Raw genomic sequence first — 288358 nt, forward strand, 5'->3', positions numbered from 1 at the left:
TTACATTTTACTTCTATTAGTGACATCTTTTTTGCGATTTTGGTGGATATCAGAATTAGTAACACCGCCCCCCCGAGGCACAACCAGGTTTCCTGTAAACATACAGTCTCATGATGGTTCAATACCTCTTTGAAACTTTCTAAGTGTGACAAATTCACTGATATTGCATAGGATCCCCAAGCTGTGCGACCTCATGTTATCCTTGACAATATCACTAAGCCACCCGTCCTCCTTATAGGCTGGTGGGGAGAGTACCACATATATGTTCTCACAGCTACTGCACCCCAGGTTCCTGCTGTACTGCAATGTGGGACAGTTATTTTTAGGTGTTCCTGCATCCTTGATCAATCACAATAACCTGCCTTGGACCTAATCCTGCGTTGTACCTCAGAAAGGGTTTATTCAAATTGCTCACTTCAGGTATTTCAGTTTCTGGAACTAATCGAATCCCTTCTTTTGTCACCTCGCTTTCCACTTTTTTAAGCGAAGTTTTCACCAGACCTGGGTACAGTAATACCTTAGTTACTTTGGGGCAGATGTAGGTAGGAAAAATGTTGTGAGTCGGAAATTGCGAGTCAATGCGAATCGCAATTTCCGACTCGCAAAATGGGATCCAAGAAAAAAAAGCGACATCAAATTGCTACTCGCAAATGATGTCGCACTGCAGATTGCGAGTCTGCTTTTAGCGAGGTCGCTTTTTGGGACCTCGCTAAAAGCGAACTCGCAATTTGCGAGTCGGGTGTCGCAATTTGCGACTGGCCCGCAAATTGCATGCAGGTGCAGCAAAACAGTTGGAAAAACACTTCCTGGTTCTTGCTGATGACATCAGAGCCAGGAAGCCATCAAATACACCTGGGAGGAGGGAGGACCACACCCTTTTCAAACTGCTGTGCAATTACCAGGAGAGAGGAGCTGCTGCTACCATGGAAGACACAGGCAGTGCAGGAAGGAAAAGGAAACTCAAGTTTTCAGAAAAAGAACTTGAGGTGCTCACAGAAGAATGCTGCCAGCACCGTGACCAACTTTTTGGCAAGGCAGCCCTGAGTGTCACAGACACTGAGAAGAGGAAGATCTGGCTGCAAATCCAGGAGAGGATCAATGCCATTGGGGTGAGCCACCGAACCCTGGATGAAATCAAAAAAAGGTGGTACGACCTGCGCTCCGGAACAAAGGAGAGGGTGGCAGAGCGCCTCAGGGAAATGAGGGGAACAGGAGGAGGCCCATCCACCATCCCACCACCCACAGCCATGGAGGAATTGGTGAAGCAGACACTGGAGCCTGAGGCTGTGTCAGGAATGGGAGCATTGGACACTTCTGCGCAAGGGACATCCAAAAGTGAGTACCATGAAATATGCATGTACACCTACAAATGCAGTATCCACACTCTCCCAGTACACAGCAGCAGGCACAACCAGACTAGCTCCATTCCAGAGTAGCAACCACCAGAATGGTGCATTATGGGCAATGTTGTACAGTAGTCAGCATATAGGCAAATGTTTATTATGAGGCATACAACAGATGTTAAGAGACTGACAGTGTGTTCCCTATGTCCCACAGGTCTCCCACACGACACCCCCACTAGCCACACCATCCAGGAAGAATACAGCAGCCCACAGGCAGTGCAGGAGGCTGCACCAGCTATTCCAGGGCCCAGCACGACACCACCACAGTCCCCTCCAGAAGAAGTACAGGACATGGAGGAAGAAAACACGACCCCTGGCCCCAGCCACACAGTGAGACATCCAGAGCCAGCAGCACAACCGCGTCGCAGACGCATATGCCAAGTCCAGGCGGTGCCCCAGGAGGAGATAGGGGAGGCAGCAATGTCTGCAGTCGAGGCATCCCTCCTTACCGGTCAGCGCCTGCAAACAAGGCAATTACGGATAATATCAGGTGCTTTGCACAGACTGGAAAATAATATGACACATGGCCTGGCTGATGTGACCTCACAGTTCACAAGACTAAGGGCCAGATGTACCATCAAGGCCCATTGCGATTCGGTAATAGCGATTTTTAAGAAATCGCTATTACCGACTCGCAAAGGGCCATTTATCACATTTGCGAATCGGTAATAGCGATTTCTTAAAAATCGCAAATGCTATTACCGAATCGCAAATTGCGATACCGGCCTCATAGCTGCGAATTTTTTGCATTTCCAAAATTGCGATTTCTGAACCAGAAGTCGCAATTATGGAAATGCAAAAGGCCAGGGTTCTGGGAGCCTAAGGCCCCCTCTCCTGCACCCCAGTTTTTTTTTTTAACATGTAAGGTACACACATGCCAAAAGGGCATGTGTGCTTTACATGTTCAATTTAAAAATGCAGTTTTACTGCATTTTTTTATTTTGCACCAGGTTACCACCTGGTTGCAGATCATGGTATTTTGCATGTGCAAAATACCATTCTGCGAAAAATCGCTATTTGCGATTTTTTGCAGCATTGCCTTGCGACCTGGATTTTGCGAATCGCAAATTGCGATTCGCAAAATCCAGGTCGCAACGCTAAAAATCGCAATGTTTGTGATTTCTATTTTGTGGTCTGCAAATGCCTTTCATGCATTGCAGACCACTATTTTGCACTCGCAAACGACCGATTTTACCGTTTGCGAGTGCAAAATATTTTCAAACATCTGGCCCTAAATGACAATGTGAGCGAACTTACACAGTCAATCCGCCAACTAGTGTTGGAACTGGTGGCTGAGAGACACAGCGCAAGGCGCCGGGAGCGCCACCTAGTTACTAGATTTGACCGCATGGCAGTGTCCATTGGCCATCTTGCCATGAACACTACAGGCCTGTCAAGACGGACCGTGAGTCTGCAGGTCGAACTTGGCCACTTTGCAGGGGATGTGGCACGGGGACTGGGCCGCATTAGCCACGCAGTGGACATGTTGGAGGCCAGGCAGGTGGCAAGGGGCACAAGTGAGACCCCTCAGGACAGTGAGGAGGGGTCCACTATTAGCAGTGTGTCAGCCACTGACTCACATGTGCTAAGGAGTGGAAGTGCACGGCAGGGGTCAGCAGACCCACCTGGGAACAGCCATGCTGGGCGAACCAGGAGGAGGGTGTAGGCCAGAACACAGCAGGACTCATGAGGCACATGCAGTTAATGTGTCCTCATAAAGGGTGGACATGTGCAGCCCCTTACGGACAGTTATGTTCTTTTGACATTAGGTTCACAAATTAAAAAGTTTTGTTTGTTCCACTACACAACTGGGCTCTTTTTGTGTGACATTAGTGAGTGTTGTCTCAGTTGCCACATACCTTCCAAAGTATTGGGTTGCAATGTGGTCCCGTCTCTGTCTGCCTTGATTTGCAATGCTTCTATCTCCAGGCTGGGGATGTGGTAGCTCTTGCTCCTCATCCTCAGAATCTGGGTCTTCAGGGGTGAGATGTAGCCCACGTCTGGTGGCAATGTTGTTTAGTATTGCGCATGCGCCAACTATCTTGAATGCTGTTATTGGGGCATACTGGAGCGCACCTCCACTTCTGTGGAGGAATCTGAATCTTGCCTTTAACAGTCCAAAGGTCCTCACAATGACATTTCTGGTCCACCGATGTGCACTGTTATATCGCCTCTCATTCTCATTGCCAGGTGCTAGGTACGGGGTAAGTATCCATGGTCTTAGCACATATGCACTGTCACCTGTTTGGCAAAAATAAGCAATGTTAGCAGGGCATGGATGGTTTCTACAGTGACCTGTGTGTATGGCTTCAGGGTGTATTCTGCAATACCTAATAGATATCCGTCTCCAAACTCCCCACGTTCTAGGCGTTGGTGTATCCCACTGTGCCTGAATATGAGTTATGTGTACTCCCTGGAAATTTGGCTACAACGTCTGTGATGACATTATGGGCGTCACATACCACCTGGATGTTCAGTGAGTGGGTACATTTCCTATTGCGGAACAGATATTCCAGATTTGCAGGAGGGGAAATTTGTATATGTGTCCCATCCACACACCCTATTACATGGGGGAAGTTGGCAATTCTGTAGAAGTCCAACTTGGTGCTGTTAATTTCTGCCTCATTCCTGGGTAGGTATATGTATCTGGACATGTGTGTGAGTGTGGCATCTAGGAAACATCTGAGGAATAGTGAGAGTGCAATTTGGGATACCCTACCTGCCACTGCAATCACCCCCTGATAGCTACCCGAGGCCATGAGGTGCAGTGAGCATAGCACTTGCACATGTGTGGGGATGGCGCTGCCGCACATTGTCTGGCGTTGAAGCTGCAGATTGAGTAGTTCTATTAATTCTAATTTTGCTGCACTGCTGAGTCTGTATTTGTCATAAATCTCCTCCTCAGTTTGTTGGAAAAGTGTCTGCTTGGTTCTGTATATCCTCTCCTGTCTCTGGCTCCTCCTCCTCCTCTGCTGGGCGGCGTGTACTCTCCTCCTCGCTATCACATATATTTCAGCCATGTTGAGTAACCCAGATGCCTTCTGGGTCTCCTTTTATACTTTGGTTCTGGTTACCACCTGCTCTGACTTAGTAGTAATTTGGGTGTGCAAAATGGGCTTTTTGCAACTAGTCGCAATTTGCGACTGGCTTTTTCATATGATTTGCGACTCGCAAATTGCGACTTCCTATTTGCGGGTCGCTAAATCAGGTCGCTATTTTTGCGAATCGGTAATGGCTCGCATCACAATTTGCACTACGGAAATGGGATTTTTGCATCCCATTTCTGATTTTGCGGTGTCGCGAATTGGGCCATTTGCGACTCGCAAAATTTTGCTACATCTGGCCCTTTGTTCCCTTCGTTGTTCTTTGTGAATCCTACTTGTCTAAAGTCCTTTGACCCTATTGCTTTCAAAACAGTACATTTTGAGAAAGAAAACAGTAACTGGGCTCGATTCAGGGGGATTAACTTTCTAGCTGTCTTTCCTTTTCTCCCATTTTGAATTGGTTTAAGCTACAGCCACAGCTTATTTCCATCTCCACTCTTTGGTCTTTCGCTTCCATATACCCATCTCATATTGCTTTCCCTTTCATTATGTTACTTCCCCACCTTTGCTCCCCAGAAACTCCTTTTCCGCCATTTAATGCCCTTTGTTCACCATTTCTGGGTTCCTTCTTGCCTAGGGGTTGCCTCTTGTAACTCTCCCTGGGTTTTCCCTTTCACCCCCTTCTTCTCTGTGCGCTTCATTAACTCCTTTGGATGGGATCTCCAGAAGTTTCTGTTCTTTAACTTTTTGGTTAGACCCTCTGGATGAATTGGGGCCACATTCCCCTTTTGCCTTTCACTCGCACCCCTCACTGGGCCTTTTCTTACTCTCTTTGTACAAGGGATGTACTGCCTATACATTGTTGGTTCTCCCTGCTTCTTTACCCACATTGGGTATTTGGACACATAAACATTCTAAGTGCCCAACACCTGGGAGGAATCCCCTTTTGCCTCCCTATGGTTCACATTACTCATGGGTTGCTTATTTTCATCAATGGGTCTTACTATGGTTGGCATGCGGTCCTTTATTTGTGCTAGTTCCCTGTCAATGATTTGTGTTAGACTTTTCATCCTTGGCGTGGTCTCCCTTAACTTTTTGCCTCTGTTCCCCAGGTTGTTGATGTGTGCTGGACTCTGATTTTGCTGTTTTTGTTACTCTGGGCATTTTACCACTGCTAACCAGTGCTGAAGTGCAAGTGCTCCTTTACAAAATGTGTATGTGATTGGTTAATCCATGATTGGCATATTTGATTTACTAGTAAGTCCCTAGTAAAGTGCACTAGAGGTGCCAGGGCCTGTAAATCAAATGCTACTAGTGGGCCTGCAGCAGTGGTTGTGCCACCCACATAAGTAGCTCTGTAATCATGATTCAGACCTGCCATTGCAGTGTCTGTGTGTGCAGTTTTACCAGTAAATTCGACTTGGCAAGTGTACCCAATTGCCAGGCCTAAACCTTCCCTTTTCTTACATGTCAGACACCCCTACGGTAGGCCCTAGGTAGCCGCAAGGGCAGGGTGCAGTGTATAGTTAAGGTAGGACATATAGTAATGTGTTTTATATGTCCTGACAGTGAAATATTGCTAAATTCGTTTTTCACTGTTGCAAGTCCTGTCCCTCTCATAGGTTAACATGGGGGCAACCTTTAAATCTGGTTAAAGTGTAGATTCCCTGTGGGAGCGGATGGATATGTGGAGTTTGGGTTCTCTGAGCTCACAATTTAAAAATACATCTTTTAGTAAAGTTGATTTTAAGATTGTGTGTTTGAAAATGCCACTTTTAGAAAGTGAGCATTTTCTTGCTTTTACCATTTCTGTGACTCTGCCTGTTTGTGGATTCCCTGTCTGGGTCAGTTTGACAGTTGGGCTGGTTGCACCTCACACTAGACAGTGACACAAAGGGAGCTGTGGTGTAGCCTGCATATCCTGATGAGCCATCTGTGCTAGGAGGGAGGGGAGGAGTGGTCACTCGCACCTGAAAGGGCTGTGTCTGTCCTCACACAATGCAGTCTCTGACCCCCTGGTGAGTGTCTGGGGCCTTGCCTGGGCAAGGCAGGATTTCACATTCACTAGAGCCTTTGCTTTCAAGTAGGCCTACTTCAAAGGAGAAATTGGGTATAAGAAGGCCACCCAAAACCACAGACTTTAGAACACTTCTGGAAACAAGAGGAACTTCTGTCTGGAGAAGAGCTGAAGAGCTGAGAAGTGCTGCCCTGCCTGTGACTGTGCTTTGTGGAGCTATCCTGCAGTTGCTGCTTCTGCCAGAGTAAGAGGGCAAAGACTGGACTTTGTGTGCCTTCCATCTTGTGAAGAAATCTCCAAGGACTTGATTTAGAGCTTGCCTCCTGTTGTTTGAAGTCTCAGAGACAGCAAAGACTTCTCTCTGCCAGCACCTGGAGTCTCTGGAGAGACTTCTGCTCTGACAAGTGGTGCCCTATCCAGTCCCTGGACCCTTGAAAGGAAAGCTGGTGGAAATCCAAGGAAATCGACTTCGGACTGACGCCGTTGCTGAATCCGGTGACGCCGCCTGCACCCGATGCCGTGACCTTCGTTGGAACGCAACGCTCTTTGCAGGCCCGACGCCGCTGCAGCTCCGCTGAAGTCCGCGCCTCCGTGGAAGTCGCGCACCACGTCGTGACCGATTCCGCTTGAAGTGCGTGGATTCAACGTTTCGCACCGACGCCGCGATCCCCGACTTCGTGCATCGACTTGTTTTCACTCTTCACCAAAGGTACTGTACTTGGGGGTCTACGCGACTCCGTTTCCGGCCCCGCTGGTGTCGGCTTGTTGGGAATGACTCCGTCACGATGCCGTGTTAACACCTCATCGAAGCATTTTTGTTTCTAATCGCTATTTTTGAGTTAAATCTTTAAAAAATCATAACTTGACTTGTGTATGTCAGATTTTTGTCATTTTGGTCTTGTTTTGTTTAGATAAATATTTCCTATGTTTCTAAACTGGTGTTGTGTAATTTTGTATTGTTTTCATTAAGTTACTGTGTGTGTTGGTACAAATACTTTACACCTAGCACTCTGAAGTTAAGCCTACTGCTCTGGCAAGCTACCAAGGGGGTAAGCAGGGGTTAGCTGAGGGTGAGTCTCTTTTACCCTGACTAGAGTGAGGGTCCTTGCTTGAACAGGGGGTAACCTGACTGTCAACCAAAGACCCCATTTCTAACAATTTGCAATTGGGCTTTCTGTGAATTTGAAATTTCATTATTTATCACAGTCACCTCCAGTAATCCTTGTACTGTTTCTGTAGGTTCAGAATTATGTCCAACATGGATGCCGTAGGTGACGTTGATATCTCCAGTTTTAGGATAGAATTTTGAATGGATACTCCTGTAACTTCATTTACTGCTGATGTGGACTGTTCTCGTATATTACCATGCGCCTCACTACTTTCTTTTGCAGTCCCATTATCTTGCCCTACGTCCAGACCGCCATCTGCCCCCCTTCCTGCATTACCCCATTATCCAGTAGGGAGAAGAGGCGGGGTGACGAGGACAGCCTTGGTTCTAATGAGAATTCATTACAGTTATGGGTTACTTGGCCAGGGAAGACTTGAGTCTGAGAACCGATAGCTATTTCTCTAGAGGCTTGAACTTCGGGGTGAGATTGCTTTCTCTTGAAATGTTTCCCAACCAAATCCTTAACTGATGTTATAACTCACGACTCCCCCATCTTGCTCAGTGTGGTATTTTATGATGATCTTGTTTTTTTGCATTTGTGTGCGCAGGCCTTCTTGCGCCTTCCTTTTGCACTACCTGATCCTCTTCTAGGGACCTATTTCCTGCCTTTTCTGGGTGGCTCCCCAAATCTTGGTGAGTTTTTCCTCTCGTAGGTGCCATTCTTCCTGGTGCTGTGCTCAAAAAACCTTTCAGGGGTTGCTACTGTTCCCACTTTTGGGGCTATTAACTGAGCCACCTGCTCTCTATTAGAGGAGGCCTACAAGTACTCTCTTTAGAAATAGTTCTAGATGCCCCTCTGTGGCGGAGTACTTAAACCCTTTTTAAAAACGTCACTTGCCAACTTAGTCACTTACCGCTGCACTTGTGAAATGCCCAGATGCTTGGACGCTGAGACGATGCAGCCGCCTCCCTCCTTTAACTCCTCTGTGTGCTTTGCTCACAAATTCATCAGTAAAGTTGGGCCTTACTTGTGCTCCACTTCTGTAAAGTACTTAGCCGGAGGCATTATCCTGAGCCAGCTATGACCTCCACCGGCCAAGCGTGTGCACTGCAGCGCACCGTGCTCCTGACTGCTCCCTGTGGGGAGCAGACACAGTTGCAACATGCCTGGCCTCAGGGGCTCACTGGGGCCTCAGATCAACACAGGCAGCCACCCTCACCTCTAGGAATAGGTAAAACTTGTCTTACAATGTGAGAGGTTTGGGAGGCTACTGTATTTCCCCTTCATGCACTCTCAGCACTCCCAGCTCCACTCATGGACTACTCACAGGATATCAGCAGAACCTCCACTGCATGATCACAGGCAGGCACGAGCCAGGCAGAGTCTGCGTCTTGCGTCAGACGTCAAGAGGCGGTGGTCTGTTCAGATGTGATTTGCAAAAGCACGGCCACCAAAGTTTGCAATGATGCTCACCTAATTTGCAGTGAATTAGCGTGATGAGGCATGAGCAGAACAAATTAGATAGATTTTGTAGGTATTGAGCTTTTCTTGAGAATTTTTTAATCATTGAGTAAGACTTCAGGTAGGATTGGTTCAGACTCGTCAGTTTGTCAAGTTTCTGTAATGAAAAGCAGCTCATTGTTAGAATCTGAAAAAAGGTTGTAGTCATTAGACCAGTTTTTGTTCAAAGATCTTTTATCAATGAAGATTCTCATGACTTGGTGAATAATCTTCCAAGTGGTAAATCTATGTTTAGAAGATGAGGTGATGGACTTAGCTGAGATTGGGGCATATGATTGAGGTATAGTCATTCTCTAAGTCCCGAAGGCCTTACCCTCAACCGCCTACTCTCATCACCTCACCTCCTTCCCCTACTCCTCCTAACCTCATAATGTCACATTATGAGATTAGGAGGAGTAGGGGAAGGAGGTGAGGGTGATGAGAGAGACTGTGGCTTTGCACTCGCCAGGACATCGCACAGGGCATGTAGCCTCCTCTGGGACCAGTGGTGTTGTACCATCTTCCGGCTGAGGTGCCCCCCATTCCCCGTCTCCTTGAGGTGCCTGTGTATTTTCCACCTGATGCCCCTGCAGTGTTCGCTCCGTGTTGATGCAGGAGTCAAGTGGGGCCTTGGCCTCTGTGATGTGGCCCTGTGGCCCACAGACATTGAGGACTGGGTAGTGTCCCTCCATTTGAATATATGTATACACTGTTTTGATTTTGAATCACAATTTGCTCGTCTTTTCTCTTATTAAACTCACTTTAATCACTTCATTTTGTCATTGCGTTATTCCTGAGGGGTACGGGGTGTATATGTAATGTTACTGCATCTATTTGTGTGGTATGGTGTTGGGGTGGGGATGGGGGTGTTGCGTTTGTGTGTCACTCTCTTTTTCCTCCCCCTTCCCTTGTGTGCTAGGCAGCAGTACTCACTGTGGTCGTCTTCACCAGCGTTGCTGTTTGTAGTGTATGAGGAGGTGTACAATCATGGGGAAGATGTGCAACTCAGGCTCCAAGGCGTTGTGGTTCTTCCTTGATTCTCCAGAGGTGAGTCCTTTGACTTCTGTGCAGTGTTTCTGCCGTGCTTTTGATGTTGTTTGTCCCGCCCCTGAAAAGGTGGCAGATAGGCCTGTTGTAATACGGTGGGCGGTACATTGTCTTCTGCCTGGCTGTTGGTTACCGCCGCGGTGCTTGTTGCTACTACCATGGAGGTCGGTGTGTTAAAGTGGCTGTCTGTGTGAGCGGTTTCTGAGGTGGTCATAATTCCATTTTTTTACCGCCGTCCTGTTGACGGTATTACCGCTGATTTATCACCGACCCCCAGGGTTCTAATGAGGGCCTTAGTCTCTGGTGATGTCATCCTGCATTGTGTATGTTCCATGGATGGATATAGCCATGAGACTATCAAACAGACATAAAAGTCACTGATTCATGACCTCAGCACAGGAATACTATAGGATCAGCCTTGTGAAAGTCTGTAGACACCTCAATAGAAGGTCTAAGAAGTCACGGATGGGGCAGTTTGGCTACATCCCTGAGAAAAAATAATTAGACCTACACTGGGGTGTCTTTGAGCTGAACCCATAAGCAGTAGGTTTGTAGCCCACAGAAATTAGAAACCACAGTAAAAAGTCCATGCTTCAGCCCTGGGGCAGCATGAGTACAGACAAGAGACATTTCAGTTGATTCTGAAGTCCTGGCTTTTCCCTGCCTATAGCCATATAAAATGGATAGACCAGACCTACTAAAGCCCACTCCAAATGTACAGGAAAGATAATGCTTATCAGCAATGGTGAGAACCATGCAACATACATGTCCAGTTCCTCCAAGAAAATATACCTATAGGATGGATGAGGCCACAAAGAAAAATAAAGCACATGTTTTTCTTAAAAAGCCACTCAGGAAGCAACATCAGACATTGCTGAGTTAAGTAATCAGAACCAGTCAGACTGGCAACAGCAGAAACAAGAAGATGACATCAAATGATAGCACCTCATTACAAAAATAAGTGTATTACCAAAAAGCAGTGTATTATTCCATACCTTCATGGGCAAATGCCAATTATTGCTACAAATGTTATACCCTATGCATGTCTCTTGCATGACCTGGAGACTTGGATTGCCAAATTTAATCTGAAAAGGGAATAGGGGTCCAAACAGATTTTATTTATTTATTAGCATTGCTTTTATAGTGTGTACTGCAGCCAAAATGTGACAAAGTGTAGCCATAGTAGAAGAAAGTAGCAGCACACCAGATGGGTTGGAGAATATGACCAGAGTTGGCACTAGAGATGGGTTAGCTAGGTCTGGTCTGAACCAAGTGCTAGTAAGAAAATTAGTTACTTACCTGTAACTGCAGTTCTCCAGTATTGGTATCTTTCATAGATTCACATGCTTGAATCATCCCCGTCGTCGAGGTGGGAGCCTCACTGTAAGTTTAAATACATAAAGCAGTAAGTCAATAAGTTTAAAACCAGTAGGCCTCAGTAGGCCTTATAGGCTATTTTATAGTCTATCCACTTTGTTTTGTGAAAAGACCCAAACTTCAGTGTCAACCAATCAGGATTCAGCCCCTCCCAAGCACTCCCAACAGAGGCTGAATTCCCTCAGATTTTCTAGTACAAGTGTGAAGTTCAATATCTGTATAATAGGGGAGCCTATGAGGGGAGCAGGGTGGGTCGCATGTGAATCTATGAAAGATACCAATACTGGAGAACTGCAGTTACAGGTAAGTAATTAATTTTCTTCTCCAGTATTGGATCTTTCATAGATTCACATGCTTGAATCAGAATAACGAGCAGTAATGTTTGAGAATTAGCGAATTAATTTGACTGTCATTTTATCGTAATTCTTTAAGTGATCTCAATCACGTTAGTGTATATATATATATATATATATATATATATATATATATATATATAACGATAATAGAAAAAACTGTATGGCAGAAAAATATGATACAATATGTGTTGTTGTTGTTTTGAGGTCTACAACATGTTAACACAATATGAAAAAGCGTTGATATTACGACTAGTTTGAAGCAAAATATTAGAGTAAACCACACTGTAATATAAAATTAGATATTAACAAAACTGAGAAACAATATCGAACATACCTTGAGTGTGGTGGTGGGATGTGTAAGAGGCTCACCTTAACGAAATAGATGCCTCAGTACTGCCTGTCCCACTGCTGTATCAACGTTACTCGTTTCTTCAAGACAATAGTGTTTTGTAAACGTATGCTGGCTGGACCATGTGGCCGCTCTGCAGATGCTATGTAGTGGCACCCCAGCAAAGAGTGAAGCTGAAGTGGCTACCGATCTTGTAGAATGGGCTCTCACCTTACTGTGGAGCGGTTTACCTGCTTTAGCATGACAGAATTGGATTGCAAGGCCAATCCATCTGGCTATAGTCGGTTTGGACACCGCATGTCCCTTTCTTGTTCCGCCAAATGCAACAAATAATTGGTCAGACTGACGGATGACTTGTGTTTTCTGTAAGTAAAACTTTAGACACCTTTTTATATCCAGGGAATGTAATGTCTTCTCGGCTAATGTTTGTGGGTTTGGAAAAAAGGTTTTTAAGATGACTGGTTCATTCAAATGAAAAGTTGACGGAACTTTTGGGATGAATTTAGGATTTGTTCTTAGGATCACACCGGAATTTGTAAATTGGAGGAAAGGCTCTTTAATAGTGAAGGCCTGAATGTCGCTGACTCTTTTGGCTGAAGTAAGAGCTAGTAGTAACACTGTCTTCCATGAGATGAATTTTAGATCAGTTCTGTAGATCGGCTCAAAGGGAGCTTTCATGAGCTGCATTAATACAACATTCAGGGACCATAACGGCGGAGGTTTTCGAACTGGTGGGAAAACACGAAAAAGGCCCTTCATGAATTGTTTGACAATTCTGGTGGAGCATAATGAGACCATGTGTGGTGATCTACGGTATCTCGAGATTGTTGCCAGATGCACTCGAATGGAGGAGCATGAAAGTCCTGACTTTGCCAAGAGCAAGAGATATGGAAGTATCTGCTCTGGAGGAGCGGAAAAGAGATGTATACCCTCTGCTGCACACCATATACAAAAACGTTTCCATTTAAGTCTGTAGGTTTTGTTGGTAGTGTCAGCTCTAGCGTTTGCTAAGATGTCTCTACACTCCGAGGAAATGTTCAGATTTACATACTCATTGTATTCAGGAGCCAAGCCGACAAGTGAAGAGATGACGGATCTGGATGCCTGACTTGTCCCTGGTGCATCTTCAAGAGAGTCGGACTCTGTCTGAGTTGCACATGTGGCTGTTCGGAGAGCATTAGGAGCTCCGTGTACCAGACCTGTCTGGGCCACCTGGGAGCTATGAATAGGAGGCGACACCCCTCGTCTTTATCTTGTTGATGACTAGCTTCCTGAGCTAGTTGCAAGAGTTGTAGGGATCTCGTGCCCCCTTGCTTGTTTAGATAAAATATGCTGGTTGTGTTGTCCATTCTGATTAAGACGCTTGAATTTTGTAGTTTTGGCAAGAAAGCTTTTAGAGCTAAGTGTATCGCCTTGAGTTCTAGGTAATTGATGTGGAGTTGAACCTCTTTTGCATTCCAGGATCCGCTGATTTGCAGGTCTTGGCAGTGTGCACCCCATCCTTCGAGAGAGGCATCCATTGTTACTATGTAACTGGGTGTTTGTTGAAGGAATGTAAGTCTGTTTGACAAATTGGTTAGCGTCGCCCACCATCTCATGGTGTTCTGCATTAGAGGTGTTATGCGAATTCTGTCTTCAAACGAACCGCTCACCTGGGTCCACTGTATGTCCAATTGCTCTTGCAGGGGTCGCATACGGAGCCTGCAATCTGGGACTAGCGGAATGCATGATGAGATAATTCCTAGGAATGATTTGTAGATGCGGACTGAAACAAACTTTTTTGTAGAAAGTCTGCGTGCTAAGGAGGTTAGTTTTTGTTTCCTCTCGTGAGACGGGTACGCCTTGCTGTGGACCGTGTCTAGTATTGCTCCTAAGAAGTTTAATACTTGTCTGGGGTGAAGCTGAGACTTTTGGTAGTTGACGACAACCCCCAGGCTGTTTAACAATTGAAGGCAATCCGAAATATGACGTATCACTTGCGGCTTTGAGGGTGCCTTTATGAGCCAGTCGTCCAGGTAAGCAAAAACATGCATACCCGACTGGCGGAGATGTGCTGCTACCGGAGCCAACATTTTTGTGAAGATTCTGGGGGCCGATTTGAGACCGAATGGGAGAACTCGAAATTGGAGGTGCATACCACCCACTCTGAACCTTAGGAATTTGTGATGGTTGCGGTGTATGGGAATATGAAAGTAGGCATCCTGGGGGTCTAGGGATGCCATCCGATCTCCAGTATTTAAAAGACACAGGACATCTTGAAGTGTTACCATCCTGAACGATTGTTTCTTTAGAAACTTGTTTAGTGCTCTTAAGTCCAGGATGGAGCGCCAGTCCCCGGAGGGTTGCTTTACAAGAAAGAAGCAGGAATAGAATCCTCTGTTCTTCTGAGAAAAAGGGACTGGTTCTATCGCTCCTTTGCCCAGCATCACTTTTACTTCCTTGAGGAGTTGGTTCATCCTCGGGGTCGGAGGGCCCGATGGAGGAACAGTTGGTGGTGTTTGTGTGAATTCCAGAGTATGACCTCTGGCCACTATATCGAGCACCCATCTGTCTGATGTTATAGCCGCCCATTGAAGGAAATAGGAAGTGATGCGATCTCCAACCCTCGATATTGCTGGAGGGGAGAACGCTGGAATGACTGGTGGGTCATTGTTTCCTACCCGTATCTCTTCCTCGGGCAGCTCCTCTTCCTCTCGCTGGATGTTTATAGGCCGTGGCCGGTGGTAACCTGTAATGCTGCTGTTGCTGGTGGTACTGTTGTAGTGGTCCTGTGGAGGAAGACTGATACTGGGGTCTGTACTGTTGGTAGCCCCCTCGAAAGGAGTAACCTCCTCTTCCCCTTGCTCCACAAAAAGGTGGCTTTTTATATTGCAGGGAACATAGAGATTTTGCTGTATTCGTATCTGTTTTGATGGCTTGTAACATGTCGTCGACATGCTTCCCAAACAAACTCTCACCATCAAAAGGCATGTCGAGAACGCAACTCTGAACCTCCGGTCGAAATGATGTAGCCTTTAGCCATCCTTGCCTACGCAAGACTGCTGTGCCAGCCAATTGCCTGAAACCAGTTAAAGAAATGTCTATTGTGCTGTCTATAATCTCTGCGGCAATCTGTTCTCCTTCCTGCAACACCTTTTTTGCCTCCACCTTGACATCCTCCAGCAAGAGATCCAAGAAAGCAGACATGTCTGCCCACATTTGGCGATCATATCTTCCCAGGATGGTGAGGGAGTTAGCTGCCTTAACTGTGACCGCTGCTACAGAGGAGAATTTTTTAACAATGTTGTCTAATCTCCTTCCCTCTTTGTCTGGGGGAAATGCTATAGGCATGGAGGGGTTTCTGGAACGTCGCTGCGCTGCCTGTGATATTACTGAATCAGGTTTTGGCTGTGACACTAAACAGGCCGGAGAATCATCCGGGGCCTTATACTTCTTCTCTAGCCTTGGCATTTGTGAAGGCACTGTGGCAGGATTCTTCATTGCCTTCAAACCTTCCTGCCATAAGAAATCTACTATCGGTATCGCTCTTACCGATCTCTTTGATGGTTCTTTGAAGTCGTAAAGGAAGCACTCTGTTTCATGAGAGATAATAGAAAGGCCAAAACGCTTTGCCGCTCTCTCTATCAGATTATGAAAACCTTCTATGTCTTCTGGAGGCGAATCCACTGGACCTGCTGGAGGTGGAGATGGTGTGGGGACGAGATAATCATCCCATTCACTGGTCACAGAATCTTTTAGCTCACCCTCTTCTCTTTCGTCGTCTGACGAGGGATGAGCTTCTTGCGTTTGGCTAGTTAATGGTATGCTTGCCTGCGGTGTTTCCGGAAGACTGGTCGTCTGGGTTTTACGAGGTGTCTGGTAGTTTTCAGGTCTGGGTGGTGTGGTAGGCGTTGACTGTGGAAACCTTCTATAGTAGTCATTGAGCATAAATTGAAGGTCTGCCACTAGTGTGCTAGGCATGGAGAGGGGTGATTGTTGTTCTGCCTGTGGGTAGGATGTTGAAGCATAACTGGGCTGGTAATGCTGTTCTTCTTCGTCATCAAAATCCTGGCACTTGACATGGAGTTGAGACGGGCTACTCGCTGCCCCAAACATTCCCTCGTCTTGGGAGTATGCGTCATCATCATCATCATCCAAGAGATGTTGTGGGGGGTATGGCAATACCTTGCTTGGGGAGGTATGCATTGGCAGAATTTCAGAAGCTTTGTCCCCCATGGTGATAAGTGAAAGAGGTAAGAATCTGGTTGAATTGTCCTGAGGATAAGGCACAATAGCTGAAGATTGGTGCGGTGGAGTACCCAGGAGGGTCGATGGTCTATACATTGCTAGTGCTGTGGACGATATGCTCGTCGACGGTTCCCTCGTCAACAGTGTCTTTGTCGACGGGTCATTCGTCGACAGGTCCTTCGTCGACGGGCCCTTCGTGGAAGGGCCCTTCATGGACGGATCCTTTGTCAGCGGTTCCTTCGTCGACGGTCTCTTCGTCGACCGTTCTTTCGTCGACGTATCCTCTGTCGACATGTTAGTTGCCGACGGTGCCATCGGCGGCGGTGTGGTCTTCTTAAACCTCATTGAGAGGTGCTTCATAGGCGGGAGTGCCCTGGTCAATTGGTGGACCCAGGAAGCCTCCGCCCTCGACGATGTGTTCGTCAACGAAGCTTTTTTAAATATTTTTGCCGTAATTATCGTCGTCGACGATAATGGTGACGACGTCATGTTCATCGGTGAGACCGCCGTTGTGAACGTCGACGACACTGGCTCTTTCTGGGGTGACAGAGACAGGGATGCCTTTTTTGAGGTACTTTTCCTATGTAAAGGCGTAGTAGGCTCTGAATGAACTTTTTTTGGCAAACTTATGTGTGTCTCTGAATGGGAATCATCCTTTTTTGTCTCAGTAGAGACTTGTTTTATCTTTTTGGCCATCTTCCTTGGTGGCTCATCAGACACTCTCCCTCTCTCACCTGTTCTTTTTTGAGGGTGAGAAGTATGGGATGACGCTTCACTTTCGTCTGAGGAAGGATGCTCCATGGCTTTCTGTTTCTGCAGCCACAAGAGAAGTCTACCCTCACGGTCCTTGAGGGTTTTTTGACTAAAGGTGCAACAGATCTTGCAGTCTCTCACCTTGTGGTCTGGATGGAGGCAGTAGATGCATTTCTTGTGGGGGTCATCAACATGTAGTCTCTTCTTCCCACAACTGGCACAGTCTCTGAACAGACCCTTTTTTGTCTTTTCAGACATGATAAAGCTGGAAAGCTAAGTTCCTGAGAGAAACAATTTTCAGTCAGAAATAAGGTAAACTGAGCAGAGCTCAGGGAGACTCCCTTCACACGACGTGCGGTAGAAAATCTGAGGGAATTCAGCCTCTGTTGGGAGTGTTTGGGAGGGGCTGAATCCTGATTGGTTGACACTGAAGTTTGGGTCTTTTCACAAAACAAAGTGGATAGACTATAAAATAGCCTATAAGGCCTACTGAGGCCTACTGGTTTTAAACTTACTGACTTACTGCTTTATGTATTTAAACTTACCGTGAGGCTCCCACCTCGACGACGGGGATGATTCAAGCATGTGAATCTATGAAAGATCCAATACTGGAGAACAGCACTACATGAAATGCTTAGCGGATATTTCTATTTGGATGCCCCGTACTGAACTCAAAGAAAACAAAGGAACTGATCATTGGAGACATCCACCCTTTGGACGACAGACTTATGACCCTTCACATTGGACACTTTCACTCAGCTGGTTCTCCTTGTTCCAAAATTTGGGGTTTGCCGTTGATTATTTTCTTTCCCTGAAAATCCAAATCAACAAGGTCACCTTCACCTGCTTTTATTTTCTGAAAGTTCTTCAGAAAATCTTGCCTATACTTCTCACTTCATATCAGAAGACCATCATTCATATATTCAGCTCTTCCTACCTTTATTATTGTAGCTTTCTTTATGTTGGCTTCCGAGAGTACCAAACTCCAGGTGGTTCAAAAAGCCAAGGCCCGAAGTATTCTAGCACTTAGCAGATGAACCTGAATTAACCTCAGCCAAACACCTGACTACTCTTTTTGGGTCCAGATATCACAACGCGCTGCTTTCTTTTTTAATAGCAATTTTATTGGCATTGTGTGCAGTCAAACATAAATAATCACATAGTACATGTAAGGCTAGTCGGTTTTCTTCAGATATGACCAAGGATAAAGTAATGCAAAACATTCTGCAATGGCTTTTTCCTCACAAGCAAGTCATTATCTGCATATTCCTGTTTCTTTGTTGCCTCGCCATGGCCCCAAGATTTTAAGTTGCTGCCTCAGGCAGCTCCAGAGTACTGTAAATAGGTTCGTCAAAAGGCATGAACTTTTACATTCCCAGGATCCATTTGCTGAAGGTCTGAGCCTCCTTCGCTCTCCAATTTTAAGATGTATCCCTTTCCACCGGGAGTAATCCCATCATCCCATATAAGAAAAGCTCTGCAGTATCTATCAATTTCCAGTTCTTCAAAGACACCTAGCAGGCTAAACTTTGTACAACCGTCCAACTTAGTACCTTTGAGAGAACCTCAGCTATTCTGAACTAAAAGTTGTGTATAATAGCACAAATAGATAGACATCATTTGTTGTAGTGTGTTGTCTCTCCAGGATCTTACTGAATAAAGTTCACAATAAAACTGCCACACGTAATTATTAATATCCTGATGAAATATTTGTAGATTTGTGTAATTTGAATTTGCTTTCTGAGGGAATTGTCACTGACTAAAAAGGCGTCTTGTACTCTAGGGAGGTGCCTGTTGCCTCCTTATGTCTATTATATATATTTACTACAAGGGCAGGAGTGATATATAGTAGTCACCACAAAGAAAAGGAAAAAAGGAAGAGAGCAAATAACAGTATGAACAATGTTTCATGGAGGCATTCAAACTTACCAAACGGTTAGTGCAAGCATCAATTACCTTGTGAGCGGGCCGGTCAGTGAAGCCAACGAGTTGGAGGCCCACGTGTAATGCCTCCCTACTGCAGAGAAGGAAGCTAGGGAAGCGGTATACCCGTGAAAAAGGTCATGTGTGATTGTTGGCGACTTTCAAAGCCACTAGCCCTAAGACATGAGCGGGCGTATAAGGGGGGACCTTGAAGGGTCCCCATAGAAAACAGTTACCTGCAGCCATTAATGTGGGACTGCCCCTGCAAAGATCCTGCAACTCGTGCTGACGCTGGATAAGGGGAAAAGCTGTGGAATCGCCTCCGCCTAGCAGCATCCACCTGAGTCCCTGTCAACCTCATTCCGGCCCGGATTTGTGCTCCGGTGTAGGGTGCGGCCGGCAGCGGAGAGCATGGAGCAGTGTGGAGACACCAACACGCCACACATTAAGCACCAGCCTCATCGCAACAAGCAGAGGACTCACCCACCGACCTGGGACTTGCCTGTAAAGAGTAAGAGGAGCCGCCGCACGCTCTCATCAGGACTCACTGCTGCCTCTTTACCGGAGCCCCCAGCGCACTCCAACACACATCGGAGAAGTGAGCGCCAGCATACTTTCGCAAGGTGAGTACGTCTATTTCCCCCAGCACACTCTAGACCTCGAGACCCGCGCCAATAGTGAGGGTTCCGAGGGAAGAAACTGACCCAAAGACGCTTCGGGGGCGCAGGTTTCACTCCAATTACATAAGGAAGCAACCTGTCATAACGGGAAAGAAAAATGCAAGGCCCAAGCAGACCTCAGCCAGCATTGTGTGGCGAGGAGGGGAGCAGAGCAAGTTACAGGAGCACAATCATTGCTTAACTCATACAATCTTCCTGAAACCCAATTTGGGACATATTTTGATGCTAGACAAGGGAACAACTGAAGACTGCAGGAAGCACGCTGAGGTGGTGCCAATAGTTTAAACACTGCACAAGTACAAAGCAAGGCAGGGGGGCAGAATGAAGCAGGACTGTGGTCATGTGGGCCGTGTCAGGGAGAGGAAGCGCCCCGTCTGCTTTAGAGATTACGAGCCAAGCGCATTGGTGCAAAAGAATAAAGCACCGTCCAAGGCATACTCGGGACCACAACTGGATTTGGAGGAGGTGCTCCTGAAGGCAAGAGAGTTACTAGCCCAAAAACGAGGAAGGACAACCCTTGGCACAGTAGGGTGAGATGCCAGCACAGCATTTGGGGTGTGGGTTGCGCAGCATAGGGGTGGCTGACAGGAGTATCGCCAACTTTGGGACACAAGTAGGCGTGGTCAATGCTACTCAACATGATACCCCCAGGTTACAAAGCACACTCCAGCAGGTTCAGCCCTCTCAAGGGGAACCATGGTTCGGGGGTGTGGGGCCCTGGTGACAGCCTCCACAATAATTTCCACCTATCCCCAACCCTTGGTGGGCAAGGCCGGGTTCGGTGACCCACTTCCCCCTGGCTTACCCACCAGTGCAGTGACCACCTCCATAATGGCAAAAGAAACAGGCCTGACATCCTTATTCACTGGCAGTTAAAGAAAGGATACGGATGAACGAATTTATTGATATATTCTCATTACTTGAGGTATGCCAAACGAGGTTGGACCTAACAACGCACGATATGAAAGAGCAAGACAGGGGGAACAAGCACAGACCAACGGTAGAGAGGTCTATAGAGAACTATTTAAGGACATTCCATACCTTTGTCTGTGTGTTGGTAGAAATGTTCCTGGAGAGCGCAGCTGCAGTCTTCCTCCATGAGCAGAGAGGGCACGCCACACAGCTGAACTATTAGGGCGACACATGGCTGCATTGCGACAAAGTATTCCTGGAAAAAATGCAGACCTAGCCGCTCATCGAGTGGGATTAGCAAGATGTAGAGGGCTTCACCAATCATATGGTGGCTGCCAGGGAGGGCATTAGTGCGCAAGACCATAGCTTTTGCGCATCTGGGCATAGAGAGAAGTCAGAGGAATTTGCATAGGCCAACAGGGTGAAGGCACACCCGGGGAGCTGGCAGAGCAAGTCCAGAGCAACAGCTTGCTGGAAGTATATAAAAAATGAGTGAAAATAGGGACCTGCTTCCAAGTTCCACCATAGCTGCAGCAGCTGTGGGGGGCACACCCAGCAATTGATTGTAAGAAAACGACAGAGGCAGCAGAAAGAAAGGACACAATCTGCAAAAAATAGCACAGACTCAGAGCAATCCCAGGTGCAAGGGCCCAGCATGCCGCTCCCAACCCCCATACACATAGGGACACCAGTGCGAATACTCAGTGACTATCCCAAACAGAAATAAGGGCAATTATTGACAGAAGGATTTGTTCAGAAGGCTTGGTCCATATAAAGGCCCCTGGGAATTCCACCTGTGCAAGAATCTAAGATCAGTGAAGGATAACCAAACAGTGGGTAAACATAAGTGGCGAAGCAGCTAGCGCTGGAAGGGTGGCCAGTCTTTTAACAGAACCTCCAATGGGCAATTTCATAGTATCCCTCTTAGGGGTAGTCCCAAAAAAAGAAGACGACAACTTTAGAAGTTTAGACTAATTCACCACCTGGCATGTCCACCAGGAAAGTCAGTAAATGATGGTATAGAGCAAGACAGCTGCTCTGTATCCTAAGCGACTGTTGATGGTGCAGGGAAGGGAGCGCTGCTAGCAAGGACAGACATAGAGGCTGCGTACCGCCTCTTTCAGGTACACCCAGACAGTTACCACTTATTGGGATTTTACCTAGACTGAGCCTTCTATTATGATAAATGTCCGCCGAAGGGTTGTTCCATTTCTTGCTAGTACTTCGAAACCTTCAGTTCATTCTTAGAGTGGGCACTTCATGAGAGAGAGAGTGGCGCTGGTCCACACACTATTTGCATTACTTCCTGTTCATTGGTAGGGGGGCACCACAGAGTGCACTGAGCTGCTACAAGCCTTATTGGCACTGGCAGAGAACCTTGGGGTACCGCTGGCAAAGGGAAAAAGTTAAGGTCCAGAAACCTGCCTGTCTTTTTTAGGGACAGAGCTAGATACAGTGGAGGGGGTGTGCCGGCTCCCACAGACCAGAGCGGGCGAACTATGGCTAGCTATCTGTTCATTACTGGCAAAAAAGAAAGCAACACTGGGTGAGCTGCAACACCTAATAAGCAAACTCAACTTTGCAAAAAGGGTCTTCCTGGCTGGCAGACCATTCGTCAGGAGGCTGGCAAGGCTATGCAGGGGGTTGGCAGAGAAGCACCACAGGGTGAGAATTACACAAGAGGTCAAGAATGACTTGTACCAATGGCTGAACTTTATGGCCAGCTTTAATGGTACGCTAATTTGGCAGGAGCCATGGGTGCCTGCAGAACAATTCAAGCTATTCACCGATGCCGCCGGGGGGAAGGATTCGGAGCAATAATGTGTTCTGCCTGGACCCGGGAAGATGACCCGATGTCTGGCACAGGAATGGGGCAACCAAGAATATGACCCTTCTGGAGATTTTCCCCATCGTGGTGGCATTAACTATAAGGGGCAGCAGCTTGGCAAACAGGCAAATTACACTATGGTCAGACAACCATGCAGTGGTCCTAGGACTGAACCTAGGGATGACACGGTGCCCGTCGGTGGTACATCTGTTACACCATTTGGTGGGATGTCAGCTTAAGGATAATATTGTGGTCAGGGCTAGGCACATTCCAGGTTACAAGAACTCAGTTACTGATGAGTTATCTTGTTTTAAGTGGCAGTGATTCAAGGAGCCGGCGCTGAATGTGGACCCCACCATGACTTCAGTGTCCGAGATGCTATGGGGAATAATCAACCCAATCTGACAATGCTGATGGAAAATGCATTGGCCAGCAAAACGGCATCACGTTATTTTTAGTGCTAGGAAATCTTGCGAGGGGTCACCGGGACACAAGGTTGGGGTACAGTTTCTGAGGACGAGGTTCAGAGATTTATACACAGTGGGGCATATTTATGAGTCCCTAGCCCACTGGCGCGTCACTTTACGTGACGCTCCAGTGGTGCTAACCTCCGCTCCATATTTACAAGGAGGTGTAACACCTCCTCGTAAATATGGGCCCCGAGGACGCATTTATCTGCGTCAGAGGGGCATGCAATGGGTGTTGCTGTGCCACAGCAACACCCATTGCATTTTGACGCTGCCTCAGATTTACAAGATTTTGTAAACCTGAGGCAGCGCCAAATTCTAACGCCAACCCTGGCACAACGAGGAGGAATGCGTTATTTCTCCTTGTTTTTTGCATTTCTATGCATGCTGCATTCTGCAGCATGCATAGAAAGAGCAAAGCGCCATTAGTGATTGTTTATGTGAGCGAAGGGACGCCTTCCCACACATAAACATCCACACCACTCAACACAGACATCCTTGCATGATGGTGCAAGGATGCCTGCGTTGGCGCTGGCAGCTAAATTTAGTGCCAGAGCAGGCGGCAACACAGGGGGGTGCCGTATTCAGTTGAATACGGTGCATCACTGTGTTGTGAAAATGACGGAGTGGCAATTTTGGCGCAGCATCGCGCTCCATCCTTTTCCCATAAGTATGGGCATGGATGTTCAATGTGGGCAAAACCAGCACCTGGGCACAAACACACCTCACTGCAGTTTCTTATTGTGCAAAGTTGGTGGCGGACCAGACCCGACAAAATCACACTCTGCCCCATGTGTTGCATGAGAGCCTACGTGTCTACACAGGTTCAGAAAGGAAGGCCGCTTTTTCGGAACAGTGTACCGTTGTGACTTTCATGATTACTATTAGGGAGAGCGTACACTGGACCATTAAATCTCCCTGTCCCTTTTATGATTGGGAGATTGAGATAGGCTGCGAAGGTGAGTTTGGCATGCTTTCCTAAATAAAGGTGTTTGGTGATATTATTTGACCACTTCCAAATGACTAAGGGCCCTATTTGGCGTTTGGTGGACGAGCCTCTGTTTCTCTGCCATGGAGGAATGTGAAGACCATCGGTGTTGCGGAGGAGCATTCCCTGTATTTAGGGTTGTATCAAGCATGTCTGTCAAAGTCAGGTCCAGTCTAAGGTCAGTCAGCAGTCCTTCCCTCCCCCATTGGTGATTCCACATCCCCCTGTTGGCAGTCATATGCCAGGTAGTGTTGGTGTGGTGGAACACTGCCTGACATATTTACAATTGCCCGCCACCAAGCTGTGACGAACATGACATTGTCACAGAAGATGGCAATTGTGGATAGATGGAGCATCCACCAGAAAGAGCATTAGCAAAGGTAAGTGACTTGTACTTCTGATGGATAATTCTTACTGCAGATTCCTCACCTTTAGAATAGATACTCAAACAGTACCTCCCAAAAGGTGAAGGGTCTGAGGAGTGAACTTATTCCAGAAAGTTATGCAGAACCGAGCGGACAAAATAGCCCTCTCTGCAGACTTGACAGTCAGTAGTACTTGGTGAAGGCATGCATTAACGCCCTCATATCAGCCTGGAAGATGTATAGGTAAGGAATATCCCTTGATAACACCATCACGGACACTTTAGCTTGTACAGAATTAGCTTGTATGCCCTCAGGGGGGTACAATATTGGCCAAGGCATAACACACCTTTCTGCACATGATAATCCACCTGGGCAGCCTCATTTTGAGCGCCGCCTTCCCTTTCATGGCACCAGCAAAGCCTATGAAGAGCTGGTTATCTACATGGAATTTGTGTGCTTGATATAAAAAATGAGGGCTCTCCTTGCAGCAAGCTTGTGAAGTCTCATCTCATGTTTCGAGGGATGTGGCAGAGAGAAAACGGCAGGAAGGGTGATGGACTGACCTATGTGGAAGGGCAGTACAAACTTTGGCAGAAAGGAAGGCTGGGTCCTTAGTACCAATTAGTCAGGAAAAAAGGTCGTTTGCGGAGGTAGTACTGAAAATACCTGCAGCTCACTGACACTGCGCTTAGACGTGACTGCATTAAGAAAAACAGTCTTGATGGTAAGGAGCCATAGGGAACAAATGTGCATAGGCTCAAATGATGTGCACATCAGACATGTGAGGCCCGGGAGTGGAACCAGCCATTGATCAAGATGGATGCTCTGAAAATTATTCTGGCTTCTTAGAGAGGACTCTGGGCTTTCTTACATGGTCGATTTGGTCAGCAGGATAAAAGACCAACATCGCTGGCTTGGGGAAAGATTGCAGGCCTTACTGACACACACCGAATGCATAATCGAGTTAGCAGAAATAGCTGACTGTGAGTGGTTCCAAACACTCAAACTAATAGCAATGGCCTTCTAAATGATCTCAATATTTTCCATTTCTTGTATTTTACTTTTAGATTCAATAAATTATTTCTGTTGTTCGGGTAGGAAATTGAGGCAACTACCATTCAGGTGTACATATGGTTAATGTAAGTTAATTAAAAAGGTGGGGGTGCACTGCAGGAATATTGTTTAGTTAACCATTAGGAACAGGAAGAAGGCACTAGCAGGAACTATGGAATTTTGTTTGATAAAAAGGTACACTACTGTGTCTCGATGCGTATAGCTGATGATAAAGGCTCTCCAATTCATTATGTAGTGCAAAGTGTGAACATTGCAGCATTATAGAAATATACTCAGTTGAGCTAGATCTCTTTGTTTAATCGTACAATTAAACTATATTTGGGTTACTGTATAGGTCATTAATCTAAAACTCAACAAAGAAATATTGCAAACAAAAAAAGAAGAAACACGAGGACCAAGCTAATGTGGGATTCAGTCATAATAACGGGCTTTGATAGAAGCTTGTGTCAATCGTGCTAAGAACCTCATGACAACAGGAGACTTCTATAAGGAGGGTTTGTCATGCAAGAGGGTTGGTCTTCCAGAGCTACGTTTGCGATTATTAGAGAAAGTCTTCATCCCATATCCTGCATCAATGCATTTGTCCTTCCCGGAAGATTTGCATTGCTCTCTCTGTACATACTTCTAAACCAACTGCCTTCATCCATCTCAGTTTTGATTCTCGGCCTCTTCTAAATTCCCCCAATTTTGTAATGACTGCATCAAATGGGGCCCGCAAGCGACTCACCTCAATCTGTATCCCCCTCTCACCTCCGTCCCCACTCAATTCTGCTCACAGGCAGAGACCATAGCAGGCCTGATTTAACAGCTCCTTGTAATAAACCTTTACTCTGAGGCTCTGTCCAACTTGCTGAAAGAAAGCACTGGTATTTCCATTCCTGAAAAAAAACGTCTGAGGACCTACTGGAGCCTCCCAATTATAGCTCTATTTCACTTTCCTCTACCTACTAAACTACAGGATAAAGTAGTGAATAAATACCTCACTAGCTTTTTAAAATATAATTATTTACTTGATCCATCTCAGTCTGCCTTCCAAACTTCTTACATACAGAGTGAGCACTTCTGGCCACTATAAATGAACTTCACATTATTCAAGATCTGGGGTCATTTTTGTTCAAGTATTTTTATTATGTTTTATATAATAGGAAACCAATAAACACAGAGGGGGTCATTTTGACCTCGGCGGTCTTTTTTCAAGATCGCCGAGGGACCGCCGTGCGGAAGACCGCCAGTGCAGGCGGTTTGCCGCTCAGCCTATTATGACCGTTGGCAGATCTCCGTCCCTTTACGGACGGAGAGCCGCCAACAGCCATACTGGCGGGAGGTGGGGAAGTGGAGGTTGCTTCACCTCCACCGCCACGCCAACAGAACACCGCCCAGCGAATCACGTCCTGTGATTCTCCGTGGCGGTGTTCTGTTGGCGGTGTGGTGTCTGCGGAGCTGCCCTCATGGCTCCCGTCCCCTCCCGGAGGATCGACGGACCAGGTAAGTCTATCGTCCGTTAGGGGAGGGGGTCGGGGGGGGTGTTGTGTGTTGTGTGCGTGCATGGGGGTGTGCGTCTGAGTATGTAGAGGGGGTGTGTGAGTGTGTATGCTTGTGGGGGTGATGCGTGTTTGGGAATGAGTGCGTGTATGTCTGTGGGTATGTCTGTATGGATGTGTGCGTGTATGTTTGAATGTGGGTGTGCATGTCTGACTGTGTGTGTGGATGTTGGCATGTATGTCAGGTGTGTGCGTGTGTGTGTGTTGGTGGTGCCTGCATGCGTGTCAGGTGTGTGTGAGTTATGTGATGTTGGGGGTCGGGATGGGGAGGGGGTCCCTGCCACCTTTGGGGGGTGGCAGGGGTGGTGGGGGGTGTAGGGGAGGGAGTCGGGGTGGGGGAGACCCCTATCAGTGCCAGGGAAGGAATTCCCTGGCTCTGATAGTGCTTACCGCCATGGATTTCATGGCGGTTTGAACCACTGGAAATCCACGGCGGTAAGCCGGGTCCAAATGCCGCCGGCGGAATGATGACGGCCGCCGGGCTGGAGACCCAGGTCTCCAGCCCGGCGGTCGTCTCCGCCCTGTCGGGCGGAACGGAGAACCGTCGGATGACCATGGCGGTAACTGCCATGGTCATAATTCCACAAGGTAAGACCGCCAGCCTGTTGGCGGTCTTACCGCCGGTTCTCCGCCTTCCGCCAGGGTCGTAATGAACCCCAGAGTCTCGAATGAACAGTACACGGTTCACGCAATGGTAACATTATCAACATGAATCTCAAGGAGCATTTATAGAAAACGATAAAAAAATTAAGAAAGAACTAAACAATACTTTGGACTCCGAGGTGCATGGGTACACCAAGCAGCAGTGCACTTTACGTGATACACAATAGTTGCTTACTGACTGATCAGTCTGATGGTGGTGTGGGGGGGGCAGGTGATTCAAAGAGACATTCTCATCCTAATATGTTCCCAGGGATTGTCCACCTACCACATTTAGGGGCGAGCAAAACATCAGTTTGGACAGCAGTTATACACGAAATACAAAGCCTCCACAGCAATAACAGTCTGACAGAATCTCACATATGTTGGAATATAAAACCACCATCAAACATAAGTCCAATAATTAGCATTTCAGTTGCATATTCAGGGTGGGGCGATTGTAGTCTTTTGGTATCTTGGGAAGGACCAAGTCCCTGCTTGTAACACAAAACGGTTTTCCTCCCTTTCTTACCAGGTCACTAAACACTTCTGCAGCTGTCTTTTTCACCAATTCTTTCTGCCACTCAGCCACATTGGGGCTTCCCCCCCTCTCCACTGCACTACAATTTGCCGATTGGCCAGTATAAAGGCCAAGTATGCAGACCTAGTTGCTTTCATAGTCTTTTGGATTGTCACATTATACCAAGCAGACAGGTCTTAGGCATGCTTGGAACGCATAACTCAGCTGTACAATTTATTTATTGTATCATACAGAACCAATTGCACCAGGTTCGGGCAAGTTCAGAATGTGCAGGAGGTCTGTGCTGGTGGCATGGTCGCTGGGACTGATGTCTGACGCTCTGGGAAATATTCTATTAAGTCTACTGAGTGTAACATAAGAGTGAGGCAGTATGTGGTATAGGGTGTGTCACAATCGTCATATATTTTCACCAGTAGGTATCCCCCTTCTTTAATTATGTATGCTTTTTATTTAGATGTACTCTTCAGATATAGATGCAAATTCATTGTATTGATAGCAACGTGATAATTAAGTCAGCTTGAATAAGTTCATGTTTTTTTCTTTGTAGATTGAATTTTCATTTCCAGTGATTGTTTTTAAATAATGAACAAGGCTTCATGGGAACTGATCAGTGCTTAATTTGTGCTTGTTGCTTCCGGTGCTGAGCACCGGCACTTATTTTTGAGGGCCAGGGCTTATTCTTCTGCCTCCAGCATTTGCTGCAAGCAAAAGACACATATGGGACAGAGAGAGGAAGGGAAAAACGACAAAGCGTCACAAAGGGAGAAAGTAGAACGCTGCTTGAGTGAGTTGAAGGGGCAGGGAGTGGCTTTATATGGATTAAAGAGGGCCGAGATGGCTTCAAGATTAGGCTGCCACAGTATTCCGTGCTCGCACATTTAATTGCAGCAGCCATGTGTTTAGGAGGAGGGCTCTGGGCACCGGCACCTTTTTATTTACAAATTAAGCACTGGAACTGATAGCTTCTCTTCTCCTGGCAAGGTTTCACAAAATAAGTAAGTTCACAGCTGCAAAGGCTCTACTAGTAATTATTTATTCTGAAAATGTTGAACAATGTTCAGATACAATATATAAATGAAAAAAACGAAAAAATATAAATGAGTGTAATAAGATAGAATGGAACTTCCCATCAGGAGGGTCATATAGAGCTGTAATCACCTTCTGTTGCTGAAAGCTATGTGGAAGGCACATCCAGCCTTCACTCAGCTGGCTTATCTGCCAGTTTACAGACAAGAGTAGCAGATTCTGTTTCTTTGCTGAATATTTGATCTGTTGTTCAGGAGTAGCATGCAGGTGTAAACCATCCCTCAAAATCAAAGCAGACCTCTTTTGGTGCTAAGTTTGGTGCTAAGTTTAACTTAGGTAGCAGTGAGGAGGGTGTGGGGTTTGGTATATTGATAAGCTTTATAAGCTTTACAATACCATCATAGTGTTACAATATTTTTTTTATTATTCACCCTTCTGATAAGTATTGGATTCTTCGACCTCGCCTTGTCGTAAGGAACCGACACCTCACCGCCAATGCTGCATCACCTCCTCTGCCACCGTAAGGAACCAACGCCTCTCATCCCTGGTGGCAATAAGGACCCGGCGCCGCAGTGGCTCCAACAACGCCTCACCTCCAACTCCTTACAGCGTCTTTCTTTCCTCATCATTTCTCAAGCTATTGTAACAGGGGTCTATGCTACTCTGTGGCCAGCTGCGCTCACTCACGGGTGGCACTGGACTGTTAAAAGCGACTCCGTCAAGCCATTTTGATAACCCCAGGTGGAGCTATTATGTTTCTAAGTGCTATATTACATTGAATCTTTGAAAATGTATATCTTTACTTGTGTATGTTAGATTTCTGTTGTTTTGGTCTTGTTTCACTCAGATAACTATTGGATATTTTTCTAAACTGATGTGGAGTACTTTTGTGCTGTTTTCACTGTGTTTATGTGTGTGTGTGTGTGTGTGTACAAAGACTTTACACATTACCTCTGAAATAAGCCTAACTGCTTGAGTCAATTTACCAAGGGGGAGAGCAGGTGTTATCTTAACTGCCTTACCCTGATTAGATGGAGGTTCCCTACTTGTACTGGTGCAAACCACTGCCAACTAGATACCCCATTTCTAACAGTGCCAAAGAGTCTGCCTTGTTGTCCAACAAAATATAAACAGCCCAACTCAAAAACAACAAAACCAACATTCCCCAACTTCTCCGAACCCACCATCCCACATTCCCCCCCAGAAGCATCTGTCACCCACCTCCCAAACAGGAACATAGCTTCAGCAAAAGTTCAAAACGGTGCTACCCAGACCTGTGCCAATCCATCATATTAAAATGATAACAAGTTGCTGACAGAATTTCCTAAACAAACAAGAGCTATCTGGGTGATTCTTAGACCCGGTTCAGTGAGTCCACTGATAGATCTCTGCCAGATGCTTGGGAGAGCTGTCACTGTGGGGACACCAGTCCCTGGGACCTAGTTTGTCCTGACTTGAGCTCCCGGCCTTACAGTCTCCCTCTGATCCTTCCAACCTCTCCATTTAGGCTTCCTCCTGTGGGCCGGGAGGCCACCCTGCCCTCTGATGATCCAGACTGATGAGGGCCCCCATTTCAGCACTGGATATGGTTGCAGGGCCTGCTACTCTGTGGTACCCTCCCATGTGGCCCCTGGCATTTAACAAAAGACAGTTTTAGAGTTGCATATCACCTGCAGGCGCACTGGGAACATCAGCATGTGTTTCAAGTCTAAGGTGCAGAGTTTTGCTTTTACCTTGTAGGATATCCGGGCCAGCTGTACTTGGTAAGTGTAGGCTGGAAAAATTGTTACTCATCAAGTTACATAAATAGGGCTCCCAACCTGACAAGCCTCCCTCAGGATATGTTCCCAATCCCTATAGTTGAATATCTCGGCAATTATTGGATGAGATGCCCCCCCGGGTGGGCTGACGACTAGGGATCTGTGCGCCCATGAAATATTTTGGCAGCTGAGCGTGGGGCGCTCATGATTATATCCATTCCGCAAGGATGCGCTCCAGCGCTTCCCCCTCCGCTTCCTCAGCAAATCCTACAAAGTGCAGGTTAGAGCACAGGGTATGATTGTTTGCTTCCTCTGCCCTTTTCGCCAATCATCGCACTGTGTCCATCTGTGCCTTGACCTGGGCTTACAGGTCTCTCCACGTGTCCTCGACCATGGACACTCGCCCCTCCTCTTCAGTCATGCTGTCTGCCACCCCACAGAGGTCCTTTTGCAGTAGGGATACTTCCACCCCGACCTCCCCGATCTTGGTCTCCAATGCCAACCTAGAGGACTGCATCGCCAACAAAATAGCCCCGGAGTCATCCACAGAGGAGTGGAGCCAAATCCTGGGTCCCTTTTGTACCCGAGGAGGGGGGTGTGAATCAGTTGATTTTGGATTGGCTCTGCACACCTGCGGGTTTTTCACGCCTCCAGGGGCCACCTGCACTCCCAGCAGTCCGGTCCGCATTGCTGAACCGCAGGGTGTACGACCTATGGCCCACCTCTGGTATCTTTCATATTTGTGGCTTCCCGTCCTGGGGGGGAGGAAGGAATAGTTTCTTACCTGTAACTCCTGTTCTCTAGTAGGGGAATTTCCATGATAAGTCATAAGCAAACCTCCCTCCTCCCCGGTGGAGGGGTCAGAAATATCCTTATATTTTGCATAGGTCACACGTGGCCTTCAAAAAGAACTGAAGCAACTGCTACCTGCTGACCATGTTGGGATACTGGTGGTCTCTGAGTTCTTAAAGAAACAGTCTCTATTTTAGCGATATAATGACAGCCTATGGGGTTACTCTACCCTGCACTTCCTCATGTCTACCACAAAAAAAGGGTTTGTGAAGGAGATTTGTGATGTTTTCAAAACATCCTAAATTACACTTAAATATTATTTATTGGCCCTTTTTTGGTTTCATGATGAAGATGTGGGTCTTGTAGCCTTGGTATGTAGGCTGCATTATCTGTTACTATCTTAAGTGTTCCCACAGGCCCTCAGGAAGAAAGACGGGATTCTACACTTAAGAAGATATATTGAAGAAATACTCCGGGGCCCCCGCACATGGGCAGGACTATTCAGTGCTTATAACTAAACATGGAAATCCCGTATGAGAGAACTAGGGTGCCAGAGAGCCATCCATCTATGGGAGGCCACAGCTTCTCAGTTGTCACTGGGGGAGAGGGGGTCCGGCCACTACACCAACAGGGAACCAGGACAACTAGCAGCACATGTGGCCCGGTTCCACTACTTCCTATACTGCACTTTCTATCGCCTTGATCCAGGGGCCCACTAGCAACGCACTATGCTGTGCCTCCTCCTCGGGCCCGCTCCACACAATGTAGTGTCAACCACAGCGGAGTCCAGGCTCCTGTGGTCCACATAATCATCTCAGGTAATGTAGGAGCCCCACACAGAGCCAAGTACAGCACCCTCCCCATCCCAGTGACCCCGCCACAAAGCCAGTAGGAACCTGGACTGCTAGCAACACACGCAGCCCGGCTCTCTACCTCACCAGTCTCTCCTCCACCTGTTCCGGTCTTGGGCCTACTGGGGAAGCACACAGCTCCATGAGGATCCTCCCTGGCCCGCTGTGCCCCACCTGGACTGTTTGCACGAGTCCCATGTGCCCCCATGCACCAGCCCTGGCGACAAATGTGAGGGGGCCCACAGCACAAAGACCTTCAGGAAGAGGAGGGTCCTTGTGTCCAGGGGCCCCACTGCCAAAGTTTTAGGCCACTGTTAGAGGGTGGGGTACATGCATCGCCATTTTGGGCTGCTCGGCGTCGATAGGGCTGCAACAGTCTCCAGGTCCAGCTTGTAGCACCCAAGCCGCCATGACCCCAACACCGGCAGCGCCCCACAGATGAGTCCTGTGGGCAGGTTTGGGCTGCCACTAAAGCCTGCCAACACCAGAATTACAGCAGCAGCGGTGCAGTGGCGGGAGCTCTAGAAGAAAGCGACCGCAGTCTTGTCCCGTCAAGCCACTCCCCCCAGTTTGGATCCTATTTTATACAAATTTTCAAGACGAGGGTTGTGGATCCATTCTCTGAGGCTTTAGATCCTGTTTTGGTTGTTTCTCGTTTTGGACTTTTTTATGCTGCTCTCCAGACATGCCGTTTGTGCAAAGTGACGTTTCTCACAGCAGGTAGCCATGGGGCAGGACCAAGCAGCAGGGTCATCTAACATGGACACAATGAAATGTGAGTTTTCTGTACCTGGCTCTTAGCATCCTCCCAGAAGCACTGACAGCCGAAAGGACAGGCCCTGCATAGAAAATTCCTCACCTTAAACAACAGAAATTACAGTCCCCACCCCTCCATCTACCAAATAGCAGTGCTCTGGAAGAACAAACTAGCAGTCCTCTGCTAACAAGGTCATTGTGGAATTTCTAAATGGAGACCTGTCTCCATCCTCCTCAAGTCAGTAAATAGGTCTCCACCACTGATTCAAAATAAAGCATGTTGCTACTACCACTTCTTGAAGCATCAATAGCATGACCTACTTTGATGGCATGCCTGGGGCACCCCCTTGAAGTCACAGGACTGGTTATGGGCCTTGTATTGAGAGAGGCAGGTATAGGCCTCTATGCATATGCTACACCAGAAGGATACCAGGAATTAGGATAGGAGTTTCACTTGCAGTTGGGCATTCATGACAGAAGTTCATAAACGTCTACCATGCAGAAGACATTCCGGTTCCAACACTTATTACATACCCAGTTACTCTGCAGTGACAATAGCTATAGGAATTTTAGGGAGTTTAATTTACTCAGTACACAATGCTTGATTTACTGTCAAAATATTTATTAACATGTCATAGCGAACGGTGCCTAGGGATATGTATTTATTCAATCAAACACTGCTGGATTAGTATTAGCATTAACATATTAAAATCTGATAGTGCGAAAAAACGCATCTGGGCCTTTTACAAAAACTGTAATTATTTGAGCGTTGGTAAATGTTTTGTCTGTATCGGTGGTCAATTCAAGAGGCATAAAAAATGATAGATCAAATATATAGATCTTTTCCTATTTTGGGAATACTAGTCACTGGCTATTACCTCATCCTGTATACGTCTACCTCTATTATCTCATTTGTCTAATGGTTTACCCCCACTGGTCAGGATTCGTCAGTGTCTCTTAATCATATGTTTCAAGGTCGGAAAATGTTTCTAAGAAATTGGCATTCTAGGAGGATTTCTCTTAGGGAACGTAAGTGTAGGATTTCAGACCTTATAAGCAGTGCTTGAAATGGAAAAATAAAAGTGCAGGTACTCTGCGCCAGAGTACCTGCTTATTTCTGAGAAGTGCCGGTACTCTCCAATTAAAAGTATCAGGTTTTTCTTTGGAAGTGGAGGTACTCTCCCTCTTAAAATAAAAAAGTGCCGGTACTCTGTACCGGACAGTACCGGCCCATTTAAAGCACTGCTTATAAGTACATTACAGCCTGTAGATTTTGAATATTCTGCTGTAGACAGAGAACGTTCACTTGCTGTAATTTTTAGGTCCATCATGGTCAATTCTTACCTACACATGTTGGCTATACAATTTAGATGGGTATCTCGTGCATTCAGCCAGTTTAGAAAAAAATCCTAATCACTTTCACTGTCATCCCAAATCATTAAACTGTTGCCTATAGGCGATAACCACATGTTCAAATGTATTGAAATGTGCTCTGTACATACTGACGTCATGATACAATGTGGTACAATGTGTTTTTTTTTTTAAAGTTATGGACGTACAAGCTCCCCCAAATTCACCTTTGCTAGCCCTTCCTATTTAGAGGAAGAAGCATTGTTTGTACTTAGTAACTGTGGTATTTTTTATATTTAGCCCAAAAGCGTTCCTTGGTTACTCTCAAGATCGCTGTTTGAGGGCTACGTGTGTAAAGTGCCTCTGCATCAAAATAGACAAGAATATAATGTGGCTGTTCTTGACTATGTGGAACTTGTTTACATTAATAAAGTATTGAGACATACCGTTCCATTGATCTGGACATTTATTTGCTGAACGTGTGCTTTCCAAATATTTCCTTTATTGTACAAAACATAGGGCCAAGTGGAAATGGTGCACCCTTGAGTAAAGTTTAAACTATTTCTTCGGGTTAAAATAACTAAGTCAATGGTGGCAATACCAAACATGTTTTCCTGTTGTGTACATTAAAACTAAAAAGCGTTTATATTCATGTTCCACGTACACCTGTGAGCCGGAAAGCATCCATAATGGTCTATTAAAAGTGCATGCAAAAGTCATTTTTTATTTCAATTTTTATTGCATGCATATGGTCGTCATTTTATGCATTAGCATGTTTTCTTTTTTGTTCTTTTTATTTTGTGGCATTTGTTTGCAATAAAAAAGTAAAAATAAATAACCCTCGTACCAACTTGTCAAGGCTAGACCTATTGGCTTCACTAGTGCTTGTTTTCTATGTGGACAGTGCAGGGCCCCGGTAAGGACGACAGACTTTCACGTTCCAGGCAGTTGATTCTGGGGTCTCTAGGGCAAAGCCACTTCCTCAGAACCGCAGCCTTGGCAGTAAAGTTTGAGTTTCTCATTTATCTGCGCCTAGAGATTAATGGACTTTGGGTACTGTGGGTGGCAATTCTTTACTCTTAGACATTATACGATCTCTAGGCTTCAGGCCTGTCTGCTGAGGACACTCGGGCTCGAGAACAGGCTCAGAGCCTCCTGTGCTTGAGCACAAGAGGAGCCGCATCACCATCTGATTTAAGCAGAAAAGAAAGTGCTGAGTGGACAGCGAGAGAAAGCCACCGATTTACTCGGAGTGCACTACCGCCTACAGACAATCACACACACAAAAACAACGCCGTACTAAAGCAGACTTCCCGCCTGCACAGTAGCGTAGTAAGGGTGTCATAGGCCCTAATGCAATCCGGAAAGATGGACCCCCTTACTCTGTGATAAAGGCTAGCCATAGTTCTGGTGCAGTGCGCCTCCCGCACTCCAGGGCCCTGGCGCCACTACATCTGCTGCACTAATGATCTCTACACCCCTGCGTACGGGTGTCTGAACTCATCATCCTGCTCGTTACCTCTCTCTTCCATCTCTCTAGTGTCTTTCTACTCGCTCCTACCTCCCGTTCACTTTTTACTCTCCGTATCCACTCGCACTGAATCTTACTCTTTCCTCCGCTCTCAGCCTCAATGCCGTCCTACCTTTCTTACTTTTTTCTTGTCTGCTCGCTCGCTTTTAAACTCTCACTTTTCTTCCTTTCGCCCCCCCCCCCCCGTGATGCCTTACCCTCTCCTCTACGCCCCATCCTTCTCTCTCTCCCCCAGCCTACTTTTAATCTCCGTCCTCCCTATCCAATTAATGCCTTTCACATCAACAGGCCATCTTCCATTTTCTGTCCCTTCCTTCCTTCCGTTCCCATCCAACTTCCCTACAAAAGGCATCTTTTACTTCCCCTCCCATCCCTTTGCTCCGTCTTATCTGCTTTCTCTCTCACTATCCTCATCTAATCTCCTCTCTCATTTATTCTTTTGCCTGTTACCGTTTAACCTCTTTTTCGTCCCTCTTTTCTAGTTTCCTCCCTTCTGTGGTCTCTCCTTTTCTTCTGAATCTCCATGGTTAATCAGCTTTCCTCTCTCTGTCCTCTCCATTCCTGACCTCAATTTCTCCCTACGCCGAGATCTCCTTTCTCGCTCATTTTCTCTTTCATATTCCCTTCCATCCTTCCTCTCCATCTTTCAGTCCATTTTCTGTCTCTGCCGTCTCCCCGTTTCTACTCTTCATTCTTCCACTTTCTTACTAGCCCCACCACCTAACTCACTTTTCTCGCTCCCTTATACCCGACCTTCATTCTCTTCTGCTGCTTCCCTGGCTTTCTTCTTTCTTTCACCTGCTGATCTGTTTGTTTTCCCCTCTATCGGGTTATCCCTTATCGCTCTTCGCCTTTTTTTTTCTACAGTATCTCCGGCTTCCTCCCTTTTCTTTTCCTATTTCATCAGTTCACTTTTAGATTTATTTCTCATTTTTTTCTTCTACTCTGTGTCCTTCTTGACCATCCAAGGTTTTGCTAGTTCCTGCCTGGGGCCTGCCTCGCTGTGTGTAACAGTGACCCTCCCCTCCCCTCCCCATGCCCCAGGGAGATACTCGCAATAGTATTCTGATATATAAAATGCAGTCAGTGCAGAACATGCATGGGCTCTTTTCACCCCTAGTTCCGGTGCCACAGACTCAGCTTCACTATCGACGGCCATGCGGAGCCCTGTGCACACGCACACAGAAGAGGCACATCACATTCATTGACAGAGCAGCTTTCTTTGTACAAGTGGCGCAGAGCATGTACACCATGGTGAGAACAAACGCAATCTCAAATACACACAAAGTTCGTGGCAGAGACATTTTAGGGCAAAGTGGGCAATTGCCCAGGGCCCCCACCTTCCCAAGAACTTTCTCCTTAGCCCACTCTTGTGTATTTTTATATCTTAACTTTTAACATATAATTCAATATTGTTGGGCAACAAAGGGCTTGAATTAGGAAAGTCTTGGTAATAAAATGCAAAGTTGTTCCAAACAGGGCCCCCCAAAATATTTTCTCCTCCAAGGCCCCCAAAATCCTTAAGGTGACCCTGGGTAATGGAAATGAACACCTCTGTGGCTCATGTCCTGCAAGAAAAGTAGGGCAGGCTTTCCTCAAGATGGTAAAGCACAGGTTGAAGAAACAATTTTTTCCCAAAACAAAAAAGATAGAATACACGCAGCCGCAATTAAATTCATTTTTAGATCAAGCCTGCAACAGCGCATGGGCTGAAGTCACTCTCACTTTCAAGCAATTTTTTTTTTTTACAATAAAGGGCTTTGAGTCTGCCCATTGCTTACCATTCAATGGCTTTATGGGTCATTCTTCTTTGCTGCCTTCTAATTGACCAGTACAAGCCAAGTGTCATGCCCGTTCCTTTTCTGTGGAGCATGGACCAAGCACAGATTGATACAACTTAATTAGTGTCTGTCTGCTGCTTGTCTGCGATAGAGGTAATATTTGTTCTTCTTATCTACCACTCCCCCTTGTGCATTGTGCTTCTTACATCTCCCAATCACCCCAGGTTTTAACTTTCTGCCATGTTGTATAGCAGCTGCTGTGCAACATGTCTGAAAGTAATTTTTAAAAAGAGCTGACGCAGCAGTGCTCCACGTCAAAGCTTTTTTTTCAACTTACAGCCATGTTGCACAGAAGTTGCTGTACAACATGGCTGAAAGTAAAAATAAAAAGTGCTATGATGTGGCCAGCAGTGACGGCCTCATAGATCTTTTAATTCTTTTCTTTGCTGCTTTGCAACATGACCAAAAAAAATTGGCAAAGCCAATATATCTTGCATAAGTGAGAGGCTATTGGCTCTTCCAGTGCTTGTTTTTTTTCTTTTTTTTTTTACAATGCCGCTGATCAATCTTTCAGGAGGAACCCTTCCAAAACTCAGGGTCAGAGTTTTTAATGTAGCATCTGCCAATAGGTATGTGTTTCTGTTTAGTCCGTCAGAGATTGAGGCTTTTTCATGAAGACAACGTTATATTCAAAAGGGAGAGAAATAGAGTTCTGGGTAAGGAAGCGTGAGCAACTTCAAATGAAAAATATCAATCATATAATGTTCTCACCGTAGTGTCCCCGTTCTCTGTCAGTCATGCTGATATCTTCTCCCACCGGCTGCTCGTACAAGAAGAACTGGTAGCGGTGAAACCCAGACCCATGTGGAGGGTGGGGGCGTCGGTATTCTAGAAAGAATTGGTAAGAGAAGGAACCGGTTAGACATGCTTTGGTAAGGCCCATATCACATAAAGTGCAGAAAAAGTTATGCCCGTAACGTGTGAGCAAGCTAATATCAATCAGTAGTGAATAAGTAGCCATAAACACTTAGGGTCCCTTTTAGATGTGGGCAGGTAAGGAGAAATCCATAGTCCCCAAGTTTTCAGATTGCTTATGCGTGACAATGTCTACATTTTCTGTTACTGCATCCAAACATATCATTCAATAATGAACATATGCCTAAAACAAGCCAGACCTCCTGGCATTGGTAGTTCTTAACAGTGTTAACAGCAGGGGTGGCTCCACCACAATGGAGGAGAAGCATCTCCTGCCCACCCCCCACCAGCAGCAGCAGCTGCAAAACTTTCACACCCAAACCATAATAAACTATGTTTATTATGGCTTTGTTGTAAAAGGGGTGGGGCTATTGGGTGTGACAGGGACCTAGGAGGAGTGCACAGCACTCCCCTTAGTGCGCATGTATGTTTGTCCATCTGTCTCAGGCCGGCCAAACACACATGTGCACTAGGCTCTCTCCAACCCAGCACTGTGTTGCTGGGTTGGAGACATCAGACAGAGACTTCCCCTCTATCTCAGAGTGCCTAGTCAAGGCACTCTGTCCAATCCTAAAGCAGCATTAGGAGTGGCTGCAGAGAAGGCTGGGAGCCTGTGCCAGCAAGTACTGGCAGCCAGAGGAGTGGATTGGAAGGGATCAGCAAGAAAGATACCTTTTTAAAAATTATTATATTTTGTTTCTGTCGTTTTCTCCCTCCCCTCCACCAAGCGCTGCGCCGCCCGCCCCTTTTCCCTCCCATGAGCCGCAACTGGTTAACAGTATTAGATCCATGAGTAATAACATAAATTGAATATGTTCTCCCGTTCACACCACTTTCTTCCGCAGTCTCTCACTCTTGTAGACATATACACCCCTTTTCTCTGACATTTTTCAGAAATAATCTCTCAGTTTCTCTCCCTCCCCTTCCTTAGTTCGGTATTGTCAGTATTTTGGCAGAAATGTGTCGCCTTCACACAAAATGGCAATTGTAGTTGCCACGGTTGGATATGCATGTTGCAGAAGCGACTTCAGTGAAGGTAGACAATTTAGCCAGGCCCAGGCAGATTTCCACAGCAAGTCACCTTTCCTTGATCTGTACTGGCTCATAATAACTGCTGGGGCAGCATAGCAAGTGCTCTGGCTGCTAACGTTATCTTACTCCACAGAGAACAGCGCCTTGTCACATATAATGGCACTAGAAGTTATGTATGACACTAGAATTTTCGTACAGTGATGTGGACCCCAGCATGAAGTATATGGTACTTGACAAGACTGGAAATATGCCAAACATTGGTACATGTCCCGTTGGCTTATCACACAGTTCCATGCATAATTTAGAGGCTGGAGGAAGGTAGTTTTCCTAACAGTAGCGACACTGATAGCAAAGCAGTTGAGAAAACGCTTGGGCAGTCCAGACTCCCACCAGAATATTTCTGTCTATGGCCACTATGTGTGAAGTATGGTGGTCAGCGACACCAATGTCCACAGATATTGCCCATGGTTGGGTGAAAATTTCCAGTCGATGGAGGGCATTACTTTTTTCATATATAAACTCCTGCTTTGCCAGTCTGTTTTTGGAAAAAAGAAAAGCTCTGCAGGCTTTGAAAAATCACAAAAATGATACCAGACCCGCAGGTCTAGTGACTTGCGTAGTCCACTTGACCTTCCTGTAATGTACTTGACCTGTAAACTGGTTTAAAATTGTGTGATCCTAGTATCCTTGTATTTTACAAAGCTACATTTTACTTCATTATCACTTATGATAGCACCTTCAAATATGCTAGTTCATTATTTCGGCTGTACGAAAGACTATTGTGTTTGATTTATTACACAAAACCTTTGCTTCAGGAATAATAGGTGTAGGAAGTTGGCTCTGTATGTACTATTTCAAGTAAGAAATAGTGTGCACAGAGTCCAAGGGTTCCCCTTAGAAGTAAGATAGTGGCAAAAGTAGATAATTCTAATGCTCTATTTTGTGGTAGTGTGGTTGAGCAGTAGGCTTAGCAGAGGGTAGTGTTAAGCATTTCTTGTACACACACAGGCAATAAATGAGGAACACACACTCAAAGACTTACTCCAGGCCAATAGATTTTTATATTGAAAAATATATTTTCTTAGTTTATTTTAAGAACCACAGGTTCAAGATTTACATTAAACACTTTAAATGCAAGGTACTTCACTTAGATACTTTAGGAACTTTGAATAAAAGCAATATCGTATACAGTCTTTGTAAAAATGGCAATAAGGTATTTTCAAAGTTAACACAGTGCAAAAATCAACAGCTCCTGGGGGAGGTAAGTAAAGGTTAGATTAGGAGGTAAGTAAAACACTTACAAGTCTCCGTTCTGGGGCATGGGCAGCCCACCTTTGGGGGTTCAAGTCAACCCCAAAGTTGCCACACCAGCAGCTCAGGGCCGGTCAGGTGCATAGGTCAAAGAGGTGCCCAAAACACATAGGCGCCTATGGAGAACAGGGGTGCTCCGGTTCCAGTCTGCCAGCAGGTAAGTATCTGCGTCCTCGGGGGGCAGACCGGGGGGTTTGTAGAGCACTGGCGGGACACAAGTAGGCACACAAAACACACCCTCAGCGGCACAGGGGCCGCCGGGTGCAGTGTGCAAAGCAGGCATCGGGTTTCAGGTAGGAAACAATGGAGGGACCCAGGGGTCACTCTAGCGGTACAGGCAGGCACGGGGGGGGGGCTTCTCGGGACAGCCACCACCTGGGCTAGGCAGAGGGTCGCCTGGGGGTCACTCCTGCATTGAAGTTCGGTTCCTTCAGGTCCTGGGGGCTACGGGTGCAGTATTGGGTCCAGGTGTCGGGTCCCTTGTTACAGGCAGTCGCGGGCAGGGGGAGCCTCTGGATTCTCTTTGCAGGCGTCGCTGTGAGGGCTCAGGGGGGTCGTCTCTGGTTACTCACAGGCTCGCAGTCGCCGGGAAGTCCTCCCTGAGGTGTTTGTTCTCTGGATCTCGAGCCGGGGGCGTCGGGTGCAGAGTGAGAAGTCTCACGCTTCCGGCTGGAAACGTGCAGTCTTTGGAAGTTGCTTCTTTGTTGCAAAGAAGTAGCTGGTTTTGAACAGGGCCGCTGTTCACTGGAGTTCTTGGTCCTTTAGTCCAGGGCAGTCCTCTGAGGCTTTAAAGGTCGCTGGTCCCTGTCGGATGCATCGCTGGTTGCAGGTTTTTGAAGTTGTAGACAGGCCGGTAGTGCTGGGGCCAAAGCAGTTGTCGTCTTCCTCCTTCTCTGCAGGCTTGTAGGTCAGCAGTCCTTCTTGTTTCTTCAGGTTGCAGGAATCTGATTTACTGGGATCTGGGGTGCCCCTAAACACTGGATTTAGGGGTGTGTTTAGGTCTGGGAGGGCAGTAGCCAATGGCTACTGTCCTTGAGGGTGGCTACACGCTATTTGTGCCTCCTCCCTGTGGGGAGGGGGGTACATCCCTAATCCTATTGGGGGAATCCTCCAAAACCAAGATGGAGGATTTCTAAAGGCAGGGGTCACCTCAGCTCAGGGCACCTTAGGGGCTGCCTTGACTGGTGGGTGACTCCTCCTTGTTTTTCTCATTATCTCCTCTGGACTTGCTGCCAAAATTGGGGGCTGTGTCGAGGGCGCGGGCATCTCCACTAGCTGGAGTGGCCTGAGGCATTGTAACATGAAGCCTGAGCCTTTGAGGCTCACTGCTAGGTGTTACAGTTCCTGCAGCGGGGAGGTATTAAGCACCTCCACCCAGTGCAGGCTTTGTTTCTGTCCTCAGAGAGCACAAAGGCTCTCACCAAAGGGGGTCAGAAACTCATCTCTCAGCAGCAGGCTGGCACAGACCAGTCAGTCCTGCACTGAAGGATTGGGTAAAATACAGGGGGCATCTCTAAGATGCCCCTTGTGTGTATTTGTTAATAAATCCAACACTGGCATCAGCGTGGGTTTATTATTCTGAGAAGTTTGATACCAAACTTCCCAGTATTCAGTGTTGCCATTATGGAGCTGTGGCGTTCGTTTTGACAAACTCCCAGACCATATACTTAATATGGCCACACTGTACTTACAATGTCTAAGAATAGACGTAGACATTGTAGGGGCATATTGCTCATGCCCCTATGCCCTCGCCTGTGGTATAGTGCACCCTGCCTTAGGGCTGTAAGGCCTGCTAGAGGGGTGACTTACCTATGCCACAGGCAGTATTTTGTGGGCATGGCATCCTGAGGGGGATGCCATGTCGACTTTGCCTTTTTCTCCCCACCAACACACACAATCTACAATGGCAGTGTGCATGTGTTAGATGAGGGTTCCCTTAGGGTGGCACAACATATGCTGCAGCCCTTAGGGACCTTCCCTGGTCACAGGGCTCTTGGTACCACTGGTACCTTTTACAAGGGACTTATCTGTGTGCCAGGGGTGTGCCAATTGTGGAAACAATGGTACATTTTATGTGAAAGAACACTGGTGCTGGGGCCTGGTTAGCAGGGTCCCAGCACACTTCTCAGTCAAGTCAGCATCAATATCAGGCAAAAAGTGGGGGGTAACTGCAACAGGAAGCCATTTTACTACAATAGGAATCTAGCCCACATATAGGCCCTCATTACAACTTCGGCGGGATTTTTGTAAGACCGCGAAGCCACAGGCACCGATAGACTGCCCGTGCTGGTGGTCTTAAGACCGCCCTATTACGAATGATTTCGGAATTACGCCCAAAATCAGACAGAATTCCGACACCAGTTGTGCTGGCGGTCGGCGGTAAAGAGGTGGTTCCACTGCCGGGCGGTGGAAGCGCCAGGACCTGTCCCCTCCCGGACGACTTCTTCGACAGATGAGGTAAGTGGATCGTCTGACAGTGGAGGGGGGTTTATGCGTGTGTGAGTACATGTGTGAATGTCGTGAATGCGGGGGAGGGGGGTTGTTTGTGGGTGCATGTCTCCGTGTGTGGGTGATTGTGGATGGGGTGATGGGGGTGCATGTGTGTAAGTGGATTGTGGGTGGGGGTGTATGAGTCTTTGTGGATGGTGAGGGGGTGAGTGCGTGAGTATGTGCGGGTGTGAGTGTTTGAGTGCGTGAGTGCAATTGAGCGGATGGAAAGGGTGAGTGCATGTATGGATGTGTATGTAAGTGGACGGGTTGAGTGCTTTTTGTGAGTGGACGGGTTAGAGGGGTGCGTGTTTGTGTGAGTGAATGGGGAGAGCGGGTGCATGTGTGTCAGTGGACGGGGAGAGAGGGTGAGTGCATGTATGTGGTGCAGGGGAGAGGGGAGTGAATGTATGTATGCGCTGGAGGGGGAGAGGGGGTGTGAATGTTTGTATGCATGGGGGGAGTGAATGCATGCATGAGTACGGTGTTTGTGTATGTATGTTCGTGTGAATGGGGGTGTATGATGCAAGTGCGTGGGTGAGTTGGGGTGTGTTTGTTTGTGTGTGGGAGTATGTGGATGCATGTGTGCGGGTATGTGAACATGTGTGCGGGACTATCCAGATTCCTGTTGCCAGGATACAAGGCAGCCAGCTTTTTCTGGCAGTGCGACCGCCAGAAAATACTGGTGGGCTTCCATGTCGTAATACTGCTAGCAGTATTACGGCATCCGCCGGGCCAGATGTGCTCACCTTCAGCCCGACAGACCGCGGAAAAGCAGCAGGACTGGCAGAGTATCGGCGGTTTGGATTAGGCCAAACTGCAAACTCGTAATTTGGCGGTCTTCACCGCTGGCCCCTGTAGGTCTGGCGGTCTTCAGACTGCCAGACTCATAATGAGAGCCATAGATATATAAGGATACACATAAGCCCTGACTTGCCTCTTAAGTCAATAAAAGCATTGTCATCAGGGTAGGGCAGGAATGTTTCTAAGTTCATGTTTTAAAACCTGATTTTAATATATACATTACTAAAGCATGATGTGGTAGCGAACATTACAAAGAGCACAGTTTCCCTTCAAATGGTCAAAAACTTCCACACTGACATGCAGTTTTACTGATAAAACTATATGACATTTAAACAACAATCTGTAGACATTTGGTTTCAGCAAAAATATTTGGCATTTGCTCATCACCAATGACATTTTCTGATTTGTTGATATCCTATTAAAATCTTTTTTTAATCACACGAAATTAGGAAAAATGTGCTTTCATAACTACCGAAAAATATTTTACAATGTTTATACAGGTAATTTACAAGCAATTTAAATGTACGTTCGAAAAAAAACAAGCAACCTACATCCTTTCTTTTCACACCCTTTTTGTACAGCATAATTGCAGACAGTTCACATTACAAAATCCTCTGCCTTTGCAGTCAGAGAAAGAAAGTAAATACCAACCCCAAGCATAAAAGATATAGAAAATTGTAAGAAGGCATATGCTGAAATTTGATCTCTGTCTCTAAACACAGAGCACAGGTGACATCTTAATTGCTCAACACCTGTTCTATGTTAACTCCCCAAAATGGGCTAGTACGCCCTATTAATATATAGCTCGCCCTGACAAAATCCTACTCACCATAGCGAGTGAGTGGGTCGATTTATCAAGGCCTGTGCTGTCCAGAGCAGTGTCCCATTGGAAGCAGGAACTCTTCAGGGGATACAAATTTCACTAGCCTGAAGGCAAGCTCTATATTTTACAGGATCGGCATCAGGGGTAGCAGATATGTGGCCACAGCTGCCCCACTCTTAAGATGGCTGACTGGCAAAAATAAAATGACCCTAGATGTCCAAATCCCACATGTAGTACAGATAGCCACACGATTGGTGTGTCAAAAAGCCTTGCTGTAATAAAGATCCTGATTTATGGTTGACTGGTAACAGAAAATACTGCTATTTCTGGAGGACGTACTAAATCTAGAGGAGATTACAAAGCAACCTTCTTCCATCAAAAAGATTATATGGTGGGGGAAATCCCCATATGTAGCAATTTCTCCAGAAACTGGAGTATTTTAGGTTCTCACATGACTCTAAATAAGACCCAAAACCTTTCCCGGATCCCTCTTTGCACACTGACTCATGTCCTGTTCTGCAGATTTGTAGAGCACAATATCACCCAGGAGGATATCACAGTGCTGAGCAGGTGTGAGTCTATCAAAACATAAGAGAGAGAAAGCCTCACATATAATGGACCAAGGGTCAGAATACAACTGGAGTTAATATATACCATAGTGGGAAGGGATCAGCACCCAGGTGAATTGGTGCAACCCTTGCATCACTTTTCTATATTACTAGGATCTTCACTAACTAGTACCACCAGTGGCATGCTTCATCATCAGATTCTCACCCACTGCACCTAGTTTCAGTGGGTGGTCTCAAAGCAGTTTGTAAGCAGAGCTCTTCCTAAAACCTTAGTGCAAGTTAAAAAGCCTTCAGGATCCTACATTCTATTTACTAATAAGGTCCTTTAGCTGGGATAAAAACAGTGCGATGTTTAATGGGTAAAATGATCCTTAACATCTGTGACTAAGGGCCAGATGCCAGATGTAGCAAGCAGTTTTGCCTATTCTGTGTCTATGGGAAAATGTGTTCGTACATATGGCCCTAAGTGAGGTCAACATGTTTCAGCCTTTTACTAGTGCCACACAGGGTCAGCAGGCCTTCTTTAGGACCAACACAAAACCATAGCAATTTTACAGATTATCAAGAGTAACAGCTCCTAACGCTCGGCCCAACAAGAAGCGTGCAGTCATACAGACCATGTAGGACCTTTTCCTTCAATTGGTCTACAACTCCTAACCACATCAGTCTCCATGAGGTAGTGAGGGTGGGGTGATCCCTGTCATCACACTTACTCTAAGGGTCATCATCCTCCCTTACACCTAGTCTTTGCCCCACACTCTGACAGGTGTGAGTCTAGGCATACCTAGGGCGACTACTCAAAAAGAGAGGTCTTCAGCATCTTGCAGAATTCAAGAAGTGATGAAGAGGCTCCTATGTGTAGCAGCAGGTCATTTCACATTTTAGGAGCAATGCAGGAGAAGGCCCGACTGCCAGATCTGGCTCTCTGTATGTGTGGAATTTGTGCGAGTAGGAGTTCAGACAAGCAGAGGTGTCTGAAAGCTTGTGAATCCTCATGCGATTGTTGAGGTATGCTGGGCCATTATTACGCAGTGCCTTTAGAGTGCGTATGAAGAGTTTGAATTGTGCTAGTTTGTGAATGGGGTGCCAGTGGAACTCCTTCAGGTGTGGTGTGGTATGAGTGTTTTGTGGGAGGCTGACAGTGATTCTGTGCACTGAATGGACTGCAGCCTTCTGATGAGTTTTTTGTTGATCCCTGCATAGAGGGTGTTCCCATAGTCCAGCTTGCGTGTGACCTGGGCATGACCTTTTTCCAGGTGCTGATTGGGAACCATTTCAAAATCTTCCTCAGCATCTTCAGGGTATGGAATCATAAGGTGATGACGGCACTGACTTGGGTGGTCATGTTGAGTTTTCTGTCTACCAAGGTTCTTGCATGGGTGGTGGGAGTGGGTGTTGGTACTAGCTCTGTTTGACATAAGGTCGAGTCCCACAGTGATGTGCTCTTCCCAAAGATCTCAATTCGGTCTTGTCCTGTTTTCTGCTTTAGACAGTTGGTCTTCATCGAGTGTTCGATTTCAGTCATGCAGATACTGAACTTGATCCAGGTACTAGGAGTCTTGTCTGTGAGGGAGGGAATGAGTTGTGTGTCGTTGGCAGAGGAGAAGACGATGTCTTGAGAGTAGATGATGCCACCTGGATGGAACATGTATGCCTTGAAGAGGGTCCGGCTCAGGAAGGATATTTGCAGAGCCCTTCTGATGAGGTTGGGGTTGTCCAAGGGTTATGGTGCTAGGCTGACTGACTGGGTCCTTCCAGTTAGGAAGGAGCAGATCCATTGAAGGGTGTGTCCCAGGACTGGAATGTGCCATTCCTCAGAAAGACATCCACTGCGAGGCTGGCAGGAAGTGGCACAGGATGACAGAAAGTTACAGAGAAGATAATAGAAGGAAGATTAGAAGGAAGGCAGGTGGAGTAAACAAGCATTGGCAAAGCGAATAGGATTTCACCTTTGGAACCTATTGGCTTTGCCAGTGAGCTTTGCCGATGCTGTACAGCATCAGGCTTTTCCCTATACCTGTGCGACATGGTAAAAAAATTAACTAAAATAAAAAAAGCCCAGTGAGACACAACTGCCAAGCACGCACATGAGTCATGACATATGCGTATGCATGCATGAGGATGTATGTTTGCATGCATCAGAAAACATGCACATAAGTGGAATGACACAGACGCCATTTGTTTAATTTTTTACTTTCTGATCCCAGATGGCGGACACATTTGGCTCAGTAAATACAAAAAAACAGATTTTTTTTCAGCATGAACACGCAATCTTTAAAAAAAAAAAAAAGATTATGGGGGGGGGAAGTGGGGGTGTAGGCGGGGGCGAGAAGGGAAAAAGCATTGTACACAAGGGGCTGAGGCAGAAGCACACATGGAGAGAAAAACATAGAGCAGGCGGAAGAGAGAAGAACACAGAAGTTGGAAGGAGAAATGAACAAGAGAGTAAGAAACAAACCAAAATGACATTTTTTGCAAGAACAACATGGCGTACAAAACAAGTGGTCTACAGACTAAGCATATAAAGAAATTGATAATTAGAGTAATTCTGTGGAGGGGGAGCCCTGGTAGTGTGTTAAGTAAAAAAATACATTTTTAAGAAGGCAAAAAGAGTCCCTTAAGGTGAGGGCCACGGATGACACCGTTACTTGACCAGAAGGTCACATCTTCCCCCACAGACTATGGATAACTTTAGAGATGTATTATAGTGGCAGACGCTAAAAAAGTGCTTCATGCCGAATATTCATTGTTTTATACAGTTTTCAACTCATTTCTTGTGTAATATTTGTTATAAAAAATATGAATTCTGAAAAATGTTTATATTTCATTACAGACCTTGTTGTCTGACAAATAGCTTCCCCAGGGTTCCCGGATTAATATGGTCGCAAGTGATCCACCTCTCATAACCAGATATAGTCCACTGATCAAAGCAAAGTGCCATTATACTCTCTCACAAATAAGGTGTCACAGTTTCTTCCCAATTGCGTCCTTTTCAGTTACCTGCACACAGTCACTTAGAGTGGGGGTTTGGGTCAGCCCACAGCTCATTACTAAATGGCTTTGTCATCCATCTCACTTATCAGCTCTGGATTAGATGACTTTACTATTTGTTTGCTTGTTTCACTCAAGAACATTCCAGTCCCACCATGTTTTGAATGGATGGCATGTGTCCTTGCAATGCTGATGTCAGACAATGCATTGCACTGCATCTGTGGAACTGTTCTGTTGCCCTTTCCATCTGTATCTGGTCCTTCCTGTTCCCCCCACCCTATGGATTTTCTCTTTATTAGAAACAACTTTCCTCAACAATGCCTTTTTGCCCTCCCAAACCCACAGTGCTCTGAGTGCTGCTCATCGAGTGGAAATCTTAAAATGCTTTTTTAATCAATTTCACGATAACCGCCTGTGAGTGCATACGCATATGGATGCATGGCAGATATAATTCAATTTATTTTGGCAATATTTAAACACGGTGCAAGCAAAGATGGCATAATGCATTTAGAGATGCGTATACAAGTTTAACAGGTTTCTGTAATAATTTTTTTTTTTTTATAAACTACCTGGATGATATGTTTCTGCCTTTGCAGCTATTCTATTTTTTCATTGCTGTACACTGCACAACAAAATAAGTCCTGCATATAAGTTAATTCCAATGTAAGAAAGCACTGTCAGAGCCAATAGCTTGGCCTCTTAGTGCAGAACTGTCTTTGATTTGCTAATACTTGTTTAGAAACAGGCAGCTTGTTACTAGTATTCATTAAACACTTTTTCTAATTGATTTTTAATCAGCGGAAACAAATAAAATAGTGTTTAATGGGCTTAAAACAAAAGATACTTCCATATAATGTTTCTAGCCACAGCATAAGTACCTCATCAATTTGGTTAGTCCCAATGTCAAGGTTGTGAAGCAACCTGGGCACATCACCTCTATAATTAGTCTGAGTGTGGGCGAGGTATCCCCTTGAAATGTTTTATCTTTAAAGCCCTAGCTTCTTATTCTCATGAGCACTTACACTTTCTCTTGACCCCATTGCATTAAGTCAGTGTTTGTGAATAAGCTTCCTACTCACATTCCATAGTTACTGTGGTTCCATTTTTATATGTAATGTACTCTCTTCTTTAGCTGACTAAGTTTAGCAATTCTCTCTACTTTTCGTACTTCCTGGTCACTGAGAAGGCAGGCTACCATCACCTTCAACTACTCTGTGGCTTTTAATATATATGATGTGGATAACAAGCCATGTATGTCTTTTGCACTACCTTCTCAGTTCAGAGGCTTCCCTTCTGGAGGAACACGGGTGATGTAACAACAATGTTAGTGTTGTCCCTCTTGTTACAGAAGTCATCAAAATGTGACAGTTTATGAATTATGTTAGGCAACTTACTAGTGATTTGAATGTAGAAAAGATGTACTGAGAAGTCATTTTAGATGTGAGTTTGTTTAGACTAATGTTAGAAACCCTGGTGGTATTTAAGTAAAACTAAATGTTTGAAGGGTTAAACTGATATTATGATGTAATTTAGACTCTAGACTAATAGAATGTATTGAAACAATATTGAATTTCTAATGATTATTGATTTAAAAATCTGTGCAACAAGAGAGAGATGTAGTTCTACGTTATATTCATTGAAATGTATTAACAGTAATTCCTTTCAAGGTGGCTGAAATGTAAATGCCACTGAAGAATTATTAATATGGAAATTAAAGTTTGCGTATTAAAATGTTTTATTTGATGTATTAATGTGCTGTATTAATTCGCTTGCACTACCCTAAGTTAGGGCTGCTAGGCTATGCCTTTTGTAACTGTGTAGAGAATGCTGATTCATTCTGTTAACATTAGTATTCTTTCAGATTTCATTTCCATGAGAATACTAGCTTTGGTAGTAGACCCCCATTGTTTTAGACACAGAGAGAAATTGAAACAATGTCCTTGAATGTAGAACATCCTGAACTGTGGACTGGTATTATACACAATTGTTTCAAACTTGTGAGGTGAGAGGTGGATGGATGATATTCCCATGTCAGACCTGGGAAGAAATATTGATGTTGCAGTCTGGTGTCATGTGATCGATTTCTATTGGATGATGCCCCTTCACACATAATATGGACTGTCACCCCTGACGAATCAGATTGCAGTATGAACTTTGATATACTGATGACCAGATGGACTTAGGTCAGATCGAGAGCTCACCAGATGCCCAAAGTGAGAAGCTGAGCTTCTTTCCCTGTGTACTGAATGCAGAGCCACTTGGAGAGGTATTTTCATCTCTGTCTTATTCCTTGGAGATGCCCCGCTGAGACTTAGAGACTTCTTTCTATCCCGTACAGAAGATTCTTGTTTGAGCTTCTGACATGCTGATGCTTTCCTTTTCCACCTGTCTTTGCCCTCCTTAGTTAGCAGCGTTTGCCTGAGATTACCTTTTCCAAATTCTTTCTGCTCTTTTGTTCTTTTTGTCTTTTGCCTGCATGTGGTCCGCCCCACACATGTATTTCCCTGATCTGGAAAGTTGCAAGGTTTTCTTTATGTCTAGCTAAATTATAACTGCTGATCTGAAATTGACTTGAAGCATGGTAAACCTGAGGAAAACTTGATTTCTGTATCTCAGATAATGTTGCTAATGTTTTGTATTATTATTCTTGAATGTCTAGTTTTATTAATGCTAGTTTGCCTGAACCTATTTTATCGCCTTGAGCAACACTTGGTGATTCTATATCTTTATAACTTTGTTTTGCGAATTGTCTATATGACTTTGAGCTTAAATTGGTAATAATCCCCCTAACCTTAATCTGACTGTAGTTTTCTATGTGTGGTCACATTGGTCATACTGTGTAACTTAATTTGTTTGTATTGGAAATTGTATTAATTATTCTACCACATCCTATGCAGGGTCCAAAGATTTGTTGACCTCAAAGGCCATTGATTCCTGCGAAGGAAGAAAATGCTTCAGGAGATCTGGTAGCAGAGGATGGTTTAGTCCCTCAAGGGGGGAGAATCATTCAAGTGTAGCATTAGGGAGATAGGATTGGTCCCATGCGATTGCCGACCCCAAAATGTGTTCACTCCCATTTCTGTCCCATGGTCCATTCCGAAGACTGATGAAGTTACAACGTTATGCCTACAAGTGACAGATGTGTGTGTTTTGCAATTGCATTGCGTTTGGCCTGAAGATTGCGGTAAAGTGTGATGTTGTCAAGTGTTCTATTGTGATGTCAAGTTCAAAGTGATTGTGGCTCTTGTTGCTAAAAAATGTCCTCCGTTGTTGTTTTTGACGGGTCCATGGTGGCCTGAAATCCCAGGATATCCACAATCGAAGAAGAAACTTAGGCCCATATTTATGGGAAAATGACAGAGCCCGACCCTGCGCCAAAATTGGCAGCACCGCGCTCGGTCATTTTCACAACGCATGGATCTGGCATATTTAAGTGAATATGACGTACCCCTGTGTTGTTCCCTGCGCTGGCGCTAAATTTAGCTGCTAACGCAGGCATCCTTGCACCATCGTGCAAGAATTTCTGCGTTGAGGAGTTTGATTGTTTATGTGCGGGAAGGTGTCCCTTCCTGCACATAAACAATCACTAATGGCACTTTGGCACTTCTGTGTGAGCTGCAGAATGCAGCACACACAGAAGTGCCAAAGCGTACATTTTCAAATGATTGTTTATGTGTAGGGAGGGACACCTTCCTGCAAATAAACAATAATTTCTGGCATTTAGCCCTTTCTATGCGTGCTGGAGAATGCAGCATGCATAGAAAAAGCAAAAAATGAGGAGGAATAAAAGTATTCCTACTTGTTGTGCCTTGCTAACGCCACACTGGGGAGTGGCGTTAGATTTTGGCACTGCCTAAGGTTTACATAATCTCATAAATCTGAGGCAGCATCACAAATCAATGGGTGTTGCTGTGGCACGCCCACAGCAACACCCATTGCACGCTCCACTGACGCAGATAACTGTGTCGGAGGGGTCCAAATTAACAAGGAGGTGTAACGCCGCAAAAAGTGGCGTTACACTTCCTTGTAAATATGGATCAGAGGTTAGATCCACTGATGCTCCACTGGTGCTAGGGGCCCATAAATATTCCCCATAGTTAATTTATTGTCTGCAGTGATTACTTGTCATGAGACGGCGTTGACAGTGCCAATAGTTTTCAATGAGTGAGTGCAAATTTTGGTTGGTATTAAGTGAATCCCGAGTGCACATGGAGGATCTGTAACAGCGGGACTGAGAATTACTGGTCAAGTTTCACTCGTTGTGTAATTGTGAAAGTTATAGCTGGTAAGTGAATCTCCGTACAGCTTTGAAGTGTCTGACTTATCCTCTGTAGTTTGCTGACAGGATGTTGGTTTTTGTTTGCAATATTTTGCATTAGGTGTGTGAGCGATTGTGTTATAGACAATTTCAAAGCAACTGCATTGCTGAAAGAAGTGAGTGTGACATAATTGTGTGCTCTGCTGCTATAGGTCGGTTAGTGTGAAGCTGCACTGGTTTGGTGGACAGTGCCCCGTTGCTATTGGCTGAAAACATCATGAAAAAAGGAGATTGGGATTAAAGTTACTCCCTGATTCGATCAAAAGGTTATTGTGGTTAATTGAAGTGATTGAAAATTAAGTTCTTTAAAGCACTGAAGAGTGCGTTAAGAAGAGATGTGTTCATTTCAGTTACAGAGGGTGTAGAGACCCCACCCGAAGGAACTCCAGGTCATTACATGTCGTCCATCAAAGGATTTTATGTGTGTTTGTGGCTCGAACAATGGTGCGAGATTACTGAGAAAGAAGGTGCTATAGTGTTCCCCTGCTATGGAGCATTTGCTTTGAGAATTCTAGATAATTTGAGGTGAGTATTGTATTAGATGAAGCCACCTCCAAGACCCACACAATTTGAAGCCCTTGGTATTTGGGAACTCACAGCATGAGAGAAATTGGCAACAAATATGAGAACAGAATGCAGATAGTAATTAAGACAGTCGCATAAGCTAGATTGGGTGCAGAACAGAAAATATGTAGGTCAGATATACTTGAGGGAATCAGAATGTTTCCAACTATTTCAAATGAAGATGGTAAAAGCACTAAACCTAAGACCAGAAAGAAGACAGGAAAAGCATAAAAATCAACAGAACCTGTGGATGCAAAGACAGCGACATAATGGTGATTAAGATGATGAGTTTATGAATCAGATCCTGACGAATCGCCGGCCTCCATATCATTCAGTTGAGGTAGGAGCAAGAAGTGAAGCAGCACAAACTGTAGCCCAAATGTGCCAACTGCTCCAGTTGCTCAGACCCCGAATCAGATAGTACCAGGTACACCTGTAAATTCAGTACACAAGTTCCTGTAGCGAATCAACCAGTTCACAGTTTTAACACAATTTAGACTTTACCAAGTCCAGTTGTGAACCAGGTTGTGCTAAATTCTAATGTGAACTAGACAGTGCAGTCACCTTGTGTGAAACCACTTGTACACAATTATGTCTCGTATCAACCTGTGCCCATGTTTAGTCCAGTTCTGTCAATGCAAAATGTTACCTTGAGCCAAACTGGACAAAGTGTCAGTACTGTCTTAACAGGGCAGAGTGCAGGAATGACAATTCCTCAGAACCAGACAAATCACATGCTCCAGATACATTAACTGTTTCAGTGACTATAGGTCCCGTTGTCTCTTAGTATGCTCCAGGTATGTCTGGAAGTAATGCCCACTCAGTATATGTCCCGACTGTTCCTGATACACCAGTTACATCTGCTGGGATATCTCCAATTGATATGCAGCTATCAGTGTATTTAAACAATTCAGAGATGGAAAGAAAAGCTTCTCTTGTTAGACTACTGACCCTACACGAATTTCGGATCCAAACCTGATGATAAGTCAGACAGGATTTACTCCTTACACAAGGTTTCCTCAGGGAACCCACCATATTATATGCCCAGACCTGATCAGACTCCGAATGTACATTGCAGCACTCCATCAGAAGGAATACCTACTAACACACCAGATAATTTTAATACCCCCAACCAGCAGAATGTAGGACCATTAAGAACAGAAGTACCACAGAATAATAACATAAGTTTACGAAGTTTCACTGCAGAACAGTTGATGGACAGGTTGAAAAATGTGAGTCCTCAAGGTGCAACAGGTGTGACAAATTGCAATGCTAGAACAGAAGAGAAACCAGAGAGAGACAGATCAGTGAATGTGCCCAGTTTGAAACTGGAATTAAATTAAATGATACTGGGGACATTAGACACAACTCAATTGGAAACTTACACAGAAGATGAACTATGGTTCATGTGCAAAGATGTTACTCAGTGTGCAGGACAGGTTAATGAGAGATTAGCTGAAGTAACTGAGAAATATGTGGATTTTGAAAAATAAAAGCCCTTAAAAAGGAGCTACAGATTAGAGTTCAGCACAAAAGATATAGGTAACATGAAACCCCCTGGAAAGAAAACACACATTAAAGAATATATTATTTACATTCAGAAATGGGGAGCCGTAGATAAGTGGGAAGGCAGATGGGTGAAGAAAAGTGATCAGAAGAAAATAAAGCCAAATGTGCCACCGGCAGGAGCAAATCAAGCCAAGTACAATGTGAAAATTATGTCCATGAGAGAAATACCAGGTGGAGGTTATGTTCATGTACCATGGAGTGGGAATGATATTTTTTCATTCACAAATAATTACCCGAGATTGAGAGAGAAACCTATGGAATGGTATAAGCAAACAGAGAGATTTGTGAAACTTTCCAAATGTCTGTGGGAGGATTTTAAATATGTTGTTTGATATTGTGGTTCCGACTAATTTGTGGACTGAATGGAAAGTGAATGTTGATTGGCCTGATAGTGAACATCGAAGAGACCTAGTAATGGGTGCGCCATCTGAAGAGGTGCTGACAAAAAATTACAAGGTGATTGAATTTTTTAAAAACAAGGTGTCCCCCCAAAATATATTGATTGGCTGAAGATTGACAGGACCGGCTCAGGAGTCAAAGGAGTTGATTCATACTTACAATGGAAAATTGTTGAGCCGCAGATAATGGTGAACACTGGCGGTATGCAAGGAGTACCACAGCAGGTGGTGAATGTTGTCCAGCCTAGAGGACATGGTGTTCAGGCAGATCAAAATGAAGGTGTTCTTGATGTTCAGGCTTTGAAGAGAACTATTCTGTGTCATGCGTGCGGATATTTTGGTAAGGGGCAAAGGGAGTGTCCATTAAATATTATGAATAATCAAGTGCAGAATGCTGGAGTTGCACAGGTACCCAGCAATAATCAAGTTCATTTTCAAAGAGTTCAAAGATACACAGTGCAAAATGTAAATGTGTCCCCAGGACACCAGATGCAGGTACCACAAGCCTTGATGACTCAACTGTAAATGATTGTTTCCCAACAGAATTTAAACCAGATTGCAAACACAAATGTGAATCATATAGCATAACAGTTTCCGCTGATGGACCTGTGTGATGAAAATTTTTCTGAAATTCTTCGAGCTGATAGCTCTGATGATGAGGATTGCATTCTAAATGGACCCTTGGAAGTAGATCAAGGTGAGGCCTATGTAAATGCCAGCATTATGGGCCAAGGTGCGTCATTCTTAGTTGACACTGCAGACACACTTTCCACTGTCAGAACAGCTGAAGTACCAAACTTCAGGAAAGAGAATCCACGTTTTAGGAGTTGTAAATTGACCAATCCTGTAACAGAGTATGTCCCCATAAAAATAGGTTCATGAGCACCAATTTGTAAGTGATTCAAGCCATCTTAGCTTACTTGGACGTGAATTACTGTGTAAGCTAAAATCTTCTATTAGCTGTACACCAGCGGAATAGTGTTCAGACAAATGAGGAAGATGTGCCCTGCAAAACTGTAGCGCAATACCCTAGTGTCACATTGAACCCAATGCTGACATGCAATTAACTGCCTGATGAATTAAAAGACACAGTGACACCTGAGGTTTAGGACTTTTCCAGAAAAGAAATAGGACTCAAAGGAGTTGAGCCTTTTAAAATAAAAGAGAAGCCAAATGCAGAGTATCCAAAAACATGCCCCATCTAATATATCCCCAGAGACAATTGCTGGAGTTACCTCCTTGATAATCTGTCTGATTGAACAAGGATAATGGGAAGTCCACGTAACTCACTCATTCGAGGACTGCAGAAGCCCAATGGAAAGTATCTCATGGAAAATGTGAACAAGATTGTCGTTACATGTTTTCCTGAGGTACTGAATCCTGAAGTGATTGCATTCCAAATTACCTGTCAAGCAGAATGGTTTACTGTCACTGATCTGTGCCAGGCATTCTTTTTCATACCTCTTCGTGTTCAAATTCGGCAGTCATGTTTTGGCAGGGTACCGAGTCCCGCGAGGGTTTACTGAGTCATCATCTATTTTCAACCAGATCCTGAAGAAGAATCTGAAGTCCTTTAAAATGCCCTATCTTTCAGTCTTAGTGCAGTATAGAGATCATCTGATTGTTGCATCAAACACCCAAGAAGCATATAGAAGGGACACAATTGCTCTCTTGAATCATTTAGGAGGAAATGGACATAAGGCTTCCCCAGCAAAATCACAGTATTGCAGAAAGAAGTCCTGTACTTAAGTCACTACATTGAGAAAGGTGTGTGGAAAGTGTCACAAGAGGGAATCTCAACAATCATGAAAATGAATCCCCCACTACTTAGAAGTTTGAATATTTCTGGGAATGGTTGGCTACTGTCGTCAGTGGATTCCAAACTTTTCCCTTTTGGCCTAGCCTTTACAGATGCTGACACACAACGATGTGTCTGACCTGGTGTCCTTTGGATGACAACTGCATACATGCCTTCACAGAGCTGAGAGAAAGCTTATGCTGAGCCCCGACTTTGGGAATGCCTGATTATAACAAATGTTTTCTTTGCTGTGAGAGGGATGGATGTGCTCCCTCAGTTTTGACACAGCTGCATGGCAATGTGAACAAGCCTGTGGCTTATTTTTCAGACTCACTTGGTCCCGTGGCTTCAGTGCTGCCTGGTTGTTTGAAAGCAGAACAGTTGCTGTCCTCAGTATCATCACTGAACAGTGTGAAGGCATCCACTAAATGTTTTTATCCCCCATTCTTTGGAGAGTATGTTAACCAGGACAAAGACACAGTACCTGACCAGTGCACAATTCACTCATTATGAACAAGTTATACTTGCGTCTTCTAACATTACCATGAAGAGATGGAGTGTTTCAAACCCTGCTGTTATTGCCAAATCCTGTTGAAAATGTTGAAAAGCACGAGGATGAGGTTGAGCATGACTGTCTCGATATGACTGAATTGTGCACCAAACCAAGACTGACATTGAAGATGTCCCCTTAACTGAAAAAAGATTATGACATGGTTGTTGATGGCTCCTATTTAAGAGACAAAGATGGTACTCTGAGAGCTGGTTATTCCACTTGCACTGTATTAGGTGTGATACAAGCCTCCTGACTTCGAGGATGCTTTTCCGCCCAAGTAACCAAATTGGTCATTCTTTCTAAAACCTGCTTTGTTTCTGAACAGCTTAAAGTGACAATTTTTACTTACAGTCAGTATGGTGTTGGTGTTGTTCTTGATTTCGGACAGTTTTGGTCCCAGAGAAGGTTCATGACCTCCTCTGGATCCCCTATCTGTCACGACTTACGTGCTGCTTTACCCTGGAGACCACAGAGCGAGTGGCGTAGACCCTATTCTTGAATGTTCGGCCTTGGCCCAAGTAAGGGCGACTCTTTCTGGTAGCCACGGTGCTGCAGCCAATGGGTACGCCAAGAGCAGGCCGTGTCCCTCAGAAGTAGCGCCAGAGGGAAAAAAACCCTGAAAGGGGAAAAAACCTCCACAAAGATATGTTCCTAAAACAGAATAAAAAAAGAAGAGATATCAGCAAGAGCAAATACAGGAAAAAGTATTCTGAACTGACGAGAACCAGCACAGGTATACGAGGAAGCAGGAGCGAAGACACCATCCAAACAGAAAGTGTTGCAGCGCAAGGAGAGAAAGAATCACAGCCCTTAAATACCAACAAACAGGAAACGACCAACAGGAAGTAAAAGGACACCATCTTAGATAGGGAAAAGCACATAGAACAGAATGGACTAGGAACCATAGAGAATAGGGAACAAGGACTGCTGGGAAGAGAAAGGGAACATGGGAAGGAGGAAAAAATGTAAAGGAAGGCCCAACTAGATGTCCAAGAAAAGAAGAAAAGAAAAGAAAAGAAAAGAACAGGTGAGTGGGGTGTCAGACATGCCTAAAAACGAGGTGCACAGCAAAAGAACGAGGCCCTATGCCCAGTTTGGGGCATCTGAAAGCACACAACAGACTGGGGGCGCGTCACGTCTGGGAAACGTGTGCTGCGGCCCGAGCCGAATGTTCGGCTCGTGCCGCTCGCAGCGGCGCAACACTATCTGGAACTGTGATAAGATTTAGAACCTGTTGAATGCATTACCGATGTCTGCAAAAATTGCCATTGTTAAGTGTACAGCCCATAAAAGATCTAATGATTATGTAACCTCAGGCAATACTTACACAAATGAGGTGGCCTGAAATTGTGCCTTGGTTGTACCTCCTTTAACAGAGAGTAGAGAAAAAAACAAATGACGAGACAAGTCAAAATTTACTGTTAACTGCTGTTGATGCATTAGAGGAAATTAAGAGGTTACAGGAAGAAGTGACAGAAGCACAGAAGCAAAGTCGGGTTAGAGATGAAGATGATTTTTGGGTTTCATGTGATGGAAGTGCAGTGTTGCCAAACAGCTTGTTATTCCCTATTGCTAGATATTACCATAGTCAGGCACATATATGAAGAGATGCAGTGATCCAAACATTCAGACAGATCTGGTTTAACTCCAGATTCAGAGTGATTGCAGATGTGTCACGTGGCAACAGATGACCATAGGAAAATGCACAGCTGTTACCCTGAGTCATAGAGGTAGATCAGGAAGACGGTTCACCAGAATGCAGCTGGATTTTATTGAACTGCCTGTGTGCAATTGACTGAGGTATGTCCTAGTCATCGTATGCCTTTTCTCACACTAGGTTGAAGCCTACTCGACTAGGAGAAATGATAGTCTCACAGTATCAAGCTGTTACTTAGGGAGTTGATTCTGTGATTTGGATTCCTGACTTTTCTAGAGTCAGACCAAGGAATTCATTTCAACAGTGAGGTCCAAAAATGTTGTGTGCGGCATTACAAATTGAACAAAGATGATACTGCAGCTATAGACCTGAAGCTTCAGGACTTGTGAAACAGATTATCGGAACCCTGAAATCCAGATTGGCAAAATTATGTGAAACTACCATCCTGAAATTGGTCGATTATCGCAAAGGACTGGTTGACGTCCGGATTTTTTTTCAAGTTTTAATAAATGCAGTCTTTCTGTGCGTAGTTACACATCATATAAATCAATGGAAGGCCACCTGTAAAAATGCATATAAAATCATACATTCGCTTCACCAAGTTCAGCTTTGGCAGGTAGGATGCAGTCGTCGGTGGGCACGCTGTGCCAGTAGAAGTTCAGGCGGCTCCCGGTTCCAGCGGGAGCAGCGTTGGAAAGACTCTTGGAGCTTGTGCAGGGCTACAGCGAGGGACCACTTGGAAAAGGTCTGCAGGGGCTGGTTTAAAAGTGGTGCCTTGGAGTCCTCTTGTGGTGTTGAGGTCGCAAGGAGTGAGGGACCCTTGGGGCACAGCTTGTTCCTCGTTGCAGGGTACAGGGCGAGTTGTTGATCCAAGGGCTGTGTGCAAAGATGCCTCTCTGGTCCAGGTGCAGGTCATGGTCAGGGTCACTTGCACAACTACGGGGGCACTCTAGCAGGAGGTCTGGGATGTTCCTGAAGTCCCTTGACTGGGGCTTCCTTCTGCTCCAGTTGCAGCTCAGGGGGAGCTGTTTTATTAGGTTTCCGACATCCACTCACCAGTACCTGGGGTATTGGCACGACTCGGCCACTGGAGAGCGCAGTGCCACTAAACTTTGCACACTTGCAGGGTTTGTCCTGGCAGTCATTGGTGTGTGGTTGGGTCTGGCTGCGACTTCCATTTCAGGAGATATCGGCTGGTCAGTGAAGTGACCCTCACTGGCTTGTTGGTCTTTGTTGGTTTGCAGAGTGGTGCCTCCACTTTATAGGGATATCTGGGGCGATTTGTTAAGCCTGGAGATCCCCTAGGTTCCGTGGGATCAGTCCAGTGTCCAGCTCCTCCGCAGCGATGATTTTTGTGTTCTAGGTGCAGCAGGCGGGGTGTGGCACATTTTCTTGATCCAACAGATCCACAGTTCTCTTGCTTTGGTGCTGGTCTTCTTTGTCCTTTCAAATATGAAATCTTGGTCTAGGGGTGCCCACTAAATACTAAATTTAGTGGACGTTTTAAGGGAAACCTGGTAATGTCCAATGGGACACTTACGTTTGGGTGGCTACACCCACTATAGTGACCACTTCCTGCGGGAAGGGTCACTACTCTAAACCTCATTGGCTATTTTCCGCTATCCAAAGATGGAGGAAACTGAAAAAGAGGGTCCACCTCACAGGCAACACCTTAGGAGTGGTTCATGCCATGTGAGGCCATAGCTCATTCCCTTTGTTAGGTTTCCCTCCTTTGCTCCCTCCAAAAGTCGGAGTTTGCAAAGGGGTAGGCCATCTGCTGCTAGCAGTAGGCCTGGGGGTCAAGTTTCAACAGCAGTAGCCCTTTGAAGCTCACTGCCAGGGCAGTGCACATTCCTGAAAGGGGGGGGGGGTGTTAGCTCCTCCACTCAGGAAGGGCATTGTTTTACAAACCAGAGAAACAGGGCTCTCCCCAAGGATTGTATATTGGCTGTCTGGAGGTGGCAGGCTGGCTGGAACCAGTCAGTGACCATCTAAGGTGACCCCTGGGTACATTTTCGAATAAATCCAGTACTGGTACCAGTTTGGATTTATTATTCTCAGTTGATGATACCAAACAACCTAGGGTTCAGAGTAGCAATTATGTAGCTAGGAAACTCGTGTTGGCCAGTGCCCAGCACATATATTAAAATGGCTGCTCTGTTCACTCACTATGCCCCAGGTTTGGCATGGACACAGTGAGGACATATTGCTCATGCAGCTATGCCCTCCATATAATATGGAGCACTCTGACTTAGTGCTGTAAGGCATGCTAGAGGGGTGTCTTACCAATAGTAAATGCAGTGCATGGTGATCAGGGCACACAGGTAGTGTGCCAAGTTGAGTTTGTGTTTTAGGTTTGCACCAGGACACCCAGCCTGCTATGGCAGTGTTTGGTGCATCTAGAGGGTGGCAAAATCAGTGCTGCTGCCCTCAGGGGCCTACCCTTAGTTCCCCATGCCCTGGGTACCTAAGTACAATTTACTAAGGACTTATAGTGGCAGCTAAAGGTGTTTCCAATTACCTTTGCAATTTTTAGGGAAAGAACACTGGCACTGGGAACCTGGTTAGCATGATCCCAGTGCACTCCAGTCCAAATTGCCTTCAGAAACCAAGCAAAAAGTGTGGGGTGGGTACTGCAACAAGGTGCCAGTTTCCCACAGCAGCTTTAAACTTGTCCCAGGCCTGCCATTGCAGCCTGAAGGTAGTGTCCCACTGCTATGTCGACTTGGCATGTGAAACCCCTTGCCAAGCCATAAACCTCCCTTATTATTACATATGTCACCCCTAAGGCAGGCCCTAGGTAGGCCATGGTGCAGGGTGCTGGGTAATTGAGAGGTAGAACATGTACTTTTTAATTTTACATATCCTAGTTGTAAAAAACTCTCAAATGTGTTGTGTACTACTGTGAGCCAGACCCCCCCATAGGATAACATTGGGGATTCCTTGATATATTTAATAAGCTGCAATTCTTAAACTAGAGGTGGTAGATATTTCATTTTTGGTATCTGTGAACTTGTAATGATAAACCTGCTTTAATCGTAATGTCGGATTTATCATCACAATTTTGAAAATGTCACTTTTAAAAAGTTGCCATTTTCCTGCCCCTAGCCCTCTGTGCCTGAAGCCTCTCCCCTAGGTCACATGACTGGGTGTAACTGACAATTGAAACACTGTGCATTCACCCCAAACAGTCACACAATAGCTGGATTAGCAGAGCCTGAATGGGCCATTAATTGACTTGATGGAGGGCAAAGATAACACAGCCCCACTTGCAGCTGAATAGGCTAAATCCTGCCACCACACAATAAGCTTAACAACCTTGTGTTCTCAGTGCAGCCAGTTAGGAGCCATGACAGGGGAAGCAGGAAACTCTAGGAACTTCAGGGAACCCTTCCAGAAACTTCTCCCAACTTCTAGGAGCAGGGCACCAGGGTGTAAAAATAGGGCTCTCAGACCTGCTCCTCAGTTCACTACTTGACCTACGGAAGGACTCTCAGAGGACTGCCTGCTGCTGTGACCTGCTGTGCACTCTATCAGACTGCTGCTGTACCTGGAAGGACTGGTTTGCTGCCTAGAACCTGCCTTGAACCTTCAGAAGCCAGCTCTGCTGTGGAGCCCTGCATCTTAACCTGCACCCAGGACTTCAGAAGTGACTCCAAGGGCTAGTTTAGCTGGCCTCCTGTTCAGAGCCACAGGGACTTAACAGGCTCCCATCATTTTGAACTCGCGCCTGGACCCAGTCTGTGTGAGTCTTGAACCCCCATCTACTCCTGGATCCTTGTTTATGGTGCTAAATGTGCCAATGTGACCATTTTCTAAAACTGAACCTTAAGATTTAAAAAATCATAACTCTGGCACTACTAATTTGATTTTGGTGCTTTTGGTGTTGAATATTTTATTTACATTGTCTCTATTTTTCTAAATTGTTTTTTTCTTATGTTATGTTTTCGCTGTATTGCTGTTTGTATACTGCATAAATACTTAACACATTGCTTCAAAGTTGGGCCTGACTGCTTTGTGTCCCAGGCTCTACAGCGTTAAGCACAGGTTAAATTAGAGACTTTTTGTGGTTCAACTTGCAAGGAATTGTGGCTGATGCTTGACCAGGGCTCACACCCAGTCAACCAACAAGACATTTTCTCACATCGGTGTTCAGTGGTGTGGATCAGGACTTGTGTATTGGCTGTTTTTATTTTTAATAAATTAAAATAAACCTACCTTTTTCTACTACGATGGAGATGGAGCTCATGGATGTTGACAACCCCACTGAGCTGCAAAGGCTCTGCAAGGAGAGGGGACTGAATCTGAGCAGAAAAGCTTCTAAAGTGGACTTACAGGTATCCCTCCAAGCACATGAGGATAGCAAGAGGCTTCATGCAGCGACAGAGTAGGATGATCCTGAAGGGGGCTTGGGGCCAAATGAGGATGAGAACCCAGACCTAGACGAGAACCCAGAGCTGCAGAATGAGAATCAGGATACCCGTGATGAGGCAGGGAGCAGCATGTCTTCTAGAGGACTCTCACAAGTGAAGTCAGAGGACAGGAGGGAGGAAAGGAAGCTTAGGTTGGAGCTGGCCAAGCTGAGAATGGAAGAGAAAAAGATGGAACATGAACTCAAAATTAAGGAGCTGGATATAAAAGCCAAACAAGTGGAGACTAGCAGCAATGGTGGCAGCAAATCATCAGTGTGTACTGGAGAGGTGAGAGGCCACATACCCAAAGACCTGGTTCCCAGTTATGGGGTGGAGATGATATAGATAAATGGCTTTCAGCCTCTGAGATAGTCCTGAGGGTACGTCGGGTCCTAGAGGAACACGGTGGCGGGGTGCTTGTGGGGTATATGCCCACAGTGGGAAGGGACACACTCCTTACACTAAAGGTTGAGGACCAGACCAAATATGCACCCACGAAGGCCGTTCCACTTTCTAATTTTGGGTTGATCCCTGAGAAATACAGATAAAGGTTCAGGGACAGCCACAAACTTCCAAACCAGTCTGTGGTGGACTTCACTGATTATGCCAGCAAGGCACTGAAAGGCTGGGTGAGGGGCACCAAGGTAGATGATTTCAATAAGCTGTACAACCTAGTCTTGAGGAAGCACGTGCTCAGTACCTGTTTTACAGAGCTGCTGCAACATCTGCTAGATAGCAAGCTTGCTCATCCCAGGAAGCTTGTGGAGAAGGCGAACCTCTGTGTCAGCACCCAGGGGTATATTTACTGCACAGATGGGATCCACAGGTAAGAAGGGTTCCCCAAGGGTCAGTTAAAATGGCTCAGGAGAGTGTAGATGTTAGAAATGGGGTCTTTGGTTGGCAGTCAGGTTGCCCCCTGTACAAGCAAGGACCTTCACTCTAGTCAGGGTAAAGGAGAATCACAGTCAGTTAACCCCTGCTCATCCCCTTGGTGGCTTAGCATGAGCCGGCAGGCTTAACTTCAGAAGCAATGTGTAAAGTATTAGTACCAACATACACAGTAATACAGTGAAAACACTATGGACACCACACCAGTTTAGAAAAATAGGAAATATTTATCTGACTCAAGCCTAAAACAACAAAAATCCAACGTGCACAATTAAAGATATGAATTTTCAAAAGAATAAGGGGGTAATTCTGACCCCCGCGGGCGGCGGGAGCCGCCCGCCTGGAGGGAGCCGCCATATGGCCGCTCCGCGGTCGAAAGACCGCGGAGGCCATTCTGGCTTTCCCGCTGGGCTGGCGGGCGACCGCCAGAAGGCCGCCCGCCAGCCCAGCGGGAAACCCCTCCCCACGAGGAAGCCGGCTCCGAATGGAGCCGGCGGAGTGGGTATGTGCGACGGGTGCAGTGGCACCCGTCGCGTATTTCAGTGTCTGCAAAGCAGACACTGAAATACAAAGTGAGGCCCTCTTACGGGGGCCCCTGCAGTGCCCATGTCATTGGCATGGGCACTGCAGGGGCCCCCAGGGGCCCCACGACACCCCTCACCGCCATCCTGTTCCTGGCGGTCGGAGCCGCCAGGAACAGGATGGCGGTGAGGGGGTCGGAATCCCCCATGGCGGCGCAGCAAGCTGCGCCGCCATGGGGGATTCCCAGGGCAGCGGAAAACCGGCGGGAGACTGCCGGTTTTCCTGGTCTGACCGCGGCCAAACCGCCGCGGTCAGAATGCCCTGCGGGGCACCGCCAGCCTGTTGGCGGTGCTCCCGCAGGTCGGAATGACCCCCTAAGAGTCTTAATCCTGGGAAAACAGTGAGAATGCTGTTGTTACACAAAGTACCTGGTTAATTTAAAAAATAAAGCCGCGCGGGCAAGGTTGTGTTGGAAAAGGCAGTGTTACTTTGATTCATCCCTCGCAAGGCAGGCTGTGCATCGTTTTCTTCTCTGGTCGGGTCGGCGATGCAGCGTTTCTTCTCCCTCGCAAGAGAGTGATGCGTCGATTTCCAGATTGGGCACCTCGGATCCACGCAGAGTCGGGTAGACTTTGATGCCCAGGGATGATGTATGGAAAATCCTGTTGCACGGTGTTAGAAAAACGCGCTGCGTGGGGTTTGCGTCATTATCAGCAGCCACAAGCGGGTGTTGTGTGACGTTTCTCCAGCTACGATGCATTGATCTCACTGCAGGTGGAGCGTCAATTTTAGCCTCGAGGCCGGCGGCGCATCATTTATCAGCCGCGTTGCAGATGGTGCGTCGAAAATGTCCCTGCACGGCATTCTGTGCCTGGATTTTAAGTTCTTGTCTGCCAGCCTCACCTTTCAGGGGCCCAGGGACTGGATACGACACCACTTGGCAGGGCAGGAGTCTCAGCAGAGTCCAGATGTTAGCAGAGGAAGTCTTTGATGGCCGTGAGACTTCAAAACAGGCGGCAAGCTCATCTTAAGCCCTTAGAGATTCTTCACAAGCAGCAATGCACAACAAAGTCCAGTCTTTGTTCCCTTTCACAGGCAGAAGCATCAACTGCAGGATAGCCCAAAAAAGCACAATCACAGGCAGGGGCAGCACTTCTCAGCTCTTCAGCTCTTCTCCTTGGCAGAGGTTGATCTTGAATCCAGAAGTGATCTAATTTTTAGGGGGTTTGGGTCCAGTACTTATACTTCTTTCTGCCTTTGAAGTAGGCTCATTTCAAAGGAAAGTCTCTGTTGTTCACCAGATCTTGCCTTTCCCAGGCCAGGCCCCAGACACACATCAGGGGATTGGAGCCTGCATTGGGTGAGGACAGTTACAGCCCTTTCAGCTGTGAGTGACCACTCCTCCCTCCCCTCCTAGCACAGATGGCTCATCAGGATATGCAGGCTACACACCAGCTCCCTTTGTGTCACTGTCTAGAGGAGAGGTGCAAACAGCCCAACTGTCAAACTGACCCAGACAGGAAATCCACAAACAGGTAGAGTCACAGAATGGTTTAAGCAAGACAATGCCTACTTTCTATAAGTGGCATTTTCAAACTAACAATCTAAAAATCATTTTCACTAAAAGATGTATTTTTAAATTGTTAGTTCAGGGACCCTAAACTTCATATTTCTATCTGCTCTCAAAGGGAATCCAAACTTTAAAGTTATTTAAAGGCAGTCTAAATGTTAACCTATGAGAGAGATAGGCCTTGCAATAGTGAAGACTGAGTTTAGCAGTATTTCACTGTTAGGACATGTAACACACAGCAGTACATGTCCCACCTTCAACATACACTGCACCCTGCCAATGGGGTTATCTAAGGCCTACTTTAGGGGTGCTTTACATGTATAAAAAAGGAAGGTTTAGGTCTGCCAAGTGGGTACACTTGGCATGTTGAATTGGCAGTTTAAAACTGCACACACAGACACTGCAGTGGCAGGTCTGAGCCATGTTTACAGGGCTACTAATGTGGGTGGCACAACCAGTGCTACAGGACCACTAGTAGCATTTGGTTTATAGGCCCTTGGCACCTCTAATGCACTTTACTAGGGACTTACTGGTAAATCAAATAGGCCAATCATGGATAAGCCAATTTACACATACATTTTACATAGGAGCACTTGCACTTTAGCACTGGTTATCAGTGGTAAAGTGTCCAGAGTATCAACAACAGCAAAAACAAAGTCCAGCACACATCAACAACCGGGGAATCAGAGGCAAAACGTTAGGGGAGACCACACCAAGGATGCCAAGTCTAATAGTAGACATAGGAGTCCAACTGAGTTTAGAGAGGTATAGCACTGACAAGTGCCCCTGCAGTCTACATTCTGTTGCCTAAGAAAGTAAGTCTATCAGTGTATTGATTAGTCTACCATGGCTTTAGGCGGGAGGGGGGCCATGTTGGAAATGGTTATTTCTATATGTTCACCCCCAAACCTTTTGCCTTCCTCCTACTACTTTTCGCAGGATTTTTGCTTGTTGGCCTTAGGACTCTGTGTACTTTACCATTGCTAACCAGTGCTAAAGATCTTGTTCTCTCTCCATAAAATATGGTTTGATTGGCATATAACTGATTGGCATAATTAATTTACATGTAGGTCCCTTGCAGTGTGGTATACCATATACCCAGGGCATGTATATTAATTGCTAACAGTGGGCCTGCAGCACTTATTGTGCCACACACTTTAGCAGCACCTTTACACTTGTCCCAGGCTTGCCATTGCAGACTGAAGGCAGTGTCTCAGTGCCATGTCGACTTGGTATTTAGAACCCCTTGCCAAGCTTTAAACTTTCCTTTTTTAATACATATAAGTCACCTCTCGGGTAGGTCCTAGGTAGCCTACAGGGCCGGGTACTGTCTAATTAAAAGGTAGGACATGTACTTTTTAATTTTGCATGTCCTAGTAGTGAAAAACTCCTAAATTCATTTTGTCACTCCCAAATTCATTTTGTCACTACTGTGGGGCCTACCCCTCCCATAGGATAACATTATAGTTTCCTTATTGTATTTAATAAGTTGTAATTCCTAAACCAGAGGTAGTAGATGTGCCATGTTTGGTATCTATGAGCTTGTAATGATAAACCCTCTCTAATGGTAAAGTCGGAATTATCATCAAAGTTTGAAAATGCCTCTTTTAAAAAAGTTGTCATTTTCCTGTCCTTGGCGCTCTGTGCCTGTAGCCTACCTTAGGTCTCATGACTGGGTGTAACTGACAGTTAAGACTTTGTGAATTCACCACAGACAGTCACACAATAGCAGGATTAGCAGAGCCTGAATGGGCCATCATCTGACTTGATGGGGGGTGGAGCTAAGCACAGCCCCACTTGCGGGTGAATAGGCTGAACTCTGCCACCACACAATAGGCATACCAACCCTGTATTGTCAGTGCAGCCAGCTAGGAGCCAGGACAAGGGAGGCAGAACACTCCTAGAGCTTCAGAGAATCCTTCTAGAAACTTCTCTCAACTTCTAAAAGAAGGGCACCAGGGTATAAAAATAGGGCTCTCAGACCTACTCCTTAGTTCACTTCTGGACCTGTGGAAGGGCTGTCATAGGACTGTCTTCTTCTGTGACCTGCTGTGTACTCTACCAGACTGCTGCTATACCTGGAGGGCCTGCTTTGCTGCCTGGAGCCTGCTTTGAACCTTCAGAGGCCAGCCCTGCTGTGGAGCCCAGCATCTTCACCTGCACCCAGGACTTCAGAAGTGACTCCAAAGGCTAGTTTAGCTGGCTTCCTGTTCAGGGCCACAGGGACATAACAGCCTCCCACCATCTTGAATCTACACCTGGACCCAGTCTGAGTGAGTCTTGAACCATCAAGAGGTATCCATTCACTCCTGGACCCTTGGCTGTGGTGCTAAAAGTGCAGATGTGGCCATTTTCTCGAACTGAGGACTTGCTATTTTGAACCTTAAGCTTTAAAAATTCATAACTCTGGTTCTAATAATTGGATTTTGACAGTTTTGGTGTTGAATACTTTATTAACATTTTCTCTATTGGTCTGAAGTTGTTTGGGATTTTTCTTGTGTTGTGTTGTCACTGTATTGCTGTTTGTGCACTGCATAAATGCGTAACACATTGCCTTGAAGTTTAACCTTTCTGCTTTTTGTGCCAAGCTATCTAGGGTTAAGCACAGGCTAAATTAGTGACTTTTTGTGGTTCACCCTGCAAGGGACTGTGGCTGTCGCTTGACCAGCGCTCACACCCCAGTCAACCAACAACACATTTTACTAGTCTGAAATTAGAAAACTCATGGAGTTGAATCGAAATAGATGTAGTAAATGCAAATACATATGTATAGGTATGGGAGAAGCAATAGTTAACATGATTTTATTATTGTTCATTGGATTGTGTTTGCCCTTAGTAAATGATTCAGAGAACGTTACAATCTCAAGTGACCCAAATTCAGCAAATTCCATTGCAGATCAGAATCCACTTTACACTGATGAGAAATATTCACACACTGACTGTTCTAGAGGTGATTTATCTGCAAACGTGTATTACATACTATGGTACGAGTATGTAGACACCATGGTGGCTAAAGATTGCTATGTTTGCACACATTTACCATCATCAGTAAGTGAGGGAATCACATATCATAGTTTGCCCCTAGCCTATGGAATTTCCCGTAGTTTGCTATAAACACTGTTATATCAGCAGGAGTATTACCAATACTTCTATTCAAATTATGATCTAGTGTTCTCAGTTGTCCTTATCATGAAACATTTGAGCAGCACTGAAAAGACAAAGAACATTGGTAAAGTGGGAGGTTTTTTTGAGCTTACATTGACATTTGGTACAGTTTATGCCTACAAGAACAATTGACCTGCATTCTTAGTCCAGTAGGGAAGGAATTCATTGGATAAGTTGAGGAGAGAAGAGCTATGAAAGCTAAAAAAGAAAAGCGAGTAGTTTTACTAAACTGGGAAAAGGATACAACACATTCAGTAGCTGGATCTAGAGCAAAGACTTACACCCATTTTTAGGAACTAGTGAATGTAGACACGTTTATGTTTGAGTGTTTGGACTTTTATGCTGAAAGGACAAGTCCATGCCATACCAGGTGTCTATTACAAGCTGGTGAAAGGATGGTATGGTACATCTTCCCCAGAAGTTGTTCCAAAGATTTATTCCATGAACCATTTTAATGATCTAGTCGAGGGAGAAATCAAACACCAGAGTCAAAAGAAGAGTAGTGCTACAAATTGTAGGAGATATTTTGGTTCAATAATTCTATCAGTGTTATCTTGAATGAAATCAAGATTAGAAAGTTGTCAACAATAGTAGATAAGTTATCTACAGACACTGCAGGTGCCATATTGTTAATGGACACTGAAATGGTTGCTTTAAGATCAATGGTTTTACAAAATCGCCTTGCACTTGACATTCTTCTTGTAAAGGAAGGCGGAGTTTGCAAGATGTTGCATGCTCGACAATATTGTACTTGCAAACCTAACAATAGTAGGAAGATAAGAAATTACTTTACAAATATGACTGACTTGAAACAGGACCTGAAAGAGTAAACAGTGAAAGGTGCAGGGAAAACAATAGGTAGTGGTTTTTCGACCATTGGAAGGTGGTTTGTAAACCTAGGGAGAGGAATTGTGGGAACCAATTTGAGACCCATATTGATCATGGTCTTATGTGCCCTAGTTGCAGTTGGTTTTTAAAAATTATTCAAGAAGCTGAAGGAGAATAGAGCCAAGAACAGCCAGAAAAAAGGGAAGATTGAAATGGAGACTAGGAGGAGCATGTACATAGTAACATCGAGCAGTAAGAGTACTTCAGAAGACCTTACCCAAATAAGCTTCTGAAATTTTGAGCTGTCTCACTGAAAATGAGAGTTGGAGTAATTTGTGATGGCTTGATTCGCCATCAAAGGGGGAATAATGTAGCAAAAACATTAGTGTTCTCCCTAATGTCACAGAAGTCATCCAACTGTGACCTTTTAGGCATTATGTTAACCAACGTGCTAATAGCTTGAATGTAGAAAAGATGCACTGAAAAGTTTAGATGTGCATTTGTTTAGACTAATGTTAGAAACCCTGGTGGTATCAAAGTAAAACTAAATGTTTGAAAGGTTAAACTGATATTATGAGGTAATTTAGACTCTAAATAAAACACTGTATTCAAAACAATATTGAATTTCTAATGATTATTGATTTAAAAATGTCTGTAAAAATATAGAGATGTAGTTCTATGTTATATTCACTGAAATGTATTAACATTCCATTTAAAGGTGCTGAAATCTAAATGCCACTGAATAATTATTAATGTGGAAATTATAGCTTGCATAATAAAATGTGTTTTATTTGATGTATTATTGTGCTGTATTAATTCACCTGCAATAGCTGAAGTGAAGCCTCTGCCTTTCGTGACTGTGCAGAGAATGCTGATTCTTTTTTTTAATGAAACGTTTCTTTCAGATTTCATTCTCATGAGAAGACTAGCTTTGGTAATAGTCCCCCTATTATTTTAGATGCAGAGAGAAAGTAAAACAATACCCTTGAATGTAGTACATCCTGAATTGTGGACTGGTATGGTATACAATTGTTTCAAACTCGTGTGGAGCTTCATAGATAGATGATGTTCCCATGATAGACCTGTGAAGAAATATTGATGCTGGATTTTGGGGTTGTGGGATCGATTTCTATTGGATGATGCCCTTTCAATGTAATATAGACCTTCACCCCTGACAAATCAAAATGCAATATGATTTTGGATATACTGATGACCAGTTGGACTTAGGTCAGATCGAGATCTCACTAGAGGCCCGAAGATGAGCAGCTGAGCTTCTTTCCCTCTATCCTAAATGCTGAGCCCCTTGGAGAGGTATTTTCCTCTTTGCCTCACCCCTTTGAGATGCCACGCAGTGACTTAGAGATTTCTTCATATCCCCTGCAGAAGATTCTTGATCGAGCTTCTAACATGCTGATGCTTTCCTTTTCACCCGTCTTTGCCCACCTTAGCTAGTAGCTTTTGCCCAAGGTTACCTTTTGCTTATTCCTTTTGTCCTTTTGTTCTTTTAGTCTTTTGCCCGCAGGTGTTCCACCCCACACATGTACTTCCCTGTTCTGGAAAGTTGTAGGGTTTCCCTTATACCTAGCTAACTTTACTGATCTGAAACTGGCTGGATGCATGCTACACCTGAGCAATGCTTGATTTCTGCAACTCAGATGATGTTGCCAATGTTTTGCATTTGTCTTCTTCTTCAATGTCTAGTTTTATTAATGCTAGTTCACCTGAACTTATTTTGTTGCCTTGGGCAACCCTTCGTGATTCTGTGTCTTTATAACTTTGTTTTGTGAATTGTCTACATTACTTTGAGCTTAAGTTGGTAATAAACCCTGTAACTTTATTACTGACCTGAGTTTTCCGTATGTGGCCGCATTGGCCATACTGTGTAACTTAATTGGTTTGTATTTAAAATTGTGTTAATGGTTTTACCACATTCTATGCAGGGTCCAAAGATTTGTTGAGCTCAAAGGGCATTGATTCCTGCGAAGGATAAAAATGTTCTGGCCCGGAGTAACCTCTGGTGATTCCATTATAGGCTTCCACCACTTGGGGTGTTATTGGTGATTATTACAGAAGAGCTTATGTATCAGCCCCTTTCCCTTCCCGGCCCACAATCAATTATGTCTGCACTCTGGGCTTGGGCTGATGTCATTGATGCACTGAAGATGCTGCCATATCAGACTGGAGTGTTTTGTGTTCTGCATCAAGGCCTTATTGCCCAATTGCCCCCACAGGCACCGCTGGAGTTGGGAAAGGCACCTTTAGAGAGGGAAGAATCTCCCCTTTTCAACAGTGCCTCTTCCTCATGGATTCTACGCTGGAATACAAATTTGATCTGGTATGCACCACTAGACATATGGAAAGTGTTTTTATTGGGGTTGGGCTATCAGTCCCATAGCACAGGGGATCAACTGCCCTCAGAAGGTAATCATAATATATGTGGGTTCCCTTCCTGGCAGGACAGCCTCCTTCTCTGATGGGCCAGAGGAAAGAAATGGCATTTAAAAAAAAAAAATTTTACCCAACCCCATAAGCTGCCTCTCAGGGACAAATGCTGCAAAGATAGGTACCACTGGAAAGGGGGAACTCTACTAGTCTCATTAGTGCATCTTTTAGAAGGATTTGTCCTTGGGGATCACAGCCATGCCATGATCCCAGAGCAGGAATCCACCACTAGACCCAGGGAAATGGCTTTTAGGAATGTCAGCTCTTGTGGCATAGAGGTTGATCCCTTTTGGGGGCAACTATATAATGGATGCATTTTTGCCTTCCCTGGGGAGGCGATGGGTCCTGATTGGCCCCACCCCTAGCGAAGGTAATAAGTCAGCTGCCTTTTTTAAAAATGTTTGTTTTCATTCAGGACCTTAACCTGTCCTCTGATCACAAATCCTGCAAAGAGAGTTTCACTTTTTCAATGGGGCCCTCTTAAAAGGATTCCTGCTTGAGGATCACAGACCAGATACAATCCCTGAGCAGGAATCCATCATAGATAATGGGAATCTGTTTTTTGGGATGTCAGCCCACACTGGCTTAGGGGCTATCTCCCCTTGGGAGCAATAACTTCCTGGCGCTTTCCCCTTTCCTGGGGGAGCTTTTCGGTCCCCAGCCTTCCCCAACCGGTGGAAGGGAAAATCGTAGCCACCATTTTGGATTTGCCTTCTCTAAGCCTAGGCCCCCATTCTTTGGTGAGTATATTGTGTATGATAACACCCCTATCAGGTGAATTTTGCTTCTGAATTTTAGTCTTATTTTGAAAGGATGTCTTGCTTTGGTGCTTCTTTGAATATTGGTATTCCAGTTCACTTTGTCTTGAGGAGTGTGTTACAAGTGTAAGTTTTTTTTCTGTATCCTCTGTTGTGGTTTACTTTTTGTCTGTCTGAGAAGCTGTGTTGCAGCTAAAGTTAAAATGTTACATTCATTGATTGCTTCTAGTTTTTCCTGTCTTTATTACTCCTGTACTCATCTCTACCTTGCACTGCATTCCCACTTTCTGGTCATTTCACACAACGCCAGACACACAGTATTCCCAGTGCATTAACATTTCTACAAGGACCTCTGTATTCTGTATACTAGCATATAGCATTTGTGGAAAAACGTTTTAGATAGGAAACAGGCATGGTGTGTCATATGATGGCTGCTGCCCACGCCTTAAGTCAAATAATGGAGAAGAGATCTGGTTCCAAAACTGAGAGTGCATAGGCTCATCGATGAAACCTGAAAGTGATTTTTCGTAGGTGGATTTGAATCAGATGATTCATCTTCCAGTGATTCTGAAGAATATGGCCATGCAGTACTGCAAGGTGGTTGTGAGATTCCTTCATAAGCTCTGGATTCGGCTACACAGCTGAGAGACAGTGACAGTGCAGCTAAATCAGGAGTACAAGCAGGTATTGTGCAGTGCACAGAAGTACAAACTTGGCCTTTCTCTAACAGATTCCAGCCTCCTTTAACAGGAGGGGTGGATGTAAAGACAATACTGAAATTTGTTTACCCATTGACTACTTCCAACTATTAGTGGATGACCTTGAGGACATTTTTGCAGCAAACAAATTTGCATGGCAAAAGTTTTTGGGGGAGCATGGAAATTCTAGGACGCTTTTTTCTCTTGGGGCCCTAAAAATCTTTGGAGCCTTGTTCTGCTCATTGGAATATTGTGCAAACCATTATTACAGTCTTACTGGTCCTCTCTAATGGTTTGGGCAAAACGCAGCTTCTTATCTGTCATGGGCAAAGATTGTTTTTTGATTCTGCAATACTTGTTGCATTGCTAAGGGAACTTGGAGACAATAACAGATTGTTATAAAATTGGCCTGTTGTGGAACACTGCACTGTCCTGAAATGTATACAGCAGACAAGAATATAGCAGTCAATGTATTGTTGATCCTTTACAGAGGGTACTGCTGTTTTTGTAACATATACCAAGTAAGAGAAAAATCTCAGACAGATCTGGCATTCCAACCTGCTTCTTTTTATACTACACAACAGTGAAGTTCTGGGAAACTGACTGACATGGAGCTATCAGTTTAAGAGTTACTATGGCCCTCATTCTGACCCTGGCGGTCTTTGACCGCCAGGGCGGAGGACCGCGGAAGCACCGCCGACAAGCCGGCGGTGCTTCAATGGGGATTCCGACCGCGGCGGTAAAGCCGCGGTCGGACCGGCACCACTGGCGGGGTCCCGCCAGTGTACCGCGGCCCCATTGAATCCTCCGCGGCGGCGCAGCTTGCTGCACCGCCGCGGGGATTCTGACCCCCCCTACCGCCATCCAGATCCCGGCGGTCGGACCGCCGAGATCCGGATGGCGGTAGGGGGGGTCGCGGGGCCCCTGGGGGCCCCTGCAGTGCCCATGCCACTGGCATGGGCATTGCAGGGGCCCCCGTAAGAGGTCCCCTAAATGTATTTCACTGTCTGCTGCGCAGACAGTGAAATACGCGACGGGTGCAACTGCACCCGTCGCACAGCTTCCACTCCGCCGGCTCGATTCCGAGCCGGCTTCATCGTGGAAGCCTCTTTCCCGCTGGGCTGGCTGGCGGTCTGAAGGAGACCGCCCGCCAGCCCAGCGGGAAAGTCAGAATTACCGCCGCGGTCTTTCGACCGCGGAACGGTAACCTGACGGCGGGACTTTGGCGGGCGGCCTCCGCCGCCCGCCAAGGTCAGAATGAGGGCCTATGTGTCTTTAAATTGCAGTGATGTGATAAACACCTCCCATGACCCATTACGTAACTTGGGTATATGGAGTGTTTTAAATTTTTCCATCTAAGTTGGAAAAACTTTCTAATAGTTCTTAGCTTGAGGATTAACATAACTCATACCAATTTTTCTTCGTAATTTAGATTGAAGCCACTCAGTCTTTACTGACTCCCGTAAAATGGTGCCCATTAGTTATACACATGGCATGCTTCCTACTTTGATCCTTAGGGACCTTAGGGTTTGACAGAGTACTTTGTCATCACATGGTGGATGTTCCGTCTGCCATATTACATATGCATTACAGTCACTGCAACGTACATAATGGCAGACAGGATATCTGCAATGTTTTAATAGAATACCCTCTGGCCTGAACCCTAAGGTCCTTGGTCTTTCTGGAAATGCTTTCTGGCATAGTTTGTACCAGAGTTTTTGCCATGGTTATCTAATACAGACATGCTCACACTGTTTGAGGTATGGATCAACAAACATTCTTGGACACCTACCATCTTACTACTGTGCAGTGGCAGGAGTTAGATTTAGCTCAGCGAGTATGCCAAAGGCGCAAGGAAGGCAAGTCCTATACCTAAGCAGGCTGCATGGGTGAGGCATTAGTAAAGGTTTATCCGACACTAACACAATATTAGTCAGGATTTGGAGTGAGAGAGTGACATGAAGAGTCAAAGCTTAGTCTAGACTTGTTTTCAAAGGGACTTCACATATATAGAAGGCAAACAGTCAAGATAAGATTAACACAAAGATAACTGACTCAATACTACTTACATAGGTCATGCTAAAATGCATACCTCTCTAGCTATGCATACTGCTCCCTCTGTAAACTCTACACACATGACACTTGTGTACTAGACAAATAGCAGACAACACAAAAGGAATTTCCCTGGTGCTAGATTGGAGGATCTGATGATGAAGCATGCCATGCTATGTGGGTGAGGGTCTATCTTCCTATACAGTTTTTATCCCATATTCAAGAGTACAAAGCAACACCCAATGATGTGGAAGAAATGTTCTAAGTACACCACTAGGGAAATTTGGTATCTGTCATGCAATCTCATTTTGCCTGTTAATGAAGAATGCAACACCATTTGTCATTCTCTTTACTCCTTATCACAATTATACTGGCAGGTGCGTATGAGATTTCTGTAAGGGAGAGAGAGGAGACACTACACCTAAATATAGTCAGTGGTGACTTCATATAGGTTGTGACTGGAGTGTAAACCCTGGAGTGGAAAACCTGCCAACACCAGACATTTCTAAAAAGTACACACTCAGGGGAGTCCGGGATGGTGTGCCTTGTAGATCCATGCACCTTTCTTTCCCAGATTGCATTGTAACCATCAAAAGTTGGCTAACATGACAGATTTTCCTTAATTTCTGTGAAGGGAAGTTCTAAAAGTCCTACCACCTAACGTTCCCAGACTTCTCCCGATGAAAATCGTACCCTCCCACATGTGTGTAAGTCTATTGCCTGAGAAGAAAATGGATCAAACCAGTAACCACGCGAAGACCTCATTGATAGGACATTGACATTGACTTTATTTTGTCACAGTTTTTATCCATTCCTGGTGTGGGCTATATATAGGCCCAGCCACATAAGTGGAGTTGTGTTTTTATCGGGTGAAGTGTGTTTTTATCGGGTGAAGTGTGGAAACACTGGGTGATAGGATTCTTGTGGATGCCCAAAGATTCTGGAACTTTCAGTCATAGAAAAGTGTGCAACATCTGTGATGTTTGATAAGTTTAAAGTTTGCAACTTATTCTGGGTAAGGAAACCTAGAGTGATCCATGCAAATCACATCACCCTCGACTCCACTGGATATCTAGTTTTTAGAAATGTCAAGGGTTGGTAGGTTTCTATGGATGCTGGCCACACACAAGCCCAAATACCTCAGCTACCCGCATCACTAGAATGAGTGGATCTGAAAGGAAAACTCTTAATGTTTCCTTGTTGCATTTTGGGACTTTGTTTTTTGTGGGCATTAGGCCCATCCATACCAAGTAGGTACTGTTTAGTCAGGAGAAGGGTTGTTACACAAAAACAGGAGAGCACTTATCATTATCAATTTAATTTTCTCAATGGCTGGCTTCCTAATGTAAGCCAGTGTGCCAAGTGAACACATTTTGCGAAATGCTGTCTGAATTACATGATAGTATGGGTACTTCCAAACTCAGAGCTGCGTAAATGACCACTATTCCTAAACTAATTTTCATTGGTGCATTTAAAAATGCATAGATTTCCTTCATGAAGATTTTTCATTGATTTGCTTTTATTGTATGAAATGATGTAAGCTTGTTATATGACGAAAATGTTTATAAACTGCACCTTAGTTGATGGTTGTGAGCAGTCCATGTTTTAGGACAACCAACAACACTATGTTTCACTGAAAACTGAAGACTGAGATGTATATAATGGTATATCACGTTTGTAGGAAATTAAAGAAGAAAAGGTTGTCACCTACTTCTATTTTTTATGACTTATTTTCATTAGTTTTTGATTTCAGCATTTATATTATTTTGGGAAAAACCATGAGCTACACAAATTTACTTTTGTTATATTCATAATTATGTCTACTTTTCAGAAATGTACAGCTTTCCAGGTTCACATCAGGTTCCCCACCAAACTGCAAGCAGGTAAAAACTACAAAAATAGCAGAAATTGACTACTACTTAGAAAGGTGCAAAAACTGTGGTAAAATCATTTTTTACAACCCTGCCTGTTTTTGTGAATGGAAAGAGGGCCATCTTAGCACATCAGACCTTTTGTTGATGTCATTCTCGGGAAAAAAGAACATACTTTGAAACACAGCACATTTTCCTAAAAAATAAATAAATACAATATTTTTTAAAAGGCTATTTGACATTTACACTTAGTATTGAGTCTTTCAGTGGGTCGCCCCCTGAGTTTTTATGGTTCCTGAAAATCCAAGCAATAAGCACAGACACCTTTAAATACTGCACCATCTTGTCACATTTACTGTCCTTCAAAGGACAGAGGTCTTCTGACAGACAGCTTATTGTTTTATCATCGCGGGTTGGTGTTTACAAACTTCTTTCCCTTTGCAGTTGGAGAAAGAAAAATAAAGTGAATTTTCTGTCAATCTTGCTAGGGTGCAAAGAGTGTGAAAGGAAAGGCTGTAGGGTATCAATTTTTTTGTAACACACAGCAAAATATAAATACCTGTAAATGAACTATACACATTCAGCAGTTAGGAAAGCAAAAATGAAACACTCCTTTTATAATGCTAAAGTGTGATGGAAACAACATTTTAATAGCTTCAAAACAAATCAAAACTCTTTACCTGGCCATGCGCAAATGATAAATATTCATTGAAACCCGATTTCCACACAATATCATTTATGTGCAATACAGTTTATCAGTAAAGCTGTATGTCTGTGCGACTTTAGTGGCCATTTCAATGGAAAATATGTTGTCTGTAAATGGCAGTGCGTTACCACACGATCTTTTAGTTACATTAAAAAATCACCTGCCTCGTGTCCATTAAGGCTAGGTACTTTGCAAAAGTTTATTGTTGTAAAAATTGAGTTGTGGTTCTAAAAAGTTTGGGAAGTACCGAGATGAAATTCACATATCATTGTTCATTGATATAATCTTTCTTTGCATAACTTTAACTAGAAACAGAGGAGGTCTTCATTGCCTTATTACATCCACAACCTTTATCTTCTTTTATCTTTTCATTGCTCAATAAATTCCATGATATTCTTTTAACTATTTTCTGTGTCCCTGTTGGAGGATGTTCTGTTTGGTGCTGCTGTACAGCATGACTGAAAAAACATTGACAGCAACCATAGGTGTTCTTAAAACCATTTCAGCAATATTGTACAACGGCATGGCTGTTGGGCATTATGATTGAAAGTTTGGAATAAAAGAGCTGTTGAATTTGTCACTTCCTACTGGCTTAGTAATGTTTGTTAATTTCCTGCATTCTATATCCTTTTTTAAATATATTTGGGTACGCAACAATGTCTTCATGTTACAATCAAAAGCCGTTCTGTGCACCTAGGGAACACCCATACAGTTCTATTAAACATACTTAGACATGCAACCTCTTGCCAAGACCACACCTATTGGCTTTGCCAATGTGAGTTTCACACATAATTTAACATCTAACATCTTAGCTCCATGAGAAACAGCACCTTCAGTCTTTTACAAATTAACTTGTCAAGATATGGCACTCTATTCTGGCTTCTTCTTATATATCACGTAGGCCGCATTTCTTCCTTTTGCCATGGTCAAAGCAGCCTAACAAGGTTCAGTACATGCAAAGCTCAATGTTGATATCTGCAGTGATATGAAGGTCAGAAGTATGAATCCTGGCAGTGCCAACTCACCATTACATTGTTTCAAGGTTCATAAACTGAGTGCCAGTATATCGGGTACCATTAACACGTCTTACACAATGCTTAGAATCGGCAAATTTGCAGCTTGAAGCTTACAATACAAATCATACACACATTTTATTGCTATCATTTATCCATGGTTACCAATTCCACACTAATTAATTATGCATCATCTATTCTTCCTGGCTTAAAATCTTTTCTTGAATTTCGTTTACCATATTGACTACTTGGATGCCTGTTATCTAGCTCCTTTTATTATCACCAGCCATTTTCTTGGTTCACGTTCTTTATCATAATACCGTTTCCACATGCTGGAGATTTTTCTAGAACATAACACTTTATCACTAGGTTGGTTTGGTTTGTCCGAGCAATGATAAGCCATGTAAGGTCCCTCAACCTACTAGGGACGTGAGTAATTCTGAAAGGGTCAAGATTAACTGGGAAAATCTCCACAACTCCCACACTTGCATCTAGCTGGTTTTATGTATCTGTGTGATGGTCTTGGTAAAGTGGTTTTAATGAAAATGCATAATTGTATTAAACTGGGGACGCGCGCTGGAAATCACCTGGGGGCAGAGGAGGAGACGCCAGGCACCTTTGAAAGGGCAGGAGCCATTTAAAAACAACACAGCGCTCCCGCCTCGCGGGCCACGCGCTGTAAATCACCTGGGGGCAGAGGAAGAGATGCCAGGCACCTCAGAAAGCGCAGGAGCCCTTTAAAAACAACACAGCGCTCCCGCCTCGCGAGACGTGCGCTGGTGGCGCCCGGGCCAAGGGCGGGCCCGTCCTGTGCCCGTCAGCGGCTGGCAGAGGCTGGGCTGGGCCACCCCTCTGAGAACTTCCTCGTGAACTCAGGACTTGGTTCGTAAGTCTCCAAATAGGTACTGCATCTCTCTTCCTTGACTCCCTGCGACTATACTTTCATAGCCTGCATCTCTGTCCTTTCAAACAATTTCCAAACACTGGGATAAATCCATTTACCTTTCTTTGCCTCCACTTCCCTATAAACAACTGTTAGTTACCATACCCCTTAAGAGTACTCCTACTCCGCAGCCAACCACTATAGAACCCCTGTGCCTAAGACAGTTAGTAACAATGGGAAAAAGGAAGCAATCCAGCGTAAATTATATTTCGTCTCAAAAAAATCATGCGTCAATATTGAAATTTATCTCAGGAGCTATGGGGGAAATTGACAAACAGACTACTAATGTCGAGGGAAAAATACTCACCCAGAATAGGCCACTAGTACTCCCTAATCCCCCCACTAACAACAACTCCTGATCACTCGGTAAAGCTTTTTGAAAGTGGAATCCAGACTAAAAATATAAATGGTTGTATTAAAGACACAATTGATTTTATTTCAGATGCTGATGAGCATCCTCCCCCACCAAAACGTAAGAGGAAACCCGAACTAGTAAGGAAGGACATAGCATCCGAACAAGAGCCACCTGTTAATGTTAGATCTGGCTCTCTGAAAGCCCAATCTAACACATCTATCCAAAACGCTCAAACTCGCTCCCAAAACGTAAAACCTGATCATAAGAATAAATTCCACAAGGCGAAAGGGAAAACTAGTGCTGCAGAGCCGCCGACTGCCTTAGAAAAATTAGTTAGCTCATGCTTTGACCAAGTAATAGAACGCCTAACTCAACTGGGGGGAAAAATTGACTATTTGCTTAAAATACTGAACCCACAATCAATAAACCCACTAGTCTCAACTATACGGCAACTTGGCAACATTGATCCTAATGCTAGCTCCCACCCAAAGCATCAGACCCAACCACCCACTCCTCAGATCACCCAAAGACAAGTCGATCCTCGTGTCTTACCCGACAGAATTGGTAATGCCCAATTCCATAAAATGGCGCCAAAACGTGGGTAACATGTAATTATTCCTAAAGCTTATCAGGGCACCCCTTTAACAGGGAGAGACATACTTGACCTCCCGCCTGCTGCAACCCCCTATGTGGTAGTTCTTGCCAACGTTCCCACTTTATCTGGAGCACAGGGGGAATCATGGGCAGCTTTGAGGAACAAGGCCCTGAATTGGATTGCAACCCGTCTGAAACCTGGTCTGACAAATAAACTTTTTGAAGACATCAAGATGGTTAGAAGGGTGAAATAGGTGGGTAGAAACCACAAAATATTTAGGGGCGATTGTGTAGTTCTTTCATTCAAAACCCCTACGCTGGTCGAAGACATTCTAAGAAATTTAAGCTCACATCAGAATACCGACCATGGCGTTGCCCTGCTTCCCTTGGGTTTTTTCTATACGAGCACTAAAGGCCATGACGGTCCTGGCCTTTGTCTTGAGGATCAAAGAACCAGGCCTGAGTCGCAATACACGATTCCTACTGTGAAAAGATTCTGGGGGCTCAGCCTGCAAGACACAGATTAACTATTACCCGATAAGGAACCTCCCAGACTCAAGCACCCTATAGAAGCACCAGACTCCGCCCATCTGGGCACTGACAATCTGGCAGTAGACCCTGGAGAAGAACGATTGGATATGGAACCTTCCCGTAGACATTCTGTCAAAGATGAACTGTTCTCAAGAGCCCCGCCAAAAAAATTCTCTACCCGTGCACTGACTCCCTTCGTACGTAAAGAAAGCAATATCATCCCAGGGAAAACTCAGGCAATTGATAAGCCCCCTGCGGGGCAGGTTAAAAAAATGCATAGAGACCATTTGTCATTTTTATTTTGGAATGTGGCAGGCCTCCGATCTAAAGTGGAGAATGAGGTCTGGTCAGAATATATCCAGCGTTTTCCCTGGGTGTGTCTTCAGGAGACATGGTCTGTGAACCCGATTCACATAAATGGCTATAGGACACTACATACTCCTGCCGTTCCCTCTGCATGGGGCAGGGCAAATGGCGGTTTGTGTTCTTTCATATCTAACAAGTGTGATATAATCAAGGACATTGTTTTAACTTCTAACATGTTTTATCAAGTGGTTACATGTGATTTAAAAAATATCGTACAATTGGTGGTCATCAGTTTTTATAATAATGTACCCCTTCAAGATTTTCAATCAGTACTTAAGCTCCTTCAGGACGATATAGATCGAGCTTGTGATTCTTCAAATAAACAGTCCTATATTGTGTGGGGAGGCGATTTTAATATACATCTGTGTCCTCGAACGATTAAGGGTCACTGCCCTTATGCCCCTGACGGCGATGATGACCCATTACACTTCATACACAATAATCCAGGCAATTTGTTGAATGAAGTTTTATTTAGCCTTGACCTTATCCTGTGCAATAGCTTGACCCATGGTAGACCACAACTGAAACCCACTTTTAATGGTAGGCATGCCAACACGATAATTGATTTTATTTTACTCTCTAATAACCTTCTTCCTCATGTACTTGATTATAACATTCAAGATACTATATTTAGCGACCATAACCCTCAAACCGTAGGCCTCACACTTCCCCAACATACTCCAATACATAGGGAAATGGAAGAGATAGTAGAAAATATTGAATTGGGAGCAAGAAACGGCTATATTATCCGGTGGTCAGAGATTGAACCCACAGGTTTTATGAAACGACTAGTGACTAATTACTTTAAAGAATTTAATACCTGCCTCGCAGATAACACGAGTCCACGAGATTGCATTAAAGCCTTTACCGTAATTACTGCTGGTATAAAACAGTTTCTTAAGGCAAGTTTTAGCAAATCGAGATCGAAGGAGGATAAAGGCTGGTTTGATGCTGAATGCACACAAGCCCGCAAGAAACTAAAATGCTACCTACCCCTACAAAACCCGGACAAATGCCAAATAAGTCTAAAGAGGAAGGAGTATAAAAATGCCATAAAGAAAAGAAAACAGAACTTAAAAAATGAGGCATGGCAATCCCTCCACGACACAAGCCTCCGGAATGATAATGTTAAGTTCTGGAAAATCGTGAATTCCCCGCTCCTATGCGATGGAGAAATACCAAAAATTGAAATCACCATCACGGAAGAAGACTGGGTTGCTTTCTTTTCTGCCATATACTCCTCAGAAAATTTGGTATTGGAAACAAATCTCCCTAAACTAGACTCTCATGCCATCATCTCACCATTTACTTTAAATGAGGTCACTGACGCTATCAATGCAAGTAAAAGCAGAAAAGCCCCAGGCCCAGATGGAGTCCCAGTTGACATCTACAAATCTAATGTGCCTCTCTGGGGCCCACTATTGACGCAGGTGCTACGCGCCTGCTGTTCAACAACTTTCATTCCGACCTGGGCTGAGTCTATAATCATTCCAATCTATAAAAAGGGAGATCGCCATAACCCTGCACGTTATCGTCCAATTTCATTGTTCGATACACTTGCAAAGATTGCGGGATGTATCATTCTAAATAGATTGCAAGACTGGACAGAGGAAAACCATATCCTCTCTGATCTACAATACGGGTTTAGGGCTGGTATAGGGGCAACGGAACAGGCTCTTAACCTAGAGATCATACTTGGTAAATATACAAGGGCCAAGCCCGGAGCCCTATACCTTGCTTTTGTCGATCTGACCTCCGCATTTGACTGAGTGCTCCATTCAAAATTGTGGCCTATCTTGCTGGATATGGGTGTTGACACTACCATAGTCCACTTTATTAGGGAACTGTACGCCAGAGCAAATGCCAAGGTTCGCTATGGGCGCCAGGGGGAATGCGCCATCCTGTTCCTGGCGGTAAAAAATGCCAGAAACAGGGTGGCGGGAAGGGGGTCGGAATCTCCATGGCGGCGCTGCTTGCAGCGCCGCCATGGAGATTCAGCCCAGACAGGGGAAATCCGGCGGGAAACCGCCGGATCCCCTTTTCTGACCGCGGCTTTACCGCCGCGGTCAGAATGGGCAGGGAAGCACCGCCAGCCTGTTGGCGGTGCTTCCGTGGTTCTCCACCCTGGCGGTCGATGACCGCCAGGGTTGGAATGACCCCCTATGTCTGTTAAGAGGGATGGGTGTTGGTGACTAAACAGATCAGACATGATACTGGATATGCCAATTAAATATAATGTGGCTTCAAAAGCAAAAAGCAAAAATAACAATAGAAATAGTCCATTGACATTTTTCATCTTCATGGCCAAGTCTCTCTAGTAGATTTAGAATCCTTTGCATGTTTCTGATTGAATCATAAGTTGTTTTCCAATCTTCATCTGAGGGCATGTTGACGCCATCAAGTTCACATGCAGCATACATACGGTTGTGAAGAAAACCGTTAGCTCGCAGCTTAGATGGACTAGCAAGCGGTTGCAATGCCAAAGTACTCAGTAATGGTGAGAATACTCAATTTGGATGCTTCAACGATAACAGTGAGTCAAGGCAGTCATTAGGCAACTCATCGAAGAGTGACGCTGGTGCAATTGTTCCATCATAGTTAGCATTTGGCAGCAGTGACAGATGCTTTGTTTGAAATTGTCTCTGGTGTGATTTCAACGGTTGCAGGAGCATTTTCCTGTCTAGGATAGGCACTGGTGGTTTCTCTTGATGTAGGTCTTAGATAATTTCAGCTGGACAGTTTATTACCAAGACACATGTTTCACTTGAATAGTGTCCATTTTCTGAAAGGCCATATCCTGTTCTCACTAAGGGCCAGATGTAGCAAGGCTTTTGTGCCTCGCAAACGGTGAAAAACGCCGTTTGCGAGGCGCAAAAGCCTCTACGCGATCCAGAAACGCATTTTGCGAGTCGGATCCGACTCGCAAAATGCGTTTCCGACTCGCAAATAGGAAGGGGTGTTCCCTTCCTATTTGCGACTCGCAACACGATGCAAGTTGATTTGCGACTGCGAAAGCGGTCGCAAATGAACTCGCAGTTACCATCCACTTGAAGTGGATGGTAACTCATTAGCAAACGGGAAGGGGTCCCCATGGGACCCCTTCCCCTTTGTGAATGGACACAAAAATATTTTTTCAGAGCAGGCAGTGGTCCTATGGACCACTGCCTGCTCTGAAAAAAAACGAAACTAAAGGTTTCGGTATTTGTTTCCAAGTGCAACTTGTTTTCCTTTAAGGAAAACGGGCTGCAGATGGAACAAAAAAAAACTGCTTTATTGGAAAGCAGTCACGGACATGGTAGTCTGCTGTCTCCAGTAGGCCACCATCCCCGTGAGTGCCCAGACTCGCAATGGGGTCGCAAACTGCGACCCACCTCATTAATATTAATGAGGTGGGTCTTTGCAACCCCATTGCAAGTCGCAGAAGATGTCTGAGACACCTTTCTGCATAGCAAATTGCGAGTTGCCATTTGCGAGTCGGAAGAACTCGCAAATAGCAACTCGCAATTTGCCACCTACCTACATCTGGCCCTAAGTTGGTAAAGTCAAGCTTGTCCCAAACAGTGCTGGGTTTCCCTGTATCTCTGTTCAGCTGGATACATGTACTCCACATTATTGATTTCCTCGTCTGATCAGGAGAAAGATTACAATATCAGACCCAAGAAGCAGTAGAATGATCAAAAAGCCTCCAAAAAGACAGTAGAATAAAGAGTGCAAAAATGATGGAATCTGTCCAAACACTGTTTTAAATCCAATCACTGGACCAGATCCAACATTCTTAAAAAAATCACCAATACCAGTTGTTAATGAATAAAAATTGTAAGCACAATATCATCAAAGTGAGTTGGGTATTGCATTTGTAACAGCCTCTGAATATCTGTAGCAGTTATGGTTGTCTGCATATGGTAAGTTTCTGCCGCAGAAGTCAAAGCGACTTCTTTTTTCATAGTAACACTGCAACTAATTTGCTAATTTTGTCAAAACGCATGCCTCTCATATCAATACTAGGCCAAGAGATATTTTTGTTTACATGTTGAGGCACTGGATACAAGGTTCTTCCACAGAACTGTATTGTTTTAGAAACCGTAATCAGATATACTTGGCTAAGTTTGAACCCGCAACAAGTAACATTGGTCAGCATTAAATAAGAACCATTCTACAGTAGTTCATGGTGCATGGGGATGGGCGAAGTAGGAATAACTGTTAAACAACAACTTAATCCTGGCATCAAAGCACTATACAGTCTATAGATGAAAACTATCACACAGAAGAGAGTGATGTAGGGGATTGCTGCAGCTGGAAGTGCTAATAAACACAGGCTTATCTTCATTCAAACACATGTAGGAAAAAGGAAACTTCCACATATGGAACACAAAGCTGAATTCTGCATTGTTTGGTAACAGTCTAAATATATATATGTCTGGCAGTTATGCAAGTGAACAGTTGAAATCGGTGGAGAAACAATACTGTGTATTAGAAAAGTAATAGGTGGATGGTTACCTACTTAAAATGGTGCTTCTTCCATCTGTTTGATACTCAGCAAGGTGTATGCAGATTCTTTTTTAGGCATTGCAATGTTTGATCACTGAAAATGTTATCCAGACCAATCCCTTCTTACAACTTTTACATTTACCAGCCAAGCCACTTGCACTTTCGTTTTAACCAGATAAATCCATTTTTTTTTATATGGGCAACCTTGTTTTATGTAAATGTGGTATGATGGATTGGTTTTCTTTTTATTTTACGCATTAGTATACTTTAATGGCTCTGCTTTAGCCAAATACATATTTTCTGATTCTGACGTTTTTCAACAACATTTTTTTTCCAATACTCATATCCTTGGATAGCCAAATTCTGACTAAATTTACTTGAATAAATCAGCTTGTTACTTGTAATTATATTCTTCTAAAGCTTTTGCTGACTTGGTGAATAACAGAGAGCCGAGGGATGGGACTTATCCTCGCTCTGAAAGTAAGACAATGTTTTCATGAAATCTGGGTAGCTTTTGAGAGGTGGAGTTTCACAATGCTCCCAGTGTGTGTAATTGTATGTTTCCATATGATAGCTAGTTCCATGTATTTAATGGTGTGCATAGTGACAATAATAATACATTTCTTTGTAACTGACCAAATTCAAATAAGGATCTTCATTGTGGCATATGTCTGTAAATCAGACGACATTCCTTTTATAGTCTCTGTATGGCAGACATCTGAAGTAGAACTAGTAAATATTACATTGTTCATTGAAACTTTCAAAACATAAGGTAATTGCAATATCTCAGTAGGTCCCATGATTTTATAAGGAAACTTTTCCCAAAATATGCCTTCAGGCACAGGATAAGCTGTGATGTTTTCAGTGTAGAGAACTTTTCAAGCTCTGTGGAATGGAAGATGCGGTTGCATTTCACTAACCACAGGATGTGCGATTGTTCTTTCGGGGACGTAGTGTCCATTCAGTCGCAGTAGAACAGTGATCATCATTGATATCCATATAATGAAATAAACACTCCTAGAGTGATAAAACATAGGATCAAAGTGGAATTAAGTATCTGTCATGAAACTAGTAATAATGAAAATGAAAACTATGGAGTAGAGTGACTTTGGAGTATGATGAAAGGTCCTCTGTACAAAGAAAGGTCAGAGTCATTCTCATAAATAGTTGTTTCTCAAAAGAAGTATCATTTTGATTGATATGGACTCTCATAATAAATCATGGAGTTGCATGAACACATATGTAGCTGCAGTGATGGCAGTATTTGAGTCTTCTGTGAAATTCATTGCTCTGTGTAATGTTGGAAAGACATTGCACTCAAATATCCCCAGCAGGTAACTCAAGCTAGTGATGTTACTGTTCTCATTAGGGGGTATGACACTCAGAGTAGGGAGAGTCTGGGAGGTTCTACTCTGAATACTTCTTGGTGTCTGTGATGGTCCACTGTAGAGGCTTGGCCACATGATGCTTTTTTACATGGTTGATGTAAACCTGTCTGTTTCTCCTTGAACCAAAAGAGGCAGGATGACAGTTTGTTTGCCTTTTTACCCCATGGACTGTAGTGGGTGGTCTGTTGAATTGTTCAAAAGCTTGCATGCTGTGTATCTTTTCACCAATTAGGTCCCCTACTTAAGGGAACTACCCATCAGCAATGGTTACAACCTTCTCTTCACTGTTGGTGGCTTCAGAATGGTTCACATTAGCTTGTCTTTGACCTCTTGGACACCCTATAAGACATTCAGACATTTTTCCAGGTCAAACTTTTCTTCATCCGCCACCTTCCCAGGATTACCTAGGCCAGGAAAATACATAGGAACTCCGAAGAGAACCTTGTATGATGTGCAGTCCCCCAAAACTCATCTAGACAAGTATTGAGTGCTGTCTGGACTCCATGCAGATTGTGGTACCAACTAAGACCTAAACTTAGTACCATAGCAGTCAAAGCTTAATAATCATGCCATTTGTGTGCTCAATTAATTGGCTAGACTCAGCTCAAAGCGTTTTGCTGAATTATAGACAAACTCCCAGAGCAGGCATAGTATCCCTGTAAGCCTTGGAGTCAAATGTACGACTACTATCTGAGTGAAATGAATGGACTGCTCCTATCGCTACCAGACACTGCATATCCTTTCCAACTGCTGAAGCCCTTGCATTTCTCTGTTGACACACCAACAGGAATCAAGAACATGAATCAATGGCTACAAATATAAACTTCAAAGAATTTATTAGGGGGGGGAGCTTGCTTGGCCCAAAGATGAACACTGCTTAGGTGAGCTTCTCTAGCCGTGCTTTATATCCACCAGAATATTGTGTTTAAAGCTCATCAAGCTGCCCATAAAATGCTTCTTCTGATGAGATGCCTGACGCTGAAGTTCCGCCCTAATTTGGAGCCCACGCTCTATTTGCAGTACTCTGACATTTACAGCGTGGTTAAGACCTAGAGCGAGCCGTGAGGCCTGCCATGGTGGTTGGCTGCCCGGGGAGAGCTCTGTTTGAGATGTGCAGGAGCACCCAATGCCTGGTGGAGAGGGCTCTGCATCGTGATCATCCACAGACAGTGCTTCTCATGATGGAGACATCAGGCAGTGGGGATGACCAGATGTACACCGTCAGAAGAGACAGGATGTGCGGCCTGCATTATGAGCAAGGAAGTGTTCGGCCCTCACACCATACTCTATGTTGTTGCGCTCAGCTGTGAAAGTGCTGAAATGCCCGGATCCCCCTGTTGACATACCTCTGCATCGGGACGACCCGAGGAGGAGTGGGGCCCTCAAGTGATCAGCACTGCGGCCGATGATCACGGAGCAGTGCTCCTTGCTGTCTTGGTGCCATCAAGAAATTATACACTAGAGCCAATCTGGTGATGAGGGGGCAATGAGTCTAAGGGCTGTAGTGTGCACTTGCACACAGCATTTTTCTTGAATGCTCAGAACCACATGAAATGAGATTGACTCCTTCAGTCTTAGCACACAAAACCACAGCATCAATACCTACCTATGACAATGTTGCCCATATCAGTTGGGGCTTGAGAGTGTGACACTGCCATTACCCTAATAAGACCCTTGTGTATTAGTCCTATTGATTGACCCAAAGTCAGCTGCCACACTTCCAGCACCCTTCTCTGTCGCCTGTACCCCATAACTGAATGCATTATATTGCTGCTTGAAGTATACTAGCACAACCTCACTTGGAACCTCCATGTATTACTATTGATGACAGCCCAGAACCTCTCATCATAGGGCACAATGAGCAAAGCTGAAAAAACACAGCCGAAGCTGCACTTTGAGCTGTGGAAAACTCTCAGACAGCGCGATGAAGATGCCCTGGAGCCTGAGGTGGCCTGGATAGTGGTGCATGATGATGGAGTGAGAATTACACCAAATCCTGATGGCCATGCAGCTTAGCCTCACCAAGATTAATAGGAAGATAGACTCTATCTCCTATCGGATGGACAGAATATCAGAGCGGGTCAGTAAACACGCAGAGCGTCTGGACCAATTGAAGAGAAGAGTATTGGAGGTGGAGGATGAGCGGGTATCCACTTTGGAGATTGAGAAGCAACTGGAAAAGGGTCTTTCAATGCTTCAGGCCAAAGCTGAGTACTTGGAAGCACGCTCCCGATGTAACAATTTACATATTGTGGGTCTGGCGGAATCAACTAACATTGGGAACATGGAGACATTCATGGAGTGAATGCTCATTGAGTTGCTGGTGTGAAAGTGCTCAGCGCTCGCTTGCACCACGCCCAGTGCTGTAGGCTAGGCCTTGCCCAATAACTGCCAGACTGCTTAACTACGCTGACCGAGATGCAAAGCTTCGTAAATCACAGGAATTGCAAACTCTTAGATATGAGAGCACTGAAATCTCTTTATTCCAACATTTTACGCCCAGGTACTGCTAAATGTAAGGTACAAGACCTAACAATTGACTATGCTATGCTTTATCTGGCTCTCCTGCGGGTGATAATATACAGAAAGCCTAACATATTCAGTGACCCTAAACTCTTACAGAAATCCCCCAAGCAGCGTGACGCAGTCGGTTGGAGATGGTGCACCCCGAGGCTCTCAGGATTTGAAAGGACAAGAATGATATCTTACTTGCACCTTTATGATTCCTGAATTTGCAATGGTTTGTCTATCAGTGAGGTTCTAACTACTTTGTGCAGTGTTATTTCACTACTGTTGTCAAGCTGTCTGAGTTGACTGGTTCATACTGTTAATATTGATTGATGGGGCATGGGAAGGAGTAGCCGTGGTCACTTGCTGGAAAAATGCCCCTGAGTTGTGGATGGATTGCTCTTGTTGCGGACTAGGGGCGCGATTGTGGTGATGGCTGTTGCAGCTTTGGCTCCTTGTTTGTATAATGATTGCCATACTTAGTTACGGGCAATGGGATATGATTGGCTTTATCTGTTTGCTATAGGCATTCACAATTGTTTGTGAAGCGGCCCCCTGGAACTTTCCTGCAGCAGGGGAGTTCGGCGGGCACCAGCTGTTCCATGTGTTACCTTAAGGGCTTTATGTTCGGGGGTGGTCGTGGATTAAGGGTAGGCATTCTGCTAATGTGCCTTTTGTCGGGGGCAATGTGTGAGAAGAGGGGGGAATGGGATATGCACAACTATCATCATTGCACTGGCAAGTGTTGTCTGTAATGTGTGGGTTGCAGTATACTTGCTATTTTACCTCACTGCAACACAAGTGTGACTAGGAGTGGGACGGCTGCTGATTATGCCGCAAAGTACCCATTACTACTTTGCTTTATCATATGGAATGTTAGAGGACTGAATGATGGTAGAAAGATCCATAAAGGGGTATTGTACTTACAAAATCACAATATTGATGTGGCTATTCTGCAGGAAACTAACTTGGCCCACATAGTGGACTGCTTTCTCAGAGGCACAGGAATGCGGTTTGTTATGCTGTGGGCTTCACTACACATGCGTGTGGCATACACCAGATTTGGGGACACAACTTCAACTGCACCTTGTCCCCAGAACTGGATCGTTCCCGTGGTCCACTTAGGTGCCCCTTGGGTGCCACAGGTACTGTAGCAGTCATAGCAAAACATGGTTGTTTACTCAATGTGTGGTGTTTTTGTGCCCCTGAGGGCAGAAACTACATGCACTATTCTGCTGTCCACTATATACATACATGCATTGATTATATTGCTCTTATTGTGCAGTCTAATTCCCTGCACTCAAAGCCACAAGCATCTACCATAGACTTATTCTGGTCACCACTCAGTGCTGCTGATCTTGGAGGTAGAAGGCCTGAGACCTCCCGCAAGCACTTGGCGATTTCTGCAGTACTCCTTGCTAGATGCTGCTTTTAATGAAGAACTCACTCAGGCGATCAACGAGCATTTCCTAATCCTGCAAAGCACCCAGAGGCCCACTGTAACCGAAAGAAGCCTCCATTTAACACCTGCTCTGAGCAGGCATTAAAAGTGATGAAACAAATGGTGCAAGGAAATCTGTTAGATTTCCTTGCATCATTTTTTTGTCCCCCCTATTGGGGGAATGCCCCATTTGCATACATTATGCCTGGCACGCATAATGAAGTGCAAAAAGTTACAAAGGGCCTGATTCTAACTTTGGAGGACGGTGTTAAACCGTCCCAAAAGTGGCGGATATACCACCTACCGTATTACGAGTCCATTATATCCTATGGAACTCGTAATACGGTAGGTGGTATATCCGCCACTTTTGGGACGGTTTAACACCGTCCTCCAAAGTTAGAATCAGGCCCAAAGTGTTACAATGCATGCATTGCACCACTTTGTAACTATAGAGCTGCATTTTTGGCCTTCTAATGCCACATTAGCGTAAAAAAATTATCATAATGTGGCATTCGAATGGCTCTAGGGGCTCTTAAATATGCCCCTTTATGTGGAAGAAATCAGCGGTTTACAAGCCGGGCATCTACTTCCCAACTGCCGCTGGAGTGGTGTATGTGGTTCCCTCTGAGGCAGGAGAGGGCGGTGGAAAATGTACTACACAAGCTTGGCATACTACACATGGCCAACTTCTTTGAAGAAGGAGTCTTGCTCAACTGGGCCTAAATAGGCAAACAAACTGCAGCAACTACAATACTAGCACAATTTCATTATTGTTGCACTTGTCATACAATGTGGGCTCTGTTGGGCGATGCCTTAGCAGGAACCTTTGGAACTACCCACCTTGACCCATCTGCTGCAAATGACAGCACTATGGTGAGTAATGCTAAACTATATGCCGATGTCCCTAAGGTACCCTTAGATTGGCAAAAGGACTTAGATATAGTTATCAATGATAAACAGTGGGCCTATTACTGCTCAGTGGGTCGTACAATTTCCGTGAATGGCCGCGACCAATTAATACATTTCAAATATCTTCATCGGGAGTCCAACACCTCGGCTATTTTGCTATGGTCTGCATAAAGACTCCAGCTGTCTGCCGTGTGGTACCAATGATGCTGATTTTACACACGTTGCATGGTTTTGCCCAGGCGTACAGTGCTACTGGCTTGCGGTGTTCAGGGAACTACAGGAGACTACAAGTGAAGACATACTCCTCTGCTAGTGTTACTGGGCTATTACATGGATGTCCAAAGACCTGTTGGTGGCTACTGGTGTTAGGGCTCCCTCTGGTGTGCTGTTGAATAGCAATGTGCTGAATGAAGGTTCCCCTCCCCCACAATACAAGAATGGCATACTTCTATGACATACTGTAATACTCAAACAGATACCTATAATGATCTCACACCCATTTGCAACTATTTTTTGGGGTCCTTACCGGATATACCTAGCTCGCACCAGCAGCGAAGACACTGGAGATGAGGAGACAGGTGGAATTGAGTCATAGAGGTGTAACGCAGTTTAAGCTATGGGCTTATTGAAGTGAGTGTCCGGGTTCCTCGTATGAAGACGGTGTTGTGGCGAGGAGTGATGAAGGGCCCTACCAATGCTTCTGCATACTGCTATCGACAAGAGAGCTATAGTTTGGGTCTCCGGGGCTGGTTTATTTGTGGAAGATTGCATTCCAGTAATGGGTAAAGTTTGTGTTGTCAATTAATTTCTGTCTGTTTTTTTTACACTTGGTCGTACTTAACGATAGCCTGTAATTTCGGTGTTTACAGCTAATGTACCTTGCCAGCAACTGATTTGTAAATTTATACCGACTGGTTGTTTATGCAAAATGAAAATAAAGTTTTTAAAAAAAATAGAATTTAATGGGCTAATATGGTCCAAATAAATCACACTGAACAGGATGTTGGAGACTGTAAGCGGAGTGTGGGAAGGCCTCTGATGAGTAGATGGTTCAACATCTTGACAAATATCACATTTTCTAATTTAGGCCCATGTGTTCGAAAACCTGTTTTTGCAATTTCAAATAACAAATCTGTAGCAATCGCTATGTGGGGATTTTAACGGTATGTACATGACCACCAATGCCACAAATGGTGATTCCTACAGATTTGCATTGGGAATTAAGAAATTGCAATTTGGAGAACCGCAGAATTGTGATTTCCTCATAGGAAATCTCAATATAGTAAAGCGAACTTTCTGGATGTATAACGATGATGTCAGAGCTGGAAGTCTACAAAATATAGGGCGTGGCCACAACCTATAGTCCTAGGCTGGAAGTAAGGAGTGCTCCTTCATCACCACTGCCACTGAAGAACACTATCCTTGGACAAGACCAAGGCAACAGAAGATGGGAACAAGGATTCAGGAAGCAGGAAGAAGAAGCTCATAATTACTGAGACGGAGCTGGACCTCCTTACAGAGGAATGTTTGGCCCATATGGACCGAAAGAGAGCCAAAAGAATTCAGATCTGAACCAGCATCCTGGAGACAGTCAACTCCATAGGAGTCACAGAAAGCACAATTCCTGAGATGAGGAAAATGTTAGAGGACCTGAGATCCCATATCATGGAGAAGGTGGCCATCAGGATGGCAGAGGAATGGGTAACAGGGGAAGGACCCTCTAAAAAACCCCCATCCAACTCCAATGGAGACAAAGGGGGGAGCCTGGAGCCAGAGAGTGTGTCAGAAGTAGCTGATATTTACACATCCAATCGAGCAGGCAACATCCAGGGTAAGTCATCTTCCCTTTACTTACCTAACACAATATATTATGTTAGCAAATACATATAACATACATCACAGCATGTATAACTCCATTGAGATGCTTACTCTACCCTTACAATACATCATGGGAGTTGTAGTACACATTAATGGATCACTGAACTATGTGCTGATGATTACATTAAACATATCTGTACAAAATAAACATGTCACAGACACATAAAGCTGACTCACAACAATAATGTGGGCAAACTTTATCCATTTATTTACACCAACTATTGACCTGAATTTACACAGATCACAGCCCAGACGTGTCAGAAACCATTGCAGCCGAAGAGCATACTGACACTGTTATGGTCATTGAGGAAACAACATCACAATCCCCTGAGGCCAACACCTCAACTTCAGCTGGCAGGAAAGCAACCATCTCACTGCTGCCAGAGTTTGTTGACAGTGATGAATATCAAGCATAGAGCAGGAACCTCACAACATCGGAGGCCGGGACACAGACAGCACAGGGCAAAGATCAGCAGACTGTACAGAGAATGAGTCAGATGACATGTTGGAGAGTCCTCCTGTATATGGTGGGTTGGAAAGGTCCATCATCTCTGTACAGTGCCTGCAGACAAAACAAATATGGAGTGTCAGTAGGCAGCTGCAATAATTGTCCAGGTCGCTGTACTATTTGGAGAAAGGTCAGGACCAATGGCATGGGGAAATGGAGAGGGAGTACCTTTAAAGACAGCAGCACATGCAGTTCCTGGCAAAGTTTGATTAGTTCACCCGGTCCAGAAACTACCTGGCAGTAGCCACAAGAACACTAGCAAGACACAGTAAACATTCAGACTGACATGGGGCACTGTTGTCAGGACATTGCACGTGGGCTAGTGCAAGTGACCACAGCCCTTGAAAATATGAAGACCCACACCCTCTGTGTCTCCAACACCCTGCCTCCACCTGAGAGCGAAGAGGGCTCTAGCCTGAGTGGCACATCCATTCAGGAGGCGTGCAGTACCAGACATTCGCACAAAAACACTTCTGAGACTGATATGTCACCAGTCCACAGCCCAGTGTTGCTGACAAAGCACCCAACCTCAGAGGCTGAACAAAGCGAATCACTGTACACTCTTAAGGATTGAATCAGCTTTGTTTTGTTTGGTATTACTTATTTTGTTATTTATGTTCTAACAGTGTTACATCCCAAGGATACAGTTGATCCCTTAGTGAAACAATGTTTTTGCTACCTGAATAAAACGTGGTCTCAATTATGCACCAAACATTACCATTCTATATGCCATGCACATTCCTCTGCTGCATGTGTGCCCTCCTGTTGCACCTATACGTTGGTACCTCATCATCAGACTCAGACTCTATGGGGGTGCAGACCCTTCTTCATAGCAATATTGTGCATTATGGCACATGTGGCAATTATCTTGGCGTAGTGCCCCGCTGGTCTTGTGGAAGGAGCCGAAGTGGGACTTCTGGATCCCAAAGGTCCTCTCTATTATTGAACGTGTTGTCCTGTGTGCCCTGTTGTACTGCCTCTCACTTCTTGTCCTCAGAGTCAAGTATGGTGTGAGCAGCCAGGGACTTAAGGTTTATGCGGTGTCACTTTAAGAGGATGAGATGGAAAACCATTAGGTCAAATTACACACACTGTCCTGGCCACTGTATTAATTGAGTCTGCGATTCTCTTACCTAGTAGGAAACCATCCATGCATTCACCCTGTGCCAGTCAGAGTTTGATGCATTTTGGATGCCTTTTTATAGTTTTCACCTGGTTCCCACCTGATCAAATTCAATAGTAGTTGCATTTTCTAAATGTCCATTTTGTGACTAGTTGCAATTAGGAAATCCTGTGTACATGCTGTTAGCTATTAGGAAATCCCTATTTGTGATTTCTAAAATGCAATTTCTACAAGATAGACATTTCATTTTGCATCACAGCTAATGCCTTTCGTACATACTGACATGGCATTTTCCATTTCCTAATGCCCCAATAGCAATTCACACCGTTAGGAGATACAAAATGCATTTTTACATATGGTCCTTAGTTTCTAGTATGTTCATGCAAACAAGGCTACCAGTAGCATTGCTGTAGCATTTCCACAGTTGCATTTACCCCAGCACAGGCAGATGCCAATCCCTCAAGTGCTTCCCTGGATAAATGTAATCTGGACGGTTTATTAAGAATTGTTCTGTCTCCCATTCCTGGCAGTGTAACTACAGGAGTCTTGTCTTAATTAAGGGTGCAGGAATATTTAGGAGGAAAGCCAGTAGGGGGTTTTCTACCTTGTTTGATTGTATGTAAGGCTTTGAATATGTCTATGTCAATCTTCGTGAGGGAGCTAGTTAAGGCTGCTAATCTGACAGTCTGTATTGCAGCTTTGGCAGATAAGTAATCCTCACAGTTCCCTTTGGTGTGAAATTCATCATGCTGATGGCTCAGAGTGTGCCTCACATGGACCAAGGGAAGCTTATCTTGTGAGACAGCTACCTTTCCCCAGAGCTGGTTATTCTTAATAGGTTTTCCCTTAGAATCCTTCAACCCATTCAAGAACCAATGTTGCAAGTCAGTATTGTCCCCTTGCACATAGAAGGGTGAATCATACAGTATGGGCCCAATTCAGGTAAACGTAGATGTTTGGTCTAAACATCGACAGGTGCAGACCTAAAGATAGTACTTGTACATGCCCTTTGTGAATTCCCAAAGTCGCAAACTTAGACGTTTGGTTTAATTTCGACCAAACGTCTAAGTTTACCTTTGTGAATCGTGCCCTTTGAGTGCAGGAACTGACAGATTACCCTTTTGTAATACAAGTACCAGGACATGGAGTTCTGCATGTTGTGCAGTGCTGCCGCCTAAGATCTTAGTGTGATTATGCTGCAGACAGATTTCACCATCTTTCACTATGCCGTTCACTGTTGTGCAGGCTGCAGAGTACTAATATCTTGTCCCTACCACTGGCTGAGCAGAGTATAGAACACATTCTAATAAGAATCAATGGGTATAGCTTTTGGAGTTAAAGTAACATTTTGTTCATATTGGAGAAAAGCCTGTGTATGAAGTGTGGAACCGTACTGATTTGTTACATCCACTGCACTCAAGTGTACAGCGTGAGCATTAAGAAGACTTGCTTCAGTGACTGATTTCAATGCTAGTACAGGAAAAACCACAACCATTAGTTTTCCCTGTGCCAAGGGGCGCTCCTTCAAAATAGCTGGTTGCAGAGCTGCAAGGCCTTTTTCAATGGAAGCAAAATGTGCTTTGACTGGAGAATACACGTGAGACTTCTATGCTGTGGGAACAGCCTGTCCCTCATTGTAGGTCACACAGGTATAATCTGATTGGCTTAGTAATACTCCGAGAATTAGGATAGTCTTACTGTCCCTAGTTTCTAAATATTTTGTTTCTAGCATGTCTCCTTACAGAGCATGCAACAGATCAGTGTGTTTGTTCATCCATTGTTTTGCTGAAAACGTGTGCGAAATCAAGTCATACAAGGGTTTCACTCTCTCAGCATAGTAAGGCAAGTAGGTGCATCCAAAGTTAAGGAATCCTAGCAAGGATTGCAGCTTCAGTTTTTGGAGGCTGCAAGGTAGCACACTTCTGAAGGAAATCAGAAGCCGAACCATTGCCCTCATTAGATAACTCATATCTGAGGAAGGTTAATGTAAGACAGACAGTCTCAGATTTTTTAAAGTTGATTTTGTATTCATGTGATATTAATATTATTACAATGCCATCCACCCTATTGAGGAGTACATGCAAGTCATCATCAATATTTGACAATACCTCAGGATCTGGCTGTAAGATCTCCATGATTCACGCTGAGAATAAGCCAGGACTGTTCTCATAGACCATAGACAAGTGCTGGGAAAAGTACTGCACCCTGTCGAAACTAAAGGCAATTAGATAACTCGCTTTCAGGTGCTGTGTTTTGACTAACAACCCACTGGAGATATCTAGGGTTGTTTTGTATTTTTCCCCACCAGGTTCTTCATTAAACCTGTCCTCTACACATTTTGCACTGCATACGTGAGTTAAAATTTCTATAGTCTACAGTGATCCTATACGATCCGTCTGGTGTAGACAGAAAAAAGTGTCATGTTCATTGGTGAAAGACAGGGCTCTATTATACCCTTTTAGGTCAATCGATCTAACATAGGTTTGATACTGCACTTTGCTTCTGGACTTTAACTGTTTGTGTGCCTGGGAAAAGCTGGGTTCACCCTCGGCCACAGTTGCCATGTGCTGAGGACGAGCCCAGCTCGTCTTGCACCTGGCCCACACCCCCCATCAGGATTGGAAGGGGAATCACTTCCCCTTCCACCCCGAACTCCCCCCAAGTGACGTCTGATGATGTCAGCATGCGATCGTGTGCTTACCTCATCAGAGGTCACCTCCCATCGCGCTGAAAGCATGCTTCCAGCACGATGAGAAAGAGAAATGCTGAGCATTTCTCTTCCGCTCGGGTGGAGGGGGCAGGCAGAGGCATGAAAGGAAAGGGAAGGCCTTTCCTTTCCTTTCATGTCTCTGTAAGCATTTCTGCAGCCCGTTTGCGATGCAATTGAGCTTCAGAAATGCCCACTAGACACCAGGGAGTTTTTTTTTTTTGTGTGTGTCTTTGGACACAGGGAGGCAAATAATTGTTAGGCCTTTTCTGCCTCCCCTTTGGGACCTCGTCGACAAAGAGAAAAATGCAGTCTGCGTCTGGAAGGGGAAATATCACTCCAGGAGCTACATCCCCAAGTAAGATTACTCCTTTGAGCCCGACTCATCTTCTGGAGGAAGAATCGGATGATGATGGGTCGTTTGGGGCAGCCTATACCCCTTCATAGCTTCATGGTTCATGTTCCGAGTTCCCTTATATGTGATCTGCAGTTTATGTTGTCAGATTACAAAAGGAGATTTCCGTCAGTGCCGCAACCGGACATTCAGACGGCGCCTCCTCCATAGATGCCTGCCACTCCAGTGTCACAACCTAGATCATCCCCTAGATCGGCCAGAAGTACCCCGCAAAGGTCCTTCATACAGGTTACTGACTCTTCAGAGAGAGAGAGAGAGGAGAATTGCAGGACAAATCGGAATGGGACAATTATATATTGCCAACACCCTCTTCTCCGTCACCTACCCCTGTGGATTCTCCCCCAGGAGATATTGGGGGTTTCCATAATTTGCTTGAGAGGGCGGCAAAGAGATTTGCGATACCCATACCATCAAAACAGATGGATTGTTTTTTATACGACTTCAAGGAGCCGTATCAAAAGAGTGTTCGCTCCATACCTTTAGTACGATACATCTGGGAGGAAGGCCTCAAAGTAATGAGAAATCCAGCTACAGGGACTGCAGTCTTGCCTAGGTTGGATAAAAAGTATAAGGCCCCAGAGGATGTCCCAGCGTGTCTTGTTAGTCACCCAATGCCAGACTCCATTATAACCCAGGCAGCACAGAGGCGTTCTAAAAATCCATCAATGCCACTTTGAGCTCCTCCAGAGAAAGAGGGGCGAAAACTAGACAACATCAGGAAGCGTTTCTCTTCCATCTCTGGCCTAATAGTGAGGGCAGCAAATTCATTGGCAATCCTGGGGAGGTTTGACAGACAGCTGTGGGCTGATATTGCCCCGTATCTGGATCACGTCTCGGAAGACTCTAAGGTGGAAGTGAAGAAGATCCTCTTGGAGGGGGAGCACACCTCGGCTGAGGTGATTGACTGCGCTATGGATATTGCAACAACAGCTTTTCGGCAACTAGCTGGCCGAGCAGTGCTGTTGCGTCAGGGCTGGCCAAGGGCAACTTCCTGCCGTCCAGAGTTTCAGAACAAGGTGTTGGATCTCCCTTTTGATGGAGAAGCATTGTTCAACAAGCATGTGGATGACGCCTTGCAGGCTATCAAAACAAATACAGACACTGCAAGGTCCTTAGGGACACTTCAGTTTAAGAGAGTGCCTTTTCGTGCTTCCAGAGGTCGGGAGTCTCGACATATCAAGGGGGTTACCAGAGCTTTCATTACCCCTCCTATACTATACAGTAGTTTCGGCCTCAATATACCCAAAGGAAACCACCTCAGGTGTCCTATTCCAGACCCCCTCCTGGGTGAAGACTGCATCAGGGTAAAGAGGCAGCCAGACGTCAATGACAGGTTTCAGCCTCCCGCTACAGCCTTGCCACAGAACAGGAAGATAGGAGGAGGTATATCACACTTCTACAAGAAGTGGGAGCAAATTACATCAGACCATTGGGTCTTAAACATTGTTCGAGTTGGCCATACTTTAGAGTTCGTTCAACGCCCACCTTCTTGTCCTCCTCATACCTTCTTGCAGAAGCATCTAAAACAACTCCGGCTGGAGGTTGTGACCATGATTAGAAAAGGAGCGATAGAGAGAGTTCCTTCTTCGGAGAAAGGACAAGGTTTTTACTCCCGTTTCTTCCTGGTACACAAAAACTAGGAATCTTGGCGTCCCATTCTAGATCTCAGGGACCTAAACAAGTACCTCATACGCCAAACCTTTTGCATGGTCACAGTGCAAGATATTCTTCTCCGCATGAACCACGGAGATTATATGATGTCTCTGGATCTGCAGGACGCATACTTTCATATTCCGATTTCACTTACCCACAGGAAATGTCTCCATTTCGTGGTAGCCAAATTTCCAATTCAAAGTTCTTCCATTCGGCTTGACGTCTGCCCCCAGGGTCTTTACAAAGTGCCTAGCTCTGGTAGCGACTTTCCTGAGAAAGAAGAAAATGCACATTTTTCCCTACTTAGACGATTGGCTCATAAAGGCGTGGTCATCTCAAGCAGCTCACGAATCAACAATGGCTTGCATAGCATAATTCGACGAGCTGGGTCTCACTTTGAATCGGACCAAGTCAAACATCTTGCCTACAAGAGTAACAACCTTCTTAGGAGCAAAAATCGACACCATCGAGGACAGAGCTTTTCCTTCGATGGAGAGACAAGCGAAACGCGTTTGCTTAGCAAGCAGAGTGCAAAGAAGAAAGTTTCTTTCTGTACGCACCTACAAATCGCTTCTGGGGATGATGTCTTCTTGCATACAGTTAGTCCCCTTTTGTCACCTAAGAATTCATCCCCTACAGTAGGAATTAGATCTCCATTGGATACAGAGAGACAGCTCGTTCGACGATCTGATCATAGTAACTCCTCGGATGGTTCAGGCTCTCCACTGGCGGAAAGATCAGCGAAACATTGCAGTAGGTCTTCCCTTCCTACCACCTCGGCCTCCGTTGGTCATCACCACAGACGCTTCCCTACAGGGATGGGGAACACATCTTCAAGATCTTCAAATCAGTTCCAAAAGTATCATGTCAACTTTCTGGAGTTGAGAGTGATCTTTTTGGCCCTGCAGGTTTTGCTTCTGAGTATAAAACACACATCAGTTCTCATAAGGACGTACAATACTGCAGCGATGCATTATTTAAACAAGCAAGGGGAAACAAAATCTCTCCTCCTGTCTCTGGAATCGCAGACAATTTGGGATTGGGCCATTCGCAATGGCATAAGTCCACAAGCAGAACATCTACCAGGAAGGCAGAACGAGACAGCAGACACTCTCAGCAGACTGACGTCCTCCTGTCACGAATGGGAGCTGAATCAGGACGTGCTCGACCAGGTCTTCAGAAGGTGGGGGAAACCCAAACTGGATCTATTTGTAACCCCGCAGAACACCAGATGCCACTATTATGCAAGTTGGGTTCACCATCCGGGATCTTGGGGGAAATGCATTTTCGATGGCATGGTGCGGAATATTTGCCTACGCTTTTCCACACATTCCTCTGATCTCAAGAGTGCTGGCAAAGATCAAATAGGAGCATTGCAGTCTCATCCTGATAGCTCCGTTTTGGCCCCACCAACATTGGTTCTCGGAACACCTCCTGTTCTCGGAGGCAGATCACATTCCGCTGAAAGTTTCACCACAGCTCTTGATGAGGAAGGGGGGCCAGATTTAGACCCCAGATCACTCACGTTATCGGCCTGGCTCCTGAACACAATGAGTTCACCCACTTAGACATTCACCCTGAGTGTTGGGATATTTTGGCAAAGGCCAGAGCAGAGAGCACCAACAAATCGGACTCTTTGAAATGGAAGAGATTTTGTTTTTGGTGTCAGAAGGAGCACATTGATCCACCATTATCACCGCCGGAGTGAATACTACCCTATCTCCTCCATCTGGCATCTACAGGCTTGGCGCATACATCCATTAGGGTGCACTTGGCGGTGATATCTCGCTATAGATGTTCGCCTATGTCTCCATCTCTGTGGTCATCTAGATTAATTAGGCAATTTCTCAAAGGGCTCTTTTGAGTTTTTCCGCTGGTAAGGCCTCCTCCACCGTCTTGGCAGCTCAACACGGTTCTTTCTCATCTTATGAAACACCCATTTGAACCAATACACAAAGCGGATCTGAAGCATTTATCATGGAAAGTGGCTCTGCTTCTAGCACTTACTTCTTCCTGGGGGGTCAGTGAGATCCAGGCATTGACTATTCAAGAGCCTTTTCTCCAATTTAAACAGGATAGAGTCATACTTCGTACGAACCCCAAGTTTGTACCAAAGGTGCCATCAGGCTTTCATATTAACCAACCAGTGGTTCTGAAATATTTCTTTCCGAACCCAAAGTCTCCAGCAGAGAGAGCTCTGCACTCGTTGGACATCAAAAGAAACCTCAAGTTTTACTTGGAAAGAACCAAGAATTTTAGAAAAACTACTCAATTATTTGTGGCATATAGTGCCCCTCGGAAAGGACAGACCCTTTCTAAGAGAAGTATAGCCAGGTGGATAGTAGCGGCTATAAACTTTTGCCACCAAGCAGCTGGAAAGCCTTTTCATTCCTCAGTAAGGGCACATTCTACGAGAACTGTCTCATCGTCCATGGCACTGTTTGCAGGTGTACCCCTGCAGGACATTTGCAGAGCAGCCACCTGGAAGACGACTCACATGTTTATGAGGCACTATTGTCTGGATGCCATTCCTAAGGGAGATGCAGCGGTCTGTGGTTCTAAAAATTCTGGACCCATGTAATTTACTTTGCCACAGCAGTACGATTTTAGTATCAAAAGACCGATAATGACTAGTACACTAAGCATGAGCATTTTTGCTCAATTCCAGCAGCGTTTTCACCTCGAAATTGCCATTTTCGTCCTGCACTCGTGGCTCCCATTTTATACACGGCAGCCATTTTTAAAAGTTGCCCTCACATAGGCTTATAATACAGTCAGATTTGATTCCAAGGACACGTACACCGTGATTGACTTTTCTCTGACCTGGGCAAGCTGGAACCATTGCCTCAGGCCAAACCTGTTTGGTCAGTCCCTCTCCCAGTGGCCGAATCAGATAGCATCAAGGCACACCATGCCATAAAACCCTTATTATCGCTCACACACCCTGCCTAATCTTGCTCACACCTGCACCTGCTCTTTTCTTCTTCTTACTTTACGAGGGGGAGGTGCCCGTTTTTATTGGGGGTCCACACTTATCTGATGTAAAATATTAGGCCTTGCCGGGTAATTTATTATGGGTTGGATGACATGAAATATGAGGTTTCATAATGACACTGTTTTTTCCTTTGTAGTGAAAACATGTGAATGACCAACCAAAATGTCAAGAATGTTTGCCTGAAGCTTAAAAAACTGTATATAAGGAAACCTGACTTTGCATTGAAACACAGTCTCCTGAGAACATACAGACCGTGCTGTTGTACTTCTAGGACGCTTGCACTTGGTTGCAGCCAATAAATTTGATCTTTGACTTCACCTAGAAGACTCTGAGTTTCTGTGGTCTGAATCAGGAAAGTACCCGAGGTCTTTGGGTGTACCCTGGCACCACTGGGTTACCGGATCAGTACCGGTTCTGAAAAACCCAGTACCTCAGTTGGCGCCCAACATGGGGCGATACCAGCAGTACCGGTCCAAGCCTGAGGTCCGTGGGGAGCTTCGTGTGAAAATTCTGGAGGAAGGCCGCCACTTCATCGACCCCTGCATGTCGACGTGGTCCGAAAGTCTTTGCTGCGAGGTTCCCCGCTTCCCGACGGCTACGAAGGACTGCTGCCCTGGCTATCGCCCTGATTTGGACCCTTGATGTTTGGTAGAGCGAAACGATAAGACGAGTCTTCTGGTGACGTCATCGATATTTTCAGTTAAGTATAAGTGGAGCATCTCCCAGTCCTTAGTTGGACACTTGGTTTGGTCCTTAGTTGGACATTTGGTTTGGTATCCCTTCGGGATCACTTTGATTTGGAACTTGCAAGTACCAAAGCCGAAGGACTCGTGTATTCACGAGACTATCGTAAACGATAATCCTTTGAAGTTTGAAGCTAGACTAGTGAGCGAAGATGCCTGGTCTTAGCAGACTTGGAAATTTGTTTTGTCTTGGTTGTTAAAGGGACTCCCGGTTGGAGGACTCATGTCCGGTTCCTCCGATTGGAACTCCAACCTATGAACTATATGTGAAGCACGGAGTGGGCCCCATCACGTTTAATAAAGTATTGGTCCGCTATTCTTGGAAATAAATGTCTGTGAGGCTGTTTTTGCAGTTTTTTGGAACACTATTGAGAAAAGTTTTCTTTTCTCTTGTAAATATGACTTACAACTAGGATCTGCAAACGGTTCTGTAAGTAAATTGCGACGGCGCTATTTATGAAAAATGGCTAAAGCGCGCTGTATTGTGTGTCCTGAGTGTTTACTGTTTATATCTCAATATGTGTTTGTGGGTCTTCTTGATGTTTTCAGTTTGTTAAGTAAAATGTTGGTTAATTAATATTAAGTAGAAACTTAGAAAAAATCCAGAAATGAACCATGTGATGTGCTAACATAGCTATATGTTGCTCTTTAATTTATAGAATGAGCAATTGTGCACATATACAAAACTGCCGTTAAATGCTTAATAAATTAGAAAACACATTCAATAGATATAAATAGGGCCCCAAAAAAAAAACGAAATTATCTATTTTTGCAAAAAAAGAAATAAATTTACAGCATTTTTCTTAGATGCATTGTATTAGATGTTCACAGGCAAACTTTTCAGCTGCAGTATATTTGATAGGAATGTTCAATTCAGCCAGCACTTTCCCAGTTAAACACGGGTGGAATTTTGCATAACCTTCCTTTTAAATGAAAGTGGCGCAAAAATGTGACGCATTTCAAGTTAGGCTTATGCGCTTAGGCTTGTGAGTTAATGTATCCCAAATAATAGGCAAGGGATGCAGCTTGCTTTTATATGTGGAATTATCACCAAAAAAAGAATAATTTTTTTTTTTTTTTTTAAAGAACATTATTAATTATGGAAAAATTATTAAAAAAATAAGTGCCTTTCAAAATCGTTTTTTAATATTTATAAAGCTTAATACCTATACTATGACCTCCTAGCATTAAAATTTAATTTAAGTTATGTTGCACCGCTAAAATGACATTTGTATGTGCAATTTTCCCTTGGCGCAGGAGCAAACAAGCTCATTTCTATAAAGTATAAGTTAATATTTTCAATGGCTGACTCATGGATTGTGTAATAGACATTCTGGTAATGCATATTATGCAAGAAAATTGTAGGATATTGATTTTTAATGCCTAAAATATCAAAGTCGATTTGGGGCAAAAGCACTGTTTAAACTGCATTTTCTTTCATTCAGAGTACTTTTTAAAGTGTCTCAGGCTTCAGTAAATGCATACATTTAGGTTTGATATATATTTGCAGGTTGTGCCTTCTTATGATTCAATGAGTCAATGTGCCAGTACAAAGGCTTGTTTTAAAATCGAGGTTGAAGGTTCTAACTTCAGCTGGGCCTACTGAGACGTTCATTCATTCGAGGTTGATGAAATATGTACCATTTCATGGGATTGCAACAAGCATTTATTCTAACAACTGGTATGTGTGTTATTAAGGTTTGTGAATTATTCACAGTAAATGTAGTTTAATAATCTGGAAATAGAGATACATTTTTTTAGCGCCTAAAAAGGAAATTTTCTTTTTTTTTAAAATAGAGTGAATTATTGCAGGTTAGAAGGAAAACAGGAAGGCCTACTGTCTTTGACAGATTCAGAGTGGCAGAAGCTAGGAGAGCTACAGAGGCTGGCTCAAGTCACGCTGCTGAGATGCTATCTTTAGTTTTCCCATAAACAATGGAGGAGGCTGTCATGTTGACACTTGTGACCTTTTAAATTAGGGCCTTGTCTCTGTGAAATGCAGAATGACCCTACGGGCCTCTAAAAGTGGGATTTCTGGTTTCTCCAGAAGAACATCAATACAATTAAAGAACTTAATTCCAAAGGGAAAATATCAAAAAAGGGGTTTCTTCGAAAGTCCCAACATCATGTTAAATGCTCTGCAGAACTGATACATTTGTGTCTCTGCTCTAAAAAAATAAAATGATGCCTGCTAGTTGCTTTTATTTGACAGAAAACGAAGTGTTGCATTAAGACTTAGGCAGAAAATAAGATGCAGCCCTTTTCTAAAATTTTGATGGCTACATGCCTTAATGAGAACGATTTACCAATTAAGACTTATTTTTTCACAGTGGAAATTGTAGGTGCCAAATTAATATGGAGTGTCAGTGTAACAATTTTTACTTTTAGAAAGGTAAAACTAAGGTGGCTTGATGTTGCGAAGTAACTGACAAGAGGATAACAGTTAAGTAATGGAAATTTATTTTCGTGTATTTGGTCCTATCATGAATTGTTCTTGCTGGTCCTGTATGTTAGAAGAGAAACAGTAAAGTTATATTTGACAGCAGATTTCCATTGCCTGGTGATCTACTGTCAAAAGGACCTGACAAATTAAACAGGCCCAAATATTGGGTTTTGGGCTGCAGGTTTACAGTGCATAAAGTACATGACATGGTGTTGTGTGTCACCGCTTATTCACACATGCTATTGTTTTGTCTATGCTTTTTGTGCTTGATACACAGCAAGTATATCTGATAGCTTGAGGTTTTGTGCGTTTTTTTTTTTTTTTTTTGCATGTTTGTTGCTGCTTTTGATACTATTACAAGCTCCCCTGTGTTGTGAGGGGATGGTCATGACGATGCCCATCGCTACGCAACAGTTGGTTGAACTTGTTCTGGTTACTAAATTCCACAGATAATGATATTTCATGCTGTGAACATAAGAGACAACACTTCACCAGTGCATGTCTATTTGGCTTTTATGGTATTGAAGGAAAATAAAAAGAGATATACAGGATCAAAGTGTGTCACCTGCAGTTAGTCACGTTACTGCCCCTTCCCTTAAAGGAACAGGCAGCCCTACATTTATGTAGCCTTGATTGGACCTAAGGATGAAATTATAGATCTGTGACTCAAGGTGGCCTAATTTCTATATTACATTAGTTAATGATGTTCTGTTTCCTAAGTAGCATATGGCTTTTGTTCCTTAAAAGAAAACCAGGTTTTCATTTTTTCCTGAAGAAGGAACTGAAACATTAGCTAGGAGTACCGTATATGGTGTAGTCACCAACGGTAGAGTTAAAATTTGTGTAACTTTGGCCTTTGTGTATCACCCGTACTCTCGGTGTTGTGTCACATGCCTGACTATCACCCAAATAATTTTTTTGTTCTTCCTACAGATTTTTTTCTTTTGTTACTTCCCCTGACCAATGTCGCATCATGCTTAGTTATTGAGATTTTAGCTATGTCCTAGTCCCATTTCTCTTTTTCAAATTCCTTTCACCAGTCAGACCTTTTATTATTATTGATGTATTGTTCAGGTTCACATTTCCAGACTGCAGTGATGTACCAGGGACCCCCATGTTATGTATAATTCCCTTTGGTATGACCAGACTGGTTTTCAAGAATTTGCCTTAGGCCTGCTTCAATGTTTTCCAGCCTGACTGTCAGGGTAGCGATAGACTGGTTAACTGACTCAATATTATAGTAAGACAAGTTTTCCATCTCAATAGGAGATATCTTATGTTTACCTTTTTGAACATGACGAATTTTCAATGTCTATTTTAATTTGGTTTTCGGTTCCCTTCTGTTCCTGCTACTTTTTTTTTTTTTTTTTTTTTGGTGGGGTCAGATGTGTCCTAATCATGCAAATATCAGGACCCTCTAGTTCTTGTCTTTTTGTTTGCACATTTGACTATTAGCCTGTGTATTGCATAGTGCACCTGATGCACAGTTTTTAAAGGAAGGTTTCTACATGTCCCTGATAATCGGTATCATGTGATTTCTCTATTGAGATGTTCTAAGATAAGGAGGAACACCTAGACTTAATCATTGAGGAAAATATGTATTTACCCCATTAGACAATGCCACTGTGTGAGGAAATCCATTCAGATAGAATTCTCATGTAGCTATAGATGGCAGAGAATAATGGAGAGAACCCAATTAAAGATGCTAGAGACCCTGTTTTGCCCTTCTGCCTTTGTCTTTGTATTTTATGCCCATGGTGTATGGCTACTCCTTTGAAGATTGCAGACCACCTGCTTGCAGTCCCCTTGTTAAAAACCGTGAACTGTTTTTGTACTAAATTGAAGGGAACTAACAACTGTGGCACATTTCCTACGTCACTAGATTCTGCGGGTATCAAGTCATAATAACCTGCAGGACATTGATTTAAGCCTAATTCCCATCAGTGACAGCTACAGATGAAAGACGGACGTTTTGGCCCTACAGTCTCAGCACCCAGAAAGTAGCAAAGCTGGACAGCGATCGCCAGCGCATGGTATCGTACTTGCTCCATCAGACGGCGTTGGACATCACAAAACCAAAGTTTCAGTGTAAAAGAGCTAAAGAGAAGGATTCCTGTTGTTGATGGCAGAGCTGTTTTGAGGTTTCATTTCTCTACCTGTCATGTGCTGGTAACCTCTGACAGTGTGCAATCCCTTGAGCCCCTTGGCCTGAGTTTTGGCCACACACCCCCTTTTCTTTGCTCCAACGGAAGAAGGGCAGTGCACCGGAGATTTCAAGTTTGGAAAAAGGCACTATATTGTGGTGCCCATGAAAGAGCAGCGTGAGCGTCCTCCGACACTAAACAATGAGTGTTGGAGTCTGAAAGTGCTGCTGAGCTTGAGCTATTTCCCAATTAATGGTGCTTGGGTCTGCACGAGATGATTTGTGCCCTTGATCAATGAAGAGCACATTGTTTGTAGTGTCTGCCACAGAGGAGAGACACTGGTGCATTGCTTTAAGACATTGAGACTTTCGAGTGAGCTGTGGGTGTTTGCCAGGAGGGCACTCCAACTAATCAGTACTTTTCTCACGAAGAGGCCTGAATTGAGAGGCCCATGCAAAAGAAAACAACAAAAGAAAATTTGATGGACAATAGAAGCCTGCCAGAGAGGCTTTTTGAACGGACTCTGGGCATAGTTGGTTTCACAAGAGGTTTCCGTGTGATTGTATAGACTAGGTGTTAGGAGACTGATTGTTTTGCTGGCATTGTTTTAAAGTACTATTCTGTTTAGTAAAAGCAGAATAAAGTCCATTTTCTGTGGAAAGAGTACCCCCTTTTCACCTTAGAGCATTGATGAGAGTCACCACTGTTCCACCTGAACATACCAAAATTACTGAAATGCAGAGGAGCCCTAAAAATGTTACTAGATCATTTTAGGATTTGCTTTTTGGTTAGGGTTGTGAAAAATTATTATTTCATTTGTAATAGTGGTCACTACTTTCTCCCGTTGTCTATATGTTCTTAATAACGTGTTTTCTAGTGTCTTTTAAACATGACGTTGTCATTTATGGGTGGGATTGTTTTTCTCTACTCAATTGACTTCTGCACCCACTTCCCAACCTATGTCTTTTCCTACTATTGTTTCTTTGCACTCTTTTCACCCTTTTCCTGAACATGAGCAGGTTAGAAGATCAGAATTCGTAAGCAATTATTTTGTACAGCTTCTGCATCAACATTAGTTAGTAGTGAACATCACTAATTGTTGGGTGTGTGATCTTATGCCACCTACTGCAGATAGAGGTATTCCTTACTTTGTCCTGCCATATGTGGCCTCTGTGTTACATCATGCATAAGGAAACCTGCACCAAGAGACGAGCTAAATACTAGGATGATGTTACAGCAACATCTCAACGACTTTAGAAACATAGACCTGGACTCAGATTAGCATGAGAATAGGTTTATTGCCTATGTAAGGGCAAAAGGAGGGTTTGTGGTTCTAAAAATTCTGGACCCATGTAATTTACTTTGCCACAGCAGTACGATGTTAGTATCAAAAGACCGATAATGACTAGTACACTAAGCATGAGCATTTTCGCTCAATTCCAGCAGCGTTTTCACCTCGAAATCGCCATTTTCGTCCTGCACTCGTGGCTCCCATTTTATACACGGCAGCCATTTTTAAAAGTTGCCCTCACATAGGCTTATAATACAGTCAGATTTGATTCCAAGGACACGTACACCTTGATTGACTTTTCTCTGACCTGGGCAAGCTGGAACCATTGCCTCAGGCCAAAGCTGTTTGGTCAGTCCCTCTCCCAGTGGCCGAATCAGATAGCTTCAAGGCACACCATGCCATAAAACCCTTATTATCGCTCACACACCCTGCCTAATCTTGCTCACACCTGCACCTGCTCTTTTCTTCTTCTTACTTTACGAGGGGGAGGTGCACGTTTTTATTGGGGGTCCACACTTATCTGATGTAAAATACTAGGCCTTGCCGGGTAATTTATTATGGGTTGGATGACATGAAATATGAGGTTTCATCATGACACTGTTTTTTCCTTTGTAGTGAAAACATGTGAATGACCAACCAAAATGTCAAGAATGTTTGCCTGAAGCTTAAAAAACTGTATATAAGGAAACCTGACTTTGCATTGAAACACAGTCTCCTGAGAACATACAAACCGTGCTGTTGTACTTCTAGGACGCTTGTCACTTGGTTGCAGCCAATAAATTCGATCTTTGACTTCACCTAGAAGACTCTGAGTTTCTGTGGTCTGAATCAGGAAAGTACCCGAGGTCTTTGGGTGTACCCTGGCACCACTGGGTTACCGGATCAGTACCGGTTCTGAAAAACCCAGTACCTCAGGTTGGTCAGGCGGTCTTGCGACATCTGTTCCAGTAACGGTGAGCTTACATTGCCTCCCTCCATCTTTTTTGTTCTACTTTGCGCATTGCATGGTTTAAGTTTGCTATGTTTTATTTGCATATATTCTTTATATCATAACATATAAGTGTCTGTGAAAATTAATTATATTATATGTACAGAGCATAATGTTTTCATGCTATTAGGAACAGCTCGACAATCTCTGATTGAGTGGATGGATGTGCGATTAATACAATGTGCTCTTAATACTGCTTTATAGTCTGATTCAAGCATGTGAATCTATGAAAGTTCCAATACTGGAGAAAGAAAATAATTTACTTACCTGTAACTATAGTTCTCCAGTATTGGAATCTTTCATAGATTCACATGCATCCCACCAGCCTCCCGGGAGAAGCTCACCTTTTAATATCTTTTGTTTTATCGTTGATTGATGCACTAGTGCTTAGAAAATCTGAGGTGCTGGAGCTTCTCTCAGGAGGGTTCTAGAGGGTGGTACTCTCTGATTGGCTGAGGTTCAAGTTTGGTCCTTTTAGCATAAGGATGCTAAAATGAAGAGAATTTGTATGTTATAGATGTTATGTCTTTGGGACATTGTCTTTTCTAAGGTACCGGGGACTCCCATCTCGACGACGGGGAATGATTCAAGCATGTGAATCTATGAAAGATTTCAATACTGGAGAACTATAGTTACAGGTAAGTAGCTTATTTTCTTTTTGGCCAAATTTTGAGGTTTGCAAAGGATTCTGGGTAACAGAACCTGGTGAGAGCCACACAAGTCACCCCATCCTAGATTCCCGGAGGTGTCTAGCGTTCACAAATGCACAGGTTTGGTAGGTTTTCCTAGGTGCCGGCTGAGCTATAGTCCAAATCCACAGCTAGGCACATTAAAAAAAACACGTTAGTTTTCAACATAATGGGGGTTATTCTAACTTTGGAGGAGTGTTAATCCGTCCCAAAAGTGACGGTAAAGTGACGGATATACCACCAGCTGTATTACGAGTTCCATAGGATATAATGGACTCGTAATACGGCTGGTAGTAAATCCGTCACTTTTCCGTCACTTTTGGGACGGATTAACACCTCCTCCAAAGTTAGAATAACCCCCAATGTGTCCATGTTGCGTTTACTGCCGCGGGCATTAAGCCTACCCACATAAGTGAGGTACCATTTTTATCGGGAGACTTGGGGGAACACAGGATAGCAAAACAAGTGTTATTGTCCCTTGTCTTTCTTCACATTTTTTCCTTCCAAATGTAACACAGTATGTAAAAAAGACGTGTATTTGAGAAATGCTCTGTAATTCACATGCTAGTATGGGCACCCCGGAATTCTGAAATGTGCAAATAACCACTGCTTCTCAACACCTTATCTTGTGCCCATTTTGGAAATACTAAGGTTTCCTTGATATCTATTTTTCACTCTTTATATTTCAGCAAATGAATTGCTGTATACCCGGTATACAATGAAAACCCATTGCATGGTGCAGCTCATTTACTGGCTCTGGGTACCTAGGGTTCCTGATGAACCTACAAGCCTTATATATCCCCGCAACCAGTTAAGCAAACGTAACGGTATGTTGAGTTAAAAAATCTGACATCGCAGGAAAAAGTTACAGAGTAAAACTTGGAGAACAATGGCTGTTTTTTTCACCTCAATTTCAATATTTTTTTTATTTCAGCTGTTATTTTCTGTAGGAAAACCTTGTAGGATCTACACAAATGACCCCTTGCTGAATTCAGAATGTTGTCTACATTTCAGAAATGTTTTGTTTTCCGGGATCCAGCCTTGGTTTTACACCCATTTCTGTCACTAACTGGAAGGAAGGCTAAAAGCACAAAGTATAGTAAAAATGGGGTTTGTCCCAGTAAAATGCCAAAACTGTGTTGAAAATGAGTTTTTCTGATTCAAGTCTGCCTGTTCCTGAAAACTGGGAAGATGGAGATTTTAGCACCATAAACGCTTTGTTGATGCCATTGTCAGGGAAAAAAACCATAAGCCTTCTTCTGCAGCCCTTTTCTCCCATTTTTTTAAAGAAACAAAATGTTTGCTGTATTTTGGATAATTTCTTGGTCTTCTCCAGGGGAACCCACAAACTCTGGGTACCTTTTGAATCCCTAGGATGTTGGAAAAAGATGATGCAAATTTGGCGTGGGTAGCTTAAGTGGACAAAAAGTTATGAGAGCCTAAGCCCGAACTTCTCAAAATACCCCAAAAAAGGCCTGGCACCTGAGGGGGAAAAGGCCTGGCAGCGAAGGGGTTAAGAGCATTGAGCCTGCTCTTGAGGTTCACTGTGTAAGGGAATGACATGTAGAACAGAGTATTTATCCCACCCTGCTTGACTTCTGTGTAAGACTGAAGCCTGTCTAACAGCATATATACTGATGTAAATTTTCCTGGTGTCTTCCAGCACAATGGGATAAAAAGCTACTCTCATTAATTCCTCCACCCGGTGCACATACCTTATAAACCTGGAGGCCAGTGAACTTCAGCTAGTAAGATGTCATAATCCTCTGATAAATGAGGACAGAAGACCTTCAATCTGTATTTCTAAATTATAAACCCTCTCAAGAGGATTTAAATGCTTATCTGGATTCTCAACTTGTATGAACTCATCAGTTGGACTTGCCACCAGAAACCTCTGAAGTCTCTGATGCGCTATTGTGACTTCTGTTGCTCTGTCTAGAACCGCTCTTGCCCAAGTATCGTGATGCAGGAGAATCTGCAGTTGTATTGGCATGTTTCTTAGGCAGTCCTACTACTTTCTCCTTTTTAAATGGAGTCTTAGAGACCAATTTTTCTCTTCTCTCTTCAAGCTGACTTCGGTCTGTCATCCTGTTTCACCTTTCCTGCTATTCTCTTCCTTACTTCAGTACTCGGATCAACTACCTCTCTGCCACTTTACCGTCACTGTCCTGAAAAGAATGTGGAGAGTGGATATCAAATTACTGATATCTTTCTGTTTTTTACTTTTATTGCAGTCCCTTAAATTATACCCACCTCCACAATAATCCGGAGATCAGGAGATCCAATCCGTCTTTGCTCTCTCTCCCTCTGTTTCTTCCTACCATCTGTTGCAAATTTCTCTTTAACGTAATCCTCAATATCACTTTTAGGTTTTAATGCATTTTAACTGCTTGCGAACCCAAGGTATCACCACCTACAGAGGTGCAAACTCCCACAATTGTTTTTTTTAGGTCTCATTCATGGTGCGGAACTAGAACCGTTTCCAGTCTCTGGCGTGTGGCCAAAACTGAAGCTCCTCCCTTAAAGTTGCTTAGGATGATAGAGGAAACTGTAAAAAGGTTCCTCATTACCTTCATTCCTCTCTACAGTGTTGGTGCAGCTTCGTGCTTGTTCAGTACTTGTTTCAGTACCTCAGGGAAAACTGCTAATGAAGGCGTGACATGCATGCTGGTGTAAATGCATGCAAATATGGTTCCCCAGGTGTTACATTCCTCTTTAGGTCAAACCATCCCAATAGGAAGATGCACAGTATTCTAACTTTGTTTTGGGGTGTCTGGGAGGATAGACCACTTCCAACTGGTTGGTCTTTTGCGCAATCCAGAAGGCAATCTCTTTACGCTTCGTGGGCGTCGTTCCCATGATAGCGTTTATAATCTGCAGATTAATGGTTTGTACCTGCCACCAAACTGCAGGTCCTGCTATGAGAGCAAGTCTACAGTGTGTGGTATGTAGTTCAAATTGTACAAGTCTTCTGTCTAAGGCAACTGTGTAGTTCCAGATCCCCACAACATTAGCCAGTGCTAATGAGTTAATATGTGGAACACATGTGTAACCAGCTAGTACTGGACACATTGTCCCTCCGTTGCTCAGGTGTCTCATATGGACATTTCTGTGCATGTGTGGTAACTGACCAGCAAACCCGTTCTGATGTTTCTGGTAAGTCAAAGGGATTTCCAGATCTTTGTACGCCCCATAGTGTGCAGATGGTACAGCCTTATAAGCCTGAAGGTGCCTTGAGGCAGCACCAATAGCCTCAAACTCCAACCATAAGGAAAAGTCTCAAAGACATACACTGCACGAGCAGCTATGACAAAAGTAACAGCCCCCTTTCTGCATCGGGGATATCTCAAAGCTTGACAAGCTGAGTAACTGCTTCCCAGCAATTGCCTTCTATCACAATAGGACCACCATGTAAAAGAACAGATTCAAATGAAAGTGGGTCAAAGAATTAGGAAACCTACAGAATGGGGACTAACCTTTTAAAAGTCAAGCTTGACAAACCTACGGCAATAGGAGCTCTCTTATCCCCTGTAGGAGGCAAGTATTATTACTACTGACGTCTCCCTAATGAAGTGATAATGGTTTATGTGTGTGGGCATGTCAGAAAGAAACTATTCAAGATTTTCCAAAACATCTCGGGCCAGCATTGGGCACCAATGTTGCATAGACTAAGCTTGTCTTAGTTCTGCAAGGTTTGTTTTCACACCCATGGGTGACACAAATGATTATTGCTCTGATGGTAATGAGCAGGCAAAGCGAGTAAGCCAGACCTCTTCTAGGGAGTTGTTCCCTCTGCGAGACAAAAATGAAAAGAATGGGGATGAAATAGTGCATTTTAAAGCACAATTTTCACACAAGTGTGCTAAAATGTTATGGAAGGTGAAAAGACACTTAGGGGGTCATTCTGACCCCGGCGGTCAGAGACCGCCGGGGCCAGGGTCGGCGGGAGCACCGCCGACAGACCGGCGGTGCCCCGCAGGGCATTCTGACCGCGGCGGTTCGGCCGCGGTCAGATGCGGGAAACCGGCGGTCTCCCGCCGGTTTCCCGCTGCCCTGCAGAATCCTCCATGGCAGCGGAGCGCGCTCCGCCGCCATGGGGATTCTGACACCCCCTACCGCCAACCTGTTCCTGGCGGGTCTCCCGCCAGGAACATGATGGCGGTAGGGGGTGCCGCGGGGCCCCTGGGGGTCCCTGCAGTGCCCATGCCGATGGCATGGGCACTGCAGGGGCCCCCGTAAGAGGGCCCCACAAAGTATTTCAGTGTCTGCTATGCAGACACTGAAATACGCGACGGGTGCCACTGCACCCGTCGCACCTTCCCACTACGCCGGCTCAATTCTGAGCCGGCGTCCTCGTGGGAAGGTTGATTTGCCTTGGGCTGGCGGGCGGCCTTTTGGCGGCCGCCCGCCAGCCCAGGGCAAATCCCAAAATACCCTCAGCGGTCTTTCGACCGCGGAGCGGTATTTTGGTGGGGGAACTTTGGCGCGCGGCCTCCGCCGCCCGCCGAAGTTAGAATCACCCCCTTAATAAATATTCAAATCGTTTGAGGATGTGCCAGGTCAATGAAACCTGACATTCCCCAGGAGTTGATCCCATTTTTTAAAGAATGTAGTATGGGTGCCCCCATATCCAAAACAAAATACAGCCAATGTGCCAGGGCCAACATTTTGTCATGGATGCCCCCATATTCAACGGGTACCCACATATATGAAAAAGTACATCAAATATGCTAGCACCAGCATTTTGGAATTTATGCCATCCACATAACATAGGTGACCCTTATGTCAAAAATTACTTCCGTATTTCAGGACCAGAAATTTATCATTTATCAAATCCCTATGCTACGTTGTCCACTTCTGTTCCAACCTGCCATATGCCAGGTTGTCCACCTTTTTGCCACAAATTACCTTCTTTGTCTTAGTACTGGCATTTTGCCACTGGTGTCCACATGCCAAGACTTTCCTCGAGTATGCCAGTATTTTTCCGCTGTAGCCTATATGCCATCACTTACCTCTAGTACACCAATATTAGTATTTGGTCATTGGTGTCCTTTATGCCATGAATTAAATCCTGTGTGCCAGTTTCAGCCTTTTGTCAGAGGTCTCTATCACGCTGAGAGTTTCTGTAAGTATGCCAGCAGTAGTATTTTGCCTTGGGTGCCTCTATAAGCGAATAATTACTTTCAGGGTGCCAGGGCCAACAGCTAACTTGCAAGCATCATATTACATTTTTGCACACACGTTTTTCAAAGAATTAACCTTAGTGTGCCAAATGAAAACATTTTGCAACATGTGTATATCATGCTAAGAATTGCTGCAAGGATGCCAGAGCCAGTATTTTGCCCTATGTGTCTCTATAAAATAATAATTACCTTCAGTGTGCCAGGACTAATAACAAACTCACAAGCATCACATCACATTATAGCTCACACTCACTCACACTCATTCTCCCACTCAAACTCACTCTCAATCTCTTACACCCATTATACTCACTCTCATTCATTTTCACTAATTTACTTGTATTCACTCTAAATCTCACCCATTCTCATTCACTCACTCATACTTGCTAACAATTCCACCCAGGTTTACTAATACTTTGCACCAGGCTTGTGTCACTTTTGTTAATCATGCCTGGCCAAAATGTTAAGGTGGTATTAACTATTTAATCCAAATCAGGATTTGCACTGAATGGTATATCAAAGTAAAACAATGTTGAGCAAGGTGCTGCTTTGTGTTACTTTGCGTCAAATGGACATTCAATGACTTTCAATGGGGGGTGTATTTGCATTCCCTTACACATACCTATGGATTCAAATCCCTATCAACAGACGATGGTAGATAGTAAATAGCACCAAAGTCTTAGGCTTCCTTGAGACAGGCGCAATGAGGAGAAATGTTTTAATTTCTCCTTGTTTTTTTCCAGTTTTGCATGTGTACTGCAATGTGCAACACACACACAAAGTGGAAAAAACCTTAAAGCATAGAATTGGTACTGGAAAAGGCACCTTCTAAAAATCCCTATGCTTCGTAGACCGCACACACCCTTGCACTGTGGCACAAGGTGTGTACATTGTCGCACAGCTGTCAAAAGTGCAGCAGTGCATGGGGAGAGAAAAATGTGCCATAGCTTAATAGATATGGCACATTTTTCTCTTTATCTGTGACGAAAGGTATTACAGCAACTTTGATACAGCTCTGCTTGTGTCAAACAATAGTAAACCTGGCCGTCAACTTTACACAATCTCATGCACTACCTGTCACTGATTCTCATTTACTTTCACTCTTACACACACACTCTTATGTACACAGACACACGTTTACACATACACACATTCTCTCACAAAACACACTCTCACCTGCAAGCACACCATTTTTACTTACAACACTTCCCCTAAAGGACCTGTTTAGCTATCTTTGCTCCATTTTTTATTACACCAATAATGAATAATAGAATGTTGCTCACTTTTAGTATAATGAAAAACTGGCAGAAAAGAAGGAATGCAGATCTGTCCCTGTGTTTGTGGCAATGATTGTACTACGTCTAAGGCCAGGGGTCGCGACAGGCTCATGGAGAAGTGAAACGTCCAGTGGTTTATTCTTCACCCACTCTAGAATATGTGGCCTTAGCACTTCCCAGGTGATTGAAGTCTGTTGCTGCTGTTATCACTGGAATTCAGCAGAGTAAGAAGGTTTTTATGGGCTATAACCTTATTGTGATGCTCGATCCCTCAGTTCAAATGTTGGTGCCTTGTACTCTAACTCTGCATATGACAAACAGACAACTAACCTGTTATGAGCAAATAATCTTAGCGGCTGAAAACATTACCATCTGCAGTTGCAGTATCTTGAATACTGCAACACTCTTGCCAATTTCAGATTCAGGTGATGAGGATGACAGTTCTGATCACAACTGAAAGAATGTCACAGAATTGTGTACAAGCCAAGACCAGGCATACAGGATTTACCATTTAAATCAGCCGAAAATACTTTTTTTGTGGATGGCTCTTGTTTAAGAGACCCCTATGGAATTTTGAGAGCCACCATATGCAGTTTGCACGCATTTGGTATAGTGGAAGCCTCCCACTTGAGCAATGTAACCTCTGTGCAAGTAGATTCATTAATCAAGCTGACGAGCATCTTCTGTGGCAAAAAATAGGGAGATACCATTTACAGTGGCAGCCAGTACGGGACTGCTGTAGTCCATGATTTTGGACTGTTGTGGTCGCACAGGGGTTTTATTACGGTCTTTGGTTCCCATGTTAAAAATTGTATCCCCATTTTCCTTCTCCTTGAAGCACTGCAGTTACCTAAAGAACTTGCCATTATTCAATGCGCTGCACACAAGAGCGGTGATGACATGGTCACATACAGAAATTGTGATGCCATACTCTTGAGTCCCGCTCATTCAAACTACATAAATAATGTAAAACTGACAGTGACAGTATGGCAAATATGTTGTCATAGTCTGAATGAACTCGGTGACATTCAACGTGAGGCACCTGACAGTGAAAAGGAAATGTGGGTCAGAGCTGGATGCAGCAGGTACAAGAGAGACACCTAGGTTTCAAATGATGGGAGGCAATTGTTTCTGAATTCACTATTGCCCATTATAGCGCAACACTTCCAAGGCCCTACCCATGTGGGAAGAGATGGTATGATCTATACCTTTAAGAAGTATTGGGTCAACGTCTGTTTCAGGTCCTTGGCTGAAAGGTTATGTCAGTGGTTCATTACATGCCAGGAGTTAAATGCAGTTAAGAAGTAAGTTATGACAAGGAGCCACACAGGGAAGTCCGATAGCTCTTTTACTCGCATTTAGGTTGAGTTAATTGAAATTCCTCTTTGCCATGGCTACAGGCGCATTTTATTTGTTGTCTGCTTTTTTTCCTGTTGGACTGAGGCTTTATACGACTGAAAGGAGTGACAGTCTCACCATAGCCAAATTGTTGTTGTGGGTATTGATTCCTTGTTGCAGCATGTCTGTTTTTTTTGAATCAGATAGTAGTGCATGTTTTAAAAATAATTTCTGGGAGTTGTTCTGCTTAGCTCTTGTCATCCATCAGAAATTACACTGCAGTTACAGACCAGCAGCATCAGGCGTGCTAGAACAGATCAACGGTAAATTGATGTCTAGATTGGTCAAGATATGCACCTCCATATAACTCAGATGACCTAATGCACTTTCACAGACTTGAGGAGTCTCAGATGCACGCCAAACAAAAAATTGTCCCTTCCATCAGGTGATGGAAAGTGCCATGAGATTTATTTCTGTACTTGCAGCTGCCCTTGTGAACATTACAGCTGACATTGTTCTTTAGTATTGCTGAGGGCTGGTTAATGTTGTGCATTCTATTTTTCATCAAGTCGATTTGGCAACCCCTTTTACAGAGCAGGGACAGTGCCACAACCTCATCCAAAGAGATAGGATCCTGGTGAAGAAGCGTGTGTGCATGAACGGTCTGGAGCCTCGTTGAAAGGGCCCTCGCCAGGCAATGCTTGTGAAAAGGTGCTGTATTACTGCAGTGGATTGCAGTGTCACACACAAAGCAGGTGAGACAATCTGATACACAGAGACAGATCCCAATGTGACATATGTACCTTGAAGTATAAGAATCGCAAGTTGAGTACCTGCAGACCCAGTCTGATCAGACCCTAAAGCTACAGGGGCAAGATCAAGGTGAAGAGACTCAGGAGTCAAGGGGGGCATGGCCTGGAGCCCAGGGAGTAGCACGTACTGAGTGAGGCTCCCGGCCGATCTCCGCCATCCATCTAAATCCTGACCACCTTGCCATGCGACGAGCCCCCAAAACACTGAAAGCACAGACTATTATTCCCCCTGTCACACTGGGATCAACTAGTTGCCCTGGTTCACCCTGACAGAGCTGCGGTGATCGATTTGGGTTAGGGCCCGACATCCAAAATGGCGTTGCATGAAGAAAACGGGTGCTGTGCATTGAGCCGAAGAAAGAGCGGCGGCACCGGGCACGGAAGCCCTTCGCTGGACGGCTGTCCCCCTAGCCCTGGAAAGTGACAAGACCCAAGCTGCGGGCCTGCAGACGAGGACCGGGGGCACATGGAAGTACCCCTGATAGGCCGACGTGCCCGTGACCGGTGAGATAGCTGGCGCTCAGGAGTAGGCCGCTGTCTGGAGCAGAGGCGGAGAAGTGAGGACCAAAGGTACCATTGACGGACCGCGCTGCCTTGTGGCCTTGGTCGCCCCCTGACCTCACAACGCAGACTATACCACGGTGTCCAGACTTCCGGTGAGTGGGGGAGATCAGAGCATTGAGGCAGGGTGAGTGCCTTCCCCGGTCCCTTGACGACTGCCGGGTGTGCTGCTGCCTTGGCCCCCGGCCACTGCTGGGGCTGTGGGAGACCCCAGAGACTTCTGTTTGGGCCCAGTCAGAGGCTTCTTCTGGGGGTGGCCACAGTATGGGAGCCTTGTGAGGAGAGACAGTGAAGGGCTCTCGGAGTAGAAGGGGAGAGCAGAAGGCCCGCTCCGAGGATGCCGCGATCTGGAGGCCGTGGCCACAGAAAGCCGATCAGCAGTTACTCCATTGGCTGGGACCCTAGGTGAGCACTGGGTCCCTGGCTGCTTCCAGCCAAGAGATCTGGACATGGCGAGACACAGAGCCAGGAGAAAGCATTGGGCCTGGAAATGTTCCCAAGGCATGAGACAACGAGGAGACCCAATTGGGCCAGATTTGGGGGTCCTGTGCCCTTTACGCTTGTGTAGTTTCCCTGCTTCAGCGCTTGTTGGGTTTTATATTGCCTGGATCTGCATGCCAAGTGTACCCCATGGCATGCTTACCGGATCCAGGCCGATAATAGACGAGGGCCCTAATTCAACTCCAATGAGTTACTCTACAGTATAGCCCGACTGAAACGCCTGGCTTCACTGCGCTGATCATCATGGGCAAGTCTATGAGAAAGAGGGAGAAGATGGACCGGGACACCTCAGTGGGCCCGCTCAGCCTGAGCAGAGGATCCAGGGCTGTTGCTTCGTACCAGAGCTTGCCCCAAGAAACTATATTGGAAACGATCCCCTAAGCAATAGCTGCATGCCGGGAGGCACTTGAATTTAAAATTGACACAATCGCCACTGACCTGAGTGTCCTAAGAGATGATCATTGCAGACTGTCTAACAGAGTCACTACAACTAAAAGGACTCTGGACGTTATTACTCCACACATCCGGCAGTTGCAAACTCGCATGACCAAGATACAAAGTAAAATGAAAAGTCCGTAGGCTGGAGCAGAAGACGTGAAAAATAGAGCGAGAAGGGGCAACATACATATAGTGGGCCTACTGGAAAAAATAGAAGGAAATGCTACAAACATGACTGCCATCTTGGAACCCTGGATATGCAATGACATCACCCCAGGGAGTCTCTCCCCATACTTTGCTTTTGAACAGGCCCATTGGGTGCCGTCCCGGCCTCCTCCGCTGGATGCATACCCACGGCCGGTGGTCGCTAAACTACTCCAATTCAAGAACCGGGGTCCTATTATATCTCAGGCTCGCCTGCATGGAGAGATAAAAATCGAGGACAACCACATCATGATACTCCTGGACTTTATGAGGGAAACACAAAAACAAAGAGCATCTTTTACAGAGGCCAAGAAGAAGTTAAGGGATCTCGGGGTCCAGTATGCATGTTGTCCCTGTCAGACTTTGTGTAAACAATACTACACTCTTCTTCATCTCCCCTCAACCAGTATGGGAATCGATTGAATCGAACATCCCTGCCTCAAGAGTGGGTCGGAGAGACAAACAGGGCCCACCCAAAAGATGCCTAGGGAAATCACGGCAAACTAAAACTGTAGTGGCCCCATCACGTACCCAGGCACTAACAGAAAGATGAGAGGCAGTGGAGATGACAGCAATCCTTGGTAGACCGAGCCCTAACATCTCACATCCAATGGATAATTTGTGGGACAGAGATTCGATATTAGAATGTGCCTCACTTTCCTCCATGGACCCAGCAGGCCCACCGCTGGTGGTAACACCCGGAACGTCTGATGAAATTATATAACCTTGTTACCCTTTGGGGCCGACTTGACTCTGCACTTTTCACCAGTGGATGTGGGGAACTGGTAGTGCAGATATTTGGTGCAGTTTTTGTGGGCCAGCATTGAGAGCCCAACTATGTCCGCATAGACTGGAGACCAGGAGGTGCTCCCTCAGCTCAAAACAACACTGCCCACACTGGCAATAGGTGGGCTCAATCAGCAATGCAAAAGGGTGTCTACTGGTGCCCCTGGTGCAGCGGATGGCGTGGAGTATCGCAGAAAGAATCTGCTTAGGAGCACCTTGCACGGACCCCCCTGCTTTAATTGTTGAAAACATTCAAAGAAAGTTTGGATGGGGATGTTTCTTATACCGGTCCTGGGGAAGGGGAGTTGGGCTGTTTATTTAATTGTTTTGATTATTATAGGTTTTGACACTGTGACTGCATCTACTCAATCATTATCTCATATACGCATTGGGGGCACCCAAAAGCCTACCAGACGTGGGCCACAGCGATATTGTGAAACACACTTATTAGGCATCAATGGCCCCCATGGTGTCCTCACAAATCTATAACTTCATAATATGGAATGTCAGGGAATTGAATAGCATGTCTAAACAATGCAAGGTCTACTCCCATTTAAAGAGGTGGGGTGCACACATTGGAACCATTTAAGAATAACACTTTACAACCCAGGAAGCCATTGCCATAAAAAAAAGATGGCGCAGACAAGGGTACCCCACTGCTTACTCAACATTCGCTAGGGGAGTCCTGATATAGATCCGTCCAGGGGTTCCCTTTCAGTAAACAAACTAATTGATAGACCCGGAAGGCCGCTATACCATGGTCTCCGGATGGTTCGAAGGTCGAGACATCACTATAGTGGGGATATATGCACCCAACCACGATCAGGGGTCCTTCCTTGTGAAACTGTCAGGTACTCTAGGGTCTTACTTAACCCAAGCAACTCTTAAAGGAAGGGTCTTTAACTGTGTCTCAAATATTGATCTTGACAGATCGCAACTTACTTTACCTCACTCCAATACACTGCACAGCCAAAACATTTACTGACTGGCAACAACATTGGGGCCTCCAGGACACATGGACTTAAACCCCGACGAGAGAGACTATTCCTTCTACTCGGGACTCTATGATTTACTTTTCAGATTGGATGCCTTCTTGGCATCCCTGGACGTCCACAGCACTGTTCATGCTGCAGAATATCTGTGCTGCATGATCTCAGTAGCGTGTCGTAGAGAATGCCCCGGAATACCGGGCTGGCGGCTTAAAGTTAAGAAATTGGAGGATGCAGCTTTCAGCCATTCGATTAGCGAGGCCATCCAAACCTATTTTCTAGAAAATTATGCCTCTACGACCTCTCGGGCAGTTGAGTGGGAGGCCTTTGAGACGGAGATTAGGGGCAAATGCATGGTTGACGCGGTCGGGGTTAGGCGCACCCTGGAGAAGGAAATTGAGGAACAGGAAAATGCACTATGCACCCTAGAATGAGAGAGACCGGTTGCTCCGGATTCTGGCCCGTTAGTATTGGAGGCCAGGGAGAAGGTAGCATGCCTAGATGTTTTGAACATACAGCATATGTAGCACGGATGCATGCTGAGGGGGACAAATCGGGCACTCTCCCTCCTTGCGTGGCTTGTTAATCCTTCCCTTAGGATCTCACTGGTACTGGAGATTGAAGATGAGAGGTGGGAACAATTATATCAACAGGACTAGAGAAACGCCAGGTTTGTTGAATATTATACCTTGTTATATGCCCAGCCTGGTGTACACATATCTCCCTTTCAGTTGAAGCTCCTGGAGGATCTTGAATTCCCACAGCTATCGGTGGTGGAAGGCCTGACCCTGGGAGGCCCCTTCACCTTCCCAGAAATTAGGACGGCCATTACATCAATGGCTAGGGGTAAAGTACTGGGGCGGATGGGCTTCCGGCAGAGTTTTATAGCACATATAAAGATACACTAGCCCCCAAACTTGTTGACCTCTATACTGAGGAACTGAAGTTAGGGTCCATACCCCCCCTCAACCAACAAAGCCATAGTTGTACTGTTGGACTTTTTTCCTTTTACAGGGTCATCTCCAATCTTTTTAACTCCTGCCTCCTATTTTTTCTGACCTGTTTTTGTTGGTGTTTGAACTCTGAGCACTTTACCACTGCTAACCAGTGCTAAGGTGCATATGCTTTCTGTGTAAGTTGTATTGTTGATTGGTTTATCCATGATTGGCATATTTGATTTACTAGTAAGTCCCTAGTAATGTGCACTAGAGATGCCCAGGGCCTGTAAATTAAATGCTACTAGTGGGCCTGCAGCACTTGTTGTGCCACCCACATTAGTAGCCCTGTACCCATGTCTCAGACCTGCCACTGCAGTGTCTGTGTGTGCAGTTTTAAACTGCCAATTCAACTTGGCAAGTGTACCCACTTGCCAGGCCTAAACCTTCCCTTTTCTTACATGTAAGACACACCTAAGGTAGGCCCTAGGTAGCCCCATAGGCATGGTGCAATGTATGTTTAAGGTAGGACATATACTAATGTGTTTTATGTGTCCTGACAGTGAAATACTGCCAAATTCGGTTCTCACTGTTGGAAGGCCTATCTCTCTCATAGGTTAACATAAAAATGATTAAAGCATAGATTCCCTTTGGGAGCAGATGGACATGTGGAGTTTGAGGTCTCTGAACTCACAATTTAAAAATACATCTTTTGGTGAAGTTGGTTTTGAGATTGTGTGTTTGAAAATGCCACTTTTAGAAAGTAGGCATTTTCTTGCTTAAACCATTCTGTGACTGCTTGTTTGTGGATTCTCTGTCTGGGTCAGTTTGACAGTTGGGCTGTTTGCACCTCTCTCTAGACAGTGACACAAAGGGAGCTGGGGTGTAGCCTGCATATCCTGATGAGCCATCTGTGCTAGGAGGGGGGGAGGAGTGGTCACTTACGCCTGAAAGGGCTGTGCCTGCCCTCACACAATGCTGTCTCCAACCCCCTGGTGTGAGTCTGGGGCCTGGCCTGGGCAAGGCAGGAGTTCACAAACAAGAGAGCCTTTCTTTTGAAGTCGGCCTACTTCAAAGGCCAAAATGGGCATAAGAAGAGCACCCAAACCCTTGGAAAATTAGATCACTTCTAGACATCAAAAGGAACCTATGCCTTGAGAAGAGCTGAAGAGCTGAGGAGAAGTGCTGCCCTGCCTGTGACTGTGCTTTGTGGAGCTATCCTGCAGTTGCCGATTCTGCCTGTGCTGCAAGGGGACGAAGACTGGACTTTGTTGTGCATTCCTGCTTGTGAAGAAATCTCCAAGGGCTTGTCCTGAGCTTGCCTCCTTTTGTTGAAGTCTCAGGGCCATCAAAGACTTCCCCTGCCAGCAACTGGACTCTCTGCCGAGACTCCTGCCCTGTCAAGTGGTGCTCTATCCAGTTCCTGGGACCTTGAAAGGAGAAGCTGGCAGATCTACTATGAGCCCGATGAACTTCTGGAGAGCAATGTGGACAGGCGATTCAGAGACTGAGGACAGAAGTGACCTCTTGGGGAATGCTCCCCTTTTCGATGGCGGGCAGCGTTCCTCTTGTCAAGATGGTGGCCTTGCCTTGCCTGATCTACTTCTTTGTCACCCTGCCACTGTATCTCCCTGGATCCCTCTTCCGGGAGGTTAATTCAATACTGATAGGATTAATATGGGGAAGGGGCAAACGTAGAATAGCCTTGACTAAACTGCAGCGCCCCAGGGAGGATGGGGGGTTGGCAGCTCCAGGTGTGGAACTATATTACTTGGCGAGTCAACTTCAAGGGTTTGCATAGTGGCTGCATGAGGGAGCACAACCTAAGAGGGGTGGGCAGCAGACTGCTACACCCTATTGTGGTTTGCTTTGATTCCTACTGAACCCCCGGCGATGACACCCTCCAACCCCACTGGTTGTGCAGGTTGTGAGGAGATGCTAGCTGATCAGCTTACAGCGTACAAGGACCTCCTTGCCATACACCCCAGAACTACCTATAAGCGGGCTATCTGCACTTCTGTGATGCCAGGCCCCTAGGAGAGTGTCCAGATGGACGGAATACAATACCATAAAACTTGGGGAACTTTACAGAGACAGAGAGCTCCTACCCTTTGATACCGACGAATATGGGCTCCCCCTTGAACAGTTTGTATTACACAGAACGTTGAAAACCACACTCAAACAACACTGGCAGCAAGGGTCAGCAGAACCGCGGACACACATGGGATGCCAGAGTATAGGCACCATCAGCAGGATGGTGAAAGCAAGATTAACCATATACAGGGCGTTGAGGAAGGATGCACTACTCCCCTTAGAAGCATTGAGGCTTAGGTGGGCATGTGATATTGGTGTTCACCTTGACGAGGCTCCATGGACTAGGATTACTTCGCACACATACAGTCTCCAGAAATGCCCGCTTTAAACTATCTAACGTTTACGTCCTTTATAGGGCCTACCTCACCCCACTTAGGATATCCCGGATGTTTGGCACACAGAGTGCCAGTTGTCCTTGATGCACCGATTAGGCTGCGGGGTTTGGTTTCTCCACATGATATGGGCTTGTCCTCACCTGCGGGAATATTGGGAGGGAGTGTTTCAAAGTATTTCTGGGGTGCCAGACAGAAGAATTCCTGCTTCCTCCATGGTGGCTCTTTTAGGGGATTTTCCACGCCCGAGATCCCACAAAATCACATCAAACTGGATAGACCTTGCACTGATCCTAGCGAAAAGAGAAATTACTCTGCATTAGAAGTCCCCAAGGGGCCCACCTCTAGAGAAATGGAGGGATGCATTGTTGAAGTGGGCAGAGGCGGAAGGCAGGGCTCTCCATCAAGAAGCGGTAAGGGGCTGCTGTCCACCAGATGCAGCCAGGGCCTGGGACCATCTGGTGACCTGTTTAAGGGAGCCGGTTTTAGATTCTCCCAACAAATCCAAGACAAATAATAAAGGAGTACAAACAGATAAGGGAACGAGAAATAGAGCAAGCTGACAGTCCTGATGAATAACCAAAAGTCAAAAACAAAAGAGACTGAAAGTGCCTAACAAAAAGTATGTAGGTCCTCTGTGGTCATATCTAACTGATGTCCAACAATCTGAGCAATTAGACACAGAAGTTGTTGATCGGGCGGGTTGCAAATTCATTTTTGAAGAGCCTACATCACCTTGAACTGATTTAAGGCAGATCCAATTATTTGTAAATAAATTCTAATAAAATATTGGAGTAAGATTCACATGGAAAATGTGAAATTCGGTTTGTTTTATATCTTCTGCATCCACTTGAAGATATTAGGTTTCTTTGGGCATACAGCTGAAGATTGAGAATTTCCCTTTCATGTACCCAGTCGAAGATAGTAGGTTTCCTTTCCTGAACTAATATTGAGTTGATAAAATGAAACAGTTATTTGGACTTTTATAAAAAAAGAAATCATTTTGTACTTTGAAATTTAGTGGCTAGACTTTTAGAATTGTCTCACTATTCTGTCAAAGAAACATATCAAATAGCAAAGACATTAGCTCCAAAATGTTAATGTTAGCTTTTGTGATTATGATGCTAATATTCAGAATTTACTTGTGGGATACTGCACCTCAGTCGGGTATACTTCACCCAAAATAAAAACTAATCAGACTTTAGAAGAAAAAAAAATGAAGTTTGATATTAGGTTACTGCATAGAGATAACTCAGAAGGGCATTATGGTGAAAATTTTTATTTTAGGAGATTAGATGTATATTCAAAACTCATGGAAGTCTGTGATTGCTATATTTGTATCATTCTCTCTTCCTCTGGCACTGTGGGAGTAATTTACCATCACATTCCGCTGACCTACGCTTTGTAATTTTCTGTGTTTATAAACTTGTTTTATCAACAGTATTTACATGAACTGTATCTTTCAAACGTTGAAGTTCCTCTGGAATTTTGTCCCTCTTGCTAGGTCTTCATATACTTAGTATTGAAGTACAACTTTATGGTCTATGTCTAAAAATGTTGCAAACATCACGCAAATTAACCAATCTAACAATGGTGTTAATACATTTACATGTTGATTATCCAGATGTATGAAGGAATTTACAGTAGAGCTCAATGAGGGAAAGGGGATGTTCAGTGGAAAGACTGAGGAAGGCAAGAAGACCAAATAGGAAAGGCAGGAAGAGGAGGTTGGAAATTTGAAGATGCATCCAAACCTTAGGCCCTCATTACGACTTTGTTGGTCAGCTGACCGCCACAGGCGGTTGTACCGCCACCAGGCTGGTGGTGAAGACTGCCATATTATCACCACGGCCGTGATCCCACCCACATGCAGCCAATGTCCCACCGAACCACCAGTGTGGTCCGGACTTTGACAACAGCGGTTGCCATCTTCAGGACGGCAGAAGACCATTCACCGCCCACCATATTATGACTTAGCAAACTGCCAGGAGTTCCAGGGTGGAAAGCCTGGCGGAAACATGCCCTATAAAAGGAGACAATCACCTCATGAGACACAGATGAGTCCGTGGCCGCCATGGAACCTGAACTGGAAATCTTCCCAATGCTGTACCACGCAATGGAAGTTCAGGATCAGCGACGAAGACGACAACCGTGAGTACAGCGGCCTAACACACAAAGGAGGGGAGAGTGACACACCCACACGCAACACACACACCCGCCACATACTGTGACGCATATATACACCCCAAACACCCTTCCTGATACACACACACATTCACAAACTCACCACAACATACAAACTACAGACATGCACACCCAACACTCACACAACACGCACAACACACACCTTACACACATACCACACACATGGAGAACAATCAGCTGTAAAGTACAACAATTAAATAAGCCATAAGAAAAGAAAGGCAGGACAAATACCTGTGAGTTAACTAATGTATTGAGCTGGGTATTGCTCTGAAAATAGGCACTAAATAAAACAAAAACTATAAACAAAGGGCCATTGGCCAGTCCAAATGGCCATTTACATCTCAGGGCACGAATGGCTCGCAAATAGGCCCAACTTGACTCCTGACAGTCTAATTGGCTCCACTAGGCAGGGACATCCATGTGGAAGGCAGGCACCTCAGGGGGCAGGGGGAGGGTGTGCCATTTTGGAAGGGGGGATCCTTGGACTTTGGTTTGGGAGGGGGTTGGTCTTTGTTTTCAGTCTAGGGGTGGGCGAGTGGGTCTGGAGTGGGAGGTGGGAGTGGCTGTCTTATGCTCTGTAGAGGGAGGTTTTTTTGCGGGGAGGGACATTGGAAACACTAGGTGGGCCATGGGAGGACTGTGAGCTGGAGGGACTGGGCTGGGGGAGAGGAACCTGGCGTGTAGGGACGACATGGGGTGGGTCAGAAGGAAGGAAGAGGTCCAGGCGGGCAAGGAAAAGTGTTTTAGGTACAGTGGGGCGGACTGCGGAACAGATATTGGGAGTGGAGGTCGAGGGAGTGGTTGTAGGAGAAATAGGTGTGCTAGACTTGGTTGTAGGTGCATGGAAAGTGTGCTTGTGTGAGGTGGATACCTGTGGAGTGTCTGAGTGGAAGAGTTTATGTGTTTTGGGAGGAGGGAGGAAGAGAGGGAGGTAAAGGACAAACAGGTCATGTGAATGTATGTTGGGGTGGTTTCTGCAAGTAAGGTGGGGGTGCTGCATTTGGTTTTGATGGTGGTGGTGGTGACTGCGCATGTGGTGAATGGGGTGCTAGTCTGCGTGTCTGCTGCTGTGGTGACGGTGGGCAAGGCTGAACAGGTGGCAGGATCTGGGACTGAGGATGCAGTGCCTGCAGGTGTGAGTGCTGATGTGACTGTGAGAGAGGAGGAGGAGGGGGAGACAGTGGAGGCAGTGGCTGTTGTGTGTGCCTCTGTGTGTTGGCTGTGTGTATGCTTGTGATGTGATCTGTGGTGCTTGTGCTTGTCTTTGTGAGTCCTGTCTGTTGTTTTGGGTGAATGCTCATCTGATTGTGTGCTTGGGACGGGGGAGGAGTCTGAGACTGGGTCCAGGTAATTGGAGGGGGGACAGAAGAACTAGGGAGACTGGCTGGCATCAAAGAGGAGGCCAGAGCCAGAAACTATATCTGTAGGCCAGCCAAGCCAACGTGAATGTCCTCCAGGAAGGCACTGCATTGCTGGATCTGGAATGCCAGCCCCTGGATGGCATTCACTATGGTTAACTGCCCTACAGAGATGGACCTCAGGAGGTCAATAGCCTCCTCAGGGAGGGCAGCAGGGCTGACTGGGGCAAGGGATGAGGTACCTGCGGCAAAGAAGATGCCCACCATCCTGGGTAAGCGGGCACAGGCAACTGGGTGGGGGGCTACTGGGAGGGCAGTGCTGGAATGGGGGTTGGCAGAAAATGATGTTTCTGGGGTGGTCCCAGAGGGGTCCGCCACCACCACGGAACTCCCATCAGAGGAGGAATCTGAGTGAGTTGTAGCAGCTCCTGTCTCCCCCGTGGTGCTCTCCTCACCCTCCAACCCACTGGTCCCCTCGGCATCAGTGGACACTGCCTCCTAGGTCCTGTGGGCTGCATCTCCATTACTTGCCTGTGCCCCTGCTCCTTCGCCAGATGATGCTAATGCACACAAGGAAAAAAAGAAGGGAGGGGGGGGAGAAAGAAAGGGAGCACAGGGTCAATTACAGCAAACACATATGGCATACACATCATAATGACTCACTGGTAATTTACACTATGCAGTGACAACCACAAGACCGCACCATTTCCCTGGGAACAACAGCTAAACATGAATTCTAAAGAAACTACAATCCTCCATAAGCAACCCTGTACTTTGAAATTTGCACACCTATTAAGACTCACCAATCCATGTCTGCCTGTTGACAAAGGTACAGCTTCACTTACTCCGTTACAGAGTCAGATGACCTCCCACTGGCCGCGACCCCCTGTGCCTGTGTCCCCTGAACTGTGTGCCCACTTACACCAGGACCTTCTTCGTCTTGCCTGGGAGGTGTTGACTCCGGTCCCTATACAGGTGGGCACACTGTAGATTGACATGTCCTGGGGACGGAGGTTTGGGAACGTTGGGTGGCTGCTGTTGTAATGGAGTCCGATGTGGGGTGCTCTGGGGTGGGCTGGGTGATGCTTGTGGTGTCTGACTGATCAGATGGGCCAGGGAAGTCTTCCAGATCGAGACATCCAGAGTGGCTGTCATTACTGGGGCCTTCTTCTGTTGGAGGATTGGGTAGACGTGGCACATGCTGCTGGCTGTCATTAGCTGGGGTACCTGTGGACATGTATAATAGTTGTTCATATCATCCTCAGATATTAAAATGGCTAATGCAGGGAATTGGTGCAGGGTGCTTGCTCCCCAGGTATGGCATTGGCAGTTGACGATTATTTTCTAACTGTATTATCGAAAGCATTTTCATATGAATATTTTAATGAAAAAAGTCATGTTGCATATATGTATTTATAAATAAATGTCATTGCCAAATCCTGGTTTGCTATTGTCACCTCAGGTGTTCCAGGTGTGAATATGTTCAGTATTGATAGGTTTCCCTATGTGATGGGTGTTGTGATTTAAACGTTTGGGTTGTGTATGGTGATGCATTGTGGGATTGGTAGTGCTTTATGTTAACCATGCAATACTTATGTGTGGGAATGATGACGTCAGAGAGGTGTTATTTTAGTGCATTGGACATGCAAGGGAAATTGATAAGGGTGGTTAAGGGGGTGGGTATGAGTTTGGAATGGAGTGGGTTGAAGGGAGATAGGGTGACGGGGTGGCATGCCATGCAGGTGTACATGGTGGTAGAGAAGTATGGGTGACTTACCAGAGTCCAGCCCTCCAGGTATTCCTCTGAGGCCATTAGGATGCAGGATAGCTAAGACCTTCTCCAACCATGATGTCAACTGTGAGTGAGGAGGTGGGGGTCCACCGCCAGTCTTCATGACGGTAATGTGGTGCCTGCATGCAATGCATGCACCTTAACCTGTAGGTCGCTCCACCTCTTCCTTGTGTCATCCCTTGTGCGTGGATGGGTTCCAACAGAGTTCACCTTGTCTGTGATTCTCCGCCTTAACTCCATTTTCCTGGCAATGGATATCTGCTGCACCTGTGCACCGAACAGCTGTGGGTCTACCCTGGCGATTTCGTCTACCATGACCTGCAACTCATCATCATTGAAACGGGGGTGCTTTTGTTGGGACATGCTAATTGTGTAGTGGGGTAGTGTGTGTGTTATGCAGAGGGTGGGGTATTTGGTGGGGGTGCAGGGTGTGTGAATATGTGGGATGCTGTGAAGTAGTGACAGAGTGCAGTGGAGATGTGTGTGTTTGGTGTAGAGGTATGATGTGTGGTGTGTGATACGTGAAGGGTGTATAGGTGGCTGTGGTTTATGTGTGCAGTTCTAGGGATATGTGGGCTGGCAACTTGTAGCAGATTTTGTGAATTTGCAAGGAATTGAGGGTTGTGTGGGGGGTGTTTTATAGTGCTGTTGTGTAACCATTTTAGTTATAGCTCCATGCACGTTATTTTAACACACTAGGCCGATGTGCACTTTAACCTAGATATATTTTATTCAACTTTGTTTTATAATTGTTACAATAACCATTTTTACTGGTCGTTTTATTTTCCATTTATCTAACTGTTTTTGCCTAGGCCAGCACTCTGTTCTCAAACATGACATTCTTGATCACTCTGTGCTTCTTCCAAGGCTACAGCACGGTACATTGCCGGTGAACGTGGTAGAAGTGTATTCTCCAACTTTCTTAGAAAATACACATCCTTATATTGGGACATTTTCTCAGAACATCAGCTGTGTTATAAAAACACTTCCTTGTCCCTTACACGTTAGCGGGAGATTCCAGCCAGGGAACCACGACTGTATGCCGATTGCTGAATGCTTCGCTGCAGATGCTAAAGCAGACCGCAGGCCTTTGCCCAAGTATGGGGGTTGATGTCTTCCCAGGGGAACCTGAAGGGCAGAGTTAGAGCTTAACATGCTGTGCTCTATCCTAGCCTAGGTAGAAGCTAGTCCATTGATTATAGTGACAATGTGATAGCGTTGTTTTTATGCTTCACTCTTCTTGTCACAATTTTAATACTGTCATGTTGTGTCGTCCTGGTTATCGCAGCTCATGCTTTGCTATCCAAGATGCAGTCGTTTTATTAAACCCATTATTGAAACATATACTGCCTCTGTATGTCATTTATTTATGAGACTGAATTGTAAATGAGAGAAACGGATGGGACGTGAGTGACCACGACTTCCCTGAGAAGTTAAGTATGTCATGCTCTCGGCTGCCCATTCATCTCTATTCTTGGCTGGAGATGAGGCACTGCTAGTTAGCCAGAGCAAAACCTGGATTGGAGTGATAGGTGTCTCCCACAGTGGGTTAGACTTAGGGCCAGATGTAGCAAACGTTTGCGAGTCGCAAATGGCCCGAATCGCTATTTGCGACTCTGCAAAATCAGAAATGGGATGCAAAAATCCCATTTCCGAATCGCAAAAAGCGATGCGAGCCGTTACCGGCTCGCAAAATTTGCGACCCCATTTTGCGACCCGCAAATAGGAAGTTGCAATTTGCGAGTCGCAAACCATATGCAATAGCAACTCGCAAATTGCGACTAGTCGCAAAAAGCCCAGTTTGCATGTCCCATTTATCACTAACTCAGAGCAGGTGGTAATCATTACCAAAGTATAAAAGGAAACCCAGAAGGCATCTGGGTTACCCAAGATGGCAGAGATATACCTGATAGCAGTGAGGAGGAGAGCCCACGCAGCCCAGCAGAGGACCATCTAAATCTAACCATTCAAAAAAGTGACATTTATGGGTTCCAGTTCCTAAGGTTTTAGTTATAAATGGCCCAAGATGAAAATTTGCTCTTGTCGTCTTTGTGGATCTCATATTTTTCAATCACCTACATGGGCCTTATAGATCTAGGCATGTAGGGCATCTAGGTATACATCACCTTCAATGCTACTTAGCTCTTCAATAGCCAAATTCATGAACCTTGGGAATCGTACTAAAAGCTGGGTTTTTTTCTCCTCTCACGCATGTTTGTACTGCTGCGTTACAAGTGGTGGCATAAGGCAGACTTTAACCAGCTCAGTTAAATCGAGACAAATATAACACAGTATACATTAGTGATTCGGGGACTGTTCCACATCGACAGCATGATATATGTGACCCGCTCCTTATTCTACAGTTTTAAAAGTCTTTTACTGGGATTAAAACAAATCGGTACCACATCAGTTGTCTTTCAATTGGCCAAGGACGTTTCGTGTATTGCAAGACAGCAGGTGGGCTCTAAAGTGCAGAGCTAATTTGGATAGGGATTTTTTACTAACGTCGCCCATGTAAAGCACATCTGTCAAGCTTTGCTTGTTTGTTCGAAAGCTTTGCTGGTATAATTTACACAGGCGGGCCTTATTTCAGGTCTCTTCAGCGCTCTAGTACTGGTATAGGTATAATTTCCACCCTAATTTTCCATTTGTTATAGCAACCCACAGGGACTTTTTTTAAAGTGTTCGGCTGAGTCATTTTAAGCTTCATACAACAGGTACGAAATCTATATTGGAGCATTAGTTTGTGCCAGGTTACACTCGAGTTGTAATTGAGCGTAGAAAGTAGCACTTACAATCGGGCTAAGGAGGGCTATGTGCTACACTGGATTTTATCTAACTATGCAGGCAGAGTAGCACAGACACTAATTTGTGTTCCATTACATTGCAAAACTGAGTTAAATCTGGTCGGGTCAGCTTCATCAATAGCCCTGTAAATGTGATGCTAAGAGAGAGCGTAGCATTGTTGACCTATGTTTTGTGTGACTAGGTATGGCCTCTCTCATAAAACTAACCCCCCGGATGCTTACAGGCAGAGACTAATTTCTTTCATCACCAATTAGCCATTGACTCTTCCTGTTTAACCTTTGTCCAAAGGTGGTGATCTTAGTTTTGACTGCGTTCATTTTTATGTTATTACAGATACAGTATGCAGCCAATTTGTTCAGGGACTCTTGAAGCTCTATCGCGGTTTGGTTGAGTAATATAGTGTCACTGGCATATTGCACAATGATTACCTTTCAACCAGCCTGTTTCAAGGGACACACTCTTGTGGAATTAAAGGCATCTATCAGGATGAAGGTTGAAAAGGAGAGGACGAGGTATAGATCCATGTTTCCGCCATTTCTTAGCAATTTGCGAGAGGTGACCAATTGGAAGGTTAGTTTGATCTTAACCCCTGTATTTGAGTATAGGCTGATGATTGCTCTTAACAGTTGCAGTGGAATATTCATTTTGCAAATTTTGCCCATAATTTGCCTCAACTGAAGTTGGCTGCATGTAAAAACTGCCCTTTTTATTCATGGTTTCATCAACGAGTATAGCCAAGTGCAGCAAATTATTAAAAAAAAAAACAACAGTCGGTATTCCACTGGGGGCAGGGGCACCGTTCTGAAGCGTACATATATAAATGCAGCTTCAACTTCACCTAACATAAATAGGAGACCTGGAACCGTGGTTAATATAGGTCGCTTCTGAGGCCCTTCGGACTCCGTCTTGTAAGCTATCGACATCTAAACTGTTAATCGACATAATAACTATTAATGTAAGTGGTCCAGATAACCGGTTGAATGTTAACGCAGGGTGGTGTCGTACGTGAGTTAACGCACGAGGCCGGAGGGACAGAACTAGTCTGTCTTCTATGTTTAGGCGCCTCATGACGCCACAACCAATCTGTAACGAGGACGGTCGTGACGTCAGGGGGCGGCGCGGCGGAAAGGCAGAGGCGCGAACAAAGCGCGGTGTTGCGGCCGGCCGGCTGCTCGTGGGCCTTATTTCTTGTGGCAAGAATAAAAGATATTAACATGAAATCCAGCTCCCTCGCATCCTTCATACTTGCCACTACAAATGGCGACGAGGGTCACAGCTTCTACCAAGGCCCACGAGTGTAGCCCACCTTACCTGGTGTTTCGGGAGGCCAGTGGAAAGCGCTGATATCTCTTCACTTGAGACCACATGCAACCCCTAAGGCGCTGATGCTGCGATCTTCACACGATTGATTTTGACGACTCCTACCGTTCTGCGCAGCCCAGTAGCCTCCCATAGTGGATGCTGCACCTGTATCACGCGGTCCTTCCAAGTGTGGCGCCCGCTTTCCGGCCATGTCGCAGACAGGTCATATCTGCGTGCCTCCTCTCTTCCTGGACTCTCCTGGTAAGCCATGCATGAAGTGGAAAGGATGGCTGCGCGCATTTGAGAACTATATTATCTCAATTGATGGTCAGGGGTATAGCCCCGAACGGAAAAAGTCTTTGTTATTCGGACTGTTGGGGAAGGCTGGACAAGAGGTTTTCGATAGCCTGCCGGTTTATGTGAATCCCCATGGAGCCACAGCTCCGCTGAATGAGTACCAGGAGGCTGTACGGCGGCTTGAGTTGCAGTATGCAGAGGAGTGCAACATCATGGTGGGGCGCCATAAATTCGCACTGCGGAAACAAGAGGAAGGAGAGACTATCGAAGAGTATATTGCATGTCTACGTGTTCTAGCTCAAGATTGTGAATTTGCAGCGATGACTGATACGTACATTAGAGATCAGGTGGTGTTCTACTGCCATTCAAAGAAAGTGCAGGAACATTTGCTTTCATGCAGGAATCCTTCACTGAAGGACGTAATTGCCATTGCAAAGGCAGTGGAACGCTCCATGGTATCTTCCAAGGAACTGGCGAACACTAGTCAGGCTTCAAATGTGTTCTATGTACAGGACAGCCGTAAACATGTGCCCAAGACTTCAGACAGGGCGGCGAGTGATAGAGGGGGAGGCAGGAGGCAGCTCGTCTGTTTTAGATGTGGGTCAAAGGATCACTTAGCGGATAGCAGGGCCTGCCCTGCCGTGCACAAAAGCTGTTCTAAATGCAGGAAGTTGGGCCACTTTGCGGCAGTATGCAAAGCAAAAAAATATAATACGGGCATGAAAGTGAGCTCGGTAAGCGAGAATGATACTGATGCGGATGCGGACATGGTGTTGTCCATTGATGGTGAGGACGGTAGAGTGAAGGGTCCCATTGGCTCCGTCATGATTGGTGTGATAAAATTGCCATTTACGGCTGATTCTGGTTCCCCCCTTACCCTGATCTCTGATAGGACATTTGATTCGAAGTGGCAAGATGTACGACTGCATGAGACGGATGTGAGTCCAAAGGCCTTCGGGGAACACGACATAGTGATGAAAGGTTACTTCTGGGACTCCCTCACCTTTCGAGGGCGCACTGTGAGAACAAAGATATATGTGGCTGAAAATGGGAGGAGCCTTGTGGGATGGAAGGACCTGGCGAAGCTAGGTGTGATGCTAGTCCCTGGGGCAGAAGATCCCATAGTTCTGAGAGATGACTGGGTCAATTATGTGCAGCCTGATGATTTACATGATGGATTAGCTGAGGTCCTCGAAATGTTTGACTCCGTTTTTGAAAACAAGGTAGGGTGTGTAAGAGGATTTGTGCATGCAATACGGTTAAAAAAGGGTGCCCTACCAATAAAACACAAAGTCAGAACGATTCCTCTTTCTGTAAGGGGGGAGCTTAAGGCTGTTCTTGATAAGCTGAAAAGGGAAGGAGTAATAGAGGAAGCAGGTGCATCAGAATGGGTGTCCGCAATCGTGGTGTCCAAGAAGAAGAGGACAGGGGACATTCGGTTGTGTGTAGACCTGCGATCACTGAACAGAAATATCCTGGTGAACTGCCATCCACTGCCCAACATTCAGGAGATATTGTCGGCCACAGCAGGATCAAAGTTTTTCACCCTGATAGACCTGAAGTCTGCATACCACCAGGTATGTCTCACGGAGGAATCCAAGGAACTTACCACCTTTATTACCCCGTTTGGAGCATACAGGTACATCCGTCTTCCATTCGGCCTTGCATCGGCCTCGGGCGTCTTTCAAAAGCTAATGGACCTCCTCTTCTGCGATATGAAGGGGGTTGAAGCATTTCAGGACGACATTCTGATACACACGGAAGACGAGAAGGGGCACTTAGAACTGCTGCGCAGAGTGTTGGAGGTGCTACAAAAAAGGGGGATGACAGTCTCCAAAGACAAGTGCAAATTCATGGAAGACAAGATAGAATACTTAGGGCATGTGCTTACCCCAAATGGCATTGCGCCAAAAGATGATTTAGTGAGGGCCATACGAGATGCCCCTTGCCCAGGAGACAAAGACGCCTTGCGATCGTTCCTGGGACTCAGCGAATACTATTCCAAGTTCATGCAAGGATACGCAACCACTGTGGAGCCTCTAAGGAAACTGCTACGGAAGAACGAAAAATATACGTGGACACAGGAACAAAGCACTGCCTTCGAATCCGTCAAACAGGCAATCGCCGCGGCCCCAGTATTACGACCGTACAACAAGGACCTCCGGAATGTAATCACGGTTGACGCTAGTGCCAAGGGAATCGGTGCAGTGTTTTGCCAATTCCAAGGGAAGAAGGAGAACACTGTTGCATTTATATCGCGGTCATTGAGCGAAGCAGAGAAGCACTACAGCACCATCGAGCGGGAGACGCTCGCGTGCGTCTGGGCCGTGGAGAAACTGAGAAATTATTTGTGGGGCAGGGAGTTCGTATTAGTCACCGACCACAAACCCTTGATATACATGATGGACGGTGAAGGACGTGGCAATGGCAAAGCCAGCTCTAGGCTCCTACGTCTACTGTCTAAGTTGCAAGAATATCACTTCACCGTCAGACACATCAAAGGGGGCCTCAACTGCAGGGCGGATTGCCTATCTCGCATACCGATCCCAGATGAGGAGAATGATTCCCTGGACGACACGGAGTGCGTTGTGGCAATGGTTGACGCAACAGCCATGTGCGAGGGATCCATATCAGAGGAAGAATGGTTGACGGCTCAGGAGAAGGACGTGACTATGCGGAGGGTGATGGACCACATGAAGGCTCATTGGCCCCCTATCCGGAACTTGCACGGGGCACTCAGAAGTTTCCAACAGATTAGTTCCGAACTCACCATCGAAGGCGGCTTTGTGAAGAGACACGAGCTGTTTGTACCTCCGGAAAGTTTAAGAGACAAGCTAATCAGGATTGCCCATAAAGGCCACCCGGGCAATACCGCTACAAAGAATCTCCTCAAGCAGTACTACTGGTGGCCAGGGATGTGCAGCGATGTCAGCAGATTCATTGATCGGTGTGGACCGTGCTTAAGGGCCGATAAGCACTGGAAGACGACAAAAGGAGAGTTGCAGCTGGTGGACATACCTGCCGGCCCGTGGAACAAGATTGCCATTGATTTTGCGGGCCCATTTACAATGCTACCTGACGAGTGTAGACATCTCATCGTCCTTACGGATTACTTCTCCAAATGGATTCACTACAAGTTCGTCAGGGAAGTTACCACTGAACAAGGCATTGACGAAAATTTTCGCGATTGAGGGACAGCCGAAGATCATGGTGTCGGACAACGGCACCCAGCTAGTGTCCAGGCGGATGACGGATTTTCTGTCCAGGTTGGGGATTAAGCAGGAGAAAACCCCGCTGTACAGCCCGAAGAGCAATGGGCAGGTTGAGCGTATGAATAGATTCCTCAAAGAGGGCGTGCAACAGGCGATCGCTTCCAACATGAATGTGAAAGCGTTTCTGGCGGACAAGGTGAACACTTTCCACAACACGCCCTGTGAGGTTACTGGACACACTCCGTTTTATTTGATGAGAGGGAGAAGATGCATGAGTGAGCTTACCCCCAAATTCAATAAGTGGTATGACATGAACCGGGAAATTGAGGCAGAATCTGATGAGAGATTGAGAGTCAAAGCAAGAATAGTGGCCAAACAGGAAAACAATAAGAGGTACGCTGACATGGTGAATAGAGCCAAAACTAAAAATATAGCGCAAGGGGATTGGGTATTGGTGAAGAAACCCAACAGGGTGATGAAGGGGGAGTCTGTGTTTCAAACCCCGGTGCGTGTGCAAGGAGTGACAAGAGGGGCAGTCTGTCTGGAAGGAGCGGGGTGGCGGAGCAAGGACGACATAGTTAGGCTCAAGGCTGGGCAAGAGAAAATCATCATGAAAGATGTCCGTGTGGATGGGGCCGAATGCACGGATGATGTTGACGAGTGGCAAACTCACGAAGCCAGGGAGGTAGACATTGATGAGGAGGAATGTGCGAATACGCCTTCCAGGCCAGGAATAAGTGGACAGGGGAGTGCCGAGCGATGCGAGAAGGCATGGCGTGGCTTGACGGCTGCCTCAGGACAGAATGGTTGCAGGCCCGAATCTGTGGAGAGCGACAGTCACAATGTAATGGGGTCAAGCCTAGAGGATGCGTGCGCCGTCAAGGCGAATTCACTTCAGTATGTTACTCCGAGCAGGCCAATTAGGCGTATCCGAGCACCCAAGAGGTTCGAAGATTTTGTTATGAGGTGAAGTTCCTTAAGTTTTCTTGTTCTGTTGAAAAGGGAGATGTCGTACGTGAGTTAACGCACGAGGCCGGAGGGACAGAACTAGTCTGTCTTCTATGTTTAGGCGCCTCATGACGCCACGACCAATCTGTAACGAGGACGGTCGTGACGTCAGGGGGCGGCGCGGCGGAAAGGCAGAGGCGCGAACAAAGCGCGGTGTTGCGGCCGGCCGGCTGCTCGTGGGCCTTATTTCTTGTGGCAAGAATAAAAGATATTAACATGAAATCCGGCTCCCTCGCATCCTTCATACTTGCAACTACAGGTGGTTGCTTTAAGTGAGTTATATGTTGTTTAACTCTGGACCAGAAATTATTTGACTCTTCACGCTTGGCAGCCTTATGGAGCGTGATCAGTTATTTCTCTTTCCTCTCTTAATGCTCAGGTATTTTACCTGTTGGTAGCTCTTATATTTTTGATATTTATTTTGTTAATGAAGGATCGCCCTCGCTATGTTTCCACTGTCTAATGGCTTTGTTGAATTTGTTCCTTAAGGCGCAGATTACTGCATTTTTCGCCAAATGTACTTCAAAAATATAGGCTAGTCGAGAGAGATGGGGGTAAACAAAGGTGGAACCTTTGTTACTGTTGGTAGTAGTGCCGTTATGAACTGGCACCGCTGAGAGGAGAGGGAGGAGAACTGACTGTTCACTCCAAAGTGATTATCCATGAATTGCTTTATTGCCACATTCAGGTTTACGGTTTACAAAGGTGCCCATTTTTCAGATTCTTTCAATTTCTGCTTGAGATCCCAGCAGATTTTGGGTATTATAGAAGCCTTGATTACACAATATAGTCATTTTTTTTCTAAGAGTGATCACTTTCAAAATGAGAACAATTAAATAGTCTAGGATATCATGAAATTCGAGTAATTGGTGTTAGCTTTCTTGTGGTGAAGGGAAGGATGAACTGTGGGAGTACAGCGAAACTGTCAGCAACGAGCAGAGGAAAAAGGAAAAGGTAAGACAACTAGAAAATATCTTTAATGACATGAAAGTGTTGGAAAAAGCAAGGTGAAAGAAGATGAAATCAGAGACGACTGTAATGAAAAAGAATGTAAATTATGAAGTTGTATTGTGATGATTTAAAAATCCATCAGAGGGAGGGCTAATAAATTGATTTGAATGAAAATGCATAACTGTATTAAAAGTGTGATTTACATAATGAATTTGAGACAGGCTGCTGAGAAATTGTGGTAATTTTAATAGTGATAATGTAGGTCTTGATTTAAAAATTCTTGTTGCTGCCTGTTGCCATCTTATTCTTGAACACAGTCACATCTCTGTCCTTTCCCCCATGCACTCAGCACATGATTGTTAATTTGTAAACAATGTTTTAAAACACCATGTCATTCTCTCATGTACATGATGCTTAGTTCTATTTCCATGCTGCGTTACCAAAGTGGACGTTTTCCCAAAGTCTCACCTATTGGGACCACAATGCAATTCTCATGAAAACTTCACCCTGACCATATTGACCTATCACAGGAGCAGCGGGAAAGGAAACTACTGGCAAATGTGATTTGAAACTGAATTGTTCTTTCTTTAACCTATTTCGGTGGGATTTCGGGGTTTCTGCTAGTTCACAACAAATGTATAGCATTATTGTATTTCACCCTACAAAATTTGCCTTACCCAGACGGTGGTGGTTTCACATTCTCCTGATCCTTAGAAGGCAACATTCTGTCGGTCTGATCTCCGAGTTCTGAATTATTTACTGTGCTGCATAATACTCTATTCTTCTATTTCATGATTTGCATTTTATTCTGAGCTTCATGCTTTTAGATGACAAATGACTAACTGACTGACTCTGCCATTTACTTGCTTCCTGTAATGATATACATTTTAATAAACTTTCATGGTTTTCATTGGATTACTTGTCAGTCTTTAGTGTGAAGCTTAATGTGTTTTGTATTTAACTCGGAAATGTTCTTTGATATTCAATTTACATGTTGTCCAAGTCCAGTTGTGGAGCAACAACATCCTTAGGGAATTAACACCGCTCCTGGTTCATCAGTAGGGCTTTAGTTTGAAGACCAGGAAAAAAGCTCTACATCTCTATCCTGGACATATTTGATGGCGGGAAAGTACTGACCTACAGGGCAATTTGGAAGTGCCAGAAGTTCTAGTCTGACAGGCATGAGCAGGGTGGGTGGCTACCTAGGGCCTTGCACTTAGCCCACCATCTTGGGACCCTGCAGCAGTGCCACACAGCCAGGCCATTGGCCAAGGCACACTGGTCCTCTTATGCCCCTGCATTTCCAATTGAAAACAAGCATTGACAAAGCAATAGATTTCGCAGATGCAGCAGGGTGGAGTGAAGTAGAGGACTGGAGTGGACGGCATGGAGTGGTGTAGAGTGGCTTGGAGTGGAGTGGTGTACAGTGAAGTGGCATAGAGTGGAGTGGCATAGAGAGTATTGGTACAGCATAGATTAGAGTGGAGTGGACTGGTTTAGAGTGCAGTGGCATAGAGTGCATTGGGATAAATTAGAGTGGCATAGAGTGGAGTAGGGTAGGCTACAATGGTGTGGAATTACAAGGCAAAGGGTGGTGTAGATTGACGTAGACTTGAGTAGAGTGGCTTGGAGTGGCCTAGAGTAAAGGGGCTTAGAGTGGCATTGTATGGATTGGGTAGAGTGGCACTGAAGAGTTGTGTGGCGTAGAATGGTATTGAGTAGATAGGCATGGAGTGGCATAGTGGAGTGGCATAGAGAAGCAGCAGAGAGTGCAGTGGTGTAGCAGGAAGTGGTGCAGAATAGAGTGGTGTATACTGCAATGGGGTACAGTGGTGTACAGTGCAGTGGCAGAAAGTGCAGTGGTATAGATAACAGTGGCGCAGAGTAGAGTGTTGTAGAGTGCAGTAGTGAAGAGTTGAGTGTAGCAGCATAGAGTAGAATGGCATAGACTGCAGTGGTGCAGAGTACAGTGGTACAGCATAGAGTGCAGTAGTGTAGAGTGCAGTGGCGCAATGTAGAGCGGTGACGAGTCCAATATTATAGAATAGTGTGATACAGAGTAGATTAGAGTGAACTAGAGTGCAGTGGCATAGATACAATGGTGTGGAGTAGAGTACTGTGGCATAGTGGGTGCCACATAGATTGCAGTGGCTTAGAATAGAATAGAGTTGCGTCGAGTGCGGTGGGATAGAGTAAAGTGGTGCAGAATATATTTGAGTGGTGTGGAATGCAGTTTTGCAGTATTGCATAATATATTAGAGTGGCACAGAGTGCAGTGGTGCAGAGTAGGGTGGGATATAGTGGTGCAGAGTAAAGTCGAATAAAGTGGTGCAGAGTGGAGTGGAGAAGAGTGCAGGATAGAGTGCAGTGAAAGAGATGCAGAAGAGACTGCAGTGTTGTAGAGTGCAGTGGCTTAGAGTAGAGTGGTATAGACAGGAGTGTGCTTGCATAGAGTGCATTAGAGTAGAGTGGTGGAGATTAGAGTGGTGGGGAATACAGTGGCACAAAGTAGAGGGGATTAGAGTGGTTCAGGGCATAGAATGGTGCAGAGGTGTGAAATGGGGCAGCATTGAGTGCAGCAGCATATTGTGCAGTGGCATAGAGTGTTGCAGAGAAGAGCAGAGTGGCATGGAGTCCAGTGGCTTGGAGTCTAGTGACATAAAGTGGTACTGATAAGAGCAGAGTGGCATAGAGTGCAGTGATGTAGAGTGCAGTTACATAAAGTAGATTGGTGTAAAGTGCCATAAAGTGCAGTGGTGTAGAGTACTGCAGAGTAGAATGAAGTGGCATACAGTGGTACGGAGTACTGCCCTACGGCCTTATGTAGTGTAGTGGCATAGAGTGCAGAGTGGCATAGAGTGCAGTGCTGCAGAGTAGATTGGTGTAGAGTGCTCTGTAGAAGCACAGAGTGGTGCAGAGGTGCAGACTGCAGTGGCATGGAGTGCAATGGCATAGAGTGGTGCAGAGAAGAGCAGAGTGGCATTGGGTGCAGTGGTGTAGAGATGAGTGGCGTAGAGAGTTGCAGAGTACAGCACAGTGGAGTAGAGTGCAGTGGCATTAAGTGGTGCAGAGTGGAGTGCAGTGGCATAGATTACAGTGGCCTAGAGTGAAAAAGGGAAGAGCAGAGTGCCGCAGAAAGGTATAGAGTGCAATGGTGTAGAGTGGCACAACCTAAATTAACCTGTGCTCCCTCGATGACAGCCTGACACAGAGCAGGCAGGCTTAACTTAGAAGGTGATGTGTAAAGTATTTGTGCAACATGCAAACAGAAATCACAATGGAACACCACAAAAAGACGCCCAAAAAACTAGTTAAATAAGAGTGCTTTGCAATCTCAAAGAGTGGTATAATATTGTCAATCGTATGGCTCAAGGAACCATGTAATTAGGGTTCCCGCAGGGGGGAGTGAGAGCGACCCAATGGATGTGTGGATATACGGGGCATCCTGCGGGCACCTGACAAGTAAGTTCCTCTCGAGGAGCACCATACAGCATGCAGGGATCACTCAGGTCCTTACCTGAGTAATCCTGATGACCAGCAAATTGCACGCAGCTAGAGCCGAGCTAAGACACTCGTGCGCTCCTGTGCTGGGTCGGTGTGTCGGCAATGCTCAGCACCAGGTTCAGCAGCACAGGGCAGCGCTAGAGGTTTTTTGTGGGGCGGCTGGGGGCAGACATAGGCGGTCATTCTGACCCTGGCGGTTGAAAACCGCCAGGGCAGAGTGCCGCGGAAGCACCGCCAACAGGCTGGCGGTGCTTCATGGGCAATTCTGACCGCGGCGGTAAAGCCGCGGTCAGAAAAGGGCAACCGGCGGTTTCCCGCCGGTTTACCCCTGCCCCAAAGAATCATCCATGGCGGTGCTGCTCGCAGCACCGCAATGGGGATTCCGACCCCCTTCCCGCCATCCTGGTCCTGGTGGTAAAAACCGCCAGGAACAGGATGGCGGGAACGGGTGTCGTGGGGCCCCTGGGGGCCCCTGCACTGCCCATGCCACATGCATGGGCAGTGCAGGGGCCCCCTAACAGGGCCCCATAATGATTTTCAGTGTCTGCCTAGCAGACACTGAAAATCGCGACGGGTGCCACTGCACCCGTCGCACCCCTTCAACTCCGCTGGCTCCATTCGGAGCCGGATTCATTGTTGAAGGGGCTTTCCCGCTGGGCCGGCGGGCCGCCTTCTGGCGGTCGCCCGCCGGCCCAGCGGGAAAGTCAGAATGACCGCTGCGGTCTTCTGGTGGTTCCGCCGGGGTCGGAATGACCCCCATAGTTCCTCACATGAAGACGAGCGAGAGTGGTCGCGCTGGAGAACGATTCCCTTCAGTGCTATGGGAACAGATGAAAAGACAAGGGCTTTGACTGGAATGAAGTTCAGAAGTGCCGGGAGCTTCGTCTCCACAGAATAAGTTGGTGAAGGCTGATAAACTCGTCAACTGGACAGCACGCATATTGCACTCACGGTCCAGCTGTCAATCTGATGCAGTAGCACCAAGGGGAGACCGGAGACAACTCGAGCCGATGCAGGGAGCGGCAATCAGACTGCTATTGAGATCGTTGATGTCCCTGAGATCTCGGGTAGAATGGGGGAAAGCCACCAAGCCCTTGGAGTCACTGAATCACTCTGGAGTTGGTTGTTGGTTCTTAGGGGCATATTTAAGAGCCTCTAGCACCACTGGAGCATCATTTTTTGTGACGCTCCGGTGGAGTAATGCCCTGCACCATATTTACAAGGTGGCGTTAAAACACTTTTTGTGGCTTAACACCACCTTGCAAATACGGCCCGTTCACACGCAGCACTTTGCATGGAAGGGGCATGCAAGGGGTGTTGCTGTGGCTGTGCCTCAGCAACACCCATTGCATTTCGACGCTGCCTCAGATTTACGAGTTTTAGTGTGTGCTGCATTCACCGTTTCAGATTGTTTTTGTGGAGGAAGGTGTTTCTTCCTGCACAAAAACGATCCCCCCCTCAACACCGCCGTCCTTGCACTATGGTGCAAGGGTTGCTGCGTTGGCGCACAGCAGCAAATTTAGCGCTGGCACAGGGGGAAACACAGAGGTGCACCGTATTCAAGTAAATACGGCACATCCCTGTGTTTTTAAAACTACAGTATGCGGCGCTGCCAAATTTGGCACAGCACTGCGCACCATACTTTTCTATTAAATCCGGCCCTCAGTTTGCAGGGCAGAGATCAGCAGGCAGCAGGGCAGCACAACAAGGCAGAGTAGCAGTTTCTGGGAACAGTCAGTCCTGGCAAAGTGCCAATCCTAGCACAAAGCAGTCTCTACGCCAGGAGACTTTCCTTGAGTCCAGAAGTGTACTGATTTTAGTGGGTCAGAGACCCAGTACTTATACTAGAAAGTGACGTTGATGTGGGGGATGACTTCAAAAGGTTTCTGTGAAGTGTACAGATCCCCCTTTCAGCCAAGCTCCAGACTATCAGTGGGAGTTAATCAGCCCCTTTGTGTGGGCTCTGGTCCCTACCCTTTGAAGTGTAAGTGTGAGCTCTTCCCAACCTCCTCCCCAGGAAGACCCATCAGTATGCAGATGAATGTAGATGCAGTTGAGTATGCTGTGTTGTGGATGTCTGGAGGGAATACACAAGTGTAGTTGTTACCTACCCCAGGTCAGACGTGTATTTAAGGCAGGCTGTAGGGACACAGGGCAGAGGCAGCAGAGAAATTCCCACTTTCTAAAAGTGGCATTTCTAAAATAGTAATAATAAAGCCGACTTTGCCAATAAAGAGGATTTATCATTACTATTTTAATAATCCTAAACATGATGCAATTATTCCTCTCAGATTAGGAATTACATCTTAAAAGTATTTTAAGGAATTGCCAATGCTTGTCCATGTGAGGAGCGGTCACCCTGTGATCAAAAACCACTTTGGGAGTTTTTCATTACCAGGACATGAAAAACTTAAAAGTACATGTCCTGCCTCTTACTTACATGGCACCCTGCCCTATGGGCTACCTAGAGTCTACCTTAGGAGTGACATATATAGGAAATGGGAGTTTAAAGCTTGGCAAGAGGCTTTAAACGCCAAATCGAGGTGGCAGTGAACATTTACTCACAGGCTGGGCAGTGGCAGGCATGAGACATGTTTACAGGGCTACTTAAGTTAGTGGCACACTAAGTCCTGCAGGCCCACTAATAGCATTTAATTTACAGGCCCTGGGCATATGGTCCACCACTTTACAAGGGACTTACAGGTAAATTAAATATGCCAATGGTAGACACACCATTATTGCTAGGTTACGGTGAGGAGCACATGCACTTTAGCACTGGTTAGCAGTGGTAAAGTGCCCTGAATCCTAAGGCCAACAAAAAGATACTGCAACAAAACAGGAGGTAAAAGGCAAAAAGCCTGGGGTAAAACCACCCTAAGGATGCCAGATCTAACAGTGATTCAGAGTTAAGGGAAGTGGCGTAGAGTGGTGTAGAGTAGAGTGCAGTGGCATAGAGTTTTGCAGAGTAAAGTGCAATGGCGAAGAGTTCAGGGTAGGAGGGAAAAGAAGCTACATGGACAGGGATATGGAAGACAGACTGCAAGTACAAGCACGTATATGGAGTGCTTCAAAACAAAGAAAAAAGTAGCTCCAAAAACGGAAGCAGTGGATGGACACAAGTTCTTAGTCGTTGTTCCAGAGGAGGGCCAAACACAAGGAGAGGACATGAGGCCTGCATGGCGTGACAAACGGGAGCAAAGGAAATGAGACTGAGGTTGAAGCTAACAAATGGTAAGCTTTGGGTGGGCAATAACACACTCTGTGTAAATAACATGTCCTGCACAGACAGCACATGTTCTAACTAAACGAAACCGAAAAAGGTGTCTCATTGCAAATGGGCCAGCGGGAGGGGGTCCCTCTCCCCTTACATTACTGCTATGTTACAGTGAGGCCATTAGGAGTTGGGCCACGGTCCATTGGTAAGAGACACATTCTGCAGGGATGTCCTGCAGTTAGGCCTTCTTTGCCCCACTGCCCACACACAGACATGCAGAATGGTTATTGTCCTGTTATTTAGGACAGCCTCTCTAGTCATTAGCAACCCTCACACCTTCAGCCCTTTATGAGCTGTTAAGAAGTGCTTGTTGGTGGAATAGCCTGCAGCCAGGAGGAGTCTGTATGAAGCAGGTTCAGGAGCAGTGTCATCTATTGAGATGTAAACAGCCCTGAATGTGTCAACTTGTATGCAAATTAGAGGGGGTCCTGCTTTCTTTTCCTTTCTGCCTGCAGCCCCATAATTCCTAGAACCGGCCAAGCCTGAGCTCGTACGAGGAACTCCTGGACCTGATTTTCTCATCTGGTGGTCTGTCTCCTGTGTTGAGGCTGACACAGGGACTGTGCTCCTCTCCATCCATGAGTTCTCCAGTGGATGTGGTTTACGATGTTTGATCATTCCCCCGCATGTTGACCTAGATACTTCTTGAGTCCACTGGTTCATCACTTTCGGTAGATGCTGGGATGCTGCTATGCCATTTTCAGATCAAGGCTAGACAATGTTGCACTGTCGCTTAGCGACCTGTTGTAGATAGTTTGTGAGGTTCAGCTCCACACAGTCATTGTGATTTGTGTATGTCAGTGTCCTTTAAAATCCTTGCTTGCTACTGGGTAATCTTACTCTTTGTCTCACCTTTAATTTTTGTCTCCTCCCAGGAGATTGGACCAACTACTATCTAAATGCACTGCTCACCATTCTAAGATGTGTTCAGGTACTACTTTGACCTTTCAATTGAAGCACTGGAGAGGAGTGCTCGTCCTTACAGCTCTGCTGTAAACAGGGTTGTAATTCTTATCTGGTCACACCTGCTGTGCATTCAAAGACTTTCCTCCCTCCTCAACACTTACTAGTTTGTTTGCATTGGGGGTTTTATTATTATTATACTCTGGAGGCCATGCGCCTTTTAACAATGTGGCCGCTTTCATTTTCACCATCGCAGGTTGTTTCCTGATCATGGCAGCCTGATGATCCCCCTCACCCCTCCCACAACACTGCTTACCATTCCCCTGCACCCCTTTGAGGTCTCTGCTTGTTTTTTTCTTTTAATTTATTATAAATTACCACTTCAATTGCAGTGCCATCACTTAATCTCCCTGTGCTGTCTCCTCCCAACCCCTCCCACAACACTGCTTGTTTTATGTATGTTCTTTCCTGCCACTCTTTTAGGTTTGCTCCTCCGCTTGTGTATCAGCACGGCGCGGTTCTGTGTTTAGCTGACTGCATTATTCCTCCTCACTTGCTGAAAACCATGACTTCAACAAACGGCTCCTACTCCCTCTTTTCTCTCCTTTCCTTTCTTTGTTCCCCTGTAAAATGGATCCTAAAAAGAAAGAAACAATTTGGCTGCAAATGTCGTCTTTTTCTCCCTTCCTTCATTTATTCCACTGTGAAATGGATCCAAAAAAGAAAGAAACACTTTGGCTGCAAATATCATCTTTTTCTGACATTTTTCTATTCCAAAATGCAGCCTCGGGACGGAAAGAAAAAAAAAGGTTAAAAATATGAAAAAAAAATAAAGCAAGACAGAGTAGTCACAAATAGGGCAGATTGGTTTTATTCACAACCACACAGTGTTTGCCAGTGAAGTGCTACTTTTATTTTCTCGTCCTTCTTTGAACAACATTGTTTTACCCGGCTAGGGAAGTGCGCAATACCTGGCTGATGCGTACAGTGGAAAATGTTTAACTTTGCTCCTTGGCTCTTCTTGGGTCCACTCGCAATAAATCCAACCAACAGCATGGATTTATCTGCCCCAATACAGTTTAGGGGACTCCTTCTGAAAATGATGAACCTCTCCACCTCACCACACTCATCTCACACTGCCCACCTCTCTAAAGTGTTCACTTCTGCTCTGCCACTGGCAACTGCCTGCCCCCTCTTTCTTCCTCTTCCTCCCTATCTTTCTGTCTCTGGCTTGCTCCTCCTCACTTGCTAAAAACAATGACTTCAACAAAGGGCTCTTACCCTCTCTTTCTTCCCCTTTCTTTTATGTGTTACCCTGTGAAATGGATACAAAAAACAAAACAACACTTTGGCTGCAAATGTCTTTTTCTGACATTTTTCAGTTTCAAAGTACAGCCTCAGGTTGGACAGAAAAAAGGGTTAAAAAACAAAACAAAAAAAAAAGCAAGACAAAGTGGTTGCAAAGTGGCCAGATTGGTTTTATTCACAACCACACAAATTAGCGCCACTTTACAGTTTGCCAGTGAAACACAACTTTTATTCATACCTCTTTCTTTTAACAACATTGGGGCTTATTTACAAGCCCCTTGCGTCACTGGTACAACACTTTTTCCCATATCAAAAGTGACATACTGGCAGTGAAAGACGATTGTAAATAACCCCCACCATTTTCTTCGGGTGGGGAAGTGCAGTATTCCTGGAGATACTGCAATACCTGGATGAGTGGAAAACAACTAACAAGATCCTTATCAGCTGTTTTCCATTTGTTAGTTTATAAAATGTGTACTGCAGCTCTGTGTTCAGGGATGTGGTCCTTTTAAACCATATGCTTACGTTTTTTGTAAGGATATAAGCAATGGACATTGAAACAGTTACCTTCTGGGCCTTATGATCATGTCCTTAACTTTTCAGGCAAAACCATAATTGATTTTTTAAATAAGTGTAAAAGCGTTAAGGTAACAATGTTGTTCTTGCTTACATTTCACATGCTTTACTTAATCTTGCATTCCCTATGAGTGTTTACGTTTTACAGGATGCTTTTACTTTTTAATTTCAACCAGAATATCACTCTTGTCTCCCCTCCCTCATAACCTATTCATAGTTTTCTGGTTCCCCAGCACTGCGAGGTCATAGGAATGGCAATAGCACTACGCAAATATCATCACTCCACCGCATACAAAAAAACAAAAGTAAAAAACATTGTCATTTTCAACGGCAGGAGCTCTAACTTTCACAAATGCAATACCGATTGCATTGAAATGCTTGTTCGTTTTTGCCTCCTCCCAGGAGATCAGACCAACTACTATCTAAATACACTGCTCACCATTTTAAGATGTGTTCAGGGACTACTTTGATCTTTCATTTGGATCATTGGAGTGGAGTGCTCGTCTTTCTGAGCTCTGCTGTAAACAGAGTTGTATATATTATCTGGTCACATTCTCGGTGCATTCAAAGACTTTCCTCCCTTCTCCATGCTGTCTTACTGATTTGTTTACATCGCAGGTTTAATTATTGTTTTACTTTGAAGGCCGTGCACCTTTAAACGATGCACCCGTTTTCATTTTCACTATTGCAGGTTGTTTCCTGGTCGTGACAGTCTGCTCTCCCTGTGCCATGTCTCATGTTTCGGTCGGCATTTGCATCATGGGTTTTGCACCTTCAAACAACACGCCTGCTTTCATTCTCACGATCGCGGGTTGTTTCCTGCTCATGGCAGACTGCTCTCCCTGTGCCCTCTCTCATTTTATTGGTGTATTACATGTAATTGTCCCTCCTTTTCGTGTCTCGTTCCCTCCCATGGTGATTTCACTAATGGTTCCTTTTAGTCTTCCCACGAAGGAGGCAGTGCCCTGCCGGTGGAGGCCGTGCCTGGGCCGGGCTTCACACTTCGCTCTTCGGCGATCAGTGCAATGCCCAGCAGCTTGTTTACTTTAGCATCCGTGTTTGTGTTTTCTTGGTCATCCTCTCCTTGATCACTAGTGCAGCCATTTGCTGTGCTGTCACTTAATCTCCTGATGCCGTCTCTTCCGACCCCCTCACCCCTCCCACAACACTGCTTGCCCACCCCTAGCGCCCCTGCGATGTCTCTGCTTGCTTTTTCTTTTAATTTAGTATAAATTACTGCTTCATTCGTAGTGCTGTTACTTAATCTCCCTGTGCCGTCTCTTCTCCTCCCCCTCACACAACACTACTTGTTTTATGTATGTTCCTTCCGGCGCTCTCTTTTAGGTTTGTTCGTCGGCTCCTGTAACAGCACGGTGTGCAATTCCGTGCGTATCCGACAGCATTATTCTTCCTCACTTGCTGAAAAGCATGACTTTATCAAACAGCTCTTACCCGCTCTTTCTTCTCCTTTCCTTTATTTGTTTCCCTGTGAAATTTATCCTAAAAAGAAAGAAACACTTTAGCTGCAAATGTCGTCTTTTTCTCCTTTCCTTTATTTGTTCCCCTGTGAAATGGATCGAAAAAGAAAGAAACACTTTGGCTGCAAATGAGAGAATAGAAAAGGTTCAAAATATGAAGAAGAAAAAAATTAAGTGATACAGAATGGTGGCAACAACCACACTCGTTAGCACCACTTTACAGTGTTTGCCAGTGAAGCACTACTTTTATCTTTTCGCCCTTCTTTGAACAACATTGTTTTCCCCGGCTAAGGAAGTGCACAATTCCTGGAGGTACTGCAATACCTGATGCTTACAGTGGAAAATGTTTAACTTTGCTCCTCGTCTCGTCTTGGGTCCACTCGTAATAAATCCAACCGATCACATGGATTTATCTGTCTCACCATGGTGCAGGGAATATGATGAACCCCACACTGCCTTCCCACACCCATCTCACACCACCCACCTCTCTACAGTGTTCACTTCTCCTGCTCTGCCACTGGCAGCTGCCTCTCCCTCTCTCTCTTTCTTCCCGTTTCTCTTATTCCCTCTCTTTCTGTCTCTATCTCACTCCTCTTCACTTCCTGAAAACCATGACACCAACAAACGGCCCTTACTGGCTCTTTCCTCCCCTTTCCTTTATTTGTTCCCCTGTGCAATCAATCCCAAAAAACACTTTGGCTGCAATTTTTGTCTTTTTCTGACGGTTTTCTATTCCAAATTGCAGCCTTGGGATGGAGAGAAAAAAAGGTTCAAAATACAAAAAAAATAAAAAAAACACTAAATAAAGCAAGACAGAGTGGTCTCAAAGTGGCCAGATTGGTTTTATTCACAACCACACATATTAGCCCCACTTTACAGAGTTTGCCAGTGAAGCGCTACTTTTGTTTTCTTGTTTTTCTTTGAACAACATTGTTTTTCTAGGCTTGGGAAGTGCACCATTCCTGGAGGTACTGCAATACCAGGTTGATGCGTACAGCAGAAATTGCTTAAGTTGTTTAAGTTTGCTCCCCAGCTCGTCTTTGGTCCACTCACAATAAAACCTACCAATCCCATGGATTCATCTGCCTTACCAGAGAGTAGGAGCCCCCTTCTGAATATGATGAACCCAACCCCTCTCCCCCTCACCACACTCATCTCACACTGCCCACCTCCCTACATGTGTTCACTTCTGCTCTGGCGCTGACAGCTGCCTCTCCCCTTTCTTCCTCTTCCTCTTATTCCCTCTCTCTCTGTCTCGCTCCTCCTCACATGCTGAAAATCATGACTTCAACAAACGACTCTTACCCTCTCTTTCCTCTCCTTTCCTTTATTTATTCCCCTGTGAAATGGGTCCAAAAAAGAAAGAAACACTTTGGTTGCAAATGTCTTTTTCTTTCCTTTTTGTATTCCAGCCTCAGGATGGAGAGTAAAAAAGGGTTCAAAATACAGAAAAAAAACCTAAACAAAGCAAGACAGAGTGGTCGCAAAGTGGACAGATTGGTTTTATTCACAACCACACACATTAGTGCCACTTTACAGAGTTTGACAGTGAAGCGCTAATTTTGTTTTCTTTGCTTTCTTCGAACAACATTTGGGCTTATTTACAAGCCCCTTGTGCTACCGGTACATCACTTTTTCCCATATTAAGAGTGATGCACCGGCGGTGCAAGGGGCTTGTAAATAACCCCAATTGTTTTCCCCTTGGTGGGGACGTGCACCAACCCTATAGGTACTGCAATTTCTGGTTTATGTATAGACTGGAAAACTATTAACATGATCTTTATCAGCTGTTTTCCTTATTTTACTCTATAAAATGTGTACCGCAGCTCTGTGTTTAGGGATGTGGTCTTTTTAAACCATATTGCCTAAGTTTTGTAAGGATATAAGCAATGGACAATGAAACAGGTTCTTTCCGTGTCCTATAGTCATGTCCTTTACTTTTCAGGCAAAAGCACTCCTTGATTTCTTATTAATAAGTGTAAAAGTGTTAAGTTAACCATGTTGTTCCTGCTTCCATTTCGCATGCTTTACTTAATCTTGTGTTCCCTATGAGTGTTTGTGTTTTCCAGGATGTTGTTACTTTTTTTTACAACCAGCATATTTCTCTTGTCTCCCTTTCCTCATAACCTATTTCCAATTTTCTGGTTCTCCAATGCTCCAAGGTCATACTAATGGCACTAGCACTATGCAGATATCATCACTGCACTGCATACAAAAAAAAAAAGTAAAAACCATTGTCATTTTCAACGCCAAGTACTCTAACTGTCGCAAATGTGAGACAGATTGCATTGCAAATGCTTGTTTGAATCTGGAAACATTTCTAGTGGCATAGTGGCTGCCTCTCTGCGCAGTGCTCATGGTGCCTTGTCAGTTAGTCATGACCACTGGCTGCTTCATGAAGCAAAGGCAAAGCAAAAACAGAATTTACCCCCACTTTGTCAGTTTCTAGTACTCAGTCACGAACATGGCTGTCAGATTTCTGTGCCTGTGGGGTCCGAATGGCTCTGATGTTGTTGTGCTGCCACCTCTGCTGGCTGGTGTGCACATCCAGTCATGGTAGCATCCACAAGGCAGTATGAGGCAGCATGAAGAATGATGTGCCGAATGGCTTGTCTGAGCAAGACATCGGCGGGTGCTTGCTGTGTGGTGCAATGAGGAGTTCGCCTCTAGCATCCCAGGAATACGGTTATTGCCTCTTTAATATGTCTGTGTTGTTCAACTTCAATTCTGATCACCTTATTTAGTGTCCACATTAGTCTTTCCACTTCATCATTTGCCCATCTGGCCACCAGAGACTAATCTTCTGATGACATGTATTTAAGGATGACAGATAGGTCATCATTATGACCTAGGTGGTAAATCCCGCCTACCGCCACGGCGTCGGCCTCCAAAAGACCGCCGCTGTGGCTACCTACCGTCCGCCAAATTATGACTGTAGCTGGAATTCCACCAGAAGGCTGGCAGAATTCCAGCTACGGTCATGGCGGCGGACGGCAGTAAGGTGGCGCTGCTGCCAGCCGCAGCGCCACGCTAGTAGAATGACGCCGACCGTAATTGCTGCTGCTGGCAGCACTGCTGCATCCCGTCTCCTGCCGGAGGACCTCCTGCAAGCAGGTAAGTCGGGTTCTCCAACAGGGGAGAGGGGTGGGGGGTGTTGTGTGTGAGTGGGGGGTGTGTGTGTGTCTGTTTTTGTATGCGTGCATGCTGGTGTGAGTCGTGTGGAATGCGTGTGTGCATGGATGGGTGTGAGTGTATGTGTATGTTGTATTGTGTGAATGCATGTGTGATTTTATGTATATTAGTGTGTGTTGCTGTGTGTGTGTGTGTATGAATGTATGCATGCGTGGGTGAATGTGGGTATGCGTGTGTGTATGAGTGTGTATGTCTATGCGTGTGGGCTTGTGTATGTTGGGGGGTCGGGAGGGGGAGGGTGGGAGAGGACTCTGGGGAGGGGAAGGGGGCAGAGAAGACCCCTATCAGTGCCAGGGAAGGAACTCCCTGGCACTTATAGTGCCTACCGCCATGGTTTTTGTGGCAGTAAGATTGCCATGAAAACCATGGCAGTAGGCGGGGTCATAATCCAGAGGGTGGGATTGTGATGGCCGCCTGGCTGGAGACCGAAGTCTCCCGCCCAGCGGCTGTTACCGCCCTGGCAGACGGAGTGGTACATTGGCGGTTTGGCTTGTGCCAAACCGCCACTGTCATATTTTGGGGAAAGGTACCACCAGCCTGTTGGCAGTACCTTTCTCCAAAATAACACCATGCGCCAGGGTCATAATGAAGGCCATAGTCTCTGAAGTCAGTGGACTGTTACCTGATTTTAATTTCCGAGGAAGCTCAAACATGGCAAGTATTTGGCCCTGTTTCTTCCAACTGCATGAAACAGGTGCTAGTTAAGGTCTCCACAAATGGATACTTCGAGCAAGTGTCTGAAATCACCAACATATTCCTCCCATCTGGGAGGGATCTAAAGCCTTTGTTGACAACCTGCAACACTCCTTTACAGGGGTCTTTGGTGATGATGACGGCAGGTATGTCAAGTGCACTGTTGGCTTGGCACAGTCGCATTGAGCTACCATTTCATTTATTGTGTTGGGCATCTATGTGTGCCTGAGCGTAGCTTTGGTTTTACTTGCCCCTTGATGTTGGATGTGTGCTAGTTGTATAGCATGGTGCTTAAGGCTGTGGGGGTTTACTCTCCTTTTCCCTCACCAGAGTACATCGTCTTCTGTGATGCTGAGTTCTTACCAAACTCGCCACAGGGAAGCCAATTCTATGTTGCGGTGACATTGCCTTCCTTACGCCACCCAGGAATTCTTTCCCTTGGTCAGACCCCACATCAGTACATGGTCTATGTAGACTGAGGTTATCTTTGGTGTCTTCCACAATTTCTGGCAGCAGAATTGTCTCCCTGGCATCCTCCCGCCTTTCACGGATGCCAGGAGAGGTAATCAGCAGAGTTTATGCACCTAGGATTGTACCTCGCCATGAACGGATTCTTTGAAGTTGCAGCACCCACCTTTCTATTCACAGGGGCGGGTGTGAGGTTCCCAGAGAACAGTGAAATCAGGGATTTGTGATCTGTTGTGACTGTGAACGACTGGCCATAGGGGTACAGTTGAAATAAGAGGAGCCCTCTTGGTGGCCAGGGCCTCCTTTTCAATGTAGGCATAACTACTCTCTCTTGGAGTGAGCACTCTGTTCCCAAAAGCAATTTGTTTACATGTGTCATATCCAGTATGCTGCATTAGGACACCTTCCAGACCCATGGGGCTTGCATCTGCAATGAGCACAATTTTTTTGACCAGGTCAAAATTGCCCATGGTTTAGTCTTGAAGCAGGGCCTCTTTGATGTGGCCGAAGGTGTCCTCCTCTGTTCTGCTCCAAACCCATGTGCGTGATAGCTTGGTGAGTTCCTGCAGAGCTCTTGTCAAAGTGGAGTGTTTGGTGATGATCCTCCCACAGTTGGCTGCAAGCCAAAAAGAAGCTTCTAAAGATCGGATTTCTGCTTCCGATATTGGCATTTACTTTTGTCAACCCAATGCAGGGGTGTGGAATTTCTACAGCATAATGCCCAGGATATATTGTTTGGTGTCAAAGGCAACAAGTTTTCATGCTTATTTTGTTCTTGGGATGAGTAGGCCCAACCCCCTCACAGCACAAACCCTTTGGCAGGAAGTTTATAGTACCACATTATAGAGCAAGAAAAGGAATTGTCTGCAGTTGAGGTAACATTTGTGTACATATGTTAATGCTGTTTGAACTTGGTTCATTAATGTAAAGCCTTTATTAGGGTGAGCGCTCTAAAAAAATGTAAGCTCTAACTGCACTACTGACTGTGATTCCAGTACATGCACATTTGGAAAGTTTAACAATATGAGGCTATGTATAATGCCCCCAGAATGCTCCCTGGTTAGATGCAAACATTTGCAGGAGCTTGAAAGCAAGATTGACGATTCTTTGCTTTCAGAATAAAATGTTCACAAAAAAATGCAACTAAGGAAAAATGTTTTGCTAAATTACTGTGAAATTATTGGTACCATTTCTTTGAAGCATCGTTTAGTAAAATGTGTTGATGAATTCTAGTATTTCCAAAAAATATGCATAATGGAACATCAGTGTAACCAGTTTTAACAAGTTCATGAGAAACATGAAAAATAAACAAGCAATGGCAAAGCCAATAGGTCTGACATTGATGGTCAGTCTTTTGGTTTTGTAAATGCTTGTCTTGTTTTGACATGGCTCTTGTAAAAACTTTATTTTTGTGGGAACTGCTGGGCCCTCACCATTGTAACAAACACTGGGAAAAAGCTAAAATATTTTTGATCCCAAAAAGCACACATTGCCACAGTAGTTCGTGGCACTGAACAAAACTACTTTGTGTGCAAATATGTTCCATGTGAAAAGCATAATGCTATCACTCACAGCGAAGCCAGCCAACAAATGGATAGAGAGAACTATAGAGTATTATTAAAAACAAACATTCTTGGTCAACACCAGACGTAATTTGGGCCCTAATTCGCAAAGAAAGTCACAAAAGTGCATGCATTGAATATGTCTTTGCATTAGTGCAGATTTATGTATTTCATGAATTCACAAGAATTTACAGACGTAGGCCTAGAAATTGGACTTCCAGAAAATATTTGTGGACTGTATGTTACCATGAGCAAATATACAACTGAAGATTCGCTCATGTGGAATTCTGTTGAGAATGTATGTCCCCTCCAGCTACTTTTTTTCCCAAACGTGGAAGAAATTTTCTTCTGCCCTTATCAGGAGTACATTTCCATCCTCTCTCAGTATTGGAAACGATTAGGGAAGAGCTATTTAACACCCTTAAAACAATTATTAGGTGTGTGCACAGACTCAAAAGTGCATTCCAACCCTGGAACTATTGCTTACCCCTACCCTCAGCCCCAGTATGTATTGCTAGTTTTCAAGTCCTAATATAGTATTAGCCCTGGCATAATCAGAGAGCATATTATCAGAGCTCTTATATAATGAGATTGCTGCCATGATTTGTCACCACACTACAGGGCACTAAAGGGACAAGTAGTTTTTTGTTACAGGACAACTAGATTTATGAAGCAATCTGTCCCATGGATAGGAATATATTTTATTAAATTCTACACCCCAGCCTATGCCACGGATCCTTTAATAAGAAGCTGTGAACCACTGTTGGGGCGTAGTTGATGTCATCTATGACAATGAGTAGGCCATTGACGTCTGAGAGAACATCTTTGATAGTGTTTGGTAGACTTCTGCTGCCAAAGAGATGCCGAAGTTGAGGCAGCGATATCTGTAAGGCCTACATGGGTGACAAGGTTGTAATGTATCAGTCTTCTCTGATCTCCAGCTGATGGTAACCCACGCTTATACCCAGCTTGAAGAACCATCTGGCACCATTAAGGTCATTACTGAGGTCATTTATGGTCAGAGTGATGTGCCACTCCTTCTTTATTGCCTTGTTGGATAACCTCATGTTGACACAGATTCTGATACACCCTGGCAGGGTAATTAAACAGAAAGAAGTATTGATCTGGAATGACACTGGGGGTGCCCACAGCATGCTGAGCCTATAGAAGAGATGAGGGAACTAGTATAACACAGAGTCTGCTTTACTGGTATGAATCAATGTGCTGAATCTCACAAGCTTGAGCTCTTCAGGGGTGGCAAAGCTGAGCGGGGTCTCAATGACACTTGTAGCAACAAAGGATTGTCCCAGGCAGGAGACACTGCTGTGTGACATTGTGCACTTGAAGGCACCTGCAAGTAGTAGTGGTTGTTGCGCGCCTTAGCTTGGTAAATTGTTCTTCTCTCATTACTTTCATGGACACCTCAGTGTCAATGAGGGATGTGCCACTACATGTATGCAGCAAGTTGGGCGCAGTTTCCTTTGGCCTCTTTGATCTCCAGCCATGCAGGAAATTAGGAAGATGTCATCATCGTCGCCAGCGTCTTGGTTGTCAAGCTGAGGGGATGGTTCCAGTCCGGAATGGATGATCCTTCTGTCGACAGAATGGTATGTGGTTCTTAGCACCTATTGGTGCCCCTCAGCAGACCCTGGCAAAGTTGTTGGATCACTGGCAATTTGAGCATACCTTACCCTGTGTGGGCAATCTTGGAGTGGGTGTTGATTAAGGCTACAGTATCCACATTGTTTCTGGATGGGTGTGAGTTACATGGGTACGGCTTGGCCAGGTTACGTCATGCAAACTCTTGATAGGGCTGCAATAGTTTTGGTTTTGATCAGCCTGGAATCACTGGATTCCCCTTTAGTACATATTTTAGTGAAAATCAGCTCAAATATTTGAGAGCTCATGTGAGTGGGCTAGTGTGAGAATTTCTTTGAGCTTTATCCCTCACTGTCTGAAGATGAGGCATTTCATGACATCCAACCAATAGCCTGAAAAACAAGTTACTTGCCTTTGTAATGCCTTATCTGTTAGAGACTCTATCATCTCTCAATCACTTTTAATTTCTAGAGACAATGATGAGAGTGTGAGCTATAGTTTAAAGTTTTATTAAATCATTTGTAAGTTTATCTCTTTATTACGAATTACAGAACTTAGCATAAATAGTGTCCAATAAAACTGATCCCCGGTTTAATTTCTAAAGGAAATAATTATTTAGCTGAATATCTCATGAAGAGTTCTTCCAATAGCAGTCCTAGAAAGTTATGTAACAGAGAATAATCTGAGCCAGATTATTATCAAGAATGAAATATGAAATAGCGAAAAGGAACAAGTGTCTGAGAGTCTGTCTGGCCACCAAATCTCTCTCTGGCTCAGAGTGCAAATGCAAATGACAGAGGCAAGAGCTAGAATGTCACCTCTTCCTTCTCTCTTTCCCTGGGACACTTTTTATACATTAATACATTATACAATGATACAAAAGTTTTAACAGTTTTACAGACTAATGAAAATGACTAATGTTTATGAATCATTGCATATAAATAGTTTTATACTAATTATTAATGATTATGTTATTAGAGTTTTTTTGTTAATAAATCTTGTAGGCCTTAGTTAGCATGAGTTGAGGCCTAGCTGCCTGACTCTCATATTAAATGCATTTTTCTAACGTGCAGTGTGCTGACTTGCTAACGGACATGAACTCTTGTTTTTTCCAAACGTTAGAAGCTGAATGTAACTATAGTAGATCCGTTCCATTGAAATTCATATTGCTTGTAGAAATGTACTAGCTAAATGCAACAGTGTAGACAAATGTTAAATACAAGGCCAACCAAACCGGTACAGACAATGGAGCTACTGACTGAAGATGCGCAAAGAATTATAAAAGGATGAAATCATACCGGACATTCTACCTCTGAAGACATCAATCATATGGACCAATAAACTGTCTGAGAACTAATGCGGGGTGAAAGATTTAATTACATAATGTGTTTTCTAATTGGTTAAAGATAGTGGGGTGCAACCTTTGTCCAACCAGATTTTAGGGGAATGAACAAAGAAAAGGGGATAAAAACCCCTGTCACCAGGAAGTGAATTAGAATTAGGGAGTAGGAGACTAGGAGAGGGGGTGATGCTGATGCTATATTTTATGATCCAGAAACTTTGTCACTTTTATTAGTGACTGGCTGACTTATCTAGAACCATACTTGTCCTTAGATTGCCCATTTACACTTTACCTCCTTATGAGGGAAGTGTCCCTTTCTTACCCGTAAGCTGAGTTCCTGACTGATGGCGAATTAACTGATATCCTGAAGACGAAGACCGAACCTGAGTGCTGACCCAAACCTTGGAGGGTAACTATATGGCAATGAAATTGTAATTGTCTGATGGGTTTTCCTTTCTAGGTACCAACTGCTTGTTTTGACAGAGACCATAGTTAGATGTTTTCCAAATTGATGTTGCGAAATTGTTTTGCATGAAGTCCAACATGCCAATGCTGATTTGAGGTTAGGTGAGGGGTTCACTAAACTGACACTAACGGACAAATGACTGAATTCACGCTTTGTTGAACAATGTGCTGATATACTCTGCTAATGATAGTTTATGTTCAGGCTGTGCTATGTTCTAATGTTTGTGACTCTTGCCTTGATGAAATCTTATCAGAGTTGCCATATTGTGACTTTGCTATTGTGTTTCTTGGTTTTGAGATTAATAAATCCGCTAGTAGTATTGTAACCAATAGGAAATAAAATCTCTAAAATTCATACTAAACTGGTGTGGTTATTCATGACTACAAGGTCATGGTGGTGTCTTGAGTTTGATTAATGTCTTTGACTAAAGTAAAGTGCATTGTTGTGATTAATACTGACGACATTATTGACGTATTGATTGACATGTTGATTGGCTATCTCGTCCTAAGGTGTCTCTCAACAGGGTCAAAAGATTCATTGGCCTAAAATGAGTCCCAATGTGTAATAATTTATCATAAAGGGACGCGTTAACAGTTCAGGTAGCAGAGCGACGGTTTAGGCCCTTTGGGACCCTAGGACGGAGAATTATTGTTTAGGTTGTTTTTCTGGGATAATGCAAATTGGAAGTATGATGCGTTTCTAAATTCCCCATGACTTTCCCGGGATCTTGGAAGCCTGCCTAAGTGAGTTGGGAATGTTCTCGGCGTTTTAGCATGTGTGGTGTAGAATTTGCGCTTGCTCAGCTTATGCTTTTTGCAGGTGATTTGTGAATTTGTGTGTGTTTAGGCCAGGTAACGTTGTTTTAGTAGGAGTGGGCGTACTCTGCAGTATGAGAGTAGGGAAGTTGGCGTACTTCATATGAGTGTGGCGCTTTGTGCTAAAAAATTATCCACGTGGTTGGTTGGTAATGTATGGACCCGTCGCGGTCTAAGACTCCGGAGTATATTGACAAGTGTAGGAGACACTTGGGTTTATGTTGTAATTTGTGCGGTTTAATAGGTCAATCGGGCGTGGTTGACAAGTCAAGTTTGAGTCAAATTGTGTGTGTGAAACCTTCGTTGGAGATTTGGCAAGTTCTATAGTGCACTAGGATGAACCATTGACAAGTCGAGAGTAGGATTTGCGGGTCGAATTCTGATTGCAAGTGCGGGAGCTGAGAAGGAGAGAGTAGCGGCCGAGGCTTCAAGTGAAATCTCTGTAAAGTTCTGAAGCAAATGTGTTACCCTTCCTGTAGTAAACCGACAAATTTGAGTTGTTGTTGTTAAAGGTGCTCGCATTAATTTTGCATTAGTTTGGTGTGAATCCAGTGTGAGGAGGACAAGCCGCAAGACTTTGTCAGCTGCAGTGTGTGAGTGTGACGTCAGTGGTGCCGCGCTGGGATAGGTCAGTTGCCGAGAGGGGTCGCGCACGGATTGGCAACCGTCCGTGAGAGGCAATAGGTTGAGAAGAGATGGGTGAAGAATGTCCTGGGAATTAAAGTCATTTTCTGATTAGTTTCAAACAAAATAAAAGACGCAAAAATGAATTTTCTTAAAGCTTTTAGAAGCGCTCTGAAAGGAGACGCATACATTATGGCGAGTGAGGGGGAGCCTACACCGCCTGAGGGTACCCCAGCTTATATAGTAATGGAGGAAAAGGGAGTCGCGCCTTGCCTATGGATGAAACAGTGGCGCAAGTTAACAGAAAAGGAGGGATGTTTGGCGTTTCCGGAACACGGAACGTTCAATACGAGAATTGTAGAGAATTTGAGGTGGATGTTGAGTGTACAAAAGCCACCTCCGAGGCCAGCTCAGTATGAGGCATTAGCAGTCTGGGATTTAATGGCCATACGACAGAGACAGCAGAAATTTGAGAGGAGAATGAAAAGGGCAGAAAAGACTCTAGCCAAGGCTAGATGGGACAATGAGAGTAAAATGTGGAGAAGGGGAATAGTCGACGGACTCAAATTGTTCCCAGCAATTACGCAGGAAGACGAAATACAGAGAAAGAAAGGCACCTGTAAGACAGACAAGGGCTCTAATAAACCTAAAGAGACTAAGAGGTCTTGGGTAGACGAAGATGATTCAGATGACGAAGAGTTTCTTAATCAATTGTTGCATGACCGACCGCCACCTTATGCAATAGAGGACAATGGCCCGAGCATTAGTGCGGGTCCTGGGATCCAGACGCAGGATAAGGAAGTTACAAATACAGTGCAGACTAGTGATGCAGGTTTGATACAGAATGGTGTCAGTGTACCCACTGCGCCGGACATGCAGATACAGTTGCAACCTCCACCACCGATACAGAGGATTTATCCAGATGTCCCAGTACTAGAGACTACTACGAGTTTGATGGTGCCACCCAATCCGATATATACGAAATCAAGGTTAGTGCAGATTGAGCCAACTCCGCAACTGCTGCCTCAGCCGCAGCAACAGTTAATTCCGGGTTATAGTCCAGCGGCAGGACCTCTGTTTGTACCTGCACCAGTTTCAGTGAGTCAAGCTCTGGGAGTTACCGCTCCACGGAGTTTGGGACCTGGTCAGACACCAGCTGCCATATCGCTACCTATCACAGTTGGTCCCCCGGTACCATTGTATGCACAGGGTAAGCCTGGTATGTGTGATCAGGGAGTGATGACCCAAAAGGCACTAAGAGGAGGGTCCATAGGAACTCCCCAATTAATGGCACCAAGAGAGCAATCAGCTGAAGGACCCAGGTCCTTGTTAGACCTTACTCCGACCGAAGCACCTTTAGAGGCAAGCAGGGTTAGGTGTGCTGACCCCACAGACAATAAGTACAAATTCCTCACAGTCGCCAATGATGCATGCAGGGAATATTTCACTGCAAGGTTTTTCTGTGCAACAATTGAATGAGTGGTTAGAAAAGACCTATGCTTCACAAAATACTGTGGTAACTGCAGAGAAGCCAGAAAGGGAAGAATACCTAAATTTTGTGAGACTGGGAGTAGAAGCTGCAGAACTAGTGGAAGGGACAATGGGGGTAAACAGATTGGAGTCATACACAGAAGCAGAATTGAGATATCTGTGCCCCAAAATCACTAAAGAAGTAGGTAAGGTACATCAGAGGTTGGCGAACCTGGCAGACAAATACAATATAGATATTGAGAATACTAAACATTTGAAAAGAAGCTACAGATTGGACTTTGACTCAAAGGATTTTGAGCACATGAGGTCTGCCGGAATGAAAGCGCATCTTAAAGAAATACTACACAGTGCGCAGATCTGGGGAGCTTTAGAGAAATGGGAAGGCAGATGGGCAAAGAAAAGAGATAAGGAGAAAAGTGACAGTCCGGGATCAAGTCAGGCTAAAGATTCACCAGATACGGGATCAGTAAAGATGTTACCAATGAGAGAAACAGCTGGAGGGGTTCTAGTCCATGTACCGTGGTCTAGGGGAGACATTTTGTCATTTACAAATGATTATCCCAGGTTGAGGGAGAAACCAATAGAGTGGTATCAGCAGACAGACAGGTTTGTGAAGCTTGCGAAGTGTCTCTGGGAGGACTTGAATACTCTGTTTGAAATCATTGTTCCACCTGATCTATGGCTTGAGTGCAAGAGGGGTGTGGACTGGCGAACACAGGAAACGGCAAGGGATAAGGTGACTGGAGCACCATCCGTGGAGGTGATGAAGTACTATCATAAAGTGATTGAGTTCTTGAAGCAGAAAGTGTCGCCGAAAGTGACTGATTGGCAGAAAATCGACCGGACCTTACAGGAGGTCAAAGAGTCAATCCATGCTTACTATGAGAGATTATTGAAGGCGTTCAAGCATTACAGCGGCACTGAGACTATTGAGCCGAAAGACATGAACCATCTTGTGTTTAGATTTGTTGAAGGACTGAGACCGGAGGTTAGCCAGATGATTAAGAGTCATTTGATCTGTTGGCAGGCAAAGCCGATTGATGAAGTGCTGCAGTTTGCAAAATACTGCAGTGACAAGATTGAGTTAAAGCAGAGAAAGTTGAAGGAGAAAGTGATGGTGATGCAGATTAAGGCAGCGCAAGCAGGGATGCAGGGAAACGGAATTCAGCAGATGATACAGCAACAACCGCAAGGGAATGGCATGTTTCAGGCACAGCCGAGAGGCCGAGGTCGAGGTTTTGTGAATCGCGGTCCCGACTTAAATACTGTGGTGGTTCAAAATGATGCACAGGGGATGAAAAAGATGTCACCATGTCACGCGTGCTGGGGCGTGGGGCATTGGAAGCAGGAGTGCCCAACTGTGGTGCATGATGGTGTTGTTCAACAAAGCACTGATGTCGGTACATTCCAAAACACGAGGGGTCCAAAATTGAGAGGTCAAAATCAGAACTTCCAGAATAACATGGTTCAGATGCAGCGGTTGCAGCCCATGCAGAAAATACAAATGCCGCTTGTTCAACCAGCACAAATGCAGCAGGTACAACAGCAGGTTCCAATGGTACCTAGACAGCAAATGCAACTACCATTAGCTCCAATGGGACAGCAACAGGTGATGCTTCCTCAGCAGGTCACAGGCCAAATGATGAGTCAAAATAACACAGTGCAGCAGTTCCCATTGCGTGGTGAGAATGGATTGAATGATGAATGGTCGGATGACAGTTCTGACAGCGAGGAGTGCAGGCTTGCAGCGTCCCTAGAAGTAGATCAGAGGGGACCCTATGTAGAGGGAAAGGTGATGGGTCACAAGGTTTCATTCCTGGTTGATACAGGAGCTACACGTTCTACAGTCAGAATTGCAGAGGTTCCGAAATTGCCAATTTCAGGGCGTACCATAAGGGTGGTAGGAGTAGCAAATCAGTATTTGACAAATCCGATTTCAGACCCGGTTCAGGTTGAGATTGGAAACTTTCAGGGACTACATAAGTTTGCAGTCTGCGATTCTAGTCCTGTGTCCCTTACTGTGCAAGACGATATGTTTGATTACCTGTTCTAATGAAGGAATTGAGGTGCAGACAAACAGCGATGATGAGGGGAATGATGGGCAGTTTTCAGAATCGGAAACAGAGACCGCACATGAGGAATACCCTCTAATAACCCAATTCCCAATGCTTACAGTGACTGACTTACCAGCTGAGTTGCAGGGAACAGTGACAGAGAAAGTGTGGGACCTGACAGGAAAGGAGGTGGGACTGATAAAAGGAGTAGAACCGGTTAAAGTACAGGTAAAACCCAATGCAGTGTTTTCCCAGGTGCCGCAGTACCACATGGCACAAGATGTCCTTATTCAGGTGCCGCAGATAATTGCAGACTTTGTGAAACAAGGAGTTCTGAAAGAAGTGATGAGCAGCCCATGTAATTCACCAATAATGGGTCTGAAAAAGCCTTGTGGAAAGGTTCGAATTGTGCAGGATTTGAGGAAAATAAAGGTTATTGTGGTAAAGTGTTGCCCCATAGTGCCAAATCCAGCAGTAATCATGTTTCAGGTTCCGTGTGATGCAGAGTGGTTCACGGTTGTGGACTTGTCACAAGCATTCTTTTCGGTGCCTCTTCATGAGGACAGCCAATTTCTCTTCAGTTTCAAATTCCTGGACAAGGTGTACAGTTGGTGCAGAACTCCTCAAGTGTTTTCAGAGTCACCGTCCATCTTCAATCAGATATTGAAGAAGGACTTAGAGTCATTGGAACTGCCTTTCAGTTTGACTCTGGTGCAGTACATTGATGACTTGCTGGTTGCGTCCAGAACAAAAGACGACGGCAGGTACGACACCATTGCCTTACTGAATCATTTGGGAAAGAACAGACATATAGGCCCTCAGACCGACCCTGGTGGTCATAGACCGCCAGGGTGGCAAATGACGGAAGCACCGCCAACAGGCTGGCGGTGCTTCATTCGTCATACCGCCGCGGTCGCCCAGCCGGGTCCGGCGGTTTCCCGCCGGATTTCCCCCGGCTGGGAGAATCCTCCAGGGCAGCGCTGCAAGCAGCGCTGCCCAGGGGATTCTGACCCCCTTCCCGCCAGCCTGTTTCTGGCGGTTTACACCGCCAGGAAGAGGCTGGCGGGAACGGGTGTCCTGGGGCCCCTGGGGGCCTCTGCACTGCCCATTCCACTGGCATGGGCAGTGCAGGGGCCCCCTAACAGGGCCCCAGCCTGCTTTTCACTGTCTGCTTAGCAGACAGTGAAAAGCGCGACGGGTGCAACTGCACCCTTCGCACACCTGCAACTCCGCCGGCTCCATTCGGAGCCGGCTTCAGTGTTGCAGGCCCCCTTCCCGCTGGGCCGGCGGGCGCTAACATTGTTAGCGCCCGCCGGCCCAGCGGGAAGGTCGGAATTGCACCAGCGGTCTTTTGACCGCGGTGCGGCCAAATGGCGGTTCCCGCCAGGCAGGCGGCAACCGCCGCCCGCCGGGGTCAGAATGACCCCCATAGTTTCCCCAAAGAAGCTGCAATACTGTCAGAGAGAGGTAAAGTTCTTAGGGCACTTGATTGAGAAAGGGTCTAGGAGAATATCAAAAGAAAGGGTGACAGCCATACTGCAGATTAATCCACCGACAACAAAGAGAGATGTCAGGATGTTTTTGGGAATGATGGGCTACTGTCGCCAGTGGATCCCCAACTTTTCGATTATATCCAAGCCATTGATAAAACTAACAGGCAAGGAAATTAAGGATGACCCGAGTACCATAATCCAATCCGAGGAAGAGCTTGAGGCATTCATGGAATTGAGAGTGCATGTGCAGGGCGCTAGCTTTGGGTGTGGCTGATTACACAAAGCCTTTTCTTCTGTTTTGTCATGAACGTGATGCTTGTTTTTTGTCTGTCTTAACACAGGTCCATGGAGGTGCAAACCGCCCAGTAGCATATTTTTCAGCTACCTTGGACCCAGTCGCAGCAGCCTTGCCGGGTTGTTTGTGCGCAGTTGCAGCAGTTGATCAGAGCCTCACAAAGTGTGAAGGCATAGTGATGGGACATCCCTTGACAGTAATGGTTCCACATTCAGTTGAAATTCTGTTGACCCGAACTAAGACTCAGCATATGACAAATGCTAGGTTAACGAGATATGAGACCATTATACTGGGGTCTCCAAATGTTTCTTTGAAGAGGTGTGCAATATTGAACCCGGCAACTCTACTTCCTATTGAAAATGCTGAGATTAGTAATACAGAGGAGGTGGAGCATGACTGTCTTGAGGTAACGGAACTATGCACCAAACCCAGACCTGACATCAAAGATACACAGTTAGAAGAAAATGACTACATTATATTTGTTGATGGATCATGTTTAAGAGATTCAGTCGGAATACTGAGAGCTGGTTATGGCGTGTGTACAATCAACAGTATCCTAGAAACTTCCTGGCCCGAAAGAGTGTACGCCACACAAGTGGCTGAATTAATTGCTCTTACTAAGGCATGCCACGCAGCTGTAAACCTGAAAGTCACTATCTATACTGACAGCAGATACGGATTTGGAATTGTACATGATTTTGGCCAATTATGGTCACAGAGGGGTTTCATAACCTCTTCTGGCTCACCAGTGAAAAATGGCGAACAAATTAAGGATTTGTTGCATGCGATTCAGTTACCTCTTGAAATTGCCGTGGTGAAATGCAATGCTCATGTCAAGTCACAAGACTTTGTGTCACTGGGAAACGGGTATGCAGATCAAGTAGCAAGGTTTTGCGCATTGAACTGCATATCGCTCAAGGAACAATGGGAACTACTACCTGAAACTGAAAATGAAACATGTTTTAACTTTGCATTAAGGGTGGTTGATACATTAGACGAGCTCAAATCACTGCAGGGCCATGCTAGCAGAGAGGAAAAACGCTCCTGGCAGAGAATGCAATGTGTACAGAGGGCTGACTACTTGTGGGTTTCAGAGGAGGGAAAGTTGGTTTTACCAAACAGTCTTTTGTCACAGTTTGCAAGGCTTTACCATGGTCAGGCTCACATTGGGAGAGATGCAATGATCAGATTATTCAAAATTGATTGGTTCATTCCAAAATTCAGACAAGCTGCAGAGGTTACCTGTCACAGGTGCATCATCTGTCAACAGATGAAAGCAGGAAAAGGAGCTGTGGTGACTTTGAGCCACATCGGAAGAGCTGGAGGTCCATTTAGCAAGATGCAAATGGATTTCATTGAGATGCCTGTGTGTGGAGGCTTGAGATGCGTGTTGATGATTGTGTGTGTTTTCAGTCATTGGATTGAAGTCTACCCTACACGTAGAAATGACAGTCTCACAGTAGCAAAGCTGTTGCTTAGAGAATTAATACCACGGTTCGGATTTCCGGTCTCTTTAGAATCAGATAGGGCAGACACTTCGACAATGAGGTGATTAAGCTCTTGTGTGCTGCTTTGGACATTGAGCAGAAGCTGCATTGTAGCTACCGCCCTGAGGCATCAGGACTAGTGGAACAGATGAATGGTACCCTGAAGTCAAGAATGGCAAAAATATGCGCAGCTACCAATATAAAGTGGCCAGATGCATTGCCCTTAGTACTGATGTCAATGAGAAACACACCTGATAAGAAGACAGTACTATCTCCCCATGAGATTTTGTTGGGCAGAACTATGAGGCTGCCCGCAGTACCTGCAAATGCTCTTGTGAATATCACGGATGATATGGTGTGGGACTACTGCAAGGGTCTGGCTGATGTGGTGCGCTCTTTTTCTCACAAGGTGGAGGCTAACACATTGCCACCGATCAGTGATCCAGGTCACACCCTGCAAGCCGGTGACTGGGTGGTTGTCAAGAAACACGTGAGGAAGTCGTGTTTGGAGCCGCGTTGGAAGGGGCCATATCAAGTAATACTGACAACAACCACTGCTGTGAAATGTGCAGGCGTTCCAAACTGGATACATGCCAGTCACACAAAGAAGGTAACATGTCCGACTGATGAGGAACTTGAAGTTTCCGACTCAGCAATTCCAGAGAAGGACGTCTCAGGGCTGGAGAATGTTCAAAGGGGATCTGAGACTGAAGGAGAGCCCACTGAGGACGGCTTAGTCCCTCAAACAGTAAACGAGTTTGAGAGAGGTGACAATGAGCCTATCTCAGTAGAGGCAGCAGGAGAACTACGTCAAGGAGAGGTTCTCCCAGAAGTAGACGGATACAGGTTAGAACTTGAGCCCGTTACAGAACCTGAAGATGAGAGGAAAGGAGCAGAAGGAAGTCAAAGTACATCAACTCCTCCTGAGCCTCTTGCAGGTCCATCAAGAGAAAACATCATAGCACAAGAGGAGGGTGCTGTTCAACGAGCTAAAGAGCCAAGCAGGAAGAAAACACATAAAGGGGATAACTGGCCAAAGAAACAAGCTACAAGAGAAAAGGTCGTTCCAGGTAAAACAATAGAGGAAGACATTGATACAACCAGTAGGGAGGATCTTAGTGAAGGAGAGTTGCAAAGCGAATGCAGACTGAAAAGAAAAAGAATCGCGAACAGAAGGTACGCAGGTCCTGAATGGGCATATGCAACAACATCTGAATGGCAACAAGAATTCTTAGCATTCTGTTTTGATCGAGCGGTACCAGGCCAATATTATGGCACCTGAAATCAACCAGAAAAAGAGACTGTGTTAAAAATTGAAATTTGAAAATTGAAAGCTGAAAACCTGAGAAAAGAGACTGAAAAAATTACCGGATGTGACACTGATAACCTGAATTGACCCTTGAAACTAATTATGACAAGCTGCTAAACCTGATTTGACAAAAGGGTCCTGGGGTGAGTGAAACGCTGTCAAATACACGCAGAGAGAAAGAGAGACTTTATTCTAGAAGAGAAAAAAAAAAAAAAAAAAGAGCTTTAAATCGTCCTCAAGTTGATTGTTTGTCTTATATCTTCTGCTATCTGATTCTTTACAGATCATGGCTTATACTAGAGGTAGTAGTAAAAAGGGTAAAGTGGGTGGTTGGTTAAGTGCTATCTTAGGTATTGTGTGTGCAATAATAATTATAGGTGTGATTGTGGGAATGCCATGGTTGGATAAGAAAGTGACTAACAATGCTTCAAAACCTGAGACTATTACACTAACACCGTGGGAAAAGTTAGAGCAAGATACAAAACACTTGCATGAGGGAACTAATTCAAAAGGGTAACTTTCTACTAATGTTTTCTATCGCTTGCTGAATGAGTATGTTGATACAATGGATGCGAGAAACTGTTATGTGTGCACAAAGATTCCTTCATCAGTACAAGAAGGGGTCACCTATCATAGTTTGCCTTTAACCTATGGGATAAGCTGCAGTTTGCTACTAACAAGATCCTATGACCAGGAACATGTGCAATATTTTTATTCAAATCTAGATGTAGTGTTTTCTTTTGTGCCTGTGATTGAGTTTCTGAACAAGTTAGCTAAGGAGCATAGTATAAAATTAGTTAGAGGTTTTTTTGAGCCGACACTAACCTTTGGCACAGCTTATGCCCATCGCAATAATCTGACCTGTCTATTAACACCTGTAGAGAAAAGCTTCTTAGATCACACTGATGATAGACGCAAAGCACTGAAAGAAAGACTAGAAAAAGGGCTAGAGAAACGCACATACGCAAATGATTATGCTTACACCGCAAAAAAAACGCAGGGCAAATTAGCTATAGATGCATTACACGTAGGAAGGCTTTGTATATATAGGCCAAAATCTGATCATGACACTTTATTTGTGGGAACGAGTGACTGCAGGCATGTTTTTGTTTCAGAGTAAATGGACATTCATGTTAAATGGACAGGATCCAGCGATCCCTGGGATCTATTATATATGTGGACTTAATGCTTATTACCATCTCCCTAAGGGATGGTATGGGACATGTTATTTGGGGATAGTTTTCCCAAAGATTTACCAGATTGATGACTTAAAACAAATACCTAAAATGTCTGAGTTACAACATGCTAGACAAAAGAGAGAGACAGCGGCTGCTGTCGTTGGTGACATATTTGGAGCCATAATTCCTTCAGTAGGGGTTATCTTAAACTCCATTAAGATTTGAAAGTTGTCTACTATTGTGGATAACATGATGACAAATTTTACAGGGGCTATACTCCTGATGGATACTGAACTTGCTGCGGAAAGAGCTATGACTCTTCAAAATCTGCTTGCCTTAGACATTCTTTTAGCAAAGAGTGGCGGAGTCTGTAAGATGCTTAACGAGCGTCAAAATTTGCTCATTCATTCCTGACAATAGCAAAAAGATTAGAGGTATGCTTACTAACCTAACTAGAGATAGTGCAGATTTGAAGGAGCTGAAGGAACCTGGAGTTTGGGAGAAAGTTGGAATGGGAATTGCCAGGGTAGGGAGTTGGTTTAGTAATATTTGGAACGGGGCACTTGCAAAAATATTAGGGGGTCTATTAATTGTCCTGATTTGTTTATTGGGTTTATGGGGAGCATGCAAAATTAATGAAAGAATTAGAAGAAACTGGACAAAACAAAGCAAAAGAAATGAAGAAAATAAAAGGGAGAAAATGTTTAATGAAATTTGGGAAGTTCACACAAGGGCCAAGATGTTGAAATGCGCATTATGCGCAAAGTGAAAAATTGAAAGTGAAAGGTTGAAAGGGAAAGGTTTGTGTGATGACTAGGTCATCAGAGGAGGGACTGAGAGAGCGTAGCTTATATAATCTATATTAACATGAAATGTTTATGAACTAATGAATAATAATGCAGAATATAATTTATATTAACATGTTTTGTTAAAACGTGCATTTAAAATGTGACCACGGGAGTGGCCGCCAATATATACGGGGACTAATGTTTATGAATCATTGCATATAAATAGTTTTATACTAATTATTAATGATTATGTTATTAGAGTTTTTTTGCTAATAAATCTTGTAGGCCTTAGTTAGCATGAGTTGAGGCCTAGCTGCCTGACTCTCATATTAAATGCATTTTTCTAATGTGCAGTGTGCTGACTTGCTAAAGGACATGAACTCTTGTTTTTTCCAAACGTTAGAAGCTGAATGTAACTATAGTAGATCCGTTCCCATGAAATTCATATTGCTTGTAGAAATGTACTAGCTAAATGCAACAGTGTAGACAAATGTTAAATACAAGGCCAACCAAACCGGTACAGACAATGGAGCTACTGACTGAAGATGCGCAAAGAATTACAAAAGGATGAAATCATACCGGACATTCTACCTCTGAAGACGTCAATCATATGGACCAATAAACTGTCTGAGAACTAATGCGGGGTGAAAGATTTAATGACATAGGGGGTCATTCTGACCTCGGCGGTAAAAGGCGCTTACCGCCGGTCAGAAGAACGCCATAACACCGCCGCGGCCGCGGTAAACCGCCACGGTCATTCTGAGCCGCAACTGGCAAACCGCCAAAAACCCGACATCCACAAAAGTCCGCCCCACCAAAGGTCAGCGCAAAAATGGCGATGACCAAACCTCCACCGTCACGCCAACAGAAATACGCCCATACCATTCCGACCCACAAATCCACGCGGCGGTCTTTCAAAATACACACACACATAGAAAACTCAGCCACATTGGTCAGTTTAAAATACACACACCTGATACACATACTAACACCACTCCCACACACCCAACACAATATAAAACACACACCCACATCACCCACAAGCCCCTACAACCCGAAATTATTGACGAAGGCTAGAGAGAGAGCACAGAATAGACAATCACACAACACAGAGGCACACAACACCATCACCCACACAGAATCCACTCACCAAACACCACACACCACCACACGCACCACACTCATCACCACAAACGCCACCCCACACTTCAACCACACCACCCCATGGCACCCCAAAGACACCCCAGGTTCAGTGACGCCGAACTCAGGGTCATGGTGGAGGAAATAGTCCGTGTAGAGCCCCAGCTCTTTGGGGCACAGGTGCAGCACACCACAATTGCCAGGAAGATGGAGCTATGGCAAAGGATAGTGTTAACGCGGTGGGACAGCATCCACGCAATCGGGAGGACATCAGGCAGAGATGGAACGACCTACGGGGGAAGGTGCGTTCCATGGTATCAAGGCACAACATTGCGGTGCAGAAGACTGGCGGCGGACCCCCACCTACTCCCCCCTGAATTTACCGCATGGGAGGAGGAAGTCTTGCACATCCTGCATCCTGAGGGCCTCGCAGGAGTAGGCGGAGGAATGGACTCTGGTAAGGCAAATCTTCACTACTGCTTCCCACCCCCACCCCACCTGCATGCCAAATCCTACCCCCACCCTCACCCCCTCTCCCATCACACCAACACCTAGCAAAAGGCTCACCATCACAACCCACCAATCCCAACACCAATCCCTGCATGCGACCACAAAGCCCTGCATGCGACCACAAAGCATGGACACCCATCACCAAAGCATGCCCACTGCACACACACATCACCCCCACAAGCCACCCTCACAAAAGCCCCCACAAGGGAATGCCTGCACTTGGGTACACGGACACCCACCCATCACACGAAATGCTACACACAGAAGCAATAACCATACCTTTATACCCCTGCAGGACCCGAACGCCACCACACCGCCACGGAGGGTCTAGAGATGTCCATCCCACCCCCAGAGGAGGCCCCCAGCGATGACAGCAGCTCTGTCTCCCTGGAGCCAGATGACCAGCCCGGCCCATTGGGGACCTCTGGACAGTCGGTTCCCCACAGACAGCCACAGGCTACACCAGACCCAACCCCCTCTGGGAACACCAGCACAGCTCCCACCCAGCGGGCCCATGCCTCTGTCTCCAGGACACGTAAATCAGCGGTGTGTCCACCACTACAGGGCACCCAGGTTGACCCACCACCCCAACAACAACAGGGACCTGGGGGCAGTGGTAGTGGGCACACCGTCCAGGGGACAGAGGCCCAGGAACACAGGGGAACTGGGAGGGCTGCTGTGCGACAGGGGGGGGACAGGCCCGGGGAACCGACTCTCCAAGAGGCCCTCTCCTCCATCATGGGAGCATACCACCGCTCCCAGGAGACGATGGCGACGGTACTGGCCCGGTTCCAGGAGATCCAGGAACTGCAGGAGGAACGGTACATGGGGTTCAGGGAGGAACTGAGGAACATCGGTTCCGCAATGGGGACCATCGTCGTGGCCCTTACCCAGATCGTCACCACATTGCGGGACCATGTGGCACCCCAAAGGGCCCCTGTCACTAGCCCAGGCCAGGAACAGCCTACCACCTCCGCCGGCGCTAGTGGACAGGAGGCCCCCACACAACGACAGGCCACCAGAACCCCGCCTCCTGCAGAAGAAGAACCACCCCGCAAGCGGAACCTGAGATCTCACAAGAAGACAGAGTAGGATTGCAAGACCCCCGCCAGCCTAAGATACCCCCTGATGTCATCCCACTGTCCCACATTGTCACCCTGTCCAACCTTGAACTGCCCCTGCTCCATCCTTCCACAGGCATATGGACAATGCACCTGTGCGACTGAGAACTGGACTCTGCCATGGACATTACTCCACCCCCACCCATCACCGTTTCCCAATCATGTACCTATATGTAGCACTTAAAATAAATCACTTATTCCACTTAAAAAAACAGGAGTCTGCTTGACTTCTTAACAAATGTATTACACATAACGGTGCAATTATGTCCAGTTACTTTGTGATGACAACATACCAATTTCAATAAGCTTTAGTCCATGGGCAAAGAAAGCAGAAGTCAGGCAGTGGGTCATACAGCTCTGAAAAGGGAAGGGAAAGTCACAAATCAGTCAACAGGAACTGGGGGGAAACACAGACAGTGGAGACGCATGAGACCTTCAGTAAATGTAAAATGGGGTGGCTGATTCTTACCTGTGTGCTACTGAAAATATTGTTGTATGACTGTATCCCTGTTGTCCGTGTCGTCCCCGTCATCTTCCTCCTCTTCACTCTCCACAGGCTCCACAGCTGCTACAACACCACCATCTGGACCATCCTCCTGCAGAAAAGGCACCTGGCGTCGCAATGCAAGATTGTGAAGCATACAGCAGGCCACGATGATCTGGCACACCTTCTTTGGTGAGTACATGAGGTTCCCCCTGTCATATGCAGGCACCTAAACCTGGCCTTCAGGACCCCGAAGGTCCTTTCTATGATCCTCCTAGTTCGCCCATGGGCCTCATTGTACCGTTCCTCTGCCCTGGTCCGGGGATTCCTCACTGGGGTCAGTAGCCACGACAGGTTGGGGTTACCAGAGTCACTAATTAGCCACACATGGTGTCTCTGTAGCTGTTCCATCACATAAGGGATGCTGCTATTTCGCATGAGATACGTGTCATGCACTGACCCAGGGAACTTGGCATTTACATGGGAGATGTACTGGTCAGCCAAACAGACCACCTGGACATTCATCGAATGATAACTTTTTCTGTTTCTGTACACCTACTCACTTTCTTTGGGGGGAACCAAAGCCACATGGGTCCCATCAATGGCACCAATGATGTTGGGGATATGTCCAAGGGCATAGAAATCACCCTTCACTGTAGCCAATTCGCCCACCTCAGGGAAAATAATGTAGCTCCGCATGTATTTCATCAGGGCAGACAACACTCTGGACAAAACCTTAGAAAACATAGGCTGAGACATCCCAGATGATATGGCCACTGTTGTCTGAAAAGACCCACTTGCCAAAAAATGGAGTACTGACAGAACCTGCACCAGAGGGGGAATCCCTGTGGGTTGGCGGATGGGGGACATCAGGTCTGGCTCCAGCTGGGCACACAGTTCATGTATAGTGGCTCGGTCAAGTCTGTATGTAAGTAGGATATGTCGTTCTTCCATTGTCGACAGGTCCACCAGCGGTCGGTACACGGGAGGATTCATCCTTCTCCTCGCAAGTCCCAGCGGACGGTGCCTAGGAAGGACAACATGGAGCACAGAGTCAAGCAACCCACAGGTTCGTTCACACAGCTTGCACAGTACACGAATCGCTATGCATTGAAAGGCTTGTATGAGTGGCAATGCAAGGCCTGTGTGACGCAGTAGGAATCATGCCATGTGGGCCCTTGAAATGGCGGCTGTCTGACCTGTGAAGTGTGACAGTGGGATGTGAGGTCACTGCGTTGGCGTGGCACACCGTGGCGGTAGGCGGTCGAAGACCGCGGCGCTAAGCAGCATTGGTTAACATTGAACCCTATGGGTCTCAAGAGACAATGACGATGTGCGCAGGCGGTCGCGGTACGCACCGCCGCGGGCGTGACCGCCATTTTCTATCTGATTAATCACTCGAGACCTGATCATCCACAGGAGAGGACCTATATTGCAAGTGCTGCTGTGACCTCGGTCTGGGAGATACAATGGCTGCTGCGACTGGGGAAAGGGCCCCTGCCTTCACTTCCACAGAATTGGAGACACTTGTTGATGGGGTCCTCCCCCAGTATGCGGTACTCTACGGTCCTCCAGACCAACAGGTTAGTACACAGGGTGCACGTTGAATGGGCTATGCCTGTGTTGAGTGGGGTGTATGTAAGATGGTGGGGAGGGGAGCGAATGAGGAGTGCAACGCACGAAAGATGAGAGCATGTGCCACATGGCAAGGTTGGGGAGGGGGGGGCCACTCACATTGACCAGGCAGAAAACTGATGCAAATTCCTTTACCACCCTGAACATGTCACATAGGTCAGCGCCCATCAGAAGATCGACATTTGGCGTGCCATCGCCAAGGACGTCCGGGCCCTGGGGGTCCACAACAGGCGGGGCACCCACTGCCGAAAAAGGTGGGAGGACATCTGCCGCGGGACCAGAAAGACCGCTGAGTCTCTGCTGGGGATGGCCTCCCAACGTAGGAGGGGTGCCAGCCGCCAATTGACCCCCCTGATGTCCCGGATCCTGGCGGTGGCCTACCCCGATTTGGATGGGCGCGTGAGGACATCACAGCAGACACAAGGGGGTGAGTATCAGCACATTCTGCTAGCTTTGCGCGCAGTGAAGGTGTCTGGGTGAGGGAGGAGGGCTGTGGCTATCTCCAGGCCAGGGCGCATTCTGTAGGCTAGGCCCCTCCATTAGACACGGCCCTGTGCCCCCGCCCCCCACCTCTGTAGGGTGCCAAGTACAGCTATCCATGGTCCGGCCTCACCCATGTGTGCATTTGTCGTCCATAGACCTGTAGGCCTAGTCACAATAACTGAGTAGTGTACCCCGATTGTGCGGCCTAGTTCAGGGGGCTTCTGCGTCTGTCCTCTCCGACAACGGTGTTGCCAATGCATTCACTCAACCTGTCTTCATTTCTCCCCCCCCCCCATTTTCTTTGTCTTCCTGTTCATGTGTGCATTAGCATCATCAGGCGGAGGAGAAGTGGCATCGGCGCACGAGGGAGCTGCATCTCACATGGGCCCGGAGGGCCATACAACAGACTCCGAGTACACCAGTGAGACGGAGGGCGAGTGGAGCTCCACAACGGGGACCCGTGGAGACGTCAGCGACACCGACACGTCCTTGGAAGGGAGCTCCCTAGTGGTGGAGGCAACATCCGTGCCCACCGCCATAACAGGTACAACCGCCACCCAGCGCACCAGCCCCGCCCTCCCAGCAGCCCCTCAGCCTTCGCTCCGTGCCCGCTCGGCCAGGAAGGCGGGCATCTCCTTCGCCCCAGGCACCTCAGGCCCTGCCCCAGTTACCCCTGCTGCCCTCAGTGAGGAGGTCATTGACCTCCTCAGGACACTCATTGTTGGGCAGTCTACCCTTTTGAATGCCATCCAGGGTGTAGAAAGGGAGGTGCATCGGAGCAATGCATACCTGGAGGGCATTCATTCGGGTCAGGCTGCCCATCAGCGATCGTTCAACGCTCTGGCCTCTCATCCAGACATAAGCACCACAGATCCCACAAGCATTCACCCAAGCAACATCCAGATGCAGACATGCCAACAGTCACTACCACCTCTGTGTCCCCCACCTCCTCATCTCCCTCCTCCCTCCTTGTGACGTCTCCACTCACACCTGCATGCACACCACCATCAGCCAGTACTACCATCACCAGCACACCCTCCATTACAGTCCGCACACGTGCAGTCACCACCCCCACTGCCATTTACACGTCCCCTTTGTCCTCTCCCAGTGTGTCTGTCACCCCCTCTCCCAAAGCACACAAACGCAGGCAGCCACCCACCCAACAGCCATCCACCTCACGACAGCCTCCGTCACAAGCACCTGCACCCAAAGACAGCACACTTGACTCTCCTACAACCACATCCTCTTCCTCCACTCCCATACCCACTACACCTACCCGTCCCTGTCCTTCCAAAGTCCTTTTCCTTTCCAACCTTGAGCTCGTTCCAATCACTGACCCACCCCTCCATCTGGTAAGAGTAAAAAAAGACCTCAGCCACCACCAGCCCTGCATCTACTGTGACCATAGTGCAGGGCTATTGGAGTCCACCAGATCCTAGGGCAGGAACATCGGCCAGCAGCAAGGGGACAGCCAGCCCACCCCCTGGGAAGAGGACAAAAAAGAAAAAGGGCCAGCGCGACAAGACTGAGACGGCTGCCACCAAGGACAGTAGCCTTGCCCCGTCACCTGCCACATCATCCAAGGGAGGCAAGGGCCACAGAGCTTCAGCGAAGGAGGGCAAGGGCAGCAGGGCGGAGAAGTCAGGCAGCAGGCGAGCTGCCCAGGAGGGCCCCACCAGCCCCATTCCGGTTGTGACGGACAACACCCACGGGCCCAGGACTCCATCACAGGAGGGCCCCGCGACCGCAAGTTCGGATGGCGAATGAGCGGGAAGCCTTGCCCAGGTCTGGCTCCCTAGACACACAGGACAAGCACCGCTGAACAGGGCCCCGCTGGGAGGAGCACCACTGAACAGGGCCCCGCCGGGAGGAGCACCGCTGAACAGGGCCCCGCTGGGAGGAGCACCGCTGAACAGGGCCAAGCCAGCACAAGAACCGCTGAACAGGGCCCCGCCGGGAGGAGCACCGCTGAACAGGGCCCGCCGGGAGGAGCACCGCTGAACAGGGCCCCGCCGGCACAAGAACCGCTGAACAGGGCCCCGCCGGGAGGAGCGCCGCTGAACAGGGCCCCGCCAGGAGGAGCACCGCTGAACAGGGCCCCGCCGTCTCAAGCACCGCTCCGCTGGGCCCTTCATCTCAAGCACCGCTCCGCTGGGCCCTTCCTGTCAAGCAACACTCCGCTGGGCCCTTCCTGTCAAGCACCACTCCGCTGGGCCCGCCGTCTCAAGCACCGCTCCGCTGGGCCCTTCATCTCAAGCACCGCTCCGCTGGGCCCTTCATCTCAAGCACCGCTCCGCTGGGCCCTTCCTGTCAAGCACCGCTCCGCTGGGCCCGCCGTCTCAAGCACCGCTCCGCTGGGCCCTTCCTGTCAAGCACCGCTCCGCTGGGCCCGCCGTCTCAAGCACCGCTCCGCTGGGCCCTTCCTGTCAAGCAACACTCCGCTGGGCCCTTCCTGTCAAGCACCACTCCGCTGGGCCCGCCGTCTCAAGCACCGCTCCGCTGGGCCCTTCATCTCAAGCACCGCTCCGCTGGGCCCTTCATCTCAAGCACCGCTCCGCTGGGCCCTTCCTGTCAAGCACCGCTCCGCTGGGCCCTTCCTGTCAAGCACCGCTCCGCTGGGCCCGCCGTCTCAAGCACCGCTCCGCTGGGCCCTTCCTGTCAAGCACCGCTCCGCTGGGCCCGCCGTCTCAAGCACCGCTCCGCTGGGCCCTTCCTGTCAAGCACCGCTCCGCTGGGCCCGCCTTCTCAAGCACCGCTCCGCTGGGCCCTTCCTGTCAAGCACCGCTCCGCTGGGCCCGCCGTCTCAAGCACCGCTCCGCTGGGCCCTTCCTGTCAAGCACCACTCCGCTGGGCCCGCCGTCTCAAGCACCGCTCCGCTGGGCCCTTCATCTCAAGCACCGCTCCGCTGGGCCCTTCCTGTCAAGCACCGCTCCGCTGGGCCCTTCATCTCAAGCACCGCTCCGCTGGGCCCTTCATCTCAAGCACCGCTCCGCTGGGCCCGCCGTCTCAAGCACCGCTCCGCTGGGCCCTTCATCTCAAGCACCGCTCCGCTGGGCCCTTCATCTCAAACACCGTTCCGCTGGGCCCTTCATCTCAAGCACCGCTCCGCTGGGCCCTTCATCTCAAGCACCGCTCCGCTGGGCCCTTCATCTCAAGCACCGCTCCGCTGGGCACTTCCTGTCAAGCACCCCTCCGCTGGGCCCTTCATCTCAAGCACCGCTCCGCTGGGCCCTTCCTGTCAAGCACCGCTCCGCTGGGCCCGCCGTCTCAAGCACCGCTGGCCCATTGACAGTGCCGGTTCTGTGTCGAGCAGGGCTTCAGGTAGCACTCTGGGCACCATGCCTCCTCCATTAACAGTGGAGTCGGTAATCCATTTGATGGACTGTGGCTTGGCACTTCCCAGGATGGTCCAGTGGACAACCCACCCACTGTAGAGACTTGTGAGACTGTGGCTTTGCACTCCCCAGGATGGCACAGTGGGCAAGCCACCCACTGTAGAGACTTGTGAGACTGTGGCTTTGCACTCCCCAGGATGGCACAGTGGGCAAGCCACCCACTGTAGAGACTTGTGAGACTGTGGCTTTGCACTCCCCAGGATGGGACAGTGGGCATGGAGGCCCCTCGTGGATCTGGCGTCGTGGACTCATGTGGCTGAGGTCCCCCCCCTTCCCTTCCCCCTGAGGTGCCTGTAGTTTTATCATCTGATGCCCCAGCAGTGTTCTCTCCAATGGTATCTGGTCTCCTGTGTGGGCTTTGCCCATGTGTTTGTGCACATTGGCCCACGGACTATGGAACTTTGACGAAATGTGCAGGACTTATTGCCTATGTATATATTGTTGACTATGTTCATTCCTTATTTTTGTATCTTTTATTTAGCATATTTCCCATACCTTCAATGGAGCTATTCATACATATATTTTAAAGATCATTTTAATTGTGTCTTTGCATTATTCCGGGGGGTTTGGGTGGTGTCACTCTGACTTGTTGCTCGGCATTGGGGTGTAGGTATTTGTGGTGGGAGGGTGGGTGTATGGCGCATGTGTGTGCCCGTAAGCTTTCCTCCTCCCCCCTCGCCTGTGTCGTAGGTGCAGTACTCACCGTTGTCGTCTGCGCCAGCGTTCGGACTCCTGGTAGATGAGCAGGTAGACAATAGCTGGTAGGATGTGTAATTCGGGTTCCATGCTGTCCAGATTCCTCGTGGAGTGTGTATAGGTGAGCGTTTTCCCGTTCGTAGTCTGTTTCCGCCGTGTTTTTATCGGCGGGGCTCCCGCCCCGGGAAAGGTGGCGGATTGGTGAGTTGTGATAGGGTGGGCGGTACATTGTCTGCCGCCTGCCTGTTGGCGGTGACCGCCGCGCTGTTTGTCTGTCCCGCCGTTGCGGTCGGAGTGTTAAAGTAGCCGGGGTGTGTTGGCGGTTCCCGCCAGGGTCAGAATTCCTTTTTTTTGACCGCCTGCCTGTTGGCGGGTTGGCCGCCGCTTTATCACCGACCGCCAGGGTTAGAACGACCCCCATAATGTGTTTTCTAATTGGTTAAAGTTAGTGGGGTGCAACCTTTGTCCAACCAGATTTTAGGGGAATGTACAAAGAAAAGGGGATAACAACCCCTGTCACCAAGAAGTGAATTAGAATTAGGGAGTAGGAGACTAGGAAAGGGGGAGATGCTGATGCTATATTTTATGATCCAGAAACTTTGTCACATTTATTAGTGACTGGTTGACTTATCTAGAACCATACTTGTCCTTAGCGGTGCTTGAGATGAAGGGCCCATTTACACTTTACCTCCTTATGAGGGAAGTGTCCCTTACTTACCAGTGAGCTGAGTTACTGACTGATGGCAAATCAACTGATGTCCTGAAGACGAAGACCGAACCTGAGTGCTGACCCAAACCTTGGAGGGTAACTATATGGCAATGAAATTGTAATTGTCTGTTTGCTTTTCCTTTTTAGGTGCCAACTGCTTGTTTTGACAGAGACCATAGTTAGATGTTTTCCAAATTGATGTTGCGAAATTGTTTTGCATGAAGTCCAACATGCCAATGATGATTTGAGGTTAGGTGAGGGGTTCACTAAACTGACGCAAACGGACAAATGACTGAATCTATGCTTTGTTGAACATTGTGCTGCTATACTCTGCTAATGATAGTTTATGTTCACGCCGTGCTATATTCTAATTTTTGTGACTCTTGCCTTGATGAAATCTTATCAGAGTTGCCATATTGTGACTTTGCTATTGTGTTTCTTGGTTTTGAGATTAATAAATCCGCTAGTAGTATTGTAACCAATAGGGAATAAAATCTCTAAAATTCATACTAAACTGGTGTGGTTATTCATGACTACATGGTCATGGTGGTGTCTTGAGTTTGAATAATGTCTTTGACTAAAGTAAAGTGCATTGTTGTGATTAATATTGATGACATTATTGACGTATTGATTGACATGTTGATTAGCTATCTCGTCCTAAGGTGTCTCTCAACAGGGTCAAAAGATTCATTGGCCTAAAAAGAGTCCCAATGTGTAATAATTTATCATAAAGGGACGTGTTAACAAAGGTATCTGCCACCTGCCATACATGCACGCAACTGTTGTCAGTGCCATACAAACAACACATGCACCACCAAGGCGTGCCCCTGTCAAACGCTTAATCCACTACAATCTACACTTGTGCTGAGCATCAAGATCGTCCCACACTACCTCAAGGTTTGAGGCATTACCAGTGAACACTTGTGATGCACAATGTCATTTCTCTGTCACTAGAGGGCAGCACTGCACCCTTCTGAAATGTGTCACTCACTTTAGACTCGCACTTTAATTCCAAAGCCATACCACACCGTGCAAATGCATTGTCTGCCTCACCTTCATGCTTATGCATGGGCACAGCCATGCCTGAGTGACAGAGCGAGGAGGCACCGAACTTCAAACAAAAGCACAACACAGCTTAAATAAAAACGATGTTACCTACTTGCGAATCCCAGCATGAGTCAGGCACACAACGGGGATGGCGTAGAAGCAGATCTTGTCAACTCTGTGGCAGCACCTGGTATACACCTGCCAGATACCTACCGGTGGCTGATGACTCCACCCAAAAAGTGGATCTAGTAGCTCTCTACCACCCTTCAGCGAACTCAACAATCTGCTACAGCAGAACCTCGTCTGGAAGTCTGGGTGTCCAGGCTCAATAATTACTTCAAGGCCACGAAGGAGATTGATGGGGAAACCAAAAGGTCGCTCCTGCTGCTTTATGCAGGAGAAGAAATATATATCATATTTTCCGGGACCTTCCCGACAGGGGAGATTAAACTAATTATGACAGTACTGTAGCTGCTCTCAACAGACACTTTAACACCCAAATTAACCCTTATTTTTTTTACATTTTAAGCTCCACCAATACCAAAGCATGAAGGGGAATCTAAAGCAGTCTTCTATGTGAGGCTCCGTGCTAGCCTCAGATTCCCTGGCTTAGAATATTCACCAGGTGTCAGACTAGATGTGGAAATTTTTGAGCAGTACTTCTGCCTGCCGGTAGGTTGCGTAGAACGGCTCTGCGTCAGCTGCGCTGGAAATGTGTGCTGTGCTTATATAGGTGCCACCCAAGAGCGCTGATACCAGTTCTTTTCTTTCTGTATTATCATTGCAGATCCAGAGAGAGCTGCCTCAGTCCATTTTTAAAACTTTTTTTGATGCTTTGTTAACCTTTTTTAAGATTCTTGCTCCCAGTGTGCGTAGGTGTCTGGCGCAGTGCCATGACTCCAAAGCTTGTCCCGACTGCCGTGCCATAAATATAAAGGTGGTTCTCTGAAGCTGCTGGTCGGCTGGTGCCAGTTGACTCTGGCGCTCCAAGTGCCCTGTAATACAGAAGGTCCCAAGCCTCTTTGCAGAGCCGTTCCCGGTGCTTGCCATTGTGCTCAAAGTCATTGATGGGTTAGTCTCACAATAATCTAAAATATGTAAGAAGTTGAAGCACTCTTCAAATTTGGCACACCAGTCCAAGTCTTCAGATGAAGGGCGGGAATGACACCACCATTCTAAGCCTAACTCCAATGCGCCAGGCGCAATCCTGAGTCCGTTCTGTGTCTCCCAGAATTCCCCATGGTGACCACTGCCTAATTAAAAGAATTTTATATGACCATGCTGCTCATATTTGGGCGAGCCAACCCATATGAAGGGAGTAAAATCGTGATGGATCTGAGGGTACTTCTGGCTACCCCAAGCCCTTGGAGGAGCCTGAAGAGAACTGGTATGAGGAACTGGCGGATGTCAGTGATTTGGACACCTCCTCAGATACTGGCTTAGCCTTTCCTCCTAGTGTTGCTGTGGAGAAAAAGTCTACCTTTGCCATGGTGGTGTGGAGTGTGTCTGGGGTCTGGTACCTCAGCCATGGTGGTGTGGACTACGTCTGAGGTCCTGGACCTTATGCTGTGCTCAACGGCAGTCAAGGTAAATGTCTTGACAGAGGTGCTTCAGGTGAGTGTTGCCCCCACAGAACATCTCCTTCCGTTTAATGAAACTCTCACAGATGTCCTGCTTGGGCATCAGCCACGCCGTGCAGAGTTGATCCTATGCACAGGACGATTTCCCGCCTCCACTGCCCCTTTCTTGGGGACCCAACTTTCCTTTCTCAGCACTCCACCCCGAGAGCCTGGCTGTCCAGGCCTCCACATCCAGTGTCAACCTTGATGTGTTCCTTACCACACCACTGGATAGAGAATCTAAGAGACTGGGCACCTTCAGCAAGGGGAGCTTCTCTTCCCCCAACCTTGCACTGCATTCGGTGAACAACATATGCCTTATGGGCAAGGGTTCCCACACAGTTTTGGATTTGGTTGCACAGGTGCTGCCCGTGGTCTTGAAGGAGGCCTATGCCAGCGTGACCTAGGCTATTCCTCATGGCAGGGATGCAGCAAAGTTCACCATACGTTGTGGGTTGCTTATGACTGACTCTCTAGGCAGAGCGATTATGTCATCAGTGGCACTCTGACGCCACGCCGACTGAGATCTACTGGCTTTTCAGAGGAAGTCCAGGCATCTCTTATGCTCTTCAATGGCACCCACCTCTTTGGTGACAAGGCATATTTAGAGCTCAAGAGGTTTAAGGACAGCAGGGCCACTGCCCAGTTGTAAGCACTATCGATGCCCCTTCACAAGCACCAGTTTGCGTTTCACCCCTTCTGTGGCTGTGGTAAGAGCTACCAACCACATAGATTCCCGCCCAGCCGCTAAAGCCAGCAGGCTCCCAAGTCCTTTCATGGCTGTAGGTTCAATACACACAAGCCTTGTCGGACCTAGGGCCAGTGTTCTGCCCAGTCCACCACGCCCCAGCAGCCGCAATCTCTAAACACCTTCAGTTTGTCCTCTGATCATCAAGGGCAAATGGTCGGCGGCAGGATCCAGCACCACCTGCATCACTGGCAGGTCATAAAGTCAGACAGAAGGGTGCTCAAAATTATTCAGCGTGGTTACACCTTTCCAGTCACCAAAACCCAGCCGCCCACGCCACCATCCTCAGATCAGCTGACGGAGGGCCACCTCTCCCTGCTCCATCAGGAAGTGCAAGTTGTTTCGGCCAAAGGAGCCATTGCAAGAGTGTTGGTATCAGAAGTAATTAGGGTTGCTTTTCCAGATACTTTATTGCAAAACTATTTATGCGTTTACATTTGAAACTTTCACTATTTACTTGTCTCGAAGTTGTGTTGCCATAGGGGCCAAGGGTTGCGGACACTATTATTTGAGAATGCATAAGTCACTCCGTACTCCCAAAAAGTTGGTAGCAGAAGATGGCTTAGATCAGTGGTTCCCAAATGTATTCGCCCCGCGGCTCCAATGACCTATTGGCCGTTGTCTGCGGCCAATGAAGGTATTATTATAATTATAGGTGTAATGATCGAAAGGTAACCCACACTTTTCTTTTGACTTTTTTACACAGCTGCTCTCTGGCCGTAAAAAGGGTTTTTTTAAGGGCCATCGTGTTTGACAAAATATCATATTGCACAGGCCTTCTAAGTTATATTTTTGCGACAGATCACTGTTATTACTTATTGACTGAAGATTGCGAGTCAAGCTGAGGACTGCTGTGAAAACGAATGCCATGCAGTAGCATTCATGCAAGAAACGAGTGCTTATGTGTTACACTTTGTGACTTTTTCAGTGAAGTAGATTTCCTTTTAGTGAAAAACGTTTCTTGAAGTGAATGCACGTCTTTAAAGTCCTGCATCTCCAGACATATGTTTGATGTAAGTACTCTTATTTTACTCTGCTAGAGTAGTAAAGTTGGATTTCCTTTCTCTGCAGGTCTTACAATTTTGATGCAAAATTGCCCCCGATATTTTTATTTGACATATCTCTCAAGTCAAGAAATTTAGCAACCGTTTTTAACAAGGAATTAGTCCAACTATTCTTTAAAACTCTGGCCAGGCTATGCCTATGCAATCCATTTGCTGGTTCCTGACTGCCAGCCTGAATTCCTTCTTTTATATTGTTAGGTCAGTTGTGACCAATGCTTTTTAAGGACCATATCAAAGTCACCTGTGGTCATTAATCAAGGTACAAAACAGCATCCTGGTTGGTTCTCGACGGAAATGTGTTTCTCCGCAGACTGAGCTCATACCTGATTTAGTCCCCGCAGGCCGCAAACATGGGAAGAAAAGAAGACAGACTGTGAAAATGGTGTTGGAGAAATTATTCATAAAATATGTAGATTAAACATAGCACCAAAATAACTTACTGTAAAAACACTTGCTGTACTCCTAACTGTTCCCGTCCTAAACCATATTTAGACGGCTCATTGCAATACAAACAAAGCCCCCTTGGGTCTTGATTTTGGGTGTGCTGAAATGCTACACAGAGGTGAATCTGAGCGCAGCGGTCCGAGGTACCGGCTGCGTTGTTTAGTGAAGATCTGGGTGCCTTGAGCTGATAGCTCGCAGTCACATGATCACTGTTAGTGGCTGCTCTCCCACTTGTCTGCCGCTCCCTGTTTGCGGGGCTGAACTCCGGCATCCCGCAGCTCCTAAGATCGGGACACACATACAGTGACACCCATCATTGGTGTAAAAGGTCATTTATTTAGGACAGGATTTAAACATGAACATCATAAACTTTAAACTGTAACCCCCCATTTTATCCACCCTAACTTTTAAAGATTCCCTTGATCCTCATTCTCACTTCCAAAACCTTCTTTCAATTCTCCTCCCCTAGACACTCCCATATTCCTCTCATGCCCTCCTTGCTTGTAACATACCCCCCTACTCTGATCCTTCACCTCCTTGTTTTTCCCCTTGGAAGGGTGGACAAGCCCGCATCTGGCTCTCCACCCTCCCCCATCTTCTGCTAAAACCCTATAAATTCACCTGCTCTAACTGACTTCAGAACCCTTCTTCCTCCCCCCCCGTTCCTACGCCCCCTAATGCCATTTCTCCTTCCTCACCCTCTTCCAAAGTGCAGGGTGGGTGGGTGGTCAAAACTCTGCCCTTCATGGTACTGGTCGGTGCAGAAAAGAGGCCGACCCCACTCTCCCACCCCCCTGATAAGCCCTTCCTAGTGAACCCACCCCCACTTACCTTAGACCAATCTGGCGCCTCTGCGCCACTTCCTGTCTTCCCGAAAGTGCCCGTGGAGAGACTAGAACGAGTCTCTCTCTCCGCGGGCCCCTCCATCGGGACACACATACAGTGACACCCATCATTGGTGTAAAAGGTCATTTATTTAGGACAGGATTTAAACATGAACATCATAAACTTTAAACTGTAACCCCCCATTTTATCAACCCTAACTTTTAAAGATTCCCTTGATCCTCATTCTCACTTCCAAAACCTTCTTTCAATTCTCCTCCCCTAGACACTCCCCTATTCCTCTCATGCCCTCCTTGCTTGTAACATACCCCCCCCCACTCTGATCCTTCACCTCCTTGTTTTTCCCCTTGGAAGGGTGGACAAGCCAGCATCTGGCTCTCCACCCTCCCCCATCTTCTGCCATCCAGCAAAACCCACTTGGCATTTTGCTGCCCCATCCCAGGAAAAACCGGCATCTTCCATTTTTTTTTTTTTTCATAGCTGCTCTCTAAACCACAGCTTCTCTCCCGATAAATCCCCTAACACCAAGCTCAAATCTGTCAGATAATATGCATTTCCCAATTGCGACAAATGCACCCCATCAGTTCTGAACAATGTCTCATCTTGTTCTTGGATGTCCTCATGCCTCAGGACCTTGATCCCTTGAGCCCAGCAAAATACTCTCATTGCCCTGTTCAGTTTTTTACGAGCCCGCTCGATGGCTCCATGATTAACTGCCCCTCTCCATACCCGTCTGGGCACAAATTCTGTCCACACCAAACATGTCCCGCATAGCTTCTGTTTCAACAGTTCCAAGTCTCGCTGCATAAGTTGTATCAAAGTGAGCCCGATAGCTTCACCAAGTCATTTTCCCCCAGATGAATCAGTAATAAATCAGGACATCCCCATTGCGGCATGTTACCAGTGATAAATGGAAGCAAACTTCCCCACCTCATTCCACTTTTCCCCCACCAAAAAACTTCGTGGTTTCTGCTAGGCAGTCCAATCGACCTGCTGTAAATTTGCTTTACCGCAAACTTCGCCGCCCAATGAACGAAGGAATGACCGACCAGCCATGTCACCATCTTGTCTTTCTGTGGCCCAGCCACACATCCTGTAAAGAAAAAACACTGTAAAAGATGACCTGAAAACCTAAATCCCCCCCCCCACCATTATGTCTACGTACCTTGCACCACCCTCCTGTGCCTTAAAACCCATCACGGCCTAACATAACGCTCACAGCATCTAGATTTCCATCTACCTATGGCCTTAATCTTATCCCAGTCCCAACCTAGATGGGCCGCTGCTGTAGCTGCGCCAATCCTGAACGAATGTGTGCCAAAATCCACTGCACGCCACCCCGTCCACCCAAGCGCCATCCTCAAAACCTGCAGCAACTGATAGCTAGTAAGCTTCCTCCCTGACCCATGTATAAACACCCCACTTTCTCCCGTCATACTCAGCTTTTGCTTAAAAGCCATCCATTCTTTCACTGGGCACGCCAGTTCGTCCTCCCCTTTATCCAGTCATACCCATTTTCCTTTCCCCAACTGATCCGTCTTTGAACGCCTGAGCCAAATACCCAACCTGTCCCTATGTATGCAAACCTCTTTAACCTTTACCCCCAACTCTTTCCCTACGCCCAGCAGTTCAGATACTTGAAAAGCACCAAAAAACATCCAAACCATACATAAGCGAAATAAACCCACTTCGTACTCATCCGCACAACATACTGGCAACACATGCAATAACTCCAGCAATATTTCAAAAGTAATGGGTTCTCTTGCTGGTTTAACAGCACTAGCCCTGACCCTTCCCCAACCGTTCAACATCCTTCCTAACAAATCATTACGCGCTGGATCATACCCAAAGAAAAGTTTCACATAAAATGAAACCCCAGCCAGCTTTCCTCCTATTGTGGCTGGGGATAAACCCTCCTTAATCAGAAAAAACACAAAGCATAAAGCCCGTGCCTCAAGGGCCTGTGGACCTTGTGCCCAGATATTGCCCAAAAACAACTCAAAAGATTGAAATTCCAACCATGCGAGCCTGTAACTCCGCCACTTGGATACCGCTAAAGACATCTCCACCACCCCCGTGATCATCAGGCCCCCCACTCCCAAATGTCTGCCGGGACCGCAGTCTTGTTCCGTTCCGCTCCTGGCGCCAACTCGTGAAAACGCCGCCACTGTGAACGAGATAGGGAATCTGCAATCTCGTTGTAAACCCCGGGTATGTGTGCAGCTTTAAAAATAACATTTAGAGATAAACACCTAAGCATAAACTGGCGCAATAAGCGCAACACTCTGAGATCCCTAGCTCTCTGTCTGTTGACTAACTCCATTACTGTCATGTTGTCCACCTGAAAAACCACTGTCCTGTTGGCCAATTCCTGACCCCTGACTGCCAGTGCCACTAATAGTGGAAAAAACTCAAGGAAAGAAATGCTCCTCCCTTGTTGCAACCTTTGTGGTGGCCATGCCTCGGCGCACCACCTTCCGTCCCAGTAGATGCCGAAACCCGAAGATCCCACTGCATCAGAGAAAACTTGAACCTGCCACACCGTGTCAACGTCACCGAAAGACATGGGTACCCCATTGAATTTTTTAAGAAATGTTTCCCATACTTTGATGTCCTCTCTTAAGGCCAATTAAACCCTTATCCTGTGATGTGGTAGCACTACTCCTGACATGGATAGCCCCAATCGTCTGCAAAATGTTTGACCTCCCCTCACCACTCTTCATGCTAAATTAAGGTATCCCAACAATTTTTGAGCCGTTCGCAACTCCATTTTGCGAAGTGTGCGTACTTCCGCCAGAAAATCAATTATTTCTGTCACTTTTGTCGCTGGCAATCTGGCCACTAGTGCATCTGCATCTAGTTCGATGCCCAAAAAGGTCAAAACTGATAGCGACCCCTCTGTCTTTTCAGGGGCCAACGGCACTCCTGTCTGGTGAGCTAGTTTCTGAAAATCTGCTAGCGCCCGACCACATACCCCAGATGTGGCTGACCCTACAAATAGTCGTCCAGGTAGTGAGTCACCGTCCGGTGGCCACTTATTCTGACAAAAACCCACTGCAAAAAAGTGCTGAAGGTTTTAAAATAGAGCGCATGATATTGCACAGCCCATGGGTAGCACTCTGTCCACATAAATGGCTCCATCCACCTGCATACCCAGAAGGTCAAAATCTGCCAGATGAATGGGTAACAGCCTTAAGCCTAAAGCCCGATTGGATGTCACATTTTGCCATTTCGGCCTTCCTCCCACACTTCAGAACCAACTTTACTGCATCATCCACCGAAGCATAAATCACTTTGGTGTCTTCTTGTGCAATAAAGTCATTGACCGACGCACCTTCAGGCCTTGACAAATGGTGAATCAAGCGGAACTCGCCCGGCGCTTTTTTGGGTACAACTCCCAACAGGGATATCATCAGTTGGTCGCTTGGCCAATCATAAAATGGCCCTGCTATTCTCCCCAAAGCCAGTTTGTCCCGCACTATCTGGGGCTGTTCCTTGGCAGACCGCAAGTTGTCAGCCCACCTCCTTTTTCGGGGACCTTGATAACCCACCAGGAAACCTTCACGAAAACCCCATTCCAACTGACGAGCCTTATCCGCATCTGGATAGATGCGTAACCAAGGCAACAGCATCTCCAGACTAACTGGCGTAGGACCCCTTTTGCCTAGCAGCGTCTTGCGCGCCCCTTCCTCTCGATGCCCTCCATTGTTCAGCTTGGCTGGAAAGTGAAAAACATTGAATGACTGGGTGTCGGCCCCCGCACTTGGAGCAGTCATGTTTAAACTTACACTGTGGTCGTGAGCAAAACCCTTTGTTGAAATTCCAACACGCCCCGTGGTGGACACCAGTGTTTTGTTAGCTGTGCCCGCCCTCCCCCGGGGCGGGGCGTGCCTGAAAAGGCTAATATACTACCGGCAAACCACTCGCCGTATGCGTTGACGCTGATGACTGCGCCAATTCCATCCATTACATCCATAACTCTGGGTCCACATCCCCCCACGGTTTTTCAGGGTGTACACTCACCCGAGCCCTAAACTCCTCATCATAACTCAGCCATGCAAAGCCCCCAAAATGCATCTGTGCCTTTCTTATAATGTCCATATACTTGAAAAGCGCAATGGCCCTGTCTGGATACTTTTCACAATATATACTAGCGAATATGAGGAAAGCGAATGTCCAATTGTCCATTGTGATGGGAACCCTGGGCCTACGGGCCATTTCCCATTCTTCCTCTTTAGATCCCTCCTTCGCCTGAATATCCCTATGCAGAAGCTTAAAAACATCTACATATTCATGCTTCCATATCCTTGTCTTAGTTTTGTCAGCCACATGAGACCCCAGTGGCATGGCCAGACCCATATAAGGGAGTCGCTTCCTATGACTTCCTCCTTCCTTGTCCTCTGTGCCCGTGTCATCCCCTGCCGTCTGACTACCCGCTGCTGCACTTGCTGTGGAAGAAGCCTCATTGTCTTTGTTCGCCTCTCCCTTCTGTCCTGATACTAACCCTGTTGCCTCCAAAACTGACCCATCTCCCACACCAATGGATTTGCTTGTGCATGGCACCTTAGTGACCTCCCCTCCGTCGCCCCAAACTGACCACCATCTCCCCTTACCTCCATCCGTTTCCCCTAAGTTGCACGGCGTTCTCCTTATTGCTCTACCACGTGACGTCGATTGCCGCAGTCCTGATGGCCCTTCAGCCAAGACGGTGTCCTGTAAAACAAAAGCAGAGGAAGAGGTTGCGCCGCACTTGCGCCCTCGCCCCCCCCCTTGATCCCGGATCTCTCCATCTTCCCAATCATCCCCGTCATCCTCATAATCCAATTCCAACTCTTCCTCTCCTACCCACTCGCACCTGTTCTCCACCTACCCACTTGGCTTTTTTGGCATTGCAGTTGTTGTGTCTTGGCCCACATGGCGCAAACCATCCTTGTGGTACCCCCGCTGTAGACAAGGCTGCCGCAGACCCCTCTAGTGCTTCGGACCAACATGTTTGGGCCGTGTTGCGCCCTGTTGGCATCGCCCTTCTTCTGCCAACCTCAGCTGTTGGCATTGGCTTACCTCTTCCCACGTGGCCGTGTGCGCCACTGGGGCTTCCAGCGCCGACCTGCCCCTCCGCCGCACTAGCCTCTTGGCCCCGTCCCACCTTGTTCTGTGGTACCCATACCCAACATCCCGCTCCTGAAGTAGCTGGCTGTGGCCCACTGGCGTCCGGAACCTCTCTGGCCATTTTGCTTGCCTCACCACGGGTACCCGATTCCTCCCTGTCATTGCACAACTGAGCCCACCTGGCCTCAGTTTCCGCCACAACCCTGTGCTGCTCTCGAATCCTGGCTTCCAGGTCCCATGCCTCTGCCTGGTCCCAGCCTCTCTGCACAGACGGGCCCGGGGCCCCAAGTGCCCCTGCCCCACGGCCTCCCTTATGTTTTGTTGCTCTGGCCTGTCTCGGGGCTGCCCTGGATCTGGCTGTCCCCCCCTGGATTTTCCTGTATACTTCCCCCGTTGTTTGGCTGGGGCCCCGGGGCCCCCAAGACTGTTGGCCCCCCCTTTGTGCAAGACAGGTCTAAAGGGGCCCACCCATCACTGGGCCCGGGCAAGGGCTGCTCACCCTCTTCAGCCTGTAATACGGGGACCTCACATTCCGCCTTGTCACCCTCGGCCCCTGAGGGCCCTTCCAATATGGTGCCTGAGCTACCCTCTCCTGTGACCCCTGGTCCTGCCACTTGTGTGTCCTGGGTCTCCCCACTGACAATTAAAGGGCTGTGTGCGTTAAGCGTCCCCACGCCCATATCCGATTCCTGTCCTCGGGCCCCACCCTCTACATCCTTATCTCCATCTGAGTCCTGGGACTCGCATGCGGCAATTGCAGCCGCTACCCGACTCGACGCAGCCCACGTCGGCCGTGTCATACCAACCCAGGCCTGATCCAACACCCCGGGCCTGAGCAGATCAGCACGGCCGGCTTCGCCCAAAATGCAGAGCGTGGCCCTAACCGCCTCAGCGGCATGGCTGGTTGCCATGGCGCTGCGCGGTGCACAAAGCGAGAGCTGCGTGAATTTAAAACTATTGCGAGGCCCTCCCGAGTCCTATGCGCCTACGGGCCCCCTTTTGGCACCTTTCGCTAAGGCGCGGGAGCCGCAGCACCCCACTCCTCAATTATATAAATGAAAAACCTACTTGTGTCCCACCTGACCCGTGTGCAAAATGAGCCCCTGGGGCCCTAGTCCCAAAGTGTTGAGGCCGCCAAACCTTGCGCTGCTAATGATATAATTTTGCCCAATTATCTCGGGGGCCCGCCCAACCTAACGCACCAGCCAACGCCCCTGGGGCACCTGCTGTGCACGTCAAGGCCGCCGAGCCTCGCCCGTCCCAAATTGCCCCAATTAACTGATACCGGGCCCGCCTGGCCTCCTCTGTGCCCCGCGACCCCTGGACCCCTGTCTCTAAAGCGCTGAGGCTGCTGCGCCTCGCGCTATAAAATGCTGAAAAGTTATGCGGCAGGCGCCGGGCCCACCCTGCCTCGCGCGTCGGAAGACGCCCAGATAGCGCCCGCTGGTCGACGAGTTGCAGCCGCGGAGCCCCGCGTCCCAAGCAATAAAGAAAAAACACGCCGGAGAGGGAAAATAAAACTTCCCGGTCCACCCTACCTCCGCGTACCCGTTCCTCGTCTGTTCCCCGGACCTCCTCAAAACTCTGCCCTTCCCGGTACTGGTTGGCACAGAAAAGAGGCCGACCCCACTCTCCCACCCCCCTTATAAGCTTCCTAGTAAACCCACCCCCACTTACCTTAGACCAATCCGGTGCCTCTGCGCCACTTCCTGTCTTCCCGAAAGTGCCCGCGGAGAGACTAAAACGAGTCTTTCTCTCTGCGGGCCCCTCCAATGTCACCATGAGAGTGCAGGGAGGAAGCTTGACTTGACGCTGCAGTCCCCCTTCCGGACTGTATCAGCCTGAATGCCTGACAAATTTGGAGCTCAAAGTTGCAGCATGACAGGTCTGCTTGCCAGAGGAGTGGTGTCAGGAGGTTGAGCGACGTATCAGATTCTCTTAGCGGGAGTAAACTAAGGTGCCACACGAAGGCTCCCCCAAACAGACCAAACCAATATGTGTATTTCAAAGGCTTGCTTATTCTTTGGAGAAAAACCCTTGCACAGGCAGCCACAGAGGGAGACAGTGAACCCATTAACCTTTGCAGGAATTGCTGAACGTATTAACAGCCCTGTCAGTGCTTAATTTGTAAATGAAAAGGTGCCGGTGCCCAAAGCCCTCATCTTAAACACGCGACTGCTGCAATTAAAATATGTGAGCATGGGATACTGAGGCGGCGTAATCCTGAAGCCATCTTGGGCCTCTTCAATCCATAGAAAGTCACTCCCTGCCCCTTCAGCTCACTCTTGCAGCTTTTTACTTTCTCCCTTTGTGACGATTTTTCGTTTTTCCCCTTCATCCGTCTTTCCCATATGTGTCTTTTGCTCGCAGCAAATGCTTAAAGCCGAAGAAAGCCCCGACCCTCAAACAAATTAAGCACTGAGCCCTGTCACAGACAGATTGCTGGCTGGGAGCTGATGGGGGGGGGGGGTAGCTCAGTGGATCTGTGCGCCAAGAGGCAGCATTTGTGACAAGCATCTTCAGTGCTCTTTGGCCGCTCACGTTGGTGAGGGCTGAACAAGTTGTATTTCAGCATGGTGAGTCCTTTGTTGTTTCACCCAGATCCGCCAGCAGGTCACCTGACAGTCTTGTGGTTTGTGGATGAATATGGCTCAATGCTTCAGTGGTTCCTAAACTGTGTGCTTGGTATGCATCTGTACGCGGCACCCCTGGCTAGTTTTGATGATGCACTGGGGTGCACAGATTTGGAACCGCTAGCTTAGATAATGAGGAAAATAAGTTGCAATAAGTAACAAGCATTTGCAATGCAATAGGTCTTGCATTAGGGAGAGTTAGTACTGTTGGCGTTGTAAATGATAATGACAAACTTGCATTTGGGACCTTATAAATATTTAGCCATGCAGCACATTAAGGGGCATATTTAAGAAAAGTGTCTCAGCACACAGTGCTGCTTCACTTTTCTTTCGTCCCTTAAGCCCCCCTACAGCCACCATATGTGCGCCTGTATTTAACATACGGCGCACCATAGCCCAGGGTAGGGGGCAATAGAGTAAATTTTTATGACGCTATTGATGTACTCTGCAGGAGTAGTGCCAACATTTTGGCACTATTCCTGCAGAGCACATAGGGGCCCATTATAAATAATGGTATGCCCCCTTTTAACGCCTGCTCTGAGCAGGCGTTAAAAGTGCAGAACAAAATGGCACACGGAAATCTCTTAGATTTCCTTGCGCCATTTATTCGGCCACCCTAACGGGGAATGCCCCCCATGCATACATTATGCCTGGCGCAGGCATAATGTGGCGCAAGGGTTTACAAAGTGGCACAATGCATGCATATTACACATTTTCAGGCCTTTTAATTTAACTGTGGAGTCAGTGCACAAGGATGCAGTGGCGCAGGTCGTTACTAGATGTCCCTGTAGAATCATAGCAGAAGGTGCAGTACCACGGTCGTTGCTAGATGTCCCTGCAGAGTCAACAGCAGATGGTGCAGTACTACTGGTTATGGCTCGGTGTCCCTGTAGGATCAACAGAAGAAGGTACAGTACCAGTGGTTATGGCTAGATGTCCTTGTAGGAAGGTAGCCTCTTTCTTTCTTGTTACCCCTACTTTTGGCCTGTTTGTGAGTATATGTCAGGGTGTTTTTACTGTCTCACTGGGATCCTGCTAGCCAGGGCCCAGTGCTCATAGTGAAAACCCTATGTTGTCAGTATGTTTGATATGTGTCACTGGGATCATGCTAGCCAGGACCCCAGTGCTCATAAGTTTGTGGTCTATATGTGTTCCCTGTATGGTGCCTAACTGTATCACTGGAGCTCTGCTAACCAGAACCTCAGTGTTTATGCTCTCTCTGCTTTTAAAATTGTCACTGCAGGCTAGTGACAAATTTTACCAATTCTGATTGGCACACTGGAACACCCATATATTTCCCTAGTATATGGTATCTAGGTACCCAGGGTATTGGGGTTCCAGGAGATCCCTATTGGCTGCAGCATTTCTTTTGCCACCCATAGGGAGCTCAGACAATTCTTACACAGGACTGCCACTGCAGCCTGAGTGAAATAACATCCACGTTATTTCACAGCCATTTTACACTGCATTTAAGTAACTTATAAGTCACCTATATGTCTAACCCTCACTTAGTGAAGGTTGGGTGCAAAGTTACTTAGTGTGAGGGCACCCTGGCACTAGCCAAGATTCCCCCACATTGTTCAGGGCAAATTCCCCGGACTTTGTGAGTGCGGGGACACCATTACACATGTGCACTACAAATAGGTCAATACCTATATATAGCGTCACAATGATAACTCCGAACATGGCCATGTAACATGTCTAGGATCATGGAATTGTCACCCCAATACCATTCTGGTATTGGGGGGAAAATTCCATGCATCCCCAGGGCTCCTGCATAGAGCCAGGGTACTGCCAAACTAACTTTCCGGGGTTTTCTCTGCAGGTACCACTGCTGCCAACCCTCAGACAGGTTTCTGCCTCCCTGCGGCCTGGGCAGCCCAGTCCCAGGAAGGCAGAACAAAGGATTTCCTCTGAGAGAGGGTGTTACACCCTCTCCCTTTGGAAATAGGTGTGAAGGGCCTGAGAGGAGTAGCCTCTCCTGGCCTCTGGAAATGCTTTGAAGGGCACAGATGGTGCCCTCCTTGCATAAGCCAGTCTACACCGGTTTAGGGATCCCCCAGCCCTGCTCTGGTGCGAAACTGGACAAAGAAAAGGGGAGTGACCACTCCCCTGACAAGCACCTCCCAATGGGAGGTGCCCAGAGCTCCTCCACTGTGTCCCAGACCTCTGCCATCTTGGATGCAGAGGTGTGAGGGCACAATGGACACCTCTGAGTGGCCAGTGCCAGAAGGTGACATCAGAGACCCCTCCTGATAGGTGCTTACCTTTCTCTGTAGCCAATCCTCCTCTGAGGGCTATTTAGGGTCTCTCCTGTGGGTATCTCACCAGATAACGAATGCAAGAGCTCACCACAGTTCCTCTGCACTTCCCTCTTCAACTTCTGCCAAGGATTGACCGCTGACTGCTCCAGGACGCCTGCAAAACCGCAACAAAGTAGCAAGAATCTACCAGCAACATTGTAGCACCCCATCCTGCCGGCTTTCTCGACTGTTTCCTGGTGGTGCATGCTCTGAGGGCTGTCTGCCTTCACCCTGCACTGGAAGCCAAGAAGAAATCTCCTGTGGGTAGACGGAATCTTCCCCCTGCCAACGCAGGCACCAAACTTCTGCATCACCGGTCCTCTGGGTCCCCTCTCATCTTGACGAGCGTGGTCTCTGGAACACAGGAGCTGGATCCAAGTGTCCCCGACAGTTCAGTGGCCCTTCTGTCCAAATTTGGTGGAGGTAAATCCTTGCCTCCCCACGCCAGACAGTAATCCTGTGTACTGCGTGAACTGCAGCTGCTAGGGCTTCTGTGCACTTTTGCAAGACTTCTTTCATGCACAGCCTAGCCCAGGTCTCCAGCACTCTCTCCTGCATTGCCCAACTTGCTGACTTGGACTCCGACTTCGTGGGACTCCATTTTGTTGTGCTGAGTCAACTGTCGTGCTCAGATCTTCTGAATGCCTGTTCAGGTGCTTCTGTGGGTGCTGCCTGCTTCTGCCTGGGCCCTCCGTGTTGCTGAGCGCCCCCTCTGTCTCCTCCTCCAAGGGGCAACCTCCTGGTCCTTCCTGGGCCCTTGCAGCACCCAAAACCTTTAACCGTGACTCTTGCAGCTAGCAAGGCTTGTTTGTGGTTTTTCTGCGTGGAAACAACTCTGCGTCCTCCAGCACTCCGTGGGACATCTTCTGACCAAAGGAGAAGTTCCTGGCACCTTCCGTTGTTGCTGAATCTTTGGCTTCTTCCACCCAGAGGTAGCCCTTTTGCATCTTCATCTGGGGTTTATTGGGCTCCTGCCCCACCCAGACACTTGCATGACTCTTGGACTTGGTCCCCTTCCTTTGCAAGTCCTCAGGTCCAGGAATCTGTCTTCAGTGCTTTGCAGTCGGTTGTTGTCTTTGCAGAATCCCCTATCTCGACGTTACTGTCTTTCTGGGGTAGTAGGGTAACTTTACTCCTACTTTTCAGGGTCTTTGGGTGGGGTATCTTGGACACCCTTAGTGTTTTCTTACACTCTCAGCGACCCTCTACACACTACACTAGGCCTGGGGTCCATTCGTGGTTCGCATTCCACTTTTGGAGTATATGGTTTGTGTTGCCCCTAGGCCTATTGTCTCCTATTGCATTCTATTGTGTCCTGCAGTGTTTGCACTACTTCTCTAACTGTTTACTTACCTGATTTTGGTTTGTGTGTATATTTTGTGTATTTTACTTACCTTCTAAGGGAGTATATCCTCTGAGATACTTTTGGCATATTGTCACTAAAATAAAGTACCTTTATTTTTAGTAACTCTGAGTATTGTGTTTCTTATGATATTGTGCATATGACACCAGTGGTATAGTAGGAGCTTTGCATGTCTCCTAGTTCAGCCTAAGCTGCTCTGTTATAGCTACCTCTATCAGCCTAAGCTGCTAGAACACTACTAATCTACTAATAAGGGATAACTGGACCTGGCACAAGGTGTAAGTACTACAAGGTACCCACTATAAGCCAGGCCAGCCTCCTACAGCCCTTGTAGAGTCAACAGCAGAAGGTGCAATACCACTGGTGGTGAACAGATGTCCCTGTCAAGCCAACCAAGTTAGTCGTGCCTTGGAGCAATTACCATCCTTCAGGCCATAGAGTGCAAAGCGCAGGCCAAACAGGGCTATCAGAATACTATTACAAACAAAGCATTTATAACACAAACTCCATTCAGCTGTAAAAACCAAACGTTTTAGCTGCTAGGGAACTTAAACATGCATTGAGTGGTGGAAGAGATTATGATTTTTGGGCCCCCTCTCACCTAGTGTGACCCACAAGGTGGCCTGAACAGAAAAAGCACATTGTTCTGAATGTATTGGTGGTGTTCCCATTGCCCTAGGACCACCACAACTGAATTATGATCAAAAATGTGTTGTAAAACTAATGCCTATAAAGCATTATGGGGTGAGTTACCCTGAGTGCAGTGAATATTGTAGTATCAGCTCTCCTGCTGTGCCGGGAGAGCCGCTGTTGAGCATTCATTCCTACGTTGATTTCATGCGATATAAAGCAACAAAAAAAGTACAAAACACCGGTACAACACAACTACTTGTAATTACTGATTATGTAAAGTAAGGACCAAGTGATAGGCAAACACAGAAAATGAACCGCGCGGGTGAACATGAGTGCTTACTGACAGACACGAGAGACAGAAAACAAAGAAAAATAGTCCATCCAAACAACAGAAAAACATTCCCGGCGTAAGTAAACTGTACTTGACCGGTGCTCCTCAGTCAAGTACCGGACGTGACGTATCGGCTGCCAAACCACTTAGGAGGGAGCACAACAAGAGCAACACTGCCTTTAACCTATTGGGAGTGGCCTGCAGCGGTAGGCGGGAGCAAATGCCTATACTCCATACAAGAAAACAAGTTACTTACCTGTAACTACAGTTATCCATTATTGGTGTCTTTCATAAATTCACATGCTTGAATCATCCCCGTCGTCTAAGTGGGAGTCCCACGGTACATGAAAAGCAATAATCAACAAACAAAATATTTTTTCCCTTTAGGCTATAATGGTAACCCAAATCACTCATATAGCCTATCTAAGTCCTTTTGTGAAAAGGAACCAAACCTGGCTGCTGACCAATCAGGCACCAGCACCCTCTAGAACACTCTCCAGAGAGGCTCTTTCCCTCAGATTTTCTAGCACAAGAGTGAAGACCATGACTTGAGAAGGAAATGCGAGCGCCTAAGGGGAGGAGGGTGGGTTGCATGTGAATTTATGAAAGATACCAATACTGGATAACTGTAGTTATAGGTAAGTAACTTGTTTTCTTATCCAGTATTGTTTTTTTCATAAATTCACATGCTTGAATCTGAATAGTCAGCAGTTCTCTTTAGTAAACGTCATGGCCGCCGTGGATGGTGGGTGCGAGCATTGCTATCTTCTAAAACATATTATGAAATAACATGCTTATAAATCTTGTATTATGAGTATAAACAAATACACATATATATATATAAATATAGACATATATATATATATATATATATCAGTATCGGAAATGATATTGCATAGCAAGTATATATATATATATATATATTGACACTGGATTTCGAAGATCATGAATGAGATTGAAGTATTATCAACGAAAATCAACACATGTGAAGACATAAAGCTTGTGGAATCTTTAAATAAAGACATGGAAGAAAGGTTAAGAAAAATGGGGTAAGAAATAGTTAAAGAAAAAGCGAGAAAATTCATCAGAGATAAAACAGATTATGAAACAGGACAGATTTATACATTTGCTAAAAAATTTGATTATTTGAGAAAGCAAAAAATAAATGGAGGTGGCAGCAGATTAATTAATCAGACTGCCGGAGGTATTAACAAGGATATTAGTGAAAGCTCTGATACAGATGGAGAGGAACTCTCTCGTATGACAGTGCATACAACTTTACAGGATGAGTTAGATTTTTTGCGGAGAGATCGGAAAACAAATCACAGGCCCTGGCGAGGAGGCAACAGATCAAGAGGAAGAGGCAGAGGAAGAAGAGAAGAGGAGGCAAGAGAGCCAGTAAATCGCAGAGACATACAAGAGAAGGTGACACGAAGCAACAGGCGGTACTGAATGACAGTAGAACAATTTGTAATTTATCCAATGTGGAACTAAGTAATGAGGATATTAGAAATTTAAAATTAGGTCTCTCTTACTGTGAAGTTAACAGTTTTGATTATGTGCAAGCGAGAATTGATCTGTTTTTATTCATTAGAAATCTAAAATTAAAAAAGATATTCAAGATTAAAAATCAACAGCATCCTGAAAATCCAAGCGAGGAGATAATCAGAGAACAAGGGAATTTGTTGATTGATGATGTTTTTTTGATGAAAGAACCTTGGGAGTTAGAAGATGATGCCATGCAAACTGCAAATGAAATAGCAGTTGTTGAAAGACTGGAAGCGGAAGGAATATCGATGAGTGAAGAAGGTGGCTCGAAGTTTAAACCTAAATCTACTGTTTTGCCCCCATATTGTGGAGATTTGATAGACCAATTTGCTGAAACGGTAATTCAGGATTTGAAAAATTTAAGAGACACTAAGTTAAGAAATACAGACTATACAAGTGGCAGCAGTAGTCAAGTGAAAAGTTATCGACAAACGATTAAAAAACTGGTAGAAAATCCTGAATTGATAATTAGAAGTTCAGACAAAGGAGGCAATATAGTAATTTGGCCTATTAAACAATATATGGAAGAAGCTTACAAACAACTTAATGATGCTAGCTGTTACAAAAGAGTAAATTTGGAATATGTACACAACATTGAACATGAGTTTGGGAAAGAGTTACTATTATGGAAAGAACAGAACTTGATAAATGATCAGGAGTACAGATTCATGCAAGTCACTCATCCCAAGTTACCGGTGTTCTACCTTATCCCAAAGATACACAAAGATGCTCTCAAACCACCAGGGAGACCGATAATAGCGGCACAAGGAAGTTGGTTTGAATTTGTATCTCAATATATAGACAGCTTTTTGAAACCTTTAGTGAGTAATTTACCATCATATTTGAAAGACACCACAGACTTTATAAAGAGGGTGTTTGACATAAACTGGGAACCTGATTTTCTCCTAATGACACTGGACGTTACTTCTTTATATACTTGTATTCCGCATGAGGATGGCATAAGATCTACAGAACATTTTCTACAAGCAAGACCTATATGTTTTTATAGACAAAGTATGATGTTGGTCAATATGATGAAATGGTGTCTTAAACATAACATTTTCTTTTTTAACAATGAAATTTTTTAGCAGATACGAGGGACAGCAATGGGCACGTGCTTTGCACCTAGTTATGCTAATTTACATATGGGCTGGTGGGAAGAGCAGGTCCTTAACAGTTCACCGTTGGATAGATGGAATGAACACATTATAGTATGGTTACGATTTATCGATGATATATTTGTGATATTGCAAGGCAGTGTCTCAAGTGCAGAAGAGTTTGTAAAACAGATAAATGAGAATGATTTGAATCTTAAATTCACTGCGAACATAAATATCAGAGAGATAGAATTTTTGGATGTGAAGGTCACCATTGAGGAAGAAAAGTTACAGACTACCTTATATAGGAAACCCACTGCGGGGAACAGTTTATTACATGCAGGGAGTTTTCACCCTTTGCCTCTTAAGGAAAACATTCCCTATGGTGAGCTCTTACGAGCCAAACGAATCTGTAGTACTGAGAACAAATTTGGAGGGGTGGAAAGAGACATGGTAATGCGATTAAGAGAGAGAGGGTATTCCAATGATACTGTTATAAAGGCCAAGGAGAAAGTAAAGAAGCGTACCAGAGATAGCATTTTATTTGCTGAAGACAAAACGAATATGGTTCAGTCCGATAAACAACAAGTGGTGAGATTTATAACCACATATAATATGGCTCACTCTAAAATACGTAGAATATTGCAGAATCAATTGCATATTTTGAAAAGTGATCCTATTATTGGCAAAGATATTATGAAACACCCACAGATAACGTACAGGAGAGGAAAATCAATGCAGGATGCACTCATAAAAAGTGATGTGAGACAATGTGACAGCAAACTGATGTGGTTACTCCCCAACAATGTTTTTTTCAAGTGTGCCAAATGTAAGGAATGTAAAAATGGTGAAAATATTAAATCAGTGGTGATAAATGGAAAAACCCTCCACAAAATCAAGGGAGTATAGAACTGTAAAAGTGAATATGTGACATATATATTAAAATGTAGCTGCCGTAAGATATATGTAGGCAGCACTAAGTTACAGGCACACAAACAAATTCTACAACATTTGAGAGCAGTGCACAATCAGGATGAGTCCTACCCTGTAGCCAGACACATTTGGGAAATACATGGAGGTGACATTACTAATTTGAAGTACAGTGTGATAGACGGGATATCAAAGGACAGCAGAGGTGGTAATAGAGAGAAGAAATTAAGATTATTGGAATCAAAATATATATTGCCCTTTGATACCAAGGAACCTAAGGGGTTAATTAAAAGTGAAGAGCTACATATGCCTCTTAAAGTTTGAAATAATTTTTATAACCTGAAGACTTTCTGCCTTCTTTGGATAAATATGCTAAATGTAGCAATATTTATATGTATTTAAATTAAGGGGGACTGAGTAATAATTAAATATAATAATAAAAGAAAATAAAATAAGATTAGGTTCATAAAAGTACTTCACTAATAATCGAAAGTACAAAATATTTTAACAATATTTCAGCAATATTTAGGCAAGATCTGCACCAGGCATAGCTAGCAAACAGTGATGAAAGACTCCAAAGGTGTTTGGAAGTGCAAACAATGTAATCATGAGGTAACATTCTCTAAGAAATATGAGATTAATGCTATATAGCCAAAAAAAGCTTTGTTAGCTATTTTCAAGTACCCATTTATGTCTAGAAACACCAGCCAGTTGCGATGTAAAGACTTTATTTAGTGATTACCATCGTTATGTTAAAATTTGGGGTAAAATTTTGGGTGAAGTCACGGACACTGTGAAGTGATCAACGTTGTTATGTCTTGAATTTGGGTGATTCAACGTACAAGTGAGTGTGGCTGCTAAAACAGTCACGGCAAGTGTAATTTACAACTTTGTGTATAGTGTATTGAAGAATCATGTTTGTGGAATATATGGAAAGTGGGAGATTTGAAATTTTCAGAATATATTGTTTAGAAAAAATTAGCATGTTGAGAGCATATAAATAATGAACTAAAATGGCGGCCGGCAGGCCGATGAAGGCAGTAAAACCGAAACGCGTCCCTGTCGCGTCTGAATAAAAGTCTCGAATATATGCTCTGGAGTACTGCCTCCTGATTACAAATTGAAGAGGAGAAGTGTGGATATATATAACACCATATTTATACTTTGACGCCCGACCCCGCGCGTGTCAAAATTCAGGAGTGTGCGTCATTTTCTGGATGCGTGAAACCGCCTTGCATTAATGACATGCAAGGTAGGCGTTCCCATCCAAAAAATGACTTTAAGGCCTGCGCGCCTTATTTATACTCCCGTGTAATTTTGACGCACAGGAGAGGGAAGGCCTTAAAAAATGGCGCCCAGCCTGATTTGCACCATTTATTAACGCCTGGGTGAGGGCAGGTGTTAAGGGACCTGTGGGCTCATTTCCATGGTCTCTGACGATGGAAGCAGTCGACAGGTGCCATTCCCTGCCCCCAGGGACATCCCCTGCCACCCCTGAAGGACACCCATGGATGGGGGACCCATCCCAGGTAAGGACAGGTAAGTAGAGGTAAGTATTTTTTTAATTTATTTTTTTATGTGGCATGGGGTGCCTAACTTGCCCCCCCCTACATGCCACTGTGCCCAATGGCCATGCCCAGGGGACAGAAGTCCCCTGGGCATGGCCATTGGGCAAAGGGGCATGACTCCTGTCTTTGCTAAGACAGGAGTCATTTCAACGGGGGTTGTGCATCAACAAATGGCGCAAGTCCGGTTAGAGCAATGATTTTTTACCCTAACCTGACTTGCGCCATTTTTTGATGCACAACCCTCATTCTTCCCTACGCCTGCGCTGCCCGGTTAGAGTAATTTTTTTTTACTCTAACCAGCCCGCAGTGCCGGCTACCGTCAATCCATAAATAAGGCGCCCGCCTGGCATGTTGGAATGGCGTTAGCCGGCTGTAAAGTTTTTGACGCAAACCAGCGCTGGCGCTGGTTTGCGTCAAAAAGTATAAATATGGCCCTTAATGCTCAAAGGTGACACAACATTGATTAGGTGATTTCCTCCCAGGTCGAGAACTTATTGTTATGAGTGAAAAAATCTGTTTCATTGAAAAATCAGAAGGTGTAAAATCATGGAAAATTCTGATTGTTGATTAATACTATTGTTTTCTTTAGTAGAAGCAAACAAAGATTGATGTTATTTCACTCTGCTTAGTTATTAGAATTGAAGCTTTTTTGCATTGTATGAAGAAATTGTAAGCGAGGGTGAGCTGCTGCAAGGAGTGAGTTGTTGCTTGTGCTGCGCTGTTGTTGGTCGGCTGGTGCAATGCTGTGCTGTGAGTGGTTGTTGTATGGCAAGGGTAGCAAAATCATTGGTTGATTGAATTACTGAACCGCATGGCGATTTGAAGAAAGGATTCTGAGGCTTGATCTATACGGAACAATCTCAAAACATTAAGGCACTGCAATTTTCATTACTGATTTTGGCTGTAAGTTACATTGAAATCATGACATTTTTCAAGCCCCTACAGAGGGTAGGCCTGCATACACGTGATGGCTGAGGAAGGGTTACATACATGGGTTTTGCTTTGCCGATAGTGCTAGATCAATGGGAAATAAGGTGCATTGAGCTTTCCTAGATGGGATACATTAAATCTAAATATTATTGATAAATTACAAGACAAATTTCGTGGAGTGAAGTCACCTCCTAGACCTATGCAATTTGAAGCACTTAGGCCCATATTTATACCTTTTTTGCTCCGCATTTGCATCACTTTTTGATGCAAAAGCAGCACAAACGTACAAAATATAATTGTATTTTGTAAGTTTGCGCCGTTTTTGTGTCAAAAAGTGATGCAATTGTGGTGAAAAAAAGAATAAATATGGGCCTTAGTGCTTGGGAGAAAATGGCTTGAAATAAAGAGACAGCAAAATACCAAAAACAAACTAAAAGGTCAATGAGGAATAATGCAGATGCAATTTGAGATGATCAAAGTCAGAGCTGGAGAAAAAGTATAGTAGAGGGTGTTAGATTACACCCTGTAACAACAAATTAAAAAAACAATTAAATTGATAAGTGTGACGAGCCTAAAAAGAATAAAAAGAATAAAGAAACAAAAGACTAAATTAAATCTGATACTGCTACTGGCTCGGGTGATGATATTTTAGATGAAATTATGAGCTACACTCCTGCCACTTTTGTGGGTTGCACACCCAATGATGGAGCACAATTGATTAATAATGTGACAGTAGCTACGGCTCCCAAGGATCCTAATGTTTCACAGGTTACTAGTCCAATGCGAACAATACAGCCTCTGGTTTTACAACCCGTATTGACACAGCCTATTTTATCACAACCGGTATTGACACAGCCATTGGTATCACAACCAGTATTGATACAGCCGATTTTGGCACAGCCTGTTATTACACAGCCTGTAATTCAGCAAGTGATTGCAACTGTTCAAGCACAAATGGGAACTGCTCAAACTATAATACTCAAATATGCTACAGCTTCTGTGATAATGACTCCAGCAAAAGTAACTGAATTAATTTTAACCCAAGTAGTGCCTGCACAGGTTGTTTATATACCAGCTACAGTAGTTCAGGAAGCTACTGGAGGTACTCCAGTAATGGGATGTACTCCAACAACTCAAAATTCACACAATGTTAATTGGACACCACCAGAGAGCGTAGAAGCTTTAGGAGAAGGAAGTAGGTTTTTTTTTTACCACACAGACATTGCAAGGAGAAATGGGTTTATTGGGAGAAGGGATTTTTCCTACATGGTTTGAGGAAGCTGAAAGAAAGGGTGTGAAAGTAGCTGATGCAAAAAAAACAAGTACTAGTACAGGTGCAGAAACGCATAGAGCATAGAATGTTCCTAAATTAAAAACTGAATTAGAAGAAACAATTAGAGGATGCTTGGAGTTTGATAATGTAAATGAGCATCAGGAGAAAGAATTAATTTACTTAGGAAAAGAATATCGAGAAAAGCTGTAAATGTTCATGACAGATTAACTGAATTGGCAAACAAATACAAAGTTGATATTTCTAAAAGTGTTGTGTTGCAAAGAAAGAAGTTTAAGGGTACAATTTGATGAGAAATCAATTGAAAACGTGTTTTTCAGGAATGTGGTTTCATCTCACTGAATTAATAAAATGTGTATGCAGATGGAGTGATTTTGGTAAATTAGAAAACAAATGGTCACAGAAACATCAGAAGAAAAAGAAACAGACAGAGGAGGCTGAGGGCAAAATAAAACAAACTGCAGATTCTGAAAGAGATAAGGAGACTACTGCTTAGCCTTTGAGAGAGATACCAGGTAGAGGTTATATTCATTTGCCTTGGAGTAGAAGAGACCTTGTATCATTTACAACCAGTTTTCCAAAGCTCAGGGTAAGTCCTTTGCAGAGCTACACTCAAGTTGAAAGGTTTGTTAACATTTCAAAGGTGCTGTGGAATGATTTGAATATGTTCTTTGATATTGTGCCAACTTTCCCTGTAGGCTGGCTAAAAATAGTGGCAGGTGATTTCAAATGCAATTTTGAGCCGCTGGACGTTGAGTGTGAGAACTTGACTGTGGAGGAGGATACAATTTGGTTGGTCCCAGCGCTTTCTCTTCCCCCTATCAAGAAGTGGTCAGCGGCTGCACTCCAGTTAAATGCCTTTACATTGAACAATGGTATTAGAGCATGTAATGGGAGATTGATATCCAACAAGAGAGGGAGACACACATACAATCTCTGGCATAGACTATATCTTGCTCAATCGTAGATTATGGCCAAGATGATTGATATGGCCATGGTAGACCACTATGATAGTGACCATAATGCCGTGAGCTTCACTTTGAGACCATTTGGACCCAGTAGCCCTAGCTACCCCATGGATCTTCTGGCAGTAGGCTTACAGTCTCAGTCAATCGCTGCAGATCAAAATGGAGGTCTGAGACTAACTCCCCGGCCATCATAGGACAAGTCTCCGAGGTGGTTGCCTCGAGCTTAGAGATGATTCGGGCAGAGGGTCGGAACCTGCCGTATGCAGACTCCCCTGAGAAAATTAGTGAGATCCATAATGCCAAGATCTCCTCCCTCAGGAATCTGTTGTGGGTTAAGCGAGAGAAAAAGGCCACCTGGTACCCACAATTTTGTAGATCTGCGAGGTGAACCTGCTCTGTTGCTATTAAAAGTGAGAATAGTAGCCAGATACAAGCAGCTAGGTGCTGCTATAATGCAGGCCAAGAGAAACCAGGGGGCATATTTATACTCTGTTTGCGCCGAATGTGCGTCCAAAATTTGGACGCACATTCGGCGCAAACCTTGCCCCATATTTAAACTTTGACGCCCGACCCCGCGGACGTCAAAATTCCACTGTGTGCGTAATATTTTGGAAGCGGGAAACTCCCTTGCGTTAATGATATGCAAGGTAGGCGTCCCCTTCCAAAAAATGACTTTAAGGCCTGTGCGCCTTATTTACACCCCAGCGTCATTTTGACGCACAGAAGGGGGTGGGCCTTAAAAAATGGTGCACAGCCTGATGTGCGCCGTTTTTTAACACCTGGGTCAGGGCAGGCGTTAAGGGACCTGTGGGCTTGAAGGAGTCCAGAGGTGCCCTCCCCTGCCTCCAGGGACACCCCTTGCCACCCCCACCCACCCCTGGAGGACACCCATGGATGGGGGGACCCATCCCAGGTAAGTGCAGGTAAGTTAAGGTAAGTATATATATATATTTTTTTTAAAGTGGCATAGGGGGGCCTAATTTGGGCCCCCCTACATGCCACTGTGCCCAATGTCCATGCCCATGGGCCAGAAGTCCCCTGGGCATGGCCATTGGGCAAGGGGGCATGACTCCTGTCTTTGCTAAGACAGGAGTCATTGTAATGGGGCTTGTGCGTCAAAAAATGGCGCAAGTCTAGTTTGAGGCATGATTTTTGCCTCAGACCTGACTTGCACCATTTTTTGACACACAACCCCCATTTTCCCCTACGCCGGCGCTGCCTGGTGTGAGTCATTTTTTTTTACTCAGACCAGTCCGCAGCGCCGGCTAACGTCATTCCTTAAAAAAGGCACCCGCATGGCGTATTGGAATGGCGCTAGCCGGCGGTAAAATTTTTGACGCACAACTGCGTTGGTGCAGTTGTGCGTCAAAAAGTATAAATATGGTCCCAGGTGTTTTCCATTTGGGAGGCTGTGTTAAACACTGTCAACAGGAAGGATCAACACTCCTTTTGGAGATTATTAGCAAATAGTCACCCCGAGACTAATACACTCACTGATAGCAATATATCTGTATCTGCTTGGGTAGACCATTTTTCCAAACTTTACTTTACTGACACTAGTTTGGATTTCCCTGTGTGTGAGGGCAGTGGTTCACCTTTGGCTAATGGGCGCATCTGCACTACTAGAGGGTACTCATGCCCTAATTTATACTTTTTTGCGCCGCATTACCGTCATTTATTGACGCAAAAGTGGCGCAAACTTACAAAATACAATTGTATTTTGTACGTTTGCACCGCTTTTGCGTCAGAAAATGACGGTAATGCGGCACAAAAAAAGTATAAATCAGGGCGTCAGTCTCCATTTCTGATGCTTCTGATGCTTCTGAAGCCCGGGCAATCATAATAGACAAAGTCAACAAAGCAATCAATTGGATTTCTCCAAACAAAGCTCCTGGTCTAGATAAAAAACCCAGGGACCTGGAAGAAGGTGTGTGACCGTCTGGCCACATTACACCGAAACGTACGTCGGCACGTTTGGAGAAGATGAAAAGTCCAATTGCTTGATTGGCGAATTTGAAGTACTAGATGTCTACAAGTGATATAATTGAGGATTATACAAGGGGGAATAATTATAATAGCTTTTTCAAGAAGTGTTTGAACCAGTGACACACTTTGGCTAGTATAGGAAATTGATCCAATGACAATGGATCCTATGGAATTGTAAAAGGATGAACATTATTTTTCCAGAAACAAGAATCAGTGTTGACACATGTACTGTATTCAATAATTTGCCACTGTTATTTATTGTTTTATTTTCTTCATGATTAAATGGGGTATAAATGAGTATGAATGTTGTTTGAAAGAGAGCTGTCCAGTTTGTCTTAAAATGTTTGTTTATATAACTATATTTGTGATATATATTTTTTTGAATTATTATAATAAATAGATATCTGTGTTTCACAAAATATATATATTGATAGTTACTTTTTAGGCTCAACGTTACCTTAATTATTGGTTGGATTCCTCTTGAAACCTTTATAGGAGGTGGGTTTTGCGTTTTTACTGTAAGACCAAGTATATAGTCTTCAACCCCTGACCATCTGCTTGCCCCTCTCCGTCACTCAATGGTGTCCCATTAGAGAGAGTACACATCTTAGGTTATCTAGGTATCACAATCACTGAACATTTTAACTGGTTACCATACACAAGTGTGGACTGAAAATGGAGCACATCACAGAGGGTATTATAAGGTTCCATCATGGCTCTCCTTTTTGTCCAATATTACCCCACTCCAAATCTATAATCTTCAAACTTCAGGAGCTACTCTCTATGAAAGAGGAACTTTGAAATAATAAGGATACTGGGAGCTTGGATAAGGTAGAGAACAGATTCTTGTGTCACCTCAACAGTCTTCGGGCTAGCATCCCCTTAAGCCCTGTGCGGTTTGATGTGGGTCTCAGACCCCTTTCCAAAAAAGTGGGCCTTAGACCAGTGCTGCACTAGCATAGGATCTGGATTTCCCTAGCACTGATGCCATATCGACAAGTACTGGAGGATGTTTTAAGGGTGTCTGCGGCCTCCATAATTCCTTGGTTCAACACAGTTGAGTGAAATGGGTTGTGGGAACCTGTGGCTTACTCCCAAGGAAGCTCTGGGACTGTAAAAAAAAATGCTCAAGCACCTATATTGGCAAAATAATGTTGGGCTCTGCTAGTATGAGTTTTCTTACCACTGCCTTCCTAGTCCACAAAGATAGCTACTTTGCAGCTTTGCAGAGTGTTAAATTGACAAGATCGCCCCCCCAGGCCAAAACCCTTTACATAACATTTCGGTTTGGGATCCTGCCTCTCCTGTCGGTCAGAGCCAAGTGGTCGCAAGCTTCCATTTTATCAGATAGTAACTGTCCTTTTTGCCGTCAGGTATCTGAAACGATTGTCTATGATTTGCTTTCTTGTCCATCTTATGGTGGGTTTAGAAGAAAATGGATTTTACCACTCTGTCTCAATTTGAAGTTCAGAAGCTTTGGCACGGCAATTCATGTCCTTAGAAGCGACGCAAGACCTTCTATAATTTTTTCGGTCTCTTGTGTTTTTTTTAATATGTGGAGGCTGAGGAACAAAAGGCTAGCCTCCTGTTAGTTATATCTTTAGGTATGGGTGGGCCTAAGGCTTCAAAGTCAGAAGATCTTGTCAATGGGTGAAGGATGGTTCACAACGCAATTGATTTGTCATTGTACTTGTAGTTCATATGTCTTATGACCATGCCGCATGATATTAGGATGATGATTTATGTATTTTAATTTCATGTGTTTTTTGCAAATCATGAACTGCACAGACTGCTATGTACTTTTAAATCGATAATTGAATGTTTTAAATTAGCTATGTTTTAATCTTTTGATCACTAGTAATGCATTTTTATGTATTGTGCTCTTTTATGGATCTTTATTTCAAAAAACATTTTTTGATGATGATGATATTGTTATTGTTGTTTCAATTGATTTGTGGGCAGAATGTAAGATTGCTGTTCAGCGGCCAGATGCAGAACAAGCGAGAGATCCCTACTCAAATGCGCCTTTACCTCTTGTAATGACTAAGTATAATGAGGCAAGTATAATGAGGTAATTACATTTTTTAAAGGGCAGAGTTCCTCCTAAGGATCTGTATTATTTGAGACTGAACTGAATTCAGTAGAAGTTAAGGAGGCTGTGCACACATATTATGAGATTGGCATACAGCATACAGGTCAAACACTTCTTGAACCAAAGAATATGGAATTTTTCATTTCACAGTTTGTGCTTGAACTGAGACCTGAGATTAGTCAGCATATACAGCAGAATGTGATTTGTTGGCAGACAAAATCCCTAGATGAGATCCTGAAATATGCAAAGTTTTGCAGCAATGAACAAAAGATAAAACATTGTAAACTTAAACAGAAGTTCATTTTGGCGCACATAGGATTGGCGCAAAGAGGATTTCAGAATCAGTCATTTGTGGTAAATGGTGGTGCAGCACAAAATGTTAATGGTTCAAATGGAATTCAAGCAGCTGGTTTTCCAACAGGAAAAGCAAGGCGTTCAAGGGAGAATAGTAGTGTCTCAGGGCAGAGGTAGAGGGGCGCTGACTGATCCAAGCACAGGTTTTTATGTTGCGGGCTGAAGAAAATGACTCCTTGTCATTTCTGTAACACACATTTAAGCTTAATCCTGATAGAATACATAATAATCAATTGCAAGGAGGAAACCTAATACAGATGTAAAACATGCCCACAACAGGTACAAATGCCAACACAAAATCAAACGGTTCCAGTTCCACAAGCCCCGCTGGTTCAACAGAATTTAAACCACACAAGATTAAATCAGAATCAATTACCCAGAGTAAATCAAAATGTGATCCGGATACAAAATCAAAATGTGATTCAGCAATTTCCTATTTTTAATGATGAAGATTCTGATTCAGGCACGTCACACTGACTGTGTCTGAGAGAGGAGGTAGACTGCGTGCTTGATGCAGTCCTAGTGGTAGACCAGAGTGGACCATTTGTAGAAGTTGAAATAAATGCCCATCAAGTGTCATTTCTTATTGACACAGGAGCTACCAGTCCCACTGTGTGAACAGCAGAAGTACCAGACCTACCCCTCCCAGGAAAAAAGATCCAAGTTGTAGGAGTTTCAAACAGACAGATTACAATACAATAAGGAAGAGGTTCCTGTAAAAATTGGTTTATTTGTAGAAAATCATCAGTTTGTTTTTTGCGATTCATGCCCTGTAAACATGTTCGGAAGAGATTTTTTGTGTAAGTAAAATTGCACCATCTATTGCACACCTAAGGGAGCTGAGTTTCAAACTTGTGAAGATGTTGATTTCAAAATAGCTCAATAAGAAACAAAAGGGATCTACCCAATGATGACAATAAAAGTCCTACCTTCTGATTTAAAGAAGACCATGAATCCAGACGTGTGGGGTTTTACTGGAAAATACACTGGATTAATTACAGGAGTGGGACCAGTCAAAATAAACATAACACCAAATGCAGTCTTTCCAAGAACATCACCTTATCACATGCTTCCTGAAGTGATAACAGGAACAACACCAATAATTGAGATTATGATACAGAAAGTCATTCTAAAAGAGATAATTGGGAATCCATACAAGTCACTGATTAAGGGATTCCAAAAACCAAATGGAAAATTTAGGATTGTTTAGGATTTGAGGAAAGTGAATTATATTGTAAACCCAAGTTTGCCTGTGGTACCAAATCCAGCCACCACACTTCAGCAGATTTAATATAAAGCTGAATGGTTTATCTTTGCCAAGCTTTCTTCTCGATTCCGTTACACAAGCATAGTACCTTTTTTCCTTCGTGTTCTGAGACAAAGTATTAGCATGGTGTTGCATCCCAGAGGACTATACTTAGACTCCATCTATTTTTAACTACATCTTGAAAAAAAATCTGAAATCGTTGATAATGCCCTGTTACTCAGTCCTGGTGCAGTACATCAATGACTTGCTTGTAGCATCAGAGATAAAAGAATCTTGTAAAAATGACACTATTGCACTACTGAATCATTTGGCAGAAAATGGACATGTCTCCAAATAAATTACAATATTGTCAAAAAGAGTTCTAATATTTAGGACATGTCATTGAAAAGGAAACAAGAAAAGTGTCACAAGAGAGAATTGAGGCCATTTTGCGAAGGAATGCTCCTAAAACATAGAGAGAAGTTAGGATGCTTTTAGGAATGGTAGGCTACTACAAACAGTAGATGCCCAACTTTTCCTTGGTGAGGAAACATTTACTGAGGTTGACACACAAAGATGTCCCAAATCAGATCCCATGAGACAACAAATGCATGAAAGCATTCCTAGACCTGAGATAAAGTCTTTGTTGTGGCCCAGCACTGGGAACGCCTGATTATACTAAAGATTTCATTTTATTTTGCAGTGAGAGGGAGGGATGCGCATTCTCAGTGCTTACACAAATACATGGGGATGCAAAGAAACTGGTCACTTATTGTTCTGAGACCCTCCAGCCTGCAGCCACTGCTTTGCCTGGATGTCTTAAAGAAGTAGCTGCAGTGAGTGCAAGTCTTTAAAGATGTGAAAACATAGTGATGGGTCATCCTTTAACTGTAATGGTTACTCGCTCAGTTGAAGTTCTGCTTACCAGAACAAAGACTCAGCACATGACTAGCTCATGTCTCACTCATATGAGCAAAGAGATACTTGCAGCAAGTAATATAGTACTGAAAAAATGTCAAATCATGAATTCCAGTACACTATTACATTTGCCTGAAATTGATAAATCAGAAGAATCTGATTGCCTTGATGTCATGGATTTATTCACCAAGCCTAGACCAGATATAAAAGATAAGCCTTTACTAAGTCCTAATTATATGTTATTTGTGGGTGGCTCATGCTTGCAAACAAATGAAGGTTCTTAGAGACTAGCCTATACTGTTTCTACAATCCAAGAGATAATAGAAGCTTCATTGGATTTTTTCAGCACAAGTTGCAAAACTGATTGTTCTTAGTAGAGTGTGCAGGTTGACAGCCCAAACAAGAGTGACTACATTTACAGATAGTCAGTATGGCTTTGGTGTGGTCCATCACTTTGTGCATTTATGGTCACACAGGGGTTTTATGACCTCATCTGATTCACCAATCAGAAACAGCAAGCATATAAGAAGAATGCTGAAAGCTCTGCAACTCCCAACTGAAATTACTGTTATAAAATGTGAAGCACACAAGAAGTGACAATAGTTATGTCACAGTCGGCAACAGTTATGCAGATGAAGGGGAAAGCTATTGTGCTGTTGTGGCTTGTATATTTAATGAAACTTTCACAAATGGATCTCGAGAGGAAATTGTTTTTCTGTGTTAATGAAAATTGCAGGCACTTGTGATGAATTGAAACCGAATGCAAGAAAGTGTACGTGAAACCGAACAACAGGGATGGATTAGAGCACATTGTGGAAAAGATGAAAATGAAATTTGGGTTTCAGTAAATGGAAGACCAGTACTACTAGACAGTTTTCTATCCCTAATGACAAGACATTTCCATGAACCAACACATTTAGGAAGGGATGCTATGGTATGAACCTTTAAATATCACTAGTTTAATCCCAGGATTAAGGCACAATCAGAAGAACTGTGTCATCGATGTGTGACATGTTAACAGATAAATGTAGGCAAACGAACATAAGTTACACTGAGTCACATAGGTAGGTCAAGTGGTACTTTTAACAGGATGCAGATGGACTTAATCAAGATGCCTGTCTGCAATGGGCTGAGTTATGTCTTGATCATAGCGTGCATCTTTTCAAGATGGGTCAAACCCTACCAAAGAGAAGAAGTGATAGTCTCACCATTGCAACATTACTTTTGAGGGAGCTAATACCTAGTGAAAAAGTGAAATTATACAAATGTGTGCAGCATTACATGTTGAGCATAGGCTACATTGCAGTTATCAACCAGAGGCTTCTAACATTGTGGAACAGTTAAATGGAACTATTACATTAAGATTGTGCATCCACCTCACTGAAGTGACCTGGGGCCAGATGTAGCAACCCGTTTGCGAGTCGCAAACGGCGAAAATCGCCGTTTGCGAGTCGCAAACGTGGGTTTGGCATGCAGTAATGCATATTGCGAGTCGTTATCGACTCGCAGTATGCATTTCCGACTCGCAAATAGGAAGGGGTGTTCCCTTCCTATTTGCGAGTCGCTGTGGGATGCAATACCATTTGGGATTGCAGTTACCATCCACTTCAAGTGGATGGTAACCCACTCGCAAATTGGAAGGGGTCCCCATGGGACCCCTTCCAGTTTGTGACTGGACCCCAAAATATTTTTTCAGGGCAGGGAGTGGTCCAAGGGATCACTCCCTGCCCTGAAAAAATACCGAAACAAAAGGTTTCGGTTTTTTTTGCAGTGCAGCTCGTTTTCCTGTCAGGAAAACGGGCTACACTTCAAAAAAAAAAAACTGCTTTATTTAAAAGCAGGTCGCGAACATGGAGGTCTGCTGACGTCAGCAGGCCTCCATGTTAGCGAGTGCCCATACTCGCTATGGGGCCGCAATTTGCGACCCTCCTCATGAATATTCATGAGGTGGGTCATTGCGACCCCATAGCGAGTTGCAGTCGGTGTCTGAGACACCGTACTGCATTGGGAATTGCGACTTGCAATTTGCGAGTCGCTCCGACTCGCAAATTGCAAGTCGCAATTCCCAACTTTTGTACATCTGGCCCCTGATGCTTTACCCTTAGTGTTAATGCGTCCCAGAAAATGAGCTTGTAAACAATTAACAGATGACATGATAATTGATTACTGTGAGGGATTGGCTTATGTGGTGTGTTCTGCCTCTCAACAGGTTGAAGCTGTCTCTGCAATTCCATACCAAGAGCAATGTCCTGACCTTAGTCTTAGAGACAGGGTCCTAATCAAAAAGCCTGTGAGAAAGTCCTGTCTGCAGCCAAGTTGGAAAGGCCCCTTCCAAGTTATTCTGATCAACGAATATAGCTGTCAAGTGTTCTGGAATTCCAAGCTGGGTGCATGCATCACTTACCCAGAGAACAAGAGATCCTTATGAAGAAATAGTGCTCTATGAACCAGAACCGAGAAAACTGGTGAATGTACCACATCAAGTTATACAAATTTAGCCTAAGAAAAAAGGTTCTGTGATCAGGCCCACAAAAAAAGGGGTGAAGATCCTCTGACAGGTAAAGAAGTCAAATTTTCGGACATGTCCCACAGTGGCATTAAAGCTTTTGACATAAGAGGAGAAGAAACGAGAAACCAAGTGACAATTGGATTGCCCACAGAACAGCAAAGCAATCCAGGAAAAGGTACAAGTTCCCAGATTAAGGGCAAGACTTGATGCTCATGATGCTAAATGGCCAAAAGCTTACAGTCAAAAGAAATTAAAATCAAGTGTATCAGTTGAGTCCATACCACCAACAATCAAGGAAGAGGCAGAATTAAGTGGTAGAATGGGATCAGAAGAAGAACAACAGACACTCAGAAGATCTAGGAGATCTAGAGTACCTTGTCGAAGATATTCAGCACCTGAATGGACATACTATGGGCCTCATTTACTTAGAAGTGGCGCAGTGTGGCGCTGTGCCAAATTTCGCAGCGCCGTGCTGTGTCACTTCAGAAACGCAGGGATGCATCATATTTAATACAATACAGTGCAACCCTGTGTTTTCCATAGCGCTGCCACTAAAATTAGCAGCCTAGCGCCAACGCAGGCACCCTTGCACCACAGTGAACAAGAGATCTTTATGAAGAATTAGTATTCTATGAACCAGAACCAAGAACACTGGTGAATGTACCACCTCAAGTCATACAAACTCAGACTCAGAAAAGAAGGTTTTGTGATCAGAACCACAAAAAAGGGGTGAAGAACCTCTGATAGTTGAAGAAGTCCAATTTTCAGACATCTCACAGAGTGGCATTGGAGCTTTTGACATAAGAGGAGAAGAAACGAGAAACCAAGATGAAGAAGTGACAGTTAGATTGCTCACAGAATAGCAAAGTGGTCCAGGAAAAAGTACAAGTTCAAGATTAAGGACAAGACTCAGTGCTCATGATGCTAAATGGCCAAAAGCCTGCAGTCAAAAGAAATTAAAATCAAGTGTGTCAGTTGAGTTCAAACCACCAACAGTCAAGGAAGTGGCAGAATTAAGTGGTAGGAGTGAAACAGAAGAAGAACAACAGACACTCAGAAGATCCAGAGTACCTTGTTGAAGATAATCAGCACCTGAATGGACAAACTATGGGCCTCATTTACTAAGAAGTGGTGCAGCGCTGTGCCATATTTGGCAGCGCTGTGCTGTGTCACTTCAGAAATGCAGGGATGCATCATATTTAATACATTACGGCTCAACCCTGTGTTTTCCGTAGCACTGGCACTAAAATTAGCAGCCTAGCACCAATGCAAGCACCCTTGCACCACAGTGAACAAGAGATCCTTATGAAGAAATAGCATTCTATGAACCAGAACCGAGAACACTGGAGAATGTACCACCTCAAGTTATACAAATTCAGACTCAGAAAAGAAGGTTTTGTGATCAGATCCACAAACAAAATGGGTGAAGAACCTCTAACGGGTGAAGAAGTCCAATTTTCGGATATCTCACAGAGTGGCATTGGAGCTTTTGACAAAAGAGGAGAAGAAACGAGAAACCAAGATGAAGAAGTAACAGTTGGATCACCCGTAGAACAGCAAAGCGACCCAGGAAAAGGTACAAGTTCCCAGATTAAGGGCAAGACTTGATGCTCATGATGCTAAATGGCCAAAAGCTTACAGTCAAAAGAAATTAAAATCAAGTGTGTCAGTTGAGTCCATACCACCAACAATCAAGGGAGAGGCAGAATGAAGTGGTAGAAGTGAAACAGAAGATGAATTACTGACACTCAGAAGATCTAGATGATCTAGAGTACCTTGTTGAAGATATTCAGCACCTGAATGGACATTATATGGGCCTCATTTACCAAGAAGTGGCGCAGTGCGGCGCTGTGCCAAATTTGGCAGCACCGTGCTGTGTCACTTCTGAAACACTGGGATGCGCCATATTTAATACAATATGGCTCAACCCTGTGTTTTCCATAGCGCTGGCGCTAAAATTAGCAGCCTAGTGCCAACGCAGGCACCCTTGCACCCTGGCAAGGGTGCCTGTGTTGCAGGGAATGAGGCAGGTGTCCGTTCCTGCACATAAACAATCAATTAATGGCGATTTGCTAGTCCCATGTGTGCTGCACAATGCAGTACACATAGGAGTAGCAAATCATCATTATTTAATGATTGCTTATGTGGAGGAAGGGACATAAACAACCATTATTGGCGTTTTGCACTACCTATGTGTACTGCAGAATGCAGCACACACAGGAAAAGCAAAAACGAGGAGAAATAAAAGTATTTATTTTCATTGCACCATGCTAACGCCATCCATAGTTGGCATTCGTTTTTGGTGCTGCCTCAGGTTTAGGAATCCTTGTAAATCTGGGGCAGTTTCAAAATACAATGGGTGTTGCAGTGGAATGCCCACAGCAACACCCATTGCATGCCCATTTTACACAAAGTAATGCGTGTAAAGGGGCTGTAGTTACAAAGTAGTGTTAAGCCACAAAAAGTGGCTTAACGCTGCTTTGTAAATATGGGGAGGACATTGCGCCACCGGAACGTTGGTAAAAGTGACGTTCCGGTGGCGCAATGCCCTTGTAAATGAGGGCCTAAGTGAGCCAAATTTTTAACATTCCTATTTCAGACTTGCTTGAATGAGATAAAAAAAATCCTAAGCCTCCTTGAAAGTAAAAGAAGAAATAAGTCTGAAGAACTACTGAATCATAAAAGAAAGACTATTTCAAGAAATGAACTGGACTATAAAACAAAAGACTAACAAATAACTAAAAGTAAACAAGAAGATTACCCAAGTCAGAGGGAGCAGTAGAAGAATAGGGATAACATTTAGAAGAACGTGGATTTGGCTTAAGGAAGTCTATACAAAGAGTATGTTAAATAAAGCTTGAAGAAAAACTAACTTGAAGAAAGAAGAAAGTAATCCAGTTCAACTTTTAACTAACATTTATTGGTTGTAGTTCTGATTGTAGGGAAACATATTTACCGTAAACAGAAATAGATGCAAAATCTTTTTAGGGTTATTATTTACACTTACAGTGTTGGCACGATTAGCAATAGTATTAGTAATACATTTTATACCAGAAAGAGAGAAATCTGTAATAAAATGTATTAATGCAACATCTAAACTAAATATAAATGAAGATGAGTACAAATCATCATTTGTAGATTGACTGAATGAAGATTACTCAACAAATGTTTATTCTAGATTAATACAAGAAAACATTAAAACTATCGATATAGAGGACAGTTACATTTAGGCACACATGCCATCTTCAGCTGATGAACAGGTTTCCTATCACAATATTTCACTTTCCTATGCTACTTCATATAGTATATTTATATACAAAGACATTTTGAATACTATTACTCAGTCTTCAACATGAATCTTTCAAAAGTTCCACTAATGAAAAGTATGAATTTACATTCTCAAGCTAGTGAGATGGAGACTGCAAGGCACTATTTTAGACAATTTTTTCCTGTTAACATTGTTTAGGCCCATAAGAAAAACTCAACATGCTTAATAAATCCACTAGCGAAAGATTGTGTCTTAATGTTAGAAGAGAAAAATTAGCAATTTGCAAAGTATGCATATTAAAAAGAAAATGTTCAAAAGAATATATAGAGGAAAGAAGCAGATGAGTTTAGAAGAAAGATGTCTGTACCTAGATTAAAATGAGATAAGAGGCATAGAGGAAAGGTGTGTGTGTTTTAAAGAAGAATTAGTTGAAGAAAACACCAGTGGGAAATAGTAATTGTGAACATCTTTTCGACTTGTCAGGAGGATCATGGCAACTATTACAAGAAGATGATCCAACAATACCTGGAGTTTATTTTATCTGTGGAGATATGCTTACTTTAGATTGCCTGTTCATTGGGAGGATATTAGTTACTTGGATTTGCTTTTGCCTGCTCATTGGGAGGATATTAGTTACTTGGATTTGCTTTTTTTTTCAAATGTACAATATGCAGAGATTAGAGGCATTAACACTGACATCTGCACGCAGATACACACGTAGGTGGTCATTACAAATCTGGTGGTCTTTCAGTAAGACTGCTGCGGTGGTGGCCGCCGAAAAAGACTGCCATGGAGGCGAAAAACAATACCACCGTATTACGAGTCACAAATGCAAAACAGCCACAAAACATCCACAAATCTAACACCACCAGGCTGAACGACGGCAGGAAAGAGGAGGTCTCGCCACCCACACTGCCACGCAGACAACATCCCGCCCTCCAAATTATGACCCAAAAATCAGCACAGCAGTCTGCACGGCAGAAAAACAATGGCGGTGTGAACCACTGTGGTCGAAATAGCACCTCCACTACAACACTACCCCACATTGGACAGTGCGAATACCCCACACCTGATACACATACACACACCACACACCACACACACACACACACCTACACATACCACAAGCCTTTGCAACCACAAACATGATCTCACAGACAGCGAGGACCCACGAAGCCAACAATTAGCACCATCATACCATAGGCACATTTACACTTCACACTCAGCACACACGACACAACCTCACCATCTACAACACACACACACACCACCACTGCACACAATCACAACACATCACCACACACAACCACCCACCTCACATACCCCATTGACCAAAAAACACTCCATCCTTTGCACCACCCACCCACAACATCCCCTACACTATCACCATGTCCCCACAAAAACACCCATGCTTCACCGATGAAGAGTTGAGAGTCATGGGAGATGAAATCGTCAGGGTTGAGCCACAGCTGTTCAGAGCACAGGTCCAGCAAACATCCATAGCCAGGAAAATTGAGTTATGGCGGAGGATAGTCGACAAGGTAAACACAGTCGGAAACCATCCATGCACAAGAAAGGACATCCAGAATAGGTGGAACGATCTACGAGGGAAGATGCGTTCCATGGAGTCACAACACCAGATTGCCATCCACTAGACTACCGGTGGGCCCCCGCCTCCTCCCCCAGAGTTTACAGCATGGGAAGAGACAGTCTCGGCTATCCTGCATCCCGAGGGCCTGACTGGAATATCCGGAGGACTGGAGACTGGTAAGTCGTGTAAACTCCCCTGGCATATTGTACACCTGTACCGCATCTGGCCCCATCCCCCTATCACTGCCCACATCAACCCATCCTACACTGATCCTCAACCCCCTAATCAGCTAAAACCCTTCCCCTGCATGTCCACTCTACCCCACTAACACCATCCCAACCAAACCCCCCCAAATTAAAGGAAAGCATGCACAGCTGTATGGACTACAACTACCACAATGCATCACTATGTACTAAAGTATTCTAAAATGTGCACATTCAACATTGGATCACCTGCATGTATGAGCAAAGTATATGCTACATAATCGTGAGGTGTCACTTCTAACCCATGACATGGCAATGACAGTAATGCATCACAAAAGACACAATCCCACATCTAAGCTGAAACCTATGTGAAAGAAATACTCCAGCAATGTAAAATTTGGATTGTAGCAACTGTCACTGTCATCCCTGGGAAACCCCTAACCAGCAGCATGCACCATGGCATCAGACTACAGTCGTATAAACATGATACCAGCAACAGTCTGGTCCATCCCCAGGTACAGCAGCCACGGTCACCTGGCATCAAATTACCGAAATTGCCAGTCCTCCAAAGGAAGAAGGCCCCAGTGGTGAGTACAACTCGGGTGTCTGGATCTGGATGACATACCTGGCCTATCTTAGAAATCTGATCAATCACCCACAACCAGACTCACCCAGCCCACTGCAGAGGACCCGACACCTGTGGCCACAGCACCTCAGCCAACTCCACGTTCCCAAACCTGTGTCTCAAGGACAGCTCAATAAGCAGTGTGCCCAACAGTACAGAGACCTGAATATTCACCTAACACCCAAGACGATGAAGGTCTTGATGTCACTGGGCACACTGTGCCAGGGACATAGACACAGGGGGCTAGGGCCAATGGGAGGGTACATGTGGGCCAAGGGGTGGGGCCACCCAATAAAACAACTGGCCTGGAGGCCATCTCCCAAGCCCTAGGAGCATGCCACCAATCCCAGGACAGGATGGGCCAGATACTTGCCACGTTATAGGAGAACCAGAGGCTGCAGAGAGAGAGAGAACACCACCAGGAGGCTATGCAGCAGTGGCAGGCACTCAATGCCACCCTGGCCTCCATTGCAGGGGTGCTGAAGGAACTATCAACCTTCCTACTTGAGTCCTCCACCCACCAGCAATCCCCTTCCACTAGCCCGAGTCCAACACAGCCCTCAACATCTGCTACAGCTAGTGGAGGGCCTGTCAGAGGACTCACAGGCCACTAGCACCCCTCCCTCTGTAGCAGAGAAGCCCCCTGCAAACTTGGTCATCGAGCCAAACATCCAGCAGGAAATGAGGGCAAGACCAATCCCACAGCCAAGAAGTAACCCTCTCTTGAACTGTCTCCCATGTGTGCTACTGAGACACCCTATTGACTCTCCACTGACACTGCCCCATTTTCCATTGGCCCCTGGATACTGGACCTGTACTACCCACAGCTGTGCCTACTACTCTGATGATTTCAAACACCATGACCCCACTCTTCTCCATTTTCAACTATATTCTCAGAATAAACACCATTGAGCACATATACCGTTTACGTGTTCTTATTGAGTGACATACCAATGTTTGTACTCCAAAATCAAAATGTCAAAAAATGTCAGACGAATGTATGTCATGGAAAGGGATGGAAGGTGGAGGAAACTGCTCAAAAATAGGTCTTCCTTACACAGGATCTGATTTCTTCTCCAAAGGCAGCCAGCAGATCAGACAGGAAACTGAGTCAACACAACAACATTACCTGTAAATAGTGCAAGACAATCAGAATAGACACATTAGGTTCTCAATTTAGGTGGCCACTAAACATGCTGTACTCTTACAAACTTACAAAATGGGATTTGAATTACTCAATGTGGCCGAATGAAACATTGCCTACAGTACATGACATTTCCCACACTATAACATATGTCAGTACCTCACAGCTGACACATCCAAACAGTATCCAAAGTTATGATTTCAGTGACTGCTTCTTAACATCATGGGCTGGGAGTTCTGTCAGGGAGAGCCTTACAACTGAGGATATGTTTGTGCCAAAAAGCCCAAATGGCACATCATGTGAAAAGACTGCAAACTGTTTCCAATAAAAGTTGTCACACATATATAGTATAAACATGTTAGTAAGACAATTGTACTGCAACACTTGTGCTGAATGTATACATCATATCCCTTGTTTTCTCATTGTGTACAAATAAGTCAATCACCATCTGCTCAATAGCCATAATACCAGTCAGTGACATCTCATCAGCCACACTGCAGATCAGAACAGTTTCAGATAACAGGTTTTGCATTCATACCTGACTGCCATTGGACTTATTGGAGGATCAGCTGAGTTCTTTAGTTCACTTCATCCTCATCATCACAATCTTCATCACTGTCATTTGCACCTTCATCTGCCACCGGTACAGCAGCCACCTCCTCCTCCTCCAGTAAAGGAACATGTCTTCTCAGGGCCAGGGAACCTTCAGAGATGTGCAAACATCAGAATTTTGCTTTCAGTATGCCAAACGTGCGTTCAGTCACGCTTCTTGTCCTGCCATGGGCCTCATTATAACGTTTTCGCCTTCTGACCTGGGATAGCTCACTGGTGTCAGCAGCCATGATAGGTTAGGATACCCAGAGTCACTTGTGTAGAAGACATTTGCACACATTACAATCCAGGAGTAGCATACGGTAATCTGTGAAGAATGAATAGCTAACTGTGGAACAACAAAATAATGGACTCACCAATGATCAAAGCCCGCTCGCTCTGTAATTGTGCCATCATGTGTGGGACATTGCTGTCCCTCCAAATGTAGGAGTCATGACCAGATCCAGGGAACTTGGCCGTCACTAGGGATATGTAGCGAGACACACCACCTGCACATTCATAGAATGATCATTTTTCTGTTTCCTAAATACTTGTCATGACCACACAAACTTGCCAAGTCAAATCAAAGAAGTGCATGAGAAAAGCAAAGCGATATCCTCAGTGGAGACAGCAAAGCCCAAACTGGAAGAAGGTTTGCAGAGTAATCTTGCGCTTATTTCAAAGGAAGAATCAAGAAGAGAAGATCCAAGATGGCCGCTGTGAGTCCTGAAGGTTAGTTACAGTTCTAGTCTTGCAATCGGTTGGTTGCTAGGTTACGAGCTCTCCAGCTGGAAGTCTTGCACTTCAACTGAGGTCTGACAGGAATCAGCTGTGTGGAGATACAGCGCGCTTCAGAACAGAAACTCCTGTGAGGTAAAATTACATTTGAAGATTATATTACAGAAAACGGATAAATATTGTCAAGGTTTATTCGAAGAGTTTGATAGTAGACCGTTCCCGTGGAAGTCGGCAAGGCTACAGAGTTAATGTATGAATTAACCTTATGTTTACAAGGTTCTTGTTTAAGATATTAAAGTCAAAGAAAAAACGAACTTTTTAAAGAGCAAGTATCTACAAATGTCAAGGTTATAAACAAAGGCCAAGTTTAAAGGAGAAAGTAACTGTTAACAAATAAGCATTTACAAATTCAATGGTAATAAACCAAAATAGAGTTTAAAAGAGAAACGAACTTAAATAAACAAGCATTTACAACTACAAGTTATCGACAGATGTTGAAGTAAGGAAGGAGAAACTAACTGTAATAAACAAGCATTTACAAATACAAGTTATCAACAAATGTCGAAGTAAGAAAGGAGAAACGAACTTTAATAAACAAGCATTTACAAATACAAGTATTGACAGAAGTCACAATAAGACAGGAGAAATTAAATAACATCAGCTGATTTGAAGAACGCATTATCACCAACTATATATATATAGCAACATAAAACCAATCTCTAACAAAGGTTGAGAAGTTCTTCCAGAATCAGTAATAAGCATTTTTTTTAAGAAGAGCTATCATTTATAGAGAGAAGCAAGGCTACAGAGAACTCAGGGTGAGTGAAGAAATAATAGAATTAAAGAGAATTAAGTGTTGAGAGTAGAAAGTGAAAAACTGATGTTGTATGTCCCTAGTAATTGCGACTGTGACTCTTGCAGGTGCTGTATCCAATCTTAGATGTGAAGAGGCAGACTGAGTACTGGCGTTCATCATCTCTGTGGCAGTCTCTCTACCATCCCATTCCCCTTTCCCCCTCCGGGGTACTCAGCATGAAGGATTAATATTCGTTGTGAGTAGCTCGGGTCGGGACTGAGGAGTTATCTTCTACTTCTGAGGAAATCGAATTGGAGTATCCTGACAGATTGAAGTGCCTTCACCCTAATTTTAGGGAAAAAACAGATTTCCTCCTGAGCAGAATGGCAGAAGAAATTGATATAAAAGCATTAGCCACAGTTTTGGAAGGGTTACAGAAACAATTAAATAACACCATAGAAGAAACAGTCCAAATAAAACAGCAAATAAATGAGTTAGGGAACACCGCTAAATCAAATGAATCTGTGTTTTCACAAATCCCTAGCCCTTTACAGTCTGCAGGTATATCCACTCAAGTAATTCATGCGGTTTCCCCTATTATTCCTTTGGCTCAACCCGAGCGCTTCGGTGGGGATCCAAATAAGGCGCAGATTTTTCTGACCCAATGCTCATTGCATTTTTTATTTAGACCAGTCATTTTTTCCGAAGACCAGTCCAAAGTGGCATTTATATTGTCTTATCTGACGGGAGATGCGGCCGCATGGTCCATGACAATAATTTCCAGAAATGATCCTGTTTTATATAATTTCCAAAATTTCAAGGAAGAGTTCTTAAGAATATTTGATCGGCGAACTGCAGCTCAAGCCACTGACAATGAACTACTGGAAATCAGGCAAGGTAATAAAGATCTAGTAGCCTATCTGGCTCATTTCAATAAACTCATTGTAGAGACTGCCTGGCCGGAGTCAAAAAGAGCCGCCATATTTTATCGTGGACTGAGAGATGAATTGAAAGATGCCTTAGCACAAGTTCCAAATAGACCCACCGAAATTTCGGAGTTAATTGATCTTGTGTTACAGATTGACCACCGGTTAACTGAACGAAGAGCAGAAAAGAGAAGAGAGTATCGACCATTTCCCCTGAGAATTGATTGTGTAAGAAATTATCGTACGAGAGCCGGAGAAGTGATAACGATAGAAGAACCAATGCAAATTGGTTCCCTCCGAGGTCCTTTATCTAAGGAAGAAAAAGAGAAAAGAAGAGTGAATCAACTATGTTTATATTGCGGTGCATCTGGGCATTTTGTTAAAAACTGTCCCAAGAAACCCAAAGCTCTTCAGTCGGGAAAAGGCCAGCTTCATCAGTAGAGGGAGTTGCCCTGATGAAAGCAGAACCCAAGACAACTCTTTTAGATCAACGAGTGGCGAATACCTTACAAACCACAGCGCCACATTTGGTACAAACAGTATCAGTTAAGACCCTTGAGAAGGAAATTCAAGGGATCTCAGTTATGATAGACTCTGGAGCTACGGGCAACTTCTGTGATATCAAATACGCTCGTAAAATGGGTATTCGATTTATCAAGAAATCTACTTTGGAAGTAGTAAGAGCTATGGATGGAACCAATCTTTCTTCAGGACCCATTTCCCATGAGACCGAACCAATTCAGTTGCAAGGTTTTGGTGGACATCAGGAGCAGATAATCTTTAATTTGATAGATGCTCCACAATTTCAACTCATTTTGGGTCTGCCCTGGCTTACAGAACATAATCCACAAATTGATTGGAGCAAAAGAACGATCAAGATGAATTCCTCTTACTGCAAAGAGAATTACTTTCATGATGGAGTGGAAGTGTCCACCAAGTCCTAAGCGGCCTGTTTATCATCACACTCTTCAATGATCTGTGCACTAAAGACAGCAGAAATCCCAAAAGAATATGAGGATTTAGTCGCCATTTTTGATGAAAAGGAGGCTGAGAAATTGCCACCACATCGACCCTACGACTGCAAAAATGAACTGGAGCCAGGTGCGATATTGCCATGTAGCAGAATATACGCATTGACCGAAGCAGAGAATCAACATTTAAAGGAGTATTTGGATCAATATCTTGCTAATGGTTTTATTCGTCCTTCTGAATCTCCAGTGTCATCCCCACTATTTTTCATACCAAAGAAGGATGGGAGTCTTCGAACTTGCATTGATTATCGAGCCCTCAATCAGGTTACCATCAAGAATCGATACCCACTGCCTTTAGTGTCAGTTTTATTAGATCAAGTAAAGAATGCTAGAATCTACACCAAATTGGACCTGCGAGGAGCATATCATTTGATTCGAGTGGCTTCAGGGGATGAATGGAAAACCGCTTTTCGGACTCGATACGGATTATTTGAATATCAAGTGATGCCTTATGGGTTATGCAATGCTCCCGCTGCCTTCCAGCATTTCGTTAATGATATATTACGAGAATTCCTCGACCGGATTGCCGTGGTTTATATAGATGACATTTTAATCTTTTCCGACAATCTACAGGAGCACATTTCCCCTGTTCGATCCATCCTCACAAGGTTGCAAGAAAACCATTTCTATGTAAAATTGGAGAAGTGTGCATTTCATGTGGAACGAGTTGAGTTCTTAGGATTCATTTTGTCACCAGAAGGAGTTAGTATGGATCCTGCCAAGATAAAGACAGTGCAACATTGGCCTTCTCCTTGCAATGTCAAAGAGATCCAGAGTTTCTTGGGGTTTGGTAATTTTTATCGAAGATTCATATCCAATTTTTCTCAAACAGTTACACCCATTACTCGATTGTTGAAGAAAGGAGTGAAGTTTGAGTGGACAAAAGAAGCTGAAAATGCTTTTAATTTTTTGAAGAATTCCTTTGTCTCAGCTCCAATCTTGCTCCACCCCAATCCAGATGAGCCATATTATGTGGAGGCAGATGCTTCAGATGTTGCCATAGGAGGTATCCTTTCCCAGCGTCATAAAGATACAGGTCAATTACATCCAGTGGCCTATTTCTCTCGAAAATTAACACCACCAGAGATAAATTATTCAATTGCAGATAAGGAGCTATTGGCAGTCAAAGAAACTTTTCGTGAGTGGAGGCATTACATTTTGGGAGCTAAGCATAAAGTGACCGTTTACACGGACCACCGAAATTTACAGTTTTTAAAATCAGCTCGAACTCTAACAGCTAGACAACTGCGTTGGTCCCTATATTTTGCAGACTTTGATTTTGTTATCACTTTCAGACCAGGAAAAGTAAATGGGAAGGCAGATGCTCTATCTCGAATTGATACCGGTGCAGTTAAAGAGCCTCCAGAAAAAGAATTGATTATTCCACAAGAGAAGTTCATATCTGCCATATTGTATGAAAATTTAACCAAAGAAATTCAAGAAAACTTAACATTCGAAGGAATGCTGAAGTGGTCCAAAGAAGGCCAAGGAAGAGAAATCAAAAAAGGTTTGCCATACTTAAAAGGTGCACTGTATGTTCCGACTGTGGAGCTGCAAGAAAAAATTCTTCAGGCTTATCATGACGATCAATTGGCTGGACACAAAGGAATTCAAAAGACTCAAAGTCTAATACAACGAGAATTTTGGTGGCCAAAAATGAAAACTCAGATAAGACAATATGTGTCAACTTGTGACAAATGTCAAAGAGGAAAATCAAATAGAACAGCTTCACAAGGTCTGTTAAGACCTTTGCCCACTGCACCCCATGCCTGGCATACTGTTACTATGGATCTTATAGTGGACCTCCCTAGCAGCCAAGGTTTTAACACTATCCTAGTTTTTGTAGACACTTTCACTAAAATGGCGCATTTCATTCCTTTGAAAGAAATCCCTCGAGCCCCACAGGTTGCACAGTTGTTTACACAACACATAGTACGCGCCCATGGTATCCCAAAAATTCTAGTTTCAGACAGGGGGTCCCAATTTGTTTCTCGCTTTTGGAAGGCCTTTAGTAAAAGATTAGGAATTGATTCTCGTTACTCTACCAGTTACCATCCTGAAACCGATGGGCAAACAGAGAGAGTGAATCAAGAGTTAGAACAGTATTTAAGACTCAATTTATTCGATAAAGAGAAGGAATGGCCCGAGTTGATGTGGGCAGCTGAATTTGCTTACAATAATGCTGTTCATTCCACCACTGGGTTCACCCCCTTTTATCTGAACCATGGTAGACATCCTAATGTAATGTTGGGTAAAGAAGATGATTCAGTGCCTGCAGTAGAAGAGATGGTGAGGGATTTGCAGAACACATTAGTTAGGGCTAGAAAAAACATCATTCAAGCAAAAGACTCATATAAGACTCAGGCTGATAGAAAAAGAAGAGAGAGCCCCATTTATTCGAAAGGAGACAAAGTTTGGTTATCCACTCGTCATTTACGTCTCAAAGGAAATCGCAAATTTCAGCCACGATTTATAGGCCCATTCAAAGTTGACAAGATGATCAATCCAGTGGCAGTTAAATTGCAGTTGCCAGCTCATCTAAAGATACATCCTGTTTTCCATGTCTCCTTGTTAAAGAACAGTCCTCCAAATTTACGTCAAAACTCCCCTCCAATTCCTATCCAGATTAGCTCTGCAGAAGAGTATGAGGTCAATCAAATCTTAGATTCCAAAATCCGTAATGGCCAGCTTTATTATCTAATTGATTGGAAAGGTTATGGTCCAGAGGAACGATCCTGGGAGCTGCACGAGTATGTACATGCTTCGATTAGTGAGAAACTTTCATAGAACCTACCCAAGCAAACCTAAATTGGAGAACTGTTCCTTGAGGGGGAGCACTGTCATGACCACACAAACTTGCCAAGTCAAATCAAAGAAGTGCATGAGAAAAGCAAAGAGATATCCTCAGTGGAGACAGCAAAGCCCAAACTGGAAGAAGGTTTGCAGAGTAATCTTGCGCTTATTTTAAAGGAAGAATCAAGAAGAGAAGATCCAAGATGGCCGCTGTGAGTCCTGAAGGTTAGTTACAGTTCTAGTCTTGCAATCGGTTGGTTGCTAGGTTACGAGCTCTCCAGCTGGAAGCCTTGCACTTCAACTGAGGTCTGACAGGAATCAGCTGTGTGGAGAGAGAGCGCACTTCAGAACAGAAACTCCTGTGAGGTAAAATTACATTTGATGATTATATTACAGAAAACTGATAAATATTGTCAAGGTTTATTCGAAGAGTTTGATAGTAGACCGTTCCCGTGGAAGTCGGCAAGGCTACAGAGTTCATGTATGATTTAACCTTATGTTTACAAGGTTCTTGTTTAAGATATCAAAATCAAAGAAAAAACGAACTTTAAAAGAGCAAGTATCTACAAATGTCAAGGTTATAAACAAAGGCCAAGTTTAAAGGAGAAACGAACTGTTAACAAATAAGCATTTACAAATTCAATGGTAATAAACCAAAATAGAGTTTAAAAGAGAAACAAACTTAAATAAACAAGCATTTACAACTACAAGTTATCGACAGATGTTGAAGTAAGGAAGGAGAAACTAACTGTAATAAACAAGCATTTACAAATACAAGTTATCAACAAATGTCGAAGTAAGAAAGGAGAAACGAACTTTAATAAACAAGCATTTACAAATACAAGTATTGACAGAAGTCACAATAAGACAGGAGAAATTAAATAACATCAGCTGATTTGAAGAACGCATTATCACCAACTATATATATATATATAGCAACATAAAACCAATCTCTAACAAAGGTTGAGAAGTTCTTCCAGAATCAGTAATAAGCATTTTTTTTTAAGAAGAGCTATCATTTATAGAGAGAAGCAAGGCTACAGAGAACTCAGGGTGAGTGAAGAAATAATAGAATTAAAGAGAATTAAGTGTTGAGAGTAGAACGTGAAAAACTGATGTTGTATGTCCCTAGTAATTGCGACTGTGACTCTTGCAGGTGCTGTATCCAATCTTAGATGTGAAGAGGCAGACTGAGTACTGGCGTTCATCATCTCTGTGGCAGTCTCTCTACCATCCCATTCCCCTTTCCCCTTCCGGGGTACTCAGCACGAAGGATTAATATTCGTTGTGAGTAGCTCGGGTCGGGACTGAGGAGTTATCTTCTGCTTCTGAGGAAATCGAATTGAAGTATCCTGACAATACTTGTTCATTGATCCTGGGAGGGATCAAAGCAATGTGGGTGCCATCTATGGCCCCCCAAAAGAGGGATATGTGCTATATCATAGAAGTCAGCCTTCGCAGTCGGTAAGTCAGCATGTTGTGGGAACCTTATGTAGCTGTCCATGTGTTTCAGCAAAGCAGACAGTACATCTCCCAACACAAAACTAAACATTGTCTGCGACATACTTGCTGCCAAGCCCACTGTCACCTGCAAAGAGCCAGAGGCTAAAAAGTGGATCAATGATAGCAACTGTACTGTTGGAGGGATGGATTGGGGTTACATATGGCTGGCAGGAGATCCGGCTCCAACTGGGTACACAGTTCCCTGATGCTCTGATGGTGCAGACAATACATCTGTATAATGTGTCTTTCTTCCATGGTAGCATTTCTCATTCTCCCCATTGGACAGTATCTAGGCATAGGATAGAACAATTCATGACACCTCTTACACTGTTGTTACAAAAAATACACCATAGAAGTAGCAAACAGGACAAGTCATGTAAGGTATTTGATAGCTGACACAGGGAAACAGTTATTCACACACCACAACTGCGACATCCTGGCTGTAAATACCATTGCTATACTTATCACAGAGGGTCTGTACAGAGATGGAAGTCAGAAATAGAAATACTGTGCATAAGTCAGCTAGAGTTATCAAACTTCCACACATTGAAAAGATGTTAAATCATACATATTGGCAGGTGACACTCACTTCACTAGTTAGTTCACATGCATTGACCTCGTACATCAAGCAACTAGAGATTAACATCAAGCTATGACTCACTAGAATGACATAGAAATCATAAAAATATGTGAAAAGGCAGCCGCCTGGCCTGTATGCAGAGGATAGATGGAAGTGACCTTGTTCCGGCGGCGTTAGTTGTCATGGCGATAGGCGGTCGGAACCGCTTTGCAACTTCTCATTGGTTAACATTGTTGTCTATGGGAAACTGGAGCCAATGATGATCACTGCCGGGGGTGACGGTCATGACCACGGCAGCCGTGACCGCCATTTTTTATAGCCCAGCTCGTTTGACTCCTGACACTCAAGCAAGCAAGATCTCCACTGCATGAGCTGTTGTGTTCTGTATTGGAAGCCACAATGGCATGTTGTGCAGGAGATAGGGCCAACTGGGGTTGTATTGTACGATTGATAATGGCAAACTGTGGACTCCGAATGAGCATGTGCTGTGTATGCTGTGTGTAGGCCACTGCTGTAGGTGTACTGTAACTCTACATGATTATCTCCTTTTGTCTGTGTCTCCCACGCAGGTCAGCGCCCATCTGAAAAAGGGGATATCGAGAGCCATCGCCAAGCAAATGCGGACCCTGGGGGTCCATAGCCGGCAGAGCACCCACTGCAAAAAGTGGTGGGAGGACCTGAGACGCTGGGTCCGGAAGACCCGGAGGCCCAGCTGGGACATCCTCCCAACGAGGGAGGGGTGCCTGTCAGACCCTGACTCCCATAATAGCCCGCATATGGGTGGGGGCCTACCCCGAAATAGATGGGCGCTTGAGGGCAGCACAGCAGCCACACAGGGGTGAGTACAGACTGTTTAATATCAGTTGTATGGGCTTCTATTGTGTCAGTTAGACTACTTAGGTACTAATGAGGTGTGTGTACATAAGATCAGATTATAGTCTCTGGCTATTACTTCCACTGTTTAGAAGTGGTGTAAGTTAGCGTTTCAACACCATGCAGGCAGAAATATGTTAGTGCTATACCTCCTCCAGTTACGTTTAGTCACACTCCTATGTTGAGTGATTCTTCAAACCTCTATTCCCTACCCCTGAGTCTGCTTTAATTAGCCAGTGCCATCTTGTCAGGGCTGATATTGGGTAATAAGTACTGTGAGTAGGGAACTTCAACTGTGAAATCTTTGCATTGAGTCCTTTACCTACCTGTCCTATATTTTGTGTGCAATGTACTTATCAAGGACATTTTTTTTAAAAGTGTCAAAAGTGTCAGATTAGTAGGTATATGGGGGTAGTTGGCAGTTATTACCATTGTAGATCGACTGATGACAGACTGCAGCATGTTCAAACTAGTAGTTTTGTGGTAATTAGGGGGTAACAGCTTGAATATTAGGTTATGTCTACGTGACTAATATTTGGGGACAATGTATCATGGCCATTCCTTGCCACTACCAACATTTGGGGACATTGTATCATGGTCATTCCTTGTCACGCCAGAGGAGGAGTAGAGTACTTGTTGGTATGTATACTAGATGGGTAGGTATTGACCCTTTCCTCCGTTTCTTTCTCTCCCACTCTCTATCCCTGTCCTCTGCAATCCTTATGTGCATCAGCATCATCAGGCAAAGGAGAAGGGGCACCAGCAAGTGGGGAAGGTGCAGCCCACGGGACCCAGGAGGCAGAGTCCACCGACACTGAAGGGACCAGTGGGATGGAAGGTGAGGGGAGTACCACAGGGGAGACTGGTACAGCTACATCATCTTCAGATTCCTCCTCTGATGGAAGCTCCCTGGCAGTGGTGGACCCATCTGGGTCCATCCAAGCACCATCCTTTTCCGCCACCCCCTTTACCAGCACCGCCCTCCCTGTGGCTCCCCATCTACTTGCCTGTGCCGACTAACCCACGAGGGTGGGCATCTCCTTAGCCGCAGGCACCTCTGCCCCAGTCAGCCCTGCTGCCTCCAATGAGGAGGCTACTGACCTCCTGAGGTTCATCTCAGTGGGGCAGTCAACCATTGTGAATGCTATCCAGGGGCTGGCATCTCAGATGCAACAAAGTAATGCCTACCTGGAAGGCATTCACGGTGCCTTGGCTGGCCTGCAGAGATAATTTCAGGCTCTGGCCTCCTCTTTGACGGTAGCCAGTGTCCCTCATCTTCTGTCCCCCCTCCAGCTACCTGTGCCCAATCCTACAACCCTCTCCCCTCACTCATCCAGAGCACACATTCAGACCAGCATTCACCCACTACAACAGACAAGGTGCTCAAAGACAAACAGAGGCACTACAAGACACACCACAAGCATGCACACAGTCAACAGACACCTGCAGACACAACAACAGACACTCCCTATACTGTCTCCCCCACCACCTCCTCCCTCACAGTCACATCACCACTCACACCTACTGTGACTACACCAGCACTCCCTGATGCTCCCACCAGTCATGTCATACCCACAGACACCACAAGAGCAGACCCGCAGACATCCACCTCACACACCACGACAACCTTGATGACCCCATGCAGCACATCCACCTTACTTGCAGACACCACCCCACCATACATTCACACATCTTGCATCCCATCTCCCTTCATCTCTTCCCCTCTCCTCCCAAAAAACATAAACACCCTCACTCACCAACCCAACATACACCCACCACATACAAGCACACACTGCACACACACCTGCATCCACGTCCAGCACACAAACACCTCCTACAACCACTCCCTCTACCTCCACTCTTAAACCTTTTACCCATGACCGCCCTGTGTACCTAAAACACTTTTCCTTGCCCGTCTTGACCTGTTCCCTCCCTCCCCCTGTACCACCCTGGGATGCCCCTAAGTGCCATGTCTGCCTGCCTCAACTCAGTCCTTCCACCTCCCAGTCCTCCCATGCCCCCCCTAGTAGTGTCCATGCCCCTCCACCTGCAAAGAAACCACCCTCCAAAGCCTAAGGTCCCTACACCTACCACAAGATCCAAACACTTCCTCCACAATCAAAGGCAAATCCCAAGCCCCCACCACTGCCATCCCACTCACTCCTGAGTTGCCTGCCTGCCCCACTGATGCCCCTGCCATGTGGAGGCCAAATTGCAGTCAGGAGTCAAGTTGGGGCATGTGACTGTGCCCAATGTGCCTGGGACACTTGTGACAATTGGACTGGCCAGTAGGCCTATGCTGTATATCGTTTTAAAATTTTATTTATTATTTCAATACATCTGCACCACAGAGATGTTGGTGTCAAGGTTAAGATATTGTCCTGGAATTCCTTCAACAGGGTTGAGTTATATCTGTATACATTGGTATGTTTGTTGTATGTGTATATAATGTATCTGTGTTGCTGCATGTGCTGGGTTGATGACTTGTGTCATGTGCTTGTTGTGATGTGTTGTAGTAGTGTGTGCGTCCGTTTGTATAGTGATGCATCTGTGATGTCCTTTGTTGGTTGGACATGGCGTGTCACCTGAGGCCTTGTTTGGATGTCTGTACTATTTACTTGATTGTGTATTGTTGCTACGTATTGCTGCCAGTATGTGTTGTCAAGTGGACTTGTTCGATGTGCCTTTCTGACAATGCGTTTGCGTGTTTGTGATGTTGTTGTCGTGGTGTGCGTGTGCGCTGTGCTGTGTGTATAGCACATGTCTGTTGGCCATGGTGTGTGTATTTAGCATATTAATTTGTGTAGTTTGTGTGTGTCTGTAGATGTGTGTGTTGATAAGGGTGTTTGTTTGCATGTGTGTGTGGCTGTCGCTGTCCGTGCCAGGTGTGTTTGTTGTGTGTCGGTGTGTAATACTGCGCTTCCCTCCTGTGTTTGCTAGGTGGGGGTACTTACGGTTGTCGACTTCGTCATCGTCGTTGCTCCTGGAGGTGTATGGCGAGAGACAGCAGTGGGAAGCCTTCCAGTTCGCGTTCCATGGTGGCCGCAGACTCGTCTGTGTACCTGGAGGTGAGTGTCTCCTTTTATACTGACCATTTCCACCAGGCTTTTCGTGGTGGTTGGACCGTCCCGGAAATCCTGGCAGTCTGCTGACTTATGATATGGTAGGCAGCAAATTGGTTCCCGCCGGTACTGGCAGAAACTTGGCTGTGTTGCGGTGCGATCTCCACCGTGGTCCTAATATGGTGGAATGTACTGCCGGCCTGTCGGCTGTGTGACCGGAACCGCCGGCGTGGCGGTCCAGTGACAGCCAAACTCGTAATGAGGGGCATAGTATAAATGAGGGAACACAATTGATAGGGGTTATTTTTGCAGCAATTATTCCTGCTGCAGAAGTAGTCTTAAATGATGAGAAAATTAGAAAACTTTCAACAGTAGTAGATAAACTAGCCACTGGTACTTCTGGAGCTTTATTAATAGAAAACACAGAGCTTATAGCTATTAGATCTATGGTATTACAAAATTGTTATGCTTTAGGCATATTATTAGTAGAGAAAGGCAGAGTCTGCAAAATGCTAAAAAATAAAAAGTGTTGTTCTTATATTTCTGATGAGAGTAAGAAGATAAAAGATAATGTTAAAAATATTTCTGACCTGAAGCTTGATCTTGAGCCTTTAGAAACTACTAGCATAGTTAAAGGCTTTTCAAAAGGGATTTCTACAATAGGTAACTGGTTAAAGACAGTATGAAGAGAGATTCATAAAACTTAGTTCCTGAACTAACAGTAATAGCTTGATTTCTTTCTACATTAGCAATATATAAGGCAATGAAGGTTGTACTGATAAAGAAGAGAAATAGAGACTTTAGTAAGATAATGAAGAAAGATTTAAAATTAAATGAACATGCAAATGAAGACTATAAAGACTATAAAGAAAGGGACAATTTGAAAAGGAAACAGAGAAACAGAGTAAGATGAAAGTGAACTTTGACATTCATTTGTGAATAGTATTTTTGTATGGTTCCGAACCATCAGATGGGGGAAGTTGCTAGAGATTTTAATAAAAATAAATGCATTTAAAAACTAACCTGTACGAGTGATTTAAAGGCCTAAACAGACGCTGCATGTTAAACACATATTTTCTTTTCTAAAGCTTGCACAACAAGTACTTGGCAGAAGGTGCTAACAATGGCAAATTCTTTATCTTTAGCTAAGCTGAAGTTGCTTCTTTTGACCCCTTACATGGCCGATTTGCATAACTTGCATGATGCAAACTTTCTATACTAACAAAGAACATATTCTTCTTCTTTTCTGCTCAAGTGCTTGGCCTACATTAGAATTTCTACTTTGCTTGACTAATCTTAAAACTTGTTTCTTTACAAATAGGCTCCAAGTGTGAAGATGTGTGAGAATAAAAATGACGAGGTGTGTTTGCGCATAGAAATTACATTAATGTTCCGTCTTTCAGAAACCATATTGACTGAGTCTTTCTTGCTTGTTTCCAAGTTGTTAAAAGTGTAGTTGAATGTATCTTCTGTTTAGAAGGATCTTGGTTAGAATTTACCATCTCAACAGAAATTGTCCTTGTCCCACAAAATCCTCATCTTCCCATTTGTTGGAAGAAGAATTTTATCTGTGAAAAGGTTAAAACTTTTGTATCATTGTATTATGTATAAAAAGTGTCCCAAGGAAAGAGAGGCGGAGGAGATGATGCTCTTGGCCCTGTCATTTGCACTCTAAGGCAGCTTTAGCAGCTAGACAGACTCTCAGACACTTGTTCCTTTTTGCTATTTCATATTTCATTCTTGATAATTTTCTGATTCAGATTATTTTCTTTTACTGAGCATTCTAGGATTGCTTTTGAAAGAACTCTTCATGAGTTATTCAACTAAATATTTTTCTTTAAAAATTAGACCAGTGATCAGATTCATGGGACACTCTTGATGCTATGTTCTGTAATTCATAATAAAGAGATAAATTAACAAATGATTTAATAAAAAATGTAAACCATAACTCGCACTCTCATTATTGTCTCCAGACATTTTAAGAAATTGAGAGCTGAAATTATTTTTGCATTTAAATTTGTAACTTCCACTACTCACTTTTCTCCAAGGTCCATTGCCTTAGGGTTCAAGAGTTGAGGAGAATATTATTTGAGAATTTATAAGTCACTCTACGCTCCTGAGGGCTTATCAAGAATGTTTTTAGATTCAGATTTATAAACAAGTTTATTTTTTTTTTAAACAAACATATACTATGTCGATTATACAGAATCTTTAAGTACATAAACTTCTAAAAACTGTTACAAAGCAACAGAATTACCAGTATCAATTGTTTGGGATTCATACAAAACGTTTACCAACTTTTCGTTGGAGTCTAATTATTCAAGGTGTACTCAGGGTATGAATGAAATATGGCCATTCTGGAGCTTCATAAATTTAAGCGTAGGCGGAGGTATCAAGGAAATATTCTACTCCAAAAATGTCATTACTAAACCGGATGTCAGGTTTATCATGAACTATGGCTCCTACCACACTTTTACTACTCAAGGTGTTAGCAGAATTATCACTGGAATGACAATTTCCCAAAGTCTAATCAGTAATGCTGAAGCATAGAGGCACACTACTTGCAGGGTTATCAGGGATCTGAAGGAAACTAAACTTTTTCAGAGTCTCTGTATTAGAGGGGCTAACAAGGGACTGAAGACAAAATGTTCTCCCTCTTGGAAAGCAAGCAAGATGTCCTATCTCTGTTGGGGTCTGGAGGAGACAGAAATACTTCGGTATCTGCTCAAATCACTGGAGGGTTGTAAAACTCCTAGTCCTTGCTGGGGAAACACAAAGGCTAGCAATATCTCTAAAATGTTATATCTTTAACGGATGGTACGTACCAGATAGGACCTTCCCCTTCAGATTGCCGTCAATCAGGTTTTGGCCCTACAAAAAAACGAAGCAAGGTATGTTAACAGACAAGGTCAGCTGGATCAAACCTCACACCTGGTGCTGTCCATGTCCACTGTCTACACATGGTATGTTCATCTTGCGTACATACAATACATCCAGACCATCTTTTTTTTAAAGATATTATTGGATTTCATTTTACATTATATACAGGCAAAAACACAGCCTGTGAATTCTATTCCATTCAAAGGATCAACAATACAGACACATCAGAATGGTAGAAACAACGTATTTGTATGATGTAGATGGGAGGCTGTCTACTAAATATTGAACATCATCAGCTTTCAGGGTGATAAGGCAGAGAGGATCAAAGAGTAAGAAAAGTAAGAAGAGGATAGTGCTGACGCTGCATTGCACAAAAGGTAAGTTAGAAAATGAGTCCAAATGTATTTTGGGCAAGAAGTAGGGTGGACTGTCTCTGCATATAGTTCTGACAGGTCCTGATTATAAGCAGCATGTTGCAGCCATCTTTTTATTAGTGGCACCCGTCTTTGCATTCAAACCATAGATATGAATGTCTTGGCTAGTACGAAGGCAAGTCCCCGGCGTGTGGAAGGCAGTGCTGAAGTATTGGGGTATCAGAAATTTCTACAATCTTAGATATAACTGAAAATATTTCACTACAGTACGTTGCGACAACTGGGCATTCCCAGGACATATATATAAAGTTAGCATTGAGGAGGCTGTATCTACTATATTTACTATGCTATTTCCACTAATTTTGCAATTTACTCAGGGGTGTAGTAGTATTGATAGAAATGTTTAAAATGTATTATTTTGTGTTTGTAATTGAGAGGGATGTTTTTTTTATTGGGAGGTTGTTTATTAGAAAATTGCAATAGTTTAGAAAACTGTACAGATTTAGAACATATTGGAATGCACCACAATGTATTTAGTAAATGATAAATGGGATCAGTAACTTTTCAAACCAGTGCGGGTTAACAGTGAGTGGGCTGGGGAAATGAGAAAAGGAAAAGAGAGAGACAGAGAGAAAAGGGGAGGCGAGCAGAGGCTGAAAAATCTTGAAATGAGGGAGATGTGCGCTTCAGTTAGTGGATTGTGTTCTCGATACAATCGGACCGGGGATTCTGAATAATCCTGGTGAGTTGTTCTCCATTATTACAACAAGCAGTATGGCTGCAGACCTATAGTCAGTGTGTGGGCTGGCCTATTCGTCCTACAAATCAGATGCTGGATGCTGAAGGCCATAAGTCATAATAGGAGAGGGCTGCAGAGGACATGACACAGGTGAGGCTGGGAGAGGTACATAGGGTGCAAAGAAGAAAAGCCGTCGCAGGAGTGTATCATTGGGTCACTACTTCTGGTTTGCAGGACAAGTGACCTGCAGCAGTGCTGGTAGAGGGCACCTGATGTAGAAGGAGGAGATGTAAGAAAGAAGAAAATGGAGAGAGTAAGAAAAAGAAGGAAAGGTAAGAGAAAAGGAAAGAAGAAAGGGGGAAGTGAAAGGTGGGTGGGACAACTGGCGGAAGGGAGGTGTTAACGGTGGATAGGTAAGTGGATGCATTCAGGGGGAACAGGTTGGAGACGGGTAGTGCACTGTGGGTCCGGATGATGGTAAGTGTAGTGAAGCTGAAGCTCTGTATAACAGCATGTTGGAGGGGTATGGGGGTACAATGGTTGCAGGGTAGAATAGTCCGGTTTACTGGAGAGGGATAATCTGGAGAAAGAAGGACTGGGTGGTGAGGGAGGGACCGGCTTCAGGAAGGGGGGTGGAAAGTGCAAACGTTAGATTCCAAGGAAGAAGGAGCCCACAGAGAGAGGAGGTATTATTTGAAGAGCGATGGATATATAGTGGGCGGGGGGGACTGGTGCAGTAGGGGAGTACAGTGACAATGATCCAGGGCTGGAGGGTACCCAACACCCTGTGTGTACTGGCTACATGGAGGGGTTCAAGGTGGCAAGGAAGGGGGGGAAGGTGCGTAGGGGGAAGGAGGGGAAGGATTGGAAAGGGGGAGGGGAGGAGAGTTTAGAGGGGAGGGAGGATAACTGGTGTCACAGCTATGGCTACAGTAACGGATTGGGTCAAAAAGTGAAGGTGATTGGTAGTGAGCGGTCTATGGTGCCCCTGTATCATGAATGAGTATGAGAGAAGGGGAGGGCGGTGACCGGAGTGGTAAGGAGGCATCTAGAGTGGAGCTCACAGCTTCCCACAGGGGCTGGACCGATGGGCATTCACAGATGATGTGAAGCAAGTCGTATCGGGTCTCCGAGCAGCGCCAACACTTTGCATGTGGTAGAAGTCCTGCTCTGTGTAATTTTGCAGGGGTCCAGTACCAGTCATGGATTATTTTAAAGAGACAGAATTTAAATTGGGCTTCTTGAGTGCCCCTGTGCAGGGCATCTAGTATGTCTGACCAATCTTCCTTGTCATAGACCTTCTGTAGACAGGCCTGCCATTTAGAGCATAGTGTGTCAAGGAGGGGCTGTGAATAGAGATGTCGCGTAATTACCTCATAGAGGCCTGCCATTAAATCTATACGGTGACCCCACGTCTTAAGATAGGCAACTACTGGTAAGGGCTGGAGGACCCAAGGGGCGGCTCCCAAACTCTGTTGGAGGCAGTGCCTAAGTTGTAGATAGCTCCATTCTTGCCGTGGGTAGAGATTGTACTCCGCCCTCAGTTTTCCAAACGGTTTGAGTACTCCTTCTTCAAAACCTGGGCCAGGTTGTCAATACCGGCCATGCACCATTGTGGCCAGCTGAGGGTAGCTCCCCTTACACACAAATGATCATTTCCCCATAGTGGGGCCTGAGCATGCAGAAAAGGGTGTATTCCGAGTAGGCGATGCGCTCTGCACCATGCTGCACGCATCGCCTTAAGGATTGGGTTGGCTGGGCTGGTTTGAGAAGAGCCAGTACAGCACAGTCCGCCTAGGCCTCCTCGATAGGAGAACAGCAGTTTCTCTGTGACCACCCATTGTGGTTGATCCAGAACTCTGGGAAGCATGTATACCAGTTGGAACAGGCGGATGGCAAGGACATAGTGTTCCACCAAGGGAAGTCCCAGACCCCCGTAAGAACGGTATGCCCGTAACTTAGCCGACGCTGGTCGTGGACATGTGGGGTCCCACACGAAGGTTCTGATTGCTACATCTATTGGCCGTAGGGTCGAGAGGAGCACCTGGAGGGGTAGCACACCCAAAATGTAGGTAAAATGTGGGAGCATGACCATTCTGACGGCCTGTACTCTGCCCCACATGGAGAGGCCCAAGTGTGACCACTTCTGAAAGTACAGTTTCATACGAACAATGAAAGGGTCCAGGTTATCTGCCACTACCCTTTCTAGTCCTCGGTTGACAAGAAACCCTAGATATTTCAGGTGGTTTGGGGTCCATTGGAATGGAAAACCATGTATCACAGCCCTTGTCGTCACTAGTGAGAGGGGCAGTGCCTCGCTCTTGTCCCAGTTCACCTGGTAACCGGATAGGATCGCAATTTCCTCAATAATCTCAAGTAAGGCTGGCAGGGATTGCCCCAAGTCTGTTAGGGTGAGTAGGATGTCATCGGCAAATAGGTAAAGTTTTGAGGCTCCCCTCTTCAGAGACAACCCTATAAGCAACTGAGATTGATCAATTTTATCAGCGAGCGGCTCCATCGCCAGCAGAAACAAAAGTGGCGAAAGAGGACAACCCGGCTGTGTCCCTCTACGAATTGTTAAAGGGTCCAAAAGAAAGCCCCCCCAGTTGACTTGCACCATGGGGTGATCACAGAGCAGGCGGACTTTGGAAATGAATTGTTCTCCCAGTCAAAAAATGTCCAAAGTCGCAATGCGAGAGCTTCGTACGGTAGATTCCTTGATTCCCACAGAGTATGTCAAAAAGTGCATAGGTGGTTCTTAGGGGTACGCCCTGGTACAAACCCCACTTGAGTGTGGTGAATCAAGGATGGGATAACTTTGCGCAAGAGGGATAGGATGCTGGCCAGAATCTTGACATCTCCGTTCAGGAGAGATATGGGCTGATAACTGCTGCAGAGTAGGGGATTCCGTCGTGGTTTCGGTAAGACCGCTATTGTTGCTCTGTTGGATATCGCACCCAGGAAGCCCTTGCGGCAGGCCTCACTGAGGGCCTTGTGCACGGCACTAACTGACTTCTCGCCAGCCACTCATAAAATTCCACAGGAAAACCATCCTCCCCTGGCGATTTATGATAAGGAAGGTTGGAAATGGCTTGTGTGATTTCTATCCTGCTTATCTCTCCATCAAGAAGGGCACAGCCATCAGCCGAGAGGTGGGGCAGGTAAGTGTTATTTAAGAAGGCCTCTATTTGGGCAGGGCTGGACACTGATTCCGGGGTATATAGATGTTGATAGAAAGTCGCAAACTCATTAACAATTTCCTGTGTGCGGGTAAGTATCTCCCCACTAGAGGACGTGATAACCGGGATGGCTTGGGCAGCCTCTCTCTGATGGAGTTGTGCCGCCAATAGCCGTCCGGCGTTCTCACCTTCCTCGTAGTGCCGTCTTCGCAGGTGTTGTAATGCCCATTCGCATTGAGACGTTTATAGCTTATTGAGGGCCATGCAGACACGTTCCAGGCAGTGGCGTGTAGGGATAGACGGGTGTGTTGTGTTTTGTCACGTAATATGTCTTATGTCGTCCTCTAGAGCCTTCTGTCGGGCCTTTCTGTCCATATTGGCTAGTGCCGCGTCTCTCATCATTTGTCCTCACAGGGTCGCTTGAGCTACAGCCCATTGAACGCTCTGAGAGTCAACAGTACCGACGATGTCAAGCATGTACGTGGATATGTGAGCCTGCAGTTGTGTTTTGCCCTGCGGAGAACGGTAGCAATGACAGCAAAACGACAGGGCTTGTGGCACAGGGATGTTAGGCCCGAGATGGCAGATAGGTGGATTGGGGAGTGGTCAGAGAGACCACATTCCAGTATTTGGGTGTCTTGGATATGGGCCACTACGTTGTGTGAAGCAAGGAAATAATCCAATCGGGATTGAGTACCATGTACAGGTGACAGGAAAGTGTATTCTTTGTCGGATGGGTGTGTGAGCCTCCAGTAGTCCACCAACCCAGTGCCTGCCATCACATCAGTCAGAATAGTCCTGTCATGGTTGCTACTAACATGGAGAGGACCAGTCCTATCTAACACCGCATCCCTGGCCAGATTCCATTCTCCCCCTATTACATTGCAGGTTGCCCCTATTTCAGCCAAGAGGCGGTTGATGTGTAAGAAAAACTATTGTTTAGGACCAGTCGGTGCATATACAGATCCCATGCATATTGTGGAGTCTCCCATCTTTAATTTGGCAAACACATATCTCCTCTCTGGGTCAGTCCATGATTTGATGACAGTTAGGGGCAATGTCTTACGGAGCAATATCGCAACCCCGCATTTCCTTGAGGCGCCACTCCCTGACACCTGCTGTGCAGGATAGCAACTAAAGAGCGCCTTACCCACCCAGTCACGGTGCAGTTTACTGGATTCAACATCGTCAAGATGTGTCTCCTGAAGAAGAGCTATATCAGCCCGTTTAGATTGGAGGTAGGAAAGTATCTTCTTTCATTTCACGAAATGTGTCAGACCATTAGCATTCCATGATATGATCTGTAGTGGGCTGACTGCGTTGGGGGCAGGACCAGCCATGATGGAACCGGAGGGGAGTGGGGGAGGCAAGTGAATGGAGATGAGTTATGTGTGGAGAAAAAGGGGGGGGGGCGCTGTATGGGATGGTGCGAGTAGGGACAAGGTGGTACGGGGAGGGGGTGACTGCTGTGCGTCAGGTACCCACCTGGGAAGGTGCAGGGGAGAGGCGTGGAAGGTGTGGAAGGGAGCAGAGATGGGCGGGAAAGGGTATAGGGTGGGGGAAGGAATAAGAAAGAGAGAAGGAAGGGAAGAGAAGGGAAGAGAAGGGGAGAGAATAGATGAGATAGAGAGAAAGGGGAGAGAGGTGGAAGAGAAAGAAGGGGGGAGAAGAAGAAGAGGGGGCAAGAAGAAGACTGGATTCTAACTGTTAAGAGAGCAGTGCCGCTGGATCAGGGGGCGGAGCAAAGCCCCAAAGGTCCAGATCTGTGGACTGCGGTTCCAAACCTGTGAAGCCCAAACGCTCGGCTAAGTGGGCCCTGATATGTAGGTCATATGGGGATATTATACGGGACTGGTCGCAATGGTAGAGGGTGAGAAATAGACAGGTCGGGAGGAAGCGTGTAGTGGCTCAACTCCTGTGTCAGTTATTGCCAGGACAGGGGCGGGGGGGTTCGGAAAGCAGTGGTATGGTCCCTGTTTGTGTAAGTGTCTGCAATAGTTCTTTGCGACAATGGTGGTACACAGTACTGATGGAAATACGAGCGAACAGTGTGCCAATGGAAGTGCGTTGCAGTGTAGTAGTGTACCCTAGAGCATGTTATGTTGCGTCCTTCGTTGTCCCTGTAGCCCTACCGTTATGCTTAGTAACCTGCTTCTCCCATGTATTTTGGTTTCGTGTGTAGACCTCAGTACTCCTCTCCTACATCAGTAGGGGTCTGGTATACCAACAAGGTGGTTAGCACATCAAAAAGGGGAAGAGGGGTGGGGGTAGAAGAGATGACTGGAAACAGTGAGAATGGGGCAGTGCTATTTAAAGCACCGAACAGTGTTATAATAGGCATGACAAACGAATAAGGCACATTCGTAGCCTGGTTAACACTTCTAGAGTGTAATTGAAAACATCGCAACATTACAACATCAACATGCTGTCAGATACTCAGCCGTCTGTCGGGTCGCTGGGAATGTCTCTGATCCTCAAGCAGGTCTCTGGGCCCTCTAGCATCTCATATCCCAGCTGCGGTTTCAAGTGGGAGTTAAGATGGGTTTCAGGTGGGAGGGAGACTTGTCTCTGTCTGATAACTGGGTGTGGAGTGCCACAGCTTGTAGTACTTGTCCCCTGTCATCATGTGTCCTTGCGACTCTCTCTTCTCTGAGATGGTTTTCTGTTGCGTGGTGGCCTATTCTCCCCAGGGTGGCTGGTGGGGATGGGGCACTCCGAATGTCAGTAGAGGATTCCTGGGACCGGCCCGGATTAGTTGTATCCATGGATTGGGGCGGTAGGCTATCTAGAAAGACTTGCAGGTCCTCTGGTTCATAGAAGTCCTTGGACATGCCGTTTTTGGTGACCCACATTCTTGCTGGCTCAAACAGACCATATTTCACATCTAGTTGGCGTAGTCGGGGTCTGAGGGGCAAGAACGCTTTTCGACGGTCATTGGTCTCCTTTGAGAAGTCAGCTGATTTATGGATCTCCAATCCCTCCGCCTGAAATGGTCCATGAGCATGGGCTGCTAGGAGGAGTTGACGGGCCTGCCCGCAGATCGGGTGGAGTCTGGGGGCCCCAGTCAGTGTGCCCTTTGAAACTCAATTGGCGGATCGAAGGTTAAGTTAGTCAGGGTGGGAAGGGTAGCTCTTACAAAGGATTCGGTGTCTGGTAATCGAAAAAAACAGACGGCTCCTGTCTTCCAAGTCTATCAGCCTACCGCAGAGGTATAAAAGTTCCTGATCTCTGTCTTGTGTAGTAATAATATGATCTTCCACAGTCGCAACTCGTTGCTCCAGCCCCATCACCCGGGACTGGAAGCCTGCTATGTCTAAGTGCATGGATTTCGTCTCCACTGTCAACGAGGTTATACCAGAGTCCATTCCCTTGAGCCTACAACCCACAGCTGTGATCTCCTTAAGTATACGTTCCATGGTTGTTTCCTGCGCCAGTTCGGTCATGGTATGAGACTGAGCGGTTGGGTGCAATCCTGTGGCGAGGGGCGTGGGTCGTGAATGTTGGAGAGCTTCGGAAAAGAGTAGTTGTCTTGCCAGCTTGACTGAGGTCTAGAAGCCCCTTTTCCGTTGAGTTCCTGTGTTGCAGTATCAACGAAGAAGAGATGGGAAGGTGAGGAGAGGGAAGAGGGAATCTCTTGGCACCCCCAGTGGCGGTTCTGGCTCAATCAATGGCCCGAGGCTGTCTGGAGTGGTGGTAGCGCTCGAAGGGGGAGTCTGTTTCTTTTCCTGCCGAGTGGGATGGTTCTGGTGGTTTAGTGTTACAGGGCGCGCAGGGCCTCCTGGATCATGCCATTGACAGTGGCTCCCTGGGTAGGGTAAGGTTCTTGGGAGAGAGAAGGGGTAACTGGATGTCACTCCGGTACGGAGTCTCTGATCCCTGGGGGGTGGGGGGGCGGAAGGGGTGCCCTCCTCAGGCCCCCTCCCTTGACTGGGCTGCACCGCCAGAGGGGACTTCACCTGATCATACAGTAAGGTCAGTGCAGAAGAAGGGGGGGGGGGGTGAGAGTCACTCAGCACTTGCAGTCGTTTGTCCCCGCTCCTAGGACCTTGCTGTCTTCTGCAGTCCGTATCCAGGCTACTCTGTGTCCATAGTGGCAGTGGTGACCCCGAAGACTCATGTGCCAGGTCTTGTTCGTGGCAGCCTGTCGGTGCAGTTAAGTATCAGACTGGCTCAGTGAGGGCAGAGAAGAGGAGGGCACCTGGTTCGGAGTGCGAAATATATGTATAGTGAGGCAAGGCAGAGCGTTATGGGGCTATTGAGTTCCTGGCGCTAACATCCAGATGAGCCTCCCTTCCTTCCTCTGATCTGCCAAGTAAATACGTCATAGCAGAACCTCATGAAACACTGGAGGAAGAAGGGGCTGAGTAAGGTCTCCCATTGGCCCCCTTGGCGACGTTGCTACAATGATGACTCTCCTGTTTATGGCTGTGTCTTCTCCACAGGGCTACAGCCCGGAGCGGCTCAGCTCGTAGAGAACCCATCAGCTTTCCGCTGAGCTGGACTAATTACTGGGTAGGCGGCCGGGGGAGGGCTAGAGACAGGAGAGCTCCGCTATGCAGATGGGAAGGGCCGGGGTCCTCTCCTCCTATGCCGCTATGGTTCTTATGTCGGGGGCGCCGAGGCCAGCTCACCGGTGTTGCCCCTGCCCACCCGCAGCCGCTCACCGCCGTCACAATAAGTTGTGGACTCTGGCTATCTGGCAGGCCTCCCTTCCTTGCTCCTCTCCAGGCACTGTGGAGTTGCGGAGTGCGCCCTGATCGGTGCGCGGTTCGAGGAGGCTCCCCGGGGTTTAATCAGGAGGATGTACGGTCTATATAGCACCCCTGCTTCCGATCAGAGCCCACTGCCTCGCGGAGCTCCTTTTCAGGTGGCCATCTTCGCCAATGGCCAGACCATGCCCGAGAGGGAAGTTTTAACTTGCACACAGCAGTATGTACATATTTTGTCCGGCAATTGATAGCATAAGGGCACCTCCCTTCTGAGCCTGTGACAGCATATTGATCCAAGCGCAGTTGCTCTACGTCAGGTGCAAACACTGCTGTGAAATAAAAGTGTTGTACTCTGACAGGTCACCCATAGTAGTTAGGCTCATCCAGGGGCGTAGCTTGGTCAGTACAATCGGGGGAGTGTTAGCTTCAGATTTTCGACAATCAGGCTGGCACATAATGTTAAAATGCATTATATAACAAGCAGGGCGCACAGAGAGGGGCTTAAGGGGCTGTGGAAATAGATAGAAATGTGTATTAGTACGTGTACTAAGTGAGAGAAAGTGCATTATTTAGTGAAATAACCAATATTTTTGAAGTCTTTCCAAAGAGAGGGGAGGAGTGTGTGTGTGCGTTTTTGTCTGTGTGTGCAAAAATTCCTGGTCAAATCTGACAGACACCTCACCAGACCTGACTGAAAAAACCTGCACCCAACTATTCATCACAAAATGCATTGATTAGGGAGGTGTAACACCCCCCCCCCCGAAGCTATGCCGCTGGGCCCATCTGTCACAGACGTTTGTTGACATCCTTCTCTCTAGTAGGAGGTATCATTGGGCTGTCTGTAATAAGCAGCAGTGGGGAGCATTGGCGTTTGTGGTGCAGTCCCTGTGCCATCTTCCAAGCCTGGTCTGTCGAGGCAAGAACACCAACATCCGATCGAACCAATTGTGGTGGCATACAAATCAGTGAGAGGAAACATTTGCTTTAGACCTGTTGATTTGTAGCAAAGATTATCCCTAACTCGGATTGTATCTCTAATAATGGGGCAAGATTTACCTCCAGGCATTGTACATACAGAATAACATTGTTTGCTTACAAATAAATTATCAAAGATGTACTGCCAATGGATGGTCCTCAGGAGAATGCAACACCTGTACATATAAGGCTAAAGGTTCCATAGCAAGAGCAAAAATTAGAGGGAGGACACACTTGCTGCAACCAACCTCAAACACTTTGCAATGCAGCTTGTTCATAGAGATTCTTGCAGTGAGAGTTGTGTATAGCCATTTTATGAGTGATATCAAGTTGTTGTCCAGACCAAGGGCCTAAGTTAATTTAGTGAACAGGTTACTCCATTACAAACATGATGGATATCTCATCCACCATATTACCGTTTCCAAATATATTATGGAATCGTAAAAGGGCAGACAGGACATACATCACTCTTTTGACATGTGTAACCCCATCCTCTAAACTTTAAATCAGGCACCAAGCCTATACAGTGTCTCCTTCATGAACAACCAGTCAAGAAAATCAAATGCTTTCTCAGAGTTCAGAAGAACAACGACCAACAGGAGATGAGAATCCACCTATTATAAGATGGCAATTAAGGTCTAGAGGGGAAATGCGGTAGACCATTACAGAATGTAGCCAGAATGATCAGGCAGCACCAGGAATTGCATTAAAGGTTTTATCATTCGCGAGAGTATTTTACCAAAAATGTTGTTGTCTGTATTAAGTGGTGACAGGGGTCTATACGAGGAGCACTCAGTGGGGTCTTTTTTAGGTTTTAGTAATACTGCAATGGTTGCTTCGATGGTGGAGAGTGGAAGGCTTCCCTTGGCGATCAATTTGGTGTGCATAACTAGTAGTCTCGATGCCAGAACATCAATATATCTTTTGTAGAAATCAATTGGTAATCCATCAGTGCCAGGGGTCTTGCCACTGGGGAGGCTCATTACTGCGCTCCTGACAACCTCTAGTGTGATGGTTTCAAAGTTCCCTGGCCTCACTGTCCACCCAGGCGTGTGCAACCTAATCTAGATAAGTTGACAGATTAGTATGGTCTCTATGGGGCCTTGGCAGAAACTCATATAATGGGGGTTTGGATCAGTTGTGACACCCACCCTTTCTCATTTGATGTTGGTGAGCCTTTTATACCCCATATCAAGTCTGGTAATCCAGGACAGTGTTTTTCTCGGTCTGTTGCCTTACTCAAGCACCCTCACTCGGGTGTCCTGACCTAAGTAAAAGACCTCCCGTCCCGTCTCTTCCCAGTATTCCTGCAGTGTCAGCTGTCGCTGACCAAAGAGGGCTCTCTCTCTATATAGTGGAGGAGTAACAAGGTGTCTGAGTTGGGTCTCGAGCTGATGAGGCGACCACGGATTGATTTGAGCATCTCAGAACTCTAAAACAAATACATGTGCATGAATGTAGACCTTTAAGGCTTCCCACAGTGTGGCAATGTCTGACACAGTCTTATCGTTCAGTCACAAATATTCTGGGATGGCTTTCCTAATCTTGCTGCAGAAGTCTTCAGCCCCTAATTCAGTGCCTTTTAACCTGTAGGAGTAGAATGGTGGAGATTGATCAGATATGATGTGAGGGAGTTTTTCCAGAGACTAACCACATATTCAGTCTGGAAAAAGTATCATGACCCTGTTGTGTAGCCATTTTTGCTATAGCTCCATGCACGTTAGTTTAATACACTAGGCCGCTGTGCACCTTGACCTAGATATATTTTATTCGGCTTCGCATTGTTATTTTTACAATCACCAGTTTTACGGTCTTGTTTTAATTTCTTCTATCTAACTGTTTTGCCTAGCCCAACACTGTGTTCTCAAACAAGACATTCTTGATCACTTTGTGCTTCAGTCAAGGCTACAGTTTGGTACATTGGCGGTGAACGTGGTAGAAGTTTAGTCTCCAACATTGGTAGAAAATAAACATTCTTACGTAGGGACATTTTCTTAGAACATTAGCTGTGTTATTATAAAAACACTTCTTAGTCCCATTCCACGTTAAGAGGGAGATTCCAGCCAGGGAACCACGACTGTATGCCGCTTGCTGAATGCTTCGCTGCAGATGCTAATGCAGACTACAGGCCTTTGCTAAGGTATTAGGGTCGATGTCTTCCCGGGGGAACCGGAAAGGCAGAATTAGAACTTAACATGCTGTGCTCAAATTAGGACTCAGATAGGAAATAGTCTGTCGATTCTAGTGGCAATATGACAGCGCTATTCTTATGCTTCACTCTCATCGTCACCATTTTGATATTGTCATTTTGTGTCATTCTGGTTATTGCAGCTCACGCTTTGCTATCTAAAATGCAGTTGTTTTATTAAACCAGTCTTTAAAACTCATACTGCTTTCATTGTCATTTATATATGAGACTGAATTGCGAATGAGAGAACCGGATGCGACCTGAGTGACCACGACTTCCCTGAGAAGTATGATATGTCATGTGCTCGGCTGCCCAATCGTCTTTACCTTTCGGGAGAGACGAGGCACTGCTAGTTAGCTGGAGCAAAACCCGGATTTGGAGCGACAGGTGTCACCCACTGTGGGTCAGACTCAGTCTCCCACACCGTGGCCGATCTTGCTGCTCAAAATCCAGTAGTCTCATTAGAATAATGAGAGCCTACGCGACATGGCGCTGCCAACGTTTGGTCAGGCTCTAATTTTCGGGTCATCCGGAGTATCTCTGTCTTATTTTATATAATGACACCTCAATGCCATATGCGGAGACATCCGTGGTAATGAGGATTTCCACCACAGCTGTGTAGGTAATCCTACTACAACTGGCAATTGTTCAAGCTTGAACTTTAAAAGGAAATCCCATTTTGGTGTGCCTTCTCTGAACTAATAGTGTTACTATCATGGCGAATCCCCAACATGTACAAATAGCTGTTAACATGAGACAACCTCTCACAGCACACTTACTAGCAAATGGCCTAACGGCCCAGAGAGGCCCAGTCATATTTGTGGTAGACGCCCATGCAGCTTATAGAACAGAACTTTTTTACTCTTGGGTCACATTTCCAGCAGTTGATGGGAACACTAATACCTTTCATCAATATACACCTGCGAACGTGCCTGGACAATACAGAGCGTACGCATATTTAGAGATACCTCTATCTTATCAAGAACATAATAATTGGCTTGATGGCACCCTACCCCATACAATATTACCAGTAAGGTTAGGTCCACTAAGTACTGACGGTCCTACCTGGCCTTTATTGGCCACCTATACACCACATCCTGCGGTTGGAAATTTAGCAGTAGCTGAGGTTCGTCGCTTATACATTGAATTAACAGCAATATATAGAAGATTAGTACAATTTGTGATGCAAACATTAAATACAAACCCAGCACGAGCTGCTCCAGCACATCCACATGCAGTAACACCAGGTATAAATCCTGCAACTGTATATTCGATTATGGGTAAAGTACCTGCCAAACGAGAGGAAACTCCGTTTTGGTTAGGACAGAAAATTAATACGCTGGAGGCAGTATTTCCCCATACGGGACCTCAGGATAAACATAGAATATTAACGATGTGCTTGCCTTTTGGGATGGTCCCTACAGTAGAAAACTGTAATACCTGGGGCACGGTATTTGCCGCGCTCTACACAACCGCACACGGTACACCAACACTTGCCAATTTACTGGAAGTGCTGAAACAAATTCAAGATGAATATGGGGCTGCCCCGGCCCTAGATTTGGAGATGCAATTGATGGGCAATTTTGCCACAGTGTCCTCAATCATTTTAAGTAACCTTAAAGGGGAAGCAGTCGCACTTGCAGTGTGCATGCAGCTTCATGACATTCCGCAACAAGATCAAGAACGAGAGCTGCTTAAAAAAATAGCAGAGACCTATTCAAGTATCAGTTGAGATAGCCTAGGGGCCAGACCACAAAAACCTCAATTTCAGGGTAAATCAAATAAAGATAACCCCAAACAAACACCTAAGGGTAATTAGAAACGCTGGGATAAAAAGCAACAAATGCCTAAAAAAGAAAGGGGAGAGTCTCCGCGTACGGAGACCCCACAGAACAGGTATAATCTCAGAAATAGAGATAATATCAAAACGCCTGATAGATATCAATATACTGATACACACCAATCTCGTTCCTTTCAGGACTCATCGGAAAAGAGAAATGAGAGAGGTGGGTGATCAGAGCTAAGAACAGTGTACGTGAAACCGAGACAGGAATCACAACGCTCTTCAGAGGTTTCTGTTAAAAAGGAAGAGAAACCCACCCAACAAAAACAACAATTTAAAAAGAAAAAAGTAGCAGCAGTCACAGTCCGACATGCCACACAGGAAGAGGGTCCTCTTGAAGAACAAGAATTGGGCTCTAGCCTTGCTAGACAGCGCAGCAGAGGTCACATCGTTCGCCGGAATCTTCTAGAGCATCTGGAGGTGAAAGCACCTGATGACTTTATACAAGTAGAAACAGCGGACATGCGTGTTTCCAAGCCTGATAGGGCAAGTAACGCTACAATTAGAAGGACATTGGAAGCACAATAGACACAATCTTTTGGGATGGCATAGTAAAAGTGTATGATGTCTTGTTGGCCGAACAAGATTGGCCGCCTGACTTTGTCCGTACCTGCCCATATTGAGAAGATGTCATTAAGCCTTCCTTCTCGCCCCTTATTCCAGAGAAACTAGCTGAATCCTATTCCATTAAATGGGCTCTAGCACAAGCACCTGCATTATATAGAAATCATGTAGGATGTGATAAGGAATCCCCACACCATGTAATTCCAATTAAAAGTGTACCTCAGCCACAACCGAAGTATCCTATAAAACATGAAGCAAAAGCACCAGTGAGAGAAATACTCACGCAATTAGAGTACCAGGGTGTGATTGAACCCTGTGTCTCGCCAATGAATAATGCAGGTGCTTGTGCTAGAGCCCATTAGATGTGCGCACAGTTACAACCACTGAATACGATTAAAAAACTCCAATCATTATTAGGTTTCTTAAATTTTGGCAGAACCTACATGCCAGATTATGCTACGCGCATAAAACCTTTATCTGACCTAATATGTCCCGATTTTTAAAGTAAATTCTGGACAACTGAACATACACGTATTCTTAGAGAATTGCAGACAGACATGCTTGCAGCACAACATTTACACACAAGGGACAACAAAAAACATTTGGTCATCAGATTAATAGCTGGGGCCATCGGTTTCACCTATGTGACATTTAATGAAGGTGAGACAGTCCCGATTGCATACAAATCACATTTGTATTCAGCAGCTGAACAACGCTTTGCTCCCACAGAGAAAATTCTCACTGCTGTACAGATGGCTGTCATTAAAGAAAGACCTCTTGCCCAAGGAAAACGCATTATTGTCGTTTCTCCAATCCCAGCCCTAGAGGCTATTAAAAAAGCTAGCGTTCCAAACGCAAAAGCACTACATCCACGTTGGATACAATGGGCTATGTCTCTGACAGCCACTGATGTAGACTACATTTTCGACCCAAAGCTACAAACTCAGGAATTCCTACAATATGAAGTAGAATATCCAGTTCCAGCAAATACTTTGCCTATTGATCAGTATCATAGAGTCATGTACACCGATGGCTCTGCACAACCTGCAATTGGAACTAAACATCAATATTCTGCTGCTTGCGCAGTCGTAAGTGGCTATATGGAAGGGGATAAATGTTGTCCTCTACATACCTTTACACAGACCTTAGGGGATTGTACAGCACAATTGGCTGACCTAAAAGCTCTGCTGATGGCACTGGAACACACGGATCCGTCACAGCCTACGCTGATTGTTTGTGATTCATATTACTGTGTCCAGTCCTGCATTATTGGCGCCAGAATGGGTTCAGAGACTACAAAGGCAACACCATTAAACACAGACTACTGTGGGGGAAAGTAGTTGACCTGAAAGAGACGCTACCGAATGTCCATGTTATACATACACTTGGACACCAGCGCGTTGGAATACATATTGCTGGAAACACATTGGCTGATGAAGCCACAAAGTCAGCAGTAGCCACTGTAGCTGCAGTAACTCGCTTGAGTTCAAAACCAGACGCAGACATTTGGGCTGCTGTGAAAGCTACGGCTGATGGTTCTCCCCATCCTAAAGGATTTCCTAACAAATATCATTATCATTTGGGAAGTATGCTGAATGCTGATGTTAAGATACCAGGCGTAGGTGTACGAGACATCCCTAACAAAGATATAAGACTACAATTGATTAAAGCAGCTCATGAGGGGGTAGCATCTGCACATGCTGGTGCGCGGCTACAATTTCGATCTTACAGGCCCGTTATTGGTGGACAGGTCTCTACAGAGAGACTAAGCAGTATGTCCTTTGTTGTGACATCTGTCAGCAAATCAAAGTTTCCACTGCCAAACGCCCGCCGCAGACACCCCTCTTAATTTCAAACAAACCGTTACAATGTGTGTACTTGGACCACTGTGGTCCCCTAACACCTGATAGTGCATACAAATATATATTAGTCGCTGTTGATTCTTGCTCCAGATTTGTATGGGTGTGGCCACATTGCTCGGCTGACGCTCAGACTGTTATTAAAGATTTGCGAGTCTTTATCGGTACATATGCAGTTGCGGCCTTCCATTTGGACCAGGGCCCTGCTTTTGCCTCAAGGGCATTCAGGGACACCATGGCTTCATTGGGGGTCCAACTCCAGTACTCATCCCCATTTCATCCCGAGGGAAATAGTGTCCGTGGAGCGATTAAACCGCGATTTAAAGCAATCCTTAACAGCCAGAGTCTTAGGTACGGGTCTTAGTTGGCTTAATCACCTGTATGGAGTCCAGAGAGCACTAAATAACCTGCCTAGAAGGTCCCTGGGGGGGTCGTACTTCATATGAGTGCCTGTTCGGAACTCAAATGTATATTCTGGATCTTGATGGTCCTGGCGTGGAGGCAGCAGAAACACCTTTTGACATAAATGAACGTGTCACTGTCTTACAAGAATTGCAACAGTTCAGTGATGATAATTCTTCCATAAATGCCGCCTCCACAGGAATTAAGGATGTGCCAATAACATCTACCGGCTGGATTCCCAGAGTTGGGGATCTTGTACGTGAAAAAGTCGCAGTGAAAAAGGATTTTGGCCCTTCTTATTGAGCACCAGTCCCTATACTAGGGATACACGGTACCAGAACTGTTATTCTACAGCCGTTGGCAGGTGCCAAAGAAAATCGTTTTGTCTCTATTGACAATGTCAAATTACACCATGTGGCCGATCCTGCACAGCAGAGCAAGAGAATCCAGTAGTTCTCGAATCCCTCTCACTACTGGCAAAGAAGTTCCACTACAGGTTGTTTACACCAACACTGACACCTCTCCGAGCTTGGGGAGGGTGGAAGATGATCTTGCATTAGTTCCACTAACGTCAACTAACTTAGAAACATTTGACCAAGTAAATTCGACTTCAAGCCAAACGGATGGTGCTGTCTATAGTATGCCACCGCAGGAAACACCAACTCCACCGCTGACAATGGCTATGCCATTTGCACAGACTGCCTCTGGTTATTATGCTGACTTCAACGATGATTTCTCAGACTCATTCCCCTCTTCGACAGCTGATTTGTCAAGTGCACGTAAGCTAACAAACTGGCTTAAAGAAACCTATTTCATTTTTCCATGGAGCTATCTAGCTTTTTCTGACTGTCCTAGCCTTTCTACTTTGGGTTGGTTTTGTTATTACCTTTTTCTTATTAATACATGGTCATTTTCTTCCTGAAAGATCAACAGTTGAACAGGTGGAGGAGGTTTTGAAACCACATTTTTCGTCATGCAAAGTCCGAAGAGATTTATCCTTTGTGAACATTTCTGCAGTGCCAATTCCTGATGGGATTGTTTGGGACAAAGTAATGTTTGATATATATGGTCCCATGGAAATTATTCAAATACTGTATGTGTTCAAATTATCAATGAATGATATAGTGATACCAGGCATTGTATCTGATGAGTGGGATGTGAAAACAGTTGATTCTATGATGACAGAATTGCAATATTATACTGTATTTGAAAACGAAGATGTTTACCAATTCAAAGAAAATTATGGTGATATGTTTTGCTATAATTACTATAGGCACCACTTCATACATAGAGCGAGCAGTCTCAAAATGGTATTTAATTACACGCAATGGGAACATTGTCCAACTCCACCGCAAGGGAGTTCTAAAACATATTCTGAAAAGTTTGCATATTTTTCTGGGCACAACCAAAAGAATGCTGAGCCATATTACTTTAAGGTACCACCTACTAAGGATATACACATGTTATTGACCAATACAAAATGTATATATTCGGAATCCTTTGTTTCCTGGCTATCGATTGACAGCTATGAATATTGGTCCAAATCAATTGATCTGAAAAGTATCTGGGGAACAAAAAATTGGCAAATTAAGGGAAAAGAAACATTGTTTAGAGCATGTCTTATTCCTGTTCAAATAATCTTCTTAAATGAAACAGTGCAACAAACGAGTTGTTTAGGCTTAGCAACAATCAGGGAATTAAATATGCCCAGTATACCTGCCCCTGCAAAATTTTACAAATGGCAAAAATACACAAATGCAACTAAAGATGAGCTCGATGAGTGGGTCCAGAATGGTACATTTAATGCTTCACTGACACGTCCAGGCGAGTGGTTATTGTGGCCAATAGATACCAATGGGTGTCATCAACTTTTTATTAACTCCTCAGGGGGTTTTAGGACGAGTAGGCCAGACCCTCGCTATATATCTCCAAAGCATACAGATATCATTACAACATATAGGCCCTCATTATGAACATGGTGGTCCGTTCCGCACCGCTGGCGGTAGAAACCGCCAACAGAGGAGCGGTCCAGACCGCCAAATAATGAACCAAATGAAACTCACGCATCCCGCGCACCACCCACTGCCAGGAAAGGAGTCCCGCTGACGACGGCAGAGACCGCCCACAGGCCGTCGGAAAGGCCCAACCCGCTGTTTGGCTCGGGCGGAGCAGGATGCCTTAGGCTCTGAGCGGGCCTTCTTCTTAACTGGAGAAGGGGCACGGGAATGGGAAGACTGGGGTGGGTTGGGGTTGCGATGTGGAAGGAGCTGAAAGGGCAAGGAGGTGGCACTTTTCGGGACAAGACGGGGTGGGCCAGTGGGTTCGAACAGGTCTACATGGGAGAGGAAAAGTTTCTTGGGAGCAATTGGGGTGGGTGAGGGCGTGGGAGTGGAGGCAGAGGTAGTTGATGTAAGGGGTGTTGGTGTGCGTGTAGTGGGTGCCGGTGACTGCTCAGTATGCTGTGGTGTGGTGGATGTCAGATCGGTGGGTGTCTTGGTGTGTTTGAGTGTTTTGGGAGGTGGGGGGTGGACACAGAGGGAGAAGACAGACAGCTAGTGTGGATGTATGTTGGGTGGGTGTCTGTAAGTCGGGTGAGTGTGCTGCATGTGTCAACTACAGTGGAGGTGGTGAGTGCAGGTGTGGTGTATGGGGTGCATGTATGGCTGTCTGCTATTGTGGTGAGTGCAGGAAGAGGAGCAGTAACAGTGAGTGAAGGTGCAGTGCATGAGGGTGTGCATGTAGAGGGGACAGACAGGGATGCAGAAGAGGCGGGCACACTCGGGGATGTGGACATTGTTGTGTGTGCAGGTGTCTGTTGGCTGTGTGAATGCTTGTGGTGGGAGGTGTGGTGCTTGTGTTTGGAAGTGTGTTTTTTGTGTGTTGATGTGCTTGACTGCGTGTCTGAATGTGTGCCTTGGACGGGTGAAGGGAGTGGGGTGCTGGAAGGAGTAGAGGAGGTTGGAGGGGGGACGGAATGGCCAGGGAAACTGGCTGCCGTCCAAGAGGAGGCCAGAGCCTGCAAAGATCTCTGTAGGGCAGACACTGCACCATGAATGCCATCCAGATAGGCATTAGTCTGCTGCACCTCTGATGCTAGCCCCTGGATGGCATTGACAATGGTTGTCTGCCCTACAGAGATGGTTCTCAGGAGGTCAATAGCCTCCTCTGTGAGGGCAGCAGGGCTGACTGGGGCAGGGGAGGAGGTGCCTGGGGCAAAGGAGATGCCAACCTTTCTGGGTGGGGGGGCATGGCCAACTCGATGGGGAGCAGAAGGGAGAGCGCTGATGGTATGGGTGGTGGCGGAAGATCTCACGGTCGTGATTTGTCCACTAGTGTCCGCCATCGCCGGAGGACCCCCATCGGAGGAGGTTTCAGAGTCACCAACCCCTGTGGTAGTAGCCTCCCCCGTGGAGGTCCCCTCGCCCTCCCACCCACTGGTCCCCTGGGAGTCCGTTGTCTCTGCCTCCGAGGATCCGTGGGCCGCTGTCTTCCCACTAGCCGGTGCCTCAGCTCCCTCGCCTGATGTTGATGCTGTACCAGACACACAAAAGAGAACAGGGATGGGGAGACAAAACAGGAGAGACACTTTTAAGTAGCTGAATGCAGATACACAATGGCCAGACATACACCTACCCAGCAGACACACCCAACAGGCAGCACCGTGCACTAGGCCCATGACCATGGCCCTGACTACTGAGCAGTATAGTGACCTACACTCATATCCTGTCATTGCATTGAAGCTGAGGTAGGTGAAACCTGACAGGGACATCCCTACACCCTTTGGGGAGCAGACAGTAGCTGGACACCAGTCAAAAACCCTGCTTTAAGCACCATGAGCCCTATCGCACACACACTCATCCTTCCAGGCTGAAGTATGGGCTGTGAGTACTCACCCCCTTGTGACTGCTGTGCAGCCTTCAAGCGCCCATCCAGGTCTGGGTACGCCACCACCAGGATCCTTCACATGAGGGGGGTCAGTGCCCGACGGGCACCCCTACCACGTTGGGAGGACTTCCCCAGCTGGACCTCACTGATCTTCCACGTCCAGCGCCGCAGGTCCTCCCACCTCTTACGACAGTGGGTGCTCCGCTGGTTGTAGACCCCCAGGGTCCGTACCTCCTTGGCGATGGCATGCCAATGTGCCCTCTTCTGGTGGGTGCTGACCTAGTAGGGAGACACAGAGAAGAAACACAGAGGTCAGGCACCTGCACAATGGCAATAGCTGGCTGATTGTTAGACATAGGACAGACAGTACTCCCAGACACGCAAGACAGTGGCACGCAGCATTCCATGCACCAAGCCCCATCCTGGCTCACAGGAGCGCACATCAGAGCAATCCACTCCATCCATTACACACACAATGCCCCCCAAACCCGGACTCACCTGTACCTCTGGCCGGCCGTAGAGTCTGCCGTACAGGGGCAGGACCCCTTCCACCAGTTTCTCTAGTTCTTCCTGGGTGAAGGCTGGGGCCTTTTCCCCTGCACCATGTGGAACATCCATAGCCAGAGGCAGGCCACAGCAGTACACAGAGCGGAGTACTTGTCCGCACAGGATCAAGTGATCACACGATGACGAACGCGGGTACGTTCCGCAGCGGAATGCACCGACACCGCCGCCGGAGATCATGATACGCCAGGATTCCCCATTGGCATCCTTGTTAGCCAATGAGGGTGCGAACAGTGGTCAACACCGCCGTACGCTGTGACGTCAACCGCTAGCGGTCTTAGGTCACTTCCACAACGAAGGGGCAGAACTACATTGGGCAGACATTTTGCCATCACCTACGCATCTTGAAATTCAATTTACTCACAATGCTGGGCCTACTAGCCATGTGAAGCACCTATGTCTCTATCAATAGAGTATATAAGCACACATAATTTACTCCGTTCCCTCTTAGTGATGTCAATGTACATCTGTCAGGTTGCAGTTATTGTACAGACACTACTATGAAGAATGCAGTGAATGTGTTTAGCAAATATGCCAGTGTATGTGTGCACATGGGGCCATATGTACGAACACTTTTTCCCATAGACACAGAATGGGTAAAAACCTTTGCTACATCTGGCCCATGACTTCTTGTTCTTAACCCTCACAGGTACCGACCCTTGTGGCGAGGAAGGGCACCATCTGTGTACAGACCACTTGTGGATATGGGAACCATGGTGGAACGTCAGATCATTATCACTTACAGACTCACACGTGCAACTATTCAGGACCTATGTGCATTACTGGATCCTGCACTGACTACCGGAAATCGTAATCAGCATGCCATTCCAACTGAGGTGCAGGTGCTCTCCGCACTCCATTTCCTGGTCATAGGCTCATTTCAAGTGACAGTGGGCATGGGTGCTGGTTTCTCACAGCCAATGTTCAGCCAGGTACTTACAAGATTTCTGAATGCATTTGTACAACATCTGCAATCCTATGTGTGATTCCCCCAAAGTGCTGAGCTCCCTTCCATCAAATCAGACTTCTATGCCTTTGCAAACATTCCCCATGTTATTGGTGCCATCGATGGAACCCACATACCCATCATCCCCCCAAGAGTGAGTGAACAGGTGTACAGAAACAGGAAGAACTTTCACTCCATGAACATCCAATTGGTATGTGCAGCAGACCAGTACATATCCCATGTGAATGCCATGTTTCCGGGTTCAGTCCATGATTCATTTGTTTTGAGGAACAGTAGTGTGCCACAAAAGATGGAACAACTCAAAGAGGACAGAGGGTGGATCATAGGTAAGTGTGTCTGTCACTAACTGACACATTGCAGAAAAACAGCCTGTCAGACTAAGGATATTCCAATTATGACTCTGTATTGACCATTTCTCTAGGTGATTCTGGCTATCCAAACTTGCGTTGGCTCCTGACACCAGTGAGGAATCCCAGGACGGATGCAGAGAGGAAATACAATGAGGCCCATGGATGTACTAGGAGGGTGATAGAGCGTACTATAGGTCTCCTGAAGGCTAGATTCCGGTGCCTACATATCTCTGGGGGTTCCCTGGCCTATGGCCCTGATAAGGTGTGTAGGATAGTCGTGGCGTGCTGCATGCTGCACAACGTGGCAGTGAGACATTCAATCCCCCTTTTGGAGGTGGAGGGTGCTATAGGTCCTGATCTGTTACCTCAGAGAGGTGAGGAAAGTGATGGTGAGGATGAGGAAGGGGAAGATGTCAATTCCAGAAACCAACTGATACAACTCTACTTCCAATAACTGTCTGTGACTTCAGCCTGTATATGTGGTTAGTGACTGATACTTAAAGTGTGCCACGTCAACTAGGGTGAATTGGTCATGATATGCAAGTCATGGACCTCTTCAGCATGGTACAGACAGACAATATAAGCATTCCCTTCTTGACTATTTTGAAACACACTGTACCACTAGCATGCACAATTTGATAATAAAGTTTATCCCTGCCTGTTGCATCATTACTCCACTTTGTTCAACATTGGAGACAGGGGACAGTGTTACAGGTGAGATATGTTGTTTATTGGTGGAATACTGTGAAATGTGCTATGTAGTGATGGAAGTCGTTATGGTTGGGTGTCCCCAAAACCAACTAGATGGCAGGCCTGTTTGATATCATAGGTGGGTCCTATTTGTAGTTTAGTACATTATTTAGCCCTCAGCTAAGTTCAGTTGGTGAATGGGTGGGATGGTTGCTTGGCAGTAGTAGCAGTGTCAATTGTTGGAAGGGGGCTTGTTCTTAGCTGGGTTTTCAGTGCCATATCTTGGCCTGAGACTACGTTTGGGCGCCTGCTGTGGAGCTACTTGGGGTGACATGGTTGGCCATTGTGATTCCTGGGAGGGTATTTCCTGTGCTGTTTCAGCTGCTTGGGACAACTGTTGCTGGTTGTCAAGGGCTGTTGTGGGGGCCTCTTGTCCGGTGTGGGTGTCTGAGGGTTTGTTGACCAACTGCAGCAGTGCTCCAGAAATGGTGGCCATTGTGGCATTGTGTTCTTTCCACTGCTCCATGGCCTGTTGGTGGTGTTCCAGCTGCATCCTCTGACTTTGCTCCAGGTATGTTGGTATGCCCCCAATACCTCTGCAATGACGTCCTGGGCTGCTGCATCTATCCGGTGCCCTACCCCCTGACCCACTGGAGCACTTGACCTTGCCCCGGCCCCCTGTGCCTGTGTCCCCTGCGCAGGTCTTGACGTGCCAGTAGTACTGGGGCCCTCGTCTTCCTGTATGTTGGGGGTGGGAGACTGTGGCCTCTGTTGCTGTGTTCCACCTGTTTGTGCCCTGGGTCCACTGGTGTGGGCATGCCTCCCCTGGCCTGCTGGTCTTGACTGGGTGTTACGGGTGACAGTGTTTTCCTGGGTGGGGCTGCTACATGGTGAGCATCCAGGGCTGTGTGAGGGGCCTGCCTGCTCATCAGTGTCCAGGGATCCTTCACCAGTGTCCTGTGATGTGCCTCTGTCTCCCTGGAATGCTGTGGCACAACTTGTCCCCTCCATTAGGGTTGCATGGGTGTTGGTGCCTGTTGAGGGACATCAAAATGTTTGTTACATATGCAGGAGGGTTTGAGGTGGGCTGTACTGTGCAATTTAGTGCTGGTGTGCCTTTCAGTGGCCTTCAGGGGTGCCTTTGTGAGGTGGACATTGCATTTAGTGGCAGTAGTGGGGTTGCATTGTGGTGGGGGTTATTATTCCATTGTGGCTACGTGCAGAGGTGGGTGGCTGTGCACAGCGGGAGTGATGTGGGCCTGGTAGTGAGTTGTGGGTGATGCAGGGTGGTGGATGTGGTGGGTAATGCCTGGGAGGGGTGTGGGTCTAGGTGGGTGTGGGTGGGGTGGGGTGGTGCATGCATTACAGGTATGGTGTATATGGGGTAAATGTAGACGACTTACCCGAGTCCATTCCTCCAGTGAGTCCAGTGAGTCCCTCTGGGTGCAGGATGGCGAGTACCTTCTCCTCCCAGTCGGTGTAGTCGGGTGGTGTTGGTGGCGGTCCTCCCCCAGTCTTCTGCACTGCTATGTGGTGCCTGGATGCCATGGCCCGGACCTTCCCCTGCAGGTCGTTCCATCTCTTGCGGATGTCGTCCCTGGTGCGTGGATGGTGTCCCACTGCATTCACCCTGTTGACAATGGTCTGCCACAGCTCCATTTTCCGGACGATGGGTGTGTGCTGCACCTCGGAACCGAATATTTGTGGCTCCACTTTTAGGATCTCGTCCACCATGGTCCTTAGCTCCCTTTCGGTGAAGCGTGCATTTTTGGGGTGGGACATGGTGAGGGTGGTGGATGGCGTCGGGACTGGGGACAGTGTTTGGGTGCTCCTGTGTGGGTCACTATGCGTGTCCTGTCTGCTGGTGTTCTCTGTCTGACTCTGGTGCTCTCCGTCTTCTGGTCCTGGTTTCCTTGCAAGGGATTGTGGGGTGTGTCTGGGGGTGTTTTATGGTGTTCTGGATGTGTGTCAGGTGTGTGGGTGCTAAGCCTATCCAATGTGTGCACTGGTTGCTGTTGGGCCCACTTGCCGCCCGTGCCAGTTGCAGCCGCCAATGGTTGTCCGGCCTCCACTGCCCGCTGAGGTGATTTGTGCATCATTATTTGGAGGGCGGGATGTGGGTGTGCTTGGTGGTGGTGGGGTGGGCCACGATTCCCGCCGACAGGGTCCTGGCGGGGAGTGGTGGTGTGGGAATGTTTGGCAGGGTTGGGTTTTTTGTTCATTATATGGTGGGTTTCCATTTGTCGCCGACGGCGGGATTCTGTTCACCGCCTCCAAGGCTGTCGGCGGTCTTTCCTGCCATGTTCATAATGACCGCCATAGTGTAGGAAAATTATGCCAACAGTGGCTAAAATCATCCTCACTGAACGTGGTTAGAGAACACCTCAATCTCCTGTCTGACTCCACTAACTTACAAGATTTTTTGTCAGGCCCCAGAACACCACGTAGGAAGCGTTTCTTAAATGCAGTATACAATGAAATATGGAAACCTTCCCAACAAGATGCTGCTGCCCGGTTAAGGCAAATAGATCAGGAAAATCTAAAAAAGGCATTAGCTGTTGTGGACAATGGGATTAACATATTGTCCGACTGGATACATACAATTAACAACATTGTCTCTTCTGCTATGGACATTATACAATCTGATATGTCTTCTTTATACCATGGACAGAGTCAGGTCAGGTCCATTATGCAGTTGGGATGGACGCTTCAAACATTGAAGGCGGGTCGCGTTCCATGGCAGCACGTCAGGGCAAGGGAGATATTTTCTTCTTTTAATCTAACGCGACAACAACAACTAATGGCTAAGAAAGAAGTGACTTATGTTCTGCTTAACATTGAGAAATTAGAAAAGTTGCCTTTTACCGTGGCCGAAATACCATCGGCTGAGTGGTTAATACATGGGGTTATTAATATCTGCCTATTTCCACACTACAATTCACCTCCTGTTTAAAACACATTCCAGTGGGCAGATATGAAAAGCTGGGAGATAGTTACATCCATGAGGTGTGGGAGCTTCCCTTCTCGTACAAATGCTTCAATGGCATGAAAGAGGTCTTTCTTAGCGGCAGTGAATGCGAGACTTCAGTCAGCCATTCGATGATTTGTAAACAGCTGTCCTTGCATGGGGCGTGTAAAGCCTCGGCTGCAAACCTGGCTTGTTATCTTAAATGAGTTCCAGTCATCTTGATTAGACCTACGTTCCAGGTGCTTTCAAACAGCAGCTACGTACTTCTCAATAGTAAAGACTGTTGTGGCATGCAGGCCGGAATAGTTTACGTTGTTTCGGTCTCTAAGATTGTTACATGCTGCGGGAACGTACTGTTTCCCCCCACTAAATTTAAGGAGGTAGCTGATATCTGGCCTTACATTGTTACTTCAAACGTGAATTTTGACAAGTTAAGTAGACTCAAGGCTTTATTGTTTCAAAAACATGTGGCCCTTACATCTGCACGCGAGACCTACGCACTTCAAGTGGCAAGGTCATCAGCAGAAATACAGTCCCTTTTAAATACGAACATTCTGAGACACTTTGGTGAACTCATGGGATGATTATTTAATGCGTCCAGCACGACTGGAATAGCACATTTTTTCAAAGCTGTTGGTTCTGGTTTTGTTCATACCTTTTCCTCCATATTCGATTTGATACCTTCAGCTATCCACTCAATTTTAAGTAGTATTTTTGGGGGATTTCCGCTAATTTTGGCTTTATTAACTGGTATCCTGCTGTTGCTGTTGTTTATGCGCAATCGCTGTCCTGCCGCAACAAGGACAAATGACGGCGCTCCCATCAGCGCAGCTGTGTCGTGAACGTATGATTCAGCATTTTGGAGCAACACTCCTGGAGCATTTGGAGTGTGACTGGTCTTTGTCATTCAGACCGGTTTTGTATTGTGTGCAGCCCATGTTCCGGTGCCTTTGGTGCTCTTTCGAACATGCACTGGAAGTTTGTCTTTCACAGCAGCGCCCCCCCAGCAATAGATGCTGATCGGTTGATGTTCTCACTGAGGATTCATTACCAGACATGCGCCCTGAGGCTGCGTTTGCTACGTGAAGCTAATTATGAGTTACCCTTCCTGGGGGAAGTTGCCAACAACTCTTCAATGGTCACTCCACCGGATGTCGCCTTGGTTGACACTGGGGCTATGGAACACACTTGCTCCTTGATCATTTTTGGCACGGACTTTCCGGTTCTGTCACCTGTCGAAGTGGAAGATCTCCTGTTCTCCATGGCTCGTACTTAATTTAGAACTTTTCTAAATTGACATTATCATTGAATTTGGTTATAAGCCACATGCTCATGTTTTAAATTGCCAAGTAGTATGCTTGTGTGTCCTTTTAACTTGTCAAAATTGTTCTGGTTTTTATATATCTTAGGTTGAGTTTTGTTTTAAGCAATGAAATTTTAGTTTTGGCTTTCAACCACTTTAACCGACAAGGGGAGGGTGTTGTGTAGCCATTTTAGCTATAGCTCCATGCACGTTAGGTTAATTCACTAGGCCGCTGTGCAACTTGACCTAGATATATTTCATTTGGTTTCGCATTGTTATTTTTACAATAACCAGTTTTCCAGTCTTGTTTTAATTTCTTCTATCTAACTGTTTTGCTTAGCCCAGCATTGTGTTTTCAAACAAGACATTCTTGATCACTTTGTGCTTCAGTCAGGGCTACAGTTTGGTACATTGCCGGTGAACGTGGTAGAAGTCTAGTCTCCAACATTTGTAGAAAATACACATCCTTACATAGGGACATTTTCTTAGAACATTAGCTGTGTTATTATAAAAACACTTCTTAGTCCCATTACACGTTAAGAGGGAGATTCCAGCCAGGGAACCACGACTGTATGCCGCTTGCTGAATGCTTCGCTGCAGATGCTAACGCAGACTACAGGCCTTTGCTCAGGTATGAGGGTCGATGTCCTCACGGGGGAACCTGCAAGGCAGAATTAGAGCTTAACATGCTGTGCTCAAATTAGGACTTAGATAGAAAATAGTCCATCAATTCTAGTGGCAATATGATAGCGTTATTCTTATGCTTCACTCCCATCGTCACCATTTTAATATTGTCATGTTGTGTCGTTCTGGTTATTGCAGCTCACGCTTTGCTATCTAAAATGCAGTCGTTTTATTAAACCAGTCTTTAAAACTCATACTGCTTTCATTGTCATTTATATATGAGACTGAATTGCGAATGAGAGAACCGGAAGCGACCTGAGTGACCACGACTTCCCTGAGAAGTATGATATGTCATGCGCTCGGCTGCCCAATCATCTCTACCTTTCGGGAGAGACGAGGCACTGCTAGTTAGCCGGAGCAAAACCCGGATTTGGAGCGACAGGTGTCACCCACTGTGGGTCAGACTCAGTCTCCCACACCGTGGACGATCTTGCTGCTCAAAATCCAGTAGACTCATTAGAATAATGAGAGCCTACGCGACAACCCGTGCAGCGAATAGAACCTGTATTCAGCGTGAGTGGGGTGTAGTGCTCTACATGCATCCACCAGGTCATATAGCTGCATAGTGTGTGTAAGTGCAGAGCTGGTGCGTAATACGAGCCATGCAGTCTCCTGGGATCTATGAGTTGATGAAGGGAAGGCCAGATTGAAATGTCCACCTCAAATTGTTGCCTGTTGTCTATATTTAATACATAACTGCATGAAATCATCAAAAAAGACTGGGTCATCTATGTTTGGGTCATTTATTGTAATTGTAATTGCATTTATATAGCACTTACTACCCCTGACGAGGCGTTGAAGTGCCTTTCAGGGAGTAGCACGCTACTCCGGAACCCAATCAATATATTGATTAGTAGAAGATGACAGCCATCTAATATGTAAGCAAGTGCCACCATTCTGCCTGCTGAGTCTGTAATGTGTTCTGTTAGTGAAAAGTTGCTAGTCTTTTGAATAAGGATGACCTCCCAGAGTAGGTGGAGTATGAAGACAAATAACCGTGTCTACCCCATGAGAAGGTGAACACCAGGCGATGTCGATTTTATGTCGGTCCAGATATGCCAACAATTGCATATCCTTGAGTGGGTTGTACACTCCCCGAATGTTCCAGGTTAGAAAATTAACTATTGAGGGATGTACTGAGAGTAATCAATTTGTCCAGTATGTAAAACCATACTCCATGTAGTCCCATGCATGTAACTGGGTGATAGAAGTGTGTCCGTGCGTCTGTGAGTGGCTGTGATACACAATAAGAGAGTGCAACAATATCCAGAAACAATAAACTCGCACCACCCTCTTCTCCTGCCAACCCTACATGTCAGCCAACTGACCACAATGACAAAGAACAGAAAAAACAACAAGCCAACCAAAGAAACTTAGACCTTAAGGGCAATGACGGTGCTCCATGCATGGGGGATACCTTGTGAGCTCAGCATTGCCCTGAGGAGTAACTGAGTTTTGATTTGCAGTAGTGTTTAATGTACCATACATCTAAGATGACTCTGTAAGGTGTAGCATCCAACTGAGATATTTCTGTTCCCTGCATCATCATGCTCCGCCTGTATTGGATGGCATCAGTGACGAGCATGTGCTCAATGCAACATTTTCATTTGAGCACTTAGGTTACATGTAGAAGGGGAAGCAACCTGGGGAGCCCATGGCTTACTTAGTTGCAAATTTGCAGGTGTAGGTGTTTAGTCATTATCGGTGAGGGTAGAGACACCATGTCGCCTCTAGAACAGGCTGGACTGGATGGTTCAGTGGTACCCACTTGCTAAGGAGAAACATGTTGTTTGATAAGTTCAACAGCAATGCCATGCTGCAAACAGAAGTGTGTTTTCCTCTCTATTCTAGGTGTTGCTTGGATGTGTAAAGCACGGAGTATTTTATCGCTTTCGATCTAAGGATCTTTTTGACCTCAAGAAAGGTGCAGCAGCACTCCTCTACTGCGGGAATGAAAGTAGGATAAAAGGAGATTCTGGAGCCCGTAAAGAGCAGCTCAGGTGCGTCTCTACTTAGCTGCAATATGAGATCCTTGACTCTGTAGTTCAACAGTTGCGCTATGATTGGTCGTGAGTTTTTCCCAGGTTTAGGCATCATAAACCCTCTCGACAATGAATACATTGGACAATTTACCTCAGCCGAATAGGTGTCTAGAAGGTCCTCCACAAAAATCCCTAGGTACCCCTATTATCCATATATTATTTTATCAGGATCTGTCCTCCAAGTCTTCATCCTTAATTTTGATGGCCTTCAAGTCACGTACGGCAGTAGTTAATCCAAATTCCACATCTCATTGAGTGTCCTTTAGGTCAGGAGGGGTGTGGAAGTCGGTTAGACCTGACAGCCTTAGGGTGATCACCCTCAACCTTTTGCCTGCTTCCCTCCACTTTTTTGACACAGTTTCTGCTGGTTTTAGGACTCTGCGCACCTTACCACTGCTAACTAGTGCTAAAGTGCATATGCTCTTTCCCTTACAAAACATGGTAACATTGGTTCATACCCAACTGGCATATCTGATCTACTTGTAAGTCCCTAGTAAAGTGCACTACATGTGCCCAAGGCCTTTAGATTGAATGCTACTAGTGGGCCTGCAGCACTGGTTGTGCCACCCACATGAGTAGCACCTTAACCATGTCTCAGGCCTGCCATTGCAAGGCCTGTGTGTGCAGTTTCATTGCCACTTCGAAAGTACTTGCCAAGCCTTAAACTCCCCTTTTTCTACATATAAGTCCCCCCTAAGGTAGGCCCTAGGTAACCCATAGGGCAGGGAGCTGTGTGGGTAAAAGGCAGGACATAGACCTGTGTGTTTTATATAGAAATGCCATTTTTAGAAAGTGAGCATTCCTCTGCACTTAAAATCGACCTGTGCCTTATAGCCTGTCTCCAATCCACATCTGGGACTGGCTGGTTGACAGCTCACTTGTGCATTTCACCCAGACAACCACAAACACAGGATGCTCAGTCACCCTTGCACACATCTGCATACTGAATGGGACTTCCTGGGCTGGAAGGGTGGAGGGACTTAACACTTACATTTCAAAGGCTAGTGGCCTGCCCTCACACAAAGGGCTGCCACACCCCCTACTGGGACCCTGGCAGACAGACCTGTAGTGAAAGGGGACCTTATGCTCTTCAAAACCACTCTTTGTAGTCTCCCCCACTTCAAAGGCACTTTTGGGTATATAAAGTGGGTCCCTGACCCTACCAACTCAGACACTTCCTGGGACAGACACTCTGAACCAGATCCTGCAACCTGCCAAGAGGAGCTGCCCGGCTGCCCAAAGGACTCACCTGGTCTGCTTTGCTGTGAAGGACTGCTGCCTTGCTGTTGCCCTGCTGCTTTGCTGGCCTCTGGCTCTGCTGAGAAGTGTTCTCCAAAGGCTTGGATTGAGCTTGCCTCCTGTTCCTGAAGCCTCAGGGCCAAAAAGTCTTCTTCTCTTCAAAGGAACTCCTTGTGCGACGAAAACTGATGCACAGCTTGATGGAATCAACGCACAGCCTGCCTAGCGGTGAAAGAAGCACTGCATCGTCGACCTGGAATGATGCAGCCCGGATCCCCGAGTAGAGATCAACGCAGCACCAGCATTGTGACCATAACTTTGACGCACAGCCCACCTGATCGATGCATCACGAGCCAGAATGACGCAACCTGACTTCCTGCGGGAGGAATCAAGGCAGTGCCTGCCATGCAACAGAAACTCAGATGCATCGCCCATGGATCGACGCAGCACTGTACTTCATCCTGCAAGCCCATGATTTCCATGTATTACCCTGGGCGTCAAAAGACCCTGCATTGCAGTGAGGATCCAAGACTGCATGACAGAAATTGATGCAAAGACCTTGCAACAGATGAATCGACGTATCACCTGTGCAGGTCTGGAAATCCAACGCACACCTTCCTTTTTCCACGCATCTACTCCTCTGCGGTCTTTGTGCATGTAATTTTGACGCATACCAGCCACTTGGTGCATACAAGAGACATTTGTTGCCTTTTACAGACTTAAGACTCTTGTCATCATTGCAAAAGTGATATTTTCACTTGTGCGTATCAACTCTTGATCGTTTTGACCTTAATTTACTCGGACAAATGTCATATTTTTCTGAACCTGTGTGGTGTATTTTTGTGGTGTTTTCACTGTTATTGCACAAATACTTTACACATTGCCTTCTAAGTTAAGCCTGACTGCTCAGTGCCAAGTTACCAGAAGGCGGGCACAGGATAAGTTGGATTGTGTGTGACTTACCCTGACTGGGATTGTGGTCCCTACTTGGACAAGGGTGTATACCTCTGCCAACTAGAGACTCCATTTCTAACAAAGTCCTATAGCCTGAAGCCTAGGTCATATTGTTTGGGCTCAAGGACAACAAGTTTTCATGCTTACTTTGTCCTTGGGATAAAATAGGACCAACCCCACGCAGCGTAAACCCTTTGGCTGCCCGTTTGTAGCACCACATTATAGAGCAGGGAAGAGAATTGTCTTTAGTTGTAATATTTGTGTCCACTAGTTTATGCTTTTCGAGCTTGTATATATGGCTCATTAAAGCAAAGCCTTTATTATTAGGATGAGCACTCTAAATACATCTTGTAAGCTGGGACTGCACTACTGACAGTGGTTCCAGTACAGATTGTGTTAACATGTTTGCAAAGTTTAACAATATGAGGCTACTTGTAATGTTCCCAGAATGCTCTCTGACTAGATGGAATTTTTTGCAGAAGCTTGAGAGCAAGAGTGATGAATCTTTGCTTTCAAAATAAAATGTTCACAAAAAATGCAACTAGGAAAAAAATGTTTTGCTACAGTACTGTAAAGTTTTAGGTACTATTTTTTGAAGCATCACTCAGTAAAATGTTCTGATGCAAGCTAGTATTTCCCAAAAATATTTATAATGGAAAATCAGTGAAACCAGTTTCAACAAGAGTAAGGCAAACATGAAAATAAACAGGCATTGGCAAAGCCAATAGGTCTGAGATCGGTGGTCAGTCTTTTGGTTTTGTTAATGCATGTCTTATTTTGATATTACTCTTGTAAAACTTTATTGTTGTGGGAGCTGTCAGGCCTTCACCATTATCACAAACATCGGCAAGAAGCAAAAATATTTTTTGGTCTCAAAAAGCACACATTGCCACACTACTTTCTGGCACTGAACAAAACTACTGTGTGTGCCAATATGTTCCTTGTGAAAGAGCAGATTGCTATCCCTCGAAGAGAAGACAGTCAATAGATGGCTACAGAAAGAGACAGAGGGCCAGATGTATCATGAAGGACTTTTTCAATTCGGAAATAGCGATTTTTAAGAAATCGCCATTTCCAACTCGCAAAATGCCATGTATCACATTTTGCAAATCGGTAATAGCGATTTCTTAAAAATCGCAAATGCCATAACCAAATCACAAATTGCGACACCGGCCCCATTCGCACCTACGGGCCTGTTGGCCCATATCTGCGAATCTTTTGCATTTCCAAAATTGCGATTTCTTAACTAGAAATCTCAATTTTGGAAATGCAAAACCCCAGGGTTCTGGGGGCCTAAGGTCCCCTCTGCTGCACCCCAAAATTATTTTTTTCACCATGTAAGGTGCACACATGCCAAAAGGGCATGTGTGCTTTACATGTAAATTTTAAAAATGCATTTAAAATGCATTTTTAAAATTTGCACAAGGTTACCACCAAGTTCAACTTGGTGGTAAATAGCGATTCCTAAATGCCCAAATCGCATTTAGGAATTGCTTCATTCATGTGCTAAGGAATCGCAAATAAGGATTCCTTACTTGTGATTTCTTATTTAGAGAGTCGCAATTTGCGACTCTCTAAACAGGGTCGCAATTTTAAGGAATCGCTATTTTAGCGAGTCCTTAAAATTGCGTTCAGAATGTCTTTCATACATTCTGAAATGGCATTTTGCATTCGCAAACGGGCATTCGCACCGTTTGCGAATGCAAAATACTTTCATACATCTGGCCCAGAATGTTAATAAAAACAAAAGGTCTTGGTTAACACCAGACCTATTTTAGGGGACCAATTGTTATAGAAAGTCACAATAGTGCATCCATAGTAAATGCCTTTGCTTTAGTGAAGATTTACATATGTCATGAATTCACAAGACCTTACGAGAGTAGACTAGGAAATTGTACTTTTGCCATCAATTGACCTTAGACTCTCTTTAAGTTCTTTAAACATCGCTGCTACATTGACATCCACTGGGTCATGTGAGTCCCGGCTGGCTGCTCACTCTGCGCAGTGGATTGATGCTTGTCAAACTGTAATCTGGCTTGGCGGTGGTCGTTTTTACCCCTTTTTTAGAGAATTTAGAAGATGTAAAAAGGAGGAAAAAGTAATTGATAGGTGGCACAGGAGACCAGAATGATCACTTTGTTTATTTCTAAGGTGCCCTATCGTCTCAGGACCCTCCAATAGAGGCTAATAAACTATAAGTTTGAAAGGGGTCAATCAACAAGGAAGCATGGGTAGAGTCTCTACCACAGGAAATACTGTTTGGGAGGATGCCAACTTGAATGAGGGGCACCAGATAGTCACTAACAAGACACCAATAGGTGAGGAGAGAATGGTTCAATGTGTGGAGTGGGGCAGCATCAAGGAAAGTGCCTGAAATAGTGCAGGAGTTCTGGCCTTGAGCTTAAGCCAAAGAGAGTGGAGGTAGTGCTACAGTGGCCTCAATCAGATCCCCCATCCTTTAGTAGGTTAGGTGGGTAGCTCTCAATACGATTGTCCCCCATCAAAACCACCTAAGTGCTGCAATGACAGATATCAAATCTCTCTGGGTGGTAAGCAGGTTGGCCGCTCAGCAGTGGTTAACCGCCCCGCTTGGTTCGACCTTGGCCCCCACAGCTGTGAGTGTTAGTTCTCTTCGGTGTCAGACTCTTTAGTGGTTGCAGAGGTGTGGAGGGCATCAGTGGGTGCACCTGCAGTGTTAGCATCCCCAAATCTGTCACTTCATACTCCATCTGGTTTACCATTCCTAGTACTCACTGCCTTAATATGGCTTTTATCTTATAATTGATTGTTTGTTGATATCTAATATTGTATATTGGAAAGAGTTTAATTAATCTGAAAATTAAAAAATTAAAAAAATTACTAAAATTACTTACTTTATCAGGCCCAGTGAAGAAACATGGGCCCCAAAGCGAATGGAAGGTTGGCAGCATAATAGCGGTGAAAAGCCATAATAGGCCCCAGACTCGCTCCGGTAGCCGCTTATCAGGCAGCATGCAGCCGCATGCCAGAGTAATTCGCCAGGGTGATTGTGTGCAGGACTGTGTCAGCGCCCTCCCAGCTCAGTGGGTTCAGGAGTAGAGCAGGCCAGGAGAACTTTCTGGCACACCAGTGTGGCAGGAGGGGGAGGGAAACCAGCTCCTTCTAGAGCTCAGAGCCCTTTGTGCTCCTGCACTGGACCTGGTCTGGGGCAAAGGGGTACCAGCATTATGCAGGCTCACCAGTCAGCAATGGTATCCGGCTACACCAGGGGCCCAGTCAGCAAGGCTGAACCTGGTGCACTGGATAGGCTGCACCACACCACAGACCCCCGTCTGGCAAATCCATGTCTGTGCTTCCTCTCACAACGGCTCCATTAGCCTCAATCCACCACACTGTCACCTCGATGCAGCTAGCTGTTCAAATTGCTATGAATGGTAGCATATAACAACCTAGGTGCTGTGATATTACTCAGGGTTGCCAGAGCTCTTGGTTAAGTCAGCCATTTTTGTTGCCACCTCTCATGGCGCCCCATCAGACAGACCGTTCTTAATGTCGGTACCCTCCATCCTTATCCTCTAGCTCATGTGCAAGACTTTTCTCCAGATCCTGGAGCAAGTGGAGAGTATTAGTCTCCTCACTGTTCCAGGTAATTGGGTATTACAGCTGGCAAACATTAACCAATACGCCCTCAACCTTTTTTCCTCTTTAGTGGTAGTTCTGGGAGCAAGGTCAATGCTCACTCAGAAGAGGTAGAGGGAATGATGATATCAGATACATCATAACAAACAATTTATCACATCCCAATAAGATTAGGGTCAAATCAGAAGGCCTTGATAATGAATACATTTTATAATTCTATCATATCGACAGAATAGTAACTAATGAAGCACAAGAGCAAAAACTAGCTGTGCTTAGATCTAACAGTGGATAACATGACACCACTCTGTATTTATATGCAATAGCGTAAGGTAGCACATATGAAAATTACCACTGTCCTATAAACAGCTCTGTAGCAGACAGATTGGCAAATGAGTCATTTCAGATAGTAAATGGTCCATTTCAATCAGGTGAGAGGTTTGATTCCAATTCTGGGCGGATAGCCAATCAAACTAGTCTTGGAAGGTATAAATAGAAGATGGGTGGAGATGTCTGAATAAACCTGAGCCACAGGTAACTGCACATAATGCATTCAATAAAAAAGTTAGGGCCAGAAGTAGCAAAGGTTTTTACCCATTCTGTGCCTATGGGAAAAAGCTTTCGTACCTATGGCCCTTAGTTCCCTCTGGAAGTGCTTTTTCAGGTGTGTACTGTATTTAAATGTAGATTCCTCCCCTTTTGAATATCCCATGCACCAAATCTGGATCTGCACAATCTTCAATAGCTCTCTAACGCTGGTAAGAAGTGCTGGCTTCAGTTCGGTACCACAGGCGGTATTCTCTGTGATGTCACAGGACAATAAACACCTGGGTCGGCATACTGAGGTCAGTTCCATCCCTTTTTTACACATTTTTGAGCTAGATGGACAAAGTGACACTAGGAAGACAGCTGCTATGTTTTCTAATATGATGGGACCCATTAAAAGAGTATGTGGGACAATCAGCCATGCAAAAGGGAGGAGGGTGGGTTGGTGAGGAATCTGCAGGTAGTATCCACTGAGAACTGTGTTACTGAATGTAAGTATTTTTTTTCTTCTGATAGATACTTCTAGCTGCAGATTCCTCACCTTTTGGACATTTTACAAGCATTCCTTGACCAGAGAGTGGGTGCATAACTCAGTATATCATAAAATCCTGAAGAACAGAGCTTTTGAACTAACTGTCTCATCTCACTTCTGACTCCACTTTGCAAAAGTGTGGAGGGACCCCAAGGTCAGCACAGAAGACTTGGCTCTGGTGGAATGAGCTCAAATACCTTCTAGTAGTTATTTTTGTGCCAGAGAGTAGCATATCTTGATGCATAGGATTATCAATCTTGATAATATCTTTTTATGCACTGCCTTGCCTTTTATCTTCTACACATAGCCCATGAAGAGCTGGTCATCCAGTCTGAAATCGTGAGTTCTGTCCATGTAGAAGCAAGTGAATGAATTCTCTCTTCCTCTTTGGTTGAGTACGTAGGAGGGGAGAAGGTTGAGAGGGTGAAGATTTGCCTTAGATGGAAGGAAGTAACCACCTTTGGCAGGAAGGCAGCCCTGGTTCATAACACCAGCTTACCAGGAATGAAAGAGGTCAAAGGAGGGTTAACAATCAAACCTTGCAACTCACTAACATGTCTTGCTGACTTTATAGTGATCAGAATGACTGTCTTGAGCATGAGAAAATGTAAAAGATAACTATGGAATGATGGAAATGGTTAACATGTAAGAAACTTGAAAAATAAGTTGAGGTCCCACTGAGGCATTATGAAAAGAGTTGGTGGAAGCTTATAAGTAAGTCCCTTTAAGAATCTCATAACTATGGGTGACTTGAAAACAGAGAAAAGCTGATAAGACTGATAAGTAACCCTTAATAGAGCCCATAATACACTCCTGCTGGGCTAACAGGAGGGCAAACCGTAAGATATCAGATAGATAGTCCTGGAGAGGGTCTACTGAGTTTTCTGTACTCCACTTGGCAAGTTTGTTTCCTTCTGCCTGTGTACACTGTCTCGGTGGAATGTCTGTGGGCACAAAAGATGGCATTCAGAAGGTAAGGAAAAAGGTCCAGGGTGCCCTGCTCAATCTCTAGACATTTACATGGAGGCTCTGGAGGTTGGGGTGCAGAACCCACCCCTGCGAGAGAAAGCCTACCATATGAGGAAGACAGAGGGGAGGACACAGGAAGAGGTGAATGAGGTCTACATGCCACACCCATAATGGTTAATATGGGGCAATTACGATTACTTGGGCCTGGTCGAGGCAGATTTTCCTCAGAACTTGAGGAATCAGGAATATGGGAGGAAATGTGTATAGAAGTTAAATGCTCCACTTCAATCAAAACGCGCCGCTCAATGCTCCCTGCAACGAGAGGGCACAGAATTTCGGGCAGTGAGCATTCTTATAAGTGGCAAAGAGGTAGATCTGAAGAGCCCCCCCAGAGCTGGAATATGCCCTGAATTAACTGCAGATGAAGACCCCACTTGTGACACCAACTGAGATGCTCCCATGTTGAGCACTACCTCTAGGTGATGTGCCACCAGGCAGGTCTGATGGCTCTGAGCCCAGGGCCAAAGCTGCAGAGTTTCTTGGAAGAACAGTTGCAAGCCTACTCCCCCAGGCTTGTTGATATACCACATTGCAGTTGCACTGTCCTTTAACATGTGGCCAAACCAAGTGCACAGGGACGGGAGGATGGTCTTGAGTGCCATGCATATCACTCGTAGTTCCAGCATATTGATGTGCAATTTCTGTTTTTCTAGAGACCAGAGGCCTCTGATCTCCAATTCCTCTAGATGCACTAGAGGAGTGGAGACGTCTGTGATAATTTGTCACTGGAAGAGCAGGGTGAAACTATCTATCCTTAAGAGTGATTTCCGTCCACACTTCAGCTCTATAGGTCCACTGCAGTGTCCCTGGAGATTTTCATACAAGCCTAAAGATCTCCATTGTGTTGGAACCATTGTCTGTGGAGACACCAATGGAGGGCTCCCTTTATGCCAGCGTGTGTGGGTAACCAACGGGATGCAGGAGGCTAGCAGACTGAGCAGGCATGAGCCTGTCAGGCCTGGAACGAAAACCCAATTGTGAAACATCCGAATCATAGCCTGAATGTTGTAAACCCTCAGTAGAGGATGGAAGCTTTGATTTGCTATGTTGTCCAGTACTGTCCCTATGAACAGGATGCACTACAAGGTCACCAGGTAAGACTTGGGCTCGTTGAAGTAAAATCCCAGATCTAACAGCAACTTGGCTGTCATGTGCAAATGGCGAAACACTATTTCTGGTGAGCTGAGTTGTACTAGGCAGTTGTCCAGGTAAGGAAATACTGGGATTCACTGCCGTCTGATATCGGCCACATCCACTGCCATCACCTTTATGAAGTCTCGAGGGGTGGAAATGAGGTTGGCTGAATGGCAAACTGGTAGTAATTCGATCTGACCGTGAAGTTTAGATATTTCCTGTGCAACTATAGAATAGGGATATAGAAGTAAGCATCCTGCAGATCGACAGACACTATCCAGTCTTCCTCTTCCTGCGCTAGCAGAACCTGAGCTAGTGACAGCATTTTGAATTTATTGAGGTACCAGTTCAGAATCCTGAGGTCTAGGACAGAGTGCACCATCCTTACTGGGGACTAGGAAGTACCAGGAGTAGCATCCCTGGCCCTGCACCTCCTCTGGAACCAACACCACTGCATTCTGCACAGATTACTGCCACATTGACTTGGCAGTTGCTTGCCAAGCCTGGAACTCCCTTTTTACTAAATACAGGTCACGCCTAAGGTAGGCCCTATGTAGCCCTATGGGAAAGGTGCTGTGTAGGGAAAAGGTAGGACATGTTCCTTCATTGTGTGGCATTTCATGGTAGAGACAAACAGCCTATTTGGTTTCTCATTGCAGTTAGTGTTGCTCCACTTATAAGCTGGCACTAGAAATTCTCTTATATATGTCTAAGTGGTAATTTCTGATCTATGAGGAGTAGCATGGGCATGTTTCATATGTTTGGAATGGTAGTGAGATATCCTGCTTATTGGTATAGGTAGAGTTTTTTCTTACGATTGTTGAAATGCCACTTTCAGAAATTGAGCATTTCACTGTCCTTATGACTCTTGTGCTTTGCAGCCTGACTCCAATCCACGTCTGGGGTAGAACGACAGCTGGACTTTGTGCATACTTTCCAGATATCTATCACACAGGGAGGGGAGAGGTGTGTAGGAGGCTGGCCTGGCTTATAGTGGGTACCTTGTGGTACTTACACCCTGTGCCAGGTCCAGTTATCCCTTATTAGTAGAATAGAGGTGTTTCTTGTAGCTTAGGCTGATAGAAGGTAGCTATGGCAAAGCAGCTTAGGCTGAACTAGGAGACATGCAAAGCTCCTACTATACCACTTATATCATACAGCACAATATCATAAGAAAACACAATACTCAGAGTTAGTAAAAATAAAGGTACTTTATTTTTATGACAATATGCCAAAAGTATCTCAGTGAGTACCCTCAGTTAGAAGGTAAGTAATATACACAAGTCACATGTACAAAAACCCAAAACAGGTAAGTAATAGTAAGAAAAGTCATGCAAACAGTGTAGAATTACAATAGGATGCAATAGGTGAACACAGGTCTAGGGGCAACACAACCCATATACACCAAAAGTGGAATGCGAATCACGAATGGACCCCAGACCTATGGGAACTTGTAGAGGGTCGCTGGGACTGTAAGAAAACAATCAGGGTGTCCAAGATACCCCACCCCAAGACCCTGAAAAGTAAGAGTAAAGTACCCCTACTACCCCAAACCTGAGGACCTGCAAGGCAAGGGGACTAAGTCCAAGAGTCGCGATAGTGTCCAGGGGGGGGGCAGGAGCCCAGGAAACCCCGGATGAAGGTGCAAGAAGGCTGCCTCCGGATGGAAGAAGCTTAGGATTCTGCAACAACGAAGCTAGGAACTTCTCCTTTGGATGGAAGATGTCCCACAGCGTGCTGGAGGTTGCAGAAGTGTTTCCACGCAGAAATTCCACAAATAAGCCTTGCTAGCTGCAAGGGTCGCGTTAGAGGTTTTTGGGTGCTGCTGAGGACCAGGAAGGACCAGGATGTCGCCACTAGGAGGAGGAGACAGAGGGGGCACTCAGCAACTCAGAGAGCCCCCACAGAAGCAGGCAGCACCCGCAGAAGTACTGGAGCAGGCACTTAGAAGATTGGTGTAACCGGAGACACAAAAGGGGGGGTCCCAGGACGTCGGAGTCCAATTCAGAGGGTTGAGCACTGCAGGACGAAGTGCTGGGGATCCAGGCTAGGCTGTGCATGAAGGAATCCTTGGAGATGTGCACAGAAGCCGGAGCAGCTGCAAATCACGCAGTACACAGGTTTGCAGTCTAGCGTGGGGAGGCAAGGACTTACCTCCACCAAACTTGGACTGAAGGATCACTGGACTGTGGGGTTCACTTGGATCTAGCTCCTGTGTTCCAAGGACCACTCTTGTCAGGATGAGAGGGGACCCAGAGAACAGGTGATGCAGTCTTTTGGTGCCTGCGTTAGCAGGGGGAAGATTCCGTCGACCCACGGGAGATTTCTTCTTGGTTTCCAGTGCAGGGTGAAGGCAGACAGCCCCCAGAGCATGCACCACCAGGAAACAGTCGAGAAAGCCGGCAGGATGAGGCGCTACAATGTTGCTGGTAGTCGTCTTGCTACTTTGTTGCGGTTTTGCTGGCGTCCTGGAGCAGTCAGCGGTCGATCCTTGGCAGAAGTCGAAGAGGGAAGTGCAGAGGAACTCTGGTGAGCTCTTGCATTTGTTATCTGAAAAATACCCCAGAGGAGAGACCCTAAAAAGCCAGAAAAGGAGGTTTGGCTACCAAGAAAAGAGGATTGGCTACCAAGAGAGGTAAGAACCTATCAGAGGGGGCCTCTGACGTCACCTGCTGGCACTGGCCACTCAGAGCAATCCAGTGTGCCCCCAACACCTCTGAATCCAAGATGGCAGAGGTCTGGGACACACTGGAGGAGCTCTGGGCACCTCCCCTGGGAGGTACTGGTCAGGGGAGTGGTCACTCCCCTTTCCTTTGTCCAGTTTCGTGCCAGAGCAGGGCTGGGGGATCCCTGAACCGGTATAGACTGGCTTATGCAGAGATGGGCACCATCTGTGCCCATCAAAGCATTTCCAGAGGCTGGGGGAGGCTACTCCTCCCCAGCCCTTCACACCTATTTCCAAAGGGAGAGGGTGTAACACCCTCTCTCAGAGGAAATCCTTTGTTCTGCCTTCCTGGGCTGGGGCTGCGCAGACCCCAGGAGGGCAGAATTCTGTCTGAGGGGTTGGCAGCAGCAGCAGCTGCAGTGGCAACCCCGGAAAGGCAGTTTGGCAGCACCCGGGTTCTGTGCTAGAGACCCGGGGGATCATGGAATTTTCCCCCCAATACCAGAATGGTATTGGGGTGACAATTCCATGATCTTAGACATGTTACATGGCCATGTTCGGAGTCACCATTGTGACGCTATACATAGGTAGTGACCTATGTATAGTGCACACGTGTAATGGTGTCCCCGAACTCACAAAGTTCGGGGAATTTTCCCTGAACAATGTGGGGGCACCTTGGCTAGTGCCAGGGTGCCCACACACTAGGTAACTTGGCACCCAACCTTCACCAAGTGAGGGTTAGACATAGAGGTGACTTATAAGTTACTTATGTGCAGTGAAAAATGGCTGTGAAATAACGTGGACGTTATTTCACTCAGGCTGCAGTGGCAGGCCTGTGTAAGAATTGTCTGAGCTCCCTATGGGTGGCAAAAGAAATGCTGCAGCCCATAGGGATCTCCTGGAACCCCAATACCCTGGGTACCTAGGTAACCTCTACAAGGGGATTATATGGGTGTACCAGTGTGCCAATGAGAATTGGTAAATTTAGTCACTAGCCTGCAGTGACAAATTTAGAAAGCAGAGAGAGCATAAACACTGAGGCCCATATTGATACTTTTTTAGCACCACATTTGCGCCAGTTTTTGACGCAAAATCAGCGCAAACTTACAAAATACAATGGTATTTGGTAAGTTTGCACCGATTTTACATCAAAAAGCGGCGCAAATGGGGCGCTAAAAAAGTATAAATATGGGCCTGAGGTTCTGGTTAGCAGAGCCTCAGTGATACCGTTAGGCACCACACAGGGAACACATACAGGACACATACTATGAGCACTGGGGTCCTGCCTGGCAGGATCCCAGTGACACAAGGGCTAAAACACACATACATACAGTGAAAATGGGGGTAACATGCCAGGCAAGATGGTACTTTCCTACAAGGTGTAACAGGATTACATCTGCATACTGAGTGGTCTTCCTGGGCTGGGAGACTGTGAGGCAGAGCACACTTACATTTGTATGGGCTGTGTCCTGCCATCACACAAAGGGCTCATTTACCCCCTACTGATGTCTGGAGCCAGGGTAGGGGAGAAGGAACTTTTGTTTTTTTCAGTAAATTTCCATGTTTTTTTTAACGTAAAGAAATTTGTATTACTATATGTCAACCCAACCACCGTCACGCACGACCTTGGGCCGTGTGCAGCAGGAGTTGCCCGCATGGCCTTGCCTGTGGACAGGCCCTGAACCCAATCCCCTATAACTACCCAACCCCACGCTCCGCACAACCCTTTGGCCGTGCGCCACATGAGTTGGCAGGGGCCTGTTTTTCTGGGTATGAGAATAGGTTTGAGAGGGTGTATCTGGGGGTGAGAATGGCAGTGAGAGTGTCTGTCTTGTGGTGAGAGTGGGTGCATCAGTGTCTTAGTGGGT

This window comes from Pleurodeles waltl, chromosome 11 (assembly GCF_031143425.1).
Source record: "Pleurodeles waltl isolate 20211129_DDA chromosome 11, aPleWal1.hap1.20221129, whole genome shotgun sequence".
NCBI classification, from domain to species: Eukaryota; Metazoa; Chordata; class Amphibia; order Caudata; family Salamandridae; genus Pleurodeles; species Pleurodeles waltl.